The 243,793-nt window shown below is 38.2% G+C and overlaps 2 protein-coding genes and 1 long non-coding RNA gene across 24 annotated transcripts; 1 reads left to right on the forward strand and 2 right to left on the reverse strand.

Annotated features, from left to right (window-relative positions):
* Positions 1 to 33,348: 33,348 nt before the first annotated feature.
* LOC105479410 (uncharacterized) lies at positions 33,349 to 47,957 on the reverse strand. Of its 2 annotated transcripts, none has more exons than XR_985884.3 (3): positions 47,455 to 47,957; positions 45,201 to 45,477; positions 33,349 to 33,391 (listed from the first exon to the last, which is right to left on the reverse strand). It is a non-coding gene; the product is annotated as an uncharacterized lncRNA (long non-coding RNA). The 2 variants fall into 2 exon arrangements; XR_011626062.1 differs by lacking the exon at positions 33,349 to 33,391 and adding an exon at positions 35,356 to 36,765.
* A 14,235-nt stretch (positions 47,958 to 62,192) lies between these two features.
* Positions 62,193 to 67,020, forward strand: LOC105479409 (LysM domain containing 4). Of its 5 annotated transcripts, none has more exons than XM_071100584.1 (3): positions 62,193 to 62,211; positions 63,612 to 63,901; positions 65,868 to 67,020. In XM_071100584.1, the coding sequence occupies exons 2-3, from the start codon at positions 63,620 to 63,622 to the stop codon at positions 66,474 to 66,476; spliced, it is 891 nt and encodes a 296-aa protein (XP_070956685.1). In that variant the 5' UTR covers positions 62,193 to 62,211; positions 63,612 to 63,619; the 3' UTR covers positions 66,477 to 67,020. The 5 variants fall into 5 exon arrangements, with proteins under 5 accessions (XP_070956685.1, XP_011735657.1, XP_011735658.1 ...); XM_011737355.2 differs by lacking the exon at positions 62,193 to 62,211 and adding an exon at positions 62,231 to 62,316; XM_011737356.3 differs by lacking the exon at positions 62,193 to 62,211 and adding an exon at positions 62,328 to 62,376.
* An 11,916-nt stretch (positions 67,021 to 78,936) lies between these two features.
* Positions 78,937 to 243,299, reverse strand: LOC105479408 (myocyte enhancer factor 2A). 17 transcript variants are annotated; one of them, XM_071100585.1, is made up of 13 exons: positions 242,717 to 243,297; positions 209,887 to 209,967; positions 206,321 to 206,489; positions 172,475 to 172,670; positions 159,768 to 159,971; positions 131,540 to 131,689; positions 128,622 to 128,841; positions 127,772 to 127,831; positions 105,067 to 105,254; positions 92,048 to 92,071; positions 88,577 to 88,703; positions 84,674 to 84,800; positions 78,937 to 83,037 (listed from the first exon to the last, which is right to left on the reverse strand). In XM_071100585.1, the coding sequence occupies exons 4-13, from the start codon at positions 172,526 to 172,528 to the stop codon at positions 82,665 to 82,667; spliced, it is 1,527 nt and encodes a 508-aa protein (XP_070956686.1). In that variant the 5' UTR covers positions 172,529 to 172,670; positions 206,321 to 206,489; positions 209,887 to 209,967; positions 242,717 to 243,297; the 3' UTR covers positions 78,937 to 82,664. The 17 variants fall into 17 exon arrangements, with proteins under 17 accessions (XP_070956686.1, XP_070956688.1, XP_011735648.1 ...); XM_071100587.1 differs by lacking the exon at positions 131,540 to 131,689 and adding an exon at positions 131,755 to 131,886 and having other exon boundaries at positions 242,717 to 243,288; XM_011737346.3 differs by lacking the exon at positions 206,321 to 206,489.
* Between the last annotated feature and the right edge of the window lie 494 nt (positions 243,300 to 243,793).

Below are 243,793 nucleotides of genomic sequence, written 5' to 3' on the forward strand. Positions count from 1 at the left end.
GGTTCTGTTTTTACAGAAAGTGAGTGATGCAGAAATATTGACAGCACGTCTGTTCAATCATTGTGTTCCTTTGGACTTAGATTCCAGATAATTGGGACCCACTTAGCTGGTGGCTAGCTTGAATAAAGTATTGTTTTTAAAATGCAAATGAAGGTACATATATGACTGGAAGCATATTTTGTACAGAAACCATGGGTTTGGGATTCTGAAAGATCAGGAACGAAATGCTAGGTCCATAACTTCCTCCTGTGTGATCTTGGACATATTACTCCTTCTGTATTTATTTTAGATTTTCCATCCTTAAAATGAGTACAATAATATCATCTTATCTTTCCTTTCACTTCTATCCCCTTCTCTTTCTAGGAATATTTATTGGGAGTTTGTTCTCTTTCCATTTTGCTGGCTGCTTTAAGATACAATGTAGAGCAAAACCAATGCTACTCCTGGTCTGCTGGAAATTTCAGGCTAGTAAGGTTGTTACGAAGATTAAATAAGATAACATACATAACTTAGCTCATGTGCAGTGTTTCAATAGTGTTGAGACCCTTTCTTCTTATGAAAGGCCTATGAATATCTTAGGGCATTCTATTCAGGAGATCCAAATACCTCTTGCCAGTTGCCCAAATAGAACAACTTGTTCAGAGCCTAGGAGAGCAGGGTCAATAGATGAATACTTTACAACACCTAAGAAGTTTAACAGACACTTAATTCTTTGTCTTTAAATGACTTTATTTTGTTGCTCATTTGTATATGAATATATAGAGTGACAACAAAGTAGAATGCACTGAGCTATAGTAAGATAAATCTTGTAAGTGTAAGCATTTTAGACATCAACTCAGTATTAATTTTGACTTGTATGGAAACGTTATGTCTGAGGGTTCCCAGTTTTGCTAATGACATACTTAACTGACAATATAATTGTCACTCTGAAGAGCGTGAAATTAAAATCTTAAGAAATATGCAAACTAATAGCATGATTCTTTGTGTGATCAAAGCAGTTTAACTGAATAGTACCTTATTTATGATTGACTTTTCGTACCTAGATGATTCTGTCTGGTATCTAATGGAAAAACTGATCTAAAACATTAATGACCATTTGCCCCTTTAATAAAAATTGTCAAAAACAGATATTGATGATATTTCTAAAAATTATTAAGAGGAATAGAGCAGCATTTCACAACTAGATTCCAAGGATTGTGTTCTGGACAGCACAAACCACATATTTTCATCCATTGTCTAGATCTTTATTAGGTCTAATGCATTTATAATATTTTTGCAAGTTTATAGTTTTAATTATCACTAGTACCTCAATGCCCAATAGAGATGATACAACTAACCAGTCACCAATAAGATGCAGACTTTGAGTTTTATGTTTCAGGACTTATGGGTTGCAATGTTTTATTTATGTTCAATCACACTGTTTCTCTTCAGCTCCAGTGTAGTGATTGAAGTCTTCTACCAGGCAGAGGACCACGTGACTAAGTACGTATGGCATGGGCCACTGAATAGACAAGACTTAATCCTGTGCTTTTGGACTAATGGTCTGGTGTGCTGACCAAATAAGCATTTCAAAACAAATGATTCTCATCAGTATTATTATGTGTTCTCTTACAGATTGAGGATTTTATTTTTCAAATAGGAAATGGCTAATTTATTTTAAACTATGTATCATACTATACATTCAAATTTCAAACAGTATCATAAAATGATGTGAATACTTAAGTTTTATAATTTAGCTTTAAAAAGTTATGTAAATTGTATGGACACTGATGGGATAGAAATCTGCATTGGAACTTTTAACTCCTTTATGTTTTTATAGTGTCATCATAATACAATAAAATTACTGCTCTATTGCATTAAAAGTATATACTCATTAAGGAAATAGCCAGGAAAAAAATATTCATATACTCAGGGAAATTTTAACACGAGATATTTGCCTTAGTGTGTATATCACTTGAACTTCCTTTGAACTCTACACACTACTTGCTATTTATGACAAAGAAAGCCATTGCTCACAAAGTATTGGATTTGCCTTTGAAGCAATATCAGGAGATCACTGACAAAAGGCAGGGCTGAGATTAGATGTTGAGGGTTATTGCCTTGCTATAGTCCCAAAGCTATGTGAAACGTCAGCTAATTGAAAATGGTAATTATTCTAAATAACAGCATAAACTGTTTCTTTCTAGGATACGTGATGCTTTCAAATTATATAGCCATTGATCTGTTTTTTGTTTTGTTTTGTTTTGTTATTTCACAATTCTTCTCTGCCTTTTTGTCAAATTATCTAGCCATCAGTCCTTGCGACAAAACCCATTGCACCATTTGTATGGACCATGGTTTAATGAGTGACCTGGTCTTCCCATTTGCATAGATTGTAATAGGCCCACCCATCTGAGAGTCTGTCAGCCAGACTGAGATGTGTAATTTCTATGTATACTTAGTTTCTAAGTAGAAAGACTTTAAAATGAAAACCAAGTAATTGTGTTATGGTGGCCATTTGCATTTATTTCAGATACTGGTCGGGAGGAGTCCTATTAATCACAGTTGTAATAGATCTTCAAATTATGACCTACTGAGCAAGGTCATCCCATATGAGATGAATATATATTCAAAATGTTCAGCTTGCTTCTAATGGGCAGTACTTCATACCAAATGGTGCTGAGGGAAATATGTATGGTATAATTTTTCAGACAAAGGATTAAAATTCCTAGTTGTGATGGTTAAAAAAAAACCCCTCTAAAGTGGAAATTAGAAATATATATTCTCCATAGCTATAAAATGAACTACAAGTACAGTTTGATTCTGTAAAATTGAGTTACTTTGGAAAATATTTCAAAGTAACCTAATTCCAAGTCAAGATTCTCTACTGGAATTGGTAGACAACCCAAATATACTTGGGCTTGATCTATTTTAACAAAATGAAGAAGACAGGAAGAGTATAAGAAATTATTCAAATATATTCAGAAAAATATCTGCTGAGGTTAGAACACTAATATACAGTGATAACAGAAAAGTTATATTCCGTCCTTAGATCAAGCCTTGCCACAAAATCATAAAACCAATTTTCTTTTTGAGTGTGAAGGAAATGAGTACGACGTCTTTCTAATTGTACTAAAAATAGTACAATTAGTGCTTCCTGTAACTTTTTTCTTTTTTCTTTTTTTTTTTTTTTTTTTTTTGAGATGGAGTCTCGCTCTGTTGCCCAGGCTGGAGTGCAGTGGTGAGATCTTAGCTCACTACAAGCTCTATCTCCTGGGTTCACACCATTCTCCTGCCTCAGCCTCCCAAATAGCTGGGACTACAGGTGCCTGCCACCATGCCTGGCTAATTTTTTGTATTTTTAGTAGAGACAGGGTTTCACCGTGTTAGCCAGGATGGTCTCGATCTCCTGATTTCATGATCCACCCGCCTCGGCCTCCCAAAGTGCTGGGATTACAGATGTGAGCCACCGCGCCCAGCTAACTGTATTTTTAACTAGTAAATTGTAACCAGGAAGTATACTCACAAACTGTGGAGGCAAGGACACAGGAACAAATTTAGCATTGAAAATAAACAGCTGAAGATAGTGAATCTGACACATTTAATAATGAGCAAATGCTGTTGTGTTCCACAATATTTAGGCACACCTATGCAACAAATCATTTCAGGAAACCATGGCTTTACATCTTAGGAAGCAAAAATGGAGGCAAAGGGTTGGCAGTGAAGAATAACTTGTTCGCATCCCTTGTTAAAGCAATTCCACATAACCTTAGTCCATTTCAAACCAAAACTGTTTAGAATCTTATGTCCTGTTGCCACAAGAACTGAGCTCAATACTTTACAGTCCTAAGCCCAATATCTGAGAGTGGGTGAAGGTATTTTTAGAAGAACCCAGGCATGTATCTGTAGGACCTTAGTAAACCTCCTGTTTTGCATAATTCTCTCCTGCCTCCCAGTCTGTCTGAGGGCTATGCTTTCTTCTTCCCTCTCCTAAGTGAAGGCAATTGACTGACGCTTAATTGTTATTTCTTTCCGAAACTGATAACATAAAATGAGGGCATTAGGTTTCTTCCTTGAAAATCTTGTGTTTTAATAATAAAAGTAGCTGTAGCCAAAACCTGCCCCATGTAAAAAAGTATCTGTTAACAATTACAAAAATAGGCATATGCATCCGTTTTTTAAACTCAACGAAGTCCCAGAAATCTTTTTAGTGCTCTGATACCTTGTAATAAAGGACCTCTAGAGGTTACTGAGATGAAAGCATGCAGAGTTACTGTAGTGGTATGTTGTTATAGGGGAAAATAAAACCAGCAGTCATTCACTGTACAGCCTCCATTGCTGTAACTGTTGTTGCCCTGTAAACTATCTGGCATGCAAAATGCTATGTATTCAAAGTACCTGGCATTCATGATCACTGTAATACCAAATTGTTGGCATTTGTTTTATTTTCCAAAGCCAGATCATTTGTACTTCTCTTAATATTTTGGCTTTGGAACTTCGTTGTTGATACAGATAATTTATCTCCTTATTGCCCTGTTTCCCTTATTGCTGCCCTGCATTTAGCTGCAATTTGCTTTAATTGAGTCATCCCCATGATCATGGAGAATTTGTTCAGTATTTTGATGTTTACCTATAATCTCATTTTGGATTGTTTATCTTGATAATTAACATTATTGCATGAAGACCCAGTTGAGAAAAAATATTATGTGGGAAATTCATTTTTTAATAAAAGCTGAGTGTCAAAACCTGGAATTTCTCTTCATCCTTAAAAGGCTTGTAAATAAAGACAGTTCAGTTGAACAAACTATACTCTTAAAGTCAAATATTTTTGGAAATCAGATTTGAGTCTTTGGGATTTTGAAATTTACATAAATAATCTGGACTCTCAGCAAGCCTGAATAAACAATCACTATTTGATGGGACAATTTAAAGAGCGCAACTTAATATTGCAGTGGTAATTTTGAATCAATAAACAGGAATATAATCAGATTGGGGAATATATAAATCTCTGTCAGTTCAGTGAAACCTACCAGCAGTGAGAGAAAAGATAAAAGTGTAAAAATCAGATTGAATTTTGGTTGAAGGCATATCTGCTTTGCCTCTGACTAGCAACATGAAATTGGTTAAGTTATTCAACCTCTCTACATTTCAGTTTCAGGAAATGAAGTGGACAAAGAAGATCATCATTAAGCAATCTGTACCTCCAATATTCTATATTATGTGGAGATATCAAGTCTGTATTTGATTACACAAATCATAGTTCCAAAAGAGTTCAGAATGAGACATATAGAATTGAAAGTCCTATTTATACAGATACTGGTTAAAGCCCAGGGATTAGATGGGTTTAAAATGCTTTATCCCTATATAGAAAAGAGTACAGGCCCAGGAAAGGCCCCAGGGGCATACCATGATTGGGCCGAGGAGCCAGTAAGAGAGTTTCAGTGACTAAGGAGACGCAAGGAGAGGATGAGGTTTCTGAAACCAGGAGAAGAAAGCCTTCATCATAGAAGCAAGCAATAAACTTCACTGAACACTTCTAAGACATTTTGGACAAGAACAGAAGAGTTACCTTTGGATTTTACTGCATGTAGCTTAACAAAAGTTCATAAAGGCAGTGACAATGAAAGCTCAATTAGAGTGGTCTGAGGAGGGAACTCAGGTGATGAAGTAGAGAATGCGACTATAGATGGCTCTTTCCATAAGTTTTACTTTTAAAGGTAGCAGAGAACTAGAGTAGAGCTGCAGACATAGTTCCCCCTCCTCCCTCTCCTCCATCTCCAGTTTCTTCTTTCCATGAGTGCAACAGAATGAAATTTAGAGCATAATCCTGTAGAAGGTAAGAAATTAATGATGCAGGAAAGAGATTGAATAATTGTCCAAAATAAACAAATCCTCAAACAATGCAAGGCAGTGGGCTCTAGCACACAAAGGGGTTGACATCTGATAGGAATTTAGTTGTTTTATCCACATAACAGTTATTTTTTCAGAGAAAATCTAATTGCAAAAATATAGCTGAAAACCAAACATTAGCCCTATGTGTGTGGTAACTTCTGATGTGAAATGCATTTCTCAGTATAGGTTCTGGTCAAAAATCTTAAAAGTAAAATACCTTGAGGGAACCACAGTTAGAAGACAGCAGGATGAAGGATAATCATCAGAAAGAATACAAAGTGGGTCAGGCATGGTGGTTCATGCCTGTAAGCCCAGCGCTTTAGGAGGTGTTGTTGGGAGGATCACTTGAGGTCAGGAGTTTGAGACCAGCCCGGGCTAGTCTCCATCTCTACAAAAATAAAAAAAATTAAAAAAAAAAAAGACTACAAAGTAGAAACAGCAGAGTGAAACAGAATCTTCAATACAAACAGTAGGGGGATTTTAGGAAACAGTAGCTGACTAATATCAGATGGTGCTAAGGTTTGCATGGAGCTCAGTGCTGAGAGGTCTTTTTAACAAGCAATTTAAATGTGAATATTGCCTTGTTTACATAGCTCAAATAAAATGCAGTACAATGTGCAGAAAACAAAAAAAAGTGAAAGTAAAAAGCTTAAATAATCTTTATTCTTAGGACAGTGTTTTTCAAACAAGGATTATGGCTCTCTATTGGGTCATAACATAAAACACATTTCCTTACTGTGGATGGCTCCAAGAAAAAGAAAACCCAAGTTTAAGAAGACTGGACAATAGAGAGTTTACCTATGTCATATAAGAAGTCCCGAGTTATACATCTACAACAGCTCCATGGCCAGGTAAATGATAGTATTTGCATTTTGGAATGGTCTTTCACATTAGTTGTCTCAGGGTCACAAGATGACAGATGATCCCAGGCCTCATGTTTACATTTGATGACTAAAAAACACTGTGGTAGGTAGGAAATGCCCCTCCCCAGAGTTGACTCCCAAGTCCTCATTCCCAGACCTGTGAATGTGTTGCCTTACATTGCAGATGTACTCTGCAGATGTGATTAAATTAAGGATCTTGAAATGAAGGGATTAAGCTGTCTTATCTGGGTGAGTTCAATGGAACCATAGGAGTCCAGTGAGCCAGGAGATTCACATAGGGAGGTGTGGCCATGGAAGCAGAATGATGTGGAGTGAGAAAGACTCACCTAGCAATTGCTGGTTTTAAAGATGGAAGGGTATCATGAGCCAAGGCACATAAGTGGCCTCTTGAAGTTGGAAAAGGCAAAGGAACAGGTTCTCCCCTGGAACATCCAGATGATTTCACTCAATGGGTTCTACTTCAGGCTTCTGACCTCCAGAACTGTAAGATCACTAATTTTTGTATTTTAAGACACCAAGCTTGTATTAATTTGTTATAGCAGCAATGGGAAACTAACAAACATGTATGGACAAAAAGGGGAAGAGTCGTGCCAGGTGAGTTTGTCACTTTCTATTTGGAAAGCAAAAACCTTCAGAGAAACCCTAATGAGCTTTCACTTGCTTACATCCGCCTTTCCAGAATTAGGCTGGGTGACCACTCTGGATCAACCACAGACCAAAAGAATTCAATTCCCATGGCACTGTTCAATTAGACAATCATAGTTCATCCCTTGCAACTGAGACAGGGGATCATTTCCTTTCTAAGATCTACTGAACTCTCATTAGCTGGAAAAAAAAAAAAACAAATTCTATTGAAAGAGAAGAAGGGCGTTGAAGACAAGTGGATTTTTTATACCTAGCTGATGTTGGGAAGCTAAGTATAAAAAGATACTCTGATGTTGGGTGTGTAGCAGATTGTGCCTGACACACTGCCCCATATTCTTTCCACTAACGAGTCTCATTGTTTTCTTTCAAAAATACATTTCAAATTTGTCTTGTATCCACATGTCCACAACCACCATTCTGTTTTAATCAAACAACATCTCTCTTTTGAATTACTCAAATGACCAGTTAATTATCCTCCTAGGAACTGTTTTGCTTCCCACTCACCCCTATTTTGTTTTTTTCCATTAGGCAGCCAGAAGAAACTCCTAAAAAATTAACTTATCCATTCTCTTATTTTTCTATTACCTAACTACTTCTTGTTGAAGTTAGGATTAAGCTCGAAATCCATAAGCGACTTACCTCTTTTCCAACATTGCTGGTAGAGTAAAAGGTTCCTTAACAACATTCTTCTTTCCAGTTTTCACCAGGTTTATTTTTCCTGAAATATCACTTTTTATATAATTAAAATGTGGTTTATGCATCAATTTGAATGAATACTTGATAAATGTCTCTATTTCTAAGTTATAACTTCCATTAGAGTGGAAGTCAGGTACACTTTTACCCACTATTGTATTGCACTTAAACTAGAACTGCCAAGTGAGTGAATAATTAATCAATAAAACGAGAACAAACAGTTCTCATCCTCAAGAATATTCTAATTCAGTAGGAAGAAAGAATGAGTAACTATAGTTATGCTTTGCTTAATAATGGGGATACTGTATTATGCTGCTAATAAAGATATACCTGCTAACAAAGATTCTCACACTGCTAATAAAGATATACCTGAGACTGAATAATTTATAAAGGAAACAGGTTTAATAGACCCATAGTTCCACATGCTTGGGGAGGCCTCACAATCATGGCAGAAGGCAAAGGCACATCTTACATGGCAGCAGGCAAGAGAAGCTTGTGCAGGAGAACTCCCATTTATAAAACCATCATATCTCCTGAGATTTATTCACTATCACAAGAACAGTATGGGGGAAACTGCCCCCATGACTCAATTATCTCCACCTGGCCCTGCCTTTGACGTGTGGAGATTATTACAATTCAAGGTGAGATGTGGGTGAGGACACAACCCAACCATATCAGATACATTGTGAGAAATGCATGTTTCTGTGATTTCATAATTATGTGAACATCATGAGCATACTTACACCAACATAGATGTATAGCCCACTCCCCACCTAAGGCTACATGGTGGAGCCTTTTGTCCTCAGGCTACAAACTCGTATGGCATGTTACTGTACTGAATAGTGTAGGCAATTATAACCCTATGGTAAGTATTTGTGTCTCTAAACATAGAGAAGATACTGCAAAAATACAGTGTAAAAGATTTTAAAAAAAAAAAAAAGGGTACACCTTATAGGGAAATTACCATGAATGGAGTTTTCAGGCCAAAACGTTGTTGTGGGTGAGTCAGTGAGTGGTGAGTGAACGTAAAGGCCTAGAACATTACTGTATACTACTGTAGACTTTATAAATACTGTACACTTAGAATACCCTACAATTATTGAAAATATTTTTTTCTTTAATAATAAATTTACCTTAGCTTCCTGTAATTTTTTACTTCATAATTTTGCTTTAACATTTTGACTCTTCTATAGTAAATGTAGCTTAAAACACATTGTACAGTTGTACACAATTTTTTTTTGTTGCATTCTTATTCTATAAGCTTTTATCTACCTTTTTTTTTGGGGGGGGGGGGATGGAGTCTCGCTCGGTTGTCCAGGCTGGAGTGCAGTGGCGCGATCTCGGCTCACTTTTTCAGTCTTTGGAGAATATTTAAGGTTGGAACTGTTTATATTATTATAAAACTTTTACACAAGTTAGATGTGCAATTCAAAAACCTAACTAAGGGTGTGAATTTTCTTCTAACAAAGCCTTTTTCTCCAATGCTACTTGGGCACTGATACTAAATGACAGAAATAGACCTGGTGAGGTGGCTCATGCCTGTAATCCCAACACTTTGGGAGGCTGAAGTGAGAAGATCACTTGAGCCCATGAGTTCAAGACCAGCCTGGGCAATATGGTGAGATCTCGTCTCTATAAAAAGTTTTAGGCTGGGTGTGGTGGCTCATGCCTGTAATCCCAGCACTTTGGGAGGCCGAGGCTGGCAGATCACGAGGTCAAGAAATCGAGACCATCCTGGTCAACATGATGAAGCCCCATCTCTACTAAAAGTACAAAAATTAGCTGGGCATGGTGGCATGTGCCTTCAGCCCAAGCTACTCAGGAGGCTGAGGCAGGAGAATTGCTTGAACCTGGGAGGCGGAGGTTGCAGTGAGCCGAAATCGCACCACTGCACTCAAACCTGGGCAACAGACCAAGACTCTATCTCAAAAATAAAGTAAAATAAAATAAAATAAAATAAATTTAAAGATAATAGCTGGGCAGGTGGCACTCTGCTGTCCCAGCTACTTGGGAGGCTAAGGTAGCATGATCACTTGAGCCTGGGAGGAAAAGGTTGTAGTGAACATGCCGCTGCCCTCCCGCCTGGGCAACAGAGTGCAACTCTGTCGCCAATAAATAAATGACATAAGTCAAGCTTCCTTGAAATATAGTTTTGTCCTATGCTACTATTTTCCTTTCTCAAGGCCTTTCACCTTGGAAGAATATATGACTGCACCAAGCAGAGAACAGTGACAAAAAAGTTGTGCAAAGGAGGATGATGGCATGTATTCATTTATTTTATATATGTTCTGCTTCATAACAATAACTTCCTAGATAGTATTTTTCACACATAACATTCTACATGTATTTCAAAGCATATAATGGAAGGCAGAATCATTACCAGATTTTTTTAGGTGGAAAATGGAAATTTTAGTAAGGTGGGAAAATTCCCTAGACCTTTACTGCAAAATATTAATTCAAGTAACTTTGAGTATTTCATGTATGGAAAAATATGATTGTGTGATGTATCCTCTGTGCTCAAAAAGCTTACAAGTAGTAGAGGAAACAAAATATGAATTAGACAGTAAAACAAAATGGTATAGAGTTAAATTTTTTAAAGTATTATATGTTAAGATATAAAACAATTTATGAACAGTACAAGATAAAAAATAATAAAATGTCAAAACATATAGTACAAGAAATAAAAGCTAGAGGAGGATAGGAAAGGAGAAACAAACACATCCGAAGGTTTAAGGAAGAAAGTCTTATTAGTTTTCAGTTGTACTTCCAAAGATACCTGTGTCATCATATCCTTGGTCCTAGATTGAATCTTTCTTTGCTAGATTCTGGCCCACAAAGTCAAATGAGGTATTACTAGAGTTCTAGTCAAAATTCACTAAATTGCAAAGAACAGGAACTCATTTAAATTAGGTTAGTTTCAGAGGGATGCTTTGAGTAATTCTGGGAAATGTCACGGACTTCCATGGTCAGGAATGTGGCTGGGTTCCATGGAGTCCTGAGGGGAGACATGGAAAGCCATAAAGACCTATGGTGCTGGGGCTTCTCTCTTTGTTGTTTCTTCTCTGAGTCCATACGTTTTTCATGTCTGCTTCATTCTACTATCCTTAATTTATCTTTCTCTTCAGTTCATGCACGTGCTACCAGAACACCAAGGGTTCCGTCTAGGTCTTGATGCTTGCTGCACAGAGAGGCAATCACTGAGACAGTGACTATTGCCAGGGAAGAGACTTTAATCAGGCACTGCAGCCCAGGGGACTGGAGCTCAGTCTCAAATCCATCTCCCTGACTGAATAAAACTAGGGGTTTATATAGCGGGAAAGAAATGTAACAAAATGTAAGAAAACGGGAACTAGGGAGGGGTCCAGAAGCGATCATGATGAATGAGGGTTCTGGCATCTCATTGGAGGCACTGATTTGGTGAGTTTCTGTTCTTTGATACTTTTTGAGAGGCCTGAGAGTAAGTTCTTGAGGAAGGAACTCAAATAAAACAAATATAAATTTTAAGCTTTAAGACTAGAATACTCCATTTCTGTTTATATTTAAAAAACTGTCTGTGAGACTGTCGGGTTGGTTTCACATGGTCCTCTTTGCCAATAACTTACTTTGCACACAGCTTATATTTACCATAGAAATTTCATACTTAAACACCACATTCCCTTGCACTTGTATGTTAGAAATGGAAACAACAAGGCATGGGGGTTGGGATTAATATAGCAAGTTTGAGAACAATATAAAAACTCACCTAGTGGAATAGTGTGAGCATTGATAATCATGATTATCTTAATCAAAATATGTATTAAATTAAGAGGCAAGCATGAAAAACTGTTTGCAAAAATTAGAAAAGGAACAGATATATTTAATAGTGAATTTCCAGGATATGCTTTCCATGTAACATTAGCTTACCAGAATATTAATAGTTATTATATGAAAAATGGATGAGTATTAAAATGTATTTGGGTATCTTTTACTAAATGACGTGCAAGTTTATTTAATGTGCATCATCTCTGAGCCTTTCATACACCAATATGTGGTATTATTCTTCATGGCAGATAGTAAAATGCAGCATTTTTAAAAGCATTTCACTATAGTTCCCAACTGTCTATGCCAGATACATTTCCAATAGTAGTATTTGGTTAATAGTTTTAATAAATACTGAATATATGCACAGATAACACAGATATACAAATATATGAATGAAAGATGTATACCAATAAAAAGTAGAAGAACCCAATGTTAATTCCACTACTAATAAAAGGGAAACAGATTTGAACAAGATGCTATTTTAATTAAATTAGCATACTTTTTGTTACAAAGATCAGAATATTCAGAGATAGGTCCTCTCACCTCTGCTGGATTGGAAAGCAGTCTGGTAATTTATACAGATGGCACTGAGAAAACGCAAACCACTGGATTCCATCATCCCACTCTAGGTATCCAGCCTGAGGGAAAAACAAAGCCAAAAGAAAGTTTATGAGCAAAGATTTTCATTTTGGCATTGTTTATAATGACAAAAATCTGAAGCAAGTGTTCTCAGGTAGGGAAATTATTAAATTATGGCATATCTACAAATATAGCCTTGAGTAACCACGAATATCATGGTTTTTGGAGACTGATGATCTGGACAAAGTCTTTTGGTATAAATGTAATTCAAAAATACCAAAAAAATTATATATGTATTAATATCATAATTTTGTATATATTAATCATAGAAAAAAGAGTCAAATATGATATATCAAATTTTAATCATTTTATTTTTGTTATGCAGGCTTATTAGTGTGTATGTCTGTCTAATTCTTTGTAAGTTTTGATCTCTTGGCACTTTTCAAATCTTCTGCTTTGTTCATATTTATCAAAGAAAATATGTAATGGGGTATGTTGCCGTTGTTAGCTCTGAAAAGATTTATATCTCCTAGAGACACAAAAAACCCTCCAAAAAATCAATGAATCCAGGAGCTGGTTTTTCGAAAAGATCAACAAAATTGATAGACCGCTAGCAAGACTAATAAGGAAGAAAAGAGAGAAGAATCAAATAGATGCAATAAAAAATTATAAAGGGGATATTACCACTGACCCCACAGAAATACAAACTACCATCAGAGAATACTATAAACACCTCTACGCAAATAAACTAGAAAACCTAGAAGAAATGGATAATTTCCTGGACACTTACACTCTCCCAAGACTAAACAAAGAAGAAGTTGAATCCTTGAATAGACCAATAGCAGGCTCTGAAATTGAGGCAATAATTAATAGCCTACCAACCAAAAAAAGTCCAGGACCAGACGGATTCACAGCCGAATTCTACCAGAGGTACAAACAGGAGTTGGTACCATTCCTTCTGAAACTATTCCAATCAATAGAAAAAGAGGGAATCCTCCCTAAGTCATTTTACAAGGCCAACATCATCCTGACACCAAAGCCTGACAGAGATACAACAAAAAAAGAGAATTTTAGACCAATATCCCTGATGAACATCGATGCAAAAATCCTCAATAAAATGCTAGCAAACTGAATCCAGCAGCACCTCAAAAAGCTTATCCACCATGATCAAGGGGGTTTCATCCCTGGGATGCAAGGCTGGTTCAACATATGCAAATCAATAAATGTAATCCAGCATATAAACAGAACCAAAGACAAAAACCACATGATTATCTCAATAGATGCAGAAAAGGCCTTTGAAAAAATTCAACAGCCCTTCATGCTAAAAACTCTCAATAAATTCTGTATTGATGGAAAGTATTTCAAAATAATAAGAGCTATTTATGACAAACCCACAGCCAATATCATACTGAATGGGCAAAAACTGGAAGCTTTCCCTTTGAAAACTGGCACAAGACAGGGATGCCCTCTCTCACCACTCCTATTCAACATAGTGTTGGAAGTTCTAGCTAGGGCAATCAGGCAAGAGAAAGTATTCAGTTAGGAAAAGAAGAAGTCAAATTGTCCCTGTTTGCAGATGACATGATTGTATATTTAGAAAACCCCATCATCTCAGCCCCAAATCTCCTTAAGCTGATAAGAACTTCAGCAAAGTCTCAGGATACAAAATCAAGGTGCAAAAATCACAAGCATTCTTATACACCAGTAACAGACAAACAGAGAGCCAAATCATGAATGAATTTCCATTCACAATAGCTTCAAAGAGAAAAAAATACCTAGGAATCCAACTTACAAGGGATGCAAAGGACCTCTTCAAGGAGAACTACGAACCACTGCTTGGTGAAATAAAAGAGGACACAAACAAATGGAATAACATACCATGCTCATGGATAGGAAGAATCAATATCATGAAAATGGCCATACTGCCCAAAGTAATTCATAGATTAAATGCCATCCCCATTAAGCTACCAATGACTTTCTTCACAGAATTGGAAAAAACTGCTTTAAAGTTCATAAGGAACCAAAAAAGACCCTGCATTGCCAAGACAATCCTAAACCAAAAGAACAAAGCTGGAGGCATCACACTACCTGACTTTAAACTATATTACAAGTCTACAGTAACCAAAACAGCATGGTACTGCTACCAAAACAGAGATATAGACCAATGGAACAGAACAGAGCCCTCAGAAATAATACCACACATCTACAGCCATCTGATCTTTGACAAACCTGACAAAAACAAGAAATGGGGAAAGGATTCCCTATTTAATAAATGGTGCTGGGAAAATTGGCTAGCCATAAGTAGAAAGCTGAAACTGGATCCTTTCCTTACTCCTTATATGAAAATTAATTCAAGATGGATTAGAGACTTAAATGTTAGACCTGAAACCATACAAACCCTACAAGAAAACCTAGGTAATACCATTCAGGACATAGGCATGGGCAAGGATTTCATGTCTAAAACACCAAAAGCAATGGAAACAAAAGCCAAAATTGATAAATAGGATCTATTTAAACTAACGAGCTTCTGCACGGCAAAAGAAACTACCATCAGAGTGAACAGGCAACCTACAGAATGGGAGAAAATTTTTACAATCTACTTATCTGACAAAGGGCTAATATCCAGAACCTACAAAGAACTCAATCAAATTTACAAGAAAAAAGCAAACAACCCCATCAAAAAGTGGGCAGAGGATGTGAACAGACACTTCTCAAAAGAAGACATTCATACAGCCAACAGACACATGAAAAAATGCTCATCATCACTCACCATCAGAGAAATGTAAATCAAAACCGCAATGAGATACCATCTCACACCAGTTAGAATGGCAATCATTAAAAAATCAGGAAACAACAGGTGCTGGAGAGGATATGGAGAAATAGGAACACTTTTACACTGTTGGTGGGACTGTAAACTAGTTCAACCACTGTGGAAAACAGTGTGGAGAATCCTCAAGGATCTAGAACTAGAAATACCGTTTGACCCAGCCATCCCATTACTGGGGATATACCCAAAGGATTATAAGTCATGCTGCTATAAGACACATGCACACGTATGTTTATTGTGTCACTATTCACAATAGCAAAGACTTGGAATAAACCCAAATGTCCATCAGTGACAGACTGGATTAAGAAAATGTGGCACATATACACCATGGAATGCCATGCAGCCATAAAAAAGGATGAGTTCGTGTCCTTTGTAGGGACAGGGATGCAGCTGGAAACCATCATTCTCAGCAAACTATCACAAGACCAGAAAACCATATACTACATGTTCTCACTCACAGGTGGGAACTGGACAATGAGATCACTCGGACACAGGAAAGGGAACATCACACACCGGGTCCTATTGTGGGGGGCGGGGATAGCATTAGGAGATATACCTAAAGTAAATGATGAGTTAATGGGTGCAGCCCACCAACATGGCACATGTATACATATGCAGCAAACCTGCATGTTGTGCATGTGTACCCTAGAACTTAAAGTATAATTTAAAAAAAAAAAAGATTTATATCTCCTTGTTTTTGGTTTACAATTAAGGGGTGTTCCAAAAACTGTTACCACATTTAAAATTCCATATCTAAAGCAGTATGAAGAAAAGGTATTCATTTACATTGTATTTTAGCAACTCGTGAACAATCTTTTAAATTTAAGTAGCTGAATGCATATTTCGAAGTTAAAAATTAAAACATTTTTCAAGTGCAGATTTACAGTAGTGTAGTTGGTATAAGCATCTGTGAAAGAAAATGTATCATGTCAGAAAATAACTGAAATTGTAATTGAAAGGTTCCTAAGAACAACCTTTTTATCTGTGGCTTAAATAAATGCTTTCCATTTCAAAGGCAACTCTAACTGCACCATATAGCTCCAGTGATCAGTAAAAGTAGACAACTGATTTCTTCAAGGAGTTTTAATTTTTATGTGATTTGGTCCACTCACAGACTATAAATTCTACTGTCAGAGCTAAACATATGCAGAGGCTTCTCTGAATTCTTGTATTCCAGGTATCGAGTAAAATATGTTCATGTCACTAGTTTCTTTCAAGTGGTGTTTATCATCATCTCCTTGATTGCCTAATAGAAGTTTACAACCAGTCTCCTACGTGTGCTAGTGCATTACAGCTCTCCCACAGATATCATACACAGCGACATCTTTGGTAATGAATATCAGAATCCTGCCAGCCTAAGAATGTTTTATCCATCTCCATGTCTCATTGCTGATATACCAAGTGAGATGCTCATTCCAAACTCCTTAGTCAAACAAGCCTTAAGATACAAAGTTGACGCTAGTTGCATGAGGAAGGCATTTTATAAATCCAGTCAATTACAAAGACACTGAAAATGTCTCATCTAAATAGCATCATTGTCTTAGTCTTTTTAACTTTTTTCTTAATTTGTCTCCTACTGTGGAAATTTTTGAAAGAATAGGATTTTAAAGCAAGAAGGAATCTTAAAGATGCTGGTCTAAACATTTAATTTTTCATGTTAAGAAGCTTAAAGAAGAATGAGGTTAATGTATTTCTTTAAAATTGGAAGCTAGTGCCCTATTTAGAACTACAACTAAAGTATTTTGACTCCCTGTCTGATGCTAATTTCATTAGACCAGGCTAACTCACCAAATAACTTGACATTTTCCAAATTAGTCTGTTTAGAGTAACCATATTTTACATATGTAAAAATGGGTTATCTATTCGTCATCCTCCACTTCCATTCCCTCTCCTCCTCTCCCCACCTGATCTTCCTCCTCCCCTCCCCTTTTCCTCCTTTTTTCTTTCTTCCATTCTATTTCCTTCCTTTTATCTATCCCTTTCCACCTCTCTCCCTCCTTCCTGTCCTATTCATTTTTTCTGTCTCCTTTCTTTCCCTCTCTCTTGCTTGACTCCTTCCTTCCTTCCTCCCTACCTCTCTTCCTCCTTTTTCCCATTTCTTTTTTCTTTCTTTTTTAAAATTATACCTTAAGTTCTGGGATACATGTGCAGAACGTGCAGGTTTGTTACATGTGTATACATGTGCCATGGTGGTTTGCTACACCTATCAACCCGTCACCTACATTAGGTATTTCTCCTAATGCTATCCCTACCCTTGTAACTCACCCCCCACCAGGCCCCAGTGTGTGATGTTCCCTTCCCTGTGCCTATATGTTCTCATTGTTCAACTCCCACTTATGAATGAGAACATACGGTGTTTGGTTTTCTGTTCCTATGTTAGTTTGCTGAGAATGATGGTTTCCAGCTTCATCAATGTCCCTGTAAAGGACATGAATTCATTCTTTTCTATGGCTGCATACTATTCCATGGTGTATATGTGCCACGTTTTCTTTATCCAGCCTACCATTGATGGTCATTTGGGTTGGTTCCAAGTCTTTGCTATTGTGAATAGTGCTGCACATGTGTCTTTATAGCAGCATGATTTATAATCCTTTGGGTATATACTCAGTAATGGGATTGCTGGGTCAACTGCTATTTCTAGTTCTAGATCCTTGAGGAATCGCCACACTGTCTTCTACCATGGTTGAGCTAATTTACACTCCCACCAACAGTATAAAAGTGTTCCTATTTATCCACATCCTCTCCAGCATCTGTTGTTTCTTGACTTTTTAATGATCACCATTCTAACTGGTGTGAGATGGTATCTCATGGTGGTTTTGATTTGCATTTCTCTAATGACCAGTGATGATGAGCATTTTTTCGTATGTCTGTTGGCCACATAAATGTCTTCTTTTGAAAAGTGTCTGTTCATATCCTTTGCCCACTTTTTGATGGGGTTGTTTATTTTTTTCTTGTAAATTTGCTTAAGTTCTTCGTAAATTCTGGATATTAGCCCTTAGTCAGATGGATATATTGCAAAATTTTTCTCCCATTCTGTAGGCTGCCTGTTTACGCTGACGGAAGTTTTTTCTTTCCTTCTCTCTTTCTTTCCATCCCTCCCCTCCATCTTTTTCCTTCTGTTGCCTCCTTATAGCCTCCTTTACCCTAATATCTTGGTAATATTGGTACTCACCTCTCTATAAGCACTTACTTTACAGAACATATTTTGATAACATCTTCTATATCATTTTATCTTGCTTAAACATTAATTTTGAGAAGGATGTACATTGGGGCTAGTAATTCTTTTCCACCTTCCAGTTTTCTTAATTCATTGGCTTAAATCCAATCAAAGAACCAAAAAGGTTAGAATTAATTAATAATTCTATGTAATTGGTAGTAATATTCTTTTCTGAATTTTCTAGATTATTATAGAAACAAACATTTTCCTTAAGAATGCACTTTGAAGGACATTATATCACTAGTTTCAGATTAACTGGCTTTGGTTTTTATATTCATTATGTGACTGTTTATAGATGTTGGGGCCTTTCCACATTTGAATTGCAAAATAACAATATATTGATATAGATTAAAATAAACCAAAAAGTCTCCAGCATGCTCATATCTGTTGATCAATATGAAAAGCTCTATCATGAATAATGTGGCAACCTATATGAAGAAAACAGTTTCAGACAAAGGTATTCAGTAGTTTTCTCTTCTTCTTTCAACACACAAATAAAAGCAATTGTTATGTAGCTTCCTAGCTGCATGAGATGTGCCTTAAGGTGTTAGATGACTATAAATATGAATACAGTGATAGTGGTCCTATAGAAAATTATGATCAGGAATTGTGAATTAAAGAAAGAAAAAATAATTTGATGAAATATTAGTGTTTGGTGATAGGGGATACAAGTTATTTTCTTATAATTGATATTTAATAGTGTTATTTAAAAACATTTAAAGTTGATCTAATCTATATTTACAAAATTGGATCAATTTGCAAATGTCTGGGGTACTTTATCAATTGATTTGACCAGCTTATTTTTGGAATGGCCAGACCATTTGCAAGTGATCCAATTCAAAACTATTTGACTGATTAGGAAAAAGAGGAGGAAGGTTTTGTGGAAGAAAGAAACCTCTATTCAGTAGAAAATAATTAATGGCTACATATGCCCTCTATGCAAAATTATAATGATAAATACTTCTGAGACTAGGGAAAATATATGGTCTAATGACAACACATATATTACATTGTAGAGAACTTTTAGTTTTGTTGTATGACCATTGTCCTTACAACATCTCAGAATAGTAATCACATTAATAAAATAATGAGAACACTAATGTCCAAGAAGACCAGGAGAGTTATCTCATTGGGTGAAGTATGTAGGCAGACTAGCAGGGAATACCACCTGGTTCTAAAATGTAAATGTAGAAAGTTACATAAATACTCATAGAACTTTAGATTGCCATGTTGGATATAACAGATGAAGATTCAAGTACATAAGGACATATACATATGTTTATTATAATGATGTTAATTTTAAAATAATGTTTATGGGGTGGGCACAGTGGCTTACGCCTGTAATCCCAGCACTTTGGGAGGCCGAGGCGGGCAGATCACGAGGTCAGGAGATCAGAACCATCCTGGCCAACATGGTGAAACCTCGTCTCTACTAAAAATACAAAAAATTAGCCGGGCGTGGTGGCGGGCGCCTGTAGTCCCAGCTACTTGGGAGGCTGAGGCAGGAGAATGGCATGAACACAGGAGGCGGAGCTTGCAGTGAGCCAAGATCGCACCACTGCACTGGAGCCTGGGCAACAGAGCGAGACTCCATCTCAAAAAATAATAACAATGTTTATGAAGATTATGGAATAGTAGAGAGAAATACTGAGGTTATAGTATTAAATAAACAGTAAATCTGAGAAAAATCTTTTAGTAACCGCAAGCATATTTTAAAATGTTTCTGAAATGCCTGTAAGGTGGTACATAAAAATGTAGAAATTGAATCCCTTGTGAGTTGCTATGGTGTTTGGCAAGGTAGTACAAGATGGATAATTTTGTATCTATGCATTACTTTCCAGTGTTTTTAAAATATTATATGAAAATACATTGTGTTTATTATGGGGAAACAATAACTTAAAAACATAAACTTGGATAAAATAAAAACATATGATTTGAGAAAAAAATAACTTATTGCATGAAAAGTTAATACATTAATACATGTTCCTTCTTTTGTGTTGTGCCTGTTAAATTCTTTTTACACAACTTCATTTGATTTTCTATTTTTTTATTATTTTAGATACTGGTTATATTGTTAACATCCCTCTCTAGAAATTGCCTTTTTTGCTTTGTTAATGATGTCTTTTAGCGAACAGAAGTTCTTAATTTTAACGAAGCTTACTTTATTGATCTTTTCTGTTATGAAATGTGTTTTTGGAGAATGTTCATGACCATCCCAAGCTCATGAATATATTCCCTATGCTATTTTCTAACTTTTTTTACTTTGCACATGTATGCCTACTAGTCTATATGGAATTCATTTTTGTGTCATGTAAGTTAGAAATCAAGTTTCATTTTTTTTCCACAAGTATATTCAGTTGCTCCAGTACCATTTACCAAAGACATTATTTTTTCACTTCATTCCAGTGGCATGTTTGTGTTAGATCAAATGACTAAATATTTGTAGGTCTGTCTCTGAAGTCTATTCTCTTCCATTGATTTATTTCTCTGTTCTTGCACCAGAAAGGGTCTGTTTTAACTACTGTTGTTTTATAATAAATTTCCACTTTTAAAATTTTAATTGGCACATAACATTTGTATATAATATGGAATAAAGCATGATATATCAATACATGTATACCATGTGGAATTATCAAATCAGGCAGGGTAATTAGCATACCCATCACCTCAAATATTTATTATTTCTTAGTGTTGGGAATATTTCATATCCTCTCTTCTACCTATGTGAAAATATAATAAGTTGTTGTCAACTGTAGTCACCCTACACTGCTGTGGAACACTAGACTTGATTCTTCCTATCTAGCTGTAATTTTCTATCAATTAACCAACCTCACCATATTTATTCCCTCCAACACCCACATACCTTTCCCAATCTCTGGAAACTACTACTCCACTCTCTGCTTCTAAGAGATCAACATTTTTAGCTTCTACATATAAGTGATAACACGTAGTATTTATCTTTCTGTGCCTGGCTCATTTGACTTGACATAATGTCATCTCTTATCGTTCATCTTTGCAATTTGGTGGTTTTCTGTAGTTACACATTTTGATTACTTTGTCTTTCTCATTTTTGTATTTGCTCTACCAGTGAGTTTTATACTTTTGCATTTTTTCATGATGTTAACTATTGTCTTTTCCCTTCCAGATGTAAGACTCTCTTGCACATTTCTTGTATGGCAAGCCTACTTGTAAGCAATTATCGCAATTTATGCTTGTCTGGGAAAGACTTTATCTTTCACTCCCAAAGTGTATTTCCGTTAGGCACGGTATTCTTGACTGGCAGTTATTTTTTTCTTTCAGTACTTTAAATATATCATTCCATGTTTTACTGGCTTGTAAGGTTTCTGCTAAGAAATCTGCTGTTAGTCTAATAAAGATTCCCTTACATGTGATTTGATGTTTTCCCTTTGCTGTTTTTAGAATTCTCTTTTTGTCTTAGAAATCTGACTATATTATACCTCAGAGAAGACCTTTTTGGATTGAATCTATTAGCATATCTTTGAACTTCCTAAATATAGATGCCCGTATCTCTCCCAACATTTGGAAAGTTTTCAGTATTAATTACATTAAATAAGTTTTGCATGCCTTTTCTCATCTCTTCCTCTTCTGCAACTCCTGTAATACAAATATTTGCTTGTTTAATGCTGTCTCACAACTCCTGTAGGCTTCCTTCATTTTTTTAAAAAATGCATTTTTTCTATTTGTTTGCCTGGGTCATATCAAAATACCTGTCTTCAAATTCAGAAATTCTTTATTCTGCTTGATTCAGTCTGTTGTTTAAGTTCTCAACTGTGTTTTTTATTTTATTCATGAAATTCTTCAACTCATTATTTCTTTTTTTTAAACCTACCTATTTCTGTTAAATTTCTCATTCAGATCATGAATTGTTTCTCTGATTTTGTTGAATTGTCTCTGTATTCTCTTGTGTCTCAATGAGTTTCCTTAAAATATTTAGTTGATTTTTTTCCTGGTGCCTTAAGCATGTAGGGGAAGTGTGACTGCTCTGGGTATCCAAGGGACTATTTTCCCAGAAAGCAGGGTACTGCTTCAGCTCAGGCATAGGGAATGTGACTACTCTGAGTGACAATGGCACCATTTTCCTAGGATGCAGGGTGCCACTTCAGTTTCAGCATCAAGTCTAGGGCACAGCATTTACTGGGAAGGATAGAAGGAAAGGCTCTGCCAAGACACTGATTTTACAGGAGAGAGTGCACAGCTGTAGCTGGGATCTCAAGGCGCCGTGTGCAGCAGTGACTGGGAGGTGTAGACAGAGTAGTAGTAAACTGGCTCATGGATATGGAGCCATGGGATGGGGGTGGTTCAGTGGCAGCTAAGCCTCTGGCATGAAAGGATGCCATGGACAATGGCTGTGCAGCAAGACACACTCCAGTAGTAGTTCGAGTTCTAAGATGGGCATAAGTTGTGCCAGCAGCGGGGGTTGGGACACAGTGCCAGCTTCTCCAAGGAGAACACGGCTGTGTAGATTTCAGGAAGCTATTCCAACTGAGCTTAGTGCCTCCAAGGACTGCAGGGGTTCCCAGTGGTAAAGATTGGAAGTGCCCAAGGTGGTGAAAAAGGCTGCTGGAATCCTTCTGCTTACCTTTTCCTCTGAGAGAGAAGCTCCTCCTGGCTTGAGCTGGCTCCCACGGGGGATGGGACGGCAGAGACTAGATGTTCCCTTCTATTCTCTATGTGGCTATCATGGGTTGCTCCACAGGGTTTCTGCTACACCTTTCATGACCTCTGGTGGGTTCCTTTTCTTATTTTCAACCCAATAATTGTTTATTTCTTGTTTTGGCTGTTTTTGTGGGGAGGATGAGCACTAAGGGCTTCTAGTCAGCCATCTTGCAGATGTCATCCTCTATAACAAATCTTTAGATCAAATGTGAAAGCTCTTTAATGTTATTCTGTTTAAAGATTGTTGTCACAATTCTTAGTCCTTTGCATTTCATAAATATGTTATAATTAATTTGCCGATTTCACGACAAAAACTAACAAACAAAAATATCTGCTCTGATTATGATTGGGATTGCATTAAATCTGTAAATTAAAGTGGCAAGGACAATATTGAATGTTTCAATTCATGAACATGGTATATACTTTTATTTCTATAAGTCTTCATTAACTACTCTCCATCAGGTTTTATATTTCTATACTTAATACTTTGCATGCTATATTTCAATAAAAATATTTAAAAATAAAATACTTCATATATATTTATTACATAATAGTAGCTAATAAGAGTAAATATTTATTGAGCATTTACAATGTGTCTGATCCTGTGCATTCATTCAATTTTCAGTATTTTATCTTATTTTCATCACAATCTTACGAGTAAATGTTTTCATTGTTCTCATTAAATGTAAACTGAGATTACATAGGTTATATAACTTATCTAAGGTCACATGGGTGGTTTGTGATAGTAACAGTACCCAAACCCAGGTCTGTCAAATGTCAAAGCCCGTATTCTTAAAGCCTATACTCTCTAGTTTCAATACATGCACTATTTAGACTTTTATAATTTGAACTATAACAATAGGTGGATTTTACACATGTATTTCCCTACTACCATCTTTTATAAATATTGATAAGCCTTCTGATAAAGATGTATATAGAGAGCAGTATTATTTGACAGGGAGTGCTACTTTAAGTGTAAGGCATCCTAGTTCACCTTGCCTAGTAAACAAATGTTTGGGTAATTATCTGAACTCCATTTTTATCTTTAGGTTCTGCATCTGTAGATGGAACTAATCATTCCTAATTTACTTTCATCAACTACCATTGATACTATTCAATTATATGTTTAAGATGAAAGTGATAAAATAGATCTTTATAAGTTATATTATTTCTTTGAAAGCTTATTTCTTTAATATATATGTTACAAGTATATTTGGAGTTCTTGATATAATGATTATTTTGTTGCCCTAGATCCGGCATCCTTTTCATCAATTTATTCTTATTAATTCTATAGAATAAAAAAATAAGATTTTGCTTTCTTTATGTTTTATATTAGGTAGGATGATCATATATCCTGATTTTCCTGGGGCAGTCTGTGTTAATTTATATTTACCCTGTCTGATGAGTAAAATAACCTCCTTCAACTCTCACAAGAGAAAGGAATTGAAAAATCATATGGACACCTTAATACTAGGTGAAGGTTTATTTTCTTGTATTTTAATGAAAGGAAGACTAAAATTTTTCATCTAAATGTTACCTTTTCAATATATTTTACTTAGGCTCCAAAAATATGCCAAAGACTCTTTCTATATATTTAAATTTTTTAATATTTTTATTATTTATTATTTATTAATTTATTTTTTTGAGACAGAGTCTCCCTCTGTCACCCAGGCTGGAGTGCAGTGGAGCGATCTCGACTCACTGCAAGCTCCGCCTCCCGGGTTCATGCCCTTCTCCTGCCTCAGCCTCCTGAGTAGCTGGGACTACAGGCGCCCGCCACCACGCCCGGTAATTTTTTGTATTTTTAGTAAAGACGGGGTTTGACAGTGTTAGCCAGGATATTCGACCTCATGATCTGCCTGCCTTGGCCTCCCAAAGTGCTGGGATTACAGGCGTGAGCCACCGCGCCCCGGCCGATGTGTCCGTTTTGTAGTGAACCTTTAGACAGGAAAAGGCCGGCTCTCCTCACTGAGTATAAACGTTAAAGAAGTAAAGACTACATATATAATATATATAATATATACTACTATATGCAGGGTATATATATAGTATAGATATAGTATAGTATATATAGTGTATATGTAGTGTAGTATATAGTATATTTACTATATATACACTATATATACTATATACAGTATATAAGCATGTATACACATATGTAGTATATATACTATACTATACACATAGTAGTATATATGTATATAAAGTATATGTATATATTATATATGTATATATAATATATACTACATACACAGTATATACACATATACTATATATGTAGTATATATAATATATATATACACACACATCCCATCCTCACAGCCATGTCATTAAGGATACAGGAGTAGGCAATGTCTATGGTACCAAAGTACAATTCCAAATTTTTGAAGTACATTCAAAATAAAACACAATATAATTTATGCAGGTAAAGCTTTGTGGTTCAGACCACATTTGTGGAAAGAGCATTGCCTTCGAGACGTGACCTTGGCTAGTTATCCATGGACTAGCCATAGTAAAATCCTTCTTTCGTGAAGTAATAGTGTAACAAAATATGCACTGTCTATTGTATTTTTCAACACACCCAAAGTAATTTTCTGTTTTCAGTAAGTTATGCAGCACTTATTTAGATATGACCATTATATTACTTGTCAACATAGTGTAAATATGAAGAATGCCTAACAGGTATTTTAATTAAACATTTTGTAATTTTAAGTCAATAAAAGCAATATAGGTAATGGTTGAGCAGGTGGTCTCTGACTCAACATCCCCTTTCTGCCATTTGCCAAAGATGTGAACTTGAATAAGTCACTTAAATCCTCAATGCCTTAGTTTCTTCTATGTAAAATGAGAATGATCCCAACAGAACCTATCTCCTGAACATATTGTAAATACTGAACGGGAGTTAAATATTGAATGATGCCGTTACAATACTACTTGGCATATAGTAAGCACTATACAAAATTCCATACGTGCTCATAAACTCCTAGGTTTCTGTAAAATGTGTAACTGTGCAGTGTTATCACTATTACCAACCAAGCTTTTCTTCTCTCTCTATAACTGATCTAGTGAAGTTGTCTCCATATTAGAAAGGTTGCCTTACATCTTATTATGAAAGAAAGTTTAGACGAAAGAAGGTTTGGGGTTTTTGCGGCAGGAGAGCAGCTGCTTTCATGTAGTTCAGTAAACCAATCTCTGCTGCTGAGCATGAGCCTCAGAGGAGAGAGACTTGGGATGATGAGAAAGGAAAGAAGAATGCACCGGTGAATAACATTATCCAAACTGACTGTTGTGACTGAAGAGATCAACTCATTAGACAAATAGCTTCTCTTTCCTGATATCTGTTTCTTTACATGACTATAAACTATCCGTTTTAGAGACCTACTTTATACAGTAGCTGATGTGTTGCCCAGTTTAAGCAGGCAGTTTTAGCCTCCAACAGGAAGTCAGAAATAACTGCAATTCTTCACTGTGCCTTCAAAGAACATTTAAAATAAGGTCCAGATGTATAACACAGCAATGATTATCAAGATTGCTTCTGACCTCCTCACCAGCTCTCCAGCTCTCAGCAATTCCACAAGCCTCAGAAAATCTCTCATGAATTTCACCCTGACCCTGTGCATTTTTCGCCTAGGCACACACCACTTCCTTCTTGTGGCATTCCCTCAATAAGTCGGCTCTTGCCAGGAAGTTTGTGTTCTCTTTCCACCATATTCTCTCCACTCTCAGTCCTTTTGGTGCCTGTTCACTTCACATAGGCCCTCCAGCTCTACCACCTACAAGGCTGAATGGTGAAGTGGAAGCCACTCATGGGCACTGAGATGGCAAAGAATTATCTTTTGTATCATTTTCTGTAAAAGGGAGGAGGTAGATTCCTGGTGTCTTAATGTCTCTTCAAACTCTGAAATACTCTGTCTGTTAATAACCAGATAATTTTGACCTCCTAAAACACAATGAAGAGGGCCCTATGTGGGCTCCTCTTCCTTTCACTTCGTTATTTCTTCAATATGCTGAAATCATCCTTGCATCATCACAGGTCTGGGGGCTAGATTCCAGTCCGAGAGAATTACATATTTTCAGATAACTATTCTTAGGTTTTATAAAAGTGAGTAAAGTTATCAAAAACAGTAACACACCTTGTTTAACTTTGTCTTTTATGCCTACAAAATGGCACCGTACATTAAAAGCATGGCGTTTATACTATGAGTTTAAAAATATCTGGGGACTGCTTTTTTGTGTGTGAAAACACCATATTTTGCTGAACAGTAAACCACCATATTATGTACCCTAGCAGGGTAGCATAATACGAGGGAAGCTTCAAAACCCAAGATGGTTCACTGATGACCAACTCAATAATACTGTATAATAGCAAGAAGAAAATAAACGATTTATAAATACCAAATTCCCCCACTCCAATCTGGTGATGGGCAGGTACCAATCGATATCATTTTTCTATAGCGGTCTTAAATTCTTAAAGACCTGGCATATAGTCAGTAATAATAGCGCAATTATTTGCTTTCTGTTTCTTGCTGTATTTCATCTATAAAGTCTACAAGATCACTTAGCTTTTTAGAATATGTCCATGCAAATGTCTCGTGTAAAATAAAATAGGATATCATGATACTAAACAGTGTTTAAAAAGCACCCCAAAAAGCTATTTTTGTGTTAATTATTCTATCTAAGCTTTTTATCTAATAGTTTTTGAAAGAAACATAATAGATGACTAAACATAAAAAGAGTTCCAAAGGCCATTTTCTATTTGAATTTTCACATTTATTTAAATGCAGTTTTCTGTTTAATTTTAACTTGTATGAAATACAATTTATGTTGAAAAGCCTTGATTAATGTATTCTTTCTTTGCTTGTAAAGAAATCATGAATATACGCTAGACTAGCTATACTGTTTAAGTCCAGTGCTTTATAACATATATTAGTCTGTGTTAACAAGTATAGAAACTAACATTTTATCAAAAGACAAAGTAAGATAGAAGATGTATTCTGGGTTCCATTTTAGTGAGTGAAAAACTGATTATTCACTCTGAAGTGGTAAATAGGATTAAGTTCTTTTATTATAATAATGTTACATTTATCACTGTGTTTAATTTATTGTGGTGATATTAGATAGATAAGCTTTTCTCTGACATCACCATTTAATTTCAGAGTTAATTAAATTAGTGTTATTACAGTCTTGCTACATCCTAAACACTTGCATTCGTTTATGAAACATATCGTTTGTGGATCCAGAAATTTACCTCCAAAGAGGACAGTTTAGGGTGGTCTTCATCATCCATTAATTACTCATCAACCTTTCATTATTTCCAACTACTATGCACTTAATTTTTTTTTAATAAAAAAGAGGAATTAAGATACATCCCAATTGTGGAAAAAAAAAGTCTTGAATTTTTACTGTGCTATTGCCAAGTATATAGAGAGAAATAATTCAAGAAGTAAAACATTATTCTATATCTTTAAAATAAAAGTGGTTGTCAGATAAAGTATGCTTTAAACATATGAGCAGACATATACCTTCCAGTGCTAGTTGTTCAAATGGTCACTTAGCAAGTAATAATTTCCATTTCTTTAGGTAAATGGGACCCAAAGCAACCTATTTTCCCCTGTGTCAATAGGATTTGCACGGATCCATCTGTGAAACAAGAGATTCTAAGTCATTAGTATCTGAGACAATGAAATTACACAATTGGAGTTTTTCTATTGCTTTATTCACTAGCCTAAGATTGAGATATTAAAGAGAGTTGTCCATGTGTTTTGTACTGCTGTTTTAATGCAATATGGCTAGCCCCACTGTTATTATTTTTGTGTCTATTTTTCCTGCTTCATTTTATTTTATTTTATTTTATTGCTTTCATTAATTAATTAATTACTTTAAAATTTCAATTTCTATTTTAAATTCAGGGGATACATATACAAGTTTGTTACATGGGTATATTGTAGGACATTGAAGTTTGGGATACAAATGATCCCATCACCCAGGCAGTGAGCAGAGTACCCAGTGGGTAGTTTTTCAGCCCTTGTTCCCCTTCTTCTCTCCTCCCTCTAGCAGACCCCACTGTCTATTGTTCCCATCTTTATGGTCATGCGTACTTAAGGCTTAGCTCACACTGGCAAGTGAGAACATGTGGTATTTGTTTTTCTGTTCCTGCATTAATTTGCTTAGGATAATGGCCTCCAGCTAGAACCATTATTTTGAGGCTAATGTACTTCAGATTGAGTTGGTTTAATTCCAAATAAAAGATGTTATTCTTTCCTTATCCTAATCAGAAAAATTTAGGAAATAATCAGATAAACTTTAATTAAACACCCAGATGTAAAAGGTGTGACACCTCTTCTACTCCTCTTGTATTCACTTTTAGGCAAGAAAAGCAGGATTTTTTTTCTGTAAGGTAAAAATGCACTCATTTCCTTTTTAAGACTCATAAGCCATTCTGGAGTCCACTAATGCCTAAAGTATTTGCAAATGAAGCATAATTTTGCCTGAAATAGCAAGCTTTAAAGGAATACATAAATATTTTAACGGAAATAAATTTTGAAGAAAATCAACACGTTTCTACATAAGTGTTCCAAAACGGGTTATATATTATTCCACTGAAGGAAAAAGAAACGAACATTTATTGAGTGATTATACTGCTCCAGGCACTTTCACCTTGGTTTCTTCATTTCTTCTCTTAAAGATTATTTCTTCTCTTAAAGAAATTTTATAAGTTCTATCTTTTTAAATAAAGGAACTGAATCTAAGTGGTTAAGATCTCCATCCAGGGTCATGCAAATAAAAACCTGCCAACCTAACTTCAAGGCCATAGTTCTTCCCCTTGGATGACATTGTCTCTTATATAGCTTTTTTTCAGTGCTATAAAGTGTGGTGAGCAAGGGTTCTTAGGGCTTTGCAGTTACAGTTAAAATAAAGAGTTAAGGCGGGGCGCGGTGGCTCACACCTGTAATCTCAGCACTTTGGGAGGCCGAGGCAGGCAGATCACAAGGTCAGGAGATTGAGACCATCCTGGCTAACACGGTGAAATCCCGTCTCTACTAAAAATGCAAAAAATTAGCCAGGTGAGGTGGCAGGCGCCTGTAGTCCCAGCTACTCGAGAGGCTGAGGCAGGAGAATGGCGTGAACCCAGGAGGCAGAGCTTGCAGTGAGCCGAGATCGCGTCACTGCACTCCAGCCTGGGTGACTGAGCGAGACTCCGTCTCAAAAAATAAATAAATAAATAAATAAATAAATAGTTACAAACTTTCAGTAAAGTTGCCCTATCTCTCAAACTAAGACCACAAGATTTTTCCATTAATTAAGAAACTTGGTTAAAACAGAGTTGTATAAAAAGATCATAAGAGCATATATTTACATTTTATTTCAATTAAATATGTAGAAATTTACATTCATTTGCCACACTTACGACTAAAGCAAGTGATTTTTTGTTTTTATTTAGAATGGGCCTATTGATTGAAGTTTCACTTCATTTTTTGTTTTATATAAAGGAAATACATTTTTCTTTCAAGTTCTTTTTTTTGAAGATTTTTTAAAGCAGTGAGTCCACATTTTTTTACCCTTCTATTTAGAATTGTATCTCTCATTCCTAATTTGACATGAACTTTTTAGTGATCAACACTTAGTAGATATTACAATGTATTCTATATATTGTTTATGAAGTCAAATTTATTTTTGTCAACAGTCATTTTAATAATTTAAATTATATAATTACAGCATAAAATACAAACTGGTGAGGAAATAACTATAATTCGACTTATGGGATCAGCGGTCTTCTTGAGTTTAGAACATATTATCATTTAATCTCAATGATCTGTTAAAGGCCATGGAAAGATGCATGTCTCAGACCACTAAAGGTCCTATACACTATTGAAATGCTGATTTTCCAGGCAGAATTTAACAACGGGTCAGCAGGAAGATGATCCTATGTTCAGAAATTGTTGAGTAGCTATCACCTTAGAAATCAGCACCCATCATCTTCTCATAAGTAAAAATCAAAATGTTTGGAGATATACAGAACTTGATTTAAGAGAATATTGTTTCCAATATCTCAACATTACCTTTAATATTTTTAAAGCTAAAGGAATCACATGAAGACAAGGAGATTGAATAGAGGAATATTGAAAATAAGCTGATGCAGTCAATTCATTACATCATGGCCCACGGGTTTTCAGGGCCCCAAAGGAGTTGAAAGTTTCAAAAGTATTGATCGTGGCCCTTGAAGAGGCTAATGGATTTTAAGTCAGTCCGGCCATTAGCAAATAAATGGCATTGTCCTTAAACATATTTTAGCTTTTTCTTGATTTTCATGATAATCTGGCTTTAGTGTTATTATGGTTTGGTCTTCTGCAGTAATAGAGTAAATAAGTCCATCAATGCTCCAGTGTAGTCTATGTCCTCACCTAGAAGGTAAGAATTTATTCTTCAGTTGTATTGATGCATTTTGATCCCACCTTCCAATTCCCAATCAGAAAAGCTAAACTGCAGGAGCTAAATATCATAATGCCAAAAAATGTAAATACGCAAATAACAATATTGAAGAGATTACCAAATTTGTCAAACTTATTCTATTTAATTCTGAGTTTAGGTTTTTTGCTTTTTTGCTATTGTTGACCTAGAGGATGATAACATATAACAAATATTTGATGACACATTGAAATTCTTCATGATTGACCTTAAAGATCTAGTATATTAGCAAAACTTTCAGGGACTCTTTGATGCCATCCACAAAGACAACTGTCATAGAAGTTGATAAATCTTGATACTTGGCTGCTTCTTGTTTGAAAGGATGAGGAGGTCTTTACCCACATCAAGTATTCACACAAAATGAACAGTTATTTCCTTAAAAGGCCATGTGAAAATCTACTCTTTCAGTTTTGTTCCCAGTGCTAAAAATTTCCCGAGGCCAGCCAGGCGCGGTGGCTCACGCCTATAATCCCAGCACTTTGGGAGGCCGAGGCGGGTGGATCACAAGGTCAGGAGATCGAGACCATCCTGGCTAACACAGTGAAACCCTGTTTCTACTGAAAATATAAAAATTAGCCGGTCGTGGTGGCAGGCGCCTGTAGTCCCAGCTACTTGGGAGGCTGAGGCAGGAGAATGGCGTGAACCCGGGAGGCAGAGCTTGCAGTGAGCCGAGAACATGCCACTGCACTCCAGCCTGGGTGCCAGAGCGAGACTCTGTCTCAAAAAAAATAAATAAATAAAAATAAAAAATAAATTTCCCGAGGCCAAAATTTCCTAAAGATTTGATGATATATAAAATACTTTTGGCATTATCTCCTTCAACTTGTACATAGAAAACACGTGATCTTTACCCTGTTCTTCAGCATTTGTAGGCAAAGGGGAATTTATCACTTTTATCACATAATTGGTATTGTAAGGACCCAGTTAGACACAAGATTTCACAGGCTGATAATATGATTGCTGGCTGTCGTGGACAGAATAATGCCTCCTCCCCAAAGATGTACATATTCTAATCCTAAAAACTATGAATATGTTCCGTTACATGATCAAGTGGAATTCAGATTATAAATGGCATTAATGCTGTGAATCAACTGATGGTAGAATGGGGAGATTATCCTGGATTAATTGAATGGGCTTAATGTAACCAAAAGGAGCATTAAAAGTCAAAGAGTAAAAAGTCAGTATCATAGTGATGAGATATGTGAAACACAGGACTCTCAGATACTAGAAGAAGGGGTCCAGCAGCCAAGGAAAGGGGGCAGCCTCTAGAAGCTGAAAAGACAAGAACATGAATTTTCCCGTAGAGCTTCCAGGGGAAACACAGCACTGTTGGTGTTTTGATTTTAGTCCAGTGAGGCCTGTGTTGGCCTCATGACCTATGGAGCTGTAAGATACTAAAACTGTTATTGTTTTAAGCCACTAAGTTTGTGGCAATGTGGCATGGCAGCCCTATAAAACAAATATACTGGTTTCTTGGCATTTTTTAATTCAGCCCAACCGACTTAAATGAATGATAATGAAAGGAAGAAAAAACCCAGAAATTGAAAAAGAAATATTCAAGTTATTGGCTCAGCAATGGAGACTAACAGAATATTTAGTTTAGTTTGTCATAATATTGGCTGAGCACAATGGCTCACGCTGATACCCCAGTACACTGGAAGGCTGAGGCAGGAGAATCTCATGAGGCCAGAAGTTTGAGACCAGCCTGAGCAATATAGTGAGACTCCATCTCTAAAAAGAAGAAATAAATGTTCAAGTTATGACTAATATTTATTACCAATGCAAATAATATTTTGCCTATTAAAATTGAAATTGGAAAAAACAATGTGTTAACCAATCTGTTCAAAGTGATTTCAAAATACCACGAGAAAATTCTAAGTATGCCTGCTTGACAGTTCACCATACTGAACTGAAAATGGAATATTCTTTGCACAAAACTGAAAGAAAAAAAAATTTTTAACTATAAGTTAAAAAGACAATTAGATTTAGTCTTGCTCAGCATAGGAGAATACTTTTTTTATTGTCCAGTGTCAATTTATGACAAAGATATTTCCAGCTTGGTTTGTTTAAAATATATTTGTACCAACAGAATATTTAGTTTGCGGTAACATTCTCATTTAGGTTTCCAAGTTTCACAATGTCTTAATACAACAATTTTTATTTTACTGACAACACTCCATTTGTTTTGAATAAATATATGATGATACTAACAATAACATGCATTTGTGTGCTTATGACTGTGTGTTTATGATAATATCACTGAGGGCTAGCTCTGGACTAAGTGCTTTATAAACATTAGTTCATTTTGTCCTCATAGGAAATCAGTGAACACAATGTTACTATTAATCCCACTTTAGAACTAGGAAAATCAAGGCACAGAGAGGTTAAGTTATTTGCCCAACGTCCAGCAGCAAGCAAGTGGTGGAACCAGGAGGGTATGTACTGTCTCTGCTCTCCCTCTAGGTTAGGCATATTCTGTACATCTCATATGCATTGTTTCAATGAATGCTCACACTGCCCTCCTGTAGGTACTATTGTTAACTCCTTTGCAAAGGAGGAAATTGAGGCTTAAAGAGGATAAGTGACTTGCTCTAGTCACGGTGTTCCACAATATTTTATTCCACCAAATAAGCCCGTGTGTTCTATCTTACATTATTTTGATGGCATGCCAGGATCTAACTGTACTAGTTACATAGCTAGAACATAATATGGTTATTCAAATAGGAGCTCATGAACAACCCAATCTTTGCCTCATCTTAGAATGTCTTGATGGTGCTAAATAAAATTGCCAGCCACTAAATATGGGTCTTGGGAATAGCAGAGGATGTCATCAAAAACACCTGAACACCTGGCTAGAATGAACAGGGACCAGAACAGAGACAACATTACCCTCTCCCCTAACAAAGCAAAACTAAACTCCGTTTTGCAAGTCCAGTGCACCAGGATTAAAAATGTCAAGAAACAGGATTTTAATGCCACTGTACATCTGCAAGAAATTAGCCTTTTCCTTAAAAACATCTAAGACATATTAGTGTTTTAAAAATGGATTTATATTGCTTACTTTGATTATGAACTGATACAGCACAGAACTGTCAGGAGCCTGGCTCTCTTTAAAATATAGATAGTTACACTGTGTTCTTCCCTTCCTATAATCTCTTTATGATCAAATGCAGAATATTTCAGTCTGCAATTTCCAATTTAATTCTTGTCCTCGTTTGAGCTATTAAATTGGACTCCATTTCAGCAGCAACTGAGCTGACACTCAATCCTCTATTACCAATGACTGTGTATAGCCATCTGCTTGAATGATTTTCACCATATATGTTTAAAGAAAAACAATGTTTTATACATGCTTGCTGTAGGTAATATTTGAAAATCATAAAACAGGAGCAAAATCAGAGTCAGCTATAAAATTGGAAGGAAAAATTAAAATCCTAAAAATATGTTTGAAATCCCAAGAGTTAATATCAGTGTATTTTCCATAATTTCTAAGTCAATTCAAGTACAATTTGAAGATATTAGTTTCAAACTGAAAAGAAAAAATTCATCACAGATCATGATCTGTGATTAACATTTTAAAAAATTTAGAGTAACATTTTTAAAATTATTCTGATCAAGTCAATTATGATTTGAGATAATTTTTTATTTCCAGTTTACTGAAAACGTTGTTAAATAATTTCCTTGGCCATGCAGAATTTAGTTTGCTTTCTCCAAAACATTTTAGTAACATATAAGTAAAGATTATTTAACTTAAACCTTTTAGCAGATGTTGTTCTGTAACTCAGATACAAACAAATTTTCTTATTTCTGGTTAAAGATTTATTTCACTTAGTTTATATAATTAACCTTCAATTAATTAATGTTATTAATATTGTGATATGCTTACATGTGAAAAATAGCGAGATTAAGTCCAAAAAAGTGGATATGGAGGAAAACCCACATACAACCAACACAGCAGAACCTACCAAATATTCAAAAGAAAGTGTGTCTTAATTGAAATTTAACTACAATTATCCCTATTAATATTATTTTTATAATTTGCATCTATTTTTATGGCACCTTTACCTACATTGCTAGAGTTGATCCTCGCAACAGCCACGTAAAGTGCCGAGTTCAAATATCATCTTAATTTTACCAATATGGAAACCGAAGATCTGTGCAATAAACAAATTGCCCAAAGCCACGTAGCTGGTGAGTGACTGCTCCATGTTTCTCTCCTCCTTCTTTTGATTCCAAGTTCCAGGCCCTTCTCACCAAGACTTACTGCCATCTCTGTTGACTCTTATATCTAACATAGTTTCGGAGACATCCCCAGCATTAAGTGTTCCCTTGGGGAAATGTGCAATCAGTTGTTGCATGCATGATTTGAGAGGGGGCTAGTTTTGTCCATTTCTGAAAATTTGGGAGGGGCATACAAACAGCTGAGGCAAGGACTCTGAGAATGATTAGACTAATATCTCACAGGTCATAAATTGCTGCCACATACATGTTTCCAGTTCTATTCTCACCGTAATCCTGAACCATAGAGAGACAGCGACTTTGTGCATTTCACAATAGAGCAAATTGAGGCTTACCACTTGGGGTTAAATGACTTGAACAGGATGATACAAGCATTAATTGAGAGGAGGAGCCAGGCCATGCGCCATGGTGTATATTAAAGTGCCTTTCTGGTATCAATGTGCTTCATGATCCTTTTAATTGTATATATTTCCCAATAACCAGATGAATCCAAATTTAAAATATAAATATGAAACTGCATTCCAAATTCAAATATGGCAAATTCACTTTGGAACATCCATTATTTCAAGGCATCTTTATCAGGATTACTTTTATTATTACAAAAATGTGAGCTTGTAATCCCAGCACTCTGAGAGTCCCAAGGTGAGTGAATTGCTTGAGACCAATAGTTCAAGTCCAGTCTGGGCAACATGGCGAGTTCCCACCTTTACAAAAACTAGAAAAAGTAAATGAGTTTGATGGTGCCTGTGGTCCTAGCTACTCAGGAGGCTGAGGTGGAAGGATCACCTGAGCCCAGGAGGTCAAGACTGCAGTGAGCCATGATCGCAACACTGCACTCCAGCCTAGACAACGAAGTGAGTCCCTGTCTGAAAAAAAGAAAAAAAGAAAAAAAAGTAAGCTGTTAGCCATGTGAAATCTTCTTAGGCTATAAATCTACTTCATCTAGGTTAAATAAGATTATTGATAACCTTTTATTTTTTCTGATTGAGGTATTTGAAAATAAGCATGTGCATATTTGAAAATACATTTGTTTTTGTATAATATTGATTTTTCTTCAGAATTAAATATCTGGTGCGAGTTGACTAAATAATAGAACTATCATCTCTTCATCTTCATAGTAAAAATACTATGCTAAAAAGAGACAATTTTCCCAAAGGACCTTCTCTGTCAGGAAGCTTTCTGAGTGTTCAAGCATTGTTGTCCATTTTTTAATGGTATCACCTTTTGTTGGGACATTTTGGCCTTTCTCCATCAGCTGAATATCGTCACTCTCTGTTGCATTCCTTGTTCCGTTTTTGGCGGGGAAGATGGGTGCTGCTGTGGTGACCCTGGCCTCTTCACAAGGAAGGCACACTGATGTCACAGAAGCATTTCTATTAGATATGGTTGGGTTCATTAGGCAAAAAGAGGGGTTTCTTTTTGAAAATAAAATGACATTAGGGTTTCTTTATACCCTGATTAATGCTAAAATAATCCTTTGAGAATAAAAGACAATGAAAAAAGAATTCTTTTTTCCATTAACTTTTTTTCCCAAGATGTTCTTCCTCAATATATTATCTCACCATGTGTCACAAAAAGTCTACCTTCATGATTATTATCCTGTATATAACTGAAAGCAAGAAATACCTGTTAGCAAAATAACGGCAAAAACTCAACCATTCTACTATGGGGATTGCAGATCTCTATTCCTGTAGCTCTTCCCAAAACAAACAAAAAACAAAATGGTACTTGCCTATTACAACTATTACAGAAAGATTAGATTTTTAGATATTGACTTCTTTGAGATGATGAAGCACAAATAATCTCTCGTTACTTTTCATTTTAAAAAATAAAAAAAAATTAATTGGCTTTGATGTGATCAATTTAACTTTACCAATAACTGCTCCCTGGACCAATGCTTAAGTTTTGAGATTTTTTATAAGTGTATGGAGGTTGAATTTTATCAAAACTATCATGACATTAATCCAGGTAGACCACTATCTCTCCTTCAAACCTTCACTAGCTAGTGGTTTTAAAGATTATGGCTAGGCCGGGTGCGGTGACTCAAGCCTGTAGTCCCAGCACTTGGGAGGGTGAGACGGGCGGATCACGAGGTCAGGAGATCGAGACCATCCTGGCTAACACAGTGAAACCCCGTCTCTACTTAAAAAATACAAAAAACTAGCCGGGCATGGTGGCCGGCGCCTGTAGTCCCAGCTACTCGGGAGGCTGAGGCAGGAGAATGGCGTAAACCCGGGAGGTGGAGCTTGCAGTGAGCTGAGATCTGGCCACTGCACTCCAGCCTGGGCGACAGAGCGAGACTCAGTCTCAAAAAAAAAAAAAAAAAAGAGTGTGGCTACCGGTCTGATGGGAATTTATGGTAAATAAAATGTGTCAGTTTCCTCAGGTGTGCATAATAATGGTATTTAACTCAAAAGCTTATAGTAAGCATTTAATAGATTCATGCATAGAAACCATTTTTTTAAGGGTAACTGGCACTAAACTGCTATTAGTCCAGTTATGAGAGAATTAAAATTTAAAAAGTAGTGCTGAACATTTATTGCCTCATTGTACTACTCCAGAGACAAGGCAGATGATTTTCAGTTATACAATCTTCTTCCAATATGGTTTCCTAGATTCTGTTATAGTTATCAATTTCCTGCCTCTCAGCTTTAAAATCATTCTTCAATATTTGCTCTGTGCTAATGAATGGGATTCCTTTAAGCATTTCTCCGGAACAGTGAGTACATTGTTAAAATTTCTCAGTAGAGGGCGATAGAGTGACATTGCAGGAGGAAGATGGCTTCTGCTGGTTCAGGTGGCTGCACCCTTGGTCAGCAGAGCATGTGTGAAGACAACTGGTGATAGCTCCTACCATGTGGCTAAAATGTGTGCTCCCTTGGCAACCTTGCCATCCCAGTCCAGCCTAGTAACCGCCTTCCTACAGCCTTCCCAGTGTGGACACTGCATACTCCAGTTGTCATCAGCAGCATACCAATGCCTTCTGCATACCTGCCCAGTTGCAGTCCAACTGCACCCTGAAGAGGAACTTCTTGCTTGCCTAGTGAATGTGCATCAGATCTGGTCTGAGCAAACCAACGAACTTCTGTGTCATCCAGTGAACAGCAATCGCACCTTCTCCAATCTCCAACAAGGCCTGAACCCGAGCCCTGGGGAGGTATCCCTCCAAGTTTGTCTTTCCTAAATTACTCTTCCTCAGGCCTAAGATACCTTTTAGCTTTCCATTGCACCTTGTAGTTATGTTCCTCTCATTGCTTAATAATTTTTTTTTTTTTTTTTTTTTTTTTGAGACAGAGTTTTGCTTTTGTTGTCCAGGCTGGAGTGCAAGGGCACGATCTTGGCTCAGTGCAACCTCCGCCTCCCAGGTTCAAGTGATTCTCCTGCCTCAGCCTCCCAAGCAGCTGGGATTACAGGCATGTGCCACCATGCCCGGCTAATTTTGTATTTTTAATAGAGATGGGGTTTTGCCACGTTGGCCAGGATTATTTCGAACCCCTGACCTCAGGTGATCCAACTGCCTCGGACTCCCAAAGTGTTGGGATTACAGGCGTGAGCCACCACGCCTGGCCAATAATTCTTTACAATAAAGTTTCTCTTGTTTAAAATACTACATGTCTGTAGCACCATCTCCTGGGTACTGTCCTCCTGATAGTGAATGAGTTCTCATGAGATCAGGTCATTAAAAATTTGGCACCTCCCCCTACCCCAACTCTTGGTCCTATCCCTGCCATGCAAGACGCCTGCTCCCTTTGCCTTCCGCCATGATTGGAAGCTTCCTGAGCCTCCCCCAAAGCAGAAGCCACTATGCTTCCTGTACAGCCCGCAGAACCATGAGCCAATTAAACCTCTTTTCTTTATAAATTACCCAGTCTCAGGTATTTCGTTACAGCAATGCGAGAATGGGCTAATACAGCAGGCTATATCTGCATGGATGCTAACTATAGCAATGTTTATATTGGAAAAAAAGACACAAAACAAAGTGAATGCCGCTGATAGGGAAATGGTTGGATGAATTATGGTTCATTCATACTTGAATAATAGCATCCCTGAGATTCCACTAGAAACAGACTCTAAGATTGAGATTAGTGAGGTTATTGGGAACTGCTTTGGGAATCACTCCTATGACAGAGGCTTTACCAACCCATGGAGAACTGGAGCAGAGCAGGCTTTCAGAGTTGTCCTGAGTAGAGCTCAAGAGCCAGGCATTGGGATCTATACGTTAGCCAGTCATTGACTGTGGATGCCCCCAGGATGAGTCCTAACCGTGAGTGAAGTGGCCCCTGCAGGAGGCAGTGATTCCCAAAGAGAGACTCGGCTATAAGCCACAGTGACCAGCAATCCTAGAGCTGGGGCAGGGTGGGGGCGGATCTGAGTAAGGCACTGCAGCTTCCACTACTGTCCACCCATCGTGTTACTTGGGTCCACGTGATTCCTGTGGCAAGTCTGCCTCATCTGAGAACAGCTCCTTGAAGATTCTGGTTGATCTCTGGTCCTGGAGAAATTCACAGGGGAAGGCCAGTGGGACAAACTCCAATCCCCACAGCTGCCAGTGGTCACGAGGCCCCAGTGGATGCATATAGTTTTCCTTCCCTATAGCCCATTCTGGTTTCCCCCTTGGCCTCAATAACTCCTCCACTAGGCAGATCCCAAAGGGTTCTGAGCCCCTGGTCACCATACCCTGCCCAGGCCTGCCTCTGGTGGAGAAGTGGCAAGTGACAGCTCTGTGGATCACCTGGGGACCAAAGGCATTGTTCCCTGTCCCACCGTTTACCAGCAGCGTCCACCTCCTCCCCGTGAGGGTCCATTAATTGGCCTCACACTCCCCCCGCTGAGGTATGTTGAGACTGGACCCTAGTTACTAATCAGGTGGTGGAAGGAGAAGGAGGCAGATCCCGAGGAAGGAGGCGCATACAGAATCTCAAGGCAGAAGCATCTGCAATTGTCTTTAAGCAAGGGGTCAGTGCTAACCCATTGCAGGCCCAGAGGCTCAGGAGGCTCTGAAGTTTCAGGGCTTCCAAGTGTATCAACCCAGATATCCCCACTCCATGACTCAGGACCTGACCTTCATGTTGCAGGCTTACTTGGGTTGAGCATTCAACCTTCTCTGCAGTTCTGCTTCCCCCGTAACTAAGTCTAGGGCCTGATTCTCAGTGTTTTCTTCCCATCAGCTGCAAGAGATGAGATTCTCTGCCTATGCTGTTAAGGAGGCCCTCAGGCTTCCACACTGAGCCTTCTATAGCTGAGTAATCACCCTCACCTTTTGTCTTTTTTACTGCATCATTTGCTCTCTGAAATAGCCATTTGATTCTAAAATCTTTATAATTACAACTTTCTCTGTAGCTCCCCAGATCCTGAAATACTGTACCAGCTGCTGAATTTCTTTCCACCAATACCCCACCTGCTATGGACAGAATGTGTCCTCTCTAAGTTCATACGTTGAAGCCTAATGCACAATGGGATGGTGTTAGGTGGTGGGGCCTTTGGGAGGTGATTAGGTCACGAGGGTGGAGCCTCATGCTGGGATTAGCGTCCTTATCAGAAAAGACACAAAAGAGATGGTCTCTCTCCAGGAGGTGAGGACACAGCAGGAAGGCAGCCATCTGCAAGCCTTCACTAGGAAGCTTGCTTTCACTAGACACCAGATCAGCCGACGCCTTGATCTTGAACTTTTAGGCTTTGGAACTGTCAAGGTCAGGAGATCGAGACCATCCTGGCTAACATGGTGAAACCCCGTCTCTACTAAAAAATACAAAAAAACTAGCCGGGCGAGGTAGTGGGCGCCTGTAGTCCCAGCTACTCCGGAGGCTGAGGCAGGAGAATGGCATAAACCTGGGAGGCGGAGCTTGCAGTGAGCTGATATCCGGCCACTGCACTCCAGCCTGGGCGACAGAGCGAGACTCCATCTCAAAAAAAAAAAAAAAAAAAAAAGATCTGTTGTTTAAGTCACAGGTCTCTAGTGTTTTTTTATGGCAGCCGGAACCAAGACCCATGAGAGTTGCCCATTGCATCCCAGGGGCACCACAGAGGTGACAGGTGTTCCACCTCCTGCCAGGAACCGGCTTTGCATTGCTGGGCAGCAGGGCATCCAGCTCCAAACTCTTATGGATTCAGTTTCCTGAGACACCCCCTGGCACCCACTGCCGTAGGACGGGTTCCAGGTGACAGGTTTCAGATAGAGACTTCTGGTGAGACATTTACAGTGGAATGCTCTTGGGGTAAGGGAGGCAGGTTGAGATATTTGCATCAAAGGCTTAGCCCCAGGCAGGGTTGGAGCTGGAATGGCCTCCAGGTGTCCCTAACTGAGGCCAAAGGAGCCCCTTTGTATCTTCGTAGCCCTGGACTGAGCAGGCATTGAATCCAGGCTGTCCTCAGGCGGGACAGTCACCACAGGCAAGGCGGCTTCCTGAGTTGAGGGAAATCCCAAGGGAGGGACTGGGGTGTGTCCAGTCACTCTCGGCACTGGGGGAACAAGTTCCTTCTCTGAAGGTGGGTGGTCTGTGTGGCACACCCCAGCATCCACTACAATTAGGTGGCTGTAACATGAATGAGACAGAGGAATTGACATGCAGTACTGTTGGGTGAGAAAAGCAAGACAGAAAAACCCAAAACCTCTTGGTGTGCCTGTGTCTGTCACATACATATGTACACACGCAACTTCCTACTGCTGGCCATCTGACACTGCAACAGCACCTCTCCGGCCCTGCCATTCTGCAGGCCGGGCACCTGCTCACGGCCTCGGCCCCTTCTCCCTCTGCCGGGACTTCCTTCCACAAGAAATCTATGTGCCTCACTCCACTAATTCCCACCATCTTTGTTCAAATGCCACTCATTGGTAATGCCTGTAATCCTAACACTTTATTCAAATGCCACTCATCACTCACACCTGTAATCCTAACACTTTGGGAAGCCAAGGCAGGAGGATGGCTTGAGCCCAAGAGTTCAAGACCAGCCTGGGCAATAGAGTAAGATGGCGTCTCTTCCCAGACTTCTAGAATACAGCAGTCTTCCTCCCCGCTCACCAGCTTTATTTTCCTCCATAGCATTCATTACCACTGACATCATGTATTTACTTACTTTTATTCCAGTGTCACCTGAACAAATCTTTCCTCACTCTATTTTATAATAAATAGCGATCACCTCCCCGCCCCCGCTTAGAAATCTGTTTATCTCCCTATTGTATTATTCTGAATCATTTTACCATCTCAACTGTTTTGCTTATTTATTTAGTTTGGTGCAAAAGTAGTTGCGGTTCTTGCCATTACTTTTAATGACAAAAACTGCAACTACTTTTGCACCAACCTAATAGTTTTTAACTCTCTCTCCTCTACACCAGACTATGAGCTGCACAAGTGTTTTGTGCCTGTCTTGATGGCTACCGCATCCCAGATCCTAGATAAGCTATTTAATGTGATAAGCAACTTAGAAGACATTTTAAAAAATAAGGAATGGGCTGGGTGCAGTGGCTCACGCCTGTAATCCCAGCACTTTGGGAGGCTGAGGTGGGCGGATCACCAGGTCAGGAGATCGAGACCATCCTGGCTAACATGGTGAAACCCGATCTCTACTGAAAATACAAAAATTAGCCAGGCATGGTGGCACTTGCCTGTAAGTCCCAGCTACTCAGAAGGCTGAGGCGGAAGAATTGGTTGAACCTGGGAGGCAGAGGTTGCAGTGAGCCAAGATTGTGCCAGTGCACTCCAGCCTGGGTGACAAAGCAAGGCAAAGAAAGAAAGGAAAGAAAGAGAGAGAGAGAGAGAGAGAGACAGAGAGACAGAGAGAGAGAGAGACAGAGAGAGAGAGAAAGAAAGAAAGAGAGAGAGAGAGAGAGAGAGAGAGAAAGAAAGAAAGAAAGAAAGAAAGAAAGAAAGAAAGAAAGAAAGAAAGAAAGAAAGAAAGAAAGAAAAAGGACGGGAAGGGAAGGAAAGGGAGGGGAGGGGAGGGGAGGGGAGGGGAGGGAAGGGAGGAAAGAAAGGGAAAGGAAAGAAAGGGAAAGGAAAGAAAGGGAAAAGAAAGAAAAGAAAAGGAAGAAAAGAAAAGGGCCACATGCAGTGGCTCCTGCCTGTAATCCTAGCACTTTGGGAGGCCAAGGCAGGAAGATCACTTGAGCCCAGGAATTCAAGACCAGCCCGGGCAATATAGTAAGACTCCGTCTCTATTATTTTAAGAAATTATAAAATACTTTTAAAAATTAAAATATAAAAGTAAAAAGAAATGGAGCACTGTGTAGGGGAAGAAAGATGTGATACCATTACAATGGTCATGACTGGCACTCCTCTAACAAAGGACAGGTTAACAAGAGAAATGCCTAACAAATGTATTTAATCATAGTTTCATGTAATACAGGAGGCCTCAGAAATGAGTCTATAAACCAAAAGGTCTCTGAAACAGGCCTCAAGCAATTTAGAGGTTTTTTTAGCGAAGGTTAAGGACGCACCAGGGAAAAAGCAACACAAAACCACAGGAAAAAATCTGTGATCCCTACTTTTTCCCAAGAGGATTTTGAGGGCTTCCGTATTTAAATGGGAAAAGCAGGCAGGAGGGGAAGGAGGGAGGGTGCGGTCATATCACTGAATCCACATGTTGCAGTGAAAAGGAGGGGATATAGGAATAGTTGATTATATATTCATCTAGTGCTTAGCAAGTCAGCACTTTACACAAGATAAACACAGCAGCCACCTGCGGAGACGGCCGGCCTTTGTCTGGCCTTTTTATCTTCAGCTGTCTGCTGGGCAACAAAAGGAAAGGCAGCTTCTTGCATGACTCAGCTTCCAGCTTGATTTTTCCCTTTGGCATAGTGAATTGGGGTCCTGAGATTTTATTTCCCTTTCACAACCCCAAAACCCAGGGAGAACTGTTTGCATGCTTGGATTCGATGAAGAATGGATAGAGTGTGATCTAATGGTGATCGGCTAAAGGGGGAACCCTGCAAGGCCTGTCTGTCCAGATTCGTCTTGGCCTCTCTGGGTAGCATTGCGTCCTCCCAGATATAGGGCAAGACCCTCCAGAATGAGGGTCTTCATGGGAGAAGGGAGAGAGTGACCTTTCTAGTTCTGTGGCTTGCTTTGAGGGAGAAAGATTCTAGTTTCTATGACCCACCTCGGGGAAGAGGAATTCTGGTTTCTATGACTTGCTTGGGGAGAGATGGGAGGGTAGAAGGAGGTCAGGGAGGTCTTACTTCTGAGGCCCTTCCAATGTCCTTCAGTTCAAAGTACCTACCTTGTCAAGATGCCATACTTCACCTGGGAGTATCATGTTCTGAGTCAGGACAACAGATACATTATTTTGCAAATAAAATACGCACCTTTAAAGAAAAATCCATGCTAGAAGAGGAGTGAGAACGCCCACTGGTGCTTGTGGCGTACTGGGTTTCAGGCTTTACATACTTTGTCTTAGGTAATCCTGGCCACCAGTCTGTGAAGTGGGAATCACTCGACATAGAAGAGGAACAGAGAACACTGAGGCTCAGAGAAGCTAAGCAACTCGCCAAGGCCACACAGGAAGTAGACGGCAGCCAAGAACCCCAACCTGTTTCATCCCAAAGTTCATTCTACAGCATCATTGTCTCCTGCTTCCCTTGTCTGAAAATGAGAAGAAAACTCATCTAGCCGGCCTCTCTAGGTTATCATGAGATCAAATACAAAAACTTCCTGGAAGAGAACCACCCAAATGAAAGCACCGTCCTCTGTCCAGACAGTCACGGCCTTGTGCCCGTGGGTGGGACCAAGTTCATCAACTTAGAGTGTGCTAGCGTGCGGGCTACCGGGGAGGGGATGTTAAAGAGTTCTCTCTGTCTTAGCACCGGAAACCTCCATCAAGCCCCCTTTGCTGGGTCAGATTGCCCTAATAGAAACCCACCTCTTTGGCTTCATTCATTCATGACAATATCAGTTCCGGGGGTGAACATTAGAAACCCTGGTGACCTGCGAGAATGAAGTGTCCTACTGGGCCGGGGCCTGACGCTTTCCCAGGCTTCTCCCTCATGGGTTCTGTTGAGGAGCTCAGCATTCAAAAGGGTACGCTTCAGCCCAAGCATTTCTCCCTAGTTACTAGTCAGGAAGTATCAGCTGTAAAAAGCACATCTCCCTTCCTCCCACCTCCCTCCTATCCTTCCCTTCCTTTAATTTTTTTAAATTACCATTTTTAACAAAGGCATATGAGCATCTGTTTTGGAGTTAAAACATTCTATAAGGCTTTTTTAAAACAATAGCAATCATCTGTCTTCCCATTTCCCTCTCCCTAGGGACAAATCCATTCAACTCTTTCACCCGAATTTTTCCATATTTTCCTTTCTATCTCCAAGTCACTGCCTCTGCTGCTCCTCTTGATTTTTCCGGTGTCAGATACCACCTGTGGATTTCTCAGCTTAGCAGGTGAGCAGTTTAGCAGGAATGGGCATGGTGCTGTGCAATGTAGGATGCTTAGCAGCATCCACGGATACCAGCAGCACATGCGTGCACACACACCCACACACACGCGCATATACATACAAACACACACACACATACACACAAAACTGCTCAGTTTTGCCCACTCGTCCCATGCATTAATTTTCTAGGGCTGCCATAACAAAGTACCATAAACTGGACAGGTTAAACAGAAATGTTCTGTCCCACTGTTCTGGATACTGGAAGTTCAAGATGAAGGTGGTGGCAGGATTGGTTCCTTCTAAGGCTGTGAGGGAAAGATCTGTTTCAGCCCCTCTCCTTGGCTTGTAGATGGCCGTCTTCTCTGTCATCTCCCCTGTGTATATCTCTCTTTGCATCCAAATTTTATAAGGACACCAGCCACATTGAGTCAGGGCCTGCTCTAATGATCTCAATGTGGTAATCTCTCTAAAGACCTTATCTCCAAATAAGGTCACATCTGAGGTACTGGGGTTTAGGACTCCAACATATCTTTTCTGAGGAGGACACAATTTAATTCATAAACTGTCATGCCCACTGGCTGCCACATAAGGCAGCTGGGGTGCCACGTGTGCAATGTAGGGTCTTGCATACCCCCACCACACCATAGACACCCCTCCTTCCCACTCCCCAAATAGAGTTCAGACTGGGTTAGGTCAGCACACTCTTTACAACCAAGTCATGTAGTATAACACTCTGAAGTTTAACTTCTATACTAGGTTTTACTTTTCCTGGAGTCATAATTGTTGGATTTCTAAAAATCAGTAGTTTTCAGTTTTTATCAATAATTGAGCTAATTGGCCGGGCACGGTGGCTCGCGCCTGTAATCCCAGCACTTTGGGAGGCTGAGGCGGGCAGATCACGAGGTCAGGAGATCAAGACCATCCTGGCTAACACGGTGAAACCCCGTCTCCACTAAAAATACAAAAAATTAGCCGGGCTTGGTGGCGGGCACCTGTAGTCTCAGCTACTTGGGAGGCTGAGGCAGGAGAATGGTGTGAACCCAGGTGGCAGAGGTTGCAGTGAGCAGAGATTGCACCACTGCACTCCAGCCTAGGTGACAGAGCGAGACTCTGTCTCAAAAATAAAATAAAATAATAATTGAATCCTAACTTTCTGTCAATATATCTGAATGTATTCAGACACACTTACCTGACTTGCCTCAGTCTGGACAGGGTGCCCCCACATCTCACGCACACCCTTCACGACCACTATTTTTCCTGTGTGAGACTCTGTGTCCTGGGTGCCTTTTGCTGTATCCCTTTGTTTTGGAGAAGCACATCCTTCAGTAGCATCCTAAGAAAAGGCATATGGAAGGCAAATTCTAGGTGACTCTGCATATCTAAAAATGCCTTTATTCCATCTTCTCATTTCATTGACAGTGTGTCTGGATCTAAAAATTCCAGATTGAAAAGCAGTTCTCTTCTGAAGTTTGAAGGCATTGTCCCAATTGTCTTTGGCTTCTGGTGTGATCCTGAGAAATCTGAAGTCATTCTTATTTCCAATTATTTGCATGTGGCCCTCCTGAAGCTTATGAAACAGTTTCTTGTCACCAGTACTTAAAAATGTCTCCATGATATGCCTGCATGTGGGTCTACTTCACCTTTTCAAAATGAATACTTATGTTCTTTTTGTGGGGATTTTCTTGAATTTTTTTTTTTTCCCCTGAGATGGAGTCTCACTCTGTCGCCCAAGCTGGAGTGCAATGGCTCAATCTCGGCTCATTGCAACCTCCACCTCCTGGATTCAAGTGATTCTCCTGTCTCAGCCTCCTGAGTAGCTGGGATTACAGACATGTGCCACCATGCCCGGCTAATTTTTTTTGTATTTTTAGTAGAGCTGGGGTTTACCATGTTGGTCAGCCTGGTCTCAAACTCCTGACCTCGTGATCCACCCGCCTCAGCCTCCCAAAGTGCTGAGACTACAAGAGTGAGCCATTGCGCCCAGCCTCTTAAAATATTTATCAATGATTTATCCTTCTGCATTTTCCCTGTCCTCGCTTTGTAAAACTCCTACTATTTTCTTAGGCTTTTCCCCTAATTTTCTCACACCTTCTCTTCTGTCTTCACTCTGATTTTTTACCTTACTTTCTGGGAGATTTTTCTCAACTTTATATTCTAAGCCATTTAGTGTTTGTTATTTCTACTATCATATTTTTCATTTTTAAAAGTTCTTATTTGTCTGCTTATTTTTTGCTACTTTTCTTCTTGAGATGGCATCTTGAAAAGACCAGGCTGTTTGACAAGGCTGATCTCAAATTCCTGGCTTCAAGCAATCCTCCAATCTCGGCCTCCCAAAGTGCTAGGATTACAGGTGTGAGCCACCATGTCCAGCCCCCAGCCACTTTTTGCTACTTTTTAAATAGCCTCTTGTTCTTATTTCATGTATTTAGGTTTGTTTTTTCTGCCTCTATCTCTCAAGTTTTATTCTCCCTGTATAATCTATTTCACTCAAGTTACCTTTATTCTGTGTGTTCTGATCACTATCATTCACGTTAGCGGCTTTCTTCAATTGTCTGCTAATTGATAATTGTCTGCACATGTTCATGGGTAACTGATTAAAAGCCTGCTTGGATAGTCAAGTGCATGGCAGGCTCATAGACACTGAATTTCACTGAAGGGCAGGTTTCTCAGCCTTAGCTCTGTTCATACTGTGGCATGGACAATTCTTTTTTGGGGTGGGAATGGGGATGTTCCCGTGCAATGTAGGATGCTTGGCAGCATCCACAGATATCAGCAGCACATGCGTGTGCGCACACAAACACACACATACACACACACACACACACACACAAACACACATACATTACACACACACATACACACAAACACACACACACACACAAACACACATACGTTACACACATAAACACACACACATACATGCAAACACATATACACACACTACACACACACAAACGCGCACACACACACTACACACACATACACACACACAAACGCACACATACACACTACACACACACATACACACATACATACACACATACTACACACACACATACACACACACAAACACACACACTACACACACACACATACATATACACACACTACACACACATACATGCAAATACACATACACACACTACACACACACACACAGACACACACACACACATACCTCTCCAGTCTGTGTCTTCAGACATCCCTAAATGTCCCTTTGTGAGCAAAGTCAGCCCCGTTAGGAAACACTGCTCTAACATGATCTGGCTGGGCCAATCATTAGAGAATCCCAGATATCAGTACCTTCATGTCTTTTCCTTAGAATGACCCTTACCCCTTCCCTCCCTTCCTTCCCTTTTCAGTATAGATACTCTCTTTTAGAAACCAGCCAAGGCCAGTTCTCCACTCTTTCTGCTTTCATCTGAGTCAGTAATCTGAGATGCTGGACATCCCTCCGGCAGTATATGGGTTGCTCCCCGGCATGCATTAGGATAGAATCTGTTCTGGTTCAGGTTCTGATCCTACGGTGATGATGCCTTGCAAAAGGGAAAGATGGAGACAAAACCTCTATGTATCTTGGCTGGGAGCAGCTAAATACTGCTGCGAACCCAAACATGGGCACTTGTACTTAAGACGGCTCAAGAAATCGGGAAGTGTGTCCCTTATTTCTCATTTTAAAATGTGAAAGCATTGACTATGTTGAGGATATCCCCCTCAGTCATAAGCATTGCCAAGGGAGAAAGGAAGGGGTGTTGATTTCCCCTCCCCTAAATTCCAGTGGAAACCCTGGCTTTCCGACCCCATAGCTAGCTGCTCAATGCCACTGAGCCATTCACACATGAAGGAGACAAAAGCTGCATCTACTTGACACATCAAATCTAAACGAAGCCTAGAAAATATCAGTGTTCCAAATGTTTCCCTTAACACGACTACAGCCGAAAACTCATTCATCGATGTCCTGCCACTTCCCTCCTGTGGGACAAGATTCGGATGCACAGGGCCCGGTGGCTTCCCTCCGTTCTGGTTTCCAACTCACCTGGCCCAGAGACCAGGATGGTGTCCCCACTGCCCCCATTATTAATCACAATGTGTAGTTTGTTCAGAAGTGAATCTGAAGAAAATTTTCATAAGGGAATGTGAACAGTGAATTTTATGGTATGTGAAACGTATCTCAATAAAGCTGTAAAAAAAAAAAGTGAATGTCAATGGAGTGATTTAGGAATTACACTATTTGTATTCACACAAACTGGGGAGATGATTTCCAATTTCAAAGACAGTAGCCCTTAAGTATAAACTCTAAATATAAACTCAGGACCCCTGAGCCATGTGCAGGTGATATGGAAGGTCCCTGGGCTGGTTCCCAAGAGGCCACTCTTCAGGACAGAAACCTTCTCACTAGCACTGGTAGGACAGTCTGAACTGAGCACTGCCCCATGATTTCGATGTTTGTCACCACGTCTGAAAGTTCCTGACAAAGCCAGCCAGACTGTCCTGAAAGTAGATGTCACAGCAACTATGGCAAGCCTGGTAAAGTCTGAAGGAGATAGGTCAGGGACCTCCGTGCCCATCTCACACAAGTAGTGAGTGTGTGTGTGTGTATGTGTGTGTATGTGTACGTGTATGTGTGTGTGTGTGTGTTAGAGACAGAGATCATGAAGGACACTGGCACACAGCCTTCTCTCTGTCACATCTGCCATCCTAGCCAGCAGGGGCACATCTGGGAGAGGTGCAAGGGACCCCTTTGGGCACCTGGGTGGCATTTTTGTGCTGCCATCAGTGGGTTCCCTGCACTCATGGGATGGATTTTTGCTGAATTCTAACTCCACCAGCAACAGAGTCTTGGGCAGTGTTATTAGTCTGCTTGGGCTGCCATAACAAATACCACGGACTGAGTATCTTAAACAACAGAACTTTAGTTTCTCACCATTCTGGCGGCTGGAAGTCTAAGATCATGTCAGTAGGGTTGGTTTCTGGTGAGGCCTCTCTCTCTGGCTTGCAGGCGGCTGCCTTCTTCCTGTGTCCTCACAGAGCTTTCCCTCTACATGCTCACGTGCCTGCTGTCTCTCTGCATGGCCAAATTTTCTCTTTTACTTAAACTTTTTTTTAGAGATGGTGTCTCATTCTTTCACCCAGGCTGGAGGGCAGTGGAGTGATTACAGGTTGTTGCAGCCTCAAACTCCTGGGTTCAAGTGATCCTCCTATCTCAGCCTCCCAAGTTGCTGGGACTACAGATGTGCACCACCATGCCCAGCTAATTTTTTCAAATTTTTTGTAGAGTTAGGGGACTTGCTAAGTTGCCCAGGTTGGTCTCAAACCCCTGGTCTCAAGTGATCCCCAACCTTGGCCTTCCAAAGCAGTGGGATTATGGGCAGAAGCCATCATGCCTGATCCAAATTTCCTCTTCTTATAAGGACAACAGTCAGACTGGATTATGTCCCCACCTTACAGGCCTCATTTTAATTTAATCACCTCTTCAAAGACCTTACTTCCATTTTTGAGGTACTGGGGGTTGGTACTTCCACATATGAATTTGGGAGAGACATATATCAGCCCTTAACAGTCAGGCTGTTCATTTCCTCCAGTAGTGGCAGTCTTTCTTTTCTTCCTTTTTTTTTTTTTTTTTTTTGAGATAGAGTCTCTCTCTGTCGCCAGGCTGGAGTGCAGTGGTGCAATCTCAACTCACTGCAACCTCTGCCTCCTGGGTTCAAGTGATTCTCCTGCCTCAGCCTCCCGAGTAGCTGGGACTACAGGTGCTCACCACCATGCCCAGCTAATTTTTGTATTTTTAGTAGAGACAGGGGTTTCACCATGTTGGCCAGGATGGCCTTGATCTCTTGACCTCATGATCCGCCCGCCTCGGCCTCCCAAAGTGCTGGGATTACAGGCGTTAGCCACCGCATTCGGCCAGTGACAGCTTTTCAAAGGGTATAGTTATCCCTCAGAGGATCGATTCCAGGGCCTCTCATGAATACCAAAATGAATACTTGATATAAAATGGTGTAGTATTTGCATATAACCTGTGCCCATCTTTCCATATACTTTAAATCATCTCTAGATTATTTTGAATGCCTACTACAATGTAAATGCTACGTAAATAGTTGTTAGACTGGATTGTTTAGGGAATAATGACCCCCCAAAAAAGTCTGGATGTGCTCAATACAGATTCAACTATCATAGCCTAATTAAATTATTGATCCATAATTGGTTGACCCCACAGATGTGGAACCCCTGGATTCAGAGGGCTCACTGTAATTAGAAGCATGTCCCCTGTCCCTATCCTGAGGGACTGGGAAGAGATGGAGACCATGGAAGTGTTGAGTTAGGCCCTCCAGAGCTGGGCATAATTCCTAGGTATGCCCAGGAAGGCCAGAGCTGAGTTTAAAAGTTGGCAATAGAAAGAACCAAGGGGGGCCTGGTGTGGTGGCTCACACCTGTAATCCCAGCACTTTGGGAGGCTGAGGCAGGAGGATCACCCGAGGTCAAGAGTTCGAGACCAGCCTGGCCAACGTGGTGAAACCCCATCTCTACTAAAAATACAAAAATTAGCCAGGCATGGTGGCAGGTGCCTGTAATCCCAGCTACTCAGGAGGCTGAGGCATGAGAATCACTTGAACCCGGGAGGCAGAGGTTGCAGTGAGCCAAAATCGCAGCACTGCACTCTGTTGTGGGTAACAGAGCGAGACCCCATCACACACACACACACACACACACACACACACACACACACACACACATACACACAAAGAGCCAAGGGGATTGGAAAATGGGGGTGGGGGTAGGGGGAGGATTAGGAATTGAGTTTTTGCTTCTCAGAGGAAAAGAGAGGAGGTGTTAAGATGTGAGTATGAAAACTCTAAATACCCTGCTGTATACACAAAGGTCTGGTGGCTGTGTCTTTCCGGTGAAACCAATAAAGGAGTCTCAGTTCCCCAACAAGGTGGAGGTGACAGAGCAAGGGAAGGGCTCAGGAGGAAGTCAGCCTAGGAAGGTGAGCCTCGTGGGGAATCCAGGATGCATGGGGTGGGGCTCTGGACTTCCCAAGTGGAGTCTCACACAGGTCTGAAGGGTGGCCCCAGCTGACATCTGCCTAGGACAGCTTGCCCGGTTCATCAACCTCCTGTTTGCAGGCACCTCCCCACATCCTGGCCCTGGGGACCATTGAGTCTGACACAAATAAAGCTGCAGACAAACAGGCTTAAAACTCACCCGACAAACCTGTTTTCAGATCAGAGCAGATATGGGCCCCAGAAGAGCCTTGCAGACTACCTCCAGCTAGGTAAATTAGGGCAGTGTCTTAGTCTAGGCTGCTGTAACAAAGTACCATAGACTGGGTAGCTTAGAAGCAACAGACATTGGTTTCTCAGTTCTGGAGGCTGGCAGTCTGAGACCAGGATACCAGCATGGCTAGGCCCTCGTCCAGGGTACAAACAGCTAGCTGCCTTCTCACTGTATCCTCACATGGCAGAGAGAGGGTTAGGGGGCTCTTTGGAGGCCCTTTCACAATAGTACTAATCCCATTCTTGAGGGGTCTGCCCCTATAACCTAATCACCTCCCAAAGGCCCCACTTTTTTTTTTTTTTTTTTGAGACAGGGTCTTACTCTGTCACCCAGGCTGGAGTGTAATGGTGCCATCATTGCTCACTGGAGCCTCCAACTGCTGGGCTCAAGGGATCCTTCTGACTCAGCCTTCTGAGTAGCTGGGACCACAAGCACAGAGGCCCCACTTAATATCATCACTATGGGAGTTGGGATGTCAATATATGAATTTCAAAAGGAAATGAACATTCAGTTCATTGCACGTAGGAAGGTATTTGTTTAATGAAAAATTAACTTTCATGCTTTTATTGTTTCCCCTTGATAATAATGATAGCTAACATTCCCAGAGTGCTTACTATATGCTAGGGACATGTCAAACACTCAACAGGCATTGCCCCATTTAATTGTCACAATAGCAGCAACCATCTCAGATCCCATTTCACAGATGAGAAAACTGAAGCTTGCACGGACCACAGAATTTTCTCATAGGTACTAAAGGATTACGCTGGACTCAAAGTTGAATGTTGAATGCCTGACTTCAGAAACTGTGGTTTTAACCACGGTATGGTATGCCACCTCTTTATAATAAGAGTAAATGTGTGCCATAGAGACAAGTTAAACAATGCAAATGAACAGACACAAGGCAATGAAAGTCACCTAGGACTAGACATTAGGAACTTGACAACCCTCTGGATGTCCGTGGGGTGATGCTGCGGGGTTTTTGTTCCTCGCTTTGTTTTCTAGAGATTTTTGTTTTCATTTAAAAATTTTTTTTATTTCTTTTTTTTCTTTTTGAGACAGTATCTCACTCTGTCACCCAGGCTAGAGTGCAGTGGCTTGATCACAGCTCACTGCAGCCTCAATATCCTGGACTCAAGCAATCCTCCCACCTCAACCTCTCAAGTAGCTGGGACTACAGGTGCACACCAACATGCCTATTGCCCAGGCTGGTCTCAAACTCCTGCCTAGGCCTCTCAAAGTGCTGGGATTACAGGTGTAATCCACCTAGAAATTTTTTTTTTTTTTTTTTTTTTGAGACGGAGTCGCACTCTGTCACCCGCCTAGAGTGCAGTGGCGTGATCTCGGCTCACTGCAACCTCCACCTCCTGGATTCATGCCATTCTTCTACCTCAGCCTCCTGAGTAGCTGGGATTACAGGTGTGGGCGACCACACCCAGCTAATTTTTGTGTTTGTAATAGAGATGGGGTTTCACTAAGTTGGCTAGGATGGTCTCGATCTCCTGACCTTGACATCTGCCCACCTTGGCCTCTCAAAGTGCTGGGATTATAGGCGTGAGCCATCACCTATAGTGATTTTTAAAACAGTATTTCTTGTTCCTAAACATCTTTCCATGTCAATAACTATATTTTTAAAAGATTATTTTAAATAAGCATACTTGATTCCATTTAATAACGAGCTTAGTGAACTCAACCTAATCTCCCACTCTTGGACATTTTTAGTTTTTCCACCATTTCTCACCATTAAGAACAGTCTCATAGCTAAATCTTTTTACATGTCCTAATTGCTTCCTTGGTAAACTCCTAAATGTGGGAGATCAGAATCAAACAATATGAAAATTTTAAAAATTACTACTATATAATGCTACAAACATCCCAAGTTTACATCCCCACAAGACTGCCTGAGAGTAAGTACACTCCTTTCCCCACATGCACAGCTAAGTTCACCATCAGCCTTTTAGGTTTGACTTTTTCCAAGTCTGTAGGTGACAAAGAACATCTTGTAGTATCTTGTAGTTTTTGAATTTCCATTTACTTGACTATCTGTAAAACTAACAGGTTTTTTTTCTATATGTATTTCTTTAGTGAATTTTTGCATCATTTGGTAATTTTTGCATCATTTGGTAAATTTTACATCTGGACATTTTTGCATCATTTGGTAATTTTTCTATAAAGTGCTTTTTTTATTGATATCTGTATACCTTTTAAATATCAAGGATATCAACATATCAAAGATGGCAAACATTTTTACCCAATTTGTCATAAGCCCATTAAACTTTTAGTAATCATTTTTGCTGTACCAAATGCAATACATTTCCTATTTTCTTCTTTCTACTACTCTCCCATAAATTCCTGAAGTTGGAATATCTTTGGAACTATGAGCTCCCACACTCATAGCCATGTTTCTTCCAAGGGCTTCACTTCTCACAGTGACTTGACAACAAGTAGAAGTCAGGAAGTTTCTGTTCCATGAAATGGAAATTCCACGCTGGCAATAACCAATGGATTTTCCTCAGTCGTTAGAGAACCCACAACTTAAGGAACCAAATCCAGACTACTAGATACTGCAGAGCAGGGATGGTAAATCAGTATCACCTCCCCTGACAATATTGATTGATTGGTCCTGGCTGTCTTGGATACTGACAGCCATCTGGGCCTCTGAAATGAACTGAAAAAGTCTGCTGGGGGGTCTGTGAGGAGGAGGTGCCAGGCACACAGTCCATGGGCAAATTGTCTGTATTAGTCCGTTCTTACACTGCTATAAAGAGCTACCTTTGACTGGGTAATTTATGAAAAAAAGAGGTTTAATTGACTCACGATTCTACAGGCTTAACAGGAAGCATGACTGGGAGGCCTCAGGAAACTTACAATCATGGCGAAAGGGGAAGCAAGCATCTTCTTCATATGGCAGCAGGAGAGAGTGAGGGGAACGTTTAAAACCTCACACACACATGAGATCATCAGATCTCATGACAACTCACTCACTGTCATGAGAAAAGCATGGGGGAAATCCACCCCCATGATCCAATCACCTCCTACCAGATCCCTTCCCCAACATTGGGAATGGCAATTCAACAAGAGATTCGGGTGGGGACACAGAGCCAAACCATATCACTGTCACACAGAAAGGTGTAGGGTGTGTCCAGACACTATGAGGAGATAAGGAGTGTTCCTAAAAACTGTGCTGTGACAATAGGCATGCTCTAGGATTGTTCTGGACAGAAAGAACGTATGGTCACCCCAAGTACAGGGAACAACACAGTAGCAGTGGAAAACCAAAGTCCAGAAGGCTTACAGGAGTCAGTCAGGGTCACACAGCTGCTGAATGTAGAGCTGGCTTTGGACTCAGCTCATCTCCCAGTGTGCTAACTGGCTGTGCAGCCTCAGGCAGGTCCCCTCATGTCTCTGGGTCTTAAATTCCTCTCTATAAAATGAGCAGTTGTAGCTTAAGAAATTCTAATGACTTTAATAATACAGTTCTCTGCTCTCCACCCACTGGACTTTTGACACATTTTGTGAAAGCCAGCCACTCAGTGGGCACCTGCTACTTTTCTTCTCTCCTTGCCCTTGCTAGGGCTCCTAGAGAGGTCGGGCACAGGGATGAGGTGACACAGCTTTGGCATCTGGGAGGCACGTCTGCTTGTGCAGGTTTAGTCACAGCTTTCTTGGGGCCACAGTAGTGGAGTCCTTGGTGGACGTGACCCTGGTGCACTTCAGTACACAAGTCATGTCACTTTTTTTTTTTTTTCTTTTTTGAGACGGAGTCTTGCTCTGTCGCCCAGGCTCGAGTGCAGTGGCACGAACTCGGCTCACTGCAAGCTCCACCTCCCGGGTTCACACCATTCTCCTGCCTCAGCCTCCCAAGTAGCTGGGACTACAGGCACCCACCACCATGCCTGGCTAATTTTTTGTATGTTTAGTAGAGACGGGGCTTCACTGTGTTAGCCAGGATGGTCTTGATCTCCTGACCTTGTGATTCGCCTGCCTCAGCCTTCCAAAGTGCTGGCATTACAAGCGTGAGCTACCGTGCCTGGCCAAGTCATGTTCTTAACAATTCTCATCTGGCCTCAGGAAACTCAGACCAGAGATACTGTAATTCAGCCAGTCAAGCCAGGGCCTGGGGAGAAAACTTGGGGATGTTTCTGGGGAAAATGTTGACAAGGTTAGCAGGCTTCCTGGGTAGGGCTGAGTCAGCATAGAAAGCAAAAATGAGCCCTGCTCAGAAACTTTCACAAGATTGGGGCTATGGAGCCACAGCCTGGTTTTTTATCCTGTCTCTTGTACTTACTAGCTATAACATCTTGAACAAGTAACTTAATCTTTGTGCCTAGGCATATAAATTAGGAATTTATTCAGCTGCTACTGACAGAGATCTTAAGAGCATCTTAAGCACGGGGACATTTATGTCACTTTTACACACCTTCCAGCATTCTGCTCTGCCATTCTTACTTAGCACATGGATTCCACCTCATGGCCCAAGATGAATGCATGTGCTCTGGCCATCACATCTTTATTCCAAGCAGCAGAGTAGCAGGCAGAATAAAAAAAGGCACTCACATTTCAGAGCTTTTCCAGATGTCCCCCTTTAAAGGACTTTTTCAGTAGTCCCCCTCACATTTTCTTCTTTTACCTCATTGTCCAAGAACTTGTTCACATGGGTACACCCCATTGCAAGGAAGGCTGATATGTGGTCTTGGCTTGGCATGCTGATGTCCCCAATAATGTTGGGGTTCTGTTTCTAAAGGAAAAGATGAGAATTGATATTAGGTGGCAAACTTGCAATTTCTCCCCTAGTCAGTTTTTTCAACTGTAAGTTGAGGATTCTAATAGTTCCTACCTCACAGGGGTGTTGTATTCAGTAAGGACTCAATAAACATTAGTTAAATTATTGTACATCAGGAGAAAGTGGAATGCAAAAGGCAAATAATGTTGGCATTGCTATGAACATCGTTTGGACATCACAGACTCCAGGATCCCTAGAACACACTTTGAGAACTGCTGCCTTGACAATCACTTAATTCTTGGGCAGTCTGGCTGGCCAAGTCCTCGTATGACCTTGAAAGGACACAGCCATCCTTTTGCCTTTACAAAGTTTGTATAATTTTTGCTCACACGTATGACCTTGTTTTTTTGGGAAGATCTTGCACCATCTGTAATGACCTTTTCTGTGTATGTCCTTGATTTTCCATCTTCCTTCTGGCAATTGTAAGGCTATGAGGCCTTATCAGCCTTCTACAGCCAATCAAAGTTGACCTTATAACTTTGTCCACCACTGTGCCCCGGCGCCCAGCACATGGAAGGAGTGCCACAGACATAAGCTTGACAGTGCTGAACTCTACCCAAACCTTGTGTTGCTGGAGAACAGTGGAGTTAAAGAAATTCCTCGACCCTTTGTGTTCTGGAAAACACTTACTACAAAGAACCCTCCTTCTCTATATGACTTAGGTAAGACCCACAAACGCCGCCCTGGTTTACCTATCACAAGGCCAGCCTCAGACCCTCCAAATTCCCTTTCTTTGTCTCATAAATAAGTAGTGGAACTGCTTGACCCCTGTGATCAATTGGAACAACATGCTTGCTAACCAAACTTTGATTAGGCTTCTCTCTTCCCCTACCTAGCCCACTGAATAAACCTTGACTCCACCACAACCTGAGCCAGCATAAGCTCTTCCTGAGACTCGGCTGGCCCTCTGACCTACTACCGGATCCCACCACCCTTTCATCCCGCTTCCCCATACCGTGCTCTTTCTAGCTTTGTTACTTCGCTGTGGAAGGAGAACTCTTTCTGTCTAACTCTTGCGATGTTACAGAGCTTACGGTCAGAAGTTCTCCCCATTGCAATAGTCCCTCCCCACACCTTGCAATAATCTTTTGGAATAAACGTTATCCTTACTAAGTCTGGATTTGTTTTTTATTGGACCCACTGAATGAATGAAACAACCATAACTGATCAGAGAGCAGCAATACTAATCCAGCTTTGCAAATTCTGTTGTGACTTTTCTTGCCATTAGTCACACTTTGAAATTCTGATTCCTGGATTTGCCAAACCCACCAGACCACGGCCAGGCGCCTTGGGTCCAAAGTACAGCTGGTGGCTGAAAGCCAGGCCTCTGGAATAGACACATTAGGATTTGGATTTTGGTGCTCTCAACTCAGGATTTTAATCCTTTGTCGGGATGCATTTATTTTCCCCAGATACTATGCTTTTTATTTTTGGTTTTCCTTCTCGTATCCTGGGTCAGGTCATCAAAACAGCTCTCCCAATGAGCCCATATTGAATGAGCACCTCTAGACGCCACCACTCAGCTGGACCCTGGAACTTGTATGGGGGCAGGAGGACTCTGGCAACAAATTACAAGCAAATGAACTGGGAAGTACTATGAAGAAATCCTGTTCTCACAGAGCACTAACGGAGAACCTATGTATACCCAGTGGACAAGGAGAACTCACTAGGGAGACAACTTACTTTGAGGCCTGAGGCTCAGACAGTCCAGTAATGCGAGCAGCTTGAGAGACGGAGCCTTGAAGCCTGTATTAGTCAGGTTCTCCAGAGAGACAGAACCGATAGGAGATACCTATGTATCTACAGAAAGATAGGTCCTCCAGAGAGACAGAACTGATAGGAGATATCTATCTATCTATCTACCTACCTACTGATAGGAGATATCTGTTTATCTATCTATTGATCGATAGGAGATATCTATTATCTATCCATCTATCTATAGATGTATATATCTATATCTACCTATAGAGAGAGACAGAGAGAGAGAGTGAGTGAGAGAGGATATTAGAATTGGCACATGCAATTATGGAGACTGGAAGTCCAGGGACAGGCGGGTCTGCAAGCTGGAGACCGTGGGATGCAGATAATATGGCTCAGTGCAGGTCCAAAAACATCAGAACCAGGGAAGCTGATGATGTTACTCTCATTCCAAGGCCAGAGTCCTGAGAACCTGGGGGTTAGGGGAGGGTGTGTAAGTCCTGGAGTCGAGACCATTTTGGGCTTTGTCCACCAAGATTAACAATTCGACTTTTAGTCTAAGTGGGTGTATTAGTCTGTTTTCACACTGCGGATAAACACATACCCGAGACTGGGCAAAAGAAAGAGGTTTAATGGACTCACAGTTCCACGTGGCTGGGGAGGCCTCACAATCATGGCGGAAGGTGAAAGGTGGGTCTCACATGGCAGCAGCTGGAAGAAGAGAGCTTGTGCAGGGCAACTTCCCTTTGTAAAACCATCAGATCTAGTGAGATTCATTTGCTATCTGGAGAATAGCACAGAAAACACCCGCTCCCACTATTCAATCACCTCCCACCAGGTCCCTCCCACAACAGGTGGGAACTGTGGGAGCCACAATTCAAGATGAGTTTTGGGTGGGGACACAGCCAAATCCTATCAGCGGGAAGAGGCTTGTGAGATCTTGTTTTAATGTTTGCTTTGTTGTTTAATCTGATTGCAAGTGAGGGTTAAAAACATTTTCAACCTGTTGACCATTTGCATTGTTTGCTGGATTATCTGCTCCTATTGTCTCTGAGGAAGAGTAGGTCTCCCTCAGACCTACTGAAGTCATAGCGTCTTTCCTATTCATATGAAGTCTCTCTCAGTGACGGATTTCAATCCTTTGTTGTGTTGAGTTTATTTTCCCCAGGTTATCTGCTTTTTAATTTTAGTTTTCCTTTTTAAGTAGAAGCTCCAAACTTTGTGCCTTAGTGTGTGAGGATTTTTTTTTTCTTTGACGGAGTCTTGCTCTGTTGCCCAGGCTGGAGTGCAATGGCACAATCTTGGCTCACTGCAACCTCTGCCTCCGGGTTCAACCAATTCTCTGTCTCAGCCTCCCGAGTAGCTGGGATTACAGGCGCCCGCCACCACGCCCGGCTAATTTTTTCTTTCTTTCTTTTTTTTTTTTTGTATTTTTAGTAGAGACGGGGTTTCGCCATCTTGGCCAGGCTGGTCTCGAACTCCTGACCTCGTGATCCACCAGCCTTGGCCTCCCAAAGTGCTGGGAATTACAGGTGTGAGCCACCACGCCCGGCCAGTGTGTGAGAATTCTTCCATCACTTTTTATCTTAAGAAATCCTCGGCCATCTGACATTTAATAAACATGACTTAAGTTTTCTTGGTCCCTGTTGTCCGGATCCATGTTTTACACTCCTGGATTTCTGTTTTCTTCTCGGGGTGGGGCAATACCGCCCCTGGTGCGGTCCTCAGCCCAGGAGCGCAGAGCCCGCCGCAGAAAGACCCCTCGCCCATCTGCGCCCAGCCCTTCCCCGCAGGAGGGCTCAGGGGACCCCACGTTACTGGAATCCGTCCCGAGTCACAGCTACAGATCATTCCCCACAAGCGGGGTCAAAGGCCTCTTTATGGGCGAGAAAGCTGCGGCTCAGCAGAAAGCCAAGCACTTTGGGAGGGAGGAGCTGAGGTGCTTTAATACCCTGAACAGACGCGAAACAACCCAGGGCCGGCGGGGGTAGACCTGGTAGGCGGCTGGGCGGGGCGAGGCCACTTCCGGGTGTGGAACCCTGCCCCCGCCCCGAGCCCCGCCCTAGGCCCCGCCCCGGACCCTGTGGTCCCGGCATGAACTCTCAGCAGAGCCAGGCTCGCTCCAGTGCCCGCCCACCGCTGACTTCATTGGCTGCCTGCCCAACCTCGCCCCCTGGAGGGCCTGCTGATGTTCGTAGCCAATCCTAAGGCGCGGCGGCGGGTCGCGGGTCGCGGGTCGTGGGTCGCGGGTCTCCGGTCGCCGGTTGGGGGTTGAGGTGGAACCTGGGCGCTGAGGTACTGGGGCCTGGACGAGGGGGCCGCGGTCTGGCTGGGGAGCTGCGCGGGCTCGTGGCGGTACGGCTGCCTGGCCTCGCTCGGGTTTGCGGGCGGGCAGCCCCTCCCCGGGCTCCTAGGGGGACCCTCCAGCTGGAGGGGCGGTGACCGCGACTGTCGAGGGCTGGCCCCAGGTGGCTAGGGTTGGGGTCAGAGGTCCTGCCTTATGGAATGTTAAGGCCCCGCCCGTGGAGCCCTAGGGCCGGGCCGCTCCCTATTTTCCTGTGAGCTGTTGTTGAGGCGCCCCATCCTTTCGCAGAAGGGACTCGGAGGGAAGCGGGCCTGCGAGCAGCTGCAGCCCCTGAGCTCGGACGCGAAGACTAGCCCCGCCCCCGGGCTGCCGCCGAGGTCCTGCAGGTGACCCTCAACCCCTCGAGGACCGCCGGCCGCCTCCCTCCTCTGGGCAGGCTCAGGAGTCCGCGGAGCGGGGTGTGCGCCTGTGGCCCTCGAGGGCGTGGGCGGGGAGTAGGGGTCGAGCTGGGGCCACAGGCTGTCCCCGTTTGGCCTGCTCCCCTGTGGCTCCGAAGCCAACTTTTTCTGAAGTTGTCAGTCCGCGTGTTTGAGATTTCGTTTCTGGAATCTCACCCGAACAATTTGGAGAGAGGAACAGGGGTATTGTGGCTTTGGCTGTTGACTCAAGGTGAAAATAAAAACCAGACATGTGGATGTAATGAATGCAGAGTGACCCGTGAGCAAACTGGACGATTTTCTCCGGCTGACAGGCATTTATTTTCCCCCTAGCTTGCCCCATATACTATGAGTTACACTGTTGTCAAAATAAGAGCAGTTTAGTCCCATAGTTCTAAGCAAGAGTCCTTAGCGTTGACCTTCTTAGTGAAGACACTGCAATGTGTAAAGCATTGAATACAAAATTTTTGTGCAGAGGTTCTGAGTTGAAGATTCTCAGTGCACGGAGACTGGCAGCAGCCTTTACTTTCCATTGCAAGGATCTCAACTTACTACTCTGAGACCAGAAGTAGTTGTTTCTTTACCTATGTGGGTTTGGGGGAGACAGCTATGGATGAGGAATAGGGACAGAAAAACGTATGCAATTAGAAAACACAAAGGGTTTTTATTCTGCTTATCTTCTTCCATCTCAGCCAGCATAAGCACATTCTTTTTTCTAGTGATGGTATTTGTTGAGTATTTGCAGTGATTTGGGAAAGGGATACTCTAACAAGACACTTCTCTTTAAACAAGGCGGTGGAGGGATGATTCTGTCTTCTGTGGAATTAACCCTCGGGCTTGGTTTTCAGTGAAGAAAATGAGGCACAAGGAATTGTTAACCAAGACCTTCCAAGGCCCAGCTGTTGTCTGTAGGACTCCGACCAGCCACGTATACACGTTTAAGAATGGCAGTGGGGACTCGGGGGACTCCTCTGAAGAAGAGTCTCACCGTGTGGTTTTGCGGCCCCGGGGCAAGGAGCGCCAGAAGAGCGGTGTCCACCAGCCTCACCAGGCGGGAGCAGGTGACGTGGTGCTGCTGCAGCGGGAGCTGGCCCAGGAGGACAGCCTCAACAAGCTGGCTCTGCAGTATGGCTGCAAAGTAAGACACCCCTCAGGGGCTCTGCCCCACTTCGTTTCAAGGAACACGGGGAACTCACTGCAGGGTGGGGGCCCTTGCTGTCCTTCTTAACCCTGCCAGGCCATCAGGAGAGGCCTGCTGTAGCAGCCAAGGACTCCCCTATTTAGCCAGAATTGGAGGGCAGAGGGGGAGTACCTTTAGTTCCTAACCCTGGCCCCCAAAGAGTGAGGGTTAGTACATTTCCTTCTCTGCAGGGGACTTCTCCTTTTTCTGTTTTCTCCACACTGGAATTCTGAAACCTTTTTTCTTCTTTCGAGCACATTTTATTTTAGACCTAATGGGGCTGGAAATACCAGGCAGAATTTATCCCAGATTTCTATGGTATGCTTGCTTTTCTTGCTGCTTTTATTTTTCTGAACCTTTCTTGGTGGTAGCTTACTTGACTGGTAAAGTTTTACCTTATCTCTAAGAACTGCATGATCTTTTGTATGCTGTGTATCTATGTAACCCTGTTTTTCTCTTTAATTATGTTTTTAGCATTCAGAGTGATTAACAGTGGCAAAGTAAGTAGGAAAGTATTTCTAGAATTGCTGCATTTTCTCCTAGATTGTAACTATTTCACTTTGCTAACACTGCTACAAATGTCTATGGCCTTCTCTAAGGGTATATAAGCTACTTAATTAAAAAAATCTCTTTCTCCTACAAGCGTCTTATCTAACAAGGTCCAAATGTCTAAAACATGTTGTGTGGGGTGTTGCAGTCTTTCCCAGGGAAATAAACAGGTGGTCTCCGGGGACACATAGTGGTCTTTAAATTGTACTAACATTTATATTTGGCTCCGATAAACAGCTTCTGCAGGCATACTGTGTGGCTTATAGAACATGGGCTGAGAAATGAAGCCCATCCTACAAAGACTGGAATAGATGGAGTAGGCTTCTTGGTATGGTGATGTCTAAATCTGTAACGACTATTTAAAGCCTTTGATAAGTGATCAGTTTTCCTATTCGAAGTAAGTAAATTTGCTCTTAAGTTTGTTAAAGGCAGAGACAGAAAGATCTCAAGGGTCTCATGCATTAGATTCAGGACATAGTAAATTAAAAATGTCCCCTACTTCGATTCAGTTACAATAACAGCAGTTGCTGAATAATTAAAATAATGGAAATGATTGATTTGAATATCTGTTGGCTGTATTCACTTGCTAGTTTAAGTGGACTTATGTGTTAAAAGTTTAGAGTTCATCTCTGATGCATTTGGAAAGTTTTCAAACATTAGTTTGAGGGAGGGGCTAGTTACCCTTTGACTTAAATTTCCCCCTGCTTCTTAAATCTTAGTGTTTGATTATGAGAGGAGTTTGTCATGAACTTTGTTATTTGATAAAACTCACAGCATTAGTCCTTTTTCCTGACAGTTAAGTACAGTAAGTCACTTTTAATAAGTTTATATGCCCCACAGTGTTTCTGGGAAAGAAAATGCTGAGGGCATATCTCTCAACTTTATTACAGGTAAACTGGATTCTGAGTGTGTCTGCGGAGCTGGCTGAGGCTGTGTGTTTGGTGAACGCTAACATCTCGCAGCTACTTAGTTCTGGCATGAGGGGAAGGCTGGCAGATGGGGGCACTATTGCCTCAAAGGTGGAAAAGGCTGCAACATTTATTTTAGTGCCATGGTTGTTTCACCTAAAGCATTTTGTTGCAGTTACACTTTAAAGTTTAAGAAAGATCTGTTTTTCAAAACTGATCTTAAATTGTTCAAACCTATAAATCTTTAGGAATATCTGATTACTAAACTATATATTGAGGCTGAGTGAAAGCCAAAAAGAAACTTTCAGCCTAAACTAATGTTGTGTATAGCTGCAGTTTTCCAGTCTTCATCAGATTAAGTGAAGAGGGCTTGAATCATCACCCTGAAATATTAAGAGCCACTTTTTGGAATGTTATTTTTAAGGGGCTTCACATATTTTATGATGTTTGTCTTCATGCTTTCCTAGGTTGCAGATATCAAGAAAGTCAACAACTTCATCAGAGAACAAGACTTATATGCTTTGAAATCTATTAAGATTCCAGTGAAAAACCATGGGATCCTAACAGAGACCCACAAAGAACTAAAACCCCTTCTGAGCCCATCTTCGGAGACCACAGTGACTGTGGAACTGCCAGATGCAGACAGAGCAGCCACAGGCACTGATGCCCAGGCTGATCAACTGATGGATTTCTTTAAGGGGATTGACCAGAATATTGAGCGTGCAGTGCAGTCAGAAATCTTTTTACATGAAAGTTACTGCATAGACACCTCGCATCAGCCACTGCTCCCAGCTCCTCCGAAGATGCCAATGAATGGTGCAGATTGTGGCATTCAGTGGTGGAATGCTGTTTTCATCATGCTTCTAATTGGTATTGTCTTGCCTATCTTTTATTTGGTCTATTTTAAAATACAAGCTAGTGGTGAGACCCCTAATAGCTTGAACACAACTGTCATCCCCAATGGCTCGATGGCAATGGGTATAGTTCCAGGACAAGCCCCTAGACTAGCAGTTGCAGTGCCAACCATCACTTCTGCAGACAGCCAGTTCAGTCAGACCACCCAGGCAGGGAACTAAGCTTTTTTTTTTTTTTACAGAATCAGGCCAGCTTTAGCAGTTGGCCGTTGATATACCTCAGCTGTCATCGGCAATGTCCTAGGGGTGCTGCATTTTGCTTCCTGGGAAGGATGGACACTTTTCAGAAGTCATTGCAGTATTCTCAGTTGCACTGGCCCTGGGAATGGCCTTGCCCAGTCTAAGCCGGCAGGATCTAAGATAGCAGCGACTTCAGCCTCTATCCAGAGAGGTGCAGCAAGAAAGCCATTTCCATGTGACATTTAGTGGACTGGCCATGTGTTCATAGCAGCACTGTGTGGGACCCCAAGTTGGACATGCTCGGAGGGAGAGAAATGGCCTCTGTCAAGGGACCTGCAGTGTGAGAGCCAATGGGATCTGCACGGATCGCGGGGCTGTCGCTGTATCCTCACTTGCTGTGGAGTGGGGATTGCCTCTGAGAAGGAGTGTTCTCTGTCTCCCTGGCAAAGGTGCTGTGGAATAGTCTTGGCATGCCACCCTGTTTTGGAGAGTGACAATTACAGTTGTAACAAGCCTACTTCATATTGGTCCAGCCTTTTTGAGGCAATGCCATTTCTAGAGTTGAAAAAGCCGTGGACCCAAACTGCTGCACTGTTGAATAAAGGGCTGTCCTGCTCCTGTCCTTTTAGAGCTGCTTGGTGTGACACACAGGCATCTCCCAGGCCAAGCACACACAGGCTGTGCCCAGTTCTGCAGGAGCTGTCCCACAGTGTGGCTCCCTGGCTTCTCCCAGTTGGCCTTCTCAGAAGGAGCTCCTGCTGGCCAGTGTTTGGAGGGGAGGATGAGTGCCTGTCACTGAGGCTCCACCATGGGTGGCATCTGAAGCTGGGCAGTCGCCAGGCCTGCGCTGAGAGCCACAGCCCCTGTGCACACCTAACACGGCACGCCACCTGCTGCTTCCCTGGCTGGGTTCTTCGGAGCTCCAGAGCGAGAAGGCCGCTTAGTCCTTTTCCCCTGGGTTGATGCCCCTAGAATAACACTATATACAATGTAACTCACAATGTTACAGGACCAAAGGCTTGATGGAGGGGCTAGAGGCGACCCTTGTGAAAGGCGATCGGACCACCTGAGGGAGGAAGGGCTTGCAGTTTTCCCAGCCCTTCTTGCTGCCAAGGCAGCAGTGGTGCTGTGGATGGGCTGGGGACTGCTGGGCAGAGCCTGCTACTGCTTGGGAGTTGGTGCTACCCTGTGGCATGGAGGGGTAGGAGGGCCTGAGGTGGCTGCTGGCCCAGCCTCCAAGAGTGCTGGACAGGAGGCAGACACTGCCCAGATGCCGGGTGGAGGGACAGTGATGGCCTTTGACGCATGAGGCCTGGAGAGAAGTTTCAAAGGTCTCACCATGTAAGAGTGATTTCCGATTTCTCTCCTTTCAGTTGTGTGAAAAAAAATTGACCTGGGTTCCATTAGCAAATTTAAATCGTCTTCAGTCTTAAATTAGAGACCAGAATGATCTTCAGGATAAAAAGAACTTCTGAATCTTTGCAATAGGAAATATTTTGATCATGCAAGTGCTTTTCCAGCCAAATGTCTGTTCTCCGTGTCACTGAGGGCCACAGATTCCTCTGACATCTGTCACTGTCACTTCACCAGGCAGGCCTTGGAGTTCCATGGCAAAATCGCTTTTGTCAGACAAAGAATGTATCCTTTACTTTTCTCAAATGGAATAAAAATCATTTCTTCTGTGAAGGAAAATTGATTCCTCCTTTTAATTTTATTTGTTTATTTAATTTTTTTTGGAGACAGTCTCACTCTTTGCCTCAGCCTCCCGAGTAGCTGGGATTACAGGCACACATCACCACGCCTGGTTAATTTTTGCATGTTTAATAGAGATGGGGTTTAGCCATGTTGGCCAGGCTGATCTCAAACTCCTGACCTGCCCACCTTGGCCTCCTGAAGTGCCAGGATTACAGACGTGAGCCACTGCACCTGCCCCAACCTTTTAAAATTTGGGGATAATTTAGCATTGAAAGATGTGGGACACTGCTGGAGAAGATGGAGGTGTCTGTCAGGAGTGAGGCCTGTCCCCTGCACCTGGCCACCAACGCGGGGCTTGTACCGTGCCGAAGGTTACTCGGACAGGTGCAGGACAAAGTGGTAACCAGTGCTCTAGGGATGATTGATCGCTGATTGATCTGTATACAGGCTTTAACATTGCTTTATTAGGTGTACATAAGAAATACACAATACTCACTTCCTATTCCATATGTTACGTTTTCAGTGTCTTTGGGGAGTGAATGTTTTAGAGAAATAGTTAGGTTTGCTATCTAGTCTCCAGTCTTTTTGGTTGGACTATAGTGCTGACTGTTGACGCCCAGGGAATCTCCATTGTCAAGAAAATGATGCTTTAATTTTACTCTGGAGAGAGAAAGCTGCAGGGACTAAGCAGATGCCCCAGGGTCACTCAGAACCTCCACTGCCCAGCAGAGGTGAGGAAGGTGTGGCCCAGCCTAGGTGCATGTTGGGGGAACAGTCAAGGCTCTGCCATGCAAGGTGGTCTGCACTGCAGTGGGTGGAGTGTGGAGGGGAGGGGTGACAGGAGACATGCCTGAAGTCATGGAATTAAGAGCCACTTGGGGCTGGGCGTGGTGGCTCACGCCTGTAATCCCAGCACTTTGAGAGGCCAAGGTGGGTGGATCACTTGAGGTCAGGAGTTCGAGACCAGCCTGGCCAATATGGTGAAATCCCCTCTCTACTAAAAATACAAAAATTAGCTGGGCCTGGTGGTGTGGGCCTGTAGTCCCGGTTACTTGGGAGGCTGTGGCACAGGAATGGCTTGAGCCCGGGAGGCAGAGGTTGCAGTGAGCCAAGATCAGGCCAAGATCTGGGAGATCTGGGAGACAAAGCGAGACTCAGAAAAAAACAAAACAAAAAAACAGTTGAGACAGTGGAAGCCTGGGCTCAGCTGTAGGAAAGGCCCAAAGAGCCATGACCATTTCCTCTTTGGGAAGGACTGGGCTGCAGCAACAATCATATAAGCCATGGTGCTCCCTGGATGCCACAGTGTTCTAAGAGCTTCATACGCTCACCCACTTTACCTTCACTACTTCCCCACGAGGCAGGCATTTCTATCCGCATTTTACAGATGGAAAAAGTAAGCTGCCTATGACCACACAGCTGGTAAATGGGGGTGTTTGGGAGCCTGTGCTCTTAATCCCTTTCTGCTCAGCCACCTGCTTGACAGTCCACTGTGGGCCTGAGGTAGGACACCCATGGCATGATCCAGGCTCACAGAACATGGGGGATGCTCAGGGTCTCCCAAGTCAGGGCTTCGGGAGGGGACAGCAGAGAAAATTTCTACTGGCCCACCTGGGGTAATGGCCTCACAGTGGTGAGAAAAGTTAGATCCATTGCCTGAATCACAGTAATTGTAGAATCAGCATTTACCTGCCCATTTTCTTGGTGCAGAATCAACTGGATTTAGCCTGTGAGCCAATGAACCAGGCCCTTTGACTTTGAGAAACAGACTGTCAGGAAAGGAGCCTCCCTTAGCTGCTTCCCTCCCAGCACTTAATGCCTTGCGACAGCTCTTCCAAGCTTATTTCCAGAGACAGGGTATGGCTGGCTTCAGGCCAGGCAGGGGAACGGTGCTGGGGAGAGTGTGGATAGCATCCACCTTGCCTGTTCTCTAAGTTTGGTAGAGTGGAGCTGCTGTGAGGAAAGGCAGCCTCCTTGCTCCTGCACTGCCAATCAGACACCATTGCCCCTGGAAGGACCAGTGTGGTGATGACGTGCAGCTCCAGCCTGTGACCTGTTTCCCTTCCCATTCCTGCTCAGAACTTGCAGAGAGATTGCACCACAGAGCCAGTGAGGAGGCAGGGAGTCCTTACCACAACCTGGGGAGACTTTCTCACACCTTTGGAAAACACTGGGTTATTGTACATCACCATTTCACTATCCCGAATAAGGAATATGGGCTACTTTCCATCCATCCATCCATAACCTTACAGAACACCAATTATACCAAGAGGTGATGGGATAACATGACATGGCCCCTGCCCTCAAGGTGCTTATAACCTAGTGGGATAAGACCTATGCCAGGGCTGGGCGTGGTGGCTCACGCCTGTAATCCCAGCACTTTGAAAGGCTGAGGTGGACAGATTGCTTGAGCCCAGGAGTTCGAGACCAGCCTAGGCTGAACGTGGTGAAACCCCATCTGTACCGAAAAATTACAAAAATTAGCCAGGCGCAGTAGCATGCGCCTGTAGTCCTGGCTACTTGGGAGGCTGAGGTGGGAGAATGGCTTGAGCCTGGGAGGTGGAGGTTACAGTGAGCTGAGATTGTGTCGCTGCACTCCGCCAGGGCATCGGAGCCAAACTCTGTCTCAGGAGAAATAATGAAACTTTTAAAAAAGACCTTTGCCAGAGAAGAGTTATGGTAGAACATGCCCCACAGAGGGAAATGTATGACAAGTGGTTAATAAAACAAAGGGTTTTCTGGAGGAGATGACATTTCCTTAATCAACATCTGAAAGAAGGCTGGGATTTAGTAATATGGCAGAGGATGGTTCTTTTCAAAGAACACTGTTGAGTGTGAGCGAAGGCCTAGAGGCTGGAAACGGGGGACTATGTAGACAGGGAACTGTGAATAGTCTGGTGGCCTGGCATGAAGGAAATGTAAACGGAGCTGTGGGAAAATGCTGCAGTACTAGTTTGAGGCCAGGTTCTAGGCAGTCCTGAATTCCACACTGAAGTGATCTGGACATGATTTGATGGACAGTGGGAAGCTATTGAAAGGCTTGGAGCAGTAGAGACTTGATGAGCACTGAAGTGAAGAATGGTAGTCACAGTTTTGGAGAGGCTTGGTTGGAGGAGTGGAGACCTTAAGAGGTGATTATTTCAATTTGTACTCATGGGATTTTAATTTATAGAGGTGATGCATGACAACATGGAGACATTGCTTCTTCCTAATGTCATCGCAAGAAGTTTTACTACTTGTAATTCTCAAGAGAAGGGGGCACACCAGGTCCCACAGGGCCACATGGGGGATGCACCAATGTTGGTCAGGAGGCAGAAAGGAGCCAGGGGCACGCTCAGGCCACAGCCTTCATTGTGTTTCTGTGGGAAAGGGAAGGCAGGGCAGGGAGAACAGGCTAGTCCCGGGAGCAGCAGTCTCTCCTCAGTCAGCAAGGCCCCCAAAGCCAGAGCATCAAGAATACAGAAGATAAGAACCAGTTTCTACAATAAGAAAGAGTTAATATAATTGGCTTTGTGAGGAAGGGATGCCGAACAGACAGATGCAGAATCTAAGAAAGCCCAGAACAGTGATGCGGCTTGGAACTGGCAATGTGATTCTGAGGAGCCTTGGTGTGGCTTTCTTCATATTTCTGTTTGGGACTCATTGTTTCTTGGATCTGTGGATTTATATAGCTTCATCTAATTTGGACACATTTTAGCCATTATTTCTTTGAAAACTTTTTCCTCATCATTTCCCTCCAATTATAGAGCTCATTTGTATTTTCTTCTGTTTTATTTTGGATAGTTTCTATTGTTGTTTTCCTTTGTAGTGTCTGTCTAATCTATAGTAATTCCATTCAGTGCATCCTTTTTTTTTTTTTTTTTTTTTTTTTTTTAAGACAGTCTTGCTCTGTCACCCAGAGTGGAGTGTACTGGTGTGATCTTGGCTCACTGCAACCTCTGCCTCCTGGGTTCAAGTGAATCTCCTGCCTCAGCTTTCCAAGTCACTGGAATTACAGGTGTGCACCACCATGCCTGGCTAATTTTTGTGTTTTTAATAGAGATGAGTTTTCGCCATGTTGCCCAGGCTGGTCTCAAACTGACCTCAAGTGATCTGTCCACCTCAGCCTCCTAAAGTGCTGAGATTAGAGGCGTGAGCCATCAGCCTCGCCCAGTGCATCTTTTACTACAGGTCTTTTTAATCTCTAAAGGTTCTATTTGGGTCTTTTAAATATCTTCTATTTCATCATTGTGTTTATATATTCTGACACATGGAGTATATTTGTAAATAGCTGTTTTAACATCCTTATCTTCTAATTCCATCATTTATGTCATTCTGGGTCCATTGGTTGATCTCTCCCCCCATCTGCCTCCCATTATAGATTGTATGTTCTTGTTTTTCTCTGTGCGTGGTAATTTGTTGTTGGATGCTAGACATGGTGAATTTTATGTTGTTGGATGCTGGATTTTGTTGTCTTCCTTTAAATAGTTTGTGCTTTGTCCTGGGGCATGGTTAGTTGGAATCAGTTCCATCCTTCTGAGGCTCACTCTTCTGCTATGTTAGGGCAGGTGTAGAGCAGCGTGTAGTGAGGACTCATTCAGCCCTGCTCCCAGGGCAATGCCTTCTGAAGGTTTTTTCAGTCCTGCTCCTGTGGTGATGCCTATTGTTTTTTTTGAGACGGAGTCTCACTCTATCGCCCAGGCTGGAGTGCAGTGGTGCAATCTCGGCTCACCGCAAACTCCACCTCCTGGGCTCATGTCATTCTCCTGCCTCAGCCTCCTGAGTAGCTGGGACTATAGGCACCCTCCACAACGCCCGGCTAATTTTTTTGTATTTTTAGTAAAAACGGGGGTTCACCATGTTAGCCAGGATGGTCTTGATCTCCTGACCTTATGATCTGCCCGCCTCGGCCTCCCAAAGTGCTGGGATTACAGGCATGAGCCACTGCGCCTGGCGATACCTTTTTAAGATTCTCCGAATGCTGTGTGTGTTAGGAGGTCTCATGACCTGACACACACAGCATTAATAACCTAGTTAATAATCACCTAATAATCTATCTGGTGGGAACACAGGTTATTCCTGGCCCTGGGTAAGCTCTGGGAATTGTCCCGCCTACTTTTTATGTTGGCGCTTTTCCTTGACTCTGTTATTTCCTCACATGCATGTACAGCCAAAGACTTGGGGGAATCTCTGCCCAGCTTCCCCCTCCCCAGTACTGTGCCCCCACAAATTCTACATGCCTCAGACTCCAAACTCCATCTCCTCAACTTGGCAAGGCCACCTGGCTCTCTCCTAAGGTTTGCAAACCCTCCAGGCGGTGAGCTGGGGCACTCATCAGTTTCACCTGGTTTATTTCTAGTCTCTGAGAAATCACTGTCCTGCACTGCCTGCTGTCCAACGCCTCATATATTTTGTTGGATTCTTTAAGGTGAATGAATACACCTGGTTGCTGTTATTCTAATATGGCCAGAAGCAGAATATCATAGGCCAGGGTCAGGGGAGGGGTAGCCAAAATGGTGGCATGATGGGGCAAAACTGGTTCTGAGGCAGGGCCAGGGGAGCAGACCTGTCAGTGGACTCTAATTTGTGAGCCTGGACTGGATCATGGGACAGGAAGCCAAAAGGGGCAGATTTTCTTAGAAAGACTTAGAAACAAATCCACTAAATTCCATGCACTGTGAAACGGACAGCTGCTCTGGAGGTGTGTGGTTGACTTAGTTCAATCAACATGACTACATTCCCCCGTCAAGTGCCAGGCTCCCTGTATGTGACAGTCTTAGCCCAGCTGAGTAGTTGGAAAGAAAGGATAGCCCATGTACCAGTCATCCAGGCAGTGGCAGTGTCACCCTGGCTCCTTATTGCCACTTTGAGATCACTGCTCCTCCCTCCTCCCTAAATCCTCCAGCTTCTTTGAAGCACATGTTATCAGAACACAGTTCCTGCCCCATTTCTTTGTTGCATCATCTACAGATCTCCTGGTCACTTCCTCTCCTTCTCTGATGACTTTAGCACCCGTCTTCATCCTTCATATCCCTGCAGGTCAGTGCTTCCCCATCTTCTTCAGGTTGTATCACATATAGAAAAGAATCAAATATGTCTAGCACCCCGAGGTAAACCAGAGGGGATCTGACGGTCTTCACATGAACCTTACTGTCTTAGATAGACAAAGGGGGCAGTGGTAGTTTTTTTCCGTTTTGGTTCATTTTTGAAACGGGTGGTAGAAAAGCATGCTTTTATGCTGATAGGAAAGATCTAGGAGAGAGGGAGAAATTGATCCTGCCAGAAAGAGGGGATAGTTGCAGAAGTGAAGACCTTGAGAAGGAGATGAGACCCAGGATACAACACAGAAGGCTTGGGCTTAGATAAGGGCACCAAGGTCCCTCGACAGTGCCTGGAGGGAAGATTCCTGAATATCACGTGGGAAGGTGAGGTCGGTGTCATCAGATTGCATCTATTTTCTCAATGGAAAATGTGAGGGGAAGTAACCAGCTGAGAAGAGAAGGAAGTGTCTTGGAGGTGTGAAAGGAGAGGAGATGCAGTAAAACAGTTACGTCTGAAAGGGAGGAAGCCAGCATGCTAGGGAGCTGCAGCTGCATCTCTGGGCAGTGTTGAGAGCCATTTACAAATCATGGTCATGAGGAATGAAAATAGAAAGTCCAGAATTAGCCCCTTTACTCAGTAGAGTAAAGATGAACTTTTTAATAAATGTAGTGGGACAAGTTGAGAGCCTTTACATTTTTGTATTTTTCTTTTTGTAGAGAGGAGGTCTTGCTGTGCTGCCCAGGCTGGTCTCGAATTCCTGGGCTCAAGCAATCCTCCCACCTCAGCCTCCCAAAGTGCTGGGATTATAGGTGTGAGCCACCACACCTGGCCATAGAGAGCCTTTTGTAAACACATAAAATTAGATCCATATATAAGAACAAATTCCAAATGGATCAGCAATCTGAAAGTAAAGGATGAAACCATACTAGAACAAGAATACATGGGTGAGTTCCTCTCTAACCTTGGTGTACGGAAAGTATCTCCAAATGTAACTCAAAATCTACAAGCAATGAGATTGATAAATTTGACTCCACAAAAATAAAATTTTGCATGACTGAAGTACCACAAAAAAGTTATTCATAGCACATACACCAGAGGGTCAATATCCCTAATATAAAAATACCCCTTACAAGTTGGGGAATGAAAATAAAAAAAATCTAATAGAAAAATGGGAAAAAGACAGGAACAGAAATTCACACACTCGAAAGAGATTAAAATGTTCTCAAACATATGAAAAAAATGCTCAATTTAAGGCAAATTACAACATTGAGATACACTTCTCAGACTGGTAAAAATAAAAAAATATGACTGCACTCTGTTGGCAAGGATGTCCACATCCACTACTGGAGGAAATGCAAATTGATACATATCTGGAGGCAAATTTGGCAATACCTTGCAAAACTACACGTGAACTTCCTCAGCAATCCCACCTCTAGGAATCTATCCTGAAGATATATCTTTAAAAATACAAATATACACGTGTAGGGCTATTCACTGACGACTGTGGAATACTGGGAACAGCCTAAATGCCTGCACATGGGTTAGCACTATGGTACATCCACATCCTGGATGAAAACATCTATGAACTGATCACTCTAAGGAGTGATTACCAGATAGACTATTAAGTGGAAAAAGCAAAGCTGCTTATTTGTACAAGTACTAGTTGTCTCTAGGGGTTGGTGGGAGAGGCAAGGATAGGAACAGGCTAGCAGGGGTGAAGAGAGAATGTTTTTCTGAGCATCTTTTTTTGTATAGCTTGGAAACACAGTAATGTTTCAGATACTATTCATATACCCCTCAAAATAAATCATTAAAACCAACTAGGATGGGGGAGGGTGCCGAAAGTGAAATGCAACACGAACAGATGAAGCTAACCATGTTACACATGAGTAAGATAACCATACTGAAGAGATGGGAACTACAAGTAACTGGAAACCACTGTCTTGACTGGATAGTGTAAGGCCAAAGGCAAAACCACAAAACCACATAAATGCTCTCATCTAGTCAGTCACTGTTCGTTGCCTACACAGGTGCGGGCAGTTCTGAAAATAAGTGTACACTGGAACTGAACAATAAGTAAAAGGACCATAGATAGTAAGAGCTGGGTTCCCTACCACAGGAGAAAGAAGTTACAAATGAGGAAAGGCTAAAAGGAACCCTGGGGCATTGAATTGGAATCCAAAGCATGAGTGGAAACCATGGCTTTTGACACATTTAGGTAATTAGGAATATGGATGTGTGTGTGTGTGTGTGTGTGTGTGTGTGTGAGAGAGAGCACAACTACATGTATTTCCTTGTGGTGTCTGCAGAAAGAGCCCGAAGGAGGTGACACCCTAGTAACAATAATCACATCTAGTGCCCAGATCTGGTTTCCAAATACCATTCTCCAATAAAAGGAACCAGGAATTGTGGAAAAAGTGGTTGACCCAGCAATACGAGTGTGGAGCATCTTGTGGTGCCAGAAAGGACATGCTAAAGGGGTTGGAGAGACTCAAATTTAACATGGAAGGCCACCTGATCGAGCTCCTAATGGCCAAAGCTGGAACAATTGGAGGAGCAAAATAATGACAGTACTGGATTCTAACCCACAGGAAAAATAAAATTCCTGAGTTCACAATGATATGAGTTAAAGAAATGAAAGGGGACGGCTGTTCCTCGCAGCAGAATTCCAGTGAATAAATGTGGAAGAGAACAGGCGGCTACCACAGCTGTAGACAAGATGCAAAATTAGGGGGTGAAAATATAACCCTGCATAGTCTCAAGGTATCTCCCCCAATATATGTATCAATTACAAAGGGAGAGAGTGTAACTTTTTACACTGAAGAAACCCTGTAAAAACCACTGAACCAAGTGATCAAAGTTAGTGTCACCCGGAATAAGACATCAACATGGACTCCATGATGCATTAAGGACACATGATTTCTGTGGTATTCTTGCCAAAATGCACAACTTCATTCCAATCATCACATCAGACAAATCCACAATGAGGGGTATTAGACAAAATAACTGATCAGTACTCAAAAGTGTCAAAGGTTATACAAGATAAGAAAAGCTGTAACAAGTGACAAAGGGAATGTGGGATCCTTGATCGGATCCTAGAACAGGCATGAGTGGAAAAAATGGGGAGATTCAACTAAGTTAGTGAAAAATGCTATATCAATATTAATTTCTGGGTTCTCATACTTGTACTATGGTTATGTAAATGTTAGCATTAGGGAAAGCCCGCTGAGGGATATGTGGAAACCACATTATTTTCCCATCTCTCTGTAACTCAAAAGTTGAGTTCAAAATGAAGTGTATATAGTAAGTAAAAAAAGGGGGGACTGTGTAGTGAAACCAGTTAGTACAACTGATTTCTTTCTTCCACAGCCGCGTTTGCTTTGGTTAGCTAGAAAGCAGGCACATCGTGCATCTCTAAGAAAGTGACTGGAGTGTAGGCCCTGGCCTCTAAGCTGAGTAAGATGCCCTGTCAATTTGGGTCCTCTGGGAAGCAAGACAGATGAAATTAGGAGCACCAAAGCTTTACACCCCAGCTATGTGCACTTGGGGCTGGGGCTGCCTGGGAAGAGCTCGTCCTCAGCCCAAAGCCTGCAACAGCTGGGATCAGGGCTTACCTCACAGATGGGGCTCAGCAGCTCTCTGTGGGATGAGGACACGAGCCCACTCGACCCAGAATATCTGGTGTTTTACGCCCCAATCTGAAACCTCCGGGCCCCGTGGAAGATGGGAAGAAACACTCCTCTTCCTCTCAGTTTTACAACTGAGTGGTCCTTGGGGCCGCTTGTGAGCACCGGACCACCGACGGAGCAGGCTGCGGCCCATCAGCTGGCACAGGACTCCAACTGAAAATCATCTTGGCTGGTGCCACAGAATCGGCCTGAAAACAAGATACCGCCTAGAGCAAGGCACTCAGGGGAGCCAAGCAGGAAAATGTAATGAATTGATTTTAAGTAGCTGCAGCTGTGATTAGAGTATTTTTAGCCACAGGACTCAACCAGCTTTCAAAACCTGCTAATAAGAGCCCCGCTGTAGCCAGCACAAAAATTTAGTTTTCAGTTTAACACCAGGAATCTGCTTAGCTAGGAGTTGGCTTAGAAGGCACATCAGAAGGAGAGAACATTTTCTACTGAAAGTTGAAGATTTTTCATTTTCTAGCTGAATTATGACAAAGGGAGATGACCATTAAGTACCTGCCAGCATACTGGGACGTACACCTATCATTTTTGAAAAGAAAATTCAATTCATGCCAGTAAATCTGTCTTCTGCTGCCTCTAGCTCAGCATCATGTACGTATTTTGGGCAAAACTAATCATTTCACACCCTAGACTTTAGAGAGACACAGAATCTAACGATGGTTCTAACGCACCCACCCCGTCTAACACGCTTTGGCATATTTTCTGAGAAGCAGTTACTGGAGGCCGAATGGATTCCATTCATCCACAGCGCTGTGCATGCAACAGCTGGATTAGGCCCCGTTGGGACTGCATGGCCCACTGCATCCTACAGGCTCCAGGGCTGCCCAGGAGGGATGGCCTCCGACAAGGGGGAGGCGAGTGGGGGCGCTGGGACGGTTTCCTTGACCCTGTCTCAACCCAGAGAAAGGGGCCCTGCAGGTGAAAGAGGTCTTTGTGAAAGGAATGAAAAAGGAGAGGGCTTTAGGGGAAGGGGCGCCTGGTGGCAAAGCCAGCACCTTGTTTCCCCAGGCAAACATGACAGAGTCTCGATGCACAGTAAGAGCCAGTCCGTCTTTACTGGAGTGAGTGCGGGAGACAAACAGTTTACAACAACCTTTAGCATTGTCTTCACCATTTGATAAAAAGTTCACTATTATATTTATTGTATAATGAAGAAAAACAACACATTCAGGGAAAAATTGAGATTAACTTATTTTTCTTAAAAGGTTCATCTCAAGGATGGCAACAAAGTCCAGCTTGTGCCGCCAAACGGTTTTCCATGATCAAACCGTGTACAGCTTCTTGTGTGAACTGTTGACTACAAACATTTACCAAATACATAAATCTCTTTAAAAAAGCCATTTTAAATATAGCAAAGCAGTGTCTTCTTGCACAGCAAAGTGAAGAAAGTTTCTACAGAGAAATAGAAGTTTTACATTTGTAAAATCTTTTTCACATTCTAATCATCTAGCTTCTTAAGATCCAATGCCAGGAGTTTTCAGGTTCCTTATTTACTATGTATTTCTTGTGCGCATGATGGTTAATAGAGAAATTATGTTAATGCATTACTAGTTGTCCTTCTAGTTAAAGGAAATGGTAAAACATGTATTGTTCTTTTAGAACAAACCCCTGATTTAGTCTACAACACAATGGACATAATTGGGCTCAAAAGATGGAGTTCTGATTGGGACCACCCGTGTACACACAATGGTGACTTTCACTCGCAGTGGAGTGGCGATTAGAGTGCTAAAGAAGTACAGCTGTTGGAAACTGTACTTTAACCAGTGCAATTTACTCTAAGCTTTTTTTGCTTTTGGTTTTTAGTAATAAAATACTTCTGGAGGGATAAAATTTTCTTGCAATGGTGTCTCATACAAAACACGAGTCTAAAAGGGTAAGAAAAGACGGTTCTAAAGCAACACCATTAGCATTGTCCCCGCTCTAGGCTGGTTTCCACCCAGAGATGCGGATGTGGGCGTGTTCACACATGAGCGTCTGGGTGAGAGATGTCTGTCAAGTCCATATGCTCCATGCCACACTGGGCGTATGGGAAAAAGGTTAACAGTCAAATATTCGGTTCCTGAAATGGAATACATTGTTACTTGGTCAGTGTAATTTAAATACAAACTCCGAGCCTTGAGTAATATTATTTTAGAAAACAGTAGTTGTACTGATTATAAACCTGCATAGAAAGAAAGACTATTGAGATACAGTCAGAAAAGCCATCTCATAAGGCACACAAGAAAATAGACAGTAAATGTGAATGTGTTAACTCCTATTCCAATGTACAGCAGAAGTTCATGAACATGCATAAATAATAACGAAGGAATCACTTAACACTTTCAAAGCTATAAATGGTTTACAAAGTGGTAAGGATTATTTTGGAACTTCAGTGTTGGGAGACTATCTTGTTTGGATTAGGTGTGGTCTTATGAAGAAATGTGCCTGTAAGTAGTTCAGTAAAATAAGTACATTTTTAAAGAAAAATCCTTTCTGAATAAGAGCCAAATGTCTATACTGAAGAGAGGAGACAGCATGTCATCCTCCTTTTTTTGGCCTCTCTCAAAAGTTACTGCCCAAACTGCCATGAGAACAGAACCTCCAGTTTGCAGCCTGTGGTGCACAGGTTTCTCCTGCACTGATCACACCTATGTGTCAGTCAGGAAATCTGGCTGATGACTTGTCACAAACAGCAAATGAGGAAAATGTCAAAAGGAACATAATTTGGGGGTGGTGGTGAGGGGAACAAAATGTACGTAGAAATTGTAGGTAGCTGCTCAATATTGTTTAAAATATAAAATAGCAATATTTAAACCCTTGAGTTTTTCAGGAAAAGGAGTATTTAAAAATCTACAATGAAAGATATACAGGACTTTGAATTTTGCTCATGGCACAAGCCCAGTAAGTGGATGAACTTGCTATCATCCATTAGTTGTCTTCCTGAAAGAATAAGGCCTTGTTCAAAATCCAAGCTGAGGGTGGCACTAATTCCAATTAGAATGGCAAGAGTCATGCCAAGGACCGGCACCTTAAGAGCGTTTCTCCCCGCATACCAAAGCTTTATCTCTGCGATGTGCAGAAGAGCTGATAATGGTAGGATTTTGTAACCAGCTGCATCATTCTGTTTTCAGATGGTCAAGGAAAAAAGATCCCTTTCCCCACGAGTATTTTCCCCTAATCATTTACCACTTATAAAACCTTTGTGCTCATCTACTATTTTGCCATTTTCTCTAATATTAATTAAATTAGGTCAGCTTTTTCTACTATATTTTTTTCCTCACAAAAGGCAAGTTTTAAATAATGCCTTATAAAATTTGTTACAACACATTTTATACTTATGCAGGATGAACTTAACACCAATTTTTTTGCCACTTTGCTATTTATGTACACATATAAAATATATAATGATGCTCAACCCATACAGCACAAAGATTACAATGTAACATCACACATTCACCACCAGTGAGGGGAGAAACCCCTTTATACAATCCTCTGAAAAAACTGGGCTAATAATTAAAATCCAAAGTACAGTATATTTAACAAAATAGTAAATATTAAACAGTGAATACTTAATAAAGGACCTCGCCTTTTCCCCCCAAATTGGCGGCAATCCACAAAAATATACTTTTTAATCTGGTGACCATACAATACATAGGTACTTACATCAAAGGTGATAATATATTTAAGATGCTATATACACAAAGAGTTTGGCTCAACTTTTAATTTACATATAGAATAAGTGTTCATGGCTTTTTTTTTCCAAGGTTCTGCTTGCAAGATATTTTTGTTTTCCCCTCTTAAAATAAAACTAAAAAGTTAAACCAAGATAAAGCTATTCTCTAAAAAAAAGTTACAACATATAGCTTTGGCTTATATAAATAATTCATAGCAGAATGTGTTCAAAAGTAGTGAATATAATTTTATATATAGTCATCAATTCATAAGGGTGTTTTCTTTCATATAAAATATACATGAGCTAAAATCAGTTTCTTTAATTTTTAAGATATGAATGTAAAAAGAAACTTCTGACATATTCCAATTATAACTTAATATATTAATTTTACTTTGTTAATGCTCTATATTTCTAGGCTAGTATTTTCTGAATATCTCATGCGTGTTTTCTATTCTCTTTCTTTATTAGCTAAAGATCACTTCTTGACCCAATACATTTTTGCACGTGCAAAACAGTTATGTGTGGGGCTTTTTTGTTTTGTTTGTTTTTTAATATCAACAGCCCTTTCCCATGCACCCCTTTGCAACAGACACCCATGCCAGGTTGATAATATAAATGACATTTTATGTACAGTATTGCTTTCTTGGTTCCTGCTTTTCTACTGCTCTGTTCTACAAAGCATTTTCTCTGAAGTAACTACAGTCACCGCACAGTTAAATAAAACAAGTAGGGGGCCCTCTAGGTTTCTGCAAGCTAGTGTGGGAGAATTATATATGGGTACACGTTTCTCTGCAAAAACTGGTTATCTTTATGAAACAAGTAGTCCAAGAAGTGCCAGACTGGTCTGTGCCTACAGGGTGCTTTGTCTGCCATGGGACACACATCTGCAGACCTACAAGGAGTTTGCAGGTAAGTGCCTGATTCTGTGTATGTAACACACACCCACACATACACACACACTCACACCCACATACATATATATGTAAAGGGATATATATATATGTATGTACATATAAATATATTTAACTCATGTCCTTATTTACCGATTTAGATATGTAGGGCAGTTCACTGCAGTAACACAAAAGTACAAACATCAGCCTGGAAGCCTTAGGTCACCCACGCGTCCATCCTCATTCGCTTTACAGAAGGGCTTTCTCTGTCCTCAGTGTTTGGGGGTCGGCCAAGCACAATTGGAGAATGGAAGTCGCCCCGTGGATCCTCCCGATCACTGCCATCATAGGAGCTACTAGAGCTGCTCAGACTGTCCACAGGGGAGCGCCCCATTTCCTGTCGGGGCTGGGGCTGCGGGGGTTGTGGCTGTGGCTGCGGCTGTGGTGGCGGCGGCGGCTGCTGCTGCTGCTGCTGGAAGCCCGATGGGGTCATACGATCCCGAGGAGGTGAAATTGGTTCGGACTTAATGTTGATGTTTTGGTTGGTATTAATGGATAAATTGGAACCCTGAGATAACTGCCCTCCAGCACTGAAGGAAAAAAAAAGAGAGGTCAATGGCTTGTGAGTGCCTCTACAAAACTGGGATGATACAGTACAGACACTGCCTGACGGAAAAGGGCCCAGAGTCTGAAATCTTGTCAGAGTTCCTCAAGACTGGTTTGGGTCATTTCCTTCCGTGCTTGGCACAAAAGGAAATCCCGTCTTCCCGGGAGGAAAGAAAACAGTACCATCGAGCCCTTACGTTACTTGGTTCTGTTACCCACAACGTTGGTACTCTTGCAGCTGAAGTATACAAAACAATGTCAGTGTCTTAATGCTGTGCAGGGACCAGAAAGACAGAGGAACAGCACAGCAGCCTCATCTGCGCACTGTCTCTTCTTCCTCAGCATCTGCTCACCATCTGCTCTGGCCCTGTGACAGGGCACATCTCTTTTATCCTCACAACACCTCTAAGGTGCAAGTCACACCATCCTCATTTTCCAGATGAGGAAATGAGGAGCTGGCTCAAAGCAGTACAGGAGGACGCAAACAGGCTGTTCCCCAGGCCTGGGCTCTGAGCCCTTTCCACTTGCTTTTCCAGGTCTATTTTTAGTGCATTCATTTAGGATGCTCAGGACAGGCCTGAGGGCCAAATCCTGTGTAGGCAAATTTCCCTGAGATACTCTGCTCCTTTTTCCATGACATAATTCTTAAGAAGACCACTGATAACAATCCTCATTGTGGAGTTACTTCAGAATGTATGAGGGAAAGGGACTGCTGAGCTCAGGCTCTCTGGGGACTTCCTGGGCAGAGGCTAGAGGTCTGGGGTATTCCTACTGCCCTGATCAGAGGCAAGGCAGCCAGTCTTCATGGAGGCCAGCTGGGTCTGCTATGTTGTCCCCTCTCTTGGGACACTCTCCTCCACCTGCTCCATGGGTCTACTGTCATCCTGGTTCCACAAAAGCCCTGTTCTTTCTCCCTGCTGTTCAGGGATGTCTGGCCTCATCTGGGCACCAATGTAAATCCTCTTTGCTTATATCCTTACACCCTGCCCATGAGGAATGTTCTCTTTGTGAATGAGGTTTGGTGTGTGCATTGGGCTGGGATCAATCACACAAATTCTATGGAGTCTGACTGATATAGAAGATACCCTGCCCCCAGTTTTCCTTCTCTATGCCCAGGGAGAAAGCAGAAGATACAGCTTGTCTTCCTACTCTTGTCTACAGATACTTGCCAAAGCAATAAATGGCAAGGGTGGCGGGGGGGGGCCCGAATGCCTACAGGCTGCCTTTCAAGCAGGGGAACCAGAGGCAGGCGCTTAGAAGCAGCGGTGCAGCAGGCGGCTTAATCACTGGTCAGCGGGTAGAAGGATGGTGCATGTGGGTGATACCTGTGCCTTTGGACCCCCTCAGATCCCGGTTGAGTCTCTCTACCTCAGGATGTCCCTATGGGAGAAGCCTTACTTCCCAAATCCCTTCAAGAAATGCCTAGTTTGTCAGTATCCAAGCTACTATCTAGAGCCATGTAAAGAAAATATTTTCTCCCAACACTTGTCTCTACCTGAAAATGAATCACTACAGGATTCCTCACACGAAACTCAACAGAGCGAAAAAGGCTGTAACTGATAGGAGAAGAGAGTGTGTCGGCCAGGAGTAAAGATGCAGGGAAAACTTCTAGTTACTCACACAAGAGAGCTGAGGGCTGCTTGTCCTAGGTGGTGCTGCTGCCAGGCCGACACCTGTCCCAGCGACAACATTCCTGGCGAGTTGAAGCCTTGCAGAGCTGACAGGTCAGCGCTGGTCAATGAATAATCTACGAAAGAAGACAAGACAGCTCTGCATGTGATGGAAGGTCCACATGGAATCTATTTTTTAGATAGCTACTGCAAACGCTCCTACACTGAGGCCAGGCATGCTGGCTCACACCTGTAATCCCAGCACTTTGGGAGGCCGAGATGGGCGGATCACTCGAGGTCAGGAGTTTGAGACCAGCCTGGACAACATGGTGAAACCTCACATCTACTAAAAATACAAAAATTATCCAGGCATGGTGGCACATGCCTGTAGTCCCAGCTACTCGGGAGGCTGAGGCAGGAGAACTGCTTGAATTTCACCGAGGAGGCAGAGGCTGCAGTGAGCCAAGATCGCACCACTGTGCTCCATCCAGCCTGCGCAATAGACTCCCTCTCAAAAAAAATAAAAAGTTCCTACATTGAGAGAAGCCAGATACTTCACAACAAAACAACATACATGTGGGTCTAAAATCCAAAATCTTTTCTTGGAAGATTTTACAGGATCTAGCCATATTTAGTTGTCTGGGATGATTCAAATAAGAGGCCATCATTAAAGAATGTTCTGTACAATTGTTATTTTAAATATGCCTGCCGCTACCCTTTGGAACAAACAGAAACAGTCAAACCCAACCAGAGTGAGTTTGAATCAGCAAGTCTTAATGAAGTAAGGGGTTGGGGGACAGGGGACAGGAAAGACAGATTCCCTTCACATGGGGTGCCAAGCTTAGTGACATCATTACACAATTAATTCACTGCATTTGTTTAAAGTACCTAGACTATCACAAACTCCTTGACAGCATGCAAAATAGTTTCAACTTCATGAAAAAACTTGGTGTCCTAGAGTATAACCCAGCTCATATCATATGAATGCTTCAGTCATAATCACTGGGACCAAGATTTAGGACGTTAGTTATCACTCACACGGGGAGTTATTTCAGCTCATCATAACACTTGTCTTTTCCATTTGGTTCTAAAGAGAGGTGGCAAAACTCTTCTACTTTTATCTTCTTTCTCATGTCTCAAGAGAGGTGTTTAAAGAAGTTGGTCTTCCTAGTGAATTAACATGTTAAAAAAGGAACTAAGTTGAAGCAACATAGCTGGTGCTCAGCGCTGTCCTGATTCTGCCCTTGTCATTCATTCTATTCTATACACTCCCATGGGCTGGGGCAAGGGCCTGCCACACTGATGCCTTCCCCAGTGCTCCCTCCAGCCCACACTCTCTTTCGACCTCTAGGTCTTTTAAATGACCTGCATGCCATGTCCATTTGGATGCCACTCCAAACGCCACAAATCTGACATGGCCTGTCCTTTCCTGCAAACCTGTTCCTCCTTAAGTACTCTGTCTTAGTACATGGCACCAACATGCACCCAGCAGCTCGTGCAGAAGCCTATGGGTGTTATCCTTGCTATTTCCCTTCCCTCTCACTCCCCCCATCAACTTCCAGATCTGAGCAATTCTATCTGCTCTCTCTCAAGCCTGCCCAAGTCTCACCATCTCTACTGCCACCACTCTAGTCTATGCTATCAACACACATTGCTTGGACCACTACAATAGCCTCTGATGTCGCTTCCTGGCATTGCCTTGTAACCCTATATATAGCAGCCAAAGAGATCTTTTCAAAATAACAAATATGATCATGGCACTCCTCTACTTAAAACTTTTTTATGGCTTCCCAATGCTCTCCAGACAGTTTCCAAAATCCTTGACATGGTCTACAAATCGCTACTTACTTCTCTAGTCTCAATTCTAACCCACGTTCTGTTCCCATTCCTTCAGCCTTGTGCCGCCTGTGAACTCCTAGCCTTTGTACAGGCACGCCCTCTCCCTCTTCTGCCTGCCTGAGTCATGCATGTTCCTTCATGTCCAAGCTGAGATATAGCCCTTGACACAATTGCAGCAGCTTGACCCTAGTGCTATGTGTCTTGTGCCCTCCTCCTAGGCTCCACTGTTGACTCTGCACTCCTGTATTTCCAGTGCCTGGCATAGTGCTTACCACACAGTAGCTGCCTGATAAGTATTTGCTGAATAGATGTGTGAATAAGTTAAAAATAACATGGTAAACTTAAAACAGAATAAGTGTTATGAGAAAGAGAACAAAGATAAAGTCAGTCAAAAGGTGGCATGAGACTGACGCTAAGCGACTGATGATTTTGAGAGCCTGCCTCCATTTTTATACGCTTTGGTAATTCCTTTTATACTTTTAAAAAATAAATTCCCAATTCAATGGCATTTCTGAAAATAAGTATAGTGGAATTTCTAAGTATACTGAAAAACCTGTAATGAAACACTCAGTAAACCATAATCTAACACCTAGTTCAAGCTCCCTCTTCTCAGTCAATACGCCTCTGAACATTATAGCTTTGCCGTACCTTCTCATTTCTCAGAGTATAAATTCATAAACACAACAATTCAGGACTTCCCCTCCATGGTTGCCCACTTAGGTATGTCCTGTCTCCTTGTCTAGAATAAACTTGGAGAAAGGTATGTCCCTAGCATAGTGTCTCTCATATAGCAGGTGATCAGTGCATCGAAACAGAATTTCTATGAATCCATCATCCCTGGCTTTGCTCTGGAACCTTGTTCTGTGCAAGACACAAATAACAGGCTATGATTCACAGTCCCTAAGATAGTATGCAGTCGACAAATTTGGGCATTATTTTTCATACTAATTGTTGGAAAAGTAATGGATATTTCCTAAGAAGTTTTTTTTTTTTTTTTTCCAATGAAACCTTTTATTGTTTGTTTTAAAAGAACTACTTAAAAGTGGCAATCAAATGTTCTCAACACTCTGCCCCCTCAGGTAGCTGCAGACAGCAGTTTCAAAGTACTGTGCCAAAGCATTCACCCTGAAGGCTAAAATCAGACGATCTTTACCACAGTCTACTTATGACACTTAGGAGAATCATAAAAGAATAACTTCTCTGCATTGCAGTCTCGGAGTAATTGGCAAGGTAGAATTTATTGCCTTCTTCCTCTGAAGCATCAGGTGTTTGGCTCAGTCGATGAGAAAGTGAAACCACATGTGTTTTCCACTTCTTCTTAGATTGGTAAATTTAAATGAAACCAGCTGCCCTCGATTCTCCATACAGTCTGCTTGGCTAAAAGCACTCCTACAATCACTGTAATATTCTTAAATTTTCCTAATACAACCCCAAATTAGGGCATTTTAAGATGAAATGCCTAACTAAACATAAATGAAGGCAAAACTCCCCTCAAAGGCAGAGTGACTGGCTCTGAGGAGGAACCAGAACAGTCCTTGCTTTGCCCCTCAGGAGCGCAAATGACATGGACCAAGCTAGTGGTTACAGGGAGGAAAACAGCCTGTCAGACATAGTCAAACATCGGCCACCTCCCGAAGTCTCAGGTCCAAAGGGATTCATGTCTTTCCCAAAGCACGTTAACACAGCATAAAGACAAACATCTTATTTTAAAAGTCTGGAAGACTGTGATATTGTTTAAAGAGAAACTACATCAACAATACTCAAGCAACAGGCTGCTACCCTCCTGGCTTGATGTATGCCACCACTTTGATATTATCCACATGGGCTTTTTGTCAGGGGTAATTGAAAGTTCACAATGGAGAAGCAGAAATAACTTATTCAACTCTGACACTATCAATTTTGTTCGTAATTTTTTTCAAGGCTAGCACATTTAAAAATACATCCTAATTTAAATCTAAAAAACTGGAAATAGTTTATTTCAATAAATATACTTTAAAAAAAAAATCACAAAAGCACACGTTGATCACAAAACAGAGAGAAGTACAACCTATGGAAGGCACCAAAGCAGGCTCACCAGTGTTGTAGGCAGTCGGCATTGCTGAGTACACAAGTCCCTGTGGAGGCAAGCTTGGGGTTGTCACAGACACGACTGGGGTAGCAAGAGGTTGAGTGGCTTGAGAACTACTTATCCTTTGGGTATTCTGTGAGAGATCAAAAAAGAGAAAAAGTGTTCTTATATGGTATTTATGTTGACTTAAAAATAACTTTCAATTTAAAAGTGACATTTTTCAGTTTTATATGAATGTCATTTTCTGAAGCAGTGATGTGAAAACTTCAAAAATACTAGTGACAACAACTAAATATTTGAAGAGTCATATTTTTACATTAATTCTCCTCTTAAAATAGTTTATTAATGTTAGACACACCACATTAAAATAGGAACTTACGTTACAGGCATTAGCACTTCTATTTGTTAGCACAAAATGAGGACGTGATGCCGCTACAAATACTGTCAGACTACCCTAAATATATGTAGGTTTTAAATACCTGCTGATGGCAAAGGTCATCTGTATATATAGGGATTGTACGTCTATGAGTATAGGAATCAAAACTACTTTTCTTTGCGGCATTTACATGTTAACATAGTTTGAAGTCATGGCTTATTGAGTGCAGCTTGTATTCTTATTTCTTTCTCTCCAATCATGCAGTTGACCTATTTTTTAACAACAGATTCAGATATGTATCCCTTCATGGTCCCCTGGCCTTCTGTAGGAGACGCTTTGAGTAGAGCATTTTGAATCAAGTACTGCTGACAGGGCTGTGGAAGAGCAATATTAAATGATTGCCAACTGGATGCATCTATGCAGCATCCTATCCATGCTGGGAATGGATTAAAAAAATCAACTATTAAATAATCCAGTTAGTTTAAGATAGTCATTGTCCTTAATGTGTAGGAGTATGACAGAACCAGTTTCTCACCAAACTGGCTTAAGGTAACAGTTTTCCAAAATCTAAGATCGGAGGAACACAACAGACTCTGTGTCACTAGCACACCAGAAAGTCACAGCACAACTCTATTTGTTTTTTATAAATTATGTTACAGCCTGATAACTGACATTCAGGGATCTGAGCCAAATCAGTAAAGTATAATTCAGTGCCGTTGAGATTATGAAGAGTTAGAATGTGATTCCATTTTCTCTACCACAATTTTCAAAAGAGTACATCAGACAAAGGCCTTTGGCTAGATCTAGACACTTACAAACATTCAATGAGGATCCTGATCTCAGTTTATTTCTTTTTAATTTCTGTTTTCTATCCTAGGTTAGAAGATGTGAGAAAGACCATGTGGATGTGGATGTACTGCTTGAGTTTCTGTCCCAGATTCACCACTTCCTAAGCATTGGGAAAATCATTTGACCTCTCTGAACTTCTTCACTGTCAAATAGAGAAGATACAGCAATCTTTGTCCTAGCTGCCTTCAACAGCTACTGTGAGAATCAAATGAGGTTATTATGTCAGAAGTGCTTTCATAACTGAAGTACTACACAAATGTAAGATAATATCCTTATTGTCCCAAGAAACCCTCTGTCCCAAATTTCTATATAAGTGGTGGGAAAAAAAAAGATACATATTTTTATTCCTTCTAATCCATAGCCTAGTCTACTGGAGCTTTCATGAAGTCAAGTTGTTCTACTATTGCTCAGCTTCTAAAGGAATCTCCGTGGCTGGTCTTAACAGTACAGTCTTTAGTGCAGGCCCCAGGGCACCTGTCCTTCCGCACTTCGGATCAGTCATCCACAATTACATTTTAGAGCTCAAGGCAATTTGAACCACTTCTAAGTTCTAACGGACTGTGCTTCTGATTATATTTTGGTTCTGGCACACAAAGTTCTGCATTTTTAATTGATTATAGAGTCTCAGGCTTCAGTTTTAAAGAATACAAATGGCTGTTTATAAGTTTTTAGATACGTATTTTAAAGTCTTCAGGGACCTAATATATTTATCTCTGGGGTTCTGTAATTACAAATGTACTTACTCTGAGGAATGTGGAAAACCAACGTATGCCAGTTGGGAATATGTTAGTTTCAGTATCAAGTTTTTAAATTTAATGACTTTTCAAGATACAGATCTACTTTGGACTTAATTTCTTCTTTCATATTTAGTCTGGAACTTCTAAAGTCAAATCACTAGGTGAAAGAATACAGTATGACATAGTTTGGCTTGGACCCTACCTACTCCATGGCATCATCTTCATGGCAATCTTCTGGCATGCCTTTGAAAACAGTAAGACTTCAAACACTGGTTCTACTCAACTAAGCTCCTAATCTCAAAGGCACTGAGTTCTCTAAGAGTAAGTGATTTTCAGAACCACAAGAGGGCAATATAGTGCTAGATAATTCATGGAAGCATTCACAACTCCTTGAACAGTGAAGTCTAACCTAAGGTGAATTATTTTAGCTTGAATTATAAACTCTCATTTACTGATCATTATGGTATCATTAAGTAAAGTGTTTCTCCAAAAGATATTCATAATATAATTCAAAACATTTACAGCTGACTAGAATAGTTCAGTTGGCCAATACAAAACTATATCCAAAACTGTGACTGATCACAAAGCTAAATAAGGAACAATCTCGTATTTTAAGGGGAACAGACAACCTTATTTGAAAAGATCACAAACTGTGCAAAACACACCAGCATGCATAAACATGGAATATTAAAACCAACGGATGCCTTCTCCCCCATGCTTTCATGCACTCTTAACCCCTGTCCATGCTAAAAACATTTCCAAGTTTTTATTCCCCTTAAAGTCTTTTAATTAGCAGCTGACTTTGAGATTATATGATGACTCCTGTGAGGTTTTGGTTTTAGTACCTAAAGAAGAAATAGATAAACTGCAAGTTGCTTTTAGTCAAGTTTATTTTCTAGAGGAAAAGCCAACAGAAAACGTTTGTTTTGGAAAAAGAGCAATAATTGCTTTTAAGAACAGAGTGTCTTCTGATAGAAAAGTAAATATATATACATTGAATTACAGACATTCCTTTTAGTAAACAGGGAACCCCCTTGTGGTTCAGGCTGTATCATGCAGGATGAAATAATTCCAACTCTGAAAAAGGTGACCTCACCAAAAATGATGTAATCTTTTTGAAAGAGAAACAACACAACATCGTGTGTTACAATCTGAGGAACTTCAAGGGTGAAGTCATTTTCTAAAAATATTTCAATAATTTGGAGAGCTATATAAGGTATTCTGTATCTTTCCTTAAAAAAAAAAATTTAACAAGTATCCTATGCTCATGGACAGCTACTGTTTTTAAAGGCTCTATTCCAATGTTCCCTCCAACAAATAAAATGGGTCAACACATACAATTATAAATAGAAAAACTAGAGTCTGTAGTACCAGTAGATTGCTTTACTCAAAGTGTTTGAATAGTGTTTAAAAAAATTGTGTAACAAAGGGAACATTGGTTAGATAAGAACATGTAAGGTAATTAGTACTTTCTACATCTTTTTCACCTTCCTTCAAGCAGAAACCCACACTCACCAACTCCAATTCCTCTTCCTCCGACTGTACTCAGCACATAAGAGGGATAAGAGAGTTACTAAGACTGTTGGTACTCACAAACAAAATATTTCTTTAGAAAAACATATTTGGACACTAGCAGCTGTCAAACTCTAAAGAGACGATTATATACACAACAGATAGAAATATAAATTACTTGTCGCTATACTTATTGATTTTTCAAAAGACTAGAAAAATTCCTTTAAATTCTCTAGGGCCAGTATTCAGACACCCTCCTCCCCCAACTTGGTCTGCTCTCATGCTGGCCTCTCGTATACACAGTTATGCTACTGCAACAGTATTTAAAAGGGGTTTCTCATCATGGTATCAATCTGTATTCGGAAATTTGAGAATACTAACTCTGTACCTGTAACTCGGTATCTTAATCATCCTACTATTACCCCACCTGGTGATACATGTTCATTTATCTCCTACTAAATTCTGCTTCTTGGCAGGCAGAAACTGCTGTATGTTTTATTTCCCACAGGAGCTAGCACAGTGTTATAAAACAACAGGAACACAAACATTTGTTAATAAATGCAAGAGTTTAAAATACCAGTTTTAGATATGCTTATCATTTGAACATATATTTTCATGTGAATAAAATAACTTCAATGGAGAAAAACCACGTATTTGAAGAAAATGAGACTGGAGGAGAAATAAATTCATTAAGTCATGTAAAGAAAAGAAATGAGGCCGGGCACGGCGGCTCACGAGGTCAGGAGTTCAAGAACAGCCTGGCCAAGATGGTGAAACCCCGTCTCTACTAAAACTATAAAAATTAGCAGGGTGTGGTGGCAGGTGCCTCTAATCCCAGCTACTCGGGAGACTGAGGCAGGAGAACTGCTTGAACCTGGGCAGCAGGGGTTACAGTGAGCTGAGATTGCGCCACTGCACTCCAGCCTGGATGACAGAGGGAGACTCTGTCTAAAAAAAAAAAGAAATGAAACATTTTTGCTCCTTTGCTTCATAATATTTAGAAAATATTAATATACTAGAAACAGTCTAATCAGCTTTCTCTTATCTTACTTGAATAAGTTAAACTTCTCTGTCAATCTGTGAAAAGTGTCGCTGTAAGTGCCACTGATACACAAAGCCCTAATCTGGAAGGAGGTTTCTCTGTAAATGGTGTAAAGTAGGTGGGACCGATTACTCTGAAAAACAATCACTTGATCTACAACTGCTATCTCCAATGTGGGCAAGATGCTATTCAACTGTCCTGTTATAGATATCTTTACATATCTCCAAACACAAGGTACACATCAAAATATTACACTGTCAAACATTATAGCTGTGTATGTGTAAAACATATGGTTTTCACTTTAATGTACAGGAATAAGTGTGTAAATAGTTCATATGACACATTTTGAGTTTTCCACAGAGACGCTTCATGCTTAACAACCAGACATAACTTTCTTAAGCAATTGCTAAATGCTTAAATGTAGTTTCTTTAAATTGGTAGTTTACTAACAATTCTTATAAACATTTCTGTGCCTTACATGACATTTGCATAGTTTATTTCTGAAAGACAGTAGCAAGTATTGCATATCCAGCATCTGAAAGGTAAGCTACATAACTATCCTAAATGCCATTTTTTTTCTTGGCTCCCTTTTGGGGTATATTTCTTTGTTATGTACGTATATATGGATTTTAAACTTTTTATTCTGAAATAATTTTAGACAGCATTTGCAAAGAGAGCTCCCTCACATCTCACTCAGCTTCCTGCAATGTTAACATCACAAGGAAATACAATGCAGTTGTCAAAACTAATAAAACCAATATAGCACCAATTAAAGCTTTGGACTTTACTTGGATTTCGCCAGTCTTTCAACTGATGTCCTTTTTCCTGACCCAGGATCAGATCCTGGATCCCACAAGCCTTTAGTCCTCACGTCTCCTTAGTCTCCTCTGCTCTGTGACAGTTCCTTAGTCTTTCCTTTTCATGACCTTGACACTGTTTTTTGAAAGAGTGCTGATCAGGTATCTTATAGAATGTCTCTCAATTTGGGTCTGATTTTCATTCATAATCAGATAGAAGGTCATGGATTTTTGCAAGAATACCACAGAGAGACACGGCCTTCTTAGCATGTCATGTTGGAAGGCACATGTTGTCTTTATGTCCCATTACTGGTGATGTTAACCTTGATCCTCTGGTTAAGGCAGTGTTTTCCAGGATTCTCTTATTTCTAATTCTCTAATTTTTCCCTTTGTAAGAAACAAATATTTGGGAAGAGACATTTTGAGACTAAGCAAATACGGTTTTTTACTTAAACTTTTTGCCCACTTATGTTAGCATTATCCACTGACTTTGCCTGCAATAATTACCATTGTACTGTGGTGTTCTAATGGTGATTTACTATCTCTCATTCTTTCTACATTAATTAATTAGAGTTATGTTCTAAGAAAGAGTTGTCCCTTTCTCCTTATTTATTCAATCATTTATTTAAATCAGTAATGGACTCAATGTTTTTTATTCCCTGGGCTATAATCCAATACTATTGTTATTTATTTTGTTACTCAAATTGTTCTAGTTTTGGTATTGGAAACTCTTTCGAAAGGCCAGCTCCTGTGACTTTTGATAAGCACTTTCTTAACCTCTGACAACTCTGGCTCATCCCGATTCCCTGCCCCAATCTACAACAAACCATTTTTTCCAAGCAGCCCTGCGCCCTTATATTAGAAAATGGTGTTCAGAAACTAAAATCTGAGCACCGGATAGTTGAGTTACTGTGTGCTACTGCCTCACAGACCTCTCAGCCAACAGAGCCAGGTAATATATAATGTATACTAATTCATATGTACACGCAACTGTATCTTTGTGTGTGCATGACAGGGTCTCGCTATGTCACCCAGGCTGGAGTGCAGTGGTACAATCACAGGCCACTGCAGCCTCGACTTCCTGTGCTCAAGTGATCCTCTCACCCCAGCCTCTCAAGTAGCTGGGACTATAGGTGCATGCTACCACACCCGACTAATTTTTGTATTTTTAGTAGAGCTGGGGTTTCGCCATGTTGGCCAGGCTGGTCTCAAACTCCTGAGCTCAACATCTGCCTGCCTCAGCCTCCTGAAGTACTGGGATTACAGGCATGAGCCACTGTGCCCAGCCAGACACATACATATTTCTGTATCCATCTACCTGTATGTGTATACACACATATATATGTCTGTATATATATACACATATATATGTAATATATATACACATATATCTATGTGTATGTATGTACATATATATACTCTTACTAAATCCTTCAACTATAACCCTGAAACATAGGCTCATTCTAGACCCCCACCCCTACACCCCCTTGGTTATCTGCAACTTTCTCCTCCAACCATGAGAAACCTGGCTCCCTTTATCTACAATGTCCATTTGTTTATTTATATTTAGTTATATGTTTATATGTTCAACCCTTTGTGTATGTGAGGGATGAATTTACCATCTAGAGTACAGTAATTTGCTGTACTAGAATTTTGTTGGTCTCTAACCTTACAGTATCCAGTCAAAACAGTTTCCAAATTTACTCAGACTGGGTTCTTTCTTCCTCAGCCCTTCGATATCATGTTACTCATCTGTAATAAAGTTATATTCATGTGTGACAATATGCATTCCATCTTGGGCTCTCCCGGAATCTTTACTAAATTGCATTTAGTAAAAATCACTCTTTGTATGTACAATTTTATGAGTTTCAATAAATGCAGACCCATGCATCTAACAAAACAGCATCACACAGATTAGTTCCATCACCTCGAAAATTCCCTCATACTAACCCTTTATAGTCAACTCCTCTCTCCACTCCCAACCCATGGCAGCCAGGGAGTTTTGCATTTTCCGGAATGAAATATAGATGGAATCATACATGACTGTGGACTTTTAGATCTGGCTTCTTTTACTTAGCAAAATTCACTCAGGATTCATCTATATTGCTGTGTGAATAGTTTACTGCTGAGTAGCATTTCCTTATATGGGCATACAGTGTGCTTATCCATTCATCTGTTGAAGGACATCTTTTCAGTGTTTTACAATTATGAAAGATATAGGTTTCTGTGTAAGTACAGTTTTCAATTCATGTGCATAAATACTCTAGGAGTGGCATTATCAGATTGTACAGCAAGTGTTTGTTTATTTATGTATTTATTTATAAGACAGGGTCTTGCTGTGTTGTCCAGGCTGGTCTTAAACTCCTGGGCTCAAGCAATCTTCCTGCCTTGGCCTCCCAAAGTGCAGGGATTATAGGCATGAGCCACCCTGCCTGGCCAGCAAGTATATATTTAGATTCATAAGAAGCTGACCAACTCTTCAAAGTGGCTGTACCACTTTGCATTCCAAACATATAGAGAGATTTTTTGCTTTGCATCCTCACCAGCACTTCTAGTTTTTGAGTTTTCTTTTTTTTTTTTTGAGGCAGAGTTTCACTCTTATTGCCCAGGCTGGAGTACAATGGTACAATCTTGGCTCACCACAACCTCTGCCTCCTGGGTTCAAGTGATTCTTCTGCCTCAGCCTCCCGAGTAGCTGGGATTACAGGCATGCACCACCACACCTGGCTAATTTTTTTTAAAGTAGAGATGGGGTTTCTCCATGTTGGTCAGGCTGGTCTCAAACTCCCAACCTCAGGTGATCTGCCCACCTTGGCCTCCCAAAGTGCTGGGATTACAGGCGTGAGCCACTGTGCCCAGCCATCGGTTCTTCTTAAATTTTAGCCATTCTACTAGCTGTGTAGTTGTATCTCATTAGGTTTTAATTTTCAATTCCGTAGGGCCTGATAATATTAAGCATATTTTCAAACGCTTATTTGCCATCCATGTATCTTCTTTTTGAAGTATCTGTTCAGATCTTGTGCCTTTTGCCTTTTTAAAAATATGTTTTCTTACTGTTGGGTTTTAAGAATGCTTACAATATTCTGGATACAAGAATTCTTACAATATTCTGGATACATTAAAGATACAAACTCTTTAATGGACATGTGACTTGCAATTACTCTCTTCTAATCTGTAGGTCATCCTATATTCTCCGGACAGTACCTTTCACAGAGCAAAACTTAAGGTTAACCTCCAAAACTTAAGATAACCTCCAATACATCAGTTTTTTCTTTATGGATCCTGCTTCTGGTGTTGGATTTTCTCCTCTAAATTTCAGTTTCCTGTTTTAAATTTGGGTCTATAATCCAATTTTAGTTAATTTTTTAATAAAGTCTGAGTTATTATCAAGTGGGTTGTTTTTGTGTATGGATGTAGAATTGTTTCAACACCATTAGTTGTAACTACCATCCTTTCTCTGTTGAACTGCCTTACTAACTTTGCCAAAAACCCAGCTGAATATACATGCATAGGTCTATATTTTCTGAGCTGTTTTGTCCAGTGATCTATGTGCCCATCCTTTTGCCAATATCACACTTTCTGGATTACTATAGCTTTATAGTAGGTCTTGAAACCAGGTAGTAGTAGTTTTTTTAAATTTTGTTCCTTCTTAAAATCTTTCTAGCTATTGTAGTCCTTTGTCTTTACCTATATATTTTAGAATTGGCTTGTTCGTATCTACAAAAAAAGCTTGCCAGGATTCTGAAATTGTGTTTAATCTACAGATCAATCTGGGAAGAAATGACATCTTGACAATACTGAGTCTTGAAATCCATTAACATGATGTATCTATCTACTCATCTAGGTCCTCTTTTATTTCTTTCATCAGTGTTTTGCAGTTTTCAACATACAGACTGTGTAGATATTTTGTCACAATTGTACCTAGATGTTTCTTTTCTTTCCTTTAGTTAGGGTTTTTTTGTTTAGTTTGTTTTTTCAATTTCAAATTCCAATTGTTCACTGCTGGCATATAATCGATTTTTATATACTAACTTTGTACCCTGAGACCTTGCTAAACTCACGGATTTGTCCGAGGATTTTTGTAATTTCTTTATATTTTTCTACATTAAAGAATGTATCTTCTGTGAATAGAGAAAGTTTAATTTCTCTCTTCCCGATATATATATGCATTTTATTCATTAATTTTTGCCTAACTCTACTGGCTAGGACTTTTACTGCCATGGTAAATATGACTGGTGAGAAAAAAAATATCATTACCTAGCTCCAAACACTAGCAGACTCAGTGCTTTCCCCTTATAAAGTATTTTAGCTGGATATTTTTTGTAGATGCTCTTTATTAATTTCCCTTCTATTACTAGCTCAGTGAGATTCTTTTTGTTTAATCATGAATAGATGTTGAATTGTTAACATCGTGATTATACTAATGAATTTTCAAATGTAGACTCAGCCTTGCATTCCTGGGATAAAACCAACTTGGTCTTGATATAATATCCTTTTTATTTATTGCTCAATTTACTTTTTACTGTTTTGTGTCTAGAGTTCATGAGGAATATGGATTTGTAGATTTTTTTTTCTTGTGTTGCCTTATTTTGGTTTTGCACTGGGGTAATGCTGACCTAAAAAAAATAAGTTGGAAAGTGTTCTCTCCTAATTTTTTCTGAAAGAGACTGTATAGAATTGGTATCACTTCTTTTGTAAATGTTTGGCAGAATTTGCCAGTTAAATCATATGGGTCTGGAGTTTTCTTTTGTGAAAGGTTTTTAAACTAGGAATTCTGTTTTTAAAATAGTTACTATTCAAGTTAACTATTTCTTCTTCAATGAGTTTAGTAGTTCCTTGGTAGTTTGTATCTTTCCCAGAATTTGCCCATTTCATCTAAGCTATTAAATCTATTAGAACAGAGACGCTTACAGTATTCTTTCAGTGTCTTTTGGGTAATGTATCTGTTCATATTCTTGATACTGATAACCTACCTGGGTCTTCTCTTTTCCATTGGTCAGCTTGGATAGAGGTTTATCAATTCTATTACCTCTTTTTTTTTAAAACAAAGTTTTTGGTTTGCTTTTGTTTTCCTGTTTTAAATTCATTAATTGCTGCTCTTTTTCCTTTCTTCTGCTTGATTTGGGTTAAGTTTGCTCTTCTTTTTTGTTTCTTAAAGTAAAAGCTTAGATTACTGATTTGGGATCCCTCTTTTCAAATATAGGCATTTGTTGCTATAAATCTCCCCTCATCACTACTCTAGTTGGGCCTCAAAATTTTGATGCTGTATTTTCATTTTCATTCAGCTATACGTATTTTTAAATTTCCTTTGAGATTTCTTCTCTGGTCCTTGGGTTAAAGTATATTGTTTAATGTCTAAATATATGGCCATTTTCCTACTTTCTGTTATTGACTTCTAGTTTGATTTCCTTTTGGCCAGAGAATATAACATGTATGATTTCAATTCACTGAAACTTGCCAGTTTGTTTCCTGGCACAGGATATAGTCTATCTTGGTGAATGTTCCATGTGCTCTTGTGAAAAATGTGTGTTCTGCTGTTGTTGACTGACATGTTCTATAAATGTCTCTTAGGTCATGTTGGTCAAGTGTTGCTCAGATCATCTAGACCCTTACTGATTTTTCTGCCTACTTGTTCTATCAGTTACTGAGAGGGATGTTGAAATCCCCAACTACAATTGTGGATTTTTCTACTCACCTTTTAGTTCTATCAGTCTTCACTTTATGTATTTTGAAGGTTGTTGTTAGGTGCATAAACATTAAAGACAGTTATTTCTTGGAAAGTGGACTAGGTCACATCCCTCTTTATTGCTGACAGTTTTCCTTGTTGTGAAGCCTACATTGTCTGAAATTAATAGGTCTGCTTTACCTTTCGTTTTGGTGTTTGCAACAGTAAATTTTCTCCCTTCTTTTACCTATGTCTTTATATTTAAAGTGGATTTCTTGTAGGCAGCAATTTTGTTTTTTTTTTCTTGAGACGGAGTTTCACTCTTATTGCTCAGGCTGGAGTGCAATGGCACAATCTTGGCTCACTGCAACCTCTGCCTCTGGGGTTCAAGAGATTCTCCTGCCTCAACCTCCCAAGTAGCTGGGATTACAGGCATGCACCACCATGCCCAGCTAATTTTGTATTTTTAGTAGAGACGGGGTTTCTCCATGTTGGTCAGGCTGGTCTCGAACTCCCAACCTCAGGTGATCTGCCTGCCTCAGCCTCCCAAAGTGCTGGGATTACAGGCATGAGTCACCACAGTACTTTTTAAGAAAAAACAAAAAAAACAAAAAAAAACATAAATCTGATGATCTTTTAACTGATGTGTTCTCATCACATTCAATGTGATTATTTATATGACTGAATTAAAAGCTACCTTTATGTTGCTTTTTGTTTGTCTTCTTTTCATCCATTTCTTGGGCTACTTAGTAGAGCATTTTTTATATTTCTATTTTATCTCTTCTATTGACTTATTTAAAGTCAACAGAATGACTTCTTTTAAATTTTCTTCTGTATCTGCACTAGGGTTTACAATATATATCTTTAATCACCTTGAGTTCTTCTTCAAATAATATTTACATCATGTAGAGTCAATTCCTCCCTCCCATCTTTTATTGTCATATATTTTATTTTGACATGTGCTACAGAAACAAAATACACTGTTACTATTTTTGCCTTATATAGTCAGATACCTTTTAGAGCAATTAAAAAGAGGGAAAGCACTTGGATCGTGGTTTCTTTTATACTCCATAAAAATAAATTAATGTTCCTTGGAGAAATGCCTGATTCTAGGACTGGTGCAGAAAACACACAAGATCAGCCTAGAACATATTATAGTGCCAGAAAATAAAAAAGCACCCATTTCCCCTAAAAAATAAAAAAATAAATAAATAAAAACCCACAAAAATAAGGATATATTAAAGGGACACAGGAATCAAGCAGACAGCCCTCAAAAGCTGAAGCTAGAACAAAGCAACAGAAAAACGTGGTACTGCATTATAAACCAAAGTATTAAAATAAATGCCCACGAGTCCATATTGATAGAAATAAATGGTTGAATAAATGAGAGAGAAGAGATACATCTCCTGTGCAGAAGAATTCCAAATAACTTATGTAGATATCCTTCTCTTAAGAAAACTCCCCACTCCTTAAAAGTGTGGGCTGAACATGGTAATTTCCTACCCAAAGGCTATAGTATGAAAAGCAGAAGAGTAACTTTACAGAAAAGAAACCTGTTAAACACCTGTTAAACATCAGCCAAGTGACCAAATTAACATCAGCAATAGTTATGACGATACAGGCTGGTCATCCCAAATCTGAAAATCTGAAATCTGAAATGCTCCAAGATCCAAAACCTGTTGAGCACCAACGTGTACTCATTGGATCATTTTGGATTTCAGATTTTTGGATTTGGGATGCTCTACTTATTAGTATAAGGGAAATATTCCAAAACCTGAAAAAATCTGAAATCTGGAATACTTCTGGTCCTGAGTATTACAGAAAAGGGATAATAAATGTAGTAGGCACTCTTGATACGATGTGACGAAAATGGCATCTTAATTCTATGGCCTACCTCCCTCAAACCAACAACCACAGGCTAAGCATGAGAAAAACATCAGACAAATCTTAACTAAGAGACATTCTATAAAAATACCTGACTAGTACTCCTCAAAACTGTCAAGGTCATTAAAGCAAGGAAAGTCTTAGAAACTCTCACAGTCAAGAGGAGGCTAAAGAGACATGATTGCTAAATGTAATGTGGTATCCTGGATTGGATCCTAGAATAGAAAAAGACACAAGGTTAAAAATAAATAAATCTGAATAAAGTGCGAATTTCAGTTAATAACAACATATCAGTACTGGTTCAATAGTGGTGACAAATATACCATACTAATGTTAATGACAGAAAAAAACTATGTGTGGGGTATATGAAAACTTTCTGTACTATCTTTGCAATCTTTCTATAAATCTAAAATTGTTCTAAAAATAAAACGTTTATAAAATGTAGGGAAAACCAGATTTTATTTGTCTTCATTTATTGCATTTCCACTGTTCAGGTCTTTGTGTAGACTCAAGTTTTTGCTGGGATCAGAGTCCTTTAACATTTTTTGTAGAGCAGGTCTGCTGGCAATAAATTCCCCCGACTTTTGTTTGAGGAAATCGTCATTTCTCAAAGATATTTTTGGTGGGTAGAGAATTTTGGGGTGAGAGGAATTTTTTAAAAATTTCAGCACGTTAAATGTTACTCCCCTTTTCTTGCTTGCATAGTTTAGTTTGTGAAGAAAAAAGTACGGTACTAATCCTTGTTTTTCTGTATACAATATACCTCTTCTCTAAGATTATTCTCTTGATCTTTTGCTTTTAGCAGTCTGAGAGTGAGAGTGTGTGTGCGTATGCGTGTGTGTGTGTTGGCAGTCGTATTTATCCTGCTTGGTACTGGTTATTTTTTAAAATATTACTCCTAATCTGTTCTCTCTTGTCTTTTTGGAAGTCCAATTATAAATATGTTATGCCATTTGATAATGGCGCATAGCTCTTGGATACTTCATTCTGTTTTTTGTCTTGTTTTCACTCTTCTCTTTGTATTTCAGCATGGGTAATTCCTACTAATAGACCTACAGGTTTTTCCCTCCTGTTAAGCTATTAGTGCAAGACTCGAGTTAATTTCATTAGAAGCTGGGCCAGGTTTGAGCCTTACTGTTGCTCTGGTTACCATCAGGGCACCTACCACAAGCTTCATATCCCTCTGGGGGTGGGGATCTATCTGCATGCCAGATTTTCCCCTAGTGACTGCTTCACTCTCAGCTTTAAGTCACCCCTCTCTTGTTGTGCCTCAGGCTGTGGCCTTCTCAGTCATCCTGCCACTCTCCTGGCGTTGCTCCATACCGAGCATGTCTTCCTGTTCCTTCACCACTGGCTGAAGATATTTTGCCTTTTCCATTAAACAGGATTTCAACAGTGCCCTAAGAGTGATAATGTTTGTTGTTCGTCGTCTTAGAGATTAAAGCTTTTGTTCCATATTAGAGAAAGAAGACAAAAAGATCCAGGCAAAACTTTTTGCCCCTAGTGTAGAGCTACTCTTCCCCCTCCCAGTTGTGTACCACAGCAAGACCTTTGCAGGAGCTTCTGAGCACCCCACAGGATTCATGGAGAAAAAAGTCTACAAGAGAACACAGACTCACCCTGTTTTATACTGCGGCCCCCAGGAGTTTCACACAGTTCTGTCAGTGTACACCTGGTCTCCAGCAATTCACCAATCACCCTAGCTTAACTCTTACTATCTGTGTCTTGCCTAATGCTCAAATGTCATCTCTCCTCACAGTATCTTTGACTCTGGAGCATCTGGGCCAGTTGGTTGCCCTGAAATCTCAGCACTATAATGAGTTCAAGGAAAACTATGAACTTTCTGTATATCCAAGTTTTTTTAATTGTAAGGCTGGGAGTGACTGTTTCCAGACTTCTGTATCACCAAATAAAAAAGTACTTGTTTTTTGACCTGGACTATAAGACTTAAAGAGATTTGGTCCTGGCTCTATTTTGAACTATCTTGGACAAGTAATAACCTTTAACTCAGTTTCCTAATCTCTACCTTGCAATGATCACAAGCTAACTGAGAATTAAATGAGACAGTATACACATGAAGGTGTTTTAGAATCTACAAAGCATTATACCAATGTGGAATTATTATCTAAGCCTGATAGCATCACTTTCACTTAGCAAAAACTCTAATGGTGAGTTTAGCAACTGCTCAGTAGAGAGAACACCTGGCATATCATTTAGTATGCTAGCAGTCAAACAGTTACTAAACTAAGAGATTTTAAAACTTGATTATACATTCCAGTTTTTTTTCTACAAGAGGCTAAGGGGGATAAATATATTGTCCTGTTCTTTATAAACAGACTTAAGACTCAAAAACAAATGAGACCAGAACCCTAAAGCCGTCATCAAGGAGTGGAATAGAGGCTACCTGCATTCTTTATACAGTTAAATAGAAAGGTTATTTGAGAAGGAATAAGCAAATAAAATTAATTGGAGAATAACTCACTCAAGTTTGTGTGCATTCTTCCCTATCCTACAATAGTTCTGTGGTATGCAGAATTTTTTTTTTTTTGAAACAGTGTCTTGCTCTGTCACCCAGGCTGGAGTGCAGTGGTATGATCTCGGCTTACTGCAATCTCCACCTCCTGGGTTCAAGTGATTCTCCTACCTCAGCCTCCTGAGTAGCTGGGATTACAGGCACACACCACCACACCCAGCTAATTTTTGTATTTTTAGTAGAGATGGGGTTTCACAATGTTGCCTAGGCTGGTCTTGAACTCCTGACCTCAGGTGATCCGCCCACCCTGGCATCCCAAAGTGCTGGGATTACAGATGTAAGCCACTGTACCCTGCCTGGTATGCAGAATTTTCTAACTAATAGTTTAGTGCTTCTCTCACAGAAAAGCATGTTTAATTGATTAATGAAAGTATACAAAGTACAGCGAATAAATAACTCATGTTTAATATTTCTAGCCTGGTAAAATTAAAATTAAACATAATAATCTCTAAAAGTGTTACATATTAATGGGGTACATGTGAATATTTGTTACATTCATAGAATGTGTAATGATCAAAGTCAGGGTATTTGGGGTATCTATTACCTTGAATATTTATACTTTCTATTTGTTGGGAACATTTCAAGTCCTCTCTTCTAGCTACTCAGAAATATACTCCATCTGCAATGTTGCTAACTATAGTCACTCTTCTCTCCTATCAAATACAGGGGTATATTTGTTGTATCTAAGTGTATGTTTTTACTCTCTTCATCCCATCTCCCACCCACACACCCTTCCCAGCCTCTGCTATCATTCTATTTTCTGTCTCTACAAGATCAATTTTGTTAGGTCTCACTCACATATGAGTGAGATCATGCAGTATCTATCTTTCTGTGCCTGGCTTATTTCACTTAATAACCTCCAGTTCCAACCATGTTCATATTTAGCTTTAATTTTAAATAACCGTTAAGCAAATTTCCATAATCTGATTTTTGTGTATTTGAAATAGACTTGTCTCTTCAAATACTAATTTCGAATGGAAATATTTGTTAGGAATAGGTGTAGATTCTATGGTGGCACAGAAAATTCCAAAGGAAGCTACAGACTGACTATGTATAAAATACATGTTTTAAAGAATGAAGTTGAAGAAAGGTTCAACTTACTAGTGGAGGCATCATGCCCTTGCTTGAAGGGGGGATGACAACTCGAAGATCTGGTTTTCTACTGTTCATTCCAAGATTACCACCACCTGGTGGAGGGGGAGACTTCGTAGGCATGACTTTGCCTAAACTATTTGCACCAGTAGTTCCAATCAAATTTGGAGAAGCTCTTGAGTTTACAAATCCATTCCCTGGGGGAAAAATATCATTCAATTATGTGAGAAGAGTTATTAAAACACTTTGGCACAAACAAAGTTTTCCCCAGTCTGAGTTGCAAATAAATTTTATAACAAAACTCACTACACGTTTGAGCATCCCTTATCCGAAATGCTTCGGACCAGAAGTGTTTCTGATTTTGGAATACTTGTATAACATACTTAAGGGCTGAGCATCCCTAAACCTGAAAATCCAAAATCCTCCAATCAACACTTCTTCTGAGAACCACATCAGTGCTCAAAGTGTTTCAGATTTTAGAGCAGTTTGTATTGGGATACTCAACCTGTGGTAACTAATGAAGTATCTTTGGATATTTTAAAAATAAGCAGAGGAAGACAAGCAAAGTCTGAAATACATATAAAGCTTAAGACTAACGACACTTGTACAGCATTACTGCTTGGATTTGCTAAGAGAGATTTAAAACACAACACATTTCTGGCCAGGTGCGGTGGCTCACACCTGTAATCCCAGCACTTCGGGATGCTGAGGAGGGCGAATCACTTGAGGTCAGGTGTGAGACCAGCTTGGCCAACACGTTGAAACTCTGTCTCTATTAATAATACAAAAATTAGCCGGGCATGGTGGCGCACGCCTGTGATCCCAGCTACTTGGGAGGCTGAGGCAGGAGAATTGCTTGAAGCCGGGAGACAGAGGTTGCAGTGAGCTGAGATCATGCCCCTGCACTAGAGCCTGGGTGACAGTGTGAAACTGTATTTCAAAGAAACAAAAGATCACATTTCTAACAGGGCATCTCATTTAGTCTCATTTTAGGGACTAAAATAATGGAGGTATTATAGAAAATGTCTGAGAACAGCCTATTCAATCACTCTTGTGAGAGCAAAGGCACTGCTACTACTAAGTTCTGAGTAGTGAACTAGGTATCAGAGTAACTTCTTAACTGTAGCTTATTCAGCACTCATTTCTAATGCCTCATTTTCACCAAGTACTTCTTCCTTATGGCTCTACTTCACTGGTTCTGTTTTTTCAGCTTCATTGAGGTCCTTATTAAATATTTCTGATTTATCTCACGTTAATCATCTTATTCCTATTTTTAAACTTTCCCTGACAGAACCTTCTATCTCTCTTAGATGAAATGAGGAAACAGGCATATTGTGATATATGTTCTATGTATATAATACTTTTGGGAACCAGTTGAGATATAAATAAATATGAAACCATCCTGTTTTCATGAATACTGTAGTCAGTCATTCTACTTCTTCCCATGTGTAGCAACCACGTGGACTGGGTGGGGCTGACTCTCTGCAACCCTCTCTCCAACCCCCAGATGAACTTAGTGACAGGCATTTGACTCAGGTCATTCTCCTTCACCACAGTGACTGGATGTGGTAATGACCAATCAGAACCCGGGTAAAACAATTATTCCATGATTGTCAGGGAGGCTCCCACATTCCCCAAACTGTGCCTGAGAAAGCATTTTATTCTTTTTTTTTTTTTTTTTTGAGACAGAGTCTTGCTCTGTCATCCAGGCTGGAGTGCAGTGGAGCGATCTCTGCTCACTACAAGCTCCGCATCCCCGGTTCACACCATTCTCCTGCCTCAGCCTCCTGAGTAGCTGCGACTACAGGCGCCCACCACCATGCCGGGCTAATGTTTTGTATTTTTAGCAAAGACAGGGTTTCACCACGTTAGCCAGGATGGTCTCGATCTCCTAACCTCATGATCTGCCCACCTCGGCCTCCCAAAGTGCTGGGATTACAGGCGTGAGCCAATGCATCCGGCCAGCATCTTATTCTTAAGTCATTTTGGGACTCAGAAGAAAGCCGGAATGAGGAAAAAGCTGATACAAAAAGGAGAACAGCAAACAAATGATGTAAAAGCCCTGATTAAACCGTGCTTGTAGTCTGTACCACTTCTGCATCTTTCAGTTACATGTAAGTTAACACATCCCCTATACAATTTAAGCCTGAGGTAGTTTTCTGTTAGTTGCAACTGATAGTATCCTAATAGAAATAGCTACTATTCACCAGTTTGCAGTCCAACAGCAGAGATAATGACACAAATAAAAAGTAGATAAGTAACCAGTGTACAGAAACATATAATGTGAATTTATAAAACAGAGACTACAGTGTGGTATTTCAATTTCAAAGTAAATCACAAATAAAGCAGGGAAGAATAAAAGAGTAAGTGTTTATTACGAAGCTGGCAAAGAACAAAATATTCAGAATAGTGAGCCAGAGGTTCCTGATAAGCCAAACAGGCCTCTTATGTTCTCTGGGTAGGACTCAGCATTCACATGTCCTTAAGACTAGCAACTGTCTAAAACCAGGAAACATAGAAGTACCTTTACTATCTGGAAATTAAAAAAATTCAAACATCTATTATGTATACAGTACTGTGCCCCTAGGAGGGTATATGTAGAGAAGCCATAAAAAGCCTATACAGGTCTTCAAGGAGCTTTTCATCTAGTTAGCAAGAATAGACATATCACATAGGCATGAATTATACTTACAATATGGGCAAACTAGAGGTAACCACACAAAATTTACAATGAGATAGAGAGCACTGATCAACTGATCACAAATATATCAGCTTAATTAGGAAAGCCTTTGTGGGATTAACTACTGAGCAGTCTGAAATGACAGAAGAAGAAAAGAGAAGGCAGGCATTATGGATAAATGTGAGAAAAATATGTTAAAGCACGAATGAACAAGGTGTGAGTGAGGAATGGCAGAGCAGATAAGCCTGGAGAATCCACAGCTTCAGGGACCATCAGAAGGAAAGGGTAGCTGTATTTGTTCTGCTCCTTTCATTCTAGTATAAAGAAAAAAAGAAAACTTCAGAATTCACAAAAAATAAGCAGACATTAGATGTTACAAATAAACACATACCCACACACTCCTGTATTAATACACATGCAAGGACTAACAAAAACTGAGTGTCTGCTGTGTGCTTAACACTGGCCTAAAACTCGTCCTAATAATCTCATCCTGACAAGACTGCATTCTGAGAAATAAAATGGTTTGCCCCTGGGTCAGATGTGGTGGCTGATGCCTACAATCTCAGAACTTTGGGAGACTGAGGTGGGCAGATTGCTTGAGCCCAGTTCAAAACCAGCCTGGGCAACATGGTGAAACCCCATCTCTACCAAAAAAAAAAAAAAAAGAAAAGAAAGAAAAATTAATAGGACATGGTGGTGTACACCTCTAGTCCCAGCTACTAAGGAGGCTGAGTCAGCCCAGGAGGCAGAGGTTGCAGTGAGCCAAGATCACACCACCACATTCCAGCCTGGGTGACAAAATTAACCCAATCAAATAAAGACAAATTTAAAAAAAAATCAAAAAACAAAAATGAACAAAGCCTCCAAAAATTTGAGATTATGCTAAACAGCCAAACCTAAGAATAACCGGTGTTCTTGAGGAAGAAGAGAAATCTAAAAGTCTGGAAAACATATTTGAGAAAATAACTGAGGAAAACTTCCCTGGCCTCACTAGAGATCTAGAAATCCAAACACAAAAAGCTCAAAGACGACCTGGGAAATTCATAGCAAAAAGACCTTCACCTAGGCACACAGTAATCAGATTACCTCAAGTGAAGACAAAGGGAAGAATCTTAAGAGCTGAGAGGCAAAAGCATCAGGTAACCAACAAAGGAAAACTTATCAGATTAACAGCCGATTTCTCCTCAGAAACCCTACAAGCCAGAAGAGATTGGGGTCCTATCTTTAGCTTCCTCAAACAAAATAATTGCTGGCCATGAGTTTTGTATCCAGCAAAGTTAAGCTTCATAAATTAAGAAGAGATAAAGTCTTTTTCAGACAAACAAATGCTGAGAGAATTCACCACTACCAAGCCAGCACAACTAAGAAATGCTAAAAGGAGTTCTAAATCTTGAAACAAAACCTGAAAATACACCCTCCTTAAATCATAAATCTCACAGGGCCCATAAAACAAGAACACAATGAAAAAAAAAGTATTCAGGCAACAACTAACACAATGAATAAAATAGTACCTCACATCTCAATATTAACGTTGAATGTAAATGGCCTAAATGTTCCACTTAAAAGATACAGAATGGCGGAATGGTTAAAAATACACCAACCAAGTATCTGCTGTCTTCAAGACACTTACCTAACACATAAAGACTCACATAAAGTAAAGGGGTGGAAAAAGATACTAGAAAATCTAGAGGAGGTGGATACATTCCTGGAAATACATAACCTGCCTAGGTTAAATCAAGAAGAAATAAAACTCTGCATGGAACAATACAAGTAGCGAGACTGAAACAACAATTTTAAAAACTGCCAACACCACCACCAAAAAGTCCAGGACCAGACGAATTCAGAGTTGAATTCTATCAGGCATTCAAAGAAGAACTGGTACCAATCTTATTAAACTATTCCAAAAGATAGAGAAAGAGAAAATCCTCCCTAAATCATTCTATGAAGCCAGTATCACCCTAATACCAAAACCAGGAAAGGATATAACAAAAGTAAACTACAGACCAATATCCCTGATGAGCACAGGTGCAGAAATCCTTAACAAAATAACAGCTGACCGAATCCAACAGCATATCAAAAAGATAATACATCATGATCAAGTGGGTTTCATAGTAGGGATGCAGGGGTGGTTTAACATACACAAGTCAGGCCGGGCGCGGTGGCTCAAGCCTGTAATCCCAGCACTTTGGGAGGCCGAGACGGGCGGATCACGAGGTCAGGAGATCGAGTCGAGACCATCCTGGCTAACACGGTGAAACCCCGTCTCTAATAAAATACAAAAAAAAAAAAAAAAATTAGCCGGGCGAGGTGGCGGGCGCCTGTACTCCCAGCTACTCGGGAGGCTGAGGCAGGAGAATGGCATGAACCTGGGGGGCGGGGCTTGCAGTGAGCTGAGATCCGGCCACTGCACTCCAGCCTGGGCGACAGAGCCAGACTCCATCTCAAAACAAACAAACAAACAAACAAACAAAAAAACATACACAAGTCAATAAGCAAAACTGGCATAGAAGGGACATATCTCGGCCGGGCGTGGTGGCTCACGCCTGTAATCCCAGCACTTTGGGAGGCCGAGGTGGGCGGATCACAAGGTCAGGAGATCGAGACCATGGTGAAACCCCGTCTCTACTAAAAATAGAAAAAATTAGCCGGGCGCAGGGGCGGGCGCCTGTAGTCCCAGATACTCGGGAGGCTGAGGCAGGAGAATGGTGTGAACCCGGGAGGCGGAGCTTGCAGTGAGCCGAGATTGCGCCACTGCACTCCAGCCTGGGCGACAGAGCGAGACTCCGTCTCAAAAAAAAAAAAAAAAAAAAAAAAAAAAAAAGAAGGGACATATCTCAAGGTAATAAAAGCCATCTATGACATTTTTACTAGAGTCAGTAAAGTTCCAGGACACAAAATCAATGTACACAAATCAGCAGCACTGCTATACATCAACAATGACCAAGCTGAGAATCAAATCAAGAACTCAATCCCTTTGCAACAGGTGCAAAAAATTAACATATCTAACCAAGGAGGTGAAAAATTTCTACAAGGAAAACTACAAACCACTGCTGAAAGAAATCACAGATGACACAAATGGAAACACATCTCATGCTCATGGATGGGTAGAATCAATATTGTGAAAATGACCATAATGCCAAAAGCAATCTACAAATTTAAAGCAATTCCCATCAAAATACCACCATCATTCTTCACAGAACTAGGGGGAAAAAAATCTTAAAATTCACATGGAATCAAAAAAGCCTGCATAGCCAAAGCAAGACTAAGCAAAAAAAAACAAATCTGGAGGCACCATATTATTTCATTTCAAACTACACTACAAGGCTATAGTTACCAGAAAAGCATGGTATTGGTATAAACACAGGCACACAGACCAATGGAACAGAATAGAGAACCCAGAAACAAAGCCAAATACTTACAGCCAACTGATCTTCAACAAAGCAAACAAAAACATAAAGTGGGGAAGACACCCTATTCAACAAATGGTGCTGGCATAATAGGCAAGCCACATGTAGAAGAATCATCTCTCATCTTACACAAAAATCAATTCAAGATAAACCAAAGACTTAAATCTAAGACCTGAAACCATAAAAATTCTAGAACATTGGAAAAACTCTTCTAGACACTGGCTTAGACAAAGCGTTCATGATCAAGAACCCAAAAGCAAATATGATAGAGAAAAAATAAATAGATGGGACCTACTTAAACTAAAAAGCTTCTGCAAAGCAAAAGAAATAATCAGCAAACACACAACCCAGAGAGTGGGAGAAAATCTTCACAAACTATGCATCTGACAAAGGACTAATATCCAGAATCTACAAGGAACTCAAATCAGCCATAAAAAAACAAATAATCCCATCATAAAGTGGGCACAGGCCATGAATAGACAATTCTCAAATGCAGGTATACAAATTGCCAAAAGACATGTGAAAAAATGCTCAGCATAATTGTCAGTGAAATGCAAATCAAAACCACAATGAGATACCACCGTACTCCTGCAAGAATAGCCTATTTTAAAAATCAAAACATAATAGATGTTGGCATGGATATGATGAAAAGCAAACACTTATACACTGCTAGTGGGAATGTAAACTAGTATAACCACTAAAGAAAACAGTACAGAGATTCCTTAAAGAACTAAAAGTAGAACTATGGTTTGATTTAGCAATCTCACTACTGGGTCAGAAGAAAAGAAGTCATTATATGAAAAAGACACTGGTGCACACATGTTTATAGCAGCACATTTTGCAATTGTGCAAATATGGAACGAGCCTAAATGTCCATCAACAAGAAGTGGATAAAGAAAATGTGATATATATATATGTGTGTGTGTGTAGATATACACAATATGTGTATATATACATATATGTATATATGTGTATATATACATACATATGTGTATACATATATGTATATATGTGTGTACATACATATATATATGTACACCATGGACTACTACTACTCAGCCATAAAAAGGAACAAAATAATGGCATTTGCAGCAACCTGGATGGAACGAGAGACCATTATTCTAAGAGAAGTAACTCAGGAATGTAAAACCAAGCATCACATGTTTTCACTTACAAGTGGAAGCTAAGCTATGAGGATGCAAAGGCATAAGAAGGATACAATGGACTTTGGGGACTCAAGGAGGAAGGCTGGGAGGGGGTGAGGCATAGAAGACTACACATTGGGTACAGTGTACACTGTTCTGGTGAACTCCAAAATCACTACTAAAGAACTTTTCCATGCAACAAAACACCACTTGTTCCTCGAAAACTATTGAAATAATAATTTTTTTTTTTAATAAAAGACCCAGGCATGGTAGCTCACAGCTGTAATCCCAGCACTTTGGGAGGCCAAGGTGGGCGGATCACCTGAGGTCATGAGTTGGAGACCAGCCTGGCCAACATGGCAAAACCCCACTAAAAAAAAATGCAAAATTAGAACAGTGGGGGCACGCCCAAGATGGCCGAATACGAACAGCTCCAGCCTCCAGCTCCCAGTGTGAGCGACACAGAAGACGGGTAATTTCTGCATTTTCTTTTTTTTTTTTTCTTTTTTTTGAGACGGAGTCTCGCTCTGTCGCCCAGGCTGGAGTGCAGTGGCGCGATCTCGGCTCACTGCAAGCTCCGCCTCCCGGGTTCACGCCATTCTCCTGCCTCAGCCTCCCGAGTAGCTGGGACTACAGGCGCCCACAACCGCGCCCGGCTAATTTTTTGTGTTTTTAGTAGAGACGGGGTTTCACCGTGGTCTCGATCTCCTGACCTTGTGATCCGCCCGCCTCGGCCTCCCAAAGTGCTGGGATTACAGGCGTGAGCCACCGCGCCCGGCCAATTTCTGCATTTTCAACTGAGGTACCAGGTTCATCTCACTGGGGCATGTTGGACAGTTGGTGCTGGTCCGCGGGTGCAGCCCGACCAGCGAGAGCTGAAGCAGGGCAAGGCATCACCTCACCCGGGAAGGGCAAGGGGGAAGGGAATTCCTTTTCTTAGCCAAAGGAAATTGAGACACACAACACCTGGAAAATCGGGTAACTCCCACCCTAATACTGCACTTTACCAAGGGTCTTAGCAAACGGCACACCAGGAGATTATATCCCACACCTGGTCGGGAAGGTCTCATGCCCACAGAGCCTCTCTCATTGCTAGCACAGCAGTCTGAGCTCTAACTGCAAGGCAGTAGCAAGGCTGGGGGAGGGGCGCCCGCCATTGCTGAGGCTTAAGTAGGTAAACAGAGCCGCCAGGAAGCTTGAACTGGGTGGAGCCCACCACAGCTCAAGGAGGCCGGCCTGCCTCTGCAGACTCCACCTCTGAGGACAGGGCATAGTTAAACAAAAAGCAGCAGAAACCTCGGCAGAGGTAAATGTCCCTGTCTGACAGCTTTGAAGAGAGCAGTGGTTCTCCCAGCATGGAGGTTGAGATCTGAGAATGGATATACTGCCTGCTCAACTGGGGCCCTGATCCCTGAGTAGCCTAACTGGGAGACATCCCCCACTAGGTGCAGACCAACACCTCACAACTCACATGGCTGGGTACACCCCTGAGACGAAGCTTCCAGAGCAAGAATCAGACAGCAACACTCACTGTTCAGCAATAATCTATCTTTTGCAGCCTCCACTGCTGATACCCAGGCAAACACAGTCTGGAGTGGACCTCAAGCAAACTCCAACAGACCTGCAGCTGAGGGTCCTGACTGTTAGAAGGAAAACTAACAAACAGAAAGGACACCCACACAAAAACCCCATCATTACGTCACTATCATCAAAGACCAAAGGCAGATAAAACCACAAAGATGGGGGAAAGCAGTGCAGAAAAGCTGGAAATTCAAAAAATCAGAGCGCATCTCCCTCTCCAAAGGAACGCAGCTCATCGACAGCAACGGAAAAAAGCTGGACGGAGAAGGACTTTGACAAGTTGAGAGAAGAAGCCTTCAGTCGATCAAACTTCTCAGAACTAAAGGAGGAACTACGTAACCAGTGCAAAGAAACTAAAAACCTTGAAAAAAGATGTGACGAATGGCTAACTAGAATAACCAACATAGAGAAGTCCTTAAAAGAACTGATAGAGATGAAAACCATAACACGAGAACTACGTGACAAATGCACAAGCTTCAGTAACCGACTCGATCAACTGGAAGAGTATCAGTGACTGAAGATCAAATGAATGAAACGAAGCGAGAAGTGTAGAGAAAAAAGAGTAAAAATAAATGAACAAAGCCTCCAAGAAATAGGGGATTATGTGAAAAGACCAAATCTACGTCTGATTGGTGTGCCTGAAAGTGACAGGGAAAATGGAACCAAGTTGGAAAACACTTTGTAGGATATCATCCAGGAGGACTTCCCCAACCTAGTAAGGCAGGCCAATATTCAAATTCAGTAAATACAGAGAACACCACAAAGATACTCCTCGAGAAGACCAACTCCAAGACATATAATTGTCAGATTCACCAAAGTTGAAATGAAGGAAAAAATGTTAAGGGCAGCCAGAGAGAAAGGTCCGGTTACCAACAAAGGGAAGCCCATCAGACTAACAACAGCAGATCTCTCGGCAGAAACTCTACAAGCCAGAAGAAAGTGGGGGCCAATATTCAACATTCTTAAAGAAAAGAATTTTCAACCCAGAATTTCATACCAGTCAAACTAAGTTTCATAAGTGAAGGAGAAATAAAATCCTTTACAGATAAACAAATGCTTAGAGATTTTGTCACCACCAGGCCTGCCCTACAAGAGATCCTGAAGGAAGCACTAAACATGGAAAGGCACAACAGGTACTAGCCACTGCAAAAACATGCCAAAATGTCAAGTCCATCAATGCTAGGAAGAAGCTGCATCAACTAATGAGCAAAATAACCAGCTAATATCATAATGATAGGATCAAGTTCACACATAACAATATTAACCTTAAATGTAAATGGACTAAACGGTCCAATTAAAAGACAAAGACTGGCAAATTGGATAGAGTCAAGACCCATCAGTTTGCTGTATTCAGGAGACCGATCTCACATGCAGAGACACACATAGGCTCAAAATAAAGGGATGGAGGAAGATCTACCAAGCAAATGGAAAACAAAAAAGCAGGGGTTGCAATCCTGGTCTCTGATAAAACACACTTTAAACTATCAAAGATCAAAAGAGACAGAGAAGGCCATTACATAATGAGAAAGGGATCAATTAATCGGGAAGAGCTAACTATCCTAAATATATATGCACTCAATACAGGAGCACCCAGATTCATAAAGTATGTCCTTAGAGACTTACAAAGAGACTTAGACTCCCATACAATAATAATGGGAGACTTTAACACTCCACTGTCAACATTAAACAGATCAACAGGACAGAAAGTTAACGAGGATATCCAGGAATTGAACTCAACTCTGACCAAGCAGACCTAACAGACATCTACAGAACTCTCCGCCCCAAATCAACAGAATATACATTCTTCTCAGCACCACATCGCACTTATTTCAAAATTGACCACATAGTTGGAAGTAAAGCACTTCTCAGCAAATGTGAAAGAACAGAAATTATAACAAACTGTCTCTCAGACCACAGTGCAATCAAACTAGAACTCAGGACTAAGAAACTCAATCAAAACTGCTCAAATACATGGAAACTGAACAACCTGCTCCTGAATGACTACTGGGTACATAATGAAATGAAGGCAGAAATAAAGATGTTCTTTGAAACCAATGAGAACAAAGACACAACATACCAGCATCTCTGGTACACATTTAAAACAGTGTGTAGAGGGAAATTTATAGCACTAAATGCCCACAAGAGAAAGCAGGAAAGATCTAAAATTGACATCCTAACATCACAATTAGAAGAACTAGAGAAGCAAGAGCAAACACATTCAAAAGCTAGAAGAAGGCAAGAAATAACTAAGATCAGAGCAGAACTGAAGGAGATAGAGACACAAAAAACCCTTCAAAAAATCAATGAATTCAGGAGCTGGTTTTTTGAAATGATCAACAAAATTGATAGACCGCTAGCAAGACTAATAAAGAAGAGAGAAGAATCAAATAGATGCAATAAAAAATGATAAAGGGAGTATCACCACCGACCCAACAGAAATACAAACTACCATCAGAGAATATTATAAACACCTCTATGCAAATAAACTAGAAAACCTAGAAGAAATTGATAATTTCCTAACACTTACACTCTCCCAAGACTAAACCAGGAAGAAGTTGAATCCCTGAATAGACCAATAACAGGCTCTGAAATTGAGGCAATAATTAATAGCCTACCAACCAACCAAAGTCCAGGACCAGATGGATTCACAGCCAAATTCTACCAGAGGTACAAGGAGGAGTTGGTACCATTCCTTCTGAAACTATGCCAATCAATAGAAAAAGAGGAAATCCTCCCTAACTCATTTTACGAGGCCAATATCATCTTGATACCAAAGCCTGGCAGAGATACAACAAAAAAAGAGAATTTTAGACCAATATCCCTGATGAACATCAATGCAAAAATCCTCAATAAAATACTGGCACACCGAATCCAGCAGCACATCAAAAAGTTTATCCACCATGATCAAGTGGGCTTCACCCCTGGGATGCAAGGCTGGTTCAACACACACAAATCAATACATGTAATCCAGCATATAAACAGAACCCAGCATATAAACAGAACCAAAGACAAAACCCACATGATTATCTCAATAGATGCAGAAAAGGCCTTTGACAAAATTCAACAGCCTTCATGCTAAAAGCTCTCAATAAATTTGGTATTGATGGAACGTATCTCAAAATAGTAAGAACTATTTATGACAAACCCACAGACAATATCATACTGAATGGGCAAAAACTGGAAGCATTCCCTTGAAAGCTGGCACAAGACAGCGATGCCCTCTCTCACCACTCCTGTTCAACAGAGTGTTGGAAGTTCTGGCTAGGGCAATCAGGCAAGAGAAAAAAATCAAGGGTATTCAGTTAGGAAAAGAAGAAGTCAAATCGTCCCTGTTTGCAGATGACATGATTGTATATTTAGAAAACCCCATCATCTCAGCCCCAAATCTCCTTAAGCTGATAAGAAACTTCAGCAAAGTCTCAGGATACAAAATCAATGTGGAAAAATCACAAGCACTCTTATACACCAGTAACAGACAAACAGCCAAATCAAGAATGAACTCCCATTCACAATAGCTTCAAAGAGAATAAAATACCTAGGAATCCAACTCACAAGGGATGTAAAGGACCTCTTCAAGGAGAACTACAAACCACTGCTCAGTGAAATAAAAGAGGACACAAACAAACGGAAGAACATACCATGCTCACGGATAGGAAGAATCAATATTGTGAAAATGGCCATATTGCCCAAGGTAATTCATAGATTCAATGCCATCTCCATTAAGCTACCCATGACTTTCTTCACAGAATTGGAAAAAACTGCTTTAAAGTTCATATGGAACCAAAAAAGAGCCCGCATCACCAAGACAATCCTAAGCCAAAAGAAGAAAGCTGGAGGCATCACGCTCCCTGACTTCAAACTATACTACAAGACTACAGTAACCAAAACAGCATGGTACTGGTACCAAAACAGAGATATAGACCAACGGAACAGAAAAGAGCCCTCAGAAATAATACCACACATCTACAGCCATCTGATCTTTGACAAACCTGACAAAAACAAGAAACGGAGAAAGGATTCCCTATTTAACAAATGGTGCTGGGAAAATTGGCAAGCCATAAGTAGAAAGCTGAAACTGGACCCTTTCCTTACTCCTTATACGAAAATTAATTCAAGATGGATTAGAGACTTAAATGTTAGACCTAAAACCATAAAAACCCTAGAAGAAAACCTAGGTAACACTATTCAGGACATAGGCATGGGCAAGGACTTCATGTCTAAAACACCAAAAGCAATGGCAACAAAAGCCATAATTGACAAATGGGATCTAATTAAACTAAAGAGCTTCTGCACAGGAAAAGAAACTACCATCAGAGTGAACAGGTAACCTACAGAATGGGAGAAAATTTTTGCAATCTACTCATCTGACAAAGGGCTAATATCCAGAACCTACAAAGAACTCAATCAAATTTACAAGAAAAAACAACCCATCAAAAAGGGGGCAAAGGATATGAACAGACACTTCTCAAAAGAAGACATTCATACAGCCAACAGACACATGAAAAAATGCTCATCATCACTCACCATCAGAGAAATGCAAATCAAAACCACAATGAGATACCATCTCACACCAGTTAGAATGGCAATCATTAAAAAATCAGGAAACAACAGGTGCTGGAGAGGATGTGGAGAAATAGGAACACTTTTACACTGTTGGTGGGACTGTAAACTAGTTCAACCATTGTGGAAAACAGTGTGGCGATGCCTCAAGGATCTAGAACTAGAAATACCATTTGACCCAGCCATCCCATTACTGGGGATATACCCAAAGGATTATAAGTCATGCTGCTATAAAGACACATGCACACGTATGTTTACTGTGGCATTATTCACAATCGCAAAGACTTGGAATCAACCCAAATGTCCATCAGTGACAGACTGGATTAAGAAAATATGGCACACAGACACCATGGAATACTATGCAGTCATAAAAAAGGATGAGTTCATGTCCTTTGTAGGGACATGGATGCAGCTGGAAACCATCATTCTCAGCAAACTACTGCAAGAACAGAAAACCAAACACTGCATGTTCTCACTCATAGGTGGGAATTGAACAATGAGATCACTTGGACACAGGAAGGGGAACATCCCACACCGGGTCCTATTGTGGGTAGGGGGATTGGGGGAGGGATAGCATTAGGAGATATACCTAATGCAAATGACGAGTTAATGGGTACAGCACACCAACATGACACATATATACATATGTAACAAACCTGCACGTTGTGCACATGTACCCTAGAACTTAAAGTATTAAAAAAAAAAAAAAAACTAGAATAGTATTTCTACTTTTCTCTAATATAATTGTATCTCTAACATCTGAAACATTTCAAAAATTTTCTGGGTCTCTGAACAAGCTGTTTGTCCCTGGGTGAGTTATTTGACCTCCTCAAGCCATAGTTCCTTAAACTGAAGAGGGAGGTAGTAACATCTCTTGTAGAGTTCATGTATTAAGTAATAAAATTTATGTAAGAAAACAACAATAGTTTCTGGTATTTACTAAAAGCTCAGTGAAATCAGCTAGTACTATGTGGACCTCTGAAAAGGTGATGATCATGTCTATCTCAAATTTGAGCCAAACTCAGATGTATATATCTGTTAGTTACGTACAGATTTCCCATGTGCTAAAATGCTATTAAGGACTTTCCATGAGTAAATACTATTACACCTTTGGGAGTCATTAAATAAAAACTTATGCTAACACGCTAACACACACACACACACACACACACACACACACACACACACACACACACACAGAAGAGAAGAAAAACTAGCAGGGTATGGTGGTGCATGTCTGTAATCCCAGCTACTAGGGAGGCTGAGGCAGGAGAATTGCCTGAGCCGCAGAGGCGGAGGCTGCAGTGAGCTGAGATCGTGCCACTGTACTCCAGCCTGGGCAACAGAGTGAGATCCTGTCTCAAACAAACAAAATAATTTCTGAGCTCCAGATAATTAGTGTGGTTTTTTTCTTCCTTACCCCCACCTTCCTCTTGTTTCCTCCAAAACGTTTACCAAGTGATCCACTCAGTTTTAATTCATATGTATGATCTAATTTTGCTGTGGGGACTGGTATTTCAGTTAACCTCATGAGGTTATTTCCTGCATTCTGCTTTCATTATCTTGAAGGGGTATGTATTAAATCCTTTCCACACCCCATAGAGTAATTTCCTGCATCCTGTTAAGCTTCAGAAAGCAGTACAGTTTAAAAAACAACCACTTCACCAGGCCATCCTGTGGAGTAGAGATCATCTATGAGTCGGAGGGAGGTAATTGCTAAGCCAGACATTTGAAAGATTAAAAATATTTAATAAACAATTTTATTCAAAAATAGGAAGGTTAAATAGAAACTTCATTTTGCGTAACAGTATGAGAATGTCAGATTAATAATTTTTTTAAATATACAATGGCATGAATATGTGTTCTGATTCTGGTATTATTTAGAAGAGTCTTCTTCACTTGATTTATACTCAAATCTGAAGGAGAAATTAGAATTTCCTCTCAAAGACATAAAATGATGTAAATATATAATTCAGAGCCACAGCTCATCAAGAAGCACAAATACCATTTTCCCACGTGCAGTCTACGGTGCTTTAGACAGATATGACACGATGGTAACTCATGAGAACCAAATTTCAAGAGTAAGAGGGGACCTAAAAGCACAGTATTTCTTGGTGTAAAGTCAGGAGTCAGTAGCAGATAATGAGTAAAGGATGATGTAAGTGTTTGGTAACTTGCCAGGCTGAAGCTAAGAGAACCTCCTATGCATGACTTGTTATTTTGTACAGTGTAGTGATATATACCCTAATATATACCTTCTTACCTCCAGCTCAATTTTTATCACAAAAATGAAGACATTTTTCAGATAGACTTCCAAGGTAAACACTTTCAGTATGTAACTCATTTTGTCACAGTTTACGAATCTAGGAACTACAGTATCTACTCTAAATGAATAAATCTAATTTAATGTTGTTAAAATGTGTTTCCAGACTTCAAGGTAATTTACTATCCTAACACAAATGTGAAAAAAATGCTCTTGAGCAAACTGCATACCTATGCCTTCAGAAACTTAACAGAACTTGATCTCTATTACAGTCCTATAGCTATAAGATAGGTCAGTCAATTCCATCAGTCTGGCTCATATTCCAAAATATAAATCACATCAGCTGAAACAATGCACTCGAGTAGATGGCAAGTACTCTGTGTCCTTAGATACTACTCTTCTAGGGTTAAACTGCAGACAATGATGTCATTAATATTTCATTATGAATTCATTTCAGAAGTCCAAACTGATATGCAAACGTCAAAGGATTCTGAAAAACTCATCCAAAGCAAAGTTCAATCATATTTGGCAAAATTGTCATAAAATTTGACATTCAGCTGATTATTCAATAAACAAAAATACATTTTAACAGTTATAAAATTATGTCATTTGTGCAAAGAACTGCTTGAGGTTTCTGAAAGTAGAAAAGATCACAGGGCTGCTTCGAAGGTAGTGAGTTATCTCAACTTATCAAACTCCTTGTTCTACTCTTTACCTCCTTCTCACTACTGCACTTGACTAGTCTAAAATAAAATAAAATAAATAAATAAATAAGATCACAAGTTTTAAAATAATTGAATGCATATGTACCTGATTCAATGAAATTTCCTGTAAAATGGACAACGTGGATCCTGTCCAATAAAAATTTATAACAAAAACAGGCAACGCTCATGGGGTCTGCTTTTCTTTCTGAATACTGTATTCCCTATCTCGATCCCACGTGGGCAGCCGCCAAAAGGCAACATATCTTCTTCTCTTTCAGAAACTTCAGCATCTTCATGAAGCATGAATGCTGAAGCACATACAACTTCAACTATCACCTCCATGTGAATGACTGAAAACTGGGTTTCTGCTTTGTCCTTCCTAATTTCCAGTTCATATTCAATAATCTGGTGGCCACTTTCACCCAGACATGCTGCTGTCATCTCAACTCAGCTTGTTCTAAAGACTTCTGCTGCTGCTGGCTTCCACCATCCCATCCCCACCTTCAGAGCAATCAAGCTTTCTTTATATCTTTCGCCTCTTCCATCTCTTCTTTTTAATTGCCAATGCGCCTGCTACAATGCAAACCCTTATTTTACCTTCATTAAACCCCAAATAACTCCAAGAGCATCCTGAGCCTTTCTATGTCTAGTACCATATATGTTTTTTCTCTTTCTCAACATGTTTTTAAAAAGTGAAGTTGTTGGATATCTAAGACTTTATTTTATGCTTGATATTTAAAAGTGTGCCCAAAGTAAAAAGTCCCCAAAGTAATTTGAACTACAGCATAAACCGAGTATTAAATATAAACTCCCAGTAGAGAAATATACCTAGTAAATCATAATCAAATAAGCAAATTACCTCTATGAAAGATGTATACAAATTACAATATGTACAAAGCTGCCAAGTTTTATTTGCACAGATGACAAATGGAAAACAAGTTATAAGTAAAAATAAAGAAATGTTCTAATTTACTACAATAAAGATGTTATGATTGTAGAGGTAACTGTATTAATACAGCATCACAGAAACTAGAGTGAAAAACCCTTACAGTCCCACCATCTTAACGTTAAGTATTATAATCTCTTTGGATTTTTCCCTTTTTGTTTTCCATACTCATATTTTTTGCTCATTTTAAATCATAACTAAAAATAAATTCAGTTGAAATTTCATTTACTTCATTTTCATATTGTTGAATATGTTGATTTCTTCCTATTATTCATTACTACAAATAAAGTTGCAATGAAGCTTTGCTTATTCTAACTTACCTCTTCAGGAAAGATTCCCAAAAATGGGATTAGTGGGCTTGGTGGTATAAACATTTTTATGACAACTAAAACATCTTGCCAAAACCTTTCCAGAAAGATTGTTACTAATTTACGATGCCACAAAAGCATGCATGAGATCAGTTTCACCACGCCTTCATTAGCACTGAACATCACAATAAAAAGTGCTAACAGTTGGGAATTAGTAAGTAGCAGTAGTATTTTATTGTTTTGTCATTTTAATTTGAATTTCATGATTACGACCAATGATGAACAACCTTTTCAGTTTTAAAAATACTAGTTAGGTTTCTTTTTTGAATTGTGTATTTTGGTACAATTAAATGCCCATTACTAAACATTCCCCTATCTGTTGCTTGGATTTTATCTTACTTTTTTCCTCTGGAGAATGAGGAACATGTATTATCTCATATAAGAAGTCTGGGGGAAGAGTGGTCCCAGACTCAGCTGCTTCAGCAGCTCAACACTGAGGGCCACCAGCTTTTCACTTTATCAACCTTGGCATTTTGACCTGTCATCTTAAACTGACTTGTCTCATGATCTCAAGACGGGTGATGAGTTCCAGCTGCCACATGCAGACAACAATGTCCAAAGACTCAAAGGCTACCTATACTTTGTGTGTGAGTGTGAGTGTCTATAAATTTTCTCTCTGGATTTTGGAATAGTATAAATACCACAAAATGTACATTATTTTCTCTTATAATTTAAAAAAGTACCTTTATATTTGTTGTTACAGTTCCTTTATCATTATATCTAGTGTAGTTTTTATTTTCAAAACTGTTTTCTTGCTAATGTAACATATAAACAGAAAATGTACAAAACAAAAACGTACAGGTTAAGGATTTATCACAAAATGAAGATCCATGTAACCACCATTCAGATTAAGAATACTGCCAGAACCCCAGAATTTTCCATAATTGGGCCCCTAAAATATTCCCATAGTCCCACCTACCCAAAGTAACCACTATTGTGAATTTTACACTAATTTCTTGGTTTTTCTTTATGGCTTTGCCATCTGTCTACACAAGCATCCCAAACACTGTAGTTTTTTTAGCCTGCTTTTCAAACTTTATATAGATAGAATCCTGAGTATGTATCTATCTTCTTTAATTCATGTTTGGTGCCATTCATCCATGTTGAGAATTGCTGTGGTTTCATTTTCATTGCAGTATAATATTCTTCCATATGAATGTACTCTCTTATATTTATCCATTCTACTGTTGATAGAGATCTGTACTATTTCTAGATATTGACTTTAACATAATGTTGTGCACATTCTTTTACGTATCTCTTGGTACTCGTGCACAAATGCATTTCTGTACAGTACATAAGGAGGAGTGAAAATGCTGGGTCACAGAATACACGTATCTGCAGCTTAGGCAGATAATGCCAAATGACTGCAGCAACTTGTACTCCCATTACCAGTGTATGAGTTTGTGCTTTTTCATAGCTTTGTCAATATTTGGTATACCATCTATTTCATTTTAGCAATTCTGGTGGGTGTGCAGTGTTCTCTCTTTGTGGTTTAATTATGCATTTCCATGACTACTGAGACTGAGCATTTCTTCACATTTATCAGATGCTTCTTTTGTGAAGTGCATGTGTTCTCACGCACATTTTCAAAGTCGAGTTTTCTTTTTCTTATTCATTTGTAGGTATTCTTAAAAAAAAAAAAACCCTATTGATTTGTATATATACTATATATATTCTCCCATTCTGTCTTGCCTTTTTACTCTCTTTATAGTGTTTCTGATGCACAAAGTTTCCAATTTTAACACAAGCAAATCTATCTTTCCATTAGGCTTTCTTTGGTTTCTTATTCAAGAAGTCTTTCCCTTTCCTGAGTTTGTTCAGTGCTTTAAAAGTCTCAAGGATGCCTCTTCTTTCAACAGTACATGGGCCTGAAGTATTCCAGCTTTAGGGAAGCAGGCAGAAGATGCAACAAAAATTAAAATATGAACAAGGCAAATGGAAGACTCGTCTATAAACAAATGATGCTTTTGAAAATGACAATATTGGTAAAAATGATATGGTTTAAAGGTAACGCAAAACTATCTGGAACTGACCTATCACAAGTTTCTAAACTGGAGCTGATACAGCAAGTTATTACACATATACAGATAAAACATTTAAAAGGAGTAGAACTTGCAACTCATGCTTATAATACAGAATAAACATTCTTTTCCAGTATACAACACAAACAAAAATTGAGCATATGCTGGCCGATTAAAAAGTATCAGCAAATTTCCGAGAATTTAATCATATAGAGGTAAGCTATCTGGTAACAAAACAATCTGGTTAGAAAGTAATATCTAAAAGATAACTAGAAAATCCCCATGTATCTGAAATTAAGAAATATAATTCTAAATAACTTACAGGTTAGGTTAAAAAGATAAAATGGAAATTAGAAAATATTTTGAATAGAATATTACTGAAAACATTCAATTTTATTAGTCTTTTAAATAATCAGTATTTGTTTTGTTAATTCAATTTATGTTTTTCTGTATCAGTATCAATATTTGTATTTTTATGACAACTGAAACATCTTGCCAAAACCTTTCCAGAAAGACAGTTACTAATTTACAATACCACAAAAGCACGTATGAGATCATCTGTTTCACCATGCCTGAAATAGAAAATTTTCTATTTTCTATTTCAATCCTTGTATCTTTATAATTTGGTTCTACCTACTTTAGGTTTAATTTGCTGTCCTTTTCTGACTTTCTGAGAAGCAGGTTTAGTTCACCATCTCCCAGTCTTTTGTTCATAAAGGTTTAAATTTCTCATAAAGCACAGCATTATCTGTATTCCACGTGAGTTTTATAGGCCTTCCCAATTTGTGGCTTTTTTGTTGGTGTTAGTTTTGAAAAATTCTCAGTGATGATCTCTTCAAATACTGCTTCTGCCCAATTTTCTCTGACTTTGCTTCCTGGGACTTCATTTTAATGTATGTTAATCCTGTTTGTTGCATGCTCTGGGTCTTCTTTTTAATTTTCCATTCCTCTGTGTCTCCAAAATTCTGGATAATTTTCTTCTATCTTATCTTTTAGTTTCTTAATTCTTGTATCTGCTTTGTCCAATCTGTTATTAAGCTCATCTGTTAAGTTCTTAACATTACAGGTTTTATTGGTTCTAAAATTTCCGTTTTTTTAATACATTTCAGTTCTCTGCTAAAATTCTCAAATTTTTTTTTAATACCCTTGAACACAGTAAACACTGTTATTTTAAAGTCAAAGTCTGTGCCTAATAACTCCACATTCTGGAGTTCCCAGGAGGCTGATTCCATTGTTTATTTCTGCAAGTTTTCATTTGCTTTATTTGTGTGTGTGCCTAGTTCAGCTTATGTGCCAAGTTAGAAATAATAAGGTCTGAGATGGTGTTTTCTTCTTTTATTTATTTACTTTTGAGACAGTTTTGCTCTTGTTGCCCAGGCTGGAGTGCAGTGGCATGATCTCGGCTCACTGCAACTTCCACCTCCTGGGCTCAAGCGATTCTCCTGCCTCAGCCTCCTGAGTAGCTGGGATTACAGGCACTTGCCACCACACCCGGCTAATTTTTGTATTTTTAGTAGAGATGGGGTTCTGCCATGTGGGCCAGGCTTATTTTATTCTTCCAGAGACTATTTGCTTTTGCAGGCATCCTGGAACCCCTAAATCTAATTTCTAATCACTATAATCTAATTTTAAGAAACCTTTGGGAGGCTGAGGCAGGCAGATCATCAGTTCAAGAGATCGAGACCATCCTGGCTAACACGGTGAAACTCCGTCTCTATTAAAAATGCAAAAAAATTAGCCCGGCGTGTTGGCGGGCACCTGTCGTCCCAGCTACTCGGGAGGCTGAGGCAGGAGAATGGCGTGAACCCAGGAGGCGGAGCTTGCAGTGAGCAGAGATCGTGCCACTGCACTCCAGCCTGGGGGACAGAGCGAGACTTCGTCTCAAAAAAAAAAAAAAAGAAACTGTATGATGCATATATAAGATGTTGCTACTAAGAAGAACTGTTTATCTCTGGTTTACTCCCGCCTTTTGGGGTGTCAACCCAATGTGAGAGAAGCATACTAGACTCTTAAAATTCTTGGTGGGCCCTGAACTTATTATTTTGTTGGGGGAATCAAAAACATATGCGAAAAGGGACACAAAAAGAGTATGTAGGCATACAAACAACTGAAACAAGAGCTGAAAAAACCCATAAATATTTGGAAATACACATACAAGAGTAGCAGCCCTTGTGTTTAATTGGTATGACCTTTATGTATTTTCCCACATTTAACTGTTTTCTGTTAAGTAAGACTCCACAATAGGTCTTATCTGTTTAATTCCATTAAAACATTTAATACTGTGACAGATATAATCAGGCATTTATTCCTACTTTAAGTCATTATTTTGTAACTTGTCTTAATATCTTTATTGATGTTTCTGTTTATTTCTTCCTCATCATTTTTATTAAGTCATTCAATCATGTCCATAGTTTTTTTTTTTTTTTTTTTTTTTTTGAGAAGGAGTCTCACTCTATCACCCAGGCTGGAGTGGAGAGGCGTGATCTCAGCTCACTGTAACCTCTGCCTCCTGGATTCAAGCAATTCTCCTGCCTCAGCCTCCCAAGTAGCTGGGACTACAGGCGCGCACTGCCATGCCGGGCTAATTTTTTTTGTATTTTAGTAGAGACAGGGTTTCACAGTGTTGCCCAGGCTGGTCACTAACTCTTGAGCTCAGACAATCCACCCGCCTCGTCCTCCCAAAGTGCTGGGAGAGGTGTGAGCCACCACACCCAGCCAAGACAAATCTCTTAATTATCTTTCTATCTGTAGAAGTAGACAGACCCACCATTTCTTTTCATTCTAATCTCTCTGAAAACATTTCATGCTATTGTAAGACAGAGCAGGTAACGGTCTAACTTTGGTAAGGAGAAAAGATGGAGAAAGTTTCTCCTTAAGATTTTTAAGGAATAAAACAGGGGTGTTTTTTAAAAAAGTTAAGTATTAGTGAAAGTAACCTTCAGAAGGAAATTTCCCAGAAAGCTTTATTTCAGGAACAACATTCCTTTAATCTCAGATAGGCTAGATACCTACAAAACGAAATAGTAGGAATTCACTCACCCACTGGGCTGCTTCCGGCTCCATTTGGCACTGAGAGGTCTGTAGTGCTCAACATCCCACCTAACAACGTTATGGAGAGAAGACAGAGGGCAGAGAATGAATATGAATTAGGTCTCTTTACCTGACTGAATGTGAACCGAACAGAGGTAACTCTCACTCTAATTCTAAAACGACACAAAAATAAAAACTAGCTCAGTCTGAAGTTGGCATTAATAAGTAATCTGATGTAGTTGCATATCTCATATATATAAGTTTGCCTTTCAAGCTTGATGTTGCCTTCAATACCAAATAGTGGTATTGCATCAATACCAAAATAGTACACACTGATAAAAATGGGGGCAGTATGTAGGGAGTACGATTAAATCACTAAATTAAATCTAGGACTTAAGGGAGAGGAGACACCGCATTATGTAAACTAATACAATAAATGCAACGTAAATTCTGCTGAATTAATGAAGTAATTCAGGCAGGAGGAGATGTAAAAGATACTCTAACTCCAATCAGGTAAGTCTATCACCCATATTTCTAACATGAATGGCTCACACTCTACTTTAAATCCTTGCTTGTGATATCTAACTAAATTTTCTGCCTGTCAAAGTATGGCTTTCCCATGAGAAGGAAAGCGTATAAATGGCAGGTTCTCAGTACTGTTCTACTTTGCATGACACAACGCTACACTCACAATTGATTTTCAAAAAAATACTTTAAAATGAGGACAATTATGTAGCCGTGACTCTTGCTCATTAAAACAATACAATTAAGAATAGCAAAATAAGAAACTGCTTATGTTAGCAAAGACTTTTTTCACCCTCTTTATTAAAGAAGTAGCATAATAGGTATCACTACATACCTGCATTGCCAGTACTCGGTGGTCTCTGAGGAGCTCCAGGAGACACATTTCTATGTAACGTGGTTTGAGGTGGAGACAGCATGCTTGAGTCCGTTAACGTTGAGCTGGCTGCCAAAGATGGGGACACCAATGAACTCCCTGGGTTAGTGTAGGACAAAGCATTGGGGCTGGTCACTGGAACTGTGACAGACATTGAAAAGTTCTGAGGTGGCAAACCAGGCTGTAAATAAAGAAAAAGAAGGAAAAAACTGTTGGTTTCATATTTATCTACAAAGTAACTTTTGAACTTTAATGTGGCAAGGTAACTCAAGTTACTAAAAGTAGAGGATAGGGATAGGTTCTTAACCAATTTACAGATTAAAGCTATTTTCTTTAGAATTATGTTTGAACATGAATATGCCCGACATAAGCCTTTTCAATTTCAATTTTATATATTAATATATACTGTCTATATTCTGTATTTCAAATATTCATAAAGACAAATTTAAGAGGTTAAATCTGATAATCAAGTAGTGTTGTCAAATTTAGACATTACGAAATGTATCACTGTCACCAAGTAAGCATAATTGGCACTTCGATGTAAACCTTAATAACATTACATTTCTATTGAGAGATACCAAATATAATGGAAGGAGAAAAGTGTATACACACATTATTAACTTAATATGTCAAATCTGAAAAATCATAAATATGTCCCATTCTGATTAACTAAATTTCTAAAGGGCAAAACTAAGAGGTAAAAAAAGTAATTACATACAGAACAATGCAATTTGAGTTAAATGAAAATGCAAAGAAATCTAATCTAAACAACAAAATTAACTACTAACCAAGCCAGTAATAAAAGTAATGAAGTTTTTGGTATCTTCTTTAAATTGTATAAAGATTAAATTACAAATATTGTAAATGCTAACCTTCCCTCCCTCCAAATTATTCCATGCCCCCTTTTTTATATTTTTCTCTCGCATTTCCTCCATAGACCATTTACAATATGCTTGTTAACCATGATAAACAGATGTTGCTTTTTAGAATTTAAAGTGGGAGAAAATAAAACAACTTTACTGTGCCCTCATTTTAAAAGAGTAACATACAAAAATAAGGTAACACTGCTAATTTAAAGTTGGAAGAATATATTTTATTGTACTTTATTCAATAGTTTATTTTATGTAGAAAAATGATAATACATCAACAAATACAAAAACAGTGGGTATATGGCAATTTTTTTCAAAAGTAAAACACTTTTATTTGTGCAATATCTTTGCAGCTTTAACATTAACTGCAAGGTCAACAACATCCCTTCATTTGCTACTGTATTGTTTTTAAGAATAATAATGGTATTTGCCCAAAAGTAACTCCTTAAAGCCATTTTTTTGTGTGAGCTGGCTTCTTATACAGGTTGAGCATCCCTAATCTGAAAATCCAAAATCCAAAACTTTTTAAGCACCAACATGATGCCATAGAGAATTCCACACCTGATGTGTGGAAATGCAGGCATACAATACACTGTTTATTCAGTGTCTCCAAGGGGAAAAGGACCTTCCAGTCTCCCATCAGCTTCAATATATCTTTTCTGTGCCCACTCAGATTCCCTCACGCAAACATATCCACAAAGGGTAATAAAATGGCACATGTGTAGGCTACACATGCTGACAGCAGGTTCCCCATGATGTTCCACATGGGGCCAAGACCTATGACATGGGTAGCTGAGACAGCAACATCTTTGCTTTCTGATGGTTCCATGTACACAAACTTTGTTTCATGTACAAAATTATGAAAAATATTATCTAAAACTTCCTTCAGTCCATGAGTATAAGGTATGTATGAAACATTAATAAATTTAATGTTTAGACTTGGGTCCCATCCCCAAGATATTATACATATGCAAATATTCCAAATTTTGAAAAAAATCCCAAATCTGAAACACTTCTAGTCCCAAGTATTTCCGATAAGGGACACTCAACCTGTAGTACAGGACTACTCTGAAGATATGATCCATCGTGCATACTTTAGGGCACAGTTTTGAGAGAATTAACTCTGATAAAATAAATATCAGCATTGAAACTAATTTGTTCAAGGGAGGCTGACCTATATACACAGAATTAGGAAATTAGATCCAAAATAACTGTTTTAAGTAGCTCTTGCCAATGGAGCTTCCAGTGAGAATTCTTTGAAGAACTATCAAGTCTAGGAGCATGAGCTCAAAGAAAAACACTCTTTCACTATGGTTAGATGAATGAGTATACAGAAACTGTAAAGTCACTATTTGCTCTGCAATCAGTTTAAGAACATTGTTGCCTTAAATTAAAATTAAGCCAAGCTGCTCTTCCTTAGTATCTACAGCATAAAAAAAGAACAAAATTTGGTGGTATTGTTGCTAAGTGATTTGGGGACATTAACAAACTGCAAAGCAGTAAGCTTAGCTCTACTATTACGGCAACTATACAAAATAATTGAAAATAATTTAGGGAAAGAAACAAGTTTTGCAACAATCCTAACTACCATACACTTTGCTTTCTCAAGATCTATTTAAGAACATAAATGTTTTTAAGTCATGGGAGTAGAGGGAAAGTTATACATACTCTACAATATAAATCATAGAATTTTAATGCTGGAAGATACCTTAAAAATCATGAGAGCCAACTCACTTTATAGATGACGAAAGAATTCAAGATGTTTAGGTGCCCTATCCAAAGGTACTGGGGTAAGAGGTAGCAAAGTCTGGATCGGCATGTTTTCTCTTCACTTCTACATTTAAGATACTGAACATGTATAAGATTTCAATAATTTTTAAAGTTTTATAAAAAATACTAATAAAATGCCTTTCTTCCCTTCTACTTATTGTTGTCATCACCCACTATAAAAATAAGCAACAAGATGTTTGGTCAATCTCTTCATGCACAAGATAAAAGCACAAACCATACTTTAGTACTCACTGCGATTTTATGATTCCGCATCATATTATCAAATTCCTCATTAATTTTTTTATATTTTTCTTCTGTATGTGGAGTTAGCACATATGAAGTATCAGGGTCTGGGCTGTCGCACCCTCTGTGTTCCTTCTTGTTCAGAGCCTAAATAATGAAGTTAACAAAAAGGATCAACAAATAAAAAGTAGAGGTAAAGTAAAAGTACTTACAGGGCCTCGTTTGAAAATAAAATCACTATCTTCATTTAGTTTGCTGAATCTGTCCTCCGAGAGTGGACTGTGCTCAAAGTAATCGTCAGCATCAGGGCTCTCACAACCATTAAGGCCTTTCTTTCTTAAAGTCTGAAATACAATTGGAAAATTCACACACAAATAATGCTAACTTGCCATGAGTTTTTCTGTAAAATTTATTAAGAGAGCACAGACGGAATGAACTGAATTATACAAGAGCCACTGAAACGGTTTCTAAATTATCACATATGTACTTACTTCTTCAAATAAGATAAACATTATATATAAGTAAAATTAATCCTCTCGTTGTACGTTAAGAGAAAAGGAATATTTACTTGTTTGGATTCTTCCTTTCAAAACTTCTTAAAATACTAAATTACTCACTGCTCTGACAGTTAAAACTCAAATCTGATTAAAGCCTGATCAATTTATCAATTTAAAATTCTATGATCAATTTATCCAATATAACCAATGCATGAAAGAACTAAAATAGAAATTCATAAAAATACTTTGAGAAGTTATCGCATCTTTATAAACTGAACATTTCAGCAACTTCACGTACTCTTCCTTTCTGCCTATCAGAGTTTACTTTACTCAACAGAAAGAATCAGCACAATATCCCAATAATTTCATTCCTATTATTCACTTTCCTGTATAACTTTGAAATATAAAAGTTCAAACTTGATAATTACTTATGTCTGCAATGACTCTTTCCTATGTAGAATGTACAAATTATTAGTGACTTTACATACTTTTAAAATTTGCACTCAAAAGTTATTCAGAGTGTATTTCATGGTTTGATTTAATCCACTGATTTGACTTTCTGGAGAATTTTCTCTCCTTTGTTTTTTCTAAGATGCAGTCTCGCTCTGTCACCCAGGCTGGAGTGCAGTAGCACAATCTCGGCTTTCTGCAAGCTCCGCCTCCCAGGTTCATGCCATTCTCCTGCCTCAGTCTCCCAAGTAGCTGGGATTATAGGCGCCCACCACCATGCCCAGCTAATTTTTTTTGTAGTTTTAGTAGAGACAGGGTTTTACCATGTTAGCCAGGATGGTCTTTATCTCCTGACCTTATGATCTGCCCACCTCGGCCTCCCAAAGTGCAGGTATTACAGGCGTAAGCCACCGTGCCCAGCCCTTTCTGGAGAATTTTCTTGAGTGCCATTAAAATATCTCCTGGATTATACTGACTTTTTTTTTTTTTTTTTTTTTTTTTTTACTTACTTTGGGGTAAGTATAATGCAAAAAACAGTTGGTTTTCTGATTTTTAACTTAAAGTCATCATGAAATAACTTGCCCGGTACTTAAAAAAATAAATTAAAAACCAAGAGCTTGAAGATATACAGAATATTCCTTTACTTTCAGAATGTCTAATTTCTTTCCTTCTTCTTTTTTTAAAAATCCTGGTGGGTCTTAAAGTAGAGTTACAGGGTTCAACACTGAAATGGCTGAGACTTCTAAATTTTCTGGCCAACTGCAGAGAAGGATTAGGAAGTTAAAATTTCCAAGTAAGCCTAACTAACAGAGCTCTATTAGGAAACAAAGCTTGATCACTGAACTAGTCCCAGAGAAGTTCGTCAATAAATGATTAAATTAGATCTAAAGATATTTTTAATTATTTCATAGCAGATCTTAGTATCCTTTAAAATATGATTAGCAAAAATTATGGATGTTTATTTTGATCCCTTTTTCTTGAATGAAGTGGAATATAAACAGTACATTAAGATTCAAGAATTTTTTTCTTAGTTTCTCCAAAGTCAAACTATTTTTAAAATTCACTTTATTCCATTTGATTTTTAAAAATTTTCCATGAACAATCATAAGCAATCATTAGTATAGATACGTTAGCTTATTAAATTACTTAGCATGTGCATATAGCAAACACAACATCTATTTCTCCAACATTTTCTCCATGGCACTAGGCTCTATGAGCCTAAGTAATCACATGGACTTTTATGTGTGCTTGGCCATAAAAGGTCCTGTTGTTGGGAGCACTAAAGGATAAAGGCATTTATCCCCCCCCCAACCATGGTAGCAAGTTTACTTGCCAAATCTTTCCAAGTAGCTATGGGCAGTGAAAACGTAGACACTCAGAACACTGGAACACATTGAACTCTTAAAACCTACACAGCACTAGAAACAGAACAAATATAGTAGGTGCCTACACACAGATCTTATCACAAAGTTGTTGATTTATTCTACTCCTCAATCTCTGATATTTCCCCTCAACTTTCATCTATTTTAAGACTAGTTAATTCAGTCTTGCTCTTCTTAGTAAGCAGTAATGCTTATCACTGAAATTTTCACAAATGGCAATCACCAAGTATATATCTCTTTGATCATATTTTAATTGCCAGAGAAAAAAAAAAGACAGCTTTTGTTCAATAACTACAGAAATTTTTATTCTACAAGAGTAAAGAGTAGGGTTAACCCTACTTGTATTTATGAAGAAGGAAAGTGCTCTGGTATCTCCAGCTCTGCAAGCCTTCACTTCAGATGGGGTTTCTGTCACCACGAGAGAATTTAAGAGGCTCTATCAGCTTTGCAGATAATAAGCTAATGTATCTCTGTTTAATAGGCAACTTGTGTCTTCTTATCACTAAAACATGAAGAGTTGTTGTGAGGACCCAACTACCATAAAAAGACTTTTTCTGTCTTCACATTACCAAATAGCACAACAGTAGAAGTTTCTCCTGTGCCACTGGTATTAACAAGTGGAATGCCATAATCTATTAAGAAGGCCAGGCAAGGTACATATGAACAAGGCCAGCTTCAGTCTTCTCACGCACAAGTTAGTCACAATACAGACACTTGCTCAACGAGGAAAACACAGTGTGAAAGGTTACCACCATGAGAGATCTGCTTATTCCTCATAAAGTAGAAAAATGCATCAGGAGTGCCAGTACTGTGTACTCTCTATAGCTATCACTAGTCATTATCATAATCCATTCTAAAGTAAATAGAACTTCAAAGATACTTTATTTCTTGTAAATAATGTGAGTTTTTCTATGCCATTCCGACAAACTTAAGGAGAAAACTGAACTGTGCCAAAATAATTTCAAATTTCAATGGTGTGTACCCATTTAAGTTGACTGATCCCAATTGCTTTTCTTAAAGAAATGTATTCTAAAACATACATTACAGACTGCTATAAAGATCAATTTAATCAGTAATTATTAATCAATTTAAGCCGATTGGATGCACCCTGTTCTGTACATGTTCCAAACTAATTCAAAGTTCCCAATTGGCAAGATTACTTAAATAAAATCCTAACATTAACACACTTATTTTTTTCATCAGTTCACTTCTATAGAAGACAGTATTTTTGGAGGGTCAGTTAAGCACTTATTAGAAACAATCATTTTTCTATTTACGTCCATTTTTCCATTTATGTCACAACAAAGTTAAATTCCATTATGATTTTAACAGTTTTTTTGTGACCTGGGCCAATTCAGGTACTTTCTGTATATTGTCATTTATGGTAGAAAATGCAAGATTTAAGTAATAAACTTAGCTAACATTTACCTTTCAACATTAGTTATGTAAGCATAGTGAAATATTTTTAAATGAACCCCAAAAAACTAAGTATCTTTAAAAGCTATGTATTGTTTAGAGCACATTCCAAGTTATCTGATTCTATGGGGTTTGTGCCTTGGTTTTTGAGCTATTTACAACTCTATGAACAGAAGATAATTTGTAGAAAACTGAGAGTAAAGCAAATAATTTGTGTTTGTAGATGTGCAAATAAATTTCATCTGGTGGAAGTTCAACTGACTTCTTCCCTCCACTGTGGAAGAGCCAGTTTTTGTATTTATGAAGCAAATTCATTTGGCCTTCTTGGTGGGCTTATATATTTGTTTGATCTTTGAATTTACCAAGGCAACATTTTTTTCAGGCTCCCTCACTAATGAATGACTTAAAATCTTTGACTCATGTTCACTTTATATCTGTCTGACAGTCATAATCACCTTTATAAAAAACTATGTTACGGCCGGGCGCAGTGGCTCATGCCTGTAATCCCAGCACTTTGGGATGCCGAGGCGGGCGGATCACAGCATCAGGAGATCAAGACCATCTTGGCTAACATGGTGAAACCCCGTCTCTACTAAAAATACAAAAACAAAGCTAGCTGGGCATGGTGGTGGGCGCCTGTAGTCCCAGCTGCTCAGGAGGCTGAGGCAGGAGAATGGTGTGAACCCAGGAGGCAGAGCTTGCCATGAGCCAAGATAGTGCCACTGCACTCCAGCCTGGGTGACAGAGGGAGACTCCGTCTCAAAAAATAAAAAATAAAAAAAAACCCCACAAAAACCAAAAAACGAAATTATGTTACCACTTACCACCCAACTCACTGATTTCAGACCTAAATTCAGGAAAAGAGATTCCTAGTAACCCTCAATAGGACTTATTATTGGAGCAAGTATTGGTTTTTAAAAGGAAGTAGTAGTATGCTGTTCTTTAAATTTTTTTTAAATATTTGATTAATCTGTATTAATTTGTTATAATATCAAGTATCAAGGAAATATGACAAGACAGGGCCTGTGGCCTTTCAATATTCATCTTCAAAATCTTCTTGTGATAATTCATAAATTCTTATTTATATTACAGCATTAAGAATGTTAACTGTCTAAAACAGCAAACCCCACAACCTTCCTTTCCATCGGAAGCTACTAAGACCTAAAATGAAATTCAAGTTGGTGGAGGAAGAGAGGAGGGCATACTGCCTAAAAATATTTCCAGGAAAAAGGAATCCCTACATGATATCCACACTATTTCTGTGTTGCAAATGCCCAAATTGAACTTAAAAGAGAAGGTTTTGCTTCGTTGTCTAGTATTAATTAAACCAGTTTTACCTAAAGGAAGAGGAACTTTAAAAGACTTCCTTCTTTTGTTTTTGTTTTTTTATTTGCTGATCTTTTTTTTATTAGTATTACACTTTAAGTTCTGGGGTACATGTGCAGAACGTGCAGGATCGTTATATAGGTATACATGTGCCATGGTGGTTTGCTGCATCCATCAACCTGTCATCTGCATTAGGTATTTCTCCTAATGCTATCCCTAGACTAGCCCCCCACCCCCTGACAAGCCCCAGTGTGTGATGTTCCGCTCCCTGTGTCCACGTGTTGTCATTGTTCAACTCCCACTTATGAGTGAGAACATGCAGTGTTTGGTTTTCTGCTTTTGTGTTAGTTTGCTGGGAATGATGGTTTCCAGTGTCATCCACGTCCTTGCAAAGGACATGAACTCATTTTTTTTATGGCTGCATAGTATTCCATGGTGTATATGTGCCACGTTTTCTTTATCCAGTCTATCACTGATGGGCATTTGGGTTGGTTCCAAGTCTTTGCTATTGTGAACAGTGCCACAATAAACATATGTGTGCATATGTCTTTATAGCAGAATGATTTATAATCCTTTGGGTATATACTCAGTAATGGGATTGCTGGGTCAAATGGCATTTCTAGTTCTAGATCCTTGAGGAATCACCACACTGTCTTCCACCATGGTTGAACTAATTTACACTCCCACCAACAGTATAAAAGTGTTCCTATTTCTCCACATCCTCTCCAGCATCTGTTGTTTCCTGACTTTTTAATGACCACCATTCTAACTAGCGTGAGATGGTATCGCATGGTGGTTTTGATTTGCATTTCTCTAATGACCAGTGATGATGAACTTTTTCTCATATGTCTGTTGGCTGCATAAATGTCTTCTTTTGAGCAGTGTCTGTTCATATCCCTCACCCACTGTTTGATGTTTTTTTTTTTTTTTTTTTTTGGGTAAATTCAAGTTCTTTGTAGATTCTGGATATTAGCCCTTTGTCAGATGGACAGATCACAAAAATTTTCTCCCATTCTGTAGGTTGCCTGTTCACTCTGATAGTTTCTTTTGCTGTGCAGAAGCTCTTTAGTTTAATCAGATTCTACTTGTCTATTTTGGCTTTTGTTGCCATTGCTTTTGGTGTTTTAGTCATGAAATCTTTGCCCATGCCTACGTCCTGAATAGTACTGCCTAGATTTTCTTCTACAGTTTTTATGGCTTTAGGTCTTATGTTTAAGTCTTTAATCCATCTTGAGTTAATTTTTGTATAAGGGTGTAAGGAAGGGATCCAGTTTCAGCTTTCTGCATATGGCTAGCTAGTTTTCCCAACACCATTTATTAAATAGGGAATCCTTTCTCCATTGCTTGTTTTTCTATCTACTGCTGACCAAACACTCCAAATAGTAGGGAGGCTCTTGAGTTTAAAATTTCCATACCAATTTAAGGAAAAACAGTGAAGGCCTGAAATTTAGTGAGTGCCCTGGTTAGAACCTCCATTTAGGTTAGTTATATCCACGTCTGTTTCTTTGATGAGGCTATTTTACAACACTACAGAGATGGACATTAGTTAACTTACAGAAAACTTGTAGTAGCTACAAATAATTCTCGTTTGCAGACATTGTTTCCTATGAAATACCACTGATTGTCACCCTGTGGATACTGACCACTTTTGTTTCTATTTATAAATTTGCTCCTGCATTCTTTAACTATACATGTATTATATTTTGAGTTCTCCTCTGTTTATGATCTTATTGTTCCCTCATTCACTAATGAATCAAATAAAATCTCTAATATGTTCATTTGATAATTTTACGACAGGAATGTTTATGCCTTTGTTCAAATCTAATCTGCAACCTGGAAGACTTATAATCCCAACTACCTGCTGCACACTTTCATTTGGATATTTTACTAACATTTCTATTTCAACTTAGCCAAGATAGAATTCATTATCTTTTATTAAACAGGTCTGTCCTTTGGACTTACCAACCTAGTCGACCTTATTCCCTTTATTCTCTCTCTACATTCACATGGAATACCAAATTTTGTATATTATTTCCCTTTCTACTGTCCCCATACTTACTCAAGCCTGCACTATCTTATGTCTAGACTCTTCTTTTTTCCACTTTTCTCTCTCTCTCCATTCTATCTGTTCCATAAACTGTAACCAATACAGTTCCCCTCAATACCATTCTGAATTTCTCACCTGTTTTAAATCAATTTATTTTTACATGAAGATTATCAGTTGTGCCTGCAAGGAGAGCTATCTTGCAAACCAACCTTGGTGGCAGAGATGAGAGACCATGGAGCCCTTAATATGGAGTTCCTGGTGTCAGGCCTTCAGGAAGCCAGATACTCCTGCCTCCTGCCTTTGAGTGCTATCTGTCTAAATCCTTTCAATAAATTCTTTCTTTAATTGGAGCCACTTTAAGTGGGTTTCTATCCCTTATAATCAAAGAAGCACAAGGAAGAAAACTGTCAGTGATCCTTTAGGTAACACACTATCAGTCTCTTTATCCAAGTCACATATTTCTCAAAATAAGTCTGGCTAGTACCTCCACAACCTAGAATTCATAAAGAGTCTCAAACTTAGAAGTGATGATTAATTACTACTGTTGGTCAAAGATAACTGATTGAAATAATGGTATCTACCCAACAAAAATCTTTTAAGTCATATGTCCTGTCATTCTACTTATAGAGTACTAGCAACCTTCTCTTTCAAATTCAAGGAAACATGTACAGAATTCTGGGTATATGCTAGCACTTGGCTGACCCTGTACATCTGCCTCTCATTTTCTGGTTTATGTACTAAGCCTCTTGGTGAAACAAGAGATGGAAAGGATTAAGGGAAGAGTTGAAAAGAGAAAGAAAAAAGATATTTGAGAAGACAAAACAATACTGTTTAGACCTTTTTCTAAGTATGTTGTTTTCTTTTACATAATAAACTTAAAAAATTTATTTCAAAATGAATTACTAATTAGGCAGGGCAACTCATTTAAAATGGGTTTCTTTTAGCTTATGCTCTTTCATGTTAAACACTCAGCAAGAAATTACATATTTAAAATTTCAGCCACATTTTCCATGGAAATGTTATATATATAAAATAGTTAAATACAAACTTTTATATATAAAATACAAAAAGTTTTATATATATAAAAACTTCCATGGAAAATAAGCGTGTCTAAAATTTTAAATATATATATGTGATTCTATTTGTTTGGAATGGAATTTGACAATTAAAAGTTGAGTATATGTTAAAAGTTTTTTCAGTTCCTGGTAGGCAGGAGTTAAAAGTGCAGTCCATTTTGGTGTGTGTGTGTGTGTGTGTATCTATACAAACATATATAATGTGTGCATATATATATATGTGCACATATGCACATTACTATGATCTTTGGCATCTGTTTACAGAGTAAATAAATCAGGATTATCTTCCCAAATATGTTTAAATAAATATTTAAAGCATATGGGCTCTTAAATAAGAACTTATAAATATCCCAAGGGACTGGCATTTTCTGGAATCTTGACATATGCCACTAAATTTTGGATAGAAGAGCCTATACTACTGGAGTATTTGCTAGAGCCCATGCTTGCTCTTGGTAACTCTGGCCTACCAAGAACTGAAAAAAAAATTAACATATGCTCAACTTTAAAATTGCCAAATTCCATTCCAAACTAATAGAATCATAGCACTTACAAGTGAAACTATGGAATTGAAAGTACTCAAAAAGTATAAATGCATGGTTTTTAAATGAATGAGGAGCTAACTGATTTAAGTCGATTAAATAAACCCACAAAACATTTGACCACCCACCTTAAACCTCATTGCTGTGACACAGCTGAGCAGTAAATGCTCCATAAATACTAGCTGAGTAGTCAGTAAATCTAGCACAAGTATAAGCAAGTGCTTGTAAAATAAAGAAATCATGGCTTGGGCCGGGCGCGGTGGCTCATGCCTGTAATCCTAGCACTTTGGGAGGCCGAGACGGGAAGATCACTTTGGGTCGGGAGTTTGAAACCAGCGTGGCCAACATGGTGAAATTCTGTCTCTACTCAAAATACAAAAAAATTAGCCGGGCATTTAGTGGCAGACACCTGTAATCCCAGGTACTCAGGAGGATAAGGCAGGAGAATCGCTTGAACCCCAGGAGGTGGAGGTTGCAGTGAGCCGAGATCGTGCCACTGCACTCCAGTCTGGGTGACAGAGCAAGACTCTGTCTCAAGAAAAAAAAAAAGGAAAAAAGAAATCATGTCTCAAGTTTCAAGAAATTTTTTAAATTTCAAGAATATTTTAAAAATGAGAAAAGTTCTCTTTCCTCATTGTAAATAATTATTTCCAATTTTGAAACATATACTACCTATTCTTTCTAGCTACTCTGACAACACATAAAAACAATTTTTAAAAATTGTGAAATAGGAAAGGTATGTACAAGTTTATAGAAAATTCAGCAAATAATTATAAAGTGACCATCAGTCATTTCAATCAGGTCAAAAAAAGAGACCAAGGCCAGAACTCTCCCTATCTCCCTTCATCACATAACCCTCTCCTCCCACCTTTACAGGTAATACCATCCTAACTTTGTGATGACAATTATCTGGATTTTCTTTATAGGTTTACCACATATATACATATCCCTAAAAATATAACTTTGCTATGCCTATTTGTGAATGATATGTAAATGGTACCACACACATATAAATGGAACCACACACAGTATACTATTCAGTCTTGCCTCTTTCATTAACACTGTTTATGAGATTCCTCCATAGAGTTACACAGAGTTATAGCTGGTTCATTTTCACTAAATATTGTATTACATGGCTTGGAAAAAAAAAAAAGACTTGTATCCATTCTACAGTAGACAGACAATGGAGAGGCTTCAATCTTTTGAATCTATAAAAACGCTGCTGTGGACATTTCTGTAGACAGTCTACTGCATAATGTGCACACATTTCTCTTGAGTATGTATTCTTAGGAACAGAAGTATTACTTCATAAAATATGTGGATCTTTGGCTATACTAGATGATGCCAAACTGTCTTTTAAAGTAATTGTATTAATGTGCATTCCTACCTGTGGGATTTAATTTGCAATACCAACCACTAATGAAGTCAAGCACATTTCGTATCTATTGGCCATGTGGATGTTCTCTTTTGCAAGGCACCTATTCATTCAAGTACTTTGCTAAGTTTTCTACTGCCTTTTGATAATTGTTTTATAGTAGTTCCTTTATTTATTTTTATAGTAATTATTTTATAAGTAGTCAGTGTAAGCCCTTGGCTAATTTTATACATTGTAAAAATATTTTCCCATTATGTGGCATTAAAAGAAAAACAAAAAACGCTCATCTTTGGATGAAGAGTTCTTAAACAGAGTCAAATTTATCAGTTTTTTTCCTTTCCAGTTATCCATATGATAGCGATTTTTATGTCTTATATAAGAAATCCTTTCCAAAATCATGAGGATATTCTCCTATATCATCCTCTAAATAGCTTTATAATTTTGCCTTAGGTCTATAAGCATCCTGGAGGTAATTTTGTATAAAATCTGATGTAAGTCCAATTTCATGAGTTTTCCATATGGATATCCAATTGTCCCTACACCACTGCTTAAGGAGTTTGTTCTGCCACCTCTATCATATACTAAGTATCAATATATGCATGGTTCTGTTTCTGCGCTATTATTCCACTGGTATGTTTGGCATTTGGTATTTGTGCCACTGCCACTGTATGTTCATTCTTATAGCTTTAAAATTAGTCTCAATATATTGTAGTGCAAACCCTCTCACCTTGTTCTTCCTCAGTGTCTTCTCCTGTTCTATTTTCTCTGTGAACTTCAGAATCAGTTGTTGAAATTCTCTCAAAAAGAATTTCTTGGGAGTCTGATTGATATTTCATCAACTCTACAGAGATTATCTTAAGTGGCAAAGATACATATAATTTGAGACTTCTGATCCATGAATATGGTATAACTCTATATTCCTAGGATACATTCAACTTAGTCATAATATATTATCTCTTCTACATATTACTGGATTTAATCTCTGTATAAGTAATGCTAGATGCTTTGATAAATCCATAAATCTCAGTGGCTTAACACAATGAAAGTTCATCTCATTCATACAAAGCCCAAGAAGGATGTTTCTTATTCTCAGTGAGCCCTGTGTGAGAGCCCCTGTGTCAGAGCCCAAAGACATTTATCTTATGGTTCCACATATAGGACCACAGGGTTCCCATTCTTAGCACATGGTATGCCCAACAGGGAAGAAAGAGTATGAAGATTATGTAGGAAGTATCTTACTGGTCATGCCTGGAAGCAGCCTGCCTCATTTTCACTCACATCTCCTTGGCCAGAGGTCAGTCACATGGCCACTCCTAACCACAGGGAAGGCTAATACAGAGCCTAGTTTTATGCCCAAACAGTAGAGAAAATGGGTCATTCTGAAAATAAAAATGTCTCCCAGGCGGAGGTCGGGGAGAGCAGAGATCACGCCATTGCACTCCAGCCTGGGCAACGAGCAAAACTCTGTCTTCAAAAAAAAAAAAAAAAAAAGTCTCCTATAAAAAAGATATGAACACAAAGAAGTAGACTAATATTTTGCTAAAGACTTTCACATTTATGTTCAGTGAGACTGGCTTCTGATTATTATCTTTGCAACTCTCCTAGTTGGTCTTGCTATCAAGATTAGGCTAACTTTAGATAATGAGGAAAGGAAAGCTCTTGGTTTTTACTATTCTTTGGAACGGTTTGTGAAATACTGGAATTATTTCCTTCTTAAAAATTTGCTAGTATTTGCTTATGAAGTCATCTGGACTTGTAGTTTTGTGGAAAACTTGACAAGATTATTCAATTTTTCTATTTTTTCTTTATTACATTTGTTAAATTATATTTTTCTTGAAATCTGTCCAATGAATCAAAGTTTTGAGGCATAGGATTCTGAGATTATATATGCTCAAAAAAGTATGTTAAAATCACCACTGAACAGAAAACTATATGGTACTTTTGTGATCCTCTAGTTCATCTCCTACCCTTATAGAGAAGAATATTAAAGTTAAAAGTGATCCAGAGATCCAAGTACTCTTCCCCCACCTCACCTCAACATACAGCTGTTAAGTGACAGAACTGGGACTAGAATCTAAGTCTAGTGCTCTTTCCAATATGCTATGCTCATTTGTTAAATGGACAGCATCCATCAGTCAGCAAATCAAAGGGAGAACAGATAAGAGAGCTGTAATCAGGAACAACTTCAACCCCCGAGAAGAGATAATGTTCACTGTGTATGTGGTGGCTGTAGGCACTGTCTTCATATTCCTCTCCAGTTCCTCCATGATCTTATTATCCCTATCTTCCTCAGTGAGAAGTGTGTGGTGTTCAGGCCATGGCTTCTCTGAATTCTAAGATCTTACCCAGTTCTAAGATACTCCTAGGTCTGATGGTAAAAATCCCAACAAATGGTAGTAAGATTCCCTACCTGCCCCACCCCCCAATTCCAACAGTTTTGAGGGACCGTCTCCCAGGAGCTGGATACTGAGTAGCCAGGTAGTCTCAGCTTGTCACCAGAAATAATGTAAGGCTGTTTAGATCTCCACACATAAATGAATACTAAGACAGAGCTGATTCTCAGTGCACGGCAAAGACAAGAAAGTCTATCTTCAGAAGTCCTGGAGCTTGGTTCTTCACTATCCCTTTTTGTTTACTGAATAAATACCTTAATTTGCCTGTTTCTTTCATTCAACAAAATTTATTGAAAGCACCCTACTAGATGCTGACATTTACTGATAAACTAGACGCAGATCATTAGAGGTCATCTGGTCATTCCATGAAGACTGCTTTCTTACCATGGCAGCCTGACTTGGTCTTGGTCCTTTCTTCCAAAGCAGTAGATGGTTTGATTGTAACACTGATATACAGGTGTTATGCCTTCCCTCTTGAAATTTTCTCTGGGTACAGAACTCTAGGTTACACTCTACTCCCTTCCTAAACAGCACACTTAGGATATCATTTCATTGACTCCAGATTTCATTTGTTACTTGGAAATAGCACTCCTTTGAGGATAGTCTCTTAACGTCTTTCTTGTCTTTGTTTTCTGCACAGTTTCACTATATATATATGTTTTACATTTACTCTACACGGGATTTGAATTTCTTAAATCTAAGGATGGTGGGCTTTCATCAATCCTAGAAAACTGTGTCATTATCTCATCAAATATTGCCTCTACCCGATTCTCTGTTTCCTTCTCCTAGAATACCAATTAAGCATAGGCTAGAACTTCTAAACATGATCTTCCTTTTCTTTAAACCTTTTTTTTTTTTTTTTTTTAATTCATAAAGAACAAACATTTATTTCTTACAGTTCTGGAGGCTGGGAAGTCCAAAATTGAGAGGATAGTGGCATCTGGTAAGGGACCTCATATTGCACTCACACATTATGGAAGATGGAAGGGCAAGAGAGTACATGAGAGAACAAGAGAGGAACCAACTCACTTTTATAACAAGCCTTCTCAATAACTAGCCCACTTCCAAGGAAAAGACATGAATCCATTCATGAGGTCTCTGCATTAGGTCTTCATTTTGACCTATCACCTCTTATTAGGCCCCACTTCTCACCACTTCTCAACATTGAGGATTAATTTTCCAACATATGAACTTCAGGGGACACATTCAAACCATAGCAGTAATTGTTCTATCATTACTGAAAGCTAGACTCTTCAACTACTATTGTTTAATTGTCTATTTCTCCCTTCGATTCTGTTAGTTATTACTTCATATATTTTGGGGCTGTATTGTTAAGTGAATATATGTTTTGTTTTGTTTTTTAATTTATTTATTATTATTATACTTTAAGTTGTAGGGTACATGTGCATAACGTGCAGGTTTGTTACATATGTATACTTGTGCCATGTTGGTGTGCTGCACCCATCAACTCATCATTTACATCAGGTATAACTCCCAATGCAATCCCTCCCCCCTCCCCCCTCCCCATGATAGGCCCCTGTGTGTGATGTTCCCCTTCCTGAGTCCAAGTGATCTTATTGTTCAGTTCCAACCTATGAGTGAGAACATGCAGTGTTTGGTTTTCTGTTCTTGTGATAGTTTGCTAAGAATGATGGTTTCCAGCTGCATCCATGTCCCTACAAAGGACACAAACTCATCCTTTTTGATGGCTGCATAGTATTCCATGGTGTATATGTGCCACATTTTCTTAATCCAGTCTGTCACTGATGGACATTTGGGTTGATTCCAAGTCTTTGCTATTGTGAATAGTGCTGCAATAAACATACGTGTGCGTGTGTCTTTATAGCAGCATAATTTATAATCCTTTGGGTATATATCCAGTAATGGGATGGCTGGGTCATATGGTACATCTAGTTCTAGATCCTTGAGGAATCGCCATACTGTTTTCCATAATGGTTGAACTAGTTTACAATCCCACCAACAGTGTAAAAGTGTTCCTATTTCTCCACATCCTCTCCAGCACCTGTTGTTTCCTGACTTTTTCATGATCGCCATTCTAACTGGTGTGAGATGGTATCTCATTGTGGTTTTGATTTGCATTTCTCTGATGGCCAGTGATGATGAGCATTTTTTCATGTGTCTGTTGGCTGTATGAATGTCTTCTTTTGAGAAATGTCTGTTCATATCCTTTGCCCACTTTTTGATGGGGTTGTTTGTTTTTTTCTTGTAAATTTGTTTGAGTTCTTTGTAGGTTCTGGATATTAGCCCTTTGTCAGATGAGTAGATTGCAAAAATTTTCTCCCATTCTGTAGGTTGCCTGTTCACTCTGATGGTAGTTTCTTTTGCTGTGCAGAAGCTCTTTAATTTAATGAGATCCCATTTGTCAATTTCGGCTTTTGCTGCTGTTGCTTTTGGTGTTTTAGACATGAAGTCTTTGCCCATGCCTATGTCCTGAATGGTACTACCTAGGTTTTCCTCTAGGATTTTTATGGTATTAGGTCTAACATTTAAGTCTCTAATCCATCTTGAATTAATTTTCGTATAAGGAGTAAGGAAAGGATCCAGTTTCAGCTTTCTACTTATGGCTAGCCAATTTTCCCAGCACCATTTATTAAATAGGGAATCCTTTCCCCATTTCTTGTTTCTCTCAGGTTTGTCAAAGATCAGATGGCTGTAGATGTGTGGTATTATTTCTGAGGACTCTGTTCTGTTCCATTGGTCTATATCTCTGTTTTGGTACCAGTACCATGCTGTTTTGGTTACTGTAGCCTTGTAGTATAGTTTGAAGTCAGGTGGCGTGATGCCTCCAGCTTTGTTCTTTTGACTTAGGATTGTCTTGGAGATGCGGGCTCTTTTTTGGTTCCATATGAACTTTAAAGCAGTTTTTTCCAATTCTGTGAAGAAACTCATTGGTAGCTTGATGGGGATGGCATTGAATCTATAAATTACCTTGGGCAGTATGGCCATTTTCACGATATTGATTCTTCCTATCCATGAGCATGGTATGTTCTTCCATTTGTCTGTGTCCTCTTTTATTTCACTGAGCAGTGGTTCTTTAAACCTTTCTTGATATTTTCTACCTTTTAATATTTGCATTGAATTCTAGATAATTTCTTCTATCTTCGGTTCACAAATTATCTGTGCAGTTATGGAAAATCTACTTCCACCATGTCTACTGCATTTAGTTTTGGTTATTATATTTTTTCACATCTTGAAGTATTTCATTCAACTCTGCTATGTCAATCCCTTTATAACTTCCTGTTTCCTACAGATATATTCAAGCTTATTTCTTAAAACATAGAAAGTGAAACTGTTCTATAATCTACATATAACAATGTCATCTGAAATACATAAGAGTTATTTTCTGCTGTATCCTGCTGTGTTTTCCTTACTGTGCCTTGTTTTCTTGTATGCTTTGTATGATGCCCAGTAGTTGTGAAAGGTTGTTTGAAAGAGATTTCTGATCCACAGAATAAGGTGACTTTCTTCAAAAAGGATATAAATTTGCTTCCCCCAGCTGACAGGGCACTAGTTTTCTTGAATGTCTTGTATAATATGACTTGGGACTACAGTTCCACACAATGCTGGTAACTTGGTTTACAATCTGTCAGATATGTTCTTTTATTCTTTTCTTGTTCTCTTCTTTCCCCTATCTGCTCAGTACTAAATATCTCTCCTTGCAATCCTTTGGGAGTAGGAGAAGGCAGTGGATTTTCCTCCTTTCTTAAAGCCCCATTTTAAAGGGGTTTGGGGGGTATCTGTTAGGCTCATAAACCTATAAGTGATCATTTTCCCCTTGATTCTGAATCTATCAGAACTCGAATCTCAGTTTTACAAACTGTTTTATCCAGACGGACAAATGATTCAGGGGCCAGAGCTTTAAATACTTCTTTACCTTTATGTTCTTACCTTCTCTTAAATTTTGGCCTGGCATATTCCTTGATATGATAATGTAAAAAAGTTTTTTTGTTTTGGTTTTACAGTTTATCTAGTTTTTAGATGTCTTCAGCAGAAGAGCTGATCCAGATAACCTAGCCCAACAATATCAAAATTAAAAATAAATCAACCTTTTTCTAATAATATCCATAAAGTTATTGGGTTTTGTTGATGCTTTTGCCTTTTTTTTTTTTTTTTTTTTAAGTTAGATGTAGGACAGGGTTTGGCAGTTCCTCAAAAAGTTAAACACAGAACTTACTACACAATCCAAGAAATTCTACTACTAACTAGATACCCAAGAGAAGTGAAAACTTATACTCATACCAAAACTTGTACACAAACTTCATAGTAGCAAATGGAATGCTATTTGGTCACAGAATGAAGTACTCATACAGCTACCATACGGATGAACCTTGAAAACATTATGCTAAGCGAAAAAGCTGGACAAAAGACCACATATTGTATGACTCCATCTATATCAAATTCCCAGAATAGGTAAATCCATAGACACAGAAAGTACATAAGTTGTTGCCAGGATGTAGGGGAAGGAGGAGTTGGTAAGTGACTGCTAATGGGTACTGGGTTTCTTTTTGGGTTGATGAAAATGTTCTGGAATTAGATAGCGTTCACGGTTGCGCCAACTCGTGAATGTACTAAGAACCACTGAACTGTGTGATTTACACTGGTGAATTTTATGGTATACGAATTACATTTCATTTAAAAGAAGAGAAAAAAAGTTAATCTCAGGTATGTCTACGATATTTCAATAAGTAATTAAAATATGCATTCAATTTCACATGATAGTGAAGGATGTCTGGAGCAATTACTTATATAAAGATACAAGGTAATGTGACAGTACTACTACAGTGTATTAACCTGATGAATTAGGTTACTGAAAGCTCTGGGAATGTATACTAAGATCATGAAGTTATCATACTGGAAATCATATCATATTGTCCTAAGATGCATTAGTCCATCCTAACTAAAGTGTTGTCAGCATTTCTATTATTTCTATTCAAGTAATTTTGTGTATTTACAGGACCCACCATAGTGGCCACTAGCTATACTAAAATGCCTTATGAGCATTTCAAGCTCTCTCTCCAATTATCATTTATGTTCATGTGCAGAATACAAAGCTGCATAGGTTTTGCCGTCTACCAGATTATCCAAGACTGCATACACTGAAATAGAGCAGAGGCCTCTATACTTATCTTTTTAAGTATGTTTACTTCTCTAAAGGTTGGAAGTAATATATATTAGATGTGGAGGATGGGGAGATAAGGAAATAAAGTTATCATTTCCAGTGTTACAGAGTAAAAAGAATCACCTCCTACATATTGAGTGTTTCTTCCACTTAAATATATTTTATATTTTTGTCCCTACTAGATTTTATAATATTTGATGAAGTTTTAATTGAGTATCATAAATACTTCTCATTTATGATTACGTGAATGCTGAAGTACACAACACTACCTTTAGTTCCATTTTACAGGTCATTATTCAGCTGTGTGCTGAATCTTTACTGAGCACTGTGAAAAATACTAATGTTCCTTAGCAAAGTCTTTGCCTCAAAGATCTACAGTCTTTCTTGCTCTCTATGGACACGGCTTCTTCATCACTTAAATGAAGTAGAGAGCCAGATCAGAGTTTCCCAACTGTTTTATAACACACAAACCACTTTTCACAGCATTATTAGGTCAATTCTCTCTATATATAATAATATATAATATATATTTTATAAATTATGCACTCAAATTTTCTATAAATCAATTTTTAAAAAGCATGATGTGTCAATATATTATATTCCTTAGAACATGGCCTAACCCCCCACTTTAATCTCCCCTCTCTATTCAAACCAAATGGAATTGCATTCCTCTTTCTATAATTCTCAACATTACTAAAAACCTATCATAAGTAATAGGTGAGATAATTCAATTTATTTTTAAAAGCTACACACTTCTTTTAAAATACTGCTAATCTGCTGCCAGATTAATTTCTGTAACAATGATTTATTTGACTACTTAAAACTTTTAAACACCCCTCTAAAGGCTGCCCAATGCCCATAAGACAAATATTAAATACCACAGCTGGGTATTCAAGACCATCTATCAACTATATTCAATTTGTCTCCTCCTTACCTTTGATTACTCCCCTATGCAAAGCCTCTATTCCCTAAACATTTTGTATATGATGTAAGGTAAATACTGAGGCTTATTTATTTATTTTTTTTCCTATATGGATATCCAGGTTTTCCAGCACCATTTATTGAAAAGACTGTCCTTTTCTCATTGGTTTACCTTGGCTCTTTTGTCAAAAATTAATTAACCATGTATATATGGGTACATTTCTGAGCTCTCTATTCTGTTCTATTGAACTACATGCCTATCCCTATGTAAACACCACACTGTCTGAATTACTTCAGTTTTGTAGTAAATTCCAGGGGTGTAACATCTGGCTAGAAGCAGTCAATCAGGACATTCTATCCTTTCTCTACCACTGTGTTTAGTGTTTTCAGAGTGGGAGATGGAGAGGCAAGTGATTTAAACAGTACAATTAGAATTAATTTTAGAACATCTGCTGCGGATTCTGGGACACAACTCATCTCTGATACTTTAGATTGATGCTCAAGAATATAGTAACCAATAGCCACATGTGGTTAAATTAAAATTTAAAAAGACTAAAAACTCAGGTTTTTCAGTTGCACTACACACTCAATATCCACACATAGTTAATGCCTACTATATTGGACAGCACAAACATGGAACATTTCCATCATCACGAATTCTATTAGATAGTGCTGCTTTAGATGATGCTGTGTTCAGATATAAGGCCTAGAGCGGCCACTGCTATTTTATCAACATGAAAAAGCCAGTGTGAAGACAATGATGCATGGGCAAAGGCAGAGACCTGGAGCCCGCTTGAACACAGCCTCTACCTAACCTCTACCATGCTGCTGGAATTTTTGTTACATGACATAACCAATACCCCTATTTTTATTTATTTATTTATTTATTTATTTATTTATGAGACAGAGTCTCGCTCTGTCGCCCAATATCCCTATTTTTAAGATCAATTTCAGTGAGGTCTTCTGTTGCCTACATCTGGAAGCAGATGGTATAGTTTTCAAAATGCTTTCACATATATTATTTTAACTGATTACCAAAACTCAGTAAAATTTAAAAATTTAATGCTGTTCTCTCTGCCCTATTAAACCTTGAGCTTAGTGACCCAGCACACTAATCATTCAATAAACAAATAATATAGCAAATATATGAGTTAGAATACTAAATACAGATAGTTACTTTACTAATAAGTGACATATTAAGTAGGATCTGAGAGTCTAATATCAAATAACTTTCACAAAGTATCTAAAATGTTATTTTATACTGTCCCACAGAACATAACTGATAGGTTTTTAATAGACCAAAGTAACAAAACCATTTTTAAAAACTTTATAAATGTGGAAAACCACAATAAAAATATTTTAATTATATAATAGTATGGGATAATCCTATATGAACATGGGTGGCAGAAAAAAAGCAAGCTAATGTCTTGAATTCCTCTACAAATACTAGTTGCTATTTCTACGTTCTTTTTTCAGAGCATAAACATTTTTAAGGTTTTCGAGGTAGATTCTGGAAATAACACTTAATCCCAGAAATTACCATAAAATAAACCATTTATTTGAAAAGAAAATTTATATAAAAACAAAGCATGATAGAAAAATACTCGCCACTGAATTACAGGAGATAAAGTCCAACATGCATAATAAAGCTTTGGTTTATTCTAGAAGGCTTAAGCATGTAGTGCCTATTTACCAAGTTTTAAAAATCACTAACATTTTAAAATCAACTGCTAATGAATTAAAATGAGAACTACAAGAAACATTATTTGAGGAAAAAACCATAATCCCATATCAATTACCTAAACATACGATGATATTCTTTATAAAAATACCCTTAGCGTACACAATCAGTGAAACATGTTAGAAATTTGAAAATCAACCAACAAAAACCTAGAAAATTATAAAGTATGTCCCATTTTCTAAAATACAGCTCATACTATCATTTGGATTTTTTTTTTTTACCAGTACAGCACTGATTGCATAATTGTAAATTAAAAAGTTGAGTTATGACTAATCTATGCAAGAAGATATCTTTCTGTAGAATCTGGAGCCCTACTCTCTCTCTGAGAAGAGCCACAAAAATAACTTCAAAATAAATATGAAAACTATACAGCTGTCTCTTTAATTTTAAATTATGTGTCTGAAGTGCCAGGTTTCACAAAACTGTATGTCTGCATTAGCCATCTATATACAAGAGAACTGAAAGATCATTTAGACTATATACATCTTACTTTACAGACTGACACAGAACACTGAGAAACATGGGAAGCACCTAGTATCTTCTGCCCTAAATGAGCTTCTGGCTCAAATAGCAGTATAGTATCTTATCTTATAATATTTATATGCTTAATGATTAATATTTGATGAGAAACATAAAAATCCTGGCATTCTAAGGGTCTTAAATCGATATTGAAGTGTATCTAACAAAAGGACTTCTGCCATAAGATAATAAAATAGCCAACATATCATCTTATTAGGAAAAAGGCAGTAATAGGGCCAGTTACCACTATATTCCCAGTGTTTAGCAAAATGCCTGGTACACAGTATGATAAACATCAGTACAATAAATTTAAAATGTAGAAGTATTACATTCAATATTTTTACCTCTTTTCTCTTCCTTTTTCTTCAACTCCCTTCAAAAAATTACCATACAGTTCTAACACAACTTACTGCTTGGGAAATGCAAGGAGAAACCTAAGCAGCTGTTTTATTCAGCTCTTTCAGTGGCTATTCAAACCTGCAGGATAAAGTGAAGGGCCTTATATAGCTCATGAGGACCTGGTTTACTTCTCAAGTCTCAGTTATTCCACTCTTCACACTATACTATAGTGACACTTGGCTGATATCAACTCCATACACTAACTGCTATGTCTCATTTCCTAATTTCCACATAAGCTGCCCCTCTGACTTACAGCATCTTTATTTTCCACTTAGCATATCCTTTACAGCAAGGGTCCCTAACCCCCGGGGCCACAGACCCTGTTAGGAACCAGGCTGCACAGCACGAAGTAAGTGGTGGGCGAGTAAACACTACTGCCTGAGCTCTGCCCCCTATCACATTAGCAGTAGCATTAGATTCTCATAAGAGCATGAAACCTATTGTGAACTACGCAAGCAAGGAATCTAGGTTGTGCATTCCTTATGAGAATCAAATGCCTGATGATTTAAGGTAGAACAGTTTCATCTCAAAACCATCTCCCTGTCCACATTCCTCCCACCCCCAACCCCCATCCCTGGTGCCAACAAGGTTGGGGACTGCTGCTTTAAAGAACTCTGGTGATAGGATCACCTCTAGAGCAACCTTTCTCTGACCACTCTCTCGATCCTCTTTATCTCCTCTTCTCATTGGTCAAAAATTTGACCAAAGCATCACATATCTTCTGGAGACAAAGGAACACATTAACTGATGGTAAGTACTATTAATAAAATATTCAATCCCTGACACATATGACATAAAAAGAACACATAGATAGGTATTGATCAAGAATCACAAGAAATGTATTACAGAAAAGTGAGTTATATATACAGGTGGTATCTATCATCTTTCCCGCCCCCAACATGAACTTTCATTTGTGTATCAACGATATCAACCTCTAATGGAGAAAAATATGAACCTCAAGAAAAACCACACTTAGAGACACGTAGTCCCTTATAAAAAGCACATAAACAGAAACCAATAATTATAAGATAATATTCAAATACATAGCAAAATAAAAGTAGTAAAATTGAAATTACAAGAGCTATGGTGACTGCTGTGTGAGGTGATGGTGCAGTGACATGTGGGAAGCGGAGGAGAGCCATGAGGATTGTGTGCCTCACCCTGTGAATCATCATCCTGCTGCTTCAGGCTCTGTTAGGAATAAAAGAGCAGAGCAAGGGACTGGGGGTGGAGGAAAGCTTTGTCTTGTCTTCAGATGTCTCACTATTTTTTCCCTTTCCCTGATGCTCCACTGCAGCCCTGTAAAACATTAGGCAAGCCTCTTAAATACTGCCTGTCTGTTCCATTCCTCGTCTGTAACATGGGGAGAAAAGACGACTGGCTCACAAAGCCTCTTTGAGAATATCATGATACCGTCAGAAAATCCAAGCATAATCATGTTTCTACTTTTGTACGGTCAGCACTAGATGATCTTAGCAGATAAGCCATTTAACTTTCTTTTCTGTTCATCTGAGGAGCCAGATTCCACCTCTGACTCATCCCCACCACACGTCTCAAAGAAGCACCCCTCAAAGAAACTACACTCACACAAGCTCTTATAACCATGTAGAACTGAACTGAAATGTAACCCATTAGAAATGTATTCCTTAGGTGCAAGGCACACCAATACTGCATAATAGTTTGAATTACTTTTTAGAGGGTTTTAAAAATTACAGTTTGTGCTTGCTCACTGTTTGAAATTATTTCAGGGGATATTCTTGAGGATAAAAATGTTTAAAAAGCTGGATAGCCACTCCCAAGAAACTGTTAACCTGAAACTTTTAGTCTATAACTGCACTTAAGGCAAGTTAATTCAAACTAATTCATGACTGCTTAGGCTTCATCTCAAAAGCTGAGGATTCAGTAGGTCTAAGGTGGGACCAAGAATTTGCATTCCTAGGAAGTCTCTGGGGATGCTGATGCTGCTGGTCAGGGTACTACACATTTTGAGGACAGTGATTTTAAATAACGCACTCTCAAGTATGATCACTTTCACTACCATCTGCTTTTATTTTCTAATTGATAGATGGATCTTATACTGATTCCCTATCTTCCTTTCTTTTAGATGTTACTTCCAAATTCTTTTGTAACTTGAAAATAGGCAGGGATTTTTAAGACTCAAATAAACAGATTTTCTCTTTCTTCAGAATACAAATTATCAACATCTGACTTAATTTATCAATGCCTCCATTGCCTCAACGTGAAATAAGGGCAACAATAAGGATTCAATAAGATAATTCAAAGAAAGTCTTTACTAGACCATGTTAAGTGCTTAATAATTTCTATTATTCTTACTGCTATTATACTCACTTTTTGTTCATTACTGAAAAAAAACTTATTCATGATTGCTATGTATTATACATTATTGGTATATGTATAAAATCTTATCTATTTATGGTAAAATGTTCCAGAGCTCCACTGGATGCAGTAAACTAGGGAGCAACGGGAAAGTTTAATGTCACAGACCTGGGTTCTCATCCTGGTTCTGCCACCAAATTGCTACATGACTCTAGGCAAGTCATTTTAATGTACATCCCAATTTTTGCTTCTGAAAAAGCTTACCTTGGGTATGAAGATTAAATGAGATCACGTGAGAAGAATTTTTTTTAAGTACTGTAGTATTCCTGTGATGAAAAACTCCTCTCTTTGGGAATAGTGCACAAGATATTAACAAGAGAGATAAATGGCCATGACCCTTTTATTTACATCCTTAAATGACAGCACAATAATCTGAATTGTCATACAAATGATTTTGGAATGTTGCCCAGTCATGCCTATTTTTAATAAATTATAAGCAGAAATATTTAGTATTTTCAATATTTCTGCCAAATGACAGGAAAAACATGGATACAAAAGTAATCTCAAGTGTTTTTTAGGTAGTATCTGCTAAAATCCTCATTTGTTGCCTTTTAGCATAATTGTTCTTTTGATGCAGAATCCCAAAGCCTCTATTGGCTCTAGGCTTTTATTTAGTATAAATTCTAATTACACACATATACATGTGTATGAACAATGGCAACTGCTTGTGCTGGTAATTTCCATTTGTAGTTTCCTATACTCTAGGACATTTCTAATATTCCTGTAAAATTATATAATATAGTTTATAATTTTTAATCTTAACTTTACTGAAAAGAAAACTGAGGAGTTATAACATTTTCTTCATACATTTAAATTAAATTACTACATTTTATAGGACCAAACAAAAGTCTGTCACCTATTTTTGTATCAATGCTTAATAACTTGAAAAGGTAAAATGTATGTCTTTGACAACATTCTTTGTGGAATGTCACCTAATGAAATATGGGAAATAAAGTTATAAAACTCATATTTTGTAAGAAATATACTACTGAAAAGCAGTGTAGAAACATTTTAAAGTCAGATGTGTTTTAAACACAGCAATATTCTTCATTTCAAAGAAATTGAGTTATGAAGTCTCTTATGAATCTCACCCTAATGGCAATCTCTTAATTTACTAATGTGTAAGTTTGCTTTTTCATATATTCAGCTTTCGTAATGCAGGAGATATATACATCCTCAAGACACTGCAGACCTTAATTTAAAATACCTAAATGCAATTTAAAATATATAAGTACAAATTAAAAAAATAAAGCTGCATAGAAATAATTTTTAAAATTTTATCAACTCTAACCAAAGTTTTAAAAATTGATTAAAATTTTAAATTTAAGAACTAGTTTAAAAACATAATTAATATAAAATGAGACAGAACAAAGATAGATGGATTTAAGTTTACAAATAAAACTGAAACAGAAAAATAAGAGCACCATGTCTGTTTATAATAAACAATATTCAAATACCAACTACTTTTAATACATTATATTAATTTTATAGTACTCCCACAAAACACACTATATTTAACTCTCCAGACCTAATACATGTGCATCCTTGTACTACAGACTACACAGGTGTGGTTAACAGCATATCTTCACAGTACATCCTCAAAGGGCTTGTATATTGCATACAATAGAAAAGGAATACATCTAATGAAGACGCCACGTTAATCTACTAAAGACTTTGTCAAAGCATATTTCAGTAATACAGGGAAAGTAAAATCCTGCTGATTTTCAAGACTAACATATATGCAAATGGAAATATGTGGAGTCAGGTTATAGGCCTTACAGAAGTTCTTGTTTTCAGAGTTTGTGTCATCGTTGGTCATATAATGACACAAACTCTTAAGTATATTGGTCATATACTTTAGAAAACACTCTAAAGTAGATCACTTATAACTGTTTATGCCTCTATTTTCTCCTGATGTTTTCAACCACATGAGATGGTTAAGGAGTCCAGAACCTTATCACCAACTTGTTCAAAGTTTTTATAAATATACATAAAATCTTCTGTTGGTAAAAGTATATTTCAATAGTTTATAAAAACATGGGTAGGAAGAATAACCTTCTGGCTTGAATTAGGAATCTCTAAATAAGATCAACTTGCAAAGCACATAGAAGCCCCTCAAATATTTGTCAAATGAGTAAATGGGCATCAAAAAGCCTGCTTCCCATTAATACAACTGCCTGAAAGGAAACTGTGAAAAAGGAAAAAATGGTATTCCAAAAATATCCTTAAACAAGATAGTTGTAAAGCGCTTTGTAAAAACTAAGGCCCATAGGGAGCTCTATGTAAGTAACTTCATTACTGTTATCCTATAAACTTAATTTGGACCACAGCAAACTATATAGATGCATTGGCCTAAGCCATTACAACACTGGCAAAAAGAACTCATATGTGAATTGCACTACTAGTGAGGACGTAGGTTGCATCTTCTTCATATGTGAAAAAAGGCCTATCTTACAAGTTTACCAACCACTCTCATAAAAGCTGACTCAGTAAGACGTTAATAAGAAGTGCGAATTAAGCCTTGTAATTTATTCTACCACAATAAATTAATCCCTAATAATCTGTCTTCCATCTAACGTATTTATATAATTTAGAACTTCACAAGGAACTATTAACACGATTCATTTTAACTTATTTTGAGGAAATGCAAATAAAAAGAAAACATCAAAATCCCAATTGACAATTAAGCTGTAAAAGTTTTCCTTCATATTGAAACAGACTGTAATACAGGAGACTGCTTAAAAAAACGTTTGGGATCTGCTCTCTTACACTTTGCTGACCACAACAGAGATGAAGATTGAGGTAGTTTGAAAATTCTATGAGGATTAAATCAGACTGCATTCTCCGTATTCTCTAGGGAAGTAAGCTTTAGGCATTGTGAAGTACCCTCAACTTCCAGGGACCAAGAATAACAACTACTGCAATGAAAGAGCAGAGTAGTTAGGGTTAAGGAGGTGGTTGCCTCTATAATGAAATTAGCTAGAATACTTATTTGCTGACATTATCAAAGTCAGTTCCATTGGTTTGAGTTGAGGCAGTGTAACTTTTGATGAGACATTTAGATTTATAACATAAGAAGCTATTTTAAACACAACAGAGTCACTCTCCATTTCAAGGAAATCCAGTTATGAAGTCTCTTAACAAAGCTTACCTGAATGATCCCCTAATTTACAAAATCACAATACAAAATGTATTCATGACATATAACAGGGGAAAGGTCTACTATACAGTGTTATAAATAAATGATAACATATAACATAAATGCTAAATAATATAATTTATAAATGACGTAAATATAACTGCATTAAGGAGTTTAGCTAAAGATATAACCATTTAGTTTAATCAAAGTTATCAACAAAAGCAAAATAAAAAATTTCATGTACAATTTGGGGAGGTTAACAGCAGCAAGCCCCATAAATAAAACTGTGGATAAGTCAAGCAACAGAGATGAGTCCCAGCTGTAATTATGCTATACTTTTACTTCTCATTTGAAAAAATGGCTAAAAAGTAACAAAAGTTGTTTTTAAAATGTAAGTAATAGTTTTTATGTGTATAGTAATGGTATCAATCACTGCCCAAAGAGGGACAGTTAAGGCAAAGAAGTATAGGGGAAATTTAAAATGCATTTTTGGAACAATAACAACTTGTGGAGACAAATAAATTAGATTCCTATACAACAAAAAAGCTAAATTATCTTTACTTTAATTTCAAATATTAGAAATACAATCTAGATTAGGACTCCATTTGTTCTTTTTCAGTTGTTCTACAAAATCCTCACATGGTTAAATGCCTAACTTAATACTTTTCTATTACAAACTAAGCCAAAATTATGTATCTTTCAAGTAATAAAAAACTCCTCCGCTGAATAAATATAAAATAAAACCTCCAAATATAAACAAAAGAGACAAAAGTAACTATGAAGCTAATTTAAAATGTGATTAGAAATACACATGGAAAAGTTATCTTACGGAAGATCTTGAAACAGAGAAGATATAAAGGGGGAAGCATACTGGTTTCCATTTTGAAGGTTTTATTGTAAAACACTATTTCTGAGAAGATCATTCTAATAATAAATCCTTTTCTTTTTCACTTAATTAGGTTGGTAGAACTATGAGAGCTATCAAATAGGCAGCAGATAAGGAAAATGAGGACTTTCTCCTCTTCCCCAACTAAAGCACTATTAACAAAGCAATTATTTACACAATTGTTTTCTTAAGTGTTTGAAGTTGTGAGTTGTCAATGACATAATGAAATGATTAAGATATATCAAAACTGTAACTTCATACTGTTCAAAAATGGTAAGTCTCTTACAATATTAATTTTAAAACTCATACAAAATAACTAATCATAGATGAAATGCTAGATTATGCTGGTATACATGGTAAAACAAGTTTACTTTGTCTGAATGAATAGGGTATGTTTAAAACACAAGTGAGTCGCCATACAGCAATCACTCTTCTAAGAAATGATTCAGAGAAAAGACATGTATATACCTAATTTATGCTTTAGATGTAAAAGTCATTCTGACAGTTAATGCTATTAAAATATTTCAGTATTACTTGCAATTCACGCATTACTAGCAATTCACACATTACTAGATATGTTACCTCAACAATATCCGAGTTGGTTCTGCTTTCATGAGGTTCATTATATTCTGTATACTTGAGAAGAACTTTGTCCATATCAGTGCTAGCATATTGAAACAGTTTGTTAGAGCTGTTGAAAATGATGAGTGCTATTTCACAGTCACAGAGCACACTAAGTTCATAGGCTTTCTTCATTAATCCAAACTTTCTCTTTGTAAAAGTGACCTAAACAATAAAAAAGGTATATTTTTATTAAAAGCATTAGTAGTACTTGAATATGGGCTATCTGAAGATGAATCTTCTTCTTAATACTGAGCCAGGTTTCAAAGATGGAAAAGGTTCCCAGCTTCCTGCTCCACATGAGCCTTCCCTCTCCCATTGTGCTACAGTCCTACATTTGTTTTGTATATGCAAGCTCTCTGACAGAGCTGTCTCCTGGGGAAGTATTTCCTTATCCTTGGCTGCCACTCCACTACAGAAGGGAAGAACCGCAGAAGGAAACAGCTGATCAGTGTTCCCTTATCATTCAGTTAAAATTGTTACCATCAGAAACCCCAAATCCCAGCCAGGTAACGTAGCATCAGCCAGACTTTAATCCCTAAACAACTAAATATATCTACTAATCTAACATACTTCTCCTCCCTCCCAAGCCCTTCTCTATTGTATCCACTGAAATTCACAGTCTGGGATCAGCAAATTCCCCAGAGTCCTCAAATTCTTCTTTAACTGAAACCTGTTACCTGAAATCCTCTCTAACAGAGACCCCTCCCCCACCCCGCCAAATTTTTAAATTTACATCCCTTATACTGACTGAAGGCCCTAGAAGAGATGTCTTTTTATGCTCTGTAATCTCTCTTTGACACTGCTTTTCTTTCCCTCCCCTTCAAAAACTTCAAATATTTTGAAGCTCATGCCATATAAAAATTATGCCACCCAACAACCCTCCTTGGGGTGAGCAAGAGTTACCCTTGATCCCTCTTCTTCTAATAAGGGATGGGAAAGGAGTGCGAGGGAACTCTCTGCACTTTCTGCTCAATGCTGTTGTGAACCTAAAACTTCTCTAAAACATAAAGTCTATTTAAAAAACAGTTTTTGAAAGGTCAGTAAGAATGTACTTTTGAATAATCTTTGGAATTGTGAAACAACATAAAGTTCAGCAATTTTCCCCATGGATATCTATCATATGATTTTCTTCCTATAACTTTAACTATTAGGCTAGACTTAAAATCAGTTATTGAAGTAGCTATTAAAGAAGTAGAGGATCTTCAGTATCATGAAAAGCAATTACAGCCACTAGAAATTTTTTTCACAGGCATAACTTTAATATCCTCTTTCATTACAGGTATAATATGTACATGTAAAAGCAAAACAACAACAAAATTCACTTCACATGTACAATTCAAAGACATTTCTGTATTTTTTCAGTCTGTTTTATTTCCTATGTAGCATGATAAAATTAAACAGTAGTACAGTAGTTCAATGGTTTTCACTAAATTTAAGCAGAGTATCTGTTTTCTCCCTATAGTAACACCAAATTTATTTAACATCTACACATCTTAGCATTTTGTCACTTTAATCACTCTTAATTTTATGTAGATCTAATCTCTTTAATCGTCTCAAAACCTTATGTCTCCTCTGTATTTCTCAAGTGCACAAAGCACAATACTCCAGGTATTATATGACCGCTCAAATATTCTGTTAGCTAGTAAACTGAATGAAAATAGAGTTGAGAAGGTTCTTTAAATTTTCATTTAACAAGAAAATTTAGCCAATACAATCTAGTCTGTTCAAGATACATATTTATGTGTAAATTGTGTCATATATCCAAATCACCTTTTACGAATTATCTTTGAATACTGGTCTATATTTGATACTTTAAAATTCTCGGCAGGGCACGGTGGCTCACGCCTGTAATCCCAGCACTTTGGGAGGCTGAGGCGGGCGAATCACAAGGTCAGGAGATCGAGACCATCCTGGCTAACAATGCGAAACCTCGTCTCTACTGAAAATACAAAAAATCAGCCGGGCGTGGTGGCGGGCGCCTGTAGTCCCAGCTACTCAGGAGGCTGAGGCAGGAGAATGGCGTGAACTCGGGAGGCAGAGCTTGCAGTGAGCCGAGACTGCACCACTGCACTCCAGCCTGGGGAACAGAGCAAGACTCCGTCTCAAAAAAAAAAAAAAATTTCTCAATATAAAACAGATACAAGTAAAAAAACCTCAGCATCTGTTGATGTACTTGTTTTTACAAACAGATTTGGGAACAAACAAAAACAAAATAGAATACAATGGAGGAAAGCAATAAGGAAAGGAATGAAAAAATACTATCACTTATGACAAGAGTATTATGCCTAGAAGATTAGATTATAACAAAATATAACAAGTCACAAAGCAAGAAAACAAACTGCTAAGAGTCTACATTTTGCCTCAATTTTAGTGTTTTCAGTTCAAAAGAAGTTTTTGGTTGTCATACAGAGATTTTCCTTCTATATATAGCTACGACATCTAAAAGTGAAAAATCAGTAAAAGCCAACTAATTAATTAGTACAGTGTTAATTACTAATTTTACAATATAGCCACGTTTTAGTTCATAAATTGCATATGAAAGAGGTAACGTAATCTAAAATTAGGCTACAGAATACTAACTACATAATTAAAACTCAAGATTCAACTTTATTATTCTAAGACAATATTTTTAAACTGATGATTTTAATTACATTAAAATGACGTAAATTCTTTATATAAAGAAATCACAAAATTTAGTTATAAATTCAAAACGGAATAAAGTCGTGTTTACTCCTCTCTACTCCTCTAAAACATGCACACATACACATACACATACACATACATACATACATACACATACACATACATACATACACACACATACACATACACATACACACACATACACATACACATACATACATACATACATACATACATACATACATACATAATAAAAAAGAGACTGGGTTTTCTTCAAGGAAAGTAAGAATCCCAAACTACAAATTTTCACCTGCCAGATTTGATGAAACTTAGATGAAAATGAAAGTGGATTCAGAGAAATCACACTGAGTTCTTCACAAAAGTGGCAATGTCCTCTGAGAGGATCCTCTGATTAGTGCCAGAAGATTCACAAGTGTGAGAAGTCCCTGAATTAAGAATCTTGTTCTAAATGTAGAATGCCAGGTAAGGTGGAAACAAAGCAAATAAAGAAAATAATTTTATAGGAAAGCTATTTCTGTTAACTCATACCTAATTGCCAAAACTGTCAGAGATCACAGATCTAAAATGTGAGCTGGTATGGCTCAGAAAAGAATGAGAAGAGAAAAAAAATCAAATCATAACAGAGATTTTTAGCACAATAATAAAAATCAAAGAATCAAAACAGAAAACTAAAATGAATAGAAAAAAAGTTGTTTGTATTGTTGGCAGATAATGAAGACACCAAAAAAGCCCAGAGCAATTGACAAAGGGAAAATATTTATTAAAAAATAAAATACAGAAAGGCTATACCATCTCTTAAAAAAAGTGACAAGGAATAATCAAATTCATGGCATATTCAGATTAAGTTACTGAATGTCAAGGTCAAAGAAAGAATACCGTGTACACCAAGGAAGGAAGTGGGTCACTTTTAAGAAGGGAAAAAACTCAGTCTGGTGTTAGAATTCTGGCAACATTCAAAATCAGAAGACCAAATCTCTACGATGTTCTGGGGAAAAGAAATAGGGCCTATACCTAGAACGTTAGAGCTAGCCAAGTTAGACTTCAAGTATGAAGACAATAAACATTTTCAAACTTAAAAAAACTCATGAAGTATAACACCTACAAGCCCTTGTTAGGGGTCAAAAAAAAAAAAAAAAAAAAAAACAAGCATTACTTGCTGGAAAAAAAAAAGTCATCTGAGTAGAATATAAGTTGAAAAAAGTTCAATGCTGCACACTCAGCTTCTAAAACAAAGATACTGTGTAGCAGTGAGTCGGTGCTAAAAAAAATTTGTTGAATAAATCTGTAAAGGTATAATGAAGAAACAGTGAGAAACCCCAGAGGTTATGCTGGAAAATGTACAGGGTAATGGGTGTGGAGGCTTGTATTCTGGAGAAGAAATTGGCCAGTGGGATTATGAGAAGACAATTTTTTTTTTTTTTTTGAGACAGAGTCTTGCTCTGCTGCCCAGGTTGGAGTGCAGTGGCGTGATCTCGGCTCACTGCAAGCTCCGCCTCCCGGGTTCACTTCATCCTCCTGCCTCAGCCTCCTAAGTAGCTGGGACTACAAGCCCACCCTGCAACGCCCGGCTAATTTTTTGTATTTTTTTTTTTTAGTACAGACGGGGTTTCACTGTGTTAGCCAGGATGGTCTGGATCTTCTGACCTTGTGATCCACCCGCCTCGGCCTCCCAAAATGCTGGGATTACAGGTGTGAGCCACCATGCCTGGCCAAGAAGACAAATTTTTAAAACAGCAGTTTGGGTTCAACTTGTGCTTCTCACCTCTGCTGCTTGGAACACTCAATACCTGCCACATCACAAGAGCATTAGCAGCCATGCTATGCAGACAGACGCCCTCCAGAATAAAACCTGAGGAGTACAGAAGCTCTGCTGGAGATAGGAGTTGAAGATACCAGGTAGAAACTGACTAACCTCTGGCAGTGTGACTTCTCAACCATTCTTACTCAGAACCTCCAAGTTTGGTGGATTACCAGGTAGATAAAGTATCTTCTTCCAATGTTCTTTTCCCTGGGGGGCTCTGTGTGGAGCTGCGATCAGAGTTCTTTGCGGATACTATGACTTTTGTGATGGCTGGGGCCCTCTAACAAATTTATATGATCAACTAGAATCATGTAGACTAGTACAAATACATACAAGATCACAGGGAATAAAAATCAACTAGACTGGTGAGTTAAGAGATGTAACAAACTAGATAAAAAACCAATATCCAACCTTTTATACTATCTATAAAAGACATACCTAAAACATAAGGAAACAGTAAGGATGAAAGTTAACACAGAGTTTCAGACCTATCAAGAAAATACTGGCTGGGCGCCGTGGCTCACACTGTAATCCCAGCACTTCGGGAGTACCAGACAGGAGGATCACTTTAGCTCAGGAGTTTGAGACCAGTCTGGGCGACATGGTGAGACCTCATCTCTGCAAAAAGTACAAAAATTAGCCAGGCATGGTGCACATACCTGTAGTCCCAGTTACTCTGGAGGCTGAACAGGAGGATTGCTTGAGCGCAGGAGGTCAAGGCTGCAGTGAGCCATGATCATGCCAAGGCACTCCGGCCTAGATGACAGAGCAAGACCCTGTCTCAAAAAAAAAAAAAGAAAGAAAAGGGGGAGAGGAGAAAGGGAGCAAAGGAGGGAGAGAGGGAGGAAGGAAGGAAAAGAAAAAAAGAAAAGGAAAGGAAGAAATGTGTAGCTATATCAAGGTGAGGTAAGGTAGATTTAAGACAAACATGCCTTACTGAGGATAAAGATGGTCAATATGTATTGCGAAATTCGCCAAGAAGGCATAATGACTCTAAATATGTGCAAGCCTAATGAAATAGTCCCAAAATGTATAAAACAGTATGTATTAAATGAATAAAATATACAGAGAAATGGACAAATCCACCATTGTGGTAAGTACAATTATTGATAGATCTCAATGAACGAAAAACAAGAGTCACAAAGAATACAGAAGGTTTGAACACAACAATGAGAGTGATCTGAAAGCTATATGGAGACACATGCATCCAACAATTAAAGAATACATATTTACCCAACTCCACTTGGAACATGTAAAAAACCAATCATGATTTAGGAAATAAAGCAAGTCTTAACACACTTAAAAAGGCTCACAATCTACTGAAATAAGAGCAATATAAACCACTATAAAGCACTGTGATAAGCCCTGTCATAAAAGTGTTTACAAAATGTTTTGGTAAAGACTGAAAGATACCATCCGAAACAGAGACAATACATATAGAATATCCAGAATATGTAAAGAACTGAGAGAAAAAAATCAAAACCAACAACCCAGCACAAAATAAGCAAACCACAAAAATAGGTTGCATTTCACTTTTCTAAGACCAGAAAAAGCAATAAAATAAAATTTTAAAAAGGACAAAGACAGAAAAAACAGAGTTTTAAAAGAAAGGAAGACAAGATAGATAGAAAGAAGGAAAGGGAAAGTATATGGGCAAATAGGAATTCTCATACTAACTTACTACAGTGTATCTAGTACAATCACTTCGGAAAGCAACTTGAAAACATGGTAAAGGTGATGATGGACATACTCAGCCTAGCAATTCCTTCTGAAAGTATTTATCACAGAGCAACTTTTACCCATGCATAAAGAGACAGGACGACAGATGTATACTGCAACACCATTTATAATAGTAAAAAATTAGGAACAACATTAATTGTTCTTTGATAGAAGTATTGATGAATTAAGAATATTTATTCCTACAACTAGCTGTACTGAATGAATAAGAGCAGATGGATCTAAAACACTACATTGTGTGCAGATGAAAGCAAGTGCAGATGAAAACGTCATTATGTAAAACTTTAAACCCATGCTGAAACAATATTAAATAATACCTGTTAAAAAAAAAAAAACAAAGAAAATACAATGTAAATTCATGACAGGGGTTCTCATGAGAAGGAAAGTAGGAAGAGACTAGGAAAAATTATAAAGAGGACAGTAAATCTCTAATTTTTTTCACTTTACAAATAAAAATAAAAATACATACAACAAATGTGTCAGCACTGACCCTTCTGGATAATGAATATAGCAATCCTTGAGGTATTCTACCTTTGGAACCTTTAGAAAAAACATTTATTTTTAAACTGCTTTCTTTCTTTTTTTTAAGTATATAAGGATGTCTGCTTCTAGGTTAGAGGGAGTAGTTGTTGCAAGACCAAAGAACCCACTGAAATCAACTAGTAAAACAGAATGAAATATAGCCAATATCTGTTTAAAGGTATCAGAAAGCTGCTGAAGCAGGCAGACTGGAGATGCTAAGATTCTATAATATCTTTCACATACAAGGTCTGAAGGCTCATTAAAAAACCACTAGACATGTCAAAAGACTGCATCATATAATTGAGAACAAAGAAAAAAAGGGATCAGATATGGACCTACAGGTAATCCAGATATAGCTGTTAGCAGACATGAGCTTAAAGATAACTATGGCTAATATTTTTAAAAAATAGTTTTAAAATGGAAAAAATGCATGAAAAGATGGGCTATTTCGCATAAAAATGAAAAATCAAAAAGAAATTCTAGAATTGAAACTATATTATCTGAAATTAAGAACTTATTAGGCTGTTTCATCAGTTAATTTTAAAAAGCAGAGAAAGGCTTACTAGAAAATAGATTGCTAGAAAATAAGTAACTAGAAAACATTCAAACTGAAGTAGAGAGGAAAAAAGGAGTAAAAAATACAGGAGGACAAAATACATAAGAAATGTATGGGACACAGAACAGTTATATGTAACTAGAATCCCAGAGAAGGAAAACAACGGGACACAAGCAATATCTGAAGACACATGCCCCTTGTGGGTCCATCACAGTAAAAATGTATATTAACAAAGGAAAAGCAAAAGGCTTCAAAGCAACAAAACAAAAAAAGGCACATTATCTTTAAAAAAAAATTTTTTTTAAGATCAAAAGCTGGCCTCTCAACAGAAATGAATGGAAGTTGGAAGACAACTGCTTCAAAGTACTAAGAGAATAAAACTGCCAATCTAGAATTCTACAACCAATAAAAACAGCTTTCAAAATGATGATACAACTAAAAAACAATTAAAAATTACGCAAAGGATTTAAATAGACATTTTTCCAAGGAAGATATATAAATGTCCAATAAGCACATGAAAAGATGCTCAACATCATTAGCCATCAGAGAAATGCAAACTAAAACCACAAGTACCAGTTTATACCCATCACGATGGCTACAACAAAAAAGACAGGGCCGGCGGGGCGGGGGGTGGGCAGTGGTTCACGCCTGCGATCCCAGCACTTTCGGAGGCCGAGGTGGGTGGATCAAGAGGTCAAGAGATCGAGACCATCCTGGCTGACACGGTGAAACCCCGTCTCTACTAAAAATACAAAAAATTAGCCAGGCATGGTGGCGGGTGCCTGTAATCCCAGCTACTCAGCAGGCTATAGCAGGAGAATGGCACGCGAGCCCAAGAGGTGGAGTTTGCAGTGGGCTGAGATCCCACCACTGCACTCCAGCCTGGGCAAAAGAGCAAGACTCTGTCTTACACAGGAAAAACAAACAAAAAGACAGACAGACAATAACAAGTGTTGGCTGGGATGTGGAAAACCTAGAATGCCGACACATGGCTGGCAGAATGCAAAAACGGTGCAGTCACTTTGGCAGTCTGGCATTTCTCAAAATGTTAAACTTAAGAGTTACCACGTCATCTAGCAATTCTTAAGTACACTTTTATATACTTAGCAGCAAATATGCAGAAACTAAAATTTGAGAAGAAATGTAATAATGCTTTAGAAAATCAAATATCTACTAATAAATATAACAAAAAATGTAGAAGACTTATTTTGAAAATCAGCCATTAAGGAGAGAATTAATGAAAACCAAATGAAATATAAACATGTTCACAGATTGTAAGACTTGACACTGTAAAGATTTCAATTCTCCCTAAATAGATCCATATATCCAGTGGGAAAAAAACCCCTAAATTCCAGTAGGTTTTTTGTTTTCTTAAGTGAACACTGACACTTGGTTTCATTTGGATATTCTGAAAAAGGGCAAGAATAGTCAGCTGGTTCTGCAAAAAAAAAAAAAGAAAAAGGTGCAGAACTACACTACCAGATATCAAATTATAGTAATTAAAACAGTGTAGAATTAAGCAAGGATATACAAATAATCAAATGGAACAAAATAGAGAATTCAGAAAGTTTCACATACATATGGTTATTCAACTCATGCTAAAGGCAACCCTGTCATACAGTGATGAAAGGATGGTTTTTGCAATAAATTGTACTGGGACAACTAAATATCCATCTGGAAAATAACAAATTCTGACCCCTACACCTCAAACCAAACACAAAAATAAACACCAAATGGATAACAGGTCTAAAACATGAAAGGTTAAAAAAACCAAAAGAGTTCTTACAGAAGAAACCATAGAAGAATAGCTTCACGGCCTTATGGTAAGTAAAGATTTCTTAAACGTGACACAAAAGGCACTAGTCATAAAGGAAAGGGAAAAAAGGTAAATGGGAAACCATTAAAATATTATTGATTTTTTAAAACATTAAGAAAGTGTAGGCCTGGTGTGGCGGCTCATGCCTGTACTCCTAGTGCTTTGGGAAGCCACGGCAGGAAGATCACTGAAGGCCCAGAGTTCCTGATGAGTCTGGGCAAAACAGCATCTCTACAAAAAATAAAAGAATGGTACCTGCCTGTAGTCCAAACTACTCAAGAGGTGAAGATGAGAGGATCATGTGAGCCCAAAAGTTTGAGTTACAGTGACCTATGATCACACCACTGCACTCCAGCCTGGGCGTCAGAGCAAGACCCTGTCTCTAAAATAAAATTTTAAAAAAGAAAGTGAAAAGGCATAGTTTTAGAGTTAATATTTATAATGCATATCATGGACAAAACACTCATCTGATTATATAGAATGCATATTAATAATAATAAAGCGGGCAGCCCATTAGAAGAAAACAAAATGAAGTGAATAGACGAGTCACAAAAGAAGATATATATCTAAATGGCCAATAAAAATATGAAAAAGTGAGCACCTTCATTAGACATCATGGAAACTTAAGATTAAAGTAAATTACTATTGCTCACCTAACAGAATGACTAAAATGAAAAGGACAATACCCAGTATCGCTCAAGACTGGAGCAGCTAGAACTCTTACACACTGCCCGCAGAGTGTAAACTAGAAGAACTACTTTAGAAAACTTCTGTCAACTACTAATCAAATGTATAACTTTATGACTCAGCAATTGCACTCCTATTTACCCAAGTGTTCATGTATACTATCGAGAGTATTCAAAATTACAGCCTTCATAATAGTACCAAAGTAGAAAGCAATCCAAATGTCCATTTACAATAGAAAAAAGTAAATACATAAATTGTATTCTACTGACACAATAGGTTATACATCAATGAAAATGTACAAGATATATTTACATATATCTACATGCAACAACATTGATACATTTCACAAATGTAATATTGTGCAAAAGAACACACACTGTTCATATAAATTCAACAACAGATATAATTAATCTATAGTGTTACAAGTCAGGATAATGACTTTCCTTGGGGCAGCGGGAAACAACTGGAGACAGGATAAACAGTGCCTCTCGGGTGGTGCTCTGGGATATGCTGACTACATGGTCTTGTTCTTTGTGCAAAAATTCACTGAACCACACTCTTAGGATTTCTGAATTTTTCTTAATCTTATACTTTAATACAGTTTACTTTTTAAAAAGTGTTTTAGATAAGGAAGGACAAACATAAGGTTTCACCAGAAGCTTCTAAGTGGAAGTAAAGTGAAGCAGCTCTTTAAGTGTATGATACTGTCACTCCTCTACCACCCACAAGATTGTGTACTGTTCCAATGATGAAGTGTGATTTTTATTTTGCTAGTTCACACCTGTAATTCAAAACTCTTATTTGCTACTACCTCCTCCAATAAATAGTCCCTAAACCACTCCATTAGAAGTTAGTGGTTTCTTCTATAAATTCTCCCAGTATCTGAGATTATTTCTATTTGCCACATATTTAGAGCTCCTGTGTAGGCTATATATTTTTAGTGAGTTTCCAGGACCTAACACAGTCTCTTGGGATATCTGAATCTGGACAAATAAATGACATCTCTTTTCTTCTGCAAATATATACTTTTTCTCCCTTTCATGAAGAAACATGAAACTTTTAACTCAGAATCAAATTCTAAAATCAATAAAATTAAGATACTCTTTTAGTTTGTGACAAATTGTTTCTGTGTCTAATTTAACCTGAAAAATAAACTGTCCAATTATTTCTTTTACGTCTTTTCTCCACTCTTTGCCGAAGTTACCTGAGACAGAAATTCAGATAGTCCTTGTCCCATTTGGCAGCTAGGCAAGAAGCTGACACAGCAGCTAAGTCCAATGTAAGAACAGGCTCACATTCTAGTTGCTTAGTGGCAGTATCCATCTTTTTGACAAGGTCATTTCCTCAACTCAAAAAGTTCCATTACACAGTCACCTACACATTCCTAAGCTACTCTTTCCCTCTAAAAATGTAAATCCCTTCCATAGGTTAGGTCCAATTTAGCTATGTCCAACTTAAACATGACTATCTACAGAATAATGAGGGCTCAAGAATTTTATGTGTCCTCCAGTTGTCTGCTTGTATGTTATTCCCCAATAAACCCTATTTTATATTTATACTGCATATATTCAAGAAGCAGGTCCCTATGCCTCCTCTATACTTCCTAATCCTCAGATTGTGAAGGGAAGATAATGTGCAGCCTTGCTTGGAATCATTCCTTTGGAATAATAGCATGGATAGTTTACCAATTTTTCCTATTGTAACAACATTCACAATGAATCATACTGTGTGGGCCTTATGTCTTTGTTGAACAATCTTCATGAGTTGAAACCAGGGCCTCCTCTTTAATTCAGTCTATGGGCAACCCTCATCACTCCCACCAACTTCCTTACAGGCTGCTCAGTTGAGTTTTATCTCCAATTATATCTATATTTCAGTGAATTACTACTCAGATTTTGCAAAACACATCTTCAGTTTTGTTCTGTTCCTGGTAAACTTTCTGAAACCACCTGTTCTTGAAACTTTTCCTGATATGCAACTTTCCCAGAGACAGCATCTCTCCAGTAGTTCCTTTATAATATGCTATGAAATGATTTTTCCTTCTTCCTTCTGAACTAAGGAGTTGGTAAACTTTTTCTAAAAGTGCCAGAGAGTAAAGATTTTAAGCTTATGGACCATATAGTTTCTGGGGCAACTACTCAATTCTGTTGTTATAATGCAAAAGCAGCCATAGACAATATGTAAATGAATGAGCATAACTGTGCTCTAATAAAACTTTATTTACAATAACAGATGGCCAGCCCATGGGCCATAGTTTGTTAAGCCAACATTAGACACTTAAAACTTCTGGCCTCTTCATATGCCAGCATCATTATAATTATCTTGAGAATCTGTAATTTGCCCACATGGTACCATAAAATAACTTCAATATATTTTATCAATTAAAACTGAGGTACATACATAAATTTATAAATATTTGCAATAAGTATAAAAAAATTCTCATTATATATTGGTCAACTAGAAAATTTAACTGACTAGAACATTCACTGATAATTATAGTTAACTTAGCTACTACCTAATTATAAAAACAGATAACTTAAAAATAATCAATATAAAAAGACTAACAGTCAAATATATAATCAAATACACAGAAGACTAAGTATCTTATGAAAAATCTATACAATGGACAGTAATGGTGGGGACTGTGGTGATTTTACTCTTGAGTATCTATGTTTTCTGTGACATATATCTATAATAAGGAAGTCTCTTTAAAGCAGATGATGAAAAGACACAATTTTATGATTGTTAGAATTTTTCATTTAATCTGTAACTAAAAATATTTAGACTTAAAATTAAGTTTAAGAAAAACCCAACCATTCTGTCCTATGTTCTTTTTTAAAAGAATATTTATATCAATTAAATAAATTAAAATTTTCATTTACCTGTCGGTTCCTTTCATCCATTATGCGTGTGATTTGTATTTTCTTCCGCCCCATTTTCAGTCACCTTTCCTTATTTCCTTATATTCCAAATATTTAATTCAAAAGCTAATTTTCTTCAATACCCTAATGCATCATATACAGCTTCTATTATTTCAGCTTCTAGTCCAAGGGGTACAGCTGAAATTTTCTACAAGATCTAAAAGAAAACACAAATTAGAAGATTTAAAATCTGTGAGTTTACAAATCATGTAAGTGTTATACAAATTTCAAATTTGCTTTTATACTGCACACAGCATTATTAGTTGAAATTTCTGGTTATACAAAATTAGTAAGTAAGTTGAAGTCGTTAACTTTACCCCTAAAATACCTCTTGAATCTCTTTGTGTCTCTAATTCTGGATAAACTAATGCAATAATAATGTTTGAGGTTTTCTCAATGTATATAATAATAGCAGCAAGAGCCAAGCCTTACTGAAATTCTTCTATGTACTAGGCATTTTCCTAAGTATGGACATGTCTTAACTCATTCAATCCTAACAGCAATCTGTAATTATTACCTCCATTTTATAAATAGAGACACTGAGACACAGAAAAATTAAGCAATACGCCCGAGGTCACATAGTAAGGGGCACAGCTTGGGGTTATAAACTCAGGGAGTCTGGTTCCAGCACTTCTGTTCTTAACAACACAGAATATCCTTAAAAACTTCTGATGACCTCCATACCAAACAATGAACTAATCTGGATAGCCCCAATCTGTCTTTTCAAATTCTTGCAAATTGCCCTAGCCTCCAGCCAAATTACTATTTGTCAATTCACAAAGCCACTATATACTTTCATAAAAACATGCATTTAAATGAAACATTCCTTTGGCCATTTAATGAACACCTCCTTATCAGTCAAGGTTCAGTTTGCACGTCACTTTCCAGATGAAGTGAAAATCTATTTCCCTTGGTAGAATAAACCACAGCAACTTTGTGTGTGTGTATAAATTCCAAGTCTGCTTTCCTTTAAGACTGTGAATCCTTCAAGACTTAAAAAATCTTTCAGGCGTTTTTTATTTCACTTATGCTGTGTAGCAGGATGACTGGAAATGATATAGTTTGTCATGTCCTGAATGATGGCTGTGTCCTTTTAAAAACCTAGTGCTTTCAGACTTACATAATAAAAATATGAGGAGATGGGGGAATGAATGCTATAATACAACAGTCATAATAATACATTCCCATGGGAATTTTATGCAAGCATTTTTAATACTATACATGTGTATCTATAAAACTTCAATTGTACTGTGCATATCCAGTGTGTGATTAAATCTGGCTTTTGCTCAATCAAAAGCTATGAGCCTTTCATTACTTCTCATTTCCAGCACTAACATAAGCACAGCATTTCTTATTTATCTTCCCTCATTATTTTATTTCTTCATTCATACAAATATTAGTTGATCATCTATTAACTGACTGATAACCTATTGTTCACCTACTTCTAATCAATGTACTTCCAAACACTGAACTATGCACAGAGGATAACGTGGCCAGAAAAAAAAAAAAAAAAAAAAGGAAATGATTCCTAATCTAGCAGAGTCTAGTAGAAGAAAAAGACATTAATCAAAGCATAATGCAAATGAGTTTGCATAATTCGAAACTAGAAAGCTCATTTATCTGAATTAAATTTATGGTTCAGGAAAGGCTTCCCTGAGGATGTGTCTCATACTCAAATCTGAGTATGAGAACAGCATGTGCAAAAGCCCCATGACAAAAGGGAACAGGAAACATTAGAGGAACTGAAAGATGGCTAGTCACTGGTGGGACCCAAACTTTTAAAAGATCACATTGTATCCAATTCCCAATATAAAAACTTGTACTGTAGTAGGCAGGAGAAATATTAATACATTTTACTGCAGAGCTAGTATTGCTAAGGCATGCAAGATATTTTAATGGCTGTAAGATGGATACATTGTACTACCTTATATCACCTAAAAAATTCTGAATTCTATAACATATTTGGGCATTTTTTTGCTTTTGACAATGGTGGAGTAGTTTGCTTCAAACCAACCTTCCTTTGAGAACAACTAGAAAAGAAAAACACAAGATAATCAGTTTTATATCACTAGAGAACTTTCAAAACTAGAGAATCTGCAGGGTGGAGATCTGGAAGAAATAGGTGATACCAGTCTCTGGACTCATCTGTCTGTAGATTCCAAAACCATTGCCTGAGAGACTGAGAAAGTTAATAGAGTTTTCAAGAGACCTGGGGGTGGACATACAAAACTTAGATTTAGGGCCTGCCAAGGAGGAATAGTCCTAGTAAACACATCAGGCATATGGACAGACTCCAAAGAACTATACTCTAGGCATAAAGGTAAACTAGAAACAGATGAGCCCACACAGGAAGAAAAGCACAGCTTTAAATCATCTCAATCCCTAATTCGATTAAGGCAATCTGGGCTAACTACTCTTATCAGCCTAGCTGTACACCAGTAGCAAAAGTAATTCTCAGCAGAAAGATAGCATCATCTAGAAATTCATATTTTTTTCACGTTTCATATAAATGTCTAGAAATCAAAATATAACCAGTCAAAACCCAAATGAAACCAAGATTTTTAAAATGGCAATAGAAACAAATTCACAGTAGATCCAGATAATGGTGTTATCAGAAAAAAGTTTAAAATAAGTTAAATATTCAAGGAATTAAAAAGTAAAACTAAGAATTTTCATAAACAAAAAGTGGAAAACATGAATCAAAACATACAATTTTGAAAAAGAAGTGATGCATGGTTTTAATAATACTTTAGACACAGCTGAAGAAAGAATCAACCCAGAAGACAGGAAAGAAGAAAACACCTAGACTGAAACACAAAAAGAGAATGAGAAACATAGACAACACTGAGAAATTACAGCACATGGAAAACGGATACAAAATACATGTAACTGGAGTCTCAGAGGGGAGGAGAAAACATACAGGCAAGAAAAAAATATCTGAAGACATAATAGCTAAAAACTTTCAAAACTGACCAATGAGACATCAAGCCACAGATGCAAGAAGCTCTATCAATCCTCAAGCAAAATAAATACAAAGAAAACCACACTTAGGCACATCAAAGGGGAGAGGGGGAGAAGGAAAGAAAGAGGGGAGGGAGAACAGAGGGACAGGGGCAAGAGTGGGGGAGAGAGAAGGAGGTCCCCCATCCCCATAGATTTTTTTTTTTTTTTGAGACAGAGACTCGCTCTGTCACCCAGGCTGGAGTGCAGTGGCGTGATCTTGGCTCACTGCAATGTCTGCTTTCCAGGTTCAGGAGATTCTCCTGTCTCAGTCTCCCAAGTTGCTGGGACTACAGGCACCCATCACCATGCCCGGCTAATTTTTTGTATTTTTAGTAGAGACAGCATTTCTCGGAGTTAGCCAGTGTGGGATATGATGAGGTTTCTCTTCAAATAACACCTTCAGTCTTTTATTCTTTAATTCATAGTACCTCCCCGAAGCCTTTTCCCCTTTTTCTCCTTTTTGCCTTTGTGAGATGCCCAGGCATGCCACAGTAGCAGGCATTATCAGTACCAGCTCACATTCCTTTCCTGATTTGGAAAGAGGACTAACTTTCAAGGTCATTACAGACACCCCTTCCCCTTTCCCCTCCACTTTCTTTTACGTGCCCATCTTATCTAAAAAAAATCAAATGTTTAGCCAACCGGGATTAGTTCAGATTGTACAACCCCACCCCAGCCAACGGGGAAAGGGTACAGGGGCATGTCTTGCATCAGGAATAAAGGCTCTCGTGCCCCTTTATTCAGGTGTGCTCTCATGGCAACTGGCCAAGGAAGCCCCCTCTGCGGAGAAGTAAAATTGCTTTGCTAAGAATCCTTTGGTAGAGTGTTCAATTTCCTTAGGATTTTGAGTGTTATTCCTAAAACCAGATAGTCTCAATCTCCTGACCTCATGATCCACCCGCCTCAGCATCCCAAAGTGCTGGGATTACAGGCGTGAGCCACCGCGTCCGGCCAGACAGAGAGATCTTACAAGCAGTCAGAAAAAATTTAAAAGATTAACTTCAAGAGGCAACAATAAGAGTTATAGCTGGTTGACTTTTCCCAAATAATAAAAGCCAGAAGACAACGAAATGATGTCTTCAAAGTGCTGGTGGGGAAAAGGCAAACTAAAATTTTGTATCTGACAGAAAAAAAAAATCCTTCTGAAATGAAGGCAAAATAGAGAGGCAACTTTAAGGCAAACAAACAGTTTGTTGTCAGGAAATACTGAAGAGGCTTTTTCAAGTAGAAAGAAAAAAGAACCCTAAATACGGCTTGGATATGCACAAAAAATGAAGTGCAATGAACAGGGGTGAACAGGGTTAAGTGAATAACTCCAAAGGAATACTGACTAAAAAATAATACTTTGTGGGACTTCAAATGTTACAATACATAACATTAATAGTACATAACAGGGGAGGATAGCAAAATGAAATAAAAGTGTCCTAAAATCCTTTCATTGATTAGGAATTGGAAAAAACACTCATTTACTTTAGACCTCAATAAGTCAAGGATGCATGTGGTAATCTCTTGGGTAACCATGGCAAGAACAGTAAAAGTACAAATAGTTAAGAGGAGGAAAAAAAATGGATTAATAACCCAAAAGAAGGCAAGAAAGGAAAGACAAATAGAAAGCAAACAGGGAGATGACAGATTAAATCCAAATATGTAAGTAATGACATTAAATATGATTAAACTAAACCTCCAATTTTTCAAAGAAGATAATAGAAGTGGATTAAAAAAACAAACCCCAATTATATGATGATTACAGAGGACACATCTTAAATATGAGGATACGGAAAAAAAGTAAAAGCATAGTGAAAGACACACCATGTAAAACACAAACCAAAAGAAAGTTGTGTGGCTATCATAGTAAACTTGAATGCAGGAGGTAGACACTAGATACATATACATGGATTGCATGGATAGACACACGATACTTCAAAACAATAAAAGTTGAATTCACCAGGAAGACATATCAATTCTAAATTTGAGTGTACCTAACAACACTTACAGTTAGGAATCTGCTCCTGAAAATCAGATATTCTGCATGAAAACCATAACCAGAAATTTATTTCCCATTATTTCAAGTAGGGAAAAATTATAATATGTTACACATCAACCATAATCCCCAATCATTTCTCTTTTAAAATTCAACACACAAAAAAATGCCCATTTATAGTAAATTACCATGGCTAAGGGATGTAAAATGCTTACTACATGACTTCATATGCAGTTACTTTCTCACAGCTTTTTTCCCTTCTCCACAATTTAACACTTCCTCAACTTTTTTGTGCATTCTACAAATCTAAGCAAAAATAAGGGCTAAATACGAAAGGCGATTAGAAAAGTGTTCAGGACAAACACACAGGAAGACAACGACTCAGAGGCTTCTAATATTATAATGTCTTGCTTATTGCCAGCAACATCAGAGATGCACATTCCGTTTACATGCTTCAAAATGCCTGAACATGATTCTAATATTCTACAAACTATACTTGGAATATAATCTGTGACTTTTCCCATACACCAGTTTGTTAGACTACTGAGTTTTGCAATGTAAAAATACACTTTTCCTAAATAAACTTCAGCTAAGAAACAGGGTATGCCTATATATAAAGCCAACACCAAAAAAACTAAGTCAAGTCTACAATTATAGCAAGTCAATTTTTTTTTTTTTTTTTTTTTTGAGATAGAGTCTCGCTCTGTTGCCCAGGCTGGAGTACAGTGGCGTGATATCGGCTCACTGCAACCTCTACCTCCTAGGTTCAAGTGATTCTCCTGCCACAGCCTCCCGAGTAGCTGGGACCACAGAGACCCACCATCAAGTTCAGCTAATTTTTGTATTTTTAGTAGAGGCAGGGTTTCACCATGTTGGCCAGGCTGGTCTCCAACTCCCACTTTTTCACTGGCCCTAACCCACTTCATGTTCCTTACTATCCTCCTTAACCAGTTTAATTTTCACAACCTCACCTCCTTTTGGCTCCAAACCCTTGCCTCCATTTTGTTGCAAAACCTGACCGCTGAAGACCAGCTTCCATGTAGCTAAATATGGTTAGATGAAAAAAATTAGCATGCTAATCAAGCCAATTAATCTCACTTTAAGTTCATGAAGGTCATGAACCTTAAACCTCAAATATTCCCTTCATACTACAATCTTCCATTTCCAGAAACTTTCCATTTCCCAATTCCTTGTTGATTATTTTATGCCATATTCTCTCTGCTTACATCTCCAACATTCATCAGACATCTTCACTCTCAGTTAGATGACTTTGCTTGTCTTGATCCTGAGAAAAATTTAAAATGTACAAAATAATAAGCAAACCTATATCTGCAGAATTTCAAAAGTTTCAATTTTATAAAGATGTTAATTCTCCCCAAATTAATGTACAGACTAAATGCAAACCCTATCAACATATCAGCAGGCTCTCTCTTATTGTATATGGAAACTGATAAGCTGATTCTAAAATTCATTTGGAAATACAGAGGTGAAAGAATAGCCAAGACAATCTTGAATGATAAAGCTAAAAGACACACATACCATATAAAGCCATAAAAATTAAGATGCTGTGATTTTCCCCCAAAGAAAAACTCAAAGCTAGCAGAAAGCAGGAAATAATACATTTGAGAGCAGAGATAAATGAAATAGAGAACACAAAAACAACAGAAAAAAAATCAACAAAGCCAAAAGTTGACTCTTCAAAATGATTAACAAAATTGACAAACCTTTAGCTAGACTGACTAGGAAGAAAAAGAGAAGACTCAAATTACTAAAAAATCAGAAATGAAAGTGGGGGCGTTACAACTTATTCTATAGAAATAAATGAGACTGTAAGAGGGTACTATAAACAGCTATATACCAACAACTGGGATAACCTAGATAAAATGGACAAATTCCTAGAAACACAAAACGTTTCTAGAACTACCAAGACTGAATTGCAAAGAAATAGAAAAAGAGTTGAATAGAGCAATAACTAGTAAGGAGATTGAATTGGTAATTAAAAATCTCCCGACAAAGAAAAGCTCTAGACCCAATGGCTGCATTGATGAATCCTACCAAACAATTAAAGAACTAACACGAATCCTCCTCAAACTCTTCCAAAAAATTGAAGAGGGAGGAACATTTTCTAAATCATTCTATGAGGTCAACGTTGCCCTAATACCAAAACCAAAGATACAACAAGAAAACTATAGACCAATATACCCTATGAATAGACAAAAAACCCTCAATAAAATACTAGCAAACTGAATTCTACCGAATATAAAAGGATTATAATGGTGATCAAGTAGGATTTCTTCCTGCAACGCAAGGATGTTTCAATATACTAAAATCAATGTGACACACCAACCACATAAGAGAATAAAGGGGGAAAAAAACGTGATCATCTGAATTAGTACTGATAAAGGATTTGACAAAATACAACACTCTTTTATGATAAGAACACTCAACCAAACTAGGAAAAGAAGGAAACTACTTCATCATAATAAATACTATATATAAAAATTCCACAGCTAACATCATATTCAATGATCAAAGACTGAAAGCCTTTCCTCTAAGATCAGGGATGAGATATGGAAGACCACTTTCACCACTTCTATTCAACACTGTAATGGAAGTTCCAGTTAGAGCAATTAGACAAGAAAAAGAAATAAAGGCATCCAAATTAGAAAAAAAGAAGTATAAATATCTCTGTTTTAAGATGACATGATCTCTTTTGTCCCCTAGAATCCTTTCATGAGCAAGCATGATCTTACATGTAGAAAACTCTAAAGAGTCCACAAAAGAAATGGTATAACTAATAAATTTAGTAAAGTAGCAAAATACAAAATCAACACACAAACCAGCTGCAGTTCTATATATTAACAATGAACAATATGAAATAAGAAAATTCAATTTACAATGGAATCAAAGAGAATACAGATGCTACTTGACTTATGATGGGGTTAAATCCCTATAAACCCACCATAAACTGAAAATATCTTAAGTCAAAAATGCATTTAATACACCTAACCTACCAAACATCACAGTTTAGCCTATCCTATCTTAAACGTGCTCAGAACACTTACATTAGTCTAGTTGAGCAAAACCATCTAATACAAAGCTATTTTATAATAAAGCTTTGACTACCTCATGTAATTAATTCAATACTGTAATGAAGTATGGTTTCTGCTGAATGCATATTGTTTTCACAACACTGTAAAGTCGAAAAATTGTAAATCAAACCACTCTAATCGGGTACCGTCTGAACTTAGAAAATGAAACAAGGAGGTGAAGGTGAAAAGTTTGCATGCTAAAAACTAAAAAACACTTGACAAAAGAATAAAGACATAAACAAATGGAAAGATGTCTTATATTCATAGATTGCAAGATCATGTTATTAAGATATCAATACTGCCCAAAGGGATCTACAAACTCAATGCAATCTCTATTAAATCTCAATGATATTTTTGCAGAAACAGAAAAGGTCACCCTAAAACTCATAAGAAATCTCAAGGGACTCCAAAGAGCCAAAATAATCTTAAAAAAGAACAAAGTTGAAGGACTCACACTTCCTGATTTCAAAATTTACTATAATGCTACAGTAATCAAAACAGTGTTGTCCTGGCATAAAGACAAACAAAAAGACTAGTGGAATAGAATAGAGAACCGAGAAATAAGCCCTCACATATGGTCAAATGATTTTCAAAAAGGATGCTGAGACCATTCAATGGGGGACAGTCTTTTCAACAAATGGTGCTGGTAAAATGGGGTAGCTACCTGGAAAAGAATAAAGTTGGATGTTTATCTAACACCACATACAAAAGCGAAATCAAAATCGATCAAAGATTTAAACCCAACTGCTAAAACTATAAACTCTTAGAAAGAAAACATACAGCAAAAGTTTCAAGATGTTGGATTTGGCAATAATTTCTCAGTCACAACACCAAAAGCACAATAAACAACAACAACAAAATAAACAAACTAGATTTTATCAAAATTAAAACTTCTATGCATCAAAGGGCACTATCAACAGAGTAAAACAGCAACCCCAAATGAAAGATAATAATTGCAGATCATGGCCAGGCGCGGTGGCTCATGCCTGTAATCCCAGCACTTTGGAAGGCTGAGGTGGGTGGATCACCTGAGGTCAGGAGTTCAAGGTCAGCCTAACCAACATAGTGAAACTCCATCTCTATTATATACAAAAAATTAGCTGGGTTGGTGGCGCATGCCTGTAATCCCAGCTACTTGGGAGGCTGAGGCAGTAATCCCAGCTACTTGGGAGGCCTGAACCCAGGAAGCAGAGGTTGCAGTGAGCCAAGATCGCAACATTACACTCCAGCCTGGGCAACAAGAGCAAAACTGTCTCAATTTAAAAAAAAAAAAAAATTGCAGACCATATATTTGATACAAGATTAATAACCAGAATATATTTTAAAACTCAAAAGCAACAAAAACATAACCCAATTTAAAAATGGGCAAAGGACTTGAATAGACATTTCACCGAAGACAAACCAATGTTCAATAAGCATATGAAAAGATGCTCAACATCACTAATCATTAGGAAATGCAAGTCAAAACCACAATGAGATGCCATTTCACATCCATTTGAATAGCTATTGAGAAACAGAACAGCAAGCACTAGCATGGGTGTGGAAAACTGGAACACTCGTGCACTGTTCTTGGGAAAGTAAAATAGTACAGCTGCTATGGAAAACAGTATGGCGTTTGCTCAGAAAAATAAATATAGAATTTCTATCTGATCCAAGAATTCCACTTTTAGATATATAATCAAAAAAACTTAAAGCAGAACTCAGATATCTGTACACCAATGTTCATAGAAACATTATTCACAATAGTCAAAAGGTGGAAGCAACCTGAATGTCCATCTGTGGGAGAATAAACAAAATGTGGTACATATATACAATGGAGTATTAACCAGCATTAAAAAAGAAGGAAATCCTGTCACATGCTACAACAGAGATGAACCCTGAAGACATTAGGTAAGGGAAATAAACCAATCACGAAAGGATCAATCTGCTAATGAGTCCATTGGTATGAAGTACCTAAAGTAGTCAAATTCACAGAGACATAAAGTAGAACGGTAGTCAGTTGCTGGGGTTTTATGGAGGGTCAAGAGTAGGGTGTCACTGTGTAATGAGTACAGAGTTTCAGTTTGAGAAGATGAAAACATCCTAAAGAAGGATGGTGGTGATGGTGGTACAGCAATGTGTATTTATTTAATGCCACTAACCTATATACTTTAAAAGGGTTAAAGTGGTAAATTCTATGTTAAGTATGTTTTACAAATTTCAAACAATTTCAAAGAATTTACATACAATTTCAAAATATTCAAATACTGAAAAAAAAATGCATATATCTTCCAAATAATTCCAGGAATCAGATTTTATTAATTCAAGCTAACCACTAACTTTTTAAATCATGCATGTAGTGATTTTTCCATATGGTAAAGCTAAAGGAGTTTTACTCAAAATGGCAACATTTAAAACCTACCTTTAGAAAACACAGATGGGCATTTCTCACATAAACTAATATTATCTTTTCCTAGGAAGGAAAAAAAGAATCTCTCTAATTAAACCACAAGTCCTATATCTGTTATTCAGGCAACAGGCATGCAGGAAAAAATTACTTTAAACTGAATACTCGGGTAACTGAAAAAAAATCTGTCATGTTTTTAAAAAATCAGGAACCAGATTTTTAAAAACATTCCCAATATGGGCTCTACTGTCTTAATTTAAAAGGTATCATAGAATCTAGCACTCATATTCAGACCAATTTAGTACTAATACTGATCACAAATGTTCATAGTCTTTTAAACTCAATTTTGTTTACTGTTTTAAAGAACCTTGTTGCTTAAGTAAATAAATATTTTAAGAGCATGGACTTTAAACAGGGGGTAAACTTTACTTTTTAAACTGAGTCCTCATTAACGTCAATCATTCAGTTCATCAGAACACCCCATTTTGATGACTCTGGCCAATCAACTATACATTAAAAATTTTTTAAACTAGCAAATGATTTTTTGAATAAAATGATTATGTACAATCAACAACTGAACTCTTTTAAGAAATAAACAGGCATCTCTATCAAAAGAAAATCTTTAAGGATCCATTACTTTTTTAAGAGTGGAACTTAAGAATTTAATTTTGGACATACTAAACTTGAGATGGTCATGGACAAGTGAAAATGTCAAATAGAAAACTAGACATAAAACTCATACATCAGGGCTAAAAATAAGCATTGGGAGTCTTGGGCATATAGACAACATTAAAGGGACAAAATGTAAAATGAAAACAGCAAACTCAGCCCCAAGGAACAGAAACACTTACTACTGTTGCAAATGAAGGGCCCCCAAATCAACCTGCAGATGTAAAGTTTTTAAACAATTTGGGCAACATTTAAAAACTTAGTATTTCAAAAAGAAATGAATTTCAGCTTCCCCTGAAAAATCCATTCTACTTTCAAGAATTTAGTCTAAGAAAAAAATTATGAAAATTAAGAAAAAATTTTATAAAAATTAAGAAAAAAATATACAAATAAGGATGTTCACCCCAACACAATCAAAAGAGTGAACACATGGCAGGGGAATAATATAAAAGCCTACAAAGATGGCCTGTCCAATCAGTGCTGTAGTCATTAAAAAGGCTAAACACTGTACAATAAATGTTCACAATGTATTGTTGTGGGTAGAAAAAATGTAATTCTAGTTTTGCTTTAAAATATTCTGTAGATAGATGTTGGTGAGGTTGGCCGGGTGCAGTCGCTCACGCCTGTAATCCCAGAGCTTTGGAAGGCCGAGAAGGGCAGATTACCTGAGGTCCAGAGTTCAAGACCAGCCTGGCCAACATGGTGAAACCCCGTTTCTACTAAAAATAGAAACATCTGCCAGCCGTGGTGGCAGGCACCTGCAATCCCAGCTACTCGGGAGGCTGAGGCATGAGAATCACTTGAACCTGGAGGCGGAAGTTGCAATGAACCGAGATCACAACACTGCACTTCAGCCTGGGGGATAGAGCAAGACACTGTCTCCAAAACAAAACAATACAGAAAAAGGGGAATATTTACACATTGTTTGTGAGAATATAAATTAGTTTAGCCACTGTGGAGAGCAGTTTGGAGATTTCTCAAAGAACTTAAGACAGAACTACCATTTGACCCAGCAATTCCATTACTGGGTATATACCCAAAGGAAGATGAACTAATCTACCAAAAAGACACATGTACGTTTTATCGTAATACTATTCACGAGAGCAAAGACATAAAATCAACCTAGATGTCCATCAACAGTGGAATGGGTAAAGAAAATGTGATGCATATACACCATGGAACACTACACAGTCATAAAAAGAACAAAATCATGTCCTTTGCAGTAACATGGATGCAGCTGGAAGTCATCATCCTAAGCGAATTAACACAGGAACAGAAAACCAAATACCACATGTTCTCACTTATAAGTGAGAGCTAAACATTGAGTGTATATAGACACAAAGTTGAGAACAAACACTGGAGACTACTAGAGGGAGGAGTGCAAGAGGAGGGTAAAGATTAAACAACTATCACCTACTGTGCTTCCTATTTGGGTGACATGAATATTCACACACAAAACCCCGGTGACACACAATTTACTCATGTAACAAACATACACATGTACCCCGAACCAAAAATAAAAGTCAAAGAAACAAATTCTGTAGATATTGTGTTCACAGATAAAAGACTAGCAGCATATACTCAAGTTACTTAAAGTAATAACTTAAAGGCAATTTTAAAAATTATTTTCATTTTTCCTAAAATATACACCATTGTTGTGGTAAGAAAAAAAGTTACTACAAAACAAGAACTAATGGATGCTTTGAAAATTAAGAAGAAAAAAATCCTGAATGCCAGAAAACAATCAAGGATGAACTTTAGACATTACTGAAATGTTGCTTCTACTTTACTATCTTGTGCAATTTCCAGTTACTCTTTCTTCACAACCCGACTGAGAAGGTTTATTGCAAGCCAAGTGAGAAAACCTGGATCCCAGCCCCAAACCTGTCACTAAACTAGTTGTATAACCTTTAGTACCTGACAATTTCTAAGTAAAAGTGACTTTTTATAACAGGAAAATCAAATTATATGCATTATATGTACCACATGAGGTCAGAATAAAATACCATACATTTGTAAATATTTTGAGGAAAGGGATCCGAAAGACAGTATTACTACAATACTAACACGTACATTTTCAATCATGGTACAGAACACATTAACATTTATGATCTGAAAACAAAATGAGTCATCAGTTGGCTGAATGGAGAAATAAAGGTTTTCTAGGGCTCTGCTGCACAGTAACAACAGCAATGCACTTTACACATAACTTTTTAAATTCTCACAACCTCTTTATAAGACAGGCATTATTATTATTCCCATTTTAAATCTGAAAAATAACTGAAGCCTAGGCAGTAAATATCACCCCGCCAAGGTTGCAGATGCTAAGTACTGAAGCCAAGACAACTCATGTCTGTGTTACTCCAGAAGAGCACTCCAACCACTGTATTCTGCTGCCTTTATGAGGGGGTGAGAAGCTAAAGTCCTGCATCAGTTTTCAAAGCAGCTAGTCTCAGGCGCAACGCACCAGCCTTGCCCAGGAACCATAGATCCAGGCCTTTCCCAGGGTAAGTCTGGTTGCCACTTGCCCAGCCCTACCACAGAAATCCTCATCTCACTGCTGCCAAAGAAGCACTGACTACAAACCCCAGCGACATAAAGAAACCCACCACTCCTCTCACAGCCTGGTTCTTTTACTCCTTCCCCCTTCCATCCTCAACAGCCATGCCAGAGGTGTTATAATCTTTCAAGCTCCAAGTGCTGCCACCTCCTGTTTGCTCACACTTTGGAATGTAGTTCCGGTATACCTATCCTTTCACAATTTAAATTTCACACATGCCTTAAAATATAAAGCTTGTCTTTAGCCAGTATACACATATTTGCAACCATTTAGAAAATCTTTTTATTTTACTTAACTTACAAGTGCTAACTTTGTATTTTAAAAACAATTTCAAACTTACTGAAAAGTTATAAGAACAGTAAAGAGAATGCCTGCCTATTACCCTAGATTCACCAATTTTTAACATTTTTTCATTAACTTTCATTCTCTCTCTTCTCACTCTCATGGGTATGTTTATGTGTATATGCACTACACATCGATATAAAAATATATAAATAAATGTATTATTCTGAACTGCTTGTGGGTAAGTTGCATATATCACACTCTTTTACACCTCAATATTTAAAGTGTAAATTTCCTGAGAAGAATATTCTCTAATATAAAGATAACCACAGCACAGTCATCAAATTCAATAAATATAACATTGCTGCAATACTTTAAAGTGCAGGCCATAATTGCAATTTTGTCACTTATCCCAATAACATTCTTTAGGGCATTTTTTACCCTCTTCAGTTACAGGAGCAACTCAGGATCATATATTACATTTAGTTGTCAATCACTTTAGTCTCTTGTAATCTAGAGCAGTTTCTTGGCCTTTCTCCTTTCGTGACACTGACATTTTCAAGAATATAAGCACAATATATTCCTCAGTTTAGGACTGTTCCAGCCAAAATACTACACAAGTGATTCTCGATCCTTCTTAGGGTAACATATCCAGAGGCATTTGGTACCCATCTATCTTTCACTGATACTTATTTTGATCACTTGATTAAGGTGTCATCAGCTTTCTCTGCTATATAAAACCTCTTTTCCTCTTGCAAATAATCAGCAATCTGTGAGAAGACATGTTAAAACCATAAAAAGATCTTACTCTGCATCAAGCTGTCCCCTTGGATTTAGAACTGTTGGATGATTTTTGCCTGAACCAATCAATACCATGACAATTACAAAATAATTTTTCAATTCTACTACTCCTTCCACATTGATTAACTGTAAAGACAAGTCCTTTCCTCTCTTCCATTTTATTTAAATATTTATCTATTTATTATACATATAAATGTAAGTATTCCTCTTTTATTTAATGGCTATAACCTATTGCTCTCCTCACCTATTTTGATATTCAAATGATCCCTGATTTGGCCAGTGAGACTTCCCTCAAGCTGGGTCCTGTGGTTTTTTTTTTTTTTTAAAAGCATTTCCTTACTTTCTGGTCCAACAAGATGTTCCAGACTGATCTGGTAACTTCCTGAGTCATCCCTAGAATCAGCCATTTATCCAAGTGTTTCTGGTTCCCTTCACTGGGAAGTATTTAGAAATCAAGATCTGGGTGGTGCCACTGCGGCTTGGCCATTTCTGCGAAATATATAAATATACTATGAATACATCTTCATATTGATACCTCCAATTCTCACAAGATTCTTTTCTCTGCCTTTCCATTTCTATATTCCAGAACTTCCCTTCTCCCATCATTAAGAACCCTAGCTTGTACCAACATCAGTGCATTTGTTCATTTCCTTAATCCAGAGTTTCTTTGGTTATTTTATTTTATTTATGTATTTATTTATTGTATTTATTTATTTATTTATTTATTTTTTGAGACAGGCTCTCACTCTGCTCCCTAGGCTGGAGTGCAGTGGAGCAATCTTGGCTCACTGCAACCTCCACCTCCTGGATTCAAGCAATTTTCCGCCTCAGCCTCCCGAGTTGCTGGGACCACAGTTGCATGCTACCACACCCAGCAATTTTTTTTTATTTTTAGTAGAGATGAGGTTTCACCATGCTGGCCAGGCTGGTCTCAAACTCCTGAGCTCAAGTGATTCACCCGCCTCAACCTCCCACAGTGCTTAGATTACAGGCGTGAGCCACATGTCCGGCCTGGAGTTTCTTAAAGGTGGCACTATTGACATTTTGGACCAGATATAATTCTTGATTTGGCGGGGAGGTGTTGGGAAGTCCTGTGTATTGTGCAATGTTTAGTAACATAACCTCACCACTATCCACTAGATGCCAGTAGCACCTCCCTCGAAGTCATGATCAATCCAGAATATCTCCAGACATTGCCAAATGTCCCCAAGGGGTGAAAACTGCCCCGGTTGAGAAGCACTGCCTACAACACGTATACAATTGTTTCAGAATTGTCTCATTTATACCATTACAAAAACAACAACAAAAATCACTAAAAAAGAGCTCCAGATTTGTTTGCAGTTTTTTCCCCACAGACTAAGGGGATATAGTAAAAATCCATGTTCAAAATTTAGATGGATCAGTTCGTTTCCTCCCTTTGCCCCCCATTAAGACTGTTACTCACTGACAATACAGTTGGGTTAGTATCTGTTTGCATTTAGTTTTAGGATGTTTCTCCCTCGTCCTTTTCTAAAAAAAATTTTTTAAATACGTAGAACGTTAACATGCGTCTCCAAGTCCAAACTATATTAAAATGTATAATCAAAGAATGGACACTTTCCCATACTTCCCCCTCGTAGGTAACCAATTTCAGTGCTTACTGATTTATCCTTACTGTGTTTCTTTTCTACAAATGTAAGAAGATACATGTGTGCTTTCTTATTTATCCATTTTACTTACAAAAGTAACACACTATACTTATGTTTCTGCAACTCTGCTTTTTTTCATTATTAGTTCACACTGACTTCATTTTTTCTACTGAATTTCAGTGTGAAGTCTAATATGTATTAATATGTTTTGTTAATACTATGAAAACAGCCTTAAAATCTAAAGCTTGATATGGCTTTCTTTTACAAACTGAACAAAAAACTCTAAATTGTAAAAGGTTAAAAGAAGAGCAGGGATTCTAGTCCAAATTATTCACATTTCATAGGCAAAAGAAACTGAGATTAAGAATTAACAGTCACAAAGTTCAGTCCAAAATATACACGTCACAAATATTAAGTATTGAACAAAATGCTAAACACTCAAGAAACAGACAAATTTTTAAAAAATCTTTCTACCTTCAAGAGAGCCACATGAATAAATGTCAATATAGTGCCACATTCAGTGACAAACAGGTACGTAATTTACTAATATAATAAAGGAGGGAGCAAGTAAGACTTTTGTTTGATTATTATTATTTGATTTCAAGTTTGTTAATGTTTCTTGGGATAGAGGGTACATGGTATGAAAGAACAGGACATCAAATTTGCATAAAACCACAAGGAGTTAGACTAGAGTAAGCACAGGGCATTTGTAAGAAAATGAGAAAAAAACAAACAAACAAACAAAAAACTACCGTACAGGTAGGTAGAGGTCAGATTCCAAGAGAGACAGAGTTTATTTTAAATGTGATGAGAAGCCATCATTAGTTGTATTCTGGCTTTGCTACTGTGTGATCTTGGAAATGTCATTTGACTTCTCTATGTCTAACTAAGGAAGATAAGTAAGTAAATTAAGGAAGATAAGTAAGTAAAGTAAGGAAGATAAGTAAGTAAAATAAGGAAGATAATAATAACATATATGTTATGTGGCTATTCTGAAGAATAAACACATTGATGTGTGTAAAACTAAGTGCCAAGCACATTTAAAGTACTCTACAAACAGTACCCAGTATTTCAGCTCTAACATTCCATGGTTCTAATATCTATAAAGCACTTCTAAAAATGAAATATGTAATATTATTTGAAAATTATAATCTCTGCTAAGCAAAGATTAATATGCTTTACAACTCAAGGGACATCACAGTAAGTGCAATGGATTTACTGACAGGATGCTTTGTTGTCTGTGGGGCTTCTGACTACAGAGAGAAACACTGACTTTCTGTGCTTTTTTAAAGTTCGTTTCATTAAATGTTTACATGTTATTTACAAATAAACACTGTTAGGTATCTAGGCAACAATTTATATTCCTTTGGGTTCAACTATGAGAATAAAAGACGAAACAGAAAATACACTAGAATCATTAGAAACAATTCAGAGCAAAGAAGCCTATGACCACTGCTTCTTCTCCCCAGAGGCATAAACACAGTTTATGTCAACCACACACTGCTTAGAGACTATGCTAATAGTCATGGGCAATTTAACAAAAAAATTTAGAATGAAAGAGTAGAAGAAAATGAAAATAACCAAGAAAAGATGAAAGAGGGACTGTAGTTAACCAACCCTGGAATCACCCTACTGTACTTCTCATTATATGAGATGACAAAATCTTTCCTGTTTTGATTAGCCTCTCTGTTACTTGCAGCAGGAAGCATCCTGATACACACAAGCTGAAAATTTAAGAGCTGATTATAATCTGTTTCCAAAAGGGCAAAGAGATTACAGATCATTCAAAAATGTTTTAGTAGGTCATTTTCATATCAAGTCATAAATATTCTTTCTCTGAACTGTCATTTCATCTTATAATTTCTATTAAAGCCATAAAAACTATACTAATAACATATCTAAAGTTCTGAGACCAAAATCATCTAAATCAAAATGCCAAATGATACTGAAGGCTAGAAACAGAAAGCAAAGTTACCTTACAAATAAATACAGACCATACCAAAAAAAAAAAAAAAAAAAAAAAACCCCACACATATGGTCTTAAAAATGAAACTTCTCATACAGTTCTGAAGTTGACTGTTTCTGATATCCTATAGGTAACTCAATATGGCAGTCTTTCTAAGAAAAAATGATGTGTGAGTTAAGTCCTCAAAAACTGCTGAACAGCAGCAGTACTGGGTGACAGAAGATAGCATTCAAAGAAAAGCAAGCAATTCTTATAAGATACATAGATCATAATCACATGAAAAAAGACAAATTAATAAATGACTGGAACAAAGACAAGGCAGGAGACAGTGGAAGAGTAACATGTTGATTTGGCTTCCTGAAATCAAAAGCACCTTATAAGACTGCTTCAAAATTCTCTCACATCCAGCCAACCAATCAAAACCCAATTATCTGTTTCAGACAGGTTCTGCTAGCATCAGGAGATAGGCTTTTTCTTACTGTAATAAGAAGCCCCATGGCCACAGCTCTCAATGGTGTACCCATCGACCGAAAGAAAACCAAGTATAACATTACAGGTATTCAGTACCCAAAAGATGTCCCTTGTCATCAACTGTCAGTAAAAAGGTGGAAGGCACATGATAGGTGATATATATATTTTAGTATATGCCTAAGATTAGATCTCTCTGTAAAGGGCTTACTGAAAACCGAGTATTCCAAAAGCCAGATCCCAAAGGAGCTACACTGTTAATACTATGCTTAATTGCCTCTCACTACTTTTTAGTAGGCAGCAGAAAGTACTGGTAAGGTAAGTCTGAACTCTGATGCTAAAAGAAGCCAGTATTTAAGATGCATTATACTATGTCACCTCATTGACTTCATTTCCGTTTGTCTTCTCAAAACTAAGGAAGAAACAGAAGAAATTTAAAGGATGGAGTGAATACAGCAAGATTAAGATGCAGTCCTATACAAATGCTAACAATTAACTGACAAAAAAAAAACTAGTCAAGATATCAATATTGTAATTTTGTCTAATTTATTCACAGATATTATAAAATGGATACACATTTCCTTGAAAATATTTTCTCATTTTATCTTTTCTAACATTAATAAAGAAGTCTTTACTTTGTATACATGTAAAATACCTATTATTTATTTTTAAGGATTTCAATTTTCTCAGCTGTTTGTTCTCTAAGTTCAATCTATAAGTTTAAACATTGAGATCTAATTCTTTTTTTTTAAGAACGAGACTGACTGTGGTTTGACATATGAGAACCACTAAATCTAATCGTGTTCCCCAGCGATATTTTCTTATTTTTAAGTAAACACAGTTTTTATTTTTAAGTAGTGTAACATAAAAGAGTCCATTTTGAATCCAAGTTCCACTAAATAGCTATTAGTGATCTTGACCAAGTCACTTACTTGCTCAGCCACAGTTTCTCATTTTTAAAATGAGGCAAAAACCATACTTCACAGGCCATGTGAATGTTGATGTAAATAAGAAACTATATCAAATTATCTATGGTACAATGTGCAGTATACACAGGTCTTCCATAGAAGTTCAATACTAAATGGTTTCTCAGTCATTCTGTTTTGTTTGGTTGGTTGGTTCAAATTTCACAGAGAAGTGGCATATGGTTAACAGGACAGGTTCTGCAGCATGCCCGCCTAGATTCAAACCTCAGCTCCACCACTTACTACATGTGTTGCCTTGCGGAAGTTACTCAATTTCTCTAAGTTTCAGATGCCAAATCTTTAAAATACTGGACTAATGATAATGCTCATAAGCTTGTAAAGATTGAGAGATAACACACATAAAGTATTTGGCCTAGTAATCTGCACATGTGCTCAATAATGTTGGTCATTATTATTACCATTACCTAATATTAAAAACTGTAAAATAATGCAATAACCATTACTTAATAAAGTGATAATCATACTTAATATTAAAAACTGTAAATTAACAAGTACAAAAACACTCACAACACATGCACTCAAGTTGCTGTGAAGTCTCCATAAAAGACAAATACCAGAAATTCAGCTTATCAGCCTACTGCAAAGGCCTCAGCCAGAGCTACATCACTAGCCTAACTGGCTATGTCCAACCACATTCTCAGCTACCCAACTTAGATATCCCACAGGTATCTCAAAACCTGACATTTTCTTAAACCAAACACACCAAGCCAATTCCTTTTCTGTACCAGCCACTGTTCACCTTTAGCCTAAGCATTGCAACAACCCCCAACTGGTCTCAGCAGGCACTTTTATTTCCCTCCAATGCAATTTCCTCATTTCATTACAGCAACCTTTTAACATGCCAATATAATCGTGTCACTTATCACTGTTCTTAAAAGCGCAAGCCTTTAACATGGCCTAGAAGGCCCTGCCTTATCCTGTCACTCCTCTACTCAAGGAACTCCTCATTCCATGCCACGCTTCCTCTTGCCCAGCAAGATTCTTGACACAGGCTGTTACGTACTTAGAAAGCTCTTAACTCCTTTCTGTTTCAGGGCCTTCACACATACTACCACCTTGCTTTCTCTCAGTAGGTCTTATCCCAAGCCCTTCTCCTCACTGACAGTCCTATCTATCCTTTGTGTCTCAGTATTACCATTATTTCCTCAATGAAATGTTCCCTAACATCCAAACTATGTTAGGATTTTTAATACACTTTCCTAACAAACTGTTCTTCTCTCTTACGGCATTTACCTCAACTGTAATTACTTTCTTATACAATTAAATGTTCAATTTCTTTTCCCCCAACCAAACTGTAACCAAGGGAGAAGATTAAGTCTGTTGTATTTACTCCTATAACCTCAGCTGCTACCATAGTTGCTTAACGAATGAAAGCAAAAGTCAAAGTATGAGATTTACAAGCTCAGGCTGTTGGACATTCTCTAAGAACCAATTTTTTGGAGTTATAAGTTACTGTTGGGCTTGGCGCGGTGACTCATGCTTGTAATCCTAGCACTTTGGGAGAGTAAGCTGAGAGATCACTTGAGCTCAGAAGTTCAAGACCAGCCTGGGCAACATAGTGAGACCTCATCTCTAAAAAAAAAAAAAAGAAGTTATTCTTCACTGAACTGCAGAAGGGAAGGTAACTTAATATTTATTAAATATCTTCTACATTTATCAGTAGCTGTGTTAGACCTTAATATATATTATTTCATGTAACAGTAAGAATAACCCTGTGAGGTAGATGGCATCTGTTCCACCTCCTGAATGAAGCAACTACGAGTCAAAACAATTAGTACTCACCCTAAGTCACACAAGGAGGCAGAGTTGAAATTTTGGTGCTAATATCATGTCTTTTTCCATAACAGTACATTATCACCACCGGGAACTATTTAAATAGTGGTCAAAAATGTCACTGATGTGATAAAACCTTCAAGGAGCCATCTAACTCCAATTTCATGAGTTTATGGTACTTTTCAGTAGCAGAATATTAAAACAATTTCTACTAAGTTGTGTATGGCTGCACAAGGGAAACTAGAGCATGTGGAAGGACCATTACATTGCAATAGTTACCTTTAAAAGGCAATTTATCTGATGCTACAATAGGCTGTCAAAATACAAATGCCTTGAGCAGTTATCAGCTAACTTAAGAGTTCTGACCTCCTCAAAGGTCTCCATTTCCCAATCCCTCCTGCTCTGCATATCAACACCGATAACCTTTCCCTGCCTTCCACTGATACACTGTAGTTTCAAGCATTTGCAAAGGAACTTGAGCTTCTTACTTCCCTCTACTACTCCTGCTTCAAGGTACCTTTAAAAAATGGTACCTTGAAAGAAATGGCTCCTCTCAATCTCAATTATTAAAGACTTAGAGGAATCACAATTGCTAGATTACCCACAGGGATGACCCTAGGAGGGGTGGCTGGGGGGACTGTTAAAGTGTGTATAGTTTAGACTGAGGTTCTCTCAGTTCCTACTGCCGTTTACTACTGTTGCATGAAACAATAACTAGATAGTTCAATAAATGGATCAATAAAACTCACTGATTTAATGCAGTGGTTCTCAACTTAAAAGGATACCGGATTCAAATGAGGAACTAAAACATATACTCTGCATGCACAAACTTGCAGACCCTAGATTTTGCTACTTCACCCTTGCACAAACCCTAGACCCACAATAAAACTATCAAATCATAATTGAGACTAATATCCAAGCAAGAGTACTTTTTAAAAGCTCCACAGATTATGATGATATACATCTTTAGTTCACAGCCTCTGTTTTATTCTATTACAATATTAAACTCCTTATTCAAACACTGATTGGCTATGTGCAAGAGTGAAGTAGCAAAATCATACAAATGAATCAATTCCTGACTGTATTATATCTACCCACTGCAATTTATACACACATTTATGTCCTTCATTTCCATAGAAAAGTATCTCTCCCGTTTCCTTGAATTACATGGTTTTCTTGGTCTTTTCCTTTTTTTTTTCTCACTTGCTAAAGAAGAATACAAGAAGAATTTTATATTCTTCACATTTCTGAAGGAAAAATAGTTTCAACACACCAAAGTAAGGAGAACATACATTCTGGTTTACCTGAGACAGGTAAATCCCAGTTTATGTCTATTATGCAGGTGTAAGTAAGACCCTTTACTGTCTAAAGTATCCAGGTTAGATAGCAGTAGTTTATTAGAAGCATACCACTGTTTTCCTTTTCTTATTTTTTAGAGACAGAATTTCCACTCAGTTACCCAGATTGGAACGCAATCGTAGCTCAACCTCCCAGGTTCAAGGAACCCTCTCATCTCAGCTCCTCTCCCCTGCCCCTGACTCTAATTTTTAAAAAAATTTTTTGAAGAAACGGGGTCTCACTGTGTTATTCAGGGTGGTGTCTTCAATTCTATATGATTTTTAAGTTGAATTTAAATATGGTATTTGAATGGTATTCATATACCGTGAAACTTACCTTTTTAAAGTGTATAATTCAGTGTTTTTTGTTTGTTTTTGGAGAAGACTCTCGCTCTGTCACCTAGGCTGGAGTGCAGCAGCACGATCTTGGCTCACTGCAAGCTCCGCCTCCCAGAGTCACGCCATTCTCCTGCCTCAGCCTCCCGAGTAGCTGGGACTACAGGCGCGCACCACCACGCCCGGCTAATTTTTTTTGTATTCTTTAGTAGAGACAGGGTTTCACCCTGTTAGCCAAGATGGTCTGATCTCCTGACCTCGTGATCCACCCACCTCAGCCTCCCAAAGTGCTGGAATTACAGGCGTGAGCCACAGCGCCCAGCCCAGTGTTTTTTTTTTAACCGTATTCACAAAGCAGTGCAACTATTACCACTATCTAATTATAGAACATTTTTATCATCCCAAAAAGAAATTTGATATTCATTAGCAGGTATTCCCCATTCCTTCCTCTCCCTAGTCCCCAGCAAATACTAATCTACTTTCTGTCTCTATGTAATTTGCCTATTCTAGAAATATAAAATTATACAATCTGTAGCTTTTTGTGTCTGGCTTCTCTCACTTAACATGATGTTTTCAAGGTTCATCTGGGTTATAACATTAATCAGTACTTCATCCTTTTTTGGCTGAATAATATTGTACTGTATGGATACACCATATTTCATTTACCCATTCAACAGGTGATGGGCATTTGAGTTGATTCCACTTTGACTATTATGAATAATGCTGCTATGAATAATGGTGCACAAGTTTTTGTGCAGACATATACTTTAAATTCTCCCAGATATATTGCCAGGAGCAGAACTGCTGGGTCATATGTTAACAATATTTAACTTTTGGAGGAACTGCCAGACTACCCTCTAAGGAGTCTGAAGTATTTCGCATTCCCACCAGCAAAGCATGAGGATACCAATTTCTCCACATTCTCTCCAATACTTGTTATTTTCTGTCCTTTTTTATTATGCCATCATGGTGGATGTGAAGTGGTATCCTGTTATGGTTTTAACTCTGCACTTCCATAACAATTAATAACATTAAGCATCTTTTCATGTGCCTATTGGTCATTTACTTATCTTCTTCAGAGAAAATCCTTTTTGAAGTTGGGTTACTGTCTTTTCATTGCTGAGATGTAAGAGTTCTTATATTCTGGATACTAACGCTTACAAACATGTGATCTGTAAAAACCTTCTCCCACTCATCAAGTTTTTTTTGTTTTATTTTGTTTTGTTTTTGAGGCAGAGTCTCGTTCTGTCACCCAGGCTGGAGTGCAGTGGCACATTCTCAGCTCACTGCAACCTCCACCTCCCAGGTTCAAATGATGCTCCTGCCTCAGCCTCCTGAGTAGCTGGGATTACAAGTGCCTGCCACCACGCCTGGCTAATTTCTATATTTTTAGTAGGGATGGGGTTTCACCATGTTGACCAGGTTGGTCTCGAACTCCTGACCTCAAATGATCCGCCCACCTCGGCCTCCCAAAGTGCTGGGATTATAGGCATGAGCCAACACACCTGGCCTCATTTTTCTTGATAGTGTCCCTAGAAGCAAAATGTTTTTAATTTCGCTGAAGTCCAATTTACCTATTTCCTCTTTGGTTTTATCTAAGAAATCATCGCCAAATACAGGATCATGAAGACTTAGCCTACATAGTTTTAGCTCTTACATTAAGTATTTGATCCACTTTGAGCCAATTCTTGTATATGGTGTTAGGGGTATGAACACCATTTGTTAAAAAGGCTATTTCCCTCCATTGAACTGTCTTGGCATCATTGTAAAAAAAGAAAATTTGTTTTAATTAAAAAAAAAAATCAATTGGCCATAAATGCAAGGGTTTATTTCTAGACTGTTAACTCTGTTCCATTGATTTGTTTATCCTTATGCCAGTAACATACTGTCTAGGTTACAGTAGCTTTGTAGTAAATTCTCAAATTCAAAAGTGGGAGGCCTCCAACTTTATTCTTTTTAAAGATTGTTTTGGCTATTCTAGGTATCTTCAATTTCTGTATGAATTTGAGGATCAGTTTGTCAATTTCTGGCGGCGGGAGAAGACCAGCTGGACTTTGATAGGAATTGTGTTAAATATGCTGATTTGGGATGACTGCAATCTTAACAAGATTAAACCTGCCAATCAATAAAGATGGTACATCTTTGCATTTATTTAGGTCTTCTTTAATTTCTGTCAATGATGCTTTCTAGTTTTCAGTGTACAGGTGCTCTGTGTCTTTTGTGAAATTTATTCCTAAGAACTGTATTATTTTGATAATATATAATTTTTGTAATTTCATTTTTGGATTGTTCACTGCCAGTGTTCTATACGATTATTGATTTCAAACACTTTCAGTAATATAAAAGAAGGTTAATTAAAAATCTTTACTGTATTTAAATACGATACCCTGGGTCCTCTAAACAGTATCTACTAGAAGGAAAAAAATTGATCTAAATAAGTAAGAAACCCAAGTGGCTGTCTACTTTACTAAAAGATTATGAAAAACCAGAATCAAGAAATGCCAGATAACTTTAACACCAATTTTAATATGAGACAATGCAACTACATTCCACACACAAAAATGATGCCATATATTTTCTTATAAAATACATAAATAAAAAACCCACTCATACTGTATACTCTCTTTGTCAAGCTTGAGGTGAATTATCCTATAATTTGTAACACAATGGCAGACTCTTTACCCTTATGGAATTATCTTCTAATTACTTTTAATATAAGAAAACTTTTCTTTGTTCCCACTAAACTAATACGTTTTAATTAATGTTTACAATTAAATCCAGGCAAAATTTCAAATTCTAAATTAGCCTGAGACTATCATAAGCTATTATTTTATGGAAAATGACTAAGGTATTCCATTTGAGCCTGAACTGTACATGCTATATTATCATATGTTTTTAAAATACAACATTATGTTATATGAACACAATCACAGCTATAAAGAAATGATTCGATAAAAACATAAACTGTACTTTGAATATAAAGCTCATAGACTTAATGGTCATTACTTGAAAGTGCAGTTTGGCTTTACGTAACTTTCATAAAGCCAGAACATACCCTACAAATACACTAATTTTATGAAGTTCTGAATTCAATTAGGTTATTATACATTTTTAGGTAAAATTCAAAAATACTAACATCTGATTCAAGAAATAAGATCAATAAAAGTACAAAAATTCGGACAGCATTGAGAAAAATAATCTCATACTAACAAGAAGAGAGCAAGAAATCACTATGACCCAAAGCCATCATGAACAATGTTGTGCCACGCACATGGGCCTGGGGCCAAGAGTGAGCAGGTGGGGTCTGAAAGCCAACTTGTCTTCCACTTTCTAACACCCTAACCCTAGCAGAAGCCACTATTTACTTAAAATCAGAGGGGCCTTTTCCAACTTTGCAAAGACTAGCTGTGGTCTAGCTATGATACCTGTAAACTATCTACTTGTTCAAAAAGTTAAGACAACTGAAATACTGAATATTGGTACCTTTGCCTAAAATCAAAACAACAAAATAGCACTTTTTCTTTTTTTTGAGATGGAGTTTCACTCTTATTGCCCAGGCTGGATTCCAATGGTATAATCTCAACTCACTGCAACTTTCACATCCCAGGTTCAAGTGATTCTCCTGCCTCAGCCTCCCAAGTAGTGGGGATTACAGGCACCTGCCACCACACCCAGCTAACTTTTTGTATTTTTAGTAGAGACGGGTTTCACCATGTTGGCCAGGCTGGGTCTCAAACTCCTGACCTCAGGTGATCTGCCCACCTCGGCCTCCCCAAGTGCTGACATTACAGGCGTGAGCCACCACGCTCGCCCAAAACATCACTTTTTATCATGTGTTTATCTATTATGTTTTAGGTAAAATAGTCAATACACCAAAATAAAAACAGGATAGGAGGAGGGGAGAAATCACCTAAAAACCCAAAACATGGTTTAAAAGATGGCATCTTTCTATTTTAATTTGGCTTTCTCTGATTAATAACAAGTTACATATTTTTGTACGCTTCCACACAGTGTTTTTAGATTAGAGACATTCAGAGCTGAATGGGGAAAAACAAAAGCAGCTTAGGGGTAAATTGTTCACAGCCTATTCCTATTAGACTCTATTCCTATTAGTGAAATATGCAACATGTTTTACACAATGAATAGCAAATACAGTGCAAGTACCTTACATTCACAGTGAAATTAACTAAATTTGATTAAAACTGGAAGCAATTTTTTTTTGTAATGTCAATAATCACTCCCTTCACTTAACTGCAAAAGTTGTTCAGAGTTTTTTTAAGTTGGGCCTCCTTAAACAGGACATACGATTATTTTAAAACTATGTAAACCGTTAGTTGATCATGGTAAATCATCCAAACTACTAACTTCAAAAGTTTTATCTGGATGACCAGTCTATAAAATATCAAATATCAATGAATTATAATTTGATTTTCAGTGATTCATATCTTTTACTACCTCAATTCATTTCTACAAAGCACAGCAAGACTATCGCTCAAAACTCCTACGGGAGATTATAAGAATTGAAGATATAATCACAGGGCACCCTGAACTCCTTAGAGATAAGCATAATATTACGAAAATCATTAGAAAGGAGACTTTGTAAACTGTCCCTGTTAAGAGGAGAGCCCCTCCATCCATGGTCTTTCATTCTCAGATTAATTATACCTACATAAAGAACAATGTCCTGTCTTCACATGGGACACAAAAGAGAAATAAAGGATACAGCAAGGCAAGGCATAGAAATGAAAATGAGATTCTAATCCTCTACCACCAACAACTCACTCTCAAAATTAATGCCCCCTCATTTGTAAAATGCAGATACTTATGCCTATCTCAAATACTTCTCAGGATGTCATAACTACTGGAAAAAAAAAGTTTTACATATAATTAAATCATACAAAAAGATGAATTATCATTACTAGAAATAATCTCGGTTCTCTACATTATGATTCAAATATCAAATACATTAAAACGTTTTAACCTCATATCATCTGAATCAAACCTGTGTATAAATGCTGCTCTAAGTCTAACCTTATCTGTATTTATTCAGTAAAATATGATTTTGAGTATACATCAGAGATGTAAAAATACATAAAACAAAAATTCACAATTCAAGGACTGATTACGAACTCAAGTTACAATTCAGATCTAAGAGAATATGATAAGCACTCCTGAAATCACCCACTATTCAACAATCATTAAATCCCTCCTCCACCACACCTAGGAGTCAACTATTTTCCTGATTATTGTGGTAGCAACTCTCTTCTGTTTTTTTTTGTTGTTACTCATTTTCTGTTTCATGGCATAAGCACAGATCCCTAAACATCACGGCTTATTTTACCTGTTTTATTTTTGCATATTTTGTTTTTATTTTATATCAGTGGAATCACATATAATGTGTGATTTCTGGCTTCATTTGAGAAACATTTTGTGATATTTATCTGTAGCTGTAGTTCTTCCATTTTTCAGCTGTAAAGTACTCCATTGTATGAATGTATCATGATTTTATTTATGTAGCCAACTATGATGAACATCATATTGAGTGTGAGGCTATTACAAACAGCTACCAATGTTCTTTAATACATCTCTCCACATACATGTACATTACTCAAGTGTATACCCATGAAAAGAAATTAACGGGTCACAGGGTATGTAAATGTCAAGATGTTTCTTAAAGTGGCTGAGTTCCCATAACCTAACACCCTCTCAAAAACTTGTACTATAAATTCCTTTTTAAAATATCAGCCATTCTAGTGGGCATATGATGGAGCCTCTTTGTAGTTGTAATTCGCATTTCCCAGGTTATTAATAAGGTTAAGTACTTTTTTCCCCACATTTCTTAAATATCTGAATTTCTTTTGTGAAGTATTTTTCATGTCTCTTGCCCATTTTTCTATTGCATTGTCTCTGTCACAATGATTTGTAGAAGTGCTTTGAATATTCTGATACATGTCTTTTGTCTGTTAAAGGTACTGCAAATATCTTCTCAGCTCTGGCTTGCTTCCCTTTTCTTAATGGTGACTTTGCAGGAACAAAATTTCTTAATTTTAAGGTAGTCAAAATTATCAATTTTTTAATATTTGCCGTTTTTATTTTTTTTAAGAAATATTTTCCTAGCCAAAGAGCATGAACCTGTTCATCTATATTAGCGTCCACAAGTTTCAGTTTTGTCTTTCATGTTGAAATATACAAATCATCCTTAAACTGAGTTTTGCATATGGTATGGAACATAAGTCATCTCTTTCCATATAGATTATCGCTTGTTCCAGGATGACTTATTGAATAATTCTTTCCCTACTACTCTAAAGTGTGCGTTTTGTCGTAAAGCAAGTGTCCGTGTACATGTGAACCCTTTTCCAGGCATTTAATTTATTTTGTTTTTATACTTGTGGCTTTATTTCATGAAATTAATGACTGTAGATTTATATAAGTTTTAACAGAGAAAGTTCTTCCACTATGATCTTCTTTCAAGACTACTTTAGGCTATTCTTGAGTCACAAAATTTCCTTTAAAACCCAACACAGGCCGTGATCTCGGCTCACTACAACCTCTGCCTCCCAGGCTCAAGTGATCCTCCCAACTCAGCCTGCTGGGTGGCTGCGACTACAGGCTGTGTGCCACAGTGCCTGGCTAATTTTGTATTTTTTGTAGAGACAAGGTTTTGCCGTGTTGCCCAAGCTGGTCTCAAACTCCTAGGCTCAGGCGATCCACCCATCTTTGGCCTCCCAAGGTGTTGGCATTACAGACATGAGCCACTGCACCCAGCCCTTTTTTTTTTCTTTTTAAACCTGTGAGAATCTAAAAAGTACTGTAAAGCTCCTTAGGCCCTGAGCCAAGAATCCTACAAAAAAAGCATACCAATTTACTTGTTCATGCTTTATGTACAAGGTTTACCTTTCAGGCATAAAGAAGAATGTAATGTCTGTAAATGTACTGAACAAATCTAAGCTTTCAACACTGTTGGTAGCTTGGATGTTCACCTTGCACAATACAGTTCAACTTTGGAAGTTGTGATAGGCAGAATAATTACACAGGAAAGATAATCACATCCTAAATTGCCAGAACCTGTGAATATGTTACATTACATGGAAAACAAGAATTAAGGTTGCAGATGGAATTAAAGTTGGTAATCATTTGTCCTTAAAATAGGTAAATTAATTTGGATTATCTGGGTTGGCTCAAAGTGAACACATCTTTAAAAGTGGAACAGAGGCAGGACACAGCGGCTCACACCTATAATCCCAGCACTTTGGGAGACCAAGGCAGCCAGATCACTTGACGCCAGGAGTTCGAGACCAGCCTGGCCAACATGGCAAAACCTCGTCTCTACTAAATAAACCAAAAAAAAAAAAAAAAGCTGGGTGTGGTGATGCGTGACTGTAGACCCAGCTACTTGGAGGATGAGGCACGAGAACAGCTTGAACCTGGGAGGTGGAGGTTGCAGTGAGCAGAGATTGCACCACTGTACTCCAGGATAGGTGACAGAACAAGATTCTGTCTCAAAAACAAACAAACAAACAAAAACAAAATAGCAGAACACAAAAACAGACAAATAACAAAATTTTTGGAATACTGATTGGGATTACTTTGAATTGAGAATAATCCTCAGAAGAGCATGGAGTATAGCCCTCAAAAGCATATAACCTTAACAGGCAGTAAATTAACCCCACAATAAAGGCTTCTCTGGACCAACACTGACAAGCTTAAACAAAAAGATTCAGCTGATACCAATTTATATATGTACAAAAAGTCCAACACTATATAGAAGATACAAAAAACAACAACAACAACAAAACCCTTCACCCAACAATGTCAAATCACAATGTCCAGCATCCAAACATTACAGGGAATGAGAAGAGGCAAAAAAATGTGGCCCATGTAATAAAAGTCAATCAATATGAAGAGATCCAAAAATGATTAAGTTAATGGAATTGACAAGGGCATTAAAAAATGATTATAAATAAACCTACTATGCTACAGAAGGGAAAGAAAAATAAGAACATGAGAAGAATAATGAAGAAATAAAACTTCCAGAGATGAAAAATGATTTTCAGAAATTAAAAACACCCTGGATGGGATTATTCATTGTGGAAGAAAAGATCAGTGCACTTAAAGGCATGGTACTATTAACCAACCAATAAAGCACAGAAAGAAAAAAATGAAAAACAAAAGCAGTATCAGTGCCAAGAGAGACAATATTTCAAATATATAACTAAAATTACACGGGAAACAAAAACAAAAACATTTGAAGAAATAGTGGCCAACATTTCCAAATTTGGTTTTAAACAATAAACTAAAAAATCTAGGCAGCATTATTGCAAAGAAAACCATACAAGGCCCATCATAATCAAATGACTAAAGCCCAGTAATAAAGTCTTAAGAGTAGCCAAAGAAAATAGAAAACTTACATACAGGGAACAAAAGGTAAGAACAGCAGACTTTTTGTCAGAAACTATGCAAACTATTTCACAAACTATTTCACAAAATTTAACAGTGACAAAGACCCAATTCATCAAGAAAACGTAAAAACCCTTATTACGCATGCACCTAATAATAATAGAGCCTCCAAACACATGAACCAGTAAAAGGAAAAATAAATCCACAATTAAAGTTGAATATTTGAACACTCCCCTCTCAGAAATTATTGAAACAAATAGAAAATCAAAAAGGACACAGAAGTCTTAAAGAACACTATCAACCAATTTGACCTAGTTAATTAACATCTTTAGAAAACTCCACTAAGCACATTCTTCTTTACTAACACTGGCTGGGCATGGTGGCTCACACCTGTAATCCCAGCACTTTGGGAGGCCAAAGCAGACAGATCACTTGAGGTCAGCAGTTCAAGACCAGCCTGGTCAACATGGCAAAACCTCGTCTCTACCAAAAACACACACACACACACACACACACACACACACACACAAATTAGCCAGGTGTGATGGCCGCATGCCTGCAGTCCCAGCTAATCAGGAGGCTGAGGTTGGAGGACTGGTTGTACCCAGGAGGTGGAGGTTGTAGTGAGACAAGATCACACCACTGCACTCCAGTCTCAGTAACAGAGTGAGACTGTCTTAAAAAAAAAAAAAAAAAATTTACTAACACAGACCACCACAACTGTGCCTTATGATAAATCTCAACAAGTTGACAAGAACTTACATCACACAAAGGATGTTCTTGGACTACAGTAGAATTAAATTAGAGACCTGTAAGAGAAAGAAATCTGGAAAATTAACAAAATATTTGAAAATCACATGGGTCAAGGAAAAAAAATCACAGTGGAAATTTTAAAATACTCTGAACTCCATGTAAATGAACACACAACATTACTAACTTTGTAGGATGCAAAACAAAGGAAAATTAAAAGATTAAATACTCTTTTAGAAAAAGAAGGAAGTTTCCAAATATCAGGAACAAAAAAGGGGATAGCACTACAGATTCTTCAAATGTAAAAGAACAGGGATCCTAAAACACAACTTCGTGCCAATAAATTAGACAACTTACATAAAATAGACAAATTCTTTGAAAAAGAAACAACTAAAGCTTATTTAACAAGAATTAACATAAATCCATGAGTTAAAGAAACTGAATTCATAGTTTTGTTACACTAGGTAGCTAGTCAGACATGAGCAGGGCAGGAGAAGCCACACACACACACACACACACACACACACACACACACCTCCCACCCCCACCATCACCAGCTGATGGTCAGGCAGTTGTTAAACTGTCTCTCTAAAATGATAATTGGTCGCGGCACACACACACACACACACACCTCTAAAATGATAATTGGTCGCGACACACACACACACCTCTAAAATGATAATTGGTCGCGACACACACACACACACACACACACCTCTAAAATGATAATTGGTTGCGACACACACACACACACCTCTAAAATGATAATTGGTTGCGACACACACACACACACACACACACACACACACACACACACACACACACACACACACACACACACACCTCCCACCCCCACCATCACCAGCTGATGGTCAGGCAGTTGTTAAACTGTCTCTCTAATCTCTCTAAAATGATAATTGGTCGCGGCCCACGCCAGTGAAAGGCAGTCTCCCAACAGATAAAAAACACCTGAAGCCGGTGATCAGCAGCTTCCCTATAACATCTCAGGAGTTGGATGAGTGGGCTCCAGCATGCACATTAAGAGGCAAAATGGTGGCGTTTAACTGGTGTATGACCTCCTAGGACACTGGACTGGTAAGGGAAGAATACTTCAAGGAAACATGCATACGACTTCAGTAAACACACTGCACAGGCTCCCCTCCCAAGCGCTAGGCCACTGTGAATGCAGACGGCCCACCCCAAGGGAAAAATCAGGGCAGAAGGGACACAAGACTCCAGAAGTATGCCAACATATAAAACCCTGAGTCAAAAGTCAAACCAAGCACTGATCTCTCAAGTTGCCCACTTGGCCCTCTTCCAGGTGTTCTTTACTTCCTTTCATTTCTGTTCTAAAGCTTTTTAATAAACTTTCACTCCTGCTCTAAAACTTGCCTCGGTCTCTCCTTCTGCCTTATACCCCTCAGTCGAATTCTTTCTTCTGAGAAGGCAAGAACTGAGGTTGCTGCAGACCCATGCAGATTCACCGCCGGTAACAGTTTAAAACCTTCCCACAAAGAACCTCCAGGTCCAGAGGTCTTCATTGGTGAATTCTACCAAACACCTAAAGAAGAAATAACATCAATTCTATGCAAATTCTTCAAGAACAAGAAATTTTAACTCATTCTATGAGACCAGCATTACCCTGACACACACACACACACACACACACACACACACACACACAAGCAGGCAAAAACTACAATCCAATGCCTTCTAGGAATGTAGACTTTTTAAAAGAGTCAATGCAATTTTAGCAAGTGAATCCAGCAATATACAAGAAGTGTAACACATCATGACCAAGTGATAATTATCCTAAGAATACATGAATGGTTGGTTAAATATTTAAAATCAATCAATATAACTGACCACGTGCACAGACAAACAGGAGGAGAGGTAGGTGACCATGTCAATAGATGCAGAAAAAACATTTCACCAAAATTCAACACCTATTCATGAAAAGGAGAGGGGGGAAACAACAACAACAACAACAACCACCTCTTACCAAGAGCTAGTGAAAAACTTAGTTTTCTACCTAAGATCAGAAGTAAGGCAAGGATGTTAGTTCTCACCACTTCTATTCAACATTGCACTGGGACTACCAACCAGTGTAATAAAGCAAGCAAAAGTAATAAAAGGTGCATAAATTTAAAAGGAGGAAATAAGATAGTCTTTATTCACAGAGAAGATAATGGTCTACATAGACTATTTGAAGAAATCTACAAAAAAGCCACTAGCACTAATAATTAATTTAGCAATATTACAAATTATAAAGTTTTATATAAAAATCAATTTTACCTTTGTATCCTAGCATCAATCAATTGGAAAATGATATTCTTTTAAATTCCCATTTATAATAACATAAAATTAAAATAATTAGAGATGAATTTAACAAAATATGTGTCACACCATTACACTGAAAACTACAAGACACTGCTGAGAAAAAATAAAGACGATTTAAATGAATAGAGGTACCAAGCTCATGCATTAATAAGATTCAATATCCTCAAGAAGTCAATTCTCCCAAATTGATCTCTAGGGTAAAAACATTCATAATCAAGATCCTGTTAGGCTTTTTTTGGAGAAATTAAAAAGTTGATTCTAAACTAGATAGAAAGAAAGAAAAAGGATCCAGAACAGAAGAAACAACTTTGAAATAGAAGAACTTAGAGGATTTACATTACCAGATTTTAAGATTTACTATAAAGCTTCAGTAATCAAGACAATGAAGCATTGTCATAAGGATAGATATATAGATCAATAGAACAGAGTTCTGAAAAAGACCCACACACAATGGCCAATTAATTTTCAACAATGTGCCATGATAATTCAACAGGCGAAAATATAATCTTTTCAAAAAAACTGCTGGAACAATGTGATATCTATATTCAAAGAAATAAACTTCAACCCTTACCTCACACCATATACAAAAATCAATTCAAAATGGATCACTGACCTAAATGTAGTAGCCCAAAGGAGTTCTAAGACATGAAGGAAAGCCAGGAGAAATTCTGTCTAATCCCTATGACAAACCTCCAATTTCTACTGCAGCAGAATTGTAAGGAAAATCTTGAATCTGAGCTTCGCCAGTTAACATATTAATCTATTCAAAAAGAAAGGGCATTTCCAATCTAAGTACAAAAGTTAACTCCTAAGCAAGTAGTTATTAACTCAGGCACAACCCATAGAACTACAGAAGGCCCGTCATGAAGAGTAAGACACTGTCTACATCCTTAGAGACTAGTAGAGGAAGCAGCATAGAGGATTCCCTAAAATTTAAACACGACTCAAAATATAACATATGAAGTTATACCCACAGTCATCACTGAGGTTCAGAGAAAGTACAGAGTTCTCAGCCATGGGCATGAGTGCTTTAGCTCATATCACTCAGTTTCCAGCAGTTAATGAACAAAGTAAACAGATGAGAAACGTAAGTATAATCCTTGCTTAGCATCTGTGGAGTGGGAAATTGGTTCCAGGATCCCCCATGGATACCAAAATCCTAGACACTCAAGTCTCTTATATAAAAATGGTGTGGTATTTGTATACAACCTACACAAATCCTCCTATATTTTGAATCAGCTCTAGAATATTTATAATATCTAATGCAATGTAAAATTTTTATTGGTGCATTATTTTTTATTGTTTTGAAGTATAGGGTTTTTTTTATCCACAGTTGGTTGATCCACAGATGAGGAACCTATGGATAGAAAGGGCCAACTATAATGATGAGAAAAGAAGAAAAAGATTTACAGAAGACTAACCAAGGTTTATATTTTAAAATGAGAATTAAACTCCACTATTCCCATCCCACCTACACATACACAAGTTTTAAACTGAAGGTACTTTGTATCAGCTGGATAAACAGGCCCTTTTCTCCTAGTCTCCTAAACTAAAAGATTATCAATCATTAAATGGGCTGTTCTTCAGTCAAGTTATAAGAAAAATATATAGCCATATGAAACTGATGTCAGAATACTTTAACAAAGAACTCATTTTTGTAAGTTTGTAAAATGTTATTTCTTTCTACTATTTAATTATTCAAGAAAAACAACCTCAGACCTATGTTAAGTAGCAAAAGTATTCCTGAAATGGGCAAAATAAAAATTTTTAAGATACCTTTTCCAAGATTTTTACTGACGTAATCATCAGGCTTGATCAATGATATCTAATATTTAAAATGCTAATGTTAACTCATTATAACACACTGAAAAATATCCCCTAACATTTTTCAAAATTACTTCTTTTAAAATATTCTAGCATTAATATAATTCACTTCTTTTCCATTTTAAGTAGAAGGTAGAATTCAGGTAAGGTTTCACACATGAAAACTTTTGAGGACTACACATCTTACTGAGATACTGTGAATGTTAACCTAGGCCAACGTAATATTTTTTAACCAAAATAATCTACTCCTGAGCTTTGCAAATATGAACCCATTAATTTAAGGCAGTTAATTCCAAGTCTTTTAAAATGTCCACATTTTAAAAGATCCCCTAAAATTTGCTTTTTCTATTTGACCTTTCCCACGCTTCATGAGATACAGCTAGATATGTCCACGTCATCTTTCACTTCAAAATCTTTCCTCAGCTCATGTAACTCATGTCCCCCAATGCTCCCTTCATCTTATTAACTGTCTCAGTGACTACCAACTACCTAATTTTTTCTTCAAATAGAGGTTAACTGATAAAAGAATATGGAAGAAGTGTGAAAGATGAAAAAATCTGAGATTATTTCAGCAGCGTCAGACAAAATGTAAGAGAAACTAAACTGCCAGTACACAATATTATGCATTTCAACTGAATTTTACAAATTTCCTTAACTGGTCTAAATTAAGCCCCGCCTCGGCCCCAAGAAAACCTCTATAATAACTGCCATTCAATCTCACAAGCACAGCTTGATTTTTAAAATACATTTCCATTGTATTTACTTCTTAACATAGAAAAGAAAAAATGACTTACTAGAAATGAAGTATCAGCAAAAAGTGCACTTAGATATGATCCTTGCAGAAAATTCTTGTTCCTTTTCGCAAAATGCAATTCCTTAAAAAAGAAAAAAATTTGAGTGCGTTATTGTTCTTGACTCCAAAACTGAATTAAATATACAATTATACAAAATTCTAGCACTCGACACCATTCTTAGCAGAAAGCTCCACAAATACTGTTAAATGAAAATTAAATTTTAAAAAGTCATTTGTTTTATTTGGAATAAAACAAAATGTTAGCCAACTATTTCCATTGTTACAAATCCTTTTTCTTCAGCAAGTATTACTCAAATGTTCAATAATATTCTTTGCATTGTGAGATTCAAAACTTGGTGTCCTAGGTCCCATTTTCCTATCCTCTGTATCATATGTTATACTTTATGTTTATCTGTACTGTGTGTATAGCCTATTGAACTAACTAGTTTCAATAAACAACTTGTTTTAAATAGTTTAAAATGTTCACCATATTGCTTTCATCAAGAAAATTGTGAAATAATTATGTGTTATCACCATAAAATATACCTGTATTTCAATACAATGTGTATATCTGTACTTTTCACTAGCTAGCTATCTTTTAAAGGGAACAATGAAATTAACACAAAATGACAAAAATGAACAGAATACTGATGGTTGTCCATAATTCGCATTAATAAAGGAACACTAGTGAACACTGCTCAATGGATTAGGTGCATAAAGAATAACCCAGCCCTGCTACATTCTTGCTTGAAGATAGAGCAAGACATTCAGGTAGAAAAAAGAAAGCTATCTCTCTCCTCACTCCCATTGGCCAGGATCAATTATAATGCTAACACAGTAATTTAGAAATGCATGATCAGGTGATTCAATCAATCCCCAAGTAAATCCATTTCATCAAATGAAAATAATTTCTCCACAGAAACGCCAATCTTCTGAATCTGATTCAGCAGTATTAATTATTATGACAGTGATTTTGCTTCTATTCGGAAACGGACACCTCCTTTGGGGGTGGGAGGGAACAACACAAACTGCCAAGCATTCTTTTTATATTAACAAATTAAGTATTAAAAGTCCAAACTTTAAAAGACATAAAAACACATAAACAAGGCTTTTTTTTTTTTTTTGCAAAGGTAAAAGGAACTTGCTTTAAAACGCCATTTCAGCTTTTAATCTAATTGTACTAAAATGCAGAAAAAAATTCCTCAAACTTAGATGCATTACCAACTTTTAAAATACAATAATTGAAAGTGAAGCCAAAATTTAGCTATTTGGCCTATAGCAAACAAGTGATTAAACACAAATTTGACAGTTACACATCACAGTACAAATTCTCACATCAAAATGTATTCCTCAATTATATAAATGTAGTTATTGATGATGTATTTTGTACTTAGTTTTCAAGTAGTTTCTAAAAGACTATATTGTTAAAAATCAAGTTTTTATAGTTCTTTTACAGTAATCTATAATGAAACACAGTCTTTCAAAAAAAAAATAAAATGTTAGTGCTGAGTCAGTTATCACCAAATTTCATATATTGAACCTTCAAATCCCACTGCTTCCGTCCATCTAAAAGGGAGACAACCTGGACCTCTAATTGCTATCCCTATCTCCCTTTACTACCCGTTGACATACATTGTTAACCTGGACAACAAGCCATTGCCAAAACTGTTAAGCTCTTTAACTTTGTTTTTACCTCCACCTGGAAATAACTTTCCCCTTTGTCTCTTATATAGATCAAATGTCCAATTCAAAGACGCGTTCGGTGATGCCATCTTCAGTACACCTTAACTATCACCATCACTCCCAGGGAGTAAAATTATTGTAGTTAGTTGTACAAGTATGCGTCTCCCCTATTATACCATATGCTTTTTTAAAAGAAGGAACTTTGTACTTTGTTCTTTTTATATCCCCAATATCTAGTCAATATCTGGCCCAGGATTCAGTATAATACATTTGGAAAATATTTACTAAGCATCCAACATATTCCAGGCACTTTTCTAGGTGCTAGGAATCAATCCCTATCCCTATTCCTGACTTCACAGAGCTTACATTCTAGTGGGGAGACCTACAGTACAAGGTGAATAAGGAATATATAACATAGGTGGTAGGTTGGTGGAAAAGTCCTTAACGAGAAAAAAAAATTAAGCAGGGAAGGAAGTACTGTCAGAGGAAGGAGATTAAAACTATAGACAATGTACCCAGAGAAAGCCTAATGTAATAACAACTACAAGAGCAGCAGTAATACTTGAGTATTTATCATATGCTATTCAGCATACTAATTGCTTTACATGTCATTACCTGACGTAATGCCAACAACAACATTATTACCCCATTACTATTCTCAAGACGCAATGCAAATACTAAAGAAGCAACTTCCCAAGGTATTCAGCTAGTAAAGTGGTGAAGCCAGGATCAGAATACAGGAATGCTTTTAACTGCTATACATAACCACAGTTCAGTAAATGCTTTTGTTGAATAAAGAGGTGGAAAAAAAATGAATGCCTAATACAGCAAAGCAAACCTCAGTCTCAGAAGACCAGTACATTTGAGCATGTTCAGATATACATTGTACATCAATACCTCTATATGATAGAGACCATGAACAGGTAGATACCTGCTGTGAAATATTTACAATTATTGATAATTTCATAATATCTTTTAAAATATATTTAATGTTTCTATATGACAATTACCAGAACTAAAAACTATACAACATCACACAAATCACATGGATAGAAATAATGTGATGTAATAAGAAATACATATTTGGTTTCTCCTGGAGTGGCAAGTGTCTCTTGTACGCCAGTGAAATGACTAGTGACTAGGGGGCCCTAAGTAGCTTCAATACGTGTGCTGGTCATCAGAAAGACCCAGGCATGAATAGAGGGTTAATGTTTTCAGCCCCAACTCCCAACCTCTAGGGAGGGGAGAGAAGCCGAAGGATGAGCTGATTACCAACGGTCAATGATGTATGTAATCAATCATGCCTAGGTAACAAACCCTTCAAAAAAAAAAAAAAAAAAAAAGGACAGGGTTTGGAGTGCTTCCAGATTGCTGAACACATGGAGGTTCCTGGATGGTAGCATGACCAGATAGAGGATGGAAGCTCTGTGCCCCTTTCTATACACCCTACCTTATGCATCTCTTCCAACTGGCCATTCATCTACATCCTTCATAATAAATGGGTAAACATAAATAAAGTGTTTCCCTGAGTTCTGTGAGCTGCTCTAGCAAATTAATCAAACCAGAAGAAGGGGTAGGGAGAACCCCTGATTTATAGCCAACTGATCAGAAGTACAGGTCACAACCAGGGACTTGCAATTGGCATCCAAAGTGGGCCAGTCTTGTCAGGCTGAGCCCTCAACCTGTAGGATCTGATAGTATTGGGTAGATAGTATTAGAATTGAACTGAATTATAGGAAATCCAGCTGTGTACACTGGAGAACTGCTTGGTAAGTGGGAAACCCTCAAACACGTTTTGGTGACTGGAGGCAAAGTATCCCGTGGCGAGTGGTGTATGAAAGAGTCCAAAAAAATCTAATTTGTTTTTTTCCTATCTCAAATAGGTGATTAAAAACAAAACGCCTTTTTTAATAGAAGGTACTCCTGAAAGAAACGAGACCTTTGAAGCATTATCAAGGACATTTGAATGTTGAATATCATGTTTTATACCATGGTACAACTTTCTCAGCTTCCAATTTTCCGTACTAGTAAGAATGTTTAAATGAAACGACTTCAACCAGTGTTCAAATTATTTGTACTACCTTACATTTGAAAACAATCAAAATTTCACTGGATGTTCTGTACTGAGCATAATGCAGTGTCAAAGAAAACAAAAGTTTCTATATGAAAACAGTTCCAAAGTCAATCCAAAATTAAACTCACAAAATTATGAATTTCATTTGTAATCAAAATTTAGGATTAGCTGCAAAGGGTATTTTTAATTCAAATGAGGGTGAACTCATAAGGGCACCCAATTCCTCATGCCTTAAGATTTTTGCTACCAGCCATGATGTAGCAAGTGGTATCGGAATGCTCTCCCATTGAACTAAACTAGAAAACTGACAAAATATATAAAACTACAATTTTAAAACATCAGACAATGAGCAGCTCAGCACTGTGAGGCCTGGAAAAAGGGAAATTATCCCTACAAATACTTGGATGCACAGTCAGGATGACAGTGCAGAAAAGGGAAGCCAAGAAGAATATGGAGGACTCACTGAGTACAAGAGACAGATAAAAATTTAGGAAGTCTGAGGTAGTGGGAATTTGTGGGACAGATTAGCAAAAGGATGGTACTCAGGAGAGAAAGTGCTCCTGAAATCTGCAGAGGGATCCTAGAGCAGCACTGCCCAAAAGAAACATAATATGAACCTAAAATGTAATTTTTAATGTTCTAGTAACTACACTGTAAAGTAAAAAGAAGGTGCAATTAATTTTAATACAATGTATACCACCCAATAGAGTCATAATATTATCACTTCAGGATGTAACTGATATTTAAAAAATGAGATTTTCATATACGTTTTTCCAACCTACATCTCTAACATTCAGTGTGTTTGAAATGATTTGGATATTTGTCCCCACCCAAATCTCATGTTGAAATGTAATCCCTAATGTTGGAGGTGGGACTTGGTGGGAGGTGTTTGGGTCATGGGGGCAGGTCTCTCATGAATGACTTGGTGCCCTCCCCTTGGTAATGAGTTCTCACTCTGAGTTCACACAAGATCTGGTTGTTAGTACCTCCCCCACCCACTCTCTCTTGCTGCCCTCTCTTGCTGCTTCTCTTCCCACATGACAAGCTTGCTTCTCTTTCCCTTCCACCATGACTGTAACACTCCTGACACACTCATCTGGAAGCAGATGCCAGGAGTATGCTTCTTATAAGTCTGCAGAACTATGAGTCAAAATAAGCCTCTTTTCTTTATAAATTATCCAGTCTAAGGTATTCCCTTATAGCAATGCAAACGGACCAATACAGTGTGTTTTACACATACAGCACATGTAAATTCAGAATAACCATAATTCAAGCACTCAAGAGCCACATATGGCTAATGGCTACCACACGTAACAACACAGCTCTATAGTTTTTCATCGAATGTGTGCATGAATAAAGTGAAATTCACAAGGCCAGGCAAAGAACCATGATCAGGAAGCACTATAATTAAAAAAAAAATTTCCAAAGATTACATAAGACTGCAGAATGTTCAAGTTTCACCCAGAGAAACCTGGGCAATCAGTAGAAAATGACGCAGCAGCACCGCCAAGTGCTAACCTAGTCCTATAATAGTAAAGGCTACACTAGATCTGCCAGAACAAAGTTTAAAAGTAAGCTCAAAAGGTTCATACATGTCTGCAAGAAATTTATCAGTCTGCCAAAACAAAATTGGAATCTCTTGACAGGAAATCAACAAAATCCAGACAACAGTGCAATGAATGTCCAGGAGTCAATCAAAACTTACTAAACATTAGAAAATGAAGAAATGTGTGACCCACACCACCTAGGGGGGAAATCTGATAAAAGAAAGAAGCCTAGAAGCAAGAGAGGACGTCTTTAAAGGCATAAACTTCAAAATATTATAAATCTATTGCTGAATTTTTTTAAAGGAACAAAAAAGAAAATGATTTTTAAAAGAATAAAATGCATTTTCTAAACAAGAAAAATGCAGTATCTCAAAAAAGTAACCGGATGGAATTAACAATAGATTAAACTGCAGAAAATATCACAAAATTGAAGATATAAAAACAGCAAAAAGAGCAAAACAAAACAAAAACAGATCATCAAGAACCTGTGAGAATATCAAGGGCAATCTAAAAATAATGTCATTGGAATTGCTGAAGGAAGGAGAAACAAAAAATGTATGAAGAAACAGGGCCAAAAAATTTCCAAATTTGAGGAAAACTGAACACACATATTCAAGAAACTCAACATACATACAGCAGATTAAGCACAAAGAAACCACAACAAGGCACATAATAGAAATCCAGTCATATAGAGAAAATCTTACAAGAAACCAAAGAAGTGGAAAGACACATTACACACAGAGGAACAAAGATAAGAATTACCAGACTCCTTGTCAAAAGTAATGCAACAAGTTTAAAACAAAGGAATTACACCTGTAAAGTGCTAAAAAGAAGAAGAAAAAAAAAAAAAAACTCTGTTAAGCTAAAATCTATATAAAGCAGAAATATTCTTCACCAACAAAGGGGAAATAAAGACATTTCAAACAAACAAAAGCTGAGACAATCTGTTACCAGGAGGCCTGCAATCCAAGAAACACTGAAGGAAGAGTTTTAACAAGTAGAAAAAGGGTAGCAGAACTGTACAACAGAGAGTGAGCCCTAATGTGAACTATGGACTTAGCTAATAATAATGTATCAGCCCTCAATTGTAACAAATGTACCACACCAATACAAGAGGTTAATCATAGGGAACCTGCAAAGGGTGGGGTTGGCGTGGCATATATGAACTCTGTACTTTCTGTTCAATTTTTCTGTAAACCTAAAACTGCTCTAAGATATAGTCTATTAAATTTTTTAAAAGAGCAGATAGAAACCTAGCTCTACACAAAGAAAGAGTAACAAATGGTAAGCATGTGACAAATTATGACATTTAAGTTTTAAGAAGATATTAAGCAAAAGTAGTAATAATGTACAGTAATAATATACGTTGAATAAAATCAATGACAAAAGCAAAAAGAATGAAGGGAAGGAAATTGGAAGTACACTACAGTAAGGATCTTACATTATTTCTAAAGTGATGAAGGTGGATTGTGATAAGTTCAAGATTCATGTTGTAAAACCCTACAGCAACTACCAAATACATAAAATAAAACTAATAAACCAAGAAAGTAGATTAAATGGAATGCATATTTTTAAAATATGTAATCCAAAAAAGGTATAAAAAGAGGAAGAGAAAACATAAAATAGGTACGACAAGTAGAAAACAAAGATGGTAAGATAGCACACTTAAATCTAACTATAATAATAATTACAGTAAATATATATGGTCTACACACCTCAATTAAACAGTGGAGACTGTTATACTAGATTAAAAGTAGAGATTGTCAGATTAAGTAAAAAAAACAAGACCCAACTATATATATGTTTCCTATAAGATACTACTTTAAATTAACACAGATAAGAAACATAAAATAGAAAAGGATATATGTATAAACATTAATCCTACAAGCAGGAGTGCCTATATTAATATCAAAGAAGAGTACAGGAGAATTAATAAAGGGATGTTTCATAATGCTTACAATGTCAAATTATCAAAACTACCAAATAATTCTAAACATGTATGCAGTCAATAATTTCATGAGTTCCAAAACACATAAAGCAAACACTGACAGAAATAAAAGGAGAAATAGATAAACCTACAATTACAGCTGGAGATTCAAATACTCCCTTCACACTAACTGGTAAAATGAGTAGATGGAAAATCAGTGAAGATATGTAAGACCTGAACAACACTATAAACCACCTTGGTTTAAATGAATATTACAACCAACCACTACAAGAACAAACATGAAAATATACATGTGTCTTGGTACAATCAACAACGAAGAACATATGCTGGACCATAAAACAAGACACATGAATTTATAAGAAATGAAATGACATAGAAACTGTTTTCTGACCACAAAAGAATTAAAGATCAGTTACAAAAAGGACATTTTTTGGGGGGGACATTTTCCATTTTGGGACATTTTCCAAACATTTGGAAATTAAGATTTCTAAATAACTCATGGATCAAATAAATCATTTAAAATTTTAAAAAGACGTCGAACTAAATGGTAAAAACATTATTAGATTACACAGGGTAAAACTAAAGATACGGTACTTGGAAATTTACAGCTTTTAAGTGCATATTTTAGAAAAAAAATAATGGTTTAACAGTGTTCCAAACTTCCATCCTAAGATGCTAGAAAAAAGGAGCACATTAAACTAAAAGTAGAGGTAAGGAAATAATAAAAGTAGAAACTGGTAAAAGAGATGTGGGACAAACTAGATAAAATCAATTATAGTAAAGTTGGTTATTTGAAAAGAATAGTTAGACTGGTCAAGAAAAAAGACACAAATTACCAACATCAGAAATAAAAGAAAGGACATCACTACAAATGCTGCAAACATTAGAAGTATACTAACGGTGATTTTATGCCAATAAAACTGACAACTTAAGTAGACAAAATTTCTTAGAACATGCAGATTATCAAAACTGACACAAAAAGAAAAGTCTAAATAATTTCTGTATCAAATAAACTAAATTCATAATTTAAAAGTTTTCCACAAAGAAAACTCCAAGATGGTTTCACTAGTGAATTCTGCAAACAGCTAAAGATTTACTATCAGCTGTACACAATCTCTTTAGGAAACAGAAGGAGAGGATACACTTTCTAACATATTTAAGGAGGCCAGTATAAATAACTCTGATACCAAAATGAGTCAAGAGGACCACAAATAAAAGAAACTACATACCAGTGTCACTTGGGTACAGATGCAAACATTCTTAACAAAATATTAGCAGGTCAAATCCAGCAAAATATATAAAGAAAATATCAGTACAGATGGGGTTTGTCTCAGGAATACAGGGTTGGTTCAGTATTCAAAAATCAATGTAATTGGCTACATTAACATGCCAAAAAAAACCATGTGATTAATTTCAGTAGACAGAGAGAAATAACAAAACACCCATTCAGGAAGAAATTTCAAAAAACAAAAAAAAGAAAACTCAGCAAACTGGCCAGGTGCAGTGGCTCAGAGCTATACCCCCAGCACTTCAGGAGGCTGAGGCAAGAAGACTGCCTGAAGTCAGGGTTCGAGACCAGCCTGAGCAACACCATGAGACATCATCTCTACAAAAAAATACAAAAATTAAGGACAGGCGCAGCGGCTCACGCCTGTAATCCTAGCACTTTGGGAGGTTGAGGCGGCCGGACTGCCTGAGCTCAGGAGCTCAAGACCAGCCTGGGCAACAGGGTGAAACCCCGACTCTACTAAAATATGAGAAAAAAAACTAGCTGGGCATGGTGGTGTGTGCCTGTAGTCCCAGCTACTCAGGAGGCTAAGGCAGGAGAATTGCTTGAACCTGGTAGGCAGAAGGTGCAGTGAACTGAGATCATGCCACTGCACTCCAGCCGGGGCAACAGTGAGACTCCTAAGGAAGGAAAGGAAGGAAAGGAAGGAAAGGAAGGAAAGGAAGGAAGGAAAGGAAGGAAAGGAAGGAAAGGAAGGAAAGGAAGGAAAGGAAGGAAAGGAAGGAAAGGAAGGAAAGGAAGGAAAGGAAGGAAGGAAGGAAGGAAGGAAGAAAGAAAAGAAAGAAAGAAAAGAAAAGAAAAGAAAAGAAAAGAAAAGAAAAGAAAAGAAAAGAAAAGAAAAGAAAAGAAAAGAAAAGACAACAAAAAAAAATTAGCTGAGTGTGGTGGCACACGTCTGTGGTCCCAGATACTTGGGAAGCTGAGGCAGGAGGATTGCTTGAGCCCAGGCAGTTGAGACTGCAGTGAGCCATGATGGTGCCACTGTACAACAGCCTGCGCAACAGAGGAGACCCTGTCTCAAAAAAAAAAAAAAAAAAAATCCTCAGCAAACTAAAAAAGAATGGAACTTCCTCAACCTATAAAGGGCATCCACAGAAAAACTACAGCTAAGATCATACTTAATGGTAAAAGACTAATTTCCCCCTCTAAGACGAACAAAACAAAAATGTCCACTCTCACCATTTTTAATTGCTATTTTACTGAAGGTCCTAAGCAGCTTAACAATGTAAGAAAAAGAAAAGGCAACCAGATTGGGAAGGAAGAATTAAAACAGGTTCTATTCACACACATCATACCCAGTAAAAACCAAAAAAAAATCTACAATAAACTAACTGGAACTAAGAAGTGGAGTTTGCAAGGGTATTGGATACAAGATCAACATTAAACGTTAACTGTATTTCTACATATTTGTAATGAAATTGCAAAATTAAGTTTTGTAAAAATATATTAGTTTCAAAAGCAGGAAATATTTAGAGACAAATTTAACATGTGCAAGACTAATATTCTGAATACTAGAAAACACTGCTGAGAGAAATTAGGGAAGGCCTACAAAAATAAAGATTATATACTATGTTCATGGAGCTGAAACTCAATACTGTTGTGATACTGATTCTCCCTAAATTGATCTATAGATTCAACACAATCTCAGTCAAAAATCTCAAAAAGCATTTTTGTAAAAATTGACAAAAAAATTCAAAATTTATAAATTTATAAACAGCCAAAACAATTTTTAAAAGAAACAAAGGCAGCCATAAAAAAAGGATGAGTTCATGTCCTTCGCAGGGACATGGATGAAGCTGGAAACCATCATTTTCAGCAAACTAACACAAGAACAGAAAACCAGACACCACATGTTCTCACTCATAAGTGGGAGCTGAACAATGATAACACATGGACACAGAGAGGGGAACATCACACACCAGGGCCTGTCAGGGGGTGGGGGACTCGGGGAGAGATAGCATTAGGAGAAACACCTAATGCAGATGACGGGTTGATGGGTGCAGCAAACCACCATGGCACATGTATACCTATGTAACAAAAGACCACGTTCTGCACACGTGCCCCAGAACTTAAAGTATAATTAAAAAAAAAAAAAAAAGTTGAAGGATTTACACTACCTGATTTTAAGACTAAATACAGTGTGCTCTTGTAATAACAAAACATAAATCAATGGAACATAACAGAGAATCCAGAAATAAATCTACCCAAATATGGTCATTTGATCTTCAACAAAGATGTCAAGGCAATTCAAGGGGAAAAGAAAAACCTTATCAACAAATGATACTTGAACCTTGACATTACCTCAAAACAATCACAAAAATTAACTCAAAATGAACTGTAGACCTATAAATAAAAGCTAAACTATAAAACTTCTCAAAACTGTATAGTTTGGGATAAAAATCCCACTGCCCCATGTAAGGCAAACATTTATCAGACAGGACACCAAAAAAGCAGGTACCATAAGGAAGAAAACTGACAAACAGCACTTCAACAAAACTGAAGCCTTCTGCTCTTTGAAAGACACCATTAAGGGATAAAAAATATTCACAACATAATGGAGAAAATGAAAAAAAGACTTCTATGTAGAATATATAAAGATGCCTTACAGCTGAGTAATAAGAAGGCAAATAACCCTATTAAAAATGGGCAAAAGATGTGAACATTTAACTTAAAAAGATGTATGAAAAGACACTCAGTAGATTAAAAACGTTTAGCATCATTAGTCATCAAATAAATGGAGACTAAAATAAGGATATACAAGTATACATCCACTAAAATGGCTCAACTTAAAAAGGCTCAGAATGCAAAGTGGTGGTGAAGATATGGAGAAACCTGGAACTCTCATTTACTACTGATGGGACTGTAAAATCATGCAACTACTTTGGAAAACAGTTTCACAATTTCTTATGAAATAAAATATACATATACCATGTGACCCAGAAATCCTACTCTTTGGTATAATATTTACCCAAGAAAAACGAAAGCATATGTCCATACAAAGGCATGTATTCAAATCTTCATAGCAACTTTATTCATAATACTACCAAAAGTCCTTGAAAGGCAAACAGTGAAATTGTAGTTTAAACATAAAAGGAACACTAGTCAACAGAAAAATGGAACAAACTACTGATAGATACAAACACAGAAGAATCACAAAAACATTTTGCTGAGGGACAAAAGCCAGACACTAGAGAATACCTATTGTATGATTCCATTTAGGAAAAAACCTACAAATTTTTAAGACACCACTGAAGAACACAAAAAGATCCACAATTCATACATTATGAAAGCCACTCCTCAACACTGGAAAGCTATAATTTAAAAGATTTTTGTGATTTCATAAAGTTAACACCAAGAATAACCAGCATTACTGTTTGAGTCTGTTTCCTCATCTATAAATAGTATAATTTCTATACTTCATAAGTTGTGAGAATTAAGCATGTAATGTGCTTAGCACAGTGACTAGCATACATTAAAAACTCCTTAATTACCAAGTGTTTACTGTGGTACACAATGACTAATTTCTTAATGACATTCCTATTGAAAAGTCGTCACTACGTCCAAGACATCAGAAAGGCAAATATTACAGCAAAAGCCAAATTAGAAGTTTTGGAATATATTTAGAATGATTAAATAGCTGATACTAGAATTTTAAAAAAAATACTATTAAGGCCTTAAAAGAACAGATTTATTTCAAAACATATAAATAGATACTAATTCACAGGAAACAATATCTTTAAATCAGTAAAATTTTACAAAAGCAAGCATTTAAGGAAGAAAGTGATTATACACACACTCACGAAACAAGAGATTGTTCCAATTACAGGAAGTAAAAAAGAAAAATGACACAAACTTGAATAGGTATGAAAAAAAGCAAAGGAGGGTGTAGGGTAGACAGATAGGCAGAACACAATTTTGTATAACCTTAACCCTGAAAACAGGAAACCATCGGAATTTAACATAAAAAAAATATAGATACGAGAATGGTAAGATTAATCCTGTCAACTAGAATAATGCACAATTCCAGCCCCAGTGCTAGGTAAGGTTAAAAAGATACGTTGTTATACAATCTCCACTAAAACACAACTTATTACATTCTTAGCTAGTGGATGGAGGAGAAGGTAGCATTTGTGTGACAGTGTGGTAACACAGTAATGCCAAGAAATGCCCATTATCCCCCCATGCCCTTCTACCTCCATCTACATCCACCAAAGGCCCAAAACATCTGTTCAAACAGCTTCTGTTCTTTTTTGAAAAAAATAAAAAAGAAAGTAGTTTTATTGAGATATAATTTACATACAATTCACCCATTTAAAGCCTACACTTGAATGTTTTTATATCCTCAGGTATGTGCAACCCTCATCACTATCTAATTCTATAACATTTTCATCACCCTTTAAAAGAACCCCAGTACTAATTAGGACTCATTCCCAATTTCCTACGCCTACCCCAGCCCCATATGGCTCAGTCTCAGGCAGTGAGACACCTACTTTCTGTCTCTATAAATTTGCCTATCCCAGAAATTTCATATAAATGGAATTATACAATATGTGGTCTTTTGTAACTGGCTTCTTTCACTTAACATGTTTTCAAGATTCATCCATGTTATAGCACATATCTACACTTTATTCCTTTTAATTGTTGAATAATAGTCCCTTGTGTGGAAATACAACCTATTATGTATTCTTTCATCAACTGATGGTCATTTGGATGGTTTCAACTTTTTACCTATTATGATTAATGCTGCTATGAGCATTTGTACACAAGTTTTCACATGAATCTATGTGTTCATTTCTAGCTTCTGTTCTTACACACACACACACACACACACACACACACACAAACCTAAGAGTGTCTTCAGATTGGGGTATCTAACATCTTCTCCATAGTGATCCACATATTGGTTGACATTCCACAGTTTAGACATTTTAGATAAATTACTAATACAGTCTTTGCGTAGTGACATTTCAGTCAGTAATGAACCACATAAATGACGGTGGTCACATAAGATTATAATGGAGCTGTGCTATATAGGTATACCATTTTTTATCTTTTATACCATATTTCTACTGTACGCTTTCCACGTTTAGATATGTTTAGATATGTTACAAACGCCTACAGTATTCAGTAGAGTAACCCGCTGTAAAGCTTTGTAGACTAGGAGCAATAGGCTATACCAAATATAGCCTAGGTGTGGGGTAGACTGTACCATCTAAGTTTGTGTAAATACTGTGCACTCTATGATGTTCACAAAGTAACAAAATTGCCTAATGATGCATTTCTCAGAACATATCCCTGTCACTAAGTGACTCATGACTGTACCTATTATATTTTCCCAAATTATCACTACCACTTCAAATCTATAATCAGTAACCATATTGAAAGCTTTCACATTAAACTTAATATTAGCCTGTAATAAATACTAAGGCTAATATTTATTATTAATATATATTATCAGCAATTACAAATTCATTAGAATTTGTAATTCTTCAGGTGGAGGATGTGCCTTCCCAAATGCTAAGGTTCTATTTGCCCTACTCTTCAGTATCATGGTACAGGCTAATACTCCCAGTATTCCTTCTCAGGCATATGGTGACTGGAATCCATCACTTTTACAGTCCTCAACCACCCAAACACCTGTAACAAGCAGCACACACAAACACAAAGTTTAAAAATTGGAACACTTCAAAATGTAATCTTTTGTACTTCACATAATGATCAAATATGCATGACTTTGGTTAAACAATCTAGTAAAGTGTCGAAGTCTATCAAACAGGTTTCCATATTAATAAGGCTTTTAACCAGAATGTAGAAAAAGTTTGGATGCTCTACTCATGATATTCACCAACTTCCTACAGTTCTGAACCGGAAGAAGCTGCAGAGGACATTTTAGGAATGCAAACTCTAAAGCTCATAGAAATGAAATAGAATCCAGGAGTATAATCCCAACTACCAATCTAATCTATATTGAAATAGGATTATATCTATTTAAAACAAACAAAAAGCACCTGAACTAATGGAAAATAACAATTCCAAAAGGTCTTAAAGCTAACTTGACAGATGAACATCATAATAACTTGGGAGTTATCTCACAAGTAATGTGACACTCCTAAAGTATTAGTTTGAATCTTAAAAGAAAGATGAGTGGTTTCAGATTATCCTCATAACATCCCCTTTACTTACACTATGATATTACTTCTTCCATGGAAGAGAACTGGGCTGATTTATAGCTACTGCCCTAAGAATTGCACATTAACTACTAACTATTATATCTACAACATATCCCAGGCTAGTTGTGGCAATTATAAATTACTGTAATACTATACCTCTCTGCTATAAAAGTCATGGGAGTGCATCATACATGTCAAAATTTTACCTACTGTATCTCACAGCAGAAAAAAAGTTGACAACTACTGATCTAGACCAGCAGAGCTATAGAGATGACTTTAAAGCCATTATTTCAAAACCTTAGCTCAGTCCAAATGCTAGATCAATAGCAACTTTGCAAAGTGTAAAATCCTGAGTCATTTGTAACAGCAATTTAAAAGATTCATTTACTTACTATATTTTTACTGAGATGCTACATGAAGAGAATACAAGAAGAAATAAGACAAGCATAAAAGCCTTCAATGCAGTGTGTACACATCTATTACCTTAGTATAATAAGGTCAAATATGAAAAATAGAGTAAGGCAGAAAAAATACTATCGGATTTTAAAAGACAAAAACTACTACTGAGAAGGAATCCAGTTTTCAAGGGCAGCAGAGTCTGGCCTGAGAAAGGAAATCAAGAAGAAAGTAGGATACAAGCAAGAATAAGGAAAGGACAATCTTTACCCACATCTTCCACCTGAAAGCTGGAAGTCCCCCTTCAACTCCCTTCAAACAATCAAAGAATGAGCCTATCACTATGCTTTCTTAAAAAGTATCTTAAGCATTATTCTTTAAGGCAGAAAGCTTTATTAATAATTATTAATGTTAATAAGAAACGACATACACATTATCTTCATTATCTTATATGGGCATATTAAAGAAGGTTTTGGTCATTTCCATGCTTAAAAACTGTCAATGGCTTTTTTTCACCTGAAGAACAAAATTTAAACTGCTGAACACTCCAGCACCACTACAAACTAGTCTCAAGCTCTCTTTCCCACTTTACCATCTCTACTTCTGAAAAACCCTCCAATCTAGCCAAACTGTCCAACAAGCAGCTCTCCTTCTTCTGTTTTGGCTCTTTTGCTCAAACTGTTCTACGTGGTGTATTTTTTCCACAACTCTGACAATAAAACTTGATATCCAGTTCAAATGTCAATCCTTCCATGAAGCATTCCCTGAACACCTCAAAACTCTTCCTTTCCTGAACTCCCTAATCCATTATTGTGTGTAAGATTTACACATCACTTAGTAATTAATGGGATTTTACCCTCCTTAAACCATTACTTCCTAGAAGCAAAGAGCTATATCTTATATATGTTTCTATTTTGGAATCAACAATATAGAAATAATAATTAAAACAGTGAGAAACAGATAAGGGACAGAGTCCAAAAGAAGAAGGGTCTGGGGGAACCAGAGCCCAGGCCACCATATGGTGACTATCCATATTTACCAGTTGAAAGGAAAAAAAGGGAGATCAATAAAAAGAAACAGTTTTAGCAAATGATCATTCAAATAAGGAAATGAAGGTATAATGAGTCTGAGAAGTCCTTACGACTTGTGGAAACTATGAAAAAAAAAAATGAAAGCTCATAAATGAAGTCCCAATGACAGACAGATGGGCATAGAGACTGACTGCCTTTAAACAACATTTGAAAGACATGTGGATAACTCCAAAACTGTGTCATTAATAGCAAAAGGTTTTAAATTATATTATGATAGAATTCTGATGTTAAAAGCCAATATACTCTTTAATTCTGGTTGATATTTTTACAAAAAGAAATGTATAATGACTAATGAAGTCTATTTCTCACTCCAACAGAAAATACTGACAGACTACTTATTATCTTTAGGGAAAGAAATGTTCACAGGTAATAAATATTTTAAGCAACTAATTTATAGAGGAAAACCAAGCATAAAGAACTTCTACACATTTCCAACTTTATGTTAAATTTCTCATGTTAAAAAATAGATAAAAGGCATAAAAGATAGATAACTAACTAACTTAAGCTACCTAACAGATTTAGTACCATCTTATTAAACACAATAACAAGTGTAGAGTCAAGGAATAACATCGTACCTACCATTTATTGGAAGAAAGGAACAACTGTCAAAACCATAAAATAATACCAAGAAAACCAAAAGTAGAATAAATATATAAAGAGGTAATAAAGTTTAATTTTCAAAAAGTTAACTTCTACCAAACCAATTCACAAGTTTAGAAGTTACCTTTACAGAAAACATCTTATGTTAGATTGACATTGGAATAAAAAGTACCAAAGGAAGCCCTTGGCCAAATATAGGCCTATAACTCCTTCATATAATAAAACCAAGGCATTTCTGATTTATATTATAGACACAAACCTTTGAATAACCTTGCTTTTCAGAAAAAACAGTAAGACTTGCAATAACCCAGAACCAGCATTTGCATGTTATCAGAATGAAGTAAGGGCATTGAAATGCAGTTTATTTCTCCTCCTTCATGATACTTTCCGGAGACTCTAGCTCACCAGTGGAAGCTGACTGCCTATGTCTTTTCCGAACTAAAAGTTTTATTAGCACCGGCAGGACAAGTCAACGAGTTTTCCTCACTCCTCTCAAAGTATAGACTTTAGAAACTGAGGACAGTGATGCCAAGTATATCTATGCAACTCTAAAATACTATCCCTAAACCATGTGAAAAAATAAGAAAGGAAAAGGAAATTCTATACGAAACCACACAGCACAGCTTGAAGACAAAGAATGTTGACACTGCAAAACTGCGTGGGCTGGGGGTGGGGGGGCGGAGTCACCAAATCCCAGCAATTGATCCCTCGAACTGTCATTCACCCCAACTCTTTGACTGATCCCCCAAACTCTCATCCATCCAAAACCCCAAACCTTTGTGGCAGGAGGCTAGCAATGGGGCCTAAGGATCATCTGGAAAGACCATCAGAAAGATTAAACCCACCCTAAATCTGAAAATAGTGGAGAAGTGTCTGGAGAGATCAGAACAGAGACTACAGGGAACGAATTTCAAAATTTTGTTGATTTAAAGGGCCACATAAAGAGGCACGCTGAAACACACAGCTTCTGGCAGCTGGCACAAATAGGCAAAAAGGAGAGGAAACTGTCCTTCGGTAACTGTAAGGTAAAAGGAAAAAGAAAAGGGAATATTCAAGGTACTACAAGACCTTAAAAGACTCATAAAACTGCAAGTCCCACAACTCTTCTTCAACCATTGAAACAATAAAAACCACTGAAGTAACAAGACTATACTAAAAGAGAGAATCAATAAACTAGGAATACTATAAAACTCCCAATACTATAAAAATGAACAAGGCTGGGCACACTGGCTCATGCCTGTAATCCCAGCACTTTGGGAGGCTGAGACAGGTGGATCACTTGAGGCCGGGAGTCCGAGACCAGCCTGGCAAAACCCCGCCTCAACTGAAAATACAAAAAATTAGCCAGGCATGGTGGTGCGTGCCTGTAATCCTAGCTACTTGGGAGGCTGAAGCATGAGAATCGCTTGAAACTGGGAGGCAGAGGTTGCAGTGAGCTGAGATCATGCCACTGCATTCCAGCCTGGGCGACAGTGAGACTCTGTCTCAAAAAAAATAACAAAAGAAAAGTCCAGAAAATTAAGAAAGAGAATGTGGTAGGAACATATCCAGCAAGGAACCCTGCCCCACCCTCCACTGACCAAAAAAAAAAACCTTAAAGCAGAAAAAAACTATAAGCCAATACTCCAAACAGAATTAAATATATTCAAACAAGCATTTGATCATATGAAAACCACCATGAATCAGAAATCTAAAAACCAAATGAACAAAATACAAAGAGAAACTTTAAAAGCTGGCTAAATTCAGACCAGAAATGGGAAAAAATACAAAATTAGTACAGAAATGAAGACGAAATTGCAAGGCACCCGAGAGAGAATTGATTTAAATGAAAATGAGCTACCACAGGTCATGTGTTATGAGCCCCATCTATCCACATTTGGTGTTAGGTTTCATCTGACAACTCTCCTTCCACCATTTCACAGTAACTCAAAAGCCACACCTCTTAGGACACCCACATAAGCAAACTTCATGCCTTTTTCATGGTAAACTAACACATTTATCATGTACTTATATATTCCTTAACAATTTAACATGTCTAAAACCATGCCACTGTTTTAATCAGGTTTAAGTTCCTATCCTTTCTTTTAATGTGTCAGCGACAAAGTTTTTGAATGCTCTTTCTCTAACTTCATTGATCACACAAACCCTGTAGCTTTCACTGCATGATTATGCATACATAGTGATTCTGAGGAACAAATATGCTGCGGTGTAGCAGAATTGACTGTGGATGTATGTAAATGTGTGGGTTCGTATACACACAGATTTCTTAGCTCTGTGTGTTGAGGAGGTCTAGAAAAAAAATGACTCCCCCATAGCAATGAGCAGTCCTAGTCCTCGTACCCAGATCTTGGTTTCTAAATGCTATCCCCCAAAACAAGGAGCCAGGGCTTTTTGGAAAAGATGATGATTACAGGGTTGGAGCTGGTAAAATGCAAGATGAGCCTGAAGTTTCTCAGAAACTTTTCAGTACCAGAAAGTGAAGAAGAGCTTTGAAACGGATAGGGGCGTGTTAAAAGGACAAGGAACCAACCTGACAGAGCTCTCAATGTCAAAGCAGAACAATCTGAGCAGTAACATAAGTGACAGCATCAGATTACAACCTACAAAATAAAAACCTTTGAGTCTATACTGATATAAATGAGTGAATAAATAAATGAGGGAGAACGGACGCTTCTTCATTAAAGAATTTTAATTAATAAATGAGAAAGGAACAAGGAAACCACAAAATCACCATGAGGTTAATACCACAGTACTAAGTGTCACAGATAAGTTCCAGCAATGGATGACAAAGTGAATGGATGAAAGTTGGATGAAAAAACAGAAATCAGCATAATCTCAAAGTATCTCCCCAAAAATATTTATCAATTACACCATGACTTTACAGAGGAGAGATCAGCAGATACTACCTTAATTAGGCGAACAAGATTAACATCACTAATAATAAAACAGTGACTTCGTGTAGCCCCTGATATAAACACACCTCCTGATATAAGGTACCAGGTGCATTGCCTGATAACAATACACTTCGGTGTATTGCCAAAAAGATATAATCCCACATTAATCATAACAAAGCATCAGAGAAACCCAAATTGAAAGACATTCTACAAAATAATGACCAGTACTCTTCAAAAGAGCATCAAGATCATAAACACAACAAGAAAAAAAATGAGTTAATATCACAGATTTCAGGAGACTAAAGAAACACAACAAATAAATGCAATGTGGAATTATGGACTGAAACTTAGAACAGATAAACATCATTAGAAGAAAAACTGATTAAATTCAAAAAAAGGTTTACATAATGAAAAAGTAAATAGTATCATACCAGTATTGACTTTCCTGGTTTTGGTACTTACATTATGGTTATATAGCTGTCCAACATTAGAGCGAGTTGGATAAAGAATAAAAGCAAACACTCTATACAATACTATTTTTGCAACTTTTCCTAAATCCAACATTATTCCACAATAAAAAACGTTTTAATGTTGTCTTTTATGGATGGGAACATTTAAAAAAAGGAAAACTCATGATTATTAGCTTCATTTATACAAAAACAAGTAAATTATACCAATTCCTACGGCAATTCAGAATAATTCATCAACGGCATAGTTTCTCATTGCTTTGTTCTAATGTTAATAATCAGTTCATTACATACTGAAAAGAATATTTATATTGATATTTGCTGAGACAAACTGCAGAAGGTATTGAAGAGTTCAGTACCATTCAATACAGTTTTCAAACATGCAAAACACTACATATTGTTCAGCAATATATATGCCATTTTAAAAACAAATCAATGAGAAAGGTAAATCCAAGTTTTAAGATAATGATTATCTCTGAAGAAGGAAAAAGGACAATGAGACAATGAGACTGAGAGATGTCCACTGCATTCTTTCTGCTAGTATTCATTACATTATTCACTAATTCTTTTTGTATGCTTGATATGTTTTATGATTTTTTAGCCACTACTGAGGGGCACATTAAGTATCTGGAATAATCAAATAGTATCCTGCTTTGTTTAGGAAAAAAGATTTTACTTTTGTGGGGGTTTTTTGCTTTTCTGTTCATTTGTTTTAAATTAAGATAATCTTATTGAGAATATAGCATTTATCATTTTTCATTTCTGTTTTCCAAGACCAAACATTAAATACCTTGAGGTCATCTAAAACAGGGTGCCCCACCTTAGGGTAGACATATCCTCAGGCTTTAGAGATAAATCCTCTCAGTTCCCTGACAATTTCATACCTTCCCTTCCACTTCTCTTCAAATACTCAATCCATGGCCTTGTCATTATCAGGAACTGTTCCACTCCTGATAGTAAATTCATATATCCCACTCTCTGCCTACACCTCTTTATTCTTCCTGAGCACTCTCTCACAAATAAACTCATCATCTTCTCTCAAATCTGCTCTTCCTTCTATGCTTCCCATTTCAGTAAACAGCCGATTCATTCACCTCACTGACCATTATTCCTCTTTTTCCTCTTTCACATTCAACATGCCCTCCATCACTGAGTCCTTTAATCCTACCTCCTAGATATCTCTCATGTCCATCTATTTCTTCAACCCTCCTCCCACCAACATAGTCCAAGCCACCTTACTCCTTTCAAATAATTTTTTATAAAGCTCTCCTAAAAATCCTCCCTGCCTACCAGTCTTAACTCTCTCCAAATAATCCTCCACGGTGAAACCAGCATTATCTTTTTAACTAGTTTCTTCCCAGGTTTAAGATCCTTCCATTTTCCCCAGGATAAAGTCATCCAGGAAATTTTTTTTTTTTTTTTTTTTTTTTTTTTTTGAGACTGAGTCTGGCTCTGTCATCAGGCTGGAGTGCAGTGGTGTGATCTTGGCTCACTGCAATCTCTACCTCCTGGGTTCAAGTGATTCTCTGGCCTCAGCCTCTAGAGTAGTTGGGACTACAGGCGCGCACCACCACACCCAGCTAATTTTTGCATTTTTAGTACAGACGGGGTTTCGCCATGTTGGCCAGGATGGTCTCAATCTCCTGACCTCATGATCCACCTGCCTCGGCCTCCCAAAGTGCTGGGATTACAGGCATGAACCACCGCACCTGGCCAGTTCAAATTCTTTAACATAACTTAAGGGTTCTTTATAATCTAGTCCTTATTTCAGCCTCATCTTTCACTACTCTCTTGGTATCTGCCCTCCCTTGCTCTCCTGATTCAGACATACTATACTCTGACTTTCTCCAAAATAATCCAAGCTCTTGAAGTGTATCTCTTGCCCTTAAGACAGGCCTGGTAAACTCTACTTTCCTCTTCACAAGACCAAGTCCTATTCACTCTTCAAGCCTCAACTTAGGCATCACTTCCTCTGGGCTTATTTTCCTGGCATTCCTGAAACTAGGTTAATTACCCTTGCAGATGTGTACTCTGCACTGTACACATCTATTATACGTCAAAATCAAGCATAAATCATATATGCCCACACTCCCCAAGACTGTGAAAGCCAAGCCTTGCTCACCGTTATTTCCACAGCACCCGGCCCAGTGGACTGTATTAATAAAGTAATGAAGTTACCAGTTATTTCAAACTGTGAAATAAATCGCCAAAATAACACAATAGTTACAAAGATTTTGAACTCAATAACTCCTGGATCAGAAGCATAATATTCCTTCCACTATACTTTGATACTTAATCTCACTTTCATAAACAATTTAACATTAATTATATATACAGTGTGTAACACAGAGTTAAAAGGGATCTAGATATCATCTCATTGTATAATTAAAGTGATGCCCAGAAAGGTTATTTTACTTGTTAATGAACAAAACAGTATAACAGCAATGCCAAGATTAGGCATTTTGATGTTCATTAATTATATACTTTAATTTCAGGAATTAGGCTTTTGAATTTTTTAAGTTAAAACCTAAAGTTTATGTTTCTTCTAGAATAACAGTTATTAAAAACAAAATATATAAAATCAACACTTCACTTAAACGTTTCCACAAAATTAACTAAAGTATTAAAACAAATATAAGAATATTTCATTATGGTCTAAGAGTAATAAAGATAATATTAGGTCATTATTATAATTATACATTATAAACAACAACCTTGTTCAAGACAAATCAACCACGCTCAAGACACTATGGAACATACTCAATGAATAAATAAAAGACATAAAACAGGATTCATACTCCTGTTTTAAAATATGTTTTGGAAAACAAGATGCAACCACTGCAGAATTAAATAGAAGAATTCGGTGAAAGTAGTTACTTAAATTGTTAACACTTTCAAAGAAAACAGTTTTCTCCTAGGAGTTTTGGGAATATAAAGAGAAATTACAAACTACTGCCCGAGGAATCAGCATAAATTCAAAATTTCTTAGCTTAATAAGCCAAAACGGCTCTGAAACAATGAAACTCCAATATCAATAGCATACCAGCTGCCTGGTTTCTGGTGTCTAAATACTCTTACCCAATAAAGGAAAACTTGAAATAATGTAATGACTGATTGCAGGACAACAGCAGGAGATGACCATAAGATAAGCCTGGAATATCTTACTGGTCCAGAATGCAAGAAAGTGCTCAACAAATGATGGGAACATGTTAAAACAACCAATGAGTTAATGTGAAGAAGTTTCCACTAACCAAATGTGGGTTAATTTGGAACATCAAAATGAATACTGGCAGGTAATAGACAATAACCTACTTAATAAAAAAGAATCTGTGATATATTGATATCAAAATGAATAGGACAAGGTCTTCTTTAAAACAGACTAGAATGCCCACTAATAAATGGAGAGGGAATGATGGTTAGAAAAACACTATTTTGCAATTCTGTGTAATAAGTAATTCAGGCAAGAGTAATCAATGAATGCTAAAACCATTCTGTAAGCGTTTGGAGAAGGAAATTTTCAGTCTCCAACAGATTACTGAGTAATAAAAGGGGGACTATGATACCTTTTGTAATAGAGAAAACTAGCAGGTAAATCCTTAACTAAGTGGTCCAAATAAACATCAACAACATAGTCAAAATGACACCATACTGCCTCATGATGTGATGCACTGAGAATACACCACCACTTACATGGGATTTCTGCCAAAAATGCAAACCCTGAATCTAATTACAAAGAAGCAACTGGACAATCCAAACCAATGTACATCCCACAAAACAAAAGGTCTGTACTCTACAAAACCCAAGAATTAAAAAGGCTGAAGAACTGTTTCAGATTAAACAATACAAGAGATATAATTAAGATACATTGTATAATATTGGAATGGGAAAAATATTAGAGGATATTATTGACACTACTGGAGAAATTTCAACACCAACTGTACATTAAACAATAAGATCAATATTAAATGTCTTGAATCTCCCATACTAATGTAAGAATATGCCCTTATTAGGAGATACCAGTTGAAGCATTAAAGGGTAAGGGAACTTGATGTGTGCAACCTCCTCTCAAATGGTTCAACAATAAAAATAATTTTAGTAGGCAGAGAACAAAAAAGAGAAAAAAAGGAGATGAGGAAAAAGATCTATTCTTGATATTACATAACACCAGATATGTTCAATGATATTCCATGTGGTTTCCTTGTTGGAAATGTACACAGAGCATTAACATAGCATTTCCCTGTATATAACCTGAATTTAATCAGACCTGTGATGTTTTGCCACTGACTTTAACTAAATAAACTTGCATCATTGGCATACTCTAGACCAGGGTCCCCAACACCAGGGCCACAGACCGGTACAGTCCATGGCCTGTTAGGAATGGGGCCACACAGCAACAGGTGAGCAGCAGGCCAGCGAGTGAAGCTTCATATGTATTTATAGCCGCTCCCCATCACTTGCATTACCGCCTGAGCTCCACCTCCTGTCAGTCAGATCAACGGCAACACTCAACTCTCACAGAAGCACAAACTCCACTGTGAACCGCACATGCAAAGGATCTAGGTTGTGCACTCCTTATGAGACTCTAATGCCTGATGAGATCTTTAGTCACTGTCTCCCATCACCCGCAGATGGGACCCTCTAGTGGCAGGAAAACAAGCTCTGGGCTCCCACTGATTCTACATCATGGTGAGTTGTATAAGTATTTCATTATATATTACAATGCAATGATAATAGAAATAAAGTGTACAATAAATGTAATGTGCTTGAATCATTTTGAAACCATCCCCTCCCCCCACCATTTGTGGAAAAATTGTCTCCCACAAAAACAGTCCCTGGTGCCAAAAAGGCTGGGAATAGCTGCTCTAGGAAGAAGATGTAATCAAGGAGTTTCAAACTGTAAATAAAATAATAATCTCTGCTTCCAGACTTTGTACCCACTCTGCAAATATAAAAAGAGAGCAAGAATGACAAAGCAAATGTGGTATATGTTAACAACTGGTGAATCTGAGGCAGATATAAATGGGAGTTCATTGTACTATTCTTGTAACTTTTCCCTAGGTTTGATTTTTTTCCAAAATAAATTTAAAAAAAAAAAGTCTGTCAACCCTAAAACTTTACTTTGTGGAAATTAAGCCATTTCTGAAAGAAAACAAAAACAAAACCTTAACCCCCATATTCTTCTCTCCCTTTCTCTTCATAATCCATATCATCAATTAGATTTAACACCATTAACGAAAAGGTTTTCAGTATCAAAATAAACATTTTGCCAAAGGAGTCCCCAATTTACAAATGGGATATGTTCCAAAAGCCTATTTGTAAGTCAGCTATTTAGAATGGGGAATGACTTTCACAATTACAAATGGTGGTTGGGTTCCTAATGTTGGCCACAAAAGTTCTTTGATGTATTTTCATTAGCAATACAGCTGAATAAGTAATGTATTTCACGTATACTATGTTAATTTCCTTAAAGTTCCCCCCTCAACTTGGAGCTTTTCTGTAAACATATGAAATTAGCTGGATAAGCTAGGGGGAAGGAATAGGGCCAGAAGGGATGTTGGCTAGTAAGGAATAACAGGGATATGCACTTCAAACTAGAAATACTTCCTTCAGACAAGATGGCTACTCAGTGCCCGGCAAGAAAGCAAAATAGAATCTGAGGAAATGCCCTTGTGCTCCACAGCTCTCGAATTCCTGCCCCTTAGAACGATAATGATAGTATGTTAATAGAAAACACATAAAGTAAGATTATAATCTGGTAAGTACCTTTATGATTTTTAAAGCGTGATTTGAGAAAACTGGTCTGTGGCTGGTTATTTCTGTTGATTAGGACAACTTCTACTCAATTCAACATTTACTGAGAATTCACTATATCTACTATGATAGGTTAGTTGGTAGATACTGAGCACACAAAAAGAGCTAGCTGGTCCTTGACATAGCAACTCAGCCTAATAGAAGAAACTGACATCAATTATAATATTCTAAATACCTAACAAGGGATTTACTCTAAAACAAACAGTGCATATATCATGGGCACACAAAAGCAAGAGCAAAAAACTTTCGTCTAGGAGATTAAAACTGGTATCACAGATGACATTTGAGCCAAGACTTAAAGGATAAGTAGTTCAATAACTATTACTGTGTGAGCAAGACAGCATTCCGATCATTGGCAAAAACATGAACAAAGATACAGAAGCATCAAATATCTACTATCTTCCAAGTGCCAGGCAGCATGCTAATGCCTGGGGATACAGCTAAGAATAAGATGAACAAGGCCTCTGCCTTCATGGAGTTAATATTCAGGTAATGGACAAATACCATAAATAAGCAATAACTAAGCAAACCAGGTATACACAAATTACAATTGTCTTGAAGGAAATAATCTGTGTAAGAGAGTAAAATGGTAGAGTGCAATATTAAATAGGATGGTCACATTAGGCCTCTGAGTGAGAAGTGAGATTTGGGCCAAGCTCCAAAGCGTTTGGCCAAGCCAGACATTTGAAGAATATCCCAAGGAGGGAGTACAAAAAGTGCAAAAGGCCCTAAAAGAAAGGGTGCATTTAAGAAACACTGAGAGGCCTTCGTGGCTGGCATCCAATGAATGAGGGGAAGAATGATGAGAAGGAGAAAGATCATTCAGGGCCATTTCGGCCACAGAATGGAGGACAGCCTTGATTTTGAGAGGAATGGGAAGTCACTGGAAGATTTTAAGCAGAAAAATGATATGATCCAATGTAGACTCTTAAAATGATTCTTAGGCTGCTGTGTGAAGGAAAAAAAAAACTTGTGTGGAGCAAGAAGAGAAATAAGCCCACTTAGAAAATTACTGCAGTATTTCATGCAAGAGGATGATGGCTTAAAATAAAGAGGTGGCAATGAAGACTAAGAGCAGTGGACTGCTCAAGATAAAGTGGGAAGGTACAACAGGACATGGGGATAGATTGGATTTAAGAGAAATGGAAAGAATCAAGAATAATATCGTAAGTTTTTGGCTTAGGTACTGCCATTTATGGATATAGGGAATGCCAGCAGAAACACCAGGGTTTAGAGGTAGGAAGGCGGCTAGGGGAGAGGAAAAATATAGCTATATTTTAGCTATATCATTTATATTATATCTGAGATTCCAACTAGACTTCCAAGTGAATATCAAACTCAAGAGAAGTCTGGGCTGGAGAAATAACAGTAGTAGTCATCAGCATGAAAACACATAGCCTTTTCAGATTAGCACTAATAGTTGGCTTTGACTAGGGCATAGAAACTGAAAGGTGATGGCTGAAAATGAGCCTCAAAAGATACAACGGAATCATATTATAAAGTGAGCCATGACTAATAGCAATAGCAGTAGCAGTAATGATAGTAATAGTAGGAGGAAAATTAATGCAGGTTATATACCAGGCACTGCACTTTATAATACACACCTCATCTAATCCTCTCAAAAACCATATGAAATAATGTTATAATTACTATTTTATACACTAAGCCTCAAAAATCCTAAGAACTTGCCAAAGAACACAAAGTGTAAGTAGCTAAATAAGAACACAGTAGGTATTTTAACTTAGGATTGGAAGTCTGTTGTTGTTGTTGTTGTTGTTGTTGTTGTTGTTGTTTTTTTGGAGACAGAGTCTCACTCCATCACCCAGGCTGGAGTGCAGTGGCGTGATCTCGGCTCACTGCAACCTCTGCCTCCTGGGTTCAAGCGATTCTCGTGCCTAAGCCTCCAGAGTGGCTGGGATTACAGGTGTGAGCCACTATGCCCAGCTAATTTTTGTATTTTTAGTAGAGACAGGGTTTCGCCATGTTGGCCAGGTTGGTCTCGAAGTCCCGACTTCAGGTGATCCGCGCACCTCCACCTCCCAAAGTTCTGGGATTACAGGCATGAACCACCACGCCCAGCCAGGAAGTCTGATTTTATAGGCCAATCTTCTATCCCTGACATTACTGCCTCTCTATTGATCTCATATGCCTTCAAAGTTGTTTTTTTTTTTCTTTAAGAAGAAATGACACATAGATCTGAATTCTAGAAATATAATTCCAATTTCTATGTAGAAGATGGACAGCTAAGGATGAGGATGAGAGGTCAAACAGGCTAATATAGTATTACTCAATGCAAGAGCAGCTTGTTTTATTAAGCCCAAAAGTTACAAGTTCTCTTACCAGGTCGAACGGGAAGCAGCCCTTTGTTCCAAGTGTCACAAATCATGCCTCAAATGAATCCAAGTCAACCTGCACATGCATGCTGCTGGTCACACAAGTAACGAAGTAAAAACGTCCAGCTCATGCAGTATACACTTACTGATCACTGCTGAAAACATTTCTCAAGCATATAATTTTAATAATGGTGAGAATTTTTTAAGTCCATGTATTAAAGTTTTTTGTTTTGTTTTTGCTTTGTTCTATTTTTTCCTGTTTATTTTGTTTTTGAAGTTTATATTTTTGTGTAAGGAAATAAAATTAGTATTAATTCAAGACAACCACAAAAAGACATGCCCGGGTTGGTATTTACTAGACATTTGATTAATTAATATGTTTTTCGCCCATGTTTGTTCCTCTGGCTTTTATCAACATCACTTGTTAAAATAATGATGAAGTAAATTACCTGCCTTCATACACCAATGTTGAAATATGGTATTCCACCTCAAAAGGAGCTAATATTTTTAAATCATATGCTTATGATTTCATCTTGACTAAGATAATTAAGACATTAAATTCAGTAAACATCAATTAAATTCAGTAAATATAAATATTAATTATTAAAGTATAAATAAAGCCTCTATATAAAAATTTAGTACTTATTAAATAAGAACCAACCTATATCATGTGCTATGTGTAAGACTTACTAATTAACAAATGGATTTACACTCTTAATTATAATAAACCGGACACAAGGTCCATTTCTTATAAGGCACACAGATAGACTATACACAAAGAAAATCATTAATTTCACACCAAATAAAAGTATTTAAAAAATTACAGATTAACTGTTAAAGAAGTTACTTTAAAATATGAAAATAACCTTCAATATTAAAATATTTAAAAACTTTTCTTCAGTAGATAAAGCTATTTTAAAATACCTATTCAAGGTAGATTACAAAAGTATTCTTCTAATTTTAAATTTTAAATACCATATCTTAGAGACCACTCCCACAGACAATCCCTAAAAGACAGAATTCACTGAAGATTGGGAAACTATTTCTATTTAACTTGAACCTTTAGAAAAATATTTGGGGAGACTATGGAGATTAGAAACAAACTATGGTTGAAGATCAAAATTCTAATGTTTTAAAACAGCCAATCAAGTATTTTATGTATAATCTGACAATGAATTTAGGATGCTGGGATATTTTATCCAAAACAAATACATAAGCATTCTCTATTGATACACTATACGAAATCCTTTTGGTCACAAACACTAAACGTATAGGTACTGGGCAGGGTACCTATATAATCTTCAGCCAGAAGGGATGCAGAGAGATCAAGCAACACACATTTTTGCACATTAAGCTTCAGGCAGTGCGCTAGAATTTTACACTCATTATCTCATTTAATTCCAACAAGGGACAGGTAATGTAATTCTATCTCATTTTACAGGAGATATCTCAACTTAGTCAGCAGTGGAGCTGGATCTGAATCAAGATCTGACTAGAGTCAAGCAGCCTTCCTTTACTGGGGCTTGCAAATCAGCATATGTTGAAGCATTCTCTTGCTTGAGGTTATCCAGCTTAAAGGGTGATCTGATTTTCATATTTACACTTATTATTTAAACATTAGCAGAGAAGGCACTCACTTCTCCATTTACTAAGAATCCACAGATTTTCTTTCTTATCTAGAAAAAATAAATAGTGATCATTTTCGGTCCACAACCAGTTTTCTCATAGTGTCATTGCATAAAAAAAACTTCGGCTAGACTTTGAAACATTCATATGTACCATGAGTAACCGGTGCATGGTCTTATGACAAGACAGAATATTTGAAATCAGAAATGCCCCCAAATCCAGGCCCATTATCATGGTATATTACACCACATTCTTCTTGCCAGACTAAAAGCAGCAAAGGGAAGAAAAAAGATGGTTTTCCAAAACTGACAAGCATGCTACTTTTCAGTAACAAATTTGTTTACGGCTTCTTCCTCCTAAATCAGAACACAAATCTACTGCAAATATTTAACTAGACTATTTCAAACTCCAAAATCATATTCTAATAAACATTTCCATAATTACTTAACCAACCTCAGAATATAATTCAATACTCCTCTTTCTGGTAGGCAATTAATGGATGACACTACTATTGCTGGAATATTAATAAAATTAATATTAACCCACAATGTATTCTAGATGGAAAAGGCAAATTGTAATGAAATGGCTTTGAAAAACATAACATCACCATTTGAAACAACTCAACATTTTTAGGAGATTATTTCCAACTGCATTTACAAAAAAACAATCTTTGTCGCACATGCCCACATGAAAACAAACTCTAAGAATACAGAAGGAAATTGTTCTCAAACCATAATTCAACATGGTGACATTACAATTATTTCTGGGCCTCAATAAGCTATTTTCCTTCCACTGAACACCCCTCAGAATGTAACTTTTTAAAAAACTTTTGAAGGCAAGAGTTAAGTGTAATTTTAACACTTCTGTTCTACTATGAAATAAAACCACAATTTTATATATAACCATAGTGTGAATCAAAGGAAATAGGGAAGCAAATAACTGCGTTTAGAGAGGTCACCATTACTTCACAGTCACTGTTTTCACTAAGTAGCTACTGGAAGCATACTCTTCAACAAAATTGTTAATCTAGAGTCTACAATCATTCAAATCACCAGTTTTAGCTCTTCAGAGTACTTTTGATTATTATAACACCATTATCACAACTTTTTGCAACAATGCTCACTGAGAATTAAAATAAAGGTGATTCTATTGTCAATTAATGCATCACCATATGTAACAAATACTGATCTTAATGTTTTATGATAAACATACGTGTGTTTATGACATTTAATATAAACGAATCTAAATCGGCATCTGCTTTAGTGAAAACTTTTGAGTCCCTAAAAGTTGTAATTTACAGAAAAAGAAATAGAGACTGAGCTCTCCAAAAAATTCACACACCAAAAAAAAATTGTACATACAAAAGCCATAAAGGCACAATAGTTATTTTTATCCTCACTTCCTAAATTCATATTAAAAGAAATGTCATTTTTGTATGTTTAAAAAAGAACTATTTTGTTTACCTTTTCCACAGACTGTTCAAGAACTGCCAAGGTACCACAGATCTTAAAACTGACAACTAGAGTACTTAGCAGTTGCCAAAACAACACAGCTGGATTCTTAAAGGGAAAGTACTCTTGGGTAATGTACACCTAATTACAGCTTTAGAGAACCTCCTCTTCATATAGTAATAGATGATACAAGACACAAGGGAAACATACTGTGCTAAAAACCCGAAAAAAATGTTAGACAATGTTTGTTTAAAAATACATATGCTATTGTTAATACATCACGGCAGGCCTAACAGGGCATTTATTGGAAGCCCAATCTCACTGTAAACTAAAACGCAGGTTAACACTACATTACAGTCAAGCTACACACGGTTCCCTGCTGGACCATAACAGGAGGCTCGCTTCACAGCTCAGGAATCTATTTCAGATGTGAGCAACAATTCTACAGTTACACTTTTAAAGAAAAACTGTTTTCTTATTCAGGATTGCTCACCTTTTCCAAACTTGTTTGCGCTATCTCACTTACTTTAAGAAACCTCACTGCTCAAAGGCATGAAATCAAGCCAAAAAGCAAAGTTTCTAACACAAAAAATCTTTCTGCGTGCTGGGATCTACCTGAATGGCAGGGGGCAGCCAGCGGTTCCCTGTGCAGCCCCTCTGTGCCCGCGACGTCTCCCTGCACGATCGGGCGTCCGCAAGCGCAGGTGTCCGCCGCAAACAGCGACACCGCCACTGACATCTACACACTCACAGAATTCGTACCTAAGCGTTCCGCCCCGTTAGACCAATCTTCTCCCAAAGCAGAAGTGGGTGAACTTCTTCAAGTCCAACAGGGAAGAAGGCCCCCCGCACTTGGGGCTAATCCCTTCAGGGAGACCCCCGGACTTGGAGGGAAAAGGGGAAGGAAAGGGCCCTCGGGGAGCACTGCCCCGGAGAAGCTCCGGGGGCCCCAGAGAACTCCTTCAACTTTCAAGGAGGCGACGTCCACCACCGCCCCCCGGCCCCAAGCGGTGCGCGCCCGGGGAGGCTGCTTGCCACCAGCCCGCGCCGCTGAGCTGCCCTCGGCCCGCCCAGCCGAGCCCCATCCAGCCGCCCAGCCGAGCCCCATCCAGCCCCCCGGCCCGCCCTCGGGGCACCCCGCCCCCACCTCCCCGGGCGCCTAGCTCCTCAGCGCCGACCCCGACCCGACCACCCCTCGCCGCCTCCCAGCACCCTACCCGCCCTGCCGACGCGCGGCCACGATCCTGGCCCCCTCCAAGCCGGACATGGCCTTGTCCAGGGGTCCCCGGAGCCCCGCGGGCGACCCTCTCTGCCGCGCCGTCCCCCACCCCAGCACCCCCACCCCAACCCCTACTCGGCCCCCTAAGCGAGACACGGCCCCCTAAGCGAGACACCGCCCCCCTCCAGCACTGCCGGCGCCGCGGACCGAGCCCCGCTGCCCGCGGCCCTCACCGTGTCTCTGGATTAGCTGGCGGGCGCGCACACGCCGCAGCCCGGGCCCGCCACCAGCGCTCCGCGCCGCCCGGAGCCGCCTCTTTCAGCCCGGGACTCGCCGGGATATCCGCGCACGGATCCCCACACCGGGGCTATTTTTAGGAGACAGGCCCCGGCCAGACCGGAACTCGTTCTGTGGTGCGCTTGCGCACTACGGCCTCTGCTTCGGTGTCCCTCCGCCAGCCCTGTCTTCCCCTCCCTCCTGGGTTGCCTTCCTCGCTTCTCCCGATCAGTTTCTTTTCAGGGCTGAATTATCCTCTCGGTGGATTCTAGAGTAGCTGGAATAGGAAAGACAACGGTAGGGCAAAGAGAGTCACAGTGCTTGGAAGCGGGCGCTATTCCACAAGGACGTGGGGGCGGACTATGTTTTTCCGGGTGGGTGAGGAGACGATCACCCGGCACAGGAAGGAGATGACGGCGGCTTGGCGCCGGGGCCGCGGGTTGGAGCTCGCTTCCCTCTGAAGGACCGTGTTCTCCTGGAAGGGATACTGGTCACTTGATGAGGGCCCAGGCGCCTCCCAGGGCGGGGCGGCCAGGCGGCGTCGCGCCCTGCCGCCCCCGCTCAGCCGCCGCCGCCTCCCTGACCGACCCGCAGGAGCCCAAGCCGGGAGCGGCCCGGTGACGCGGCGCGTGGCAAATCGCCGCGCGTGGCCCGCAGGGCGGCCGGGCGGTGAGGCTGCGTAGCGGAGCGGGGCGGGGCGCCGCGGCGGGGCGGGGCTCCCGGGGGCGGGGGCGGGGCGTGAGGCCGGCGGCCGCCCAGAGTCCGGGACCAGGCGGGTCCCTGGGCCAGCCCCCTCCCTCCCTCCCTCGAGGCGCTCTCGACCTCCCCAGACGTTGGCTACCCACGCCCGCATTGTGGTCAGGGCCGCACCTGTGCTCGCCCCGGGGCATGGGCAGGTCACCCTCAGGAGCAAGCACAAGGGGACCCTCGGACCCGGGCTCGGAGAGAATGGGACTTGAAGGAATCTCGAGGGCGAGAAGGCCCTTTCAGACAGGCCAGCCGAGCTCCGCAGGTCCCAGGACAGTTAGCAACCT

The sequence above is a fragment of the Macaca nemestrina genome, chromosome 7 (genome assembly GCF_043159975.1).
Source record: "Macaca nemestrina isolate mMacNem1 chromosome 7, mMacNem.hap1, whole genome shotgun sequence".
Lineage (NCBI taxonomy): Eukaryota > Metazoa > Chordata > Mammalia > Primates > Cercopithecidae > Macaca > Macaca nemestrina.

What these genes read in the sequence shown, in the direction of transcription:
- LOC105479409 (XM_071100584.1), top strand. Translation starts at nt 63,620, where the DNA reads ATGAGGCACAAGGAATTGTTAACCAAGACCTTCCAAGGCCCAGCTGTT. An exon ending in CTCTGCAGTATGGCTGCAAA is followed by an intron (nt 63,902 to 65,867) that starts GTAAGACACCCC and finishes ATGCTTTCCTAG; the next exon opens with GTTGCAGATATCAAGAAAGT.
- LOC105479408 (XM_071100593.1), bottom strand. Translation starts at nt 172,528, where the DNA reads ATGGGGCGGAAGAAAATACAAATCACACGCATAATGGATGAAAGGAAC. An exon ending in AGCCGGAAGCAGCCCAGTGG is followed by an intron (nt 105,255 to 127,771) that starts GTGAGTGAATTC and finishes TTTTTCCCCCAG; the next exon opens with GGAATGGATTTGTAAACTCA. An exon ending in GCCGACTGCCTACAACACTG is followed by an intron (nt 84,801 to 88,576) that starts GTGAGCCTGCTT and finishes CTTCTTTCGTAG; the next exon opens with ATTATTCATTGACCAGCGCT.